This window comes from Xiphophorus hellerii, chromosome 22, assembly GCF_003331165.1.
Source record: "Xiphophorus hellerii strain 12219 chromosome 22, Xiphophorus_hellerii-4.1, whole genome shotgun sequence".
Lineage (NCBI taxonomy): Eukaryota > Metazoa > Chordata > Actinopteri > Cyprinodontiformes > Poeciliidae > Xiphophorus > Xiphophorus hellerii.
In genome coordinates, this window is record NC_045693.1 from 22,244,952 (window position 1) to 22,491,749 (window position 246,798).

The 246,798-nt window shown below is 38.9% G+C and overlaps 7 protein-coding genes across 12 annotated transcripts; 3 read left to right on the top strand and 4 right to left on the bottom strand.

Moving 5' to 3' along the window:
* Positions 1-55,969: 55,969 nt before the first annotated feature.
* srbd1 (S1 RNA binding domain 1) lies at positions 55,970-111,313 on the bottom strand. Its single transcript, XM_032554006.1, has 21 exons — positions 111,219-111,313; positions 110,758-110,831; positions 109,817-110,177; positions 109,372-109,599; positions 108,953-109,119; positions 108,557-108,674; positions 107,462-107,600; positions 107,087-107,183; positions 106,725-106,911; positions 100,262-100,365; positions 99,843-99,950; positions 99,184-99,341; positions 98,187-98,277; positions 97,927-98,034; positions 87,719-87,810; positions 84,106-84,188; positions 73,259-73,365; positions 72,018-72,185; positions 65,248-65,388; positions 58,269-58,453; positions 55,970-56,860 (listed from the first exon to the last, which is right to left on the bottom strand). Exons 2-21 carry the CDS (start codon positions 110,829-110,831, stop codon positions 56,568-56,570), a joined length of 3,009 nt encoding a protein of 1,002 aa, XP_032409897.1. The 5' UTR covers positions 111,219-111,313; the 3' UTR covers positions 55,970-56,567.
* Positions 111,314-113,781: 2,468 nt separating this feature from the next.
* On the top strand, positions 113,782-118,730 carry LOC116713296 (insulin-like growth factor-binding protein 2). The gene is made up of 8 exons (XM_032553409.1): positions 113,782-113,941; positions 114,024-114,117; positions 115,119-115,288; positions 116,661-116,728; positions 116,876-116,903; positions 117,012-117,206; positions 117,452-117,480; positions 118,497-118,730. The coding sequence occupies exons 2-8, from the start codon at positions 114,044-114,046 to the stop codon at positions 118,512-118,514; spliced, it is 582 nt and encodes a 193-aa protein (XP_032409300.1). The 5' UTR covers positions 113,782-113,941; positions 114,024-114,043; the 3' UTR covers positions 118,515-118,730.
* LOC116713297 (SLC35A4 upstream open reading frame protein-like) lies at positions 118,589-123,131 on the bottom strand. The gene is made up of 3 exons (XM_032553410.1): positions 123,017-123,131; positions 122,469-122,567; positions 118,589-121,457 (listed from the first exon to the last, which is right to left on the bottom strand). Exons 1-3 carry the CDS (start codon positions 123,029-123,031, stop codon positions 121,260-121,262), a joined length of 312 nt encoding a protein of 103 aa, XP_032409301.1. The 5' UTR covers positions 123,032-123,131; the 3' UTR covers positions 118,589-121,259.
* Positions 123,132-128,903: 5,772 nt separating this feature from the next.
* LOC116713747 (inactive phospholipase D5-like) lies at positions 128,904-184,164 on the top strand. Of its 3 annotated transcripts, none has more exons than XM_032553983.1 (10): positions 128,904-129,645; positions 168,898-169,028; positions 177,219-177,402; positions 178,072-178,183; positions 178,389-178,516; positions 179,917-180,114; positions 181,823-181,953; positions 182,080-182,275; positions 182,367-182,451; positions 183,395-184,164. In XM_032553983.1, the coding sequence occupies exons 1-10, from the start codon at positions 129,487-129,489 to the stop codon at positions 183,940-183,942; spliced, it is 1,872 nt and encodes a 623-aa protein (XP_032409874.1). In that variant the 5' UTR covers positions 128,904-129,486; the 3' UTR covers positions 183,943-184,164. The 3 variants fall into 3 exon arrangements, with proteins under 3 accessions (XP_032409874.1, XP_032409875.1, XP_032409876.1); XM_032553984.1 differs by lacking the exon at positions 128,904-129,645 and adding an exon at positions 140,750-141,086; XM_032553985.1 differs by lacking the exon at positions 128,904-129,645 and adding an exon at positions 140,751-141,086 and having other exon boundaries at positions 168,974-169,028.
* Positions 184,165-187,957: 3,793 nt separating this feature from the next.
* Positions 187,958-199,295, top strand: cfap36 (cilia and flagella associated protein 36). Of its 4 annotated transcripts, none has more exons than XM_032552675.1 (10): positions 187,958-188,314; positions 188,540-188,604; positions 188,722-188,823; positions 192,964-193,078; positions 193,168-193,255; positions 195,267-195,433; positions 196,219-196,400; positions 196,650-196,814; positions 197,420-197,521; positions 197,903-199,295. In XM_032552675.1, exons 1-10 carry the CDS (start codon positions 188,209-188,211, stop codon positions 197,984-197,986), a joined length of 1,176 nt encoding a protein of 391 aa, XP_032408566.1. In that variant the 5' UTR covers positions 187,958-188,208; the 3' UTR covers positions 197,987-199,295. The 4 variants fall into 4 exon arrangements, with proteins under 4 accessions (XP_032408566.1, XP_032408568.1, XP_032408567.1 ...); XM_032552677.1 differs by lacking the exon at positions 197,903-199,295 and adding an exon at positions 197,596-197,877 and having other exon boundaries at positions 197,420-197,500; XM_032552676.1 differs by having other exon boundaries at positions 187,959-188,314; positions 197,420-197,500.
* A 176-nt stretch (positions 199,296-199,471) lies between these two features.
* ppp4r3b (protein phosphatase 4, regulatory subunit 3B) lies at positions 199,472-208,031 on the bottom strand. The gene is made up of 16 exons (XM_032552673.1): positions 207,597-208,031; positions 207,041-207,096; positions 206,802-206,900; positions 205,850-206,473; positions 204,908-204,985; positions 204,682-204,798; positions 204,064-204,180; positions 203,778-203,909; positions 203,416-203,518; positions 203,276-203,317; positions 202,984-203,142; positions 202,713-202,882; positions 202,488-202,627; positions 201,605-201,750; positions 201,378-201,514; positions 199,472-201,256 (listed from the first exon to the last, which is right to left on the bottom strand). The coding sequence occupies exons 1-16, from the start codon at positions 207,736-207,738 to the stop codon at positions 201,149-201,151; spliced, it is 2,370 nt and encodes a 789-aa protein (XP_032408564.1). The 5' UTR covers positions 207,739-208,031; the 3' UTR covers positions 199,472-201,148.
* Positions 208,032-209,039: 1,008 nt separating this feature from the next.
* Positions 209,040-218,795, bottom strand: pnpt1 (polyribonucleotide nucleotidyltransferase 1). The gene is made up of 28 exons (XM_032552674.1): positions 218,564-218,795; positions 218,367-218,427; positions 217,705-217,779; positions 217,437-217,542; positions 217,303-217,352; positions 217,133-217,196; positions 216,986-217,033; positions 216,745-216,858; positions 215,650-215,836; positions 215,505-215,556; positions 215,341-215,398; positions 215,166-215,262; positions 214,971-215,073; positions 214,530-214,600; positions 213,893-213,929; positions 213,722-213,788; positions 213,118-213,207; positions 212,968-213,021; positions 212,486-212,595; positions 212,315-212,386; positions 212,011-212,074; positions 211,841-211,924; positions 211,662-211,745; positions 211,049-211,155; positions 210,842-210,897; positions 209,909-209,987; positions 209,785-209,832; positions 209,040-209,705 (listed from the first exon to the last, which is right to left on the bottom strand). The coding sequence occupies exons 1-28, from the start codon at positions 218,683-218,685 to the stop codon at positions 209,550-209,552; spliced, it is 2,316 nt and encodes a 771-aa protein (XP_032408565.1). The 5' UTR covers positions 218,686-218,795; the 3' UTR covers positions 209,040-209,549.
* Positions 218,796-246,798: the final 28,003 nt, after the last annotated feature.

Genomic DNA, 246,798 nt, shown 5'->3' on the forward strand with positions numbered 1-246,798 from the left:
CCCTTTAAGCTGAAGCACCAAATTTCAGATTGGAGAAATTCATAAGCCGTTCCCACAAACTAATCATCCCCCTTTTAAAACAAATACGCAGAAAAACACGCACTTTGCGGGGAAATAATTAGGAAGAAGTTTGTTCCACAGTCTGCAGCTTTCTTAAGAGTCTGCATTGTCTCCGCACTCTACGCATACAAACCCAGAGTACAGTGAGCGCAGTGTGCTCCCCGTAGCCGTACAGCAGCGTAACCCTGGGTGTGTGGACCAGGTCATGGGCATAAAGTTCCAATTTCTCCCTGTGACATTTATTAACTCCTACAACTGCGACAGCTGCTGTATTTTTTCCTCTCCGGGCATGGAAAATTAAATCATCTAATTTCCTTTGCCCAGCCCTATTTTGTGTAAAGTTTCTTAGTGTGAGTTCAGGGAAAGATTTTAACACATTAAATCATTTATTTACACAGTTAAGTTCCTCCTGTTTCAGCAGTACGGCGTAGGTGGCTTACCACTCTGTAATCCAGTTAGAACAGCAGTTAATACAGAGGCAGTGGGTTAGCAGTTTAATCTGAAGCAAATTTGATTGTTTTTGACAATAAATTCAGACGATATATGAGGACAGCTACATATTTAACGCAGGTACAGCTTGATATTTTGTGTATTAAGCACAACTGCTCTAAAGTCTGTATATTAAATAGATTTACTTATTTTAATACTGATAAATATCAGCTTTGCATAATATCATAGAGGAGTCTTTAATGCTAATAACTGTTAGAGAGACAGCGTAATGCCATCAGGGGATAATTGCCAGTCTCTGAGGTGCTGGGGACGCTGCTGGCAATAACTGGGAATTTGCTTCTTATTAAAAACTGCTTTGGTGACTTGGGAATAAATTCATTTTGGCCTCTACTATATCTGCAGACAGGGAATAAACTGCTAAGGAGCATAAGAAGCCTGAGGCAAATTTGCAGGCATACTCTGGGAATGTATGTTTGTTTTTTATCATTATTAGTGTTTATTCTGGCTGTTAAACACCCATCACTTCACTTTGAGTATTGCCTTTGCTTAAACTGCTAAGTAGCTCTGATAATGCATTTTAAATATAATTTTTTTACGACCAAATTTAGGTTGTGTGATCAGAATCTGTCCATTTTTGACAGAGAGACCTTAACCGGTGTCCAGCTGGCTCTAAAAATCTGCTGGTTTCCTGACTATTGAACCCGCCACTGAAGTGCTACCAGCTCAAAAAACTAACATACCTCTTCAGTGAGGAAGCTCTAACCGAGCAAAGAAGACTCAAAGTTAGCTGTTTTTAAAATTGAGGTCAGATAATACACGAGTACCTATCACATACTTGAATGGAGCTAATTGAAAGTAAAATGATATGTTGAGATACTGTATGTCTCCAAATCATTTAGGCTGCGAGAAAATGAGAGAGAGCGAGACTTTCAGCAAACAGGGAGACTGAGAAGAGAACATCAGTGTTGCTCGATGTGATTTCTCAACCTTTGTTAAAAAGCTTAAGGGTCTCGATTGTCAAGGGAATACACATTGAGAAAGCTGTTTTAATAATGCTAGCCGAGCCAATCCCTAATAATTGTTGCTAAAAATCATTCAACATGTCAATTCTGCACTCATTTTGTCTTTCTTCTTAAAATAGTAAAGCCCTGTTTTACAGTGGCTGCGCTCTCTCATACATCACATATGACCCTGAAAATAATCAACTTCCTATATCTACCTAGGAGAAAATGAAACTGGCTAAAATCGGTTCTTTACAAAAAAAAACAGAGATGGTAGAAAAAGGGACAAAGTTCTAATTGTTGCATTTCTAGAAAAAAATATTTCGTTCTTGATGTTTTGTTGTTTTATTTTTCAGTAGCTGACAGTTTAACGTGTGTGCGTCTTGTTACTTCCGTGCTCACAAGTAACCTTCAGCGATCATTTACTCTACAGTGTTTACATTCTGATGAAAAAGGAAATCCTCGGCTCATATTTTGCAGTCTCGTTTCCATGTACTGCAGAGCACATTTGCCATTGAATTTACTCAGTGGTCTAAAGAAAAATCAGTAGATATTTGCAGGTCTTGGTTTGTGAAAAAGAAAGGCCACTTTTCTTTAACAAAAGCAGAAGAAATGCCTTATTTAAATCTTTGAATCGATACTGATACATTCACCGTGATCTTCATGATGAAACAAGAAAAATGGCTGATTTATAGCAATAGTTTATTGAGGCGCTACAACTTTGCAGGAAATTTACACTTAAAGTTTCAAGTTAAGCAAACACCTGTCAGGTTGAGTTTGTTTTGTCATTGCAGCCCAGTGAGAGTCAGCCAACCGTTTCACCCTGACAGGGCGGTGGAGTCCTTATCTCTAACACAGCCAGCTGTAGGCTTAGCGCAGGAACAAGGCAATGGTATGCTTCATTTAACCTCATCAACATGTTTTCTCCCTCCCAGTCTTTTTTTCCCCTCTTCCTCTCTCTTCCTTTACCCAAACTGCTGTAGTACACAAACTGGAGGTGTGTAATTTGTTGGTGAGGCTCTAACAGCGGAGGTGGGAGCCTCGGCCTGCGGCGGTTTGGGGACCAGACTATGCGGTCATATCGCGTTGCAATATTGACATGAAGTCTGGTTGGAGTTGTAACAGAAAACTCAGGACAATGAGAATACATTATATATATATATATATATATATATATATATATATATTTTTTTTTTTTTTAAAAGATCTATGCAAGTGATTTCTACAAAATTAAGATATCTATGATGAAAGAAAAGGAAAAAAACAACATTCAGTTGAAGAAACCAATCTCAGGAAGTGTGCTGTAACAAAATCTTTTTAAACTTTAAGTCCTGATTCTCATATTACGGTGTTGCTTTGCTCACTATCAATCATGGTGGGTTAAGCATTGAGGATACTTCTGCAATATGAAATGGAGCCCTCTGTTCGTATTTTATCATTTTCCAGCCACCCGCTCAGAAAGGGAAGCCCCAGATCTTTGAAGCACTCGGATCAAAGCCTCATGAATAACAATGAAGAAAGATACTGTGATAATATAAATTCCTTTTTTTTTTTTTAACATTTTCTCATAGTGGCTTAAAAACCCAATGTGAGGGGTTGAAACTGCACAAGCCTAAAGTTCTCTCTCTCTCTATATATACAGTATATATACAGTATATACTGTATATATATGTATATATAATTACGACCAAAAACCACAACATATTTTATTGGTGAGTGTAAGTGATAGACCTACACCAGGTTGGGGTTGAAGTTGTGAAGATGTTCAGAGCAGAGTTGGGTTATAAAACAATGTACAAAGTTCTGTAGATCTAGTAAAGCTCAGGGTATCATCGGATCATGGAAATAGTTTGGCGCAGCAACAAACCTAGGAAGATACGGCTGCCAGACTGGGTAAGGACATGTGTTGATTAGAGAAGCTGCCAAACGGCCGATGGAGAATTAGAAAGAATGGAGAAAAGAAAGATGTGTTGGTCTGTCACAAAACCCCCCAAAATGCATCATGTTTTTGGTTGTGATGTGTTATATGGAAAAGCTGAAAGAAACTGTGTATCCTAAGAGTATTTGCTTGTGAACTCAACAATTTCTACTTTTCTGTGCCTCTAATCAGTAATGCTGGGTTTAAGCAAATCTACCTCGCCTTGCATAAAATACAGCATCCATTTTTCATTGATCCTTTTCAGATAGAAACCTCATTTAATTGGCAGGACACATGCTAACTGCTAACATTTGTTTCCATTCACACAACATTTAAGAACCTCATAAACACATCTTATCTCTGGTTCATAGAGAAGGTAGAGAAGTTTTTGAAAGGGTGAGGAGATTTTCTTTCCTCCGCTCTGCAGCAGCTTTTCTGTTCCGTTTTTGTTAACCTGTTGATATCTGACGTCGTTATGACAAAGCTCTGAAAATCCGACCGGCCTCAGGTCACCCATTTAATCCGCTTTCCCTTTTGCTTTGAATCTGTGCGCTTAAGCGACCGGGCTCAGCAAAGGCAACTGTCTTCCACGTCGGGGGGCCAATCAGGAACAGATGGACGAGGTGATGACCCCCCTCCTCTGCAGGCGAGTGCAAGAGCACAACTGCCACTCAAGATCTCAGCATGTGGATGTGTGCGAGCGCCGATCTGTGTGTCCGAGGACGACGGGAGGTTGTGTTATGACTCTGAGGGTGCCACGGCGAACAGGCTCCTCACATGAGTGACTGACACTCCTCCAACATCTGTTCCACGGAATAACACTCCCCGGTCTGTCTTCACTGACGATATCCCTGCCTCCTCTCTCACACACGCCCGCACACACACAGTTAGATGATCTTTTCATTTTACTGTAAAGCTGACAGGAATGGAGAAATTAGATTAGAGCAGAACAAGATACTCCACTTATGATGTGGCTCTTTGCAGGGATCTCAGCGTGGTTGACAGAGGAGCCTGCAGACGGCACCGATGCCTTTACCCTTTTCTCCTCCTTCCTCCCTCGCTGTCACCCCCTCTGCCTCCACTCCTTGCCTGACGATCGGGTTTCTCTCTGTCCATCAACGAAGGGGAGAGGAGAAGGAGGAGGTCTATTCTGATCAATGACAGGAAACCAGACGATAGGAAGGGAAGACATGAAACAGATAGGCTCCATGACCTGCCTACCTACCGGGATACCGCAGCCATATCCCGCTTTTCCATCTATTTCACAGTCCCTTCGTTGGCTGTAAATTCATACAGAGACATGGATGGTGAAACACGGCTCAGACACCTCGTGCGAACACGCGCCTGACCGCAAACATGCTACGAAAACACGGACAAAGTTCCCACGCAGTCAATGACACTGCAGCGCATCACACGCGTCATCACGCATACTCACCTGGAGGGCGGCTGATAACATTCAGAATCAGAATATATTTTCACTATCAGCTCTATGCAAATCTCAGACATATTGCTTTCCGTCTCTGGGGGTGTGCGAAACACAAACAAATCTCCCCAAGCATACGGAATTAGAAAGTGGAGATGGAGCGGCAGATTCATTTGAATAAATTCATTTCTAGATATCTTCGCGAATGTTTTTATCCACTGCCTATCGTGGACGACAGTGCCGGGGTTTATAATTTGAACTTTGGCGGTTATTACGGATCTGTTTCTCAGGATCAAATTAGACACAATTTGATCCCACAGCAGAGTTATGAGTGTAATGCTGATGAGAGAAGGGAAAAGTAAGAGGCTAAAACTAAATCCTGTTTCCTATGGGAAGGAAGTTGTATTTATTCTGTTCAAAACAAGTGGGAAAAAAAGGTTGATAAAAGATCAAATGTTTAAAATACAACTTTGGTGAAGCACGTTATGATTACTATTCAGGAGACTTGGACACAATGGAATAATAGAAGAAATCTGAAGATCCAAAAGGTTTTTTTGTTTTAGTAAACATAAAAGCTGGAACTATAAAAGCGGTGCACACACTTTTCATTTTCGGACTGAAACTTGCAAATTTTGACACAGAGAACATGTACTTGTATATACGACAGAACATTAATGGATTAGTGCGTTTTGATCTCTCCTCAGTGAACAGCGCTGAGCCGCCATGCCAGCCCAGCTAACTCCTAACTCCTGTCAAAACACACAGCTTTAAATTGAATTAGGGCCGCCTGCCGCAGTTCCCGCGGAGCCCAAACCAATACCTTTAACAAGATGCACTGTGATCGCAAACACACCCAGAAATTAACACATGCAATCAAAATGTCCCTCGAAATGCAGAAATACAATCAGAGGAGACCAACATGAACGTTTGGTCCATGATCAAACTGGGGAATGCTGAAATAAATCACAAGCGGCCAAAGTTTTGTGGCTGGTATTTAAATATCAGGTGGGACTCAATCATGCACATGGTTCCACTGGAGAATATTTAACATCAGATGAGGCCTGTTCGAGTCCTGAAACCCTCTCATTGTTAATTCGCCACAGCTGAAATCTCGACAAAGACACTGTCTCGGTTTCAATAACGTTGGCAGCAGTTCCTGTGAAATGCTTTCGGAGGAGTTTCACAGCACTGTTTGGGCTGCTAGTTAAATCAAAACGGGTGCACCAATGGCATGTGTGGCCACAAGCTCTTTTAATTCTGCCATGTAGGAAAATGTGAGGGAGAATCTGCGAAAGATTTAAACCGAAGCGGGACTCGGACCCTTGAACATGGCAATGACACTGAAACAGCCCAGTTAATCCGCCGAAAGCTGGCAGAAATTAAGAACTGGAAAGGACCGGAGTCAAAATCCAGATGTACATGGTCGTGTTGATGTATTCCACGTTGATTTGATCTATTTTGTGTTTGTATCTGCTTATTAATGTTTTTACACTAATCTTAATTTTTGATTGTTTCATAAACAGTACATTATGAGACAAAACACTCTGTGATGGACTGGCGACCTGTTCTACGTTGTACCCTGCCTCTCGCCCAATAACTGCAGCCACACACTAACTCTGCAAGAACAAGCAGGTAGAGATAATGGATGAATGGATGCAAGAAAGAAAAAACCCTCTCTATCTCTCTCAAATAGTGGTTGGTTGATTTATCTCTGCAACCCTAAATTTCATTAAGTTCAATTTATTATGTCAGTTGGTTTCGATGTTTTCTATTCAATGGAAACCCCTGCAGCAGATTACATCGAGCCACTGTCTTGGAGCATTAACTCCTCCTGCATTGTGCTGGTTGCCCTGTAAATCTCCCTCATTCTCAGCATGCATGTTACGACAGTGGAGAGGAAAACTCTCCTTTAACAGGAAGAAATCTCCAGCAGAACCTGGGTCAGTGTGAGCAGACATCTGCCTCTGGGGATTTGAGGAGAGAGAGGGTGTGGCCTAAAGAATCCAACCCGAGCCGACCGAGCCCTTAGGCATTGGGTCCCTATCTGACCCGACTGATGGATTATAGATTATGGCTTAGAGCCAGAAGAAAACCCAACATATTATTTCAATTCCGATTTTAATCATTTGGTTTTTAGACCACTATTTAATAGTGTAACTTCTCCCGTTTCTAGCTTTTGTTTGACGTCTTCAAGCTCCATTTTGTTGCTTGTTGCACTGGCAAGTGCAGATTATCTGGGATGTGTGATTGATAGGAGCAGAAAAGGGAAGGGCTGGGTGCACATTGTGCAGTGTGCTGCATTTGTTATAGTCTGACTAACTTCTGAACCCATTTTTCTTTATTTCCCCAGCAGGTTCAACCATTTACTCCCCTATTTATGCTATGATAGATGTGTCAACATTTGGTTTTCTCTTCCTAAAACCCAAACGTCTTCACTTCCTAAAAGCTTCAGCACCCAGAATGTTTAGACGTTGACTGAACCCCCATGGAGCAGGTCTGATTGTAAGCATGCTTCATCAACCCGGGCTGTGGCTGCATTTATGTAGCGCAGGTGTCAATGTTCTGTGTTTCATCAAGATATTCTCCAAGAATTTTTTCTTTGTGTCATTGGCAGTTCAAGCTGCTCAATTAGAAATCAAGTTAAAGCAATATGACTGAAGCAAAGGGGCCATTAATCATCAGCTTGACAAGATCTCTGGAAACCATTGGCAACCAATATTAACCGTGTTTCTAACCCTTCCTCCATTTGCGTTGTCAGTACTCTGGCAGATAATGAAGGCCTTGATGCCTGGACAAACTTATTCTATTTACCATCAACTCTAGTAATAATATTTAGCTGTAATGCAAGTATCTGTTTTCATATGCTTGGTTAGCAATTAGCATTCAGCCGCCTGCAGAACAGCCAATGAAACCTTCCTTGGGTGCGTTCAACAGAAAACTTTCTAATATTTACTCCTTGATTTAAAATATATAATCTTAAGATTATGTTGGACTAAATTCTCAAATGTAAGAACGTTGTTGTTTCGGCTCAGTGTTAGTGTGTATTACTTTACACATTATTCATGACGGTTTGTATCAGCCACATAAATTTATAAATGAGGTGTTCTGGTCTGGCTCCCACAAATGAGATTTAAATAGCGTGCAGGACTCAACCTTTGCTTGGGGACTGAGCAAAAGGTTACTGAAGTTCACGCATTGCGTGTGCACCCCTGTCTGGGTGTGTGTGTGTGTGTGTGTGCACATAGTGAGTATTGAGCAAGGGCCACTGCAGTGCAACCCAACACCAGCTCTTTGTGTGTGCACCACAGTCTGCTAACCAGGGTGCCCCAGTCTTGTCCCAATTCATGACTTTGGTTTCAAACATGCAGCTTAAAGAAATTACGTAAAGTTTACCTGTTTAAATATTGATAATTTTATAAGTGTCTCTTTATTTATTTATTGCTTTTTCACACTGCATCTCTTTTTACTTCCTTTTAATATTATAACTAGAAAATCTTAATTTTTTTTTCACGTTTGTAAGTTTGACTTTTTCCGGCTTAAATCTGGAATTTAAGCAGAGTTGGAAGCCGTGTTACAGGTAATAACTAAAATAAAACTGATATTCAAGGAGCTCGTGACTCTAAAACATTTCAGGATGCAAAACAATTTTGAAACGTTTCTTTGAAAATATAAAAGACACGTTTTGCCCAGGTTTTCGAGGAGAAAATTTGATTGAAATCAGAGACACACTTGCGTTCGCCTCGTTTCCCATAAAATCTCGTATCGGGCCTCCACTCTGTCCGTTTGTATAAACTTGTGTTCCCGTTCCTCTTGAGACACGATAATTGTTTGTTGTGATATAGCAATGAAGCCCTCAGGCCCTCTTAAGCTAATCAGCCTCTCTTCCTCTCTCTCTCTCTGCAGAGAGATCGGTTGACAGGGCTTCAGGCAGAACAGCGCACTGAAGCACAGCGCCTGCCTTTCGGCCTTCGCCGGCCATCACACACATTCCCTGATTCCTCTGGCCAAGCACACTAACCAAGCCTGGCCAAGCCTGCCTTTCATTCTGCAAACCCGACTCTCCCATTCCGGAGTCCAGCTGCTGTGTCTTGTCGTCCCTCTGGTGACGAAACAACAGCAACATTTTGAGGTCACGACTGCAACCTGCGTTTCAGTCAAACGACATTAGAAGAGATTCAGGGAAGCTGTTTACGAGTGAGCTTGAAGGGTCGGCTCAACTTATTTATGTTTAAAACTTTCTAAAGTTGATACTTTCTGAGAGAATCCAAAAACGGAGGTTTTCATGTGTAAAAATGTAAAAAAAAAAAATTAAAAAGTAAATTAATTTTTATTCTGGTTATTGTGATGATTGATCCAATTTGTAAGCGTATTTTAAACCAAAGGACCCATTTTGCGGCATTATTGAACCAATTCATGTTTTACATTTTTATTAAAATTTCAATTATAAATCACAAAAAAGTTTAGAGACTCCTGTTTTTTTCAAATAATCTTACATTTATTTAATTTTATTTTTTCATAAATAATATTCATGTCATGCAGCATATCACCTTTATTCATTAAAGAAGCATGAAAGTCATTTTTGTCTTCACAGACGTCAACACACACTCACACACTCCACAAACAAGCCGAATGCAAAACTGTATCCGTGACATTTTTCAAAGTCCATCCTGTCACTTTTTTTTTTTTTTTGTATTGTGCCAGATATTTTGCACAGTGGAACCTTTCAATTTTATACGACTACGTGCTGCGGCTCACATCATTTTGACACAGATTTTAAAAAAATAAAAAATGAAATCAATCCATCAATTAATGAGTCAATCAATCAATCAATTAGTTTATATTTGGAGTGAATATTAATTGTAATTGGTGTGTGTGTGTGCAGATGAAGTGATCGCTAAAGAAAAACACCACTGGTTTTAATTAACTTTCAGTGAGGATCTGGGACTGAAGGGGAGTGTGTCGGGGTGTACATGTGCAATTCTCACTTGTGTAATGATGATGATTAGTTAATTGCAGGCAGGTTGCCGTTGCCATGCAGAGCTTATCCTCGCTCATTTATTCGCTTGTGTGTGTGTGCGTGTGTGTTTCATCGGGTGTGGTGCAAAGGGAGTGGCCTCGAGTGACCGTAAGAGGCATGTAATATGTTTAAACAGAACAAAGTAGTGTTTGGAGAATTGGTAATTGCTTACATCCCTCTCTGACCATTGGGACGTTGTCCAGATCTCTGCCTACTTCACCTCATGCGTACACGGTTGCGTGTGTGCACGGAAAGCGTGCGCACACTGACAAATTCGCTCGATCACAAGAACAAGTACATTGTTTGGCTCATATTGATCATTTCTTTTTTATGAGCGCGTCTAAATTACGTTTTCTAAAGAACAAATTGTGCTTTAACGGAAAAATAAAGGCGTAATGATTTTTTTTTCTTTTATCTTGTGTTCTTCCTTTTGTTTATAACGTGTTGGACTCAATTGATCCTTTACAAGTAAAAGTTCGTTTTAACTAACTATATAATTTTTTTTTCTTTTCTTTTTTGTGATAAGAAGAAACAGCAGACGATTCTTGCTCTGCTGAATCGTCTGCAGAGCAAGACGATTGCAGCTTTGCAAAGTGTTTCTTTGCAAAGCTGCAAAGAAACACTAGTTTTACCATGTTTAAACCAATAAGCAATTTTATCATTATTATTATTTATTTTACCTTCTGGTGACCTTTCTAGACGTCAAAGACAGCAGCCGTCAGTCATGAGGACAGGCGGCCCTCGGTGTATTCTGGGATTTGCAGTGAACACTTTTTACAAGGTAAGAAGATTAACACTTATGTACTTTATAAGTAAGTAAGCATAGTAAAACTTTAATCAAGAATTGCATCGTGGAGAAGGTACACGGTTCTAATCATTAGCGACAATGGAGAGAATGCCCCATTGTAGCGTTCCACGTAAGTTCCTCTGACTTTTTTTCAACATGTCATGCCAAAAATGTAATAAGGTAAACTAATATGAAAAGGAAAAGGAATGCCCCCTGTCCCTATAAAGAAAATCAAGTCATCCAGACCAAGCCTTATTTTTGAGCTTCAAGGACAGATTACAAAAAAGAGTCCCGATTCATCGTCTTTTGCTTGACAAATCTAGAAATGGCAAAATTAAGTATCAGAAATAAAAATAAACAGCTACACATCTCGAAGACATGCGTTTTCGACTAACGTGTGCAAACTGGTCAAAGTCGTTTAAAGCCACATTCCCTCGAATGTGTATGTTTTGGGTGAGAAGGTCACAGGTGGCGCCAAACTTCGGCTCAAATTGAGTGCTTGACTTAGATTTTTTTTTTTCTAAACCTTAAATTCTTCTCCCTTTCACCGTTTCCAGCACTTAGTGCGAGTCAGACATCTCGATGTGACCACAGTACCGCATTCTGCGCAAGAGGACCATTTTCACACTCATAATATTTACTCTGATAATGTTTTCATCGGTGTACGGCAAAGACCAGATCAGATGGACCCCATTCTCTAATGACCAAACACACGGCTGCTTCTAGGTTCTTACCTTTTTACCCCTGAATCAATAAAAGACACTCTTTCTTCCACTGTTTTTTTTTTTTTTTTTGTCAGCCAGTGTGTGTTGTTCACTCGTCACATGCTTGCTGCCCTCTTAAAGCCAATCGTTTTTGAGCGTTTCAAGGAAATGGACATGAAAATATACAGAATTTGCTGTAATTATACGTGAAGGTTTATTTAAGTTCGAGGAAAGCGTGAAGGAAAAAAAACACAGGCAGACAGAAATCCAGATGAGGGGGCTTGTATGCCTGTTGAGGAGAGCAGGTTAAACCTTTTCTCTCTCTCTCTCTCAGCGTGTGTGTGTGTGTGTGTGTCTTTATTTCACATTGTGGGCTGATGATGTTGTCTGGGCCAATCTACCAGAGTGAATGGTTTGAATTTACTAGCCCGCGACACTCAAATTGTCCTAATCACTAAGTAAATAGATACTTCCCCAAGCTATCAGAGCACACACGCTGACAAAACTGCCTGCGCCGGGCGAGGGGGAAGGGGGGGTGAAAGAAAGAGAAGACTTTCACTGTTAATTGTTGTTTTCCTTCTTATACCAACCTAAAAACACTCTGTGCAATTATTCATAAGTGCCACTTTGATTCGGGGAGAATTTGTTTGAAAGAGGCTTACGGTGTTTCGCTCGAGTTATTCTCGTACAGAGTCTGGATTATGCAGGGAGGGGTCTCTCGCCCGCAGCATTTTCAGTTAAATTAAAGCCGAGAGTCGGGCCTGGGGTAGAATTACACACCTTGTGCCCTTTTCTGAATGACTTGCTTCTAATCTAACCCAATCTGGCTTTCTGCGAACCTTATGGTGCTATATTTCTTTACATGCGTCGGGTCTTAAGGGAGGATAACAACTGATGAAGATAATCCACTCAAATGAATTAGATTTGTTAAAAAATATGCTTTTAGCTCAAGCGAAGCCACTAGCCCCGGTAAACATTTAATTAAAGTTTACAGGAGATAATGCCTTGAAACGTGAGTCTAAGGGGCAAACAGGGGTGCACTTTGGTGTGTTTTGGAGGAATAGGTCTCTGCTCAGAGGTATTTGTAACAAATCAGGTTCATTTGCAAACACAAAAACAGCAAAATTTGTCAGTTCATCAAATTTTCAAAGTCACCTTTTGGGATTTTTGGATGCGTAAGGTTTCAGAAATATGCTGTTGAAGCCAGATGTTTACATACAGCATATAAAAAGAATTTTTTTCCTCACCGTCTGACATTAAATCCCACTGCACCTTTCCTGTTTTTGGTCAGAATTACCAAAGTTTTTATTATTTGCTAAAAGCTAAAACATATTATGTCAGAAGATCTTGTAAAAATATTTATAATTTTTTTATTTTTATTTTACAAATCCATACGTTTATGTCATCAAATTACTTTTTAAACTAAACTATGTGCCAAATGTATCTACAAGCTTCTCAAAATAGTTTGCAGAGCTTTGGCCCATTTCTCTTTGTCGAACTGGTGTAACTGGGTAAAGTTCATGGACCATCTCATCCCTCGCTCCTTTTCAACCACAAATGTTCCATGAAATTACATACAGCATATAAAAAGATCTGAGCTTTTCGCCACCCCAAAAGATTGACTTCTTGTTGTTCTGAAGCCACTTTGTAGCTTATATGAAGGCATGATTAGAGTCATTTTTATTTTGGACAACCCATGTGTCTAAACCTTAATACCTGGTTGATGTCTTTAGATGTTGCTTCTGTGTCATTTTGTAACCACACCATCTAACTTGTGCAGTGTGCCAGTTTCTCCGGCAGCAAAAGAAAAAAAACATTTAAAAAAAATTATGCTGCCACCATTTTAAGCTTCCCTCATTCATAACATGGATCATTATAGCCACAAAGTTTCCGTTTTAGTGTCTCCAAAAACTAATGTCTTTGTGTTTTTGTGCATTTACAAACCGTAGTCTCTCTTTTAAAGTTGTGTTTGGGGTAATGGCTCCTTCCTCTCTGAGTGGCCGTTCGGCACCAAGATGGCACCAAACAATTGTTTCAATGTGGATAATGGGGTTTTGGCCAACATTTTTATAAGGTCTTTTACTGTCAGTCTGGAGTTGATAGTCATGCCTTCGGGCATCTTGTTAAATGACTGGAAGGATGAGCCAGACTTGTGGAGGAGCACAATTCTCTTCCTCATTCCACACCTATTTCTTTTTATGTTGGCACGGCGTCACATCAACAGGTGTGCCTCGGATTTGTTCAAATTATGCAAGTTAACCAGCTCCAGTTTACAACTGTCTTCAAATTGAAGACATTACAGTCTTAGTGTGTGTAAACATGTGACTCTGAAGAAAGAAATATATATTTTCCTTCTAACTATCATGACATTTATCCACTACAGATAATTAAGGTAATTCTAACAGACATGAAACAGGAAATGTTTTGTCTGATTCAGTGTCACACAAGTGAGAAAAATGGCTCTTTTTTTCTTTCATGTGAATATCTGGTTTCGACCGTAATCGCTTAAAAATAAGCAGGAGCGAAACGCCACACATTGTGTGCTGCCAGGTAATTAACTGTCTCTACCCCCAATCAACGCTGCCTTCTGTTTACAAAGCCACTAAATAATCCTTTAGCCACCCACAAAAAAAAAAACATATCAACAGAATAATTGATGATGGAAATCAAGGCACACAGCAGTCTGCTTATAGTTCACCTGTGATTTTGACATTGGAACGAAGCTCCGTCCAAGTTGGCAACCCTACACCGAGGTATAGAGTGTCTGTCATGCCTGGTTTACCCTGGACCCACGTCTGGAACAGGAGCTGCGAGGATACGGTGACAGGGAGCGGACTGAAACGCCTGAGTGAGGCATGCCTTGCACAACAGGGGCAGAAAAACTACAAAATAATCTCATAAACAAATGTGCAAATCCACGTCTTATTCAAACTTTTCGAAAAGAACCAATACGGGCTTTCGGTATTGGATTTATTTTTTCTTTATGATCTGAAGTGAGTGTGAAGCATGTGCTAACACAAATTAGTATAAGTGAAAAGCTTCAGGAAAATGTCACCATGCTGGTTGTATTCCCCTGAAGAAACTTTTAGAAAACTCACTTTCCATATTCCAAATATTTCTAAAATTCAAACCAGTTTTTCACACACGCTCATAAATTTTATTTATTTTTATTTTTTTGAGAAGGTATTTCTCAAAAATACCGTCAACAATCTTGTCCTTGACAACAAAAACACATTTTACCGAGTTCTGACCACATACAGTCAAAAAAATGTTTTTTTGAGAAGGCATTTCTCAAAAACATCTTCAACAAACTTGTTTTTGACCACAAAAAACACATTTTTGTTGTGTTTTAGATGACAAAAAAAAGATATCTCATTTAAATTCCATATTTTGTTATTGAAAACAAGTTGCATTTAATTGCTCTTTGTCAAAAAAAAATCTTTAGTCCCATGTTTTAAAAATGAGTTCGCTGGCTTCCAAATACGCCCCATTTCCCCCCCAAAAGCTCTTCCCTCTCCCTTTTTGATACCACCTATTCTGATGAAGCCCTTCATTAATTACCCCATAGATGAGCCGCTATTTAAGGATTCTGAAAAAAAAATAGTACTCAGTCGTCTAGACACCGGTGTATCAGATGTCCACTTAATGTGGCTTATAGGAGCTCCCAGTCGTCCTTATGTCCTCAAACAGCAGCTGTGAGATTTACAGTCTAACGTTAACAAGCAACCAACCAAAACACCAGGGCCAGGTTTTAAATTGTAAACTGTAAATGAGGCAACTGACTGTATGTGGCCAGAGCAATTATAGCTGTTTAGCAGTTTGTCCCAGAAAGACAGTTTTTCACACTCTCTCGCCCCCTCCCCTCTCTGTGCACATGTATCTGACAGTCTGAATGTGTTTATGGGATAATCAGCGCTGCAGATCCACCATAATTACTTCTGTGGCATTCCCACAGCACAGAGGATAATGTTGCGCCTCATATGCATAATTAGGCAAAATAAACATCCAGGGCTTTGGATGGCTGGTCTGAATCTTTCAACACTCCCCTCCCCCCCCCACCCCCTTCCTCGGCCGCCTCCACCTCCTTGTGTTTCCCTTGTTTTGTCTGTCTCACTCCGGCACACAAATGTATCAGAAAGCGTTGCGAGTGTCACTTCCTTAAAGGACTGACGACAAATGTACAACTTTACACGCGTCTTGATTTTTAGGGGACAAGAACAGACGCTGGAATGTTCTCGTTGTGTCGTATTGGTTTAAATGAACTGCAATTGTTGAGTCCAGAGCCAGGAAACAAACAAAAAAACATAAATAATTACAAAAGTAGAAAACGCAAAGAAATCATTATCAGCTTTTCGACTACTTTTCAAACCAGATAAGTACTTTCGAAAAACCACTTTTCCGACACAAAAAAAAATAAATCTCTGGAGCCATGCCTCTCTAAAAAGAATATGCTTTGCAATAAATGGTTGATTAGTTGAAACCACTGTTTATTGTTGTATGCAGAAAATTGTTCCTTCCTCATGTGAATCTGTCAAATAGATCTGTGGCTGCTTATTGGAAGCACAGAAAAGCACAGAGTGACCATTCATGCATTCCTCAAGAAACCTCTGTGCATGAAAAGCGGGAGTTTCGTGAAATAAATTGGTATATTCAGAGGATTTGTCATCATGTTTCAAAATTTGTGTTTTCACTTTTTGCATAACTTCAATCTAAGTAAAAAAAAAAAGAGCAATGATACAATTGCAAAGGACAAAGACGCAACACTGTTCATGCCACAAAACAGATTTACAATCCCTATTAAACCGCAAGTGTTGTTTGTTAGCATAAAGTTTCTTCAGTAATAAAATATGTACTTTTACTGTGTTTCTTCTTTTTCACGTGTCTCCCGATGGTACAAACATCTGCTTAGGTCTTCAAATTGGTGGTGGTGTGTACTTTCTATAGGCACATTTTCTATAGAACAATCAAGTAACCATGTTAGCATCAATTGAAATACAAATTCTGCATAGGACTTAAAAGAAATCTGTCTTCAATATTTGACAAATTGAAATTGGGTCTGTTTCTCTTTAAGGCGCTCCTACTGCTCTCTGCCTTCAGCACATCATCACAGCAAAGCTTCTCATTATGTCAGTGACAACAGGAGCGTCAGACTACATACATAAATACATAATACACCCCTTTAAAAAAAATCAACTTAAGAGCTGCTGTACCTCAGCATGACAGTTGTTTTTCTGTCTGGGTCAAATAAACAATAGATGGTATACTCAAAAATTAATTTAATTTCCATGTTCTGCAAGTGCGGAATTAGCTGAAAGTGATGACTTTTTAGTGACAGCCAACTTTAAATGTAAACAGATACATAAATATTGCGTGGGTCAAGCCAACTTTATGCAAGGGCAGGACAGACAGCGACATGTAAACAAATGCAGAATGAACAGGTTTCACGTTTAACTTGAAAATAACACAACTCAATGAATTAGATGCTAAACTGATCCATCCTGGGATTCGGAATGATCACCATAGCTACAAGCATTTAAAGCCCTGATTTTATGTAGATAGTCTCAACTGGATGAATAATGCTGAGATGGATAGTTTGCTGCATCTCCTGGGAATAACTAAGAAAGGAAATGTTCAAGATGGGAAGTCATTCCGGTAAATGATGAAGACGATTTTGGTCTGCTAGCTGCACAGCTGTAAAGAAACCTGGCTGCAGGTCGAAATGTACGTTGCTGTAATATTTAAGACCTGATTGTCTTCCATTGTTCTTCTTCCTGTGTCAAACATGGCTGCGTTCAAAAAAAAAAAAACCTACTCACCTATATTCATGTGGTCGCAGCAAGAAACCACAGTGTCTTTTGTGTCACTGATTTATACAATATATCCAGAAAAATCTCTAAAACTCAGCCTCTGTCAACGTGTAAATGACACTTATGTCTCAAAGTTAAAAATGTGAGTTCAAATAAACTTTCCTCTTTCTGTTCTGCTTCTCTCAGCTCTTCCTGGATCAGTCCCCTTGACATCTTTTTAATGTTTGTTTTTAAGAGCAGACGCGTGATGTCAATTCCACCATTTATTGTGTTTTTTTTTTCTTGCTCTCTCTCCTTATAGCATACTGGAAATGTCAGCTCTTGTTTTTGCAACGTGTCTTTTGGCGATACATGAAAACACACAAGTCTATTTTCACTGTGTCCAGAATACGTGTGTGTGTGTCTGTGTGTGCATTACTGACAGACTTTTTCTTTACACTTCATGCTGACATTGACATTAGCCATTTAGATCTGTGTATATTTGTGTTTCAAAAAAAAAAAAAATCACAAGCCATGCTCACTTTGCTTCAGCTGACCGGTGTTTGTTTGCGTATGCGAGTGTGTATCTGCGGCCACATTTCCAAATATCTTTAATGTAAAAAGAAAAAAAATATTTGAGGTGCAGCACTGAGTGAAATCTGCTACGCTCAATTTATTTTTCCAGGCAACCCCATTGATATTTAAAAACAAGCTCGACAAATGAAACAAAATTTCTGAGCGAGCAAAAAATTTGGCCTCTGCCCGCTCCTTTGAATCGTGTTTAGAGGGTTTATTTTCAAACGGTTGTGACCTGCGGGTGTTTATGTAGCAGGTTTATATGGGTTTAGCTCGAAACCATCTCACAAGTCCTTGAAAGAAACAGGCGAGGGAGAAAAAAATGTGCACCAGGGAGAAATTATGAGGAAAAACAAAAACAGTGAGGCAAGAATGAGGATACTAAAAGATATAAAGAAGGTTAAAAACTTAATCTCATCTGGATTGGAATGTAACTTAAAAAAAGGGTCAAATGAAATTACTTTGATCTTATTAATCTTTATGCTTAAATATTTTATTTAAGTTCAAAGTGGTCTCTTAAGTTGACCAGCATGTTTCTTCTGACTGGTAGTGATAATATTTTGGTGTGGTCCAACCAGAGTCCTGACTTGAATCTAATAGAGAATCTAAGTGAAGCTAAAGATTAGGGTGATGGAGAGGAGACCTTCCAACCTTAAAGACTTGGAGGTCATTACAAAATAGAAATCATCAGAATGCCAATGGAAACATGGAAAAAACTCCAATAGTGTGAAAGATTTGATTACTTTAATGACTGAAGATTTTACCAAGTGTTGTAATAAGTAAAAAAATATATTTTGACATGCATTTTTTTTCTTAAAAAGAAAAAAAAAAAAGCAAACAAGTTATTTGGGCAAGAGCAGCTGTTGAAGAGGTTCTGGCAATACATACAGCACAGACCAAAAGTTTGGACACACCTTTCCAATTCAATGGGTTTTCTTTATTTTCATGACTATTTATAAGGCAAGAAATCCCACTTATTAACCTGACAGGGCACACCTATGAAGTGAAAACCATTTCAGGTGACTACCTCTTGAAGCTCATCAAGAAAATGCAGAGTGTGTGCAAAGCAGTAATCACAGCAAAAGGTTGCTACTTTGAAGAAACTAGAATATAAGGGGTATTTTCAGTTGTTTTACACTTTTTTGTTTAGTGCATATTTCCACATATGTTATTCATAGTTTTGATGCCTTCAGTGTGAATCTACAATGTCAATAGTCATGAAAATAAAGGAAACTCATTGAATTAAAAGGTGTGTCCAAACTTTTGGTCTGTACTGTACGTGCGTACATACTGTACATACGTGCGGACGGACGGATGGCCCTTAACTTTGAAAAGTGTGTAGTTGCCTCTGCTTTCGTATTTTAGCGTAGTATTTAGTACTACTCAAGTGTTGCAGTAATGTCCTAATCACATTTAATTGCTATACTTTGCGGAGTGTTTGTCTGCGCTAATAATAGTTAGCGAACTATTAGCGCAGAGTATAATGGAGAAAAGCTCCAAAACACACACTCTGACCTTTTTGATTAATTCAGCTAATGGTTATTTCTCTACTTGAGGTATTCATAGACTCCTTAATAGGGTTACGTCAAAAGTAAAATTGACATACCCCATCCTGACGTAGCCAAACACTTTGATTTCCACGCCCTCAATCCCAACACACTTGCACTACTAACGACAGGCGCACATCAAAAGTGACGCTCATCACAAAAATGGCAGTTCTTCATGTTCCAAATACTGTTTTCATTTAAACCATGGCAAGAAAAGACACAATATACTGGTGAGCTAAGAGACATTATGTGACTCATTTGGGCCTGAAAGTATTTTTTAAAGTTCAAGGTGGAAAAAACAAACAGGAAAAAAAATATAAAACTCTTGCTGAGCCAGCAAGAGTTTTATATTCAATATGGCTGCTGCACATAGAACACCCAGTTCTGTACTTTTGATGATTGTTATCACTTCAAGCCAAATATATACAAGAAAAAGAGCTTATTACCCCCCCAACCAACCGGTGTACTTGGGCGTCATAAGGATTTTCCTGAGCTTGGATGGGTATTAAGTGGATCTGACCTCACAATTGGCTTTATATGTAAGGTCCACTTTTTTTATTAGATGCAAACCAGACCAACAAAGCTAGTTGGTCAGGCGGTGTAGGCCTTCGATGGATTTCTAAAAAAAAAAATAAAAAAAAACAAGACAAAAGTTAATACATTTACCATCACTAGTGGTTGGAAAAAATGCTTTTATTTAATCTTTATCTTATGTTCTTCTTATTTTACTTGTTATTTTGTGATTTTATCAAGATTGTGTTTGAAGATTTTAGATTTACTTTCATGACCGAACACCTGCCAGGTCCTTGGGATAAAAATTAGCCTGTGTGACTAAATATGGAGCATTAACATGACACCTTGAAATGGTACATTTAAAACATATGCACTGACCCTCTATTAATGAAAACAAATATCAAGACTAAGTTGAAAATAAAAACGTCCCATAATGAATTTGACATGTGACACAAAGAAATTAAATGTAAACTTGTAAAGAAAAAATGGGGGGGAATCAAACCTAACAATGGCAATTTGATTTGACTAGTCTGTATTCTGTAAAGGCCTAAATTTGAAGTTCGGTTTAGACCTCCTTAAAGCTTTAAACCCAACAAAATCACTTAAATAAGAGAACGACAATGAAAATCCGCCTTCGCTTCCCGGATGTGAGGGCGTCTGTACAGTTCCAGGTCAGCTTGTTTGGTCAGGACTAATCCATCACTGGGAATAGATCCGAATTAGTTCATTTGAGCCAAGGTCACGTAAACACGGCCCGATGGAAAGGATCTGATTTCAATCAAACTCACCGGGGAACGGCTACAGTTAACCTCACCTCCACACACGCAGGATCTCCTGCACTTTATTCCACACAAAGGCACCTGTGAAAGCAAAGCACCAAGAAGAAGAAGAAGAAGAAGGGGGGGGGAAATGTTGCTTTTATTTTTACATGTGAGCTGGGAAGCTAAAAATGAAAGGCAAAAAAAAAGGAGAAAGAAAGAAAGAAGTGTAGACAAACAAGAGTACAGTCGTCTGTGTGGGAGCGTTTTGTTCGACAGCTGCAGTTGCTCAGGACTCCGGCTCAGCACATTTCCATCGGCCGTCGGTGCCAGACCACAACACACTAACAACAGCCCGCTTTGGAGCGCGAGAGCGTGCGTGTGAACGCGCACTCGCTCACTCACAGCTGAGTGCATTAGCTGGATATGATTAATGAAAATATCTCACTGTAGGAGGAAGGGAATACCTTGCAGTGTGAAATTACTTGCAGCCTGCTGGATGTGTGTGTCAGAGGCGAGAACAGCATGTTTCAACTCAAACCTTGTTTCTCTCAACCACTACCACCCTCTCTCTCTCTCTTTTACTCCCTTATTCCCCCTCCTCCACTTTCATGTTCCCTTGCTGCTCATTCATTTACACTTGTCAAGAGGTAGCCATTAAGCCCAAAAGCCTGCCCAGGAATTTTATTACAAAACCATTTATATCCCAGAAAGAAAAATAAATCCACCGTTCCCTCCAACTGCATTAGGGCAGTGGTTTGGTGATTTGTTTAGGCTGATAACACTCACAGTGCACCAGCCACTTGAAGGTGGACATGACTGAAAAAATAACTACGCCTTCTATCTCTCTCTACTTGCTTGCTTTCTTTTTTAGAGGCCCATCAAAGTCTTTTCGTCCAAGCAAACTGCAACATAAAGTCTTAATTTATTTGACTTAAATTGGGGGACAGTTATCTCCTATTAAAGAGGGCTGTTTATGTTTGCAAGACATACGAACTGGGACCTGTGGGATTAGTGGCTCTGGGAGGTAACTTAGATTCAACCTTTGTGTTCGCAGCTGTGAAGCGTATCTGCTTCAGAAACTGAATCCACTTTGGCTCCTAAACTGTCTCAGAAAATGGCAAAATGAAAAGACAGAACTCAGTTTGTCAGACAATCTTTTTTCTGTAGGAGTCAAATTCTCACCGGCTTTTTTGTTGTTGTTGTTTTTCTACTAGCAAACATTTTTATCTCTCCAACTTTTACATATTGCCGTCTTAAAACCACAACTTTAACATGTTTTCTCACGATTTCGTGTAGTAGACCAACACAAAGTAGCGCATGTCTGAGAAGTGGAAAGAAAATGGGAAATGGTTTTCAAAAATGCTTCTGAAAAATGTAGCGCAGTTGTACTCTGGCCCCTTTACTATTGCACCCTTAAATAAGATCTAATTCCACCCTGTGCCTTCAGAAGTCACCTAAATCGACAGAGTCCACCTGTGTGTTGTTTAAATCCAACTATTCTGAAAATGCCTCGGAGGTTTAAAGCAGAGTCGGGTTATTTATAAAACAGCAGTTTTGCCTAATCAAATATCACAGTTCAATCATCTGATTGGCCAGCCAGGAAGGAAATCAACTAGACAAGCTGCAAAAAGGCGAATGGCATCTCTGGAGGAGCTCCACGGTGCCTGCGCTCAGGTATAAGAATCTGTTGAAAAAGTGAGTTACACACTTCTGAAATCTGGACAACAGTGAAAACAGGACAAAGCGCCTGTTTAAAAATGCTGAAAACCGTCGTTTGCCTTCTAAACGACTCTTGCTTGCGCCTCTTATCCTGAAAATCTCCTTTCTGTTTTTGTCGTCGATCGAAATGTTCACTTCCAAAAAAACCCCGAGCTTCGTTTCCAGACTGTTGGTCTGGCAGTTTCATGGTCGCACCGATTTCATGACAGTATCCATATGCAAGCGCGGCTGGTTTTAGGGTTTTCTCTTTCTCGCATAGTAGCAATTGCACAAAGTGACGGCCTTGGAAAAGTAATGGCTGCTCACACTGAACTGCCAAAATGAAACCAAACCTTAGATGAGTGGGAGAATGTTCCCACATCTCTTGTTAAATTGATTCTGTCTGCTCATTCATTCAAATAAGTCTTTCTTTCTCTCCTCTTTTCATTCTCTCTCTCTTTCCTTCGTTTGATGTCTGCTTTAGTCCAGTAAAAGGACTCCCCCGTCTCTCTCATGGCAGTATAAATGACAGCTTGTGAAACGTGATACACTGACCCTCCGTTTAAAAAAAAAAACCTCCCCCACCCCGATAGCCACGCAGCTCGTTCTGTTAATCAAATCTTCTGTAATTGTCATCTGCGGATTTTTAAGGACTCCGAGGACAAACCTCTGAACCCCGAGCCGTGCGGTCGGCGTTTTGAGTGCGTCTTCGGGGATCGTCTGAGAGTTTGTATTTGGTCATGCTGAGTTAAGAGGCTGAGTCTGAGATCAGCGTCCCCAGCGAGAGCCTCTCATCCGTCCACTGCCTCGTCTCCAAGTCTGGCTGTCGGGTCCTGCGTGGCCCCACGTGAAATCCTCCCACCTATTCTGTCTGTTCCTACTTTTTTTTTTGTTCTAACCCTTTTATCCTCTGACCAGCCTAATTTGTAACTGGCTACAACAGCTCCAGTAGAGCAGTTTTTAGTATTGAGAAAATGACAGAAAAACAATCAAAAATTACATTTGATTATTTGAGTACAAGAGAATGTTGTGGACTTGTTGTTTTATCTAGTAGCTTCTTTCAGTACCAGCACTTTTGAACTTTTAAATTATTACGCTGACTGCAGCTATGGGCGAGTGTGATGAGTGTTTATTTTGCTGCTGCTGTTTCCACATTAATAAGCTAAATTTTCATATTCTTTACAAATGTGGCATATTTTCTCCTCTTTACCTTTCTGAGCCTCTGTGTCATATCAGACTCGTACCCCATCCACGGAGACATTTTTCTTTCATCGTCGACAATTCAGAAACATTTGAATATTACTGAAAAGTTCATTTATTCCAGCAACTCAATTCACTAAGTGAAATACATTATGGATGACTTATATATAACTAATCTGATATGTGACTACTGCAGTTCTGTAACTCAGCGCAGGCCACCTTTCCCTCAAAGTGGATGCCTGTAACGCCATTTATACGATTCCACTGAGAGCGCATCTTCGGATACCAACAAACGGTCAAACAGTGTGACTAGATACAGCTTTTGCAGAAGTCCTATATATAAAATATGCCAAGTACTTCATGTCCTGCCTCTGACATGCAGCCAAAGTCCAGTCATCACAGAATGAAACCTTTTTGACCTGGCTTTAGGTCGGAGGGAGAATGATCCCACTAACTGTATAATACTGAGCTTGGTAAGGAAACAAATACAAGCTAGTTAGCGAGAAAAAGAAATGTACAATATATAAAGTTTAAAAGATGGAGAGAAATGGATAAAAAATGTTTTATATCTTTTCATATTTGTATGAAACGATATATAAATACAGTTCATGCAAGACGAATAAAGATCATTTCCAAGTTTTTTCGTTAAGAATGTCCTCTCGAATGTGTAGACATAGTCAAAACATGTTCAGATACTTCTTCAATAACTTTTAAATATATAATGGTTTGTGTTTGTGCCTGTTACATTGATTACACCAATCAGCTGTTCTACACAGTGACTGCTGTTAATTAAAGAACGTAGGCGTGGCACCAATTGCAGTTTTCTGGCCAATCACAGATATTCAAAAAAGCCTGACCTGCTGATTCCGACTTTACTCTTGCAACCTCCCTCCCCGCAAAGACTGAGTCCCTACGGGAAACACTGAGCAACCTGTGACAGCACACGAAAGCACACACTAATTAATTTCTTAGCCATGACGCCTAACCGATGGATATTTCTCGATTTGATAGGGCCGGGCTGTACCACCAAGGAATGCGGGCCTGCGTAGACAATACGTAAGAATAACACTTTGCTACTGGCCTAGATGCCTGATTTAAATGGTCAAACAGATTGTGCAACTGCTGCACTACATAAAGATTATGCGTTACTGTGAGTCAGGATTTAAACGGTTTAAAATCTAAAAAAAAAAAAAAAGACAAAACCATCTCCCTTTGGGAGTCTCAGTGCAGCTTCAGAAAGATCAACACAAATTTGGAAATGTTACGGCTATAGTAAATCTTGTGTAGGTCCATTTTTTGTCTCAAACATCAATTTCCAATAAATAACTTCACATCCCCAATTAGGGTATATAATTGTGGAAGTAGGTTTGCCTAAATATGTATACATATTCACACAATTTTCTGGTTCTTTCTGTCCCTTTTGCTCAAACTGAGTTGGGTAAGAAGGCTTTCTTTCACTCTGTTCCCTTCTCTTGGTACTTGTTACAAGAAACCTTTAGATTGACTGAATTCATCTCGTTCAGTGCTTTTAAACCCAAACTAATAGATCTTGAAGCCAATTTAAAGACATGTACCTGTTTTTTATAGCTTGACATTCTCTGTGGGTGTGTTGTACTAGTTGCTGTCTCTTGGCCAGGACTTCCTTGAAAGAGAATCCATATGGCATTTTATCTTGGCAAAATGCTTTTGTGGATAAAAGGACAAAAAGCAACTTTACGATTCAGATTTAATCAAAGATCTGAATCTTTCTGCTCGTGTTCCGTTGATTTACACCTGTGCACTCCTGATCCTGCAAACACAAGTGTTTACCCAAAGTCCTGACCTCATTACACGAACACTTTCGCTGCTGATATAAATACCACACACAAATCACACGGAGCAGCAAAGATCCAGGTAACTCGATCCTCATTGTCCCCCGATCACTCGATTGGCCGGTGCCGGTCACGTGTCCGCGCCTCCGACCAATGGGATTCTATCGTTCCGAATGATATTTTTGTACCCGAGGCCTTCTGTAAAAATTGTGTTAGGGTGGGAGAAGAATTGTATTGGGTTGCAGTGAGTGCATGTGTGCCTACCCATAGGGGTGTGTGTGGCTTGAAATTAGATAGGTCAGAGACGCCTGCGCTAATATGTCCTACAGAATGCTTGTGATGAGGTGTTAACGCTCAGTGATTGCAACCACTGGTGGCAAAGAGAGAGGGATAGGCTTCACTTGGGGGACAGCAGAAAGCTCCCATCGCCCGTTATGAGGGCAAAATATTTGTCAAACTGAAACGATGCAGCTGCGTCGTATGGCAAAGAGTCCGTCATCTGATGCTTTTGCTCAGATAAGGTTTGAACCTCTGAACAACATGAGACACTCAAATCATAAAAAAAGACCAGTAAGTTTGACTCTGATGCCCCTAAATAAAACCCAGAGCAGACACAACTGTGTTAAGAAGCCACCGGATTAGTGGCAAGTTAATCTCAGTATAACTTTTGTTGTTTTGTGGAGGCTTCAGGGCATTAGAGAATGGGTATTATCATTACGATCACGGAACACAGCAGGTGAGAAAGATGCAGAGTTCGGTTCAAAAAACATCTCACAAAACTCTGTTCAATCTGTCATCTGATGAGTAAAAGTCTTGCACAACTATTTTCCTATCGAGACTTAGTGTCATGAGGTGTGGTGCGGGTTGGTGAGGCAGACGCTGTAGACCCAGGTAAGATGAATATGATGATGATTTTAATTATAAATAAGTCCAGCAACAAGAAGCAGGCACAAGGAAACACTGACGAAACATAGACGCTAACATTGACGAGGACCCGACGAGGAACAAGGAACACAGGTGGAGTTAAATACACGGGAGGGTAATCACAGAACGAGACACAACTGGGAACAATCAAGGGGAGGACAGGACAACGAAGAGACTCAAGGACACAAAAAACTCTAAACACGGAAAAACACAGATCCTGACAGTACCCCCCCCTCAAGGGCGGCTACCAGACGCCCAAAAAAAAAAAACCACAACAAGGGTGGGCGGAGGGGCGCCGGATGGGGGGCCAGAGTCCAGAAAAAACAAAAACACAACAAGGGTGGGCGGAGGGGCGCTGGACGGGGGGCCAGAGTCCAGAAAAACAAAAAACTACCCACCATCGTGGGCGGAAACACAAGAAGGGCCAAGAGTCCATAAACAAACAAAAAACTACCCACAGGGTGGGCGGAGGCAAAGGAGGCAGGAACCACGGAGGTGGTCCGGCGGTCGTCCGCGGCGGCGGGAACCACGGAGGCGGTCCGGCGGCCGTCCGCGGCGCTGGAGGCGGGAACCATGGAGGCGGTCCGGTGGCCGTCCGCGGCGCTGGAGGCGGGAACCACGGAGGCGGTCCGGCGGCCGTCCGCGGCGCTGGAGGCGGGAACCCCGGAGGCGGGAACCACGGAGGCAGTCCGGCGGCCGTCCGCGGCGCTGGAGGCGGGATCCACGGAGGCGGTCCGGCGGCCGTCCGCGGCGCTGGAGGCGGGAACCCCGGAGGCGGGAACCACGGAGGCAGTCCGGCGGCCGTCCGCGGCGCTGGAGGCGGGAACCACGGAGGCCGTCCGGCGGCCGTCCGCGGCGCTGGAGGTGGCGATGAGTCCCGGGGGCCGCCCACAGACGGCGACGACGAGCCCCCCGAGGCAGGGTCTCGGGTGGAACGCAGGGAGTCTCGGTCTCGGGTGGAACGCAGGGAGTCTCGGTCTCGGGTGGAACGCAGGGAGTCTCGGTCTCGGGTGGAACGCAGGGAGTCTCGGTCTCGGGTGGAACGCAGGGAGTCTCGGTCTCGGGTGGAACGCAGGGAGTCTCGGTCTCGGGTGGAACGCAGGGAGTCTCGGTCTCGGGTGGAACGCTGGAGGTCAGGGTCTCAGGAGGAACGCTGGAGGTCAGGGTCTCAGGAGGAACGCAGGAGGTCAGGGTCTCAGGAGGAACGCAGAGAGTCTGAGTCGGAACGCAGGGAGTCTCGGAAGGAACGCTGGGGGTCTCGGAAGGAACACAGGGAGTCTCGGTAGGAACACAGGGAGTCTCGGTAGGAACACAGGAAGTCTCAGTCTTGGGTGCGCCGGCTGGAACGCCGGCTGATTCGGCCTCGGGTGCGCCGGCTGGAACGCCGGCTGATTCGGCCTCGGGTGCGCCGGCTGGAACGCCGGCTGATTCGGCCTCGGGTGCGCCGGCTGGAACGCCGGCAGAAACGGCCTCGGGTGCGCCGGCTGGAACGCCGGCAGAAACGGCCTCGGGTGCGCCGGCTGGAACGCCGGCAGAAACGGCCTCGGGTGCGCCGGCTGGAACGCCGGCAGAAACGGCCTCGGGTGCGCCGGCTGGAACGCCGGCAGGAGGTGCTGGTCCCGGAACTGGAGCGGGATCTGGGCTGGCGGAGAAACTTTGCGACTTGGGAGGCAGAGGTTCGCCAGCCATGACGGCTAGAGCCGCCATACGCTCCCACTCTGCCTCCCTCTGCAACTCCACCAACCCCGGGTGCGGAAAGCGAGGAACCCAGTAATCCAGCAGGAGCCCCAAGCGGATGGCGAAACCGAGCCGTCTGCAGGCAGCGTATGGTTTGGCCATCGCCTCCTTATATTCCCCGATCGTTTCCGTGAGTTCCTTAACATCTTCTGGGTCCATGATGTAAAAATAGCGTGCCTCACCGTACTTTCTGGTCGGGTCCTACTGTCATGAGGTGTGGTGCGGGTTGGTGAGGCAGACGCTGTAGACCCAGGTAAGATGAATATGATGATGATTTTAATTATAAATAAGTCCAGCAACAAGAAGCAGGCACAAGGAAACACTGACGAAACATAGACGCTAACATTGACGAGGACCCGACGAGGAACAAGGAACACAGGTGGAGTTAAATACACGGGAGGGTAATCACAGAACGAGACACACCTGGGAACAATCAAGGGGAGGACAGGACAACGAAGAGACTCAAGGACACAAAAAACTCTAACTAAACACGGAAAAACACAGATCCTGACACTTAGGCATCCGTCTAAAGTGGTAGATCTGACATGAGCAGCACTAATCGGAGAAACGGCCCACAGACCCGAGGTAGAAAAGCTGCAGATATTCAAAGAGCAGTCGGGAAAATTTGTTTACAAGCCACTAGTAGCAACACACTCCTCAAATCTGACCTTTATAGAAGAGGGAAGAAGAGAGTCATTGATGAAAGGAAGCTATAAGCAGTTTAAATTCCAGGATGTACCACTAGTAATAGGAAACAGAAGCAGACAGAATCAGGTCATAGCTAATGGGAAGACAGATGAAGCCAAATATAGGGCAAAGAAATTATTTGAAATGGCAAAATATTTAAGAGTTACACTTTCATTAATGCGTCAAAATGGTCCAGTCAAAGCAAAGAGATTCATTCAATTAAGAACGTGTGCCGAGATTTGCAAATATATGTTTACAGATCACAATCTGACTGACTTTACGTTAGTTAATGTAGAAGAATGGACACAAATTCCATTCTCTAGATGTACAAATATAAAAATATCCCTAAAGACCTGCAGCTGTACCTTACGTAAAAAAATAAAAAACCTGAAGTAGCTTTACAGAGTGTTGACTCAAAGGGAATAAATACAACTGCATGCCACACTATGCAGATATTTCATTTATGAAGTTTTAAGACGACGTGTCATTTCTATCCTTGCTTTACGTTGGCCTACCACTTAAAATCCCAATAAAATTCACTGAAATCGGTTGTAGAGTGACAAAATGGGGAAAAAGTTCCAAGGTTAGGAATACCTCTGCAACGTATGGCATGTCGCCATGTAAATCCTGAAATTTCCTTTAGACTAATAACTTTCTTTAATATTTCCCCACCTATTCACCAGCGCATGCTGGGAAAACCTCACTTCTTGTTAACCTAACGGGTTAAACTTTTTACGGCAGTTTGCCTCAGCTGTGTTAACCGCATGGAAACATCCATGCTGCGCACAATAAGTCTGTGTATCTGTGTTTATGTTTGTCCACAGCCAGCCAGGATGCACACAGTCCACATGTGTTTTAATAGTGGAATTTACGTAACGGCTCTCAAATTCAGCCGTCATTTCCTTTTGATCTACAAGCTCAGTGTTTCCAGGCAAGACTCCGAAACCGCCGGAGATGAAAAAAAAAAAAAAAAAAAAAGACGAGGGAAAAGAAGCGAAGGGTGCGAAGGGAGAGAAAGACAAACAGAAATAATCCTGGAATGATTTTAATGAAATGGAAAATGCAAACCTTGAGCGTGACGCCGCCCTTTGTGCTCATATTGTCCATAAAACTGTCGGGATGCTGCTTTTCATAAACGTCACACTTTCTTAATTTACCATTACGCTTTAAGTGTGTTTGTGTGCCAAAGCGTATCCGTATAGGTTACACCCACACAGAGAATTAAAAAATAATAATAATAATAATAACAATAAACCTCACTCTTGGCAATCAAAGCGAAACAGTTTCTTTGAATTCTCAGAAATGTTTTTCTATGGAGCTGGTGCAATTACATCTGAATGGGTGAATGTTTGCTAGCTTTTCTTGTTATGGCTCGGTATGTGTCAGCCGGCTTGTTTTTTTAAGGGCATGTTTGTCTTTGTCTCCCGTTTCAGTCTGTTCCTCTGCAGGCATTCATGCATGTGTCCGTGTTTATCGATATAACAAATGGATTTTGTGCTGGCACAAAATTTGTTTGTTCAGTAACCCAATACGGCAGTCGGTTTGCGAGAGGGAAGCCTTCGGAATAGAAGCATGACTCACGACTCCGTCTCACACAGCCGTCGGACGACCCGACTCCTGTATCAGGTGGCACCCACTGCCGACGAGAGAAGGGCAGAGGGCGGAAAATAAAGACGTGAGGGCGGAGGACTTGTGATGATCGATACATTGGCAGGACTTTAGGCAGGGAGGAATACTGTGGAGTGGGAAAAAAAGGCAGGAAAATTAATGGATGAGGGCAGACTGGCCTGTAAAGTCAGAGCCCACTTGCTAAAAGTTGTAGTTGACTAGCTTTGGACATGCAGAACACATAAAATAGAGAAGATGACTTCTCATAAAGGATGTCTCTTTCTCTTTGAATGTTTTATCCACACCTGGATCCTGCTCACTGTGGGCTAAAGCCTGTTTTGGTGCTCTACCTGCACATTTCCTTTGCAAAATACAAGCAATTTATAGACAGATTTGATATAACGTTTAGGTTTATAGATCTAGTTTACTCACAGTAGAAACCTTTGTATTTTAGGCTTTAAAGATTTACATGAACGCCGTCAATGCTTTACATGTTTAAGGAAAGTTTAAACAACGTGCATGTCAAGTGCAAGTCCTGCATGTTTCTAAAAATGTATAACAACAATTTCATATAATAAACATCATTTGAAGAGATGGTGGAGAAAAAAACCCCACACCTGATAGCCCAGTAGACTTGGTTTGATTGGGGACACGGTGTGCTTTCACGCCGCACTGTGTCAAACGAACCACAGTAATTGAAACGTCGATGGTGCCGCACCGAGGAACACTGAAGGAAACAACACAAAAACCTCTGAAGAAAACATGAGCTCAACTTTCTTCTTGATGAAGTGTAAACAAAAATGGAGAGGCGTCAAATTTTATCGATTGTAGGACTTCTCTTTCGTCTTTGCTAAAAGATCACAAGCCATTTCTCCCTCTAGCGATAGAATCTTGATTGTGTTTTTGGTTGCATATACCCAGAATGCCCTGCGCAATAGTCCACTTCCTGCTTTTGGAGCAGTCTCTGGTCTAATCCACACATGTGTTCAATCTGCCCTAGAATTCACTTTAATAGAACCAAGACCTAGGTTTTTAGACCGACCGGAGTTCGCTTCTTTAGTCCACATCACAGTTTGATTGCGCATTCACACCTCCCCAAATGTACCAGACTATCTAGGCAAACGGACTAGAGTTCAGTTAAAGCGGACTAAACAAAGCTGGTGTGAATGTACTCTAAAACTTCCTTTAAAGAGGTTTGTCTATGCTAACATGCACTTTCCATAAATGCTCACATGTTGATGTGGTTCAGGAGGCCTTGATTTCCTCTGTTGTGATTTTCTAATGTCTGGTTCACTGATTTGACGGCTTTGCCCTTTTTTCCCTTTAGCTCTTCTTTGAGATGCATTCATGCCTCACAGTCCACTCTACTGAGATGATCCAGTGTAGTACATGTGAGGATATAAAGTCTTCTTACATGTATTATTTTAAAGGACATGGGCTGGGCAACAATTACAAAGGGGCTCTTTATATTAATATGGGAGGCAACATGAATGCTATCAAGAGTGAGTGGCATACACTTTATGGGTAAATACAGCACAGTTTCATCAGCATAACATTTGTACTTTAACCAGAGCTGTTTGATCATTTCACATTAATCAATTCAGTAAAGGATTGTCAGTTTTATCTAACACAGCAAAAAAACATACAAATCTGGCTTTTCCTGACTCTTAACACATTATACAGTAATTCACTTTGTGACTTTACACATACCAGATTTTTATCTTTCTCAATGTGCCCTTATGTTTTTTCCTGCACCAGCCCAATGTCCCCCAGTACTGTGCAGAGCAAAACACAACAGGGATCGTCTTACCTTTTCAGGAAGACAGAGAAAAACAGACAGAACCTAAAACTCCTGAAAAACACAGGGGAGAATAAGAGGAAGTGGAGATGAGAAGGTACGATCAAATATACAGATCAGCCAACAACAAATCTTTAAACATCTTTTTTTTTTCTCCAAATATGGAAGAATACAAGAATGGGCTGCAGCACACACACACACACACGCACACCCCCCCACACACACACACACACCCACACACACCCCTACACCTGCACAAACACACACACAGACCAGATTTATGGACACAAAACTTTGGGATTGTGCTTTGTGTCAAATTTATACCAACATGACAGGAATATGATTGATTTAAATCATTATTACATCTGTTATTTTACTTGAACCCTTGGCTACTTTAATTGCTCAAATATTTCATAAAAAGCTTTTAAGTATTTTTTTCTTGCGATATCTGTATCGTCCATTTAGCTATGGCTTCATCTCACCTCCATCTTGTTCTGTCCCGGTTGAGTTGTATTATTCAGATAAAACGCCCGTCAGACCACCTCCATTCCATGTCATCATCACCCACCCACAATTTTGTTAACTAAATTCAAGATACCAAGTTAAAACTCACTTTTCTGCGCCGAGTTTATTTACAATAACATGTTTGTCTAAATGTCCTCATGGTCCCATTTTATGTTAGTGAACTGGATGTTCATAATGAAGCAATGCAGCGTTTTTAGCTGCTTTTAAAAAACCGCTATTTAGTAATTTTGTGAAATCCTGCAGTGAGAATTCAAAATTCATCTGAGCACCACAGCATTTATCCACTGATTCAATTCAATTCAGTTCAATTATATGTAGCGCCAATTTACAACAATGTTGTTCCGGGGCACTATACAAATAAAAAAATAAAGATCAACTCAATCCTACATACATTCCAACTGACTGTAGTTATCAAACAGTACCTCTTCCTCCCTAAAACACATAATTTCTTTGTTTGCATCGTTGCAAATCATAACAGCAACAGAAGGCAAAGTTTTGCTATCGTCATTCAATCCTAGAAGAAACCGATATCCCTACAACAGATACACGTATTCTGTATCCAACCTTAACACCTGATTTGTTTTTCAAATAATGAAATCACTCTCCAGCAAACTGACAGTGTTCTATTAAAGTGTACATTTCATATTTCATACAATTTTCCCAATCAAAAGAGCTCAAATAAAACTTCAAATCCTTGTCGAGGTCTGCCTGTGTTCCAAAAGTTATATCAGGGGAGAATTTACAGAAAGCTGAGATGTTCTCCGTCTCACACACACACACACACACCCCCACACAAGGTGAATGTTATCATCAGAATCAGGGATGAATGAGGAAAAAGGAAAAAAAAACAGCACACACAGACTCACTTGCCCTCTAGATAAGGAGGTACAAGTTTCCAGCTTTCTGCTGCAGCCGTATCCTGTTACTAATACTCCTGCCCTGGGCATCCACACCTACAAACACACACGCATAGACACGCACTCACGCAAACACGCCGCCCCAGGGCACAGGAACACCGGCTTCCACCGAGGGCCTCGCCTTTCTCACCCTTTTGCAGTGTTTCGCCTCTCTGTCACCTCTTAGCTCACCTTTTCACGCCAGCACTCAGAAAACTGAGAGGGAAGAGGCACAGATGGTGCTGGAAGCGATCGCTCATGTACCTACACCATATCCGTTTACGTCACGCGTTTTCGAGAAACGTGTTTACTGAACACGAGCGATAAAATTTAGCACATTAAAAGCGACAATGTTGATAAAGAGTAAAGGATGCGTCGGCTAGGAGAGAGGCACGGAGCGCGTTCACACTATTAACTCCGATCAAAGCTGGGGCCGAGTAGTTTTTCACGCAAGGCAAAGCCAAACCCCAGAGGGAACGCTCTGTCTTGTAGACTCCAATAAAATTTTTACTTCTGATAGCTTTTGGTACACCCAACTGTAATTCCATGTAAATACATGCAGATTATTTTCGTATTGTAGCAATTCAGAATTGCAGTCATCCTGGAGAGTTTTAGATCTAGATTTAAGTCTATATCCAAAAGACTAAAAGACTTGAGTTGGTTAGAACCTTCAATTCTAACTTAACCCAAATATCATCCGGTTCTCTACCATCTCATTAGTCGTGAAAGTTAAAATGACAAACGTTTTCCAGTTAAGGAAGTTTGTGGAATTCCACCGCATCTTCACAGTAATTCAGCCCCAAGTACTGAAGGATAGTTTTCATTTTTTGAGACCCATGTGATTATGGACACAAGAGGTGAGAGACAACGTGCAGAGAGAGGCAAAATATTAGCGTACAAAAGGAAACAGAAATGGTTGAAGGAAGAGCAGCTGCTCAGTGGACATGCTCCTCTGTCAGGCAAAAGTTATAGCAGTATTACTTTCAGGATAATTTACTTATGGGAATCCTTGGTGCTCACACTGTGCAGTTTTAACAGCTTCAGGTCTTCCAAGAAGGCTTTGCACAAGGTTCAGGAAGGTGATTATGGGGGTATTTGACCATTCTTCCAGATGAAGCACACTTGGTGAGCTCACACACCAACATCGGCCAAGAGTGCCTGGTTTGGAGTCTCTGCTCTGATTCATCCCAAAGATGTTCTGTCAGGTCGAGGCTCTGTGAAGAACAGTTCTACCACACCAAACGGACTCATCCATGTGTTCGTGACCCTTGCTTCGTTCGTTGGCACACAGTTACTTTAGAACAGGAAGGGACCATTCCTGAACTTTTCCCAAAGACTTGGGAACAGAAGATTGTCTGAAATGTTTGTGTCACGATAATATGAGTTCCTTTCACTGCAATCAAGGGGCTATACTCCCAAAAAACAGTTCCACACCATGATCCTCTGTGAACCAAACTTTAAATTTGAAAGAATGCAGGCAGGTTATTACTGTTCTCTTGGCAATGTCTATTGGATCACTGGACAGAGAGACATAACTCTCTCTGTCCAGTGACAGAGAGAGTCACTGGACAGTAAGCCTGCAGAGGAGGCTCTCTCATGAGCACCAGGTGGGTTAGGGGTAGAGCAAGTGCACCAAATTCAGACGCTACAATCCTCAACGCAGCTGAGGACCCGGCACTGGGTTATTTACTGCATCTCCTCCCCTTCTCTCTCTCTCTGCCCTTCTTCCTGTCAAGCTATAAATAAATAAATGCCACTACAGCCAAAAAACCCCCATCAAAACAAAAACAGCCTCTTTTTAGCTGACCAGGCAGACAGACAGTGTTTGTTGATATTTTGTCTATGAAGCAGATGAACAGGAAAAGCTGAAATGATCAAATAGTTAAAGTCTGAGAGCGACTTACAAAAGGTCAGCAAAGCTTCTGTGTCTAGAACAGTGAAGTTGTAAACCTCTTGGACGTCCCTGTTGAGTCAATCTCTGTCCCACACCGTGCATACCCTCCGTTCTACTGTGGGATTACAGAAAATATCCCTCAGCAGACAGCTCCATGAGATACGAACATGAGACACAACAAATGAGCAGGATGCCTCTCCGATACTTCTACGCTTAGTTGTAAAGGAAAGACTGAAACTGACAATTACAGCAGAAATTAGGTGGAACCTACTGTATAGTAACCTAGTCTTTAGATGCTGGTTGATCACCAAAGAAAAATGACCAGAAGAACAAACTGAACATGGCTGCTGCTGAATACGTTGGCATTGACCAGATCCTCGACGACAATCGTTAAATCTTTTTTTTTCTGGACTGATGACAGATGATTGTTATTCAGGTGTTCTATGGCAGAGAGTTGACTTTACACATTAAAAGCTTATGATAGTCACTACTTTTGATCCTGTTGTCAAGACAAGTCAACATAGGATTTATTTATTTTTAAGAAACTCCATTTTTATATGTCTGTGATACTGTTTGTTTTCTGCTTTATTTGTCCATTATTGAAAGTTACGTAACCTCTTTTAATGTTTACATGTTGGCTAACTACACCGTATCTTCAGTTTGTATGGGAAAAATCGGATGTATCGATCGCCCTTCAGTCATGTCTGTGGTTTCATTGGTAAAATTAGGTTTTTGTCCAGGCGTAACAGTATGTTGTATTAATAATTTATGTGTTGTTTGCTGATTCTACTGAAATTAAATATAACCTACATCACTGGTGAATGGGAAGCAGTGATTTTCTATATATAAAGTATGGCTTTGATGGTTTTCATAATGAGCAGGTCAAGATTCGATTGTAGAATCGAATCTGAGGAACACCTCATTTTCAGAGGTGTTCCTATTATTGAAATTGTTGAAACGCACATATGACAAACAAGGGAGTGCCAATGTACAGACTTGAAGAGACTAGACCTCCCTGCTTCTTCCCAGCTTGGAAACAGGTGCGGCTCACTTCCTTAAGGCCAGGTTAAAAGGTCTTGAACTGAAGCGCAGTGTCGTGGAAAATGTGAATTTGACTCTGAAACCCTATATTTCCTACTTCTGCTGTTCTGTACGCTTTTGTTTCTTACTTCCAGCTTCAAATTCCCCAGCTGCCTCTGAGTCAGTCTGCCTTCCTTAAACCAGGAAGTCGATTCATAAAACACAGAAAAATTGAGTATCGTGTCATTTAAAAGGGATAATTTCATGCTCTTTCCTAATGAGTGGATTTAATTCAGCAAAACACAAACACAAATTTGTGGAGCAGGTCCAGAACTAATAAATAATTTTTAAAAAGCCTACTTTCCACAATAACTCAAATATTTTAAAAAGAGACTTCTCCGATCTGGAAAAGTCTAAATGCAACAATGGTGATAAAAACTGAGAATTTTTACGTTTTTAGTGTGTTGCGTGAATTGGATATTTATACCAGAAAACATAATAAGTTTAAATCCACTTTGTTCCATTTGTCTCCATTAAATTTCGAACAAAAGATACAAAGGTAAGCAAACTGAGAGGAATATGAAAAGCTGTTGCAATTGCTTTTGCAAGTTTAGATTTCAGCCCTGCTCTAGTTAGTCTTGTTCAGTCTCATCTTTCATGTTTTGGTGGATTAGGTATCAATGTTATTGCCAGCTGCTGGTGAAGCGTAGATATTACAGCGTTTTTGATCATAGCCCTCAAAAATGGGATGGAAAAAAAAATATTTTTGATGTTTTGCTTTCTTTTAAGCTTCCAAAGAACAGGTTGTACTTACTGGAAAGCATCAAAGTTACACAAAATCAGTCAGGAAAGTGTTTCTTTTTTTTTCTCACAATAGATCAATTTGTAAATGTAGGACTGAAATATTACAAAGATGTTAATAGTTTTAAATATTAGTTAAGGCATTTTAGAACTCAAATTTTAGCTCTTTTGTTACATTTTCAGCCAAAGACAGTAACTCGGTGTCAAACACGCTGAACGCACATTTTAACAATTTGAGTTATTTAAGACCATTTCTATTACACTGTTTACATTTTTTTTTTTTTACTTCAGGAGTACATGTGTCCTAAATTACCATCTATACTTAGCCGTGTTGCTCTGGATCCTGACTGATAAAGACAACATTAAGCTTAGTCAAAGCACATGAATACAATTTCAACCTGCCAATGGGATGCTACGCCTTACAGCCAAGAAATACACACATCAAGTGAGTTTTCAACGTGTTCTATGAGATGGACTCACACACATTTAGCCCACAGTGGCTAAATGAATCAGCTTTCACACAGCTAAATTGTAAACAACAGGTTTTAAATGACAAAACTGGAATGTGGAAAATGCTCTCATAATAAGCTGTTCCAACACTTCAGGACGTTTTAGTTCCTCCGTTCAGGAGATAACTGGGAGTGCTGATCGGTCTTTTGGGGTGAGTGAACTTGTCAGAATCTTGCTTGTTTTAATTTTCACGTGTGTGTGTGAGGGCGTGTTGGCGTGTGTGAGCATGTGTGTTGGGTGCACAGGTGGATTTTTGAAGGTAAAGTGGACAAGTAAAGATTAGACACATAGAAAAAGTTCCGAGAGTTACAAGACGGAAAAAGCGAGAATAGGACACACAAGCCATAAATCTTAGCTTCTGAACTATCTGTCTAATTTGTCAGTAACATCGACAAAGGAACAAAACTACAAGTTTCAAAGTTATTCAAAGGTAAAAGATTAATATATGAACACAATAATGTAAAGCTATGACATTGTTAGTAAAACATAAAAGAGTAATAAATACTGATTCTTATTCAACAAAGCCCACATCCGATTTGCAATCCATCCCCATAGTGCAATATGACCTTAAAGCATCATAATCTGGGAGCCGATGTAGTAAATTGTGCTATAAATTACAGTACATGAGGAGTTCAAACCAAAGGATACAGGCTTTAATTTTGGTTTTAAAAGCAACCTGCAGACTTCAGATCAAGAGGCAGCTTGTTCCTGAGACAAGAAGCAGATACATTAAAAGCGGCTTTAGGAGACTTTGAAGTAATAGGATGTCCATCTGCTAAACCGAGAGGGTAAATCAGGTGATAGAAAAACTGACACACACAGTTTGGTTTTTAGTAATTAAATATTTGCAGCAGAAACAGTTAAAACACCTGCACAAGGTAACAATTACATCTTGTGTTTCTACATTGAATATTAAACATGCACTTTGGTGCATGACGTAGTAAACGCTTTGGCTGGGGGTTTATGGAGACTGTATGAAAAAAGATGATTAATTTAATCTCATATGAATCACTAATTGAAGGATTGGTGGTTAATATAAAGTATAACTTCCATTTTCATGTTTAGAATGTTGGTATTTTTATAAGAAACATTGTCATGACATTTAAATTTATAACCATCATATTTTTAAGATCTTATTAGGACAGTAGCAGTACAAGGGATCCGAATAAGTGTTGTCTACATGATGCAAAATATGACACATTTTCAAGTAAAGCTGGTATTGAGCAAAAAAAAATCTCTCAAATTCTACAGGTTTTATAAGGAATGACATTTGCCCCAATGCCCTGGTATTTTATTATAATTTTTTATTTACCAAATCAAATGATTTTGCAAAGGACAGAGCTGTCAGTACACATAATCATCAAATATCTGCACAGAGTTAACAAGCGTGTTAGCAAACCAAATTATTTTATTGAGATTATCTCTCTGACATAAAATGATGCATTTTGCATCCAAGCCCTTTTGATGGTTTCATCCAGGAAACTCAAAAGCACTGAGCCAGAGGCACCTTCTATGGGAAAGAAACACAAAGTTAATAGGAGCAATAGCTGTGTAAACTATTATGTCCAACAAAGAGAAACAGCTAAACACAGACAGAGAAAGGCGCGCTCTCTATGATAGAGAAATACAAAGAACATACAGGCGCAATGGGAACAGCATTTCTATCAGTAGCTCTGTTTGTGGAAAATACACAACTAGACACATAATCACTGGGCCAGAGGTATTTGTAAAACACATATAATGATAGTTGGTGTTAGCAATATGTCTGTAAGTCAAACTTTCATGTTGTAAAGGAAGTTTTTTTTCCCTTTTTAATTAAACATGTCTGTCTTTAAAAGCAGACAAATCAAAGGTCTTAGCGGAAACATGTCAGACAAAAAGTCACAAGGCACGTTAGGTCTGAATGGATTAACTCATCTAACTTTCTCTTGTCGCTGTTTTTGACACAATGAATGCAAGAAATGAGCCGTGTACAATGGTTTAATTGGATCAAAAACTGGTACGGCTACACCTGTCAAACTCAGACAAAAGTACCTCATTGTGACAGAGAACGTGTAGGGTCACATACAATGATGGTCTGTGCTAAACACACCTCCCCGCACACCGAGCTGCTGTCTCATTTCCTTACTTATGAGATTTTCTGTCATCCCAGCAATCTACTTCCTGGCCTGTACCTGTTTGTTAGCCAGCTGATACTTGTGCGAGTTTGTCTGCTACCCGATCGGTGCTACACGGAGTCACACAGAGTTCATCCAGTGAGAACAGGAAGATCTGCCAGGACTGTCAAGTCTTAACTTTACAGGGTAGCTCACACACTCATAAACACAAGGAAACAATAGTCTTTGTATTCCCTACTTCACGTTAGAAAGGGAGACATTTTCAGTCTTCAAAGAACGGAGCTGCTTGGAACAAGAATGATCATATTTTTTTACCCTTTTGAGCGTTTGAGTATTTCTTGGTGCCACATCTAGCACACTTTATTCTATTCTCACCCCTCGTGTGCCAGCAGTTCCCCCGCTCTGCCAGAGAATGGGCATAAAACGGTTGAGGCATTAATCACGGGGCCCAAGATCACGTACTTGGACATTGTACGAACCTACTTCCAGCAGGATCCCTCTGCTGGAAGTCCCCTTGTGAAAGCCGAGAATGATCGAGTCTCTTGCTTTGGTCAGGGCTTCATTCCCCTGGCCTATCCCCATCAAAGGCCTTCTGTTTAAAGGGGGGAAAAAAACAGAGTCCAATTTCTGGGCCTCCCACAAGCAAGCTCTATAGAGGCCCGGAGAGAAGAGCCTGGACTGGGGAGGCGCTACATGAGCGGCGGCCAAGTGAGAGAGCATGGGGAGTTGGTAGAAAGATCTGCCCGACTAATGGTTCCCTCAAGAGGGAGAAGAGGAATGTCTTGTGAGGGGGAGGAGAGAAAAAAGAAAGGCTACATCAGAGGGACATTTGTGCATGAGTTTGTAATATTTGTTGGAAGATGCTAAGTGTGTATGTGTAGAGTTTATTACCTCACAATGCCTCCATTAGCGGGACCCTGGAGAGAGAAGCATTCAGCACTTCATCCATTATGCTCAGTCAGCTGTCATATGTGTGCTCACATGTTTGAGGAGGGACAGTGCTAAAGTTACTCATGTATAATCACAGCCGTGTACATGTAACAAGCACACATTAAGGCAGGCGGTCCCTGACACAGGAAACCATCAAACATGTCACCGACACAGACAACCAGGATTAGAGGAGAAAAACTCCGCGTCGACTGATTTCTCCCAAGACGCAAAATATTCACACCTCACCCACAAGAGCATTTATGTTAGAAAAGCAAAGGTTTTATTTTGGAAATAATTTGTATATTTCCCTTGCAAACACACAGAAAATGTGTGAATGTGAATTTTTATTTTCTTTTTTATCAGAACATGCGCCAATGTTTGAGTTTGTAGACCGCTTAACAGCAGATTACTGCTATCCTTGACGGATTTTTTTTTTTTTTTAACGTTTTTGCTTCTGAAATGTTTCCAATCATCAAACAATTTTCAATATCAGACCAAGATAACCTTAGCGAATAGAATCCTGGATCAGAATGTCTGGCCATTGTGCCAAAAACCTTCCAATCCGGCTGAATTCAAGCAATTCTGCAAAGGAAAGTGGGTCAAAGTTTCTCCACAGCAAAGTAAAACCCGCACCGCCAGTCATCGTCAACACTTTTGCCACTAAGTTTGACAGATACAGTTACTGGGCTTTAGACGGAAAATACTTCTTCACAAGTAATAAATGAAGTACCATTTTTTATATATGTTTATTAGTTGAAAATATATGTTACTGCATTTAGGTATAGCAGAGAGTAACAACAAAATGACTCTTTTACAGTTCCCTCTTATTATTTCCGTGCAGCCTTGTAAAAATAAAACGGTAGAATAAAAAAAAAAAGTAAATGTCAAGAAAATCTAACAGGTGTGTTTATTTCCCTCACTATCTCTTGCCACTCCATGACCTTCGAGACTGACCTGGCAACCTCTTGGTGTTACTTAATCCCAAGTTGAAAAACATTTACCCTGGAGCAAGGCACCTCTAACAATGAAGCTACTCACCGGTCAGTAAAGGTAGATGGGGAAATCCATTGTGGTAGGCAGCTGCCAGGTGTGTGTGTATGTGCATGGGTAGCGGACATAAAGGGAAAGCTTTGAGTGGAAAAAAGCAGGCCCTGCACAGCAGCGTTTGTTTTAAAAATTCAACAGTAAAAACAGTGATTGTTATTAATTCCTAATCGGATCTGATCGTCAGCCGCAGGGCTGGACGACTGTCGAGGAATAAAGACGTGAAAATGTTCTCAAGCAGAAATAAACATGCGAAACCGACACTCGGGAGTGCGGAGGTCAGGTTTCGCCGCTCCAACAACTGTTGCTGAGACAAGGGAGGAGAAAGAAAAAAAAATAATCAAAACCTAAAGGAATCGTTTCTGAAACACACACAAAGTGAACACGCAACGGTTGCTTGAAAAAGTCTTCACTCCCTTTCACTTTGTCTCATCTTGTCATGTTACAAGTACAAACATCAATGTATTTTGTTGTGATTTTATATGATTGACCAAGATAAAAATATCACAGGTTTGTGAAAGAGAGGGAAAAAGAATTAATGGTTTTGCAAATCTATAAAGTGTGACCAGTTTATATACGGAGCATGAAGGAATGGTATTTAAATATAATATCCGACTAAATACAGTATTCAAGCAGCAATGATGATTCGGTGTGTTATGAAGCACTGGTATTGATGCAGGGGGGTTGGATATAAGGGCACGCCACACTCTTCAGATTGTTTCCCCCTTTAAATTTCACATTTTTTACTCTACTATGCATTAAAGTTGGGTACCAAAACGTGAAAAAAAAGTACATAGGGTATTAAAACTTTTGCAAGGCGCTTATTAAACAATAATAGAAATCTGATTCTTTTGTTTGGTTATTGTAGCAATCGGACACTTAAAAGAAAATCATTTAGAAAATAAAAGTTTCAACTAGAAAGTTTTTGTTTCATTTTCTGTGTGAAAGCTATTTTTTCGCCCCATTCTCAATCATAAAATGGCGAAGGAAACTGAGCGTACTGCACTGACGTACGTGATACATAAAGTGTACAGTGAATCAGCGCAGAGCTGAGTAATTTGATCTAATTCGACCTTCAAGTAACCTCTCGTATAAGCTGAAATGACACCCATAACACAGATCTGGGAATTCCCTTACCGGCGACACACACACTCACGCACCCCATAGGTGCACACGTTTGCGAGAAATATGAAAACATTGCAAATCAAATTCCAAACCTATTATCATTTCAGAACCGAGCACCGACGCACGGAGAGACGAATGTGAAGTCACAAATCTAAACATGACTTTGAAATACCAAATATCACGATGCCATGTTTTTAAAAAAAACAAAAACAAAAACAAACAAAACATTACACTGTTTCTTTAAGCATTTCTCTTTCGCTCTCATCTTCTCGGTCTCACCTGAGCCAAAGGGCCTGGGAACAATATGCGTCCTCTCGCGGTGAGTGACAGCTCATGGCCCCGAGGCAGCCGGCTCCGCCTCCAGGTGAGGTCTGAGCGTTTCGGGTTTCGCCGCTCATTCATCACCTGCCGTCGCCTCCTCAGCCTAGTCTCTCCGTAAATGCGTCTCCGCACACTCTCTGCGCGGCGTGACGACGCTGCGCACCGACACGCTTCGGCGCTCATGAGAGGTTCTGCAAAGTCTAGTCAGGTTGATTTTTACAGCGTATTTCAGCCACAGCGCAGTTGGAAAGTGCTTTAAAATCATTAAAAAAAAACATCATTCGGTCACCAATTATGAAGCAAGCATTTTGTCAGTTGCCATCATCAGCGTCATCAAGGAAATGCACATCAAATATGTTGATCAAAGGCAGCTCGAAACAGGTGGGGGGTTTTAGCTTCAAGGAACTCGGGGTTAAGGCAGTTTTGCAGTTTTCTGGAAGTTTGTTCCTACGGATGCCTCCTAGGGGAAATGGGGATTTTTTTTTTCTTTTGCGTTCCCCGCAATAAGCAAATATTGTTTACTGCATTCGAAGAGATGGAACTACACATGAGAATGGCCCCTTATTAACCATTCAGACTACCAGCACAAAAAAGACACAATCAAAACTGTCACATATGACTTCATAACCCGTGATAATAACTGAGAAGTAGTAAAAACATTTTGGATGTATTCTTTCTCTCTTTCCTTTTTATGGAAAATTTGTTTATATTGCATTTTGCACATGGGTTTGTAGTGCATTTCTATCCTCAAGAAACAGATATAAAACTCCAGACATCTCACAAACGAGATATTAACATACACGGAAACACCTTATGAAAATCTTATAGCAGAAAGTACAGTGGCCACCGTTAAGACTTTCAGTATTAAGTTAGGCCGCATGAAGTGATCAGCATGTTATTGCGAGAGAAAGCAAAAGTATTACGAGGCAACACAAAAGAGAAATTTTTCCCCAGGTCCCCTAGGGGCCTCCGTATGTTCCAGATGAGAGGAGGATAGAAACTGAATGCTGCTTGCAAAGGTTTAACAAGAAAACCGAGTCGCTGTTAGCAGAGAGGTACGGACATTTTTATACTCTAGTTAATTTATAGGAACACAATGAAGCAAATATGGGATTACTGAAGATGAAAACCTCCAATACAAACCTTTTAATTAATAAAAATTCACACACAGTCACAGAGTTGAGAAGGCCCGCCTGTGTCCGTACATGTGTGTCTGGATGTGGGTTTGTCTGTACAGGGCCAGAGGTAAAGGGGGGAGAAGGGGTTCCTATTACAGTGAAGCCTCCTTTCCAAAAGGTGAAAAAGTCAAGGCTGTATGAAATCTCATAGCCTCGGGTGGCTGCAGCTCTACCAACACCTGCTACGAAATGTACAACTATTCAAATGAGTTGGAAACCCTGCAGTTAGGGCAACTGCCACCTAGAAATGTCATCCAACTCATTTTAAGGTTATCATTACATGTCAAGGCAGACTTATTTGGAGCCTGAAACTCGACTGGCAGAAATAAGTGCCAACCCTTGGTCTGATTGTCTGTCGACTGCACCGACGGGATTGAACTGGGGTCATGTGAGTCTAAGAAGCAGCGAGAAGAAAAAAAAAAAAAAGCTTAGCTGCACCCGGTTTTGTGTTTATATCAAAATAAAAACACAAAACCCTGATGTCATTAATTTTCTTTTTTTTTCTTCTCTAACTAGTGCTGTGACCACAGTGAGCGCAACTGGGTTCATTCAAAGCAGAGTTAGCTAACAGAACCTTTTTGTTTTCCAAACTCTTTCAGACGTATTAATAATGCGAGTTACAGCTCAGTTAACACTTCTGGGTTTTCTCTTTTTTTCCCCCATTTTGGTTAGATTCATGTTCACATGACAGTTCGTTCTCATTCTTGCTTCATTTTGATATATGCTAGAATTATCCGGGGCGCTGTGGTTAGCACAGTTGCCTTCCAGCAGGAAGGTTTCGGGTTTAAATCCCAGCCTGAGGTCTTTCTACATGGAGTAGCATGTTCTCCCCAAACATGCAAGGATTCCCTCGGGTACTCTGGCCTCCACCCAACAATCCAAAAACATGACTGTTAAGGTCAGTGTGTCACTTTAAGTTTCCCTATTTTGTGTGAGTGATTGAGAAGAATAAATAATTCTAGAAATAAAGATATATATATTTTTAAAAAGCACCGTAATCCGATTCAGCTTATTGTGGATTCCTAATCAAAGAGCTGCCTTATCTTGAGCATTTAGGTGAAGATAATGCATCTGCATACCTACAAATAAATTTATGAGGGAGAAAAATAGAAGCAGGCTGTTTTTAGCTCACTGGTCTCCAGGTTAAGACCAGATGTTTTTGTAGGTGAGGCTGCAAATGAGCGTGTGCCACTTTGCTTAAACCAGACACTTAGTCTCTGTGTCTTTGGTAAATACATGCAGAATGAATGATGAGAAAATGAAACAAAGGGAGACAGGGACTACGTTCTCAGCCTTTTAAATGAAAGCACCGCGAAATGAGCTCTGAAAAAATGTGCAAACTGAAACGGCCGACTTCAAGCCACCCATTTCTTGCAGTGTCCAGGCGAACAGTGTGAACCTCACACCGGAGTTCACCCAAACCAACCGGGGCAAAGTTTAGGAACGGCGTTACTCTGCAACCAGTAGAATCGGTTTGAGAATCGTGTTTTAACGTCTAAAAATGTGTGTGGGTGTGTGATCATGCCACTGCCGGCTTCTACTTGTTGCTGCAGAAGCAACAGCAGATCGCAGATTTCGTTTCAATAATTTTGACATCTTGCTTAAAAGATGAATATCCTTTTAAAGAACGAGAGGATTTAGTTTGTGAGTTAACTACTAGAAATATCTTGGTGAACAGGCTGACAACACTTAAACTACCCAAGTAGGAGAAGAAGAGCTGATCACATATTAATCATTTGTGATGCTAAAGGTGGGAAAAAGGATACAGTGATTGACAGACGTGACATGAATGCTGACCGTACGTTAAAGTTAACTATTTTTCCATATTTTTTTTATTAAATTGCTCTAATAGACGTCCCGGACACATTTTAACGTTATTTTATTTTAACTAGATTTGTGTGAAAAACCTACCAGTTACAAATTCTTACATGAATACATGAATAGCTATGTTTTTTTTTCTTCCAAGAAATATTGAAAAAGAAAAAATCTCCCATTCTCATAAACCAATATTATATTTTGGGCCATCTTCTGAGCTGGATATATTCTTAAAAGTTTAACTTTCATATTTTTTTTATTTCTTGTGTTGTTTAGTAAAGATTTACATTATTATACGCTGCCAAAGGACTCAGGACCTGGTTAAAAAGCTTTATAAGTTTTTTTAAAAATAAGTTAGCTTTATACTTAAAACAATTTTTACTATGTTTTTGCTTTGGCACAAAACCAAAGTGAAGCAGTGGAAGGGGACAAATAAAATCCCTCCACCAATCTGATTCGTGAGACTGATTACATGTCAGAAAGACACATTTGCATTGACTTTGTCTCCCTTCAGTAATATGATCTCCGAAAAAGCTTCTAATAATTAAAGAGAAAAAACTAAACTTGAGGTTTAAGGATCACAATGTTTCCATTTTTGTACCATTCTCCAACAAACGGACCCAGTGAGAACCCGTGGTCAAGTCTCGTGAATTAGCCGAAATCCTCAAACTGAAATGAACTCCAAGCATCAATAAAACAAGATCTAGGTCATCAGCAGTCAGGATTTGGCTCAGGAATTCATATTCACCGTTCAACAACAGCGAAGTGCAGAAGCAAAATTTTGAGTTTTCACATGAAAACGGCAAAGACACAAATGGTAGTATTTGCATCCTTGCCAAACCATTTGGACAAGTCCCTCCAACAGCAAAACGCTGTGATAAAATATCTTAAATTGCCCTGTTGATTCATATTTATTGAACCTTTATTTTACCAGGTGAGTTATTAAGAGCATCTTCTTGTTTACAATAACGACCTAAAGTCTGACCGTCGCTTAAAGATGCCCTGAGATTGATCAAAGCTCCAATTGTGAGACTGTGGAGACAATTGTGAGCCTAGTCTCCCAGCAGAAAAGCACGAATGTGGGGTGTAGAGAAGTAGGCAGATTGATTTTTCTCCTCTTTTCAATCCCTTTTGTGAAGCTTCCAGCTGGCCAGACAGAAGCGGAGATTTCTGGAGTAGATTTATGCTGGGTGGTGGGTCTGAAACTGGCTCCAAATCAGGATGGCCTCTCACTAAAGTTTTAATAATGATGCTGTTAGAATTTGTGTGGCGGATTCTGGCAGCTCCGGCGAGGCAGGCCTGCCGCTCTCTATTCTGTTTTCTGTCAGCTGTGCACATACACATTCAGACCTGCGAAGACCAATACGCTCGCATACATCTATGTCACACACACACACACGCCTACTACCTCCTTGATTTCAACTGACTCCTGATGAAATTACCAGAACAAATATTCATACCATCTTATTTTAGAGCACCGGTTCTGAAGGTTTTGGACTCCAATCTGGATTTAGATCAAACTACGAGTGAATCCAGATTCAGTTCACACGTCGTTTTTATGGCAAGCTCAGCCAAAACTTAGCAGTCTGCTTCAATACCGTCATTCATTAATTCCAAGCAAAGTTGTTAGTTTATGAAAGAAATCCATTCTTTTGGCACGTTTTTACCATAAACAAATAATTGGAACCATGAAGAGAGCATGTGTTAGGATGGAGTATTAAGATATATCAAAACAGAGAGAAAGCAAGCTGAGCTTAGCCTAGCCAGCTAATACCCTGTTCCAGAGATCCACAATAGAAGTGAGATGAACGTTTACAGAAGATTTTTTAAAGCTGAATATGTCAAGTCAGACGGTCCTAGAGAAATAAATGATAACGTTTTGAACATTAATCCTGATGAAATGTTGGGGAAACTGTAAGTTAAAATCTGAAAATGTTTTTGTTTTACAACTAGTAACATTTCTTTACACATGAGTGCCAATTATTTTAAAATGCATCTTGAAAGATAACTAGCAGATAGACTTTTCAAGGTTTTACAAAATCTCTTAATTCACCCTTATATTTTATTGAACTGCTGAAACAGTACCGTATAATTTAATACTAATTAGGTTTAAGAGAGTGTTTACAATTTAAAAAAAAAAAAAAAACAGAAAAGAAAAATTAAACTGGAATCTGGAAGAAGACTGTCATTTTTCCTCTCTGTTTATCTATATGTTTCACCTAAGCTGTTTTGATTTCGGTGGCTCGTTGCAATTTTTTATCTTTAACTTTTTAATGCAAAGTTGCATCAAACGTGTCATTTACTGAATGACACTTCATGACAAAAGTCATAAACATTCATGAAGACTCCACCATGCCCATGACAGCATCATGGTTATCAAACCCCGTCAAATAAAGAGTTATCATAAAGCTTAGCTTAGCATACACTTAATTATTGTGGAGCACAAAAAAGAAGGCGTACGGAAATATTTCGATGAACACTGCTCAATAAAACAATTCTTTATCTGTACCAAAAAAAAACAACAATAAATGTAAACAAAACTTAAACGCACACACAAAGTGTGAACTGTGAGAGATTTTCAGAGCAAACCCCTTAAAGAAAGTAAGATCAACACAGGAAAGCACACGCACACACACACACAATCTAGTGGTTTCCAGTGGAGCAGAAATACCATTATACAGTTAACTGTACATTACAAATGGGCTGCCAACTGTCTCTGGAGTATCACATGACCACCGGCGGCTCCTGCAATTGGCTGGCTGGGTGAACGGCATAAGTATCAGGTTAGCAATTGATTGGGTGATGTGTGGTGGAACAGATGGAGCAGAGAGGAAGTGTATTCCCAGGAAACCACACTAAGCCATTGGGTTTTTCCACAGGCAACAGAGGTGGACACACACACACACACTAACAAGACAATTCCTAAATCTACACCTCTCCTTCTCTGGCTGGTTTTAGACCTTCCTGTCCCTCTTTTCAGCCCTCACAGGCTATTCAGTTCTGCATAGATCTTCATTATGTTTAATTACATTCTTAGGTTTCACTGGAATGAATCCACATGTGAGTTAGATGGAGGGCATTCTTTTTCTTTCACAAACCTCAAGCAATTTTTTATATGAGAAGTAGCCTTCGATAAATTAGTAAAAAGCTAAAGAAAAAAAAAAACAAAACAGACCTGACATATTTTCCATGCAAAGACAAATATTGGAGCAAAATGCCCCAGCCAGAAAACCACATGGTCTATCAGTGTGCTTTTCCTAGACATTGACTTTGTTTCTGACTGATGATTAGAAAAAGGAAACATGTAAAATATATAGATTTTTTTAAAACTAAAAATCAATTTAGAAAGAAGAAACAACAATATCCATTTGCTACTTTGGCATTTATAAACAGAAAGTTAGAAAATAAGATCTTTGGACCTGTGTGGATTGGCAAAGGCCATCTGCAATGAGGCATTTAGAGTTGTGACTTCTTCCTCTCTGAGTGGCCTTTCAGTTCATGTCAGCACAGGGCTTATTGTGGATAATGAAACTCTTATCAGCTTCATTCGGTATTCTCCAAAGGTCAATTTGTTTTTGTTGCTGGGTGGATATTCACATTTCCCACCAAAACATGTCAATACCTGAGACAGAGAACCTTTCTTCTTCCTGCTTGGTATAATGGCATGACATTCCCATGGTGATTACATTTGCATACAGCTGTTTGGACAGATGAACAAAGCGCCTTGGGGCATCTGGAAATTGTTCTCAAAGGATGAAACGTTTTGTCTGATGCAAAGTGTCAGTGAGGAGAAAAAAAAAAGTCTACGCAGCATAAAGTGTTAAAAAAAAAAGTCTCAAATTTACGATAAAATAACGGCAGCTGTGGTTGCCAAAATTTTACCGTTACAATGTAACGGTAAAATCTTTTAAGAAAACAATCTTTTAAGAAACTTTGGCCCATAGTTCAACAATTCTTTTCATTCCCATTAATCCAGGTGCCCCAAACTCCAGGCCTTAAGGGGCGCTGTTCTCCAATTTTTAGATGTGTTTCTACTTCTACACACCTGATTCAACCCTCCAGCACTGGAGTTTGAGAGCCTATAGCTAAAACAAAACAAGGGGTCAGTTTTTAAAACTTTATTTTCTAACCTAAATCTTATTTAGATGATGGCGCTGCAGTGTGTTGTAGCCTGTGTGTTGTAGCTGTTATGGTAGAAATTCAATTGAGAATAACTCAAGTATGCAATAATTTATATATATATATATATATATATATATATATATATAATATTTAATAATTTAGTTATTTGCAGATAAAAGGTTGAATGTCTTCCATATTAACTAATCGTTTTATGGAGCTTTCTTTTAAACGTAACAATTTTTAATTTGAAAACCAACAAAAAGTCACAAAAATATCATCAACAACAAAAAAAAGAAAAACATCTCAAAGTTCCTCAACACATCCAGCTGCCCTGGAATCCTTTCAGTCTTATCTGTGTTTTCTCCAAAGTGAACCACACCCTCAAGATTTTAACACGGGCTTTAATCCATGTGGAGAAAGACCTTCTTTTTCTGCCTCGCTCCATGTGTCATCTGTTTTTAAGGAAATTACCTCCATGTGTGCTACTGCCATTGACAAGAGCAGTAGGTCCAACTATTAATGGTTTGTCGGGACATGCAGCTAAACAAACAACTGCCAAATCTAGCTAATCCTTTGCTTGCCCTCAGCGGTCTACATAAGCTGTTACTAGATGTTAGTACATCCTTCAAACAGTAGCAGCTGGGCTGCAGTGGCATTAATGGCTATGGTGGCTACTGTTCAAATTTCACACGAGTCATATCTGAACATTGCATTTCTGCTTCATGGAGACTCAGTGGAGTTGTGTTATAATCTTTCATTTTGATAAATAAATCTTTTAATTTTTTAAAGAGGTAAACAACTTAAAAAGAAAACTTTTACAACTCAAATCTGTAAAAAGAAAACTGTCTTAACATGAGCTTTTTTTTTTTTTTGCTGCACAGTGAATAGCAAAAGTGTTCATACTCGCCAAACATTTTCACATTTTGTTACTTTTTTTTTTAACAAGTCCTCTCATGCAGTGTGGAAATTGTCAGGGTGCCAAGGCGTCTCCTTGGCACTCTGACACGAAAACAGATTTACTATTTTGCTATGACTCTCCACTTGAGAAAAAGAGAGAGAAAGGCAAGCAAGAGGTCAGGTAAACAAGCTGGAAGGGAAAGACGGATTAGGAAGAGAGGAGAGAATACAAGAAAACAACCTAGAAGTCTGCTTCTACACCGGCAGAAAGAGAGAAAAAAACAGAGAACCAGGAAAAATATATGTACATTTAACAACATCACAGAAAAGCACATTGTACTGATGAATACCATTTAGAGGCAAGTGCCTCTGCAAACAACTGAATCCACCCCTGAGTGAACACCTGTTTGCGTGCCCGTTTTAGCATTTCTCACCATGTAAGGCCCATTTTTCCAACAAATATCTACATTATGAGGACTCACTGCTCCTTCTGGGGCCCAAAGCCCAGGCCCCAGAAGAAGATGTGCTGTTATAGGGTTATGCTTTAGGTTTCCAAGCTGTATCAAGCCTGTAACATCAAAGGAAGTGGGAAAATGAAAGCGCTGTGAATATTTTCTGGACACACTGGAGATCCAGAGCGACTATGTGAATGCTAATGATGTGGTGTGGACACATGAGCGAGGGTATCAGCCATAAAACTCGGCAGACTAAGCTGCCTGAGCAGCCGGAAATCCGGGTCATTGTAGTTTATGGTCATTTTGGTCATTCGGTGAGATGAAACAAAGTCTAGAGATTTCTTTTTGTGATCAAATCATGTTCAAAGACTTCAGAATTATTTTTAATTGATCTCTTTTACCAGTGCATTGCAATGTAAACAAACAGCATGGGGTCCCCATAGGCCATATTTACAGCATGCTTTAAACTGCCTGGTATAAAACTATAAAATAAATAAATAAATAAAAAAAGAAAACATTTTTTGTGGATGATAATGAAAAAACTGAAACTTTTCTAAACAAGGTCAGACATCCTAAATTTGGAAAAAACCACAAAAAAACCCCTCAATCAGTAATAAGTTTTCCTTCTCTTTCCTTTTGTATCGGCTTCTTGGGGATATCAGCCTGAGATAAAATACGTGAAAGGTTGACAGGAAGAAGACGAGAAAGTGAACAGACAGAGACAAAAACACATGTTCTGTGTGTTTCTCTGTGCCAGGGAATAAAATAAGGGGCCCGAAACCTGTGTGACTTTGACTGTGTGTGTGTGTGTATGGGTGTCCTGGCACGTGTGAGGTGGTGTGTGGGCGTCGAGAGGGAGAGCTCATAAAACCCATGATCACACTGATGAGGTCACAGGGAGTGAAACCGGAGAAAGCCTTTCATTTCCTGTCTCATTCCATCCTTCTTTCCCCAAACTCCATTCATCCATCTCTCCCGCACACCTCTGTCTGCTCTACTCCTGTTTTTCACTTGCAATGTCAAAAGCCAAAATCTTTCTCACCCCGCTGGCTGTCTGGAATTCTTCACCGTGTCACCTAACACTGGAAAATAAGTAGTATGGCCGGTTTTTTTATTTTTAATTTGCCTGAAGTTTTCTGTCAAGTTTAACAAATGAGGCAGGGCATGTTAGTTTTGGTTTTCTCATTAAATCTCTCTTGTAGGTTGTACCACTTACAGTGTATGCATTCACAAATGTAAGAGCAGCGTCAATTTTTCTCATATTATGTCCTCCTCTGCTTGTTTTTATTGGGCATCTGGGGAATACATAAAAATAATAAGAATAGAAAAAGTCCATCACAAAATTTGGTTTTGCATTTGGGGGGAAAAAAAAAACCTGACCTCTCAAATTGAGTATGTATTAGATAACCTTGAATTTGATTTGCAGTGGTAAAGATATCTTAAAACAAATTATCGGGATAGAGACGTGAAATGACCCTGAAATGAAGCTTTGTTGAAGAAATAAAACCTATTAGAGGTTTTATTTAGATTTTTTTTAGGGGTATGGTGAGATAAAGTGAAGTCTTCGCGCCGCTTTATTGATCAAATTCTAGCTGTTTTGATTCTTCTTATTTGTTACTCTGACTACACATAATGGCTAAATTAGAGGAGCCGTTATTTTTTGCAGCAACTTCCTGACTCATGACAATCAGCACATTTCTGCATTTCTTGAATTTCATCATGTTCGTTTGAACATGATGATATTTTGAAGAGTGGCCAAGAGAAACGGGCCTCTGCCTTTATTTCATATGGATATGTGGAGAAAAATACATAAAAATGGACCGAACTTATATAGTGCTTTTCCAATCATTCTGCTTTCACCCATTCGCACAGAGATATGCAGATCGGTAGGCATTTTGAGGTTAAGTGCCTTGCCCAGGGGAACATTGACATGTTGCAGAAGGAATCTGGAATTGAACCTACAACCTCCCGATCACAAGAAAACTACTCTACCCACAGAGCCACAGCTGCCTCACACTGATAAAAGATGTCAGTTATCCTGGCTCTTCACTACATTACGCTCACCTTGAATGTCTAAAAGGTTATTATTATTGTAATTGTGGCTAACAATAACTTGTAGTGTAATTAACACCACTTGGAGTTTCACAAACCACACAAATTTGTGAAATAACAAAAAGTCATTTGTTACAACTTCAACATGCATGTCAATAATATATTTTTTAAAATTTACTGTTAAGTTATCGAGAATGAAATACGTCTTTAATTTTTCTATTTAGATGAATCATGGGAGAAAGGTATTGCGTTAATGAAAGAAATATTATAATGCGTTACGAAAATTAAACTACACATGAGAAAACTTGTCTTACAATTACATTCTGAAACAAACACAAACACATCCAACCAAAGATTAGACATAATAGTGAACTATCAACTATTTGTCTGCAGGATTAAAACATCTGCTAAAAAATACACTTTGGTGACCAATTGATGTCATTTATCCCAGCTCACTCTGAAAGTCTAAAAATTTTACTTTTAGGTTTTGTAACTAGAGAACTACCACCAAATTTTCTTATGCTTAATTCATATACTCTATGTTTTAATTTCATTTCCTGATTTTTTTTTTTTTTTATCCAAACATTTTAAAAGCATTTCTTTAAAAAAATGTCTTAGATATTTACTTTGTGTTGCTTTAAGAACTGGCCTGGGAAATGCGGGATCAACAGCGTAAACTATTTTCTCCACTGACTGTTTGCGTAGCAGGATGCAGTCACCAGCCGTGGGAAGTTTTTTCTTTGTGTAAAAAGGTGAAATGGTTTCTATTCCACGATTCTGATGCTGGAACTTAACAGAAAAGACAGCTGGGAGCCCTGAATTGGAGCTTGGTTATGTTTGTGTTGTTTCGGAAAACTCTAAAGAGCCAGTGTGCTTCGCAAGAAGTCGAGAGGCAGGATTTATTGAATATTTTTGCTTACCCATCAATTTGTTCAAATTTTATCGAAAACGTCAGAGCGCACCTGAGCTCACGCTGCAACAGCCGTGAGCCAAAAGGGAGCAGCGGATAGCAGACAGATACAAAACTCCGCCTGCTGTCAGTCTGCTTCTCATCACCGGCTCATTACTGGAAAAGTGTTTGACAAAAACGCCAAGGGGCAGCAGTAGCTGGCTACCAGATTGCCTGTCACGTCTGTGGGCTCACGTTTGGTAGAGGGAGGAAGCAGGAATGGTGCTGAGGGAAGCTGTGTCGACTTGGACAAACACCCACGTTTCCCCCAAAACAACAACACTGGGAGCTCTTAAGCTAGAGTGTCTGGAAAAAAGATAAGAGAAAGGCAAGGAGAGGTATTATTAAATCTGAGAAAAAAACAAAACAAAAAGTTTTAAAACGCAGTTCACGAATGAAATGACACACAAATCTTCTCAGATTTTTACTTTAAACTGTGAGCGGCAATAGAAGCGATCGTATATTTCTTCGTGTTTGTGCATCTAAAATATATCCCATTTGTTTGCCCAGAGGACGATGATGAGCATAAACAGTGAGGTACTCCGCATTCACTGTAATGTTTGGCAAAGAGTACCTAAGGCTTACCGAGAATCATATTTTCTGTTTTCTTTTTATTCCGGTTTCATAAAAACAAAGAAATTAGATCATGTGGATGGGGAATCTGGGATTAATTTTGAAGCAGCTGATTAGGGCGTTTGTGTATCAGAGGATAATTGTTGTCTGGGATGTTGCCTAAAAAGCCTTCAGGCTTCGCTACAGTCAGAGAGTCAGAATCAGCATCGTCTTCTGTGATGCATCCTCCTCCCCCCGCCAGCTCAATCAAAGCCACATGCCCCCACCTATTTTATCTTTACATATTTTTCTCTTTCTCTGTAATCAAAACTTGGACTAAAGGCAGTGTTTTTTTTTTTTTCTGCTGCATCACATAAATTTTCTCCCGTTCAACTCAACCCAATTAACCTGTTGATCTTCCAAATGATCAGAACTTGTTTAAAAGCTAGGTATGGAACGAGCTAATTAAAATAATAAGAATAATCATCTAACAAGAGCAGCGATCAAATACTCAACCGTAATCAAGCCAGAAGCTGTGGTCATGGAACAATTCGCTAATGCAGCAGATATTTGAACTTTTATGTCTAGTTTTTTTTTTTTTTTTTTACACCATGTTTGGGGAGAGAAAATCTTGGATCAGTTCAAACTGGTGCACCTGATTTTTTTAAATCTCAGTGAAGGTGAAGCTGAATCCATATTTCAAAATACACCAGGAAAAGCCCAAAATCAATGTGACGTTAATGGCCATGATGAGTGCACATAAACTTCAACTCAACTCCAGATATTTTAATTAAGTCGATATTTTAATATCTAATTCACATTGAACGGCGAGTGAGATCAGAAACGGTCAACAAGGAGTAAAGAGAAATATTTATTGGCTAATTACTGAGAGTATTTCAAAACTAAACAACAAAAAGGAATCAAGACTACAATTTTTTGTTCCGAGCGAGTTTGTGTATACTAATCTCAATTACACTCAAGCATCATCATATTTAGTAAACTTATGCCAATTTAGTTCAGGTATGACACTATTAGCCTCACAGCTAACGTGCTAATTATAAATTTTATCTGTCATCTGACTCACTAACCAGTGTATTTAGCTAAACTTGTGCTAACTTATCAACCACTGTGCATCACAGCCACCACCGACAGGCACTGAAATATGTAACGATTGTAAAACATCTCGAACCGTTCCCATAAATAATATATATTAGCTCTACTCAGAAGCAGCAAGTCACTTTGTGTCCAACGTTTCTGTAAACATCTGGAGATAGTTTGTCTCTCACACTGGTTTGTGTGTAACTTCAAGTGACAGACACAGTCCAAGTGTGGAGTATTCTTTAAAGGAACCCCCGAATCTACTGGAGGACCCTAATCAGGTCCAGCCCAATGCGTCCCCTCTGAGCGTCGACGTTGAGGACCCGGACCTCCACCCTCTCCCCGGGGCCCAGCACCAGGCTGCGGCGGCGTTGACTGGCGGGCAGCTTGTCTAGGGTGATGTGGCTCTTATGGATGAGGCCGGCGCGGCCGACGCCGATGTCTACGAAAGCTCCGAACAGAGTTGTGTTGTCCACTCGGCCTGTGAGCACGGCACCGACCCGCAGATCGCTCATCGACACGATGCCCCGCTTAAAGTCCGCCTGCCCAAAATCTGCCAAAAAGAAGGAAGTCAAAGGAGAGGATGTAGAAAAGCTGGCACACTTGTAGGAGATGGGGCCAAATAAGTGTAGCGGCTAGTCAAACTGTGTGCAGAGGGATGGGGGGGAGGGAATGAAGAAAAATAAGAGATACCACACAATACCAGGGGTAACTCAACACCTGTGTCTACATACAACACTTCTACATTTCTCAGCATTCTGTCCATCCGTACTTTCCACCAAGCCAGCGCACAGGATCTGTTTTCCTTTCGGTATCATTAACACAAACAACGAGGGCTTGCGATCCAGGAAATAGCCGGTACAATTATTCTCCCTCAAACCCCTGATTTTATGCGGTAGCTTCAGCCCATCTGTTTATTCAGCTGAGCTCTGGCTAGGAGGCCAAGCAAAGTGTACTGCAACCGAATAGGGCCAACCCCAGAGTGAACCTCTGAGTTGCGCTCCTTAATTTTTTTTTATTTTTTTTTTGAGAGTTGGACGATGCTAAGTGGCCGGACAAATCCAAATCCATAGCTAAAAAACATGAAAGCATTTGATTTGTTATTGAGTGTTGCAATAAATGCCTTTGAAATAACTCACCCACTATTTATTTCTCACAATCTGAGCGTAAAATAATATTTAAATCCTTTTTTTGTTTTTTATTGAGAAACAGCAGGACTAAGTCGGATGTTGTTTATGTGTGCCTGAACTCAAGAGCCTGAAGCTAAGCAGAAAAACAGCTTTTGCTGCATTTGCGCTTGCCGCACACTCCGTCCAGCAGCAGAGTCTGCTGGACCCATCACACGCTGTCAGAAAGACACCGACTGGACTGTTGGGTTGCAGAGAGGAAGCCGCAGCACTGTCAGAACCTATCAAGTTACACTGCCAAGACAAGGCTATTATAGTCCAGGGTAGAAAAGTCAGTCAGTGTGTGTTATAACTAGCAAAACATTCATAAAGGAGGACAAATACGGCTTTGATTTTCTGCTAGCTGGTGGGGAACTGTAAAAGACATTACGGCAGAAAGATGATAGACTAGCAGAAGTTACTCTGACGGCTAGATTGCAGAAAAATGACAATCAACTTTTGTACGATCCAACATAGAGGTTTCTGTGCCCAGATTTGAGGTTTTTGCACAAGATTTTGAACAGTAGAACTGTTGGGAGAAAGTCCAGCTCAGTTTGTGACAGTTGCAAATAATAATAAAAAAAGACATTTATTGTGTAAAGCATGCTAACATAAAGTTCAAACAAACTATTATTATTTATTCAGATCTTTTTTTTAAATGATTTTGACTGTGTCGCTATAGAAAATTAATTGCTGGCAAAGATATATATATTTTTGGTTTGGTTTTTATCACCCGTCTCTGTGTTGCTAAACAAGCTGAGTGAGTTGTGTTACTGTGAGCAGAAAAACACTTACTCTGTCGTATGTCAAAGCCAGGCGGCTGTGTCAGGCCGTCTATGATGAGTTTGAGAGTCTCAGGGGTGGTGTCCACTTTCTTGGCCAGCTCCTCAATACAACTCATGTTAACCTTGCTCTCCACGCTGTGTTTCAAACCTGCACTGCCTATTTGGTCCACAATCCCACCCACAAGAGACAGAAACCTGGATAGAAAAGACATAAGGAAAAAGCTATGTGATTAGTGCTTAATTAATTAATTGGATTTGTGATTCAGTTTTGGCTCCAAAAGGATGAGAACAAATTTAATTGAAAAAAAAAAAAAAAAGTTCAATAGTCTTTATTATTATTTCTTATCCACCCTGAAGATGACTGAAAAGGTGGGATAAACCCTGGGCTTGTGGTCTGTCCGTCACAGAGCAACACTGACACACACACACGACACACATGAGACAAGCAACCATGCACACACATCGCAATGAGCAAAAATGTCCCTGTTGGGACAATCTAGTGTCAATTCTAAGGTTTGTAGCTCACAAACATAGAAAAACTGAGCAAAACCTTTGCTCTCATATTCCTCCATTAATCTACTGAAGTCAGCTGGATGAACAGATGAAATACAGTTTTCTGTTTGTTTCCACTGACGTTCATTTTTTAAACACCTCACCGAAGACGAAAGTATCTCACTTTGACTTTTTCCTGCAATAACATCTTCTTCCCTGTAGAGTATTGCTGTCAGTATCACCTGTTGAAGCTTAGATATAATGTGTTCACTGATCAGTTTTATTTTTTGAGTCTCCAACTGGCCTGCAATGGGTCATGGCCGGTCAAGCTAAAAGTTGTAAGATTTCAGTTGCCAGTCGATTTCTTGGTGCATCTCTAACTGTTGGACGTGTTAAATATTCAATAAGTAGTGATAAAATATAGATTGTTCAGGAAAAAGTTTTTATTCTTAAAACAAGACAGGGGGTTAGGCTTAGCTTTATGAAGCTGCAGCAGAACTATCACTGAGACTTCTACAGCAAACTCCTTTGTAGGAGATGTTTGTTCGGTAATTCATTTAGCAAAAGTACTAAACTTGGACACCTTGCAGCAGACAGAATGACTGCCAAAAATGCTTGAGATGGTACAGCCAAAATGTAGACATTAACCTCCTGAAGTGCTGAACCACGAGAAGGATTTACAAACACCAGAAACACCTGGTGATAGAAGATGAACTTTCTAAAATCACGTATCCATCCCTGAAGTGAAAGCCTTTAAACATTCGAGAATCTCGTTTTATGCAAAAAATAAAAAATTGAAGCCATTATGAGCCTCAGTGAGGCGACTATAACAAGCCCAACACTTCCTTGTACGCTCAAATATTTCCTCTCCTAAAAAACCAGGAAGGGAAGTTAAAGAAAATGACTTAAATCAACAGAAATAGGCTCCCACTGAAGGAAAATCCAGTTAAAGAGGGAGAGTGTTAGTAATCATCAGCTGCTGAGGCGCCTTTCCATTTCCAAAAACACATTTTATTTATGCCTTGGTAAATCAGGTGCATCCACAACGGGCTGTAAACGCCCTGACACCTTGTCTCCGGACACTGCCTCCGCTGTGCTGGGATTGGACATCGAGCCTGCCAACCCGCGCGCTTGTATAACTTTATCCAACCATGATGTCTCACACCATAATGTCTAGACGGTCGCTCCAGGTTAGAGCTTGAAATGTAAATCCAAACTAATTAGCTGCTCTGCAAGTTGAACAGACAAGCGTGACAAAGTGTCCCTATATCCAAAGTAGCACAAAGAAGTAATGGAAGAATGAGATAAGTGTGGCTGTGGGAGGATTGTGCGCACACTGCGTATATTATTTACAGCGGACACTGGGCACAGCTGGTGATGGACGTGAATGCATGTGTTCATTTGTGGACCAGTGATGGATGTCGCTTACTGGTAGACTGACGCCAAAAAGACTCCGCAGCTGTCCACCCCGTGATGGACGGAACAGGTGGAAGCACACATATATACGTACACACAAAGTTGATTCATGTACAATGCTCCTCAGAAATGCTCAATTGGCAGGAGAGGGGACAGTGACTGTGCTGTGCATAAAGGTTTCTATGAGTCACTTGTGAGCTGAGAAGGCTCCGCCACTGAATCTCAGTGACTGGTGGAGGGGATTCGAGCTGAATCAATCTGTCAACATCGGTAAGCCACATGACTAAAAAATAATTAGCAGAATATGTGCCAGAAATGGCTTAGCGGTGAAGAAAAAAAAAAAACCCTAAAAAACAAAGACCTCAGGACCGAGCTGTATCTAACACCGAGGTGAACACTCGTTTTTCTGTCTAAGCTTCTCATCTTTCCCCCCCGACAGAAAGAGAAATGGTTTCATCTTGATGGCTTAGCGAGTGGGAGATGGAGACGCAGTCAGGGACGGTAGCCAGGGAGGAACAGGAAACTGAATACGTATGTTTCAAGCTCAGCAGGGCACATTTTGTATGTCTCAGTCGATTTATCTCAAGAAACACAAGATCGGTGTTAAATTTAACAGCACATGGTTATTTATTTTAATAAGACTCTATTTTTCATACAATGTTATTTAATTTTTAGTCACCTCTAGTCATTTTCTTAAAATAAAAGTACCAAAAATTATAGTTCAATCGTGCCCGTCAGAGTCATGTAAGTCATCTTACACAACCGTACTTTTCGCAGTAGGATTTGGATGTGCACCGTTTACAAATTACACACAGCATTCCTTATAAAGTAAAAAATGTGAGTCGTAATCTAAGCAGAGGAACAATATAACTTGCAAGATTTCTTCATTGTGTCATCAAATGTGAAACATTCCCATATGTGAACTCATTCCTTCTGACCAGGTCTTGGTGTTTTCTTGAATTGGTCCAAAAGCGTCTAGCTTATGGGTTTATTAAACTTTTCAGAAAAATTGAGTCCAATATCCCACCTTTGCTGTTGATAAAATTATAATAGAGAAAAAAAGAAAGAAGGAAAAAAAAAGAACAGAATTGGCCCCCAAAATGTAGGACATTGTATAACTTTAATATCCAAAACCCATCTTATGTTTTGGATCTAGAATGCTGAACAGATTCACTTTCTCAAAAAAATTGCCTACTTTGTTTCTTCAAAATATTGGGTGTTTAATTTGCAGAAGAAGTGAAAAATAATAATTCTTCTTCAAAATCTAAACACAATTATTTATATTTTATTTTAAAAAATATTTTTTTTGTGTGTGTCCTGGCGCTACTGCTCGTGATTTAGGTCTTTGGACGACACTAGTCTCGCTGCCGACCATGAGCAGAATCTCCACTTGAAAAACAAGACCTCCACATCGTGGTGAGGACAAAGAATCATTCACTTCCTGACCTTTAAGAAAATTAGGTCCCATTGTTTACTTTTCCAACATGCCCCACCTTTCAACATGACTAAAATCTTCTCTAATTGGATTTCTCCTCTTTCCAACAACTTCAGCTTGTTTTCATTTGCGGAAAATAAAATTACGTTTGGTTGTAGTTCTAGTTGTACAGACGGGGTTTATTATTTTAGAGGTTTTTTGGTTCTATTGGCCTTTAGTCAATAGTAGATGGACAGGAAGAAGGGCAAACACAAGAAGAGGAAGACATTCAGCAAATGGTTCAGGGATGGGAACTGAACCGGGGACAACTGCATTGAGGACTGTTGCCTCTATGTGGTGGAGTTTTTTAAATACAGTTTTCCTCCAAAACACTATTGGAGAAATGTTGCATTTACTAAATTTATACTCAAAAGAGACAAGATTTTTCACCACAATCCAAAGGTTTATTAGTACTGTGATACATATAATATCTTGCAAAAGAATTCAAAGCCAATGGACAACCAGAACAGCAGTCTTTGAATTGACATATTACACATAAATGAACTTTTAGTTGGCAGTTCACGATAAAATTGCTTTTAAATTTATGGCTGACACACTGTAAAAGATGAATTGTTTGTGTTAAACTATTTTCATCCCCTTCCTGTCATATTAGCAAGCTTTTCTCAACTGCTAATCTAAACAATGATAAACATCTAAATAGATACAGAGGGAATAATATCAGTTTTCAAGTAAAATCTAAGAGAAAAAAAAGGCCCAGATGAGTGATAGTGGCTGCTGCCAATAAGTGTTCCAAGTTCCCATTGGTCATCTCATTTTTCAGCGATGTATGTTAGTATTTAAGGAAGACTGGAAATCCAGAGGCTTGGCCAGCTATTAGCCTTAACAATTATTACCACCACAGTGCATGTAGGTGGTGTGTGTGTGGGGGCGTGCGCGTGTGAGGGTGTACAGGGGGCTGGAGCTGGGTGGGCAGTGATGGTAGATTTTATCCAGGCGCAGAGCAAGGACCCGCTCTGCCTTGTGTTGGAGAAATATCGGGGCCCGACTGTTACTTATCAGGGAAATATTCGGCAGACTGGTGCCAGATTACTACTACTATTACTGCAACACTGGATCTGACTCAAAAATTTTGCGACAGCCTGTTAACAGATGTATTAAAAAAGGAAAATGTTAAACTCCCTTCTCTTCTGAAGATAAATATTAACAATCCGAAGAGTGAGGCTTCACTTCTTGCACAAGCAAAACGTAATTTAAAAAGGAAAGGTGGACAAAATGTGTCTGCGCGTTTGTGTTTCTGCTTCTTGCATGTGTGGATATATGGTTTCAAAAAGGCGGCTGATGTGTGGGCTGCGAGCAGTAATGGAGGATTTAGTTCCCCTAATGTGATGAACATGATATTCCGTATAAACCATAAAGACACAACACACATGAATGCTTACATACACGCTCACAGCGTTCCTTCACAATGCTCTTTCCCAAACCTGCAGATTTCATCGGCTGTAGGTGAATAGAAGAGCAGGAGATTTTACAGATACGGTTGCATCATGATTATCAGCTGCCAGGTCACCCAATCAGCTTCCAGGACTCCCACATACTTCCCAGTTAATATTTCATTGCTTTACTACTTAAAAATCAAACATTTTACTCTTAAGAGTTGTTTAATTTTCTGAATATTTCAATGCAAAACATTTGCTTACATGGTTGGGCTTTACTGTCAAGTTAGCTTCCAACTCTAAGATGCAAAAAAAAGGCTGTTTCATAGTTTTTGAAATGAGTGTTCACTCACAGAGACATTAAATTGGAACAGCATAACTACCATAAACTAGTGTAATTATACTAGTATTCTCTATGAGATCAAGGAATTGAACTGAATATAAGTCTGAGATGACCAGAATTCGCTTGTTCACAAGTCACAACCTAATTTGTTCCAGTCAAGATTGGATTTGTGTGACTAAAAAGTGCATCAAATGCCACTGTGATGGCAAGAAGTATAGAAAAAGTTAGACCAGAACAGAAATATCCTTTTTTGTAACACAGTAGGGAAACTCCAATATAAAAGTCCAGTCGTCCAGATACAACTTTTAGATGTATCCCTTCTCCAACACACCTGTCAGCTGCAGGACGGAGTGGACTTAGGCCCCCTCGATATGGCGATAACTAGTGGTGAATAATTACATTTAAAAAAAAAAGATCTAATAAGCATAAAAAACAGATTCACATTTCACAAAGTCTTGAAGATGCTTAGCATTTCTGTCAGTGTTTGCTGGTCCATAATAGTGTTTAACTCCAGTACATCAACTTCATTCTTTCTGCTTTGTGTGGCACTAGTTATTTAAGTATATACAACACGAACAGTTAGCAATTCTTTGGTGCAATTTTCAAAAGTTTTAAAATATAAATTCTATTGCCCAAATGTTTTTTTTTTGTTGTTGTTATTATTAATTATAATTGCAATTGAATTTTCAAAGCTTGGCTTTCAGTATTGTGACAATAAACAGATCTAGAGAGGAAATAATCTAGACATCGTAGCAGAGGAGCTAATACGTTTCAACTTAATACACTTAATACACATGAAGCTGATGAAAGCATTTTGAGGAGCTCCGGATTTGTCGACTAAATTTTATAGTCGTGGCACAGTTATTTGGATTCAGAGTGATGAATGTTACAGAAATATAAGTTCCTTAAATGCAAAGTCACTTTTTCTTCCCTGTTTTTTTTCTTAAATGTGAAGATCTCAGAACACACCTCCCCCCAAGCAACCCTTGTTTGCGTTTTTAAATTATTTGCTTTTTTTTTTGTGTGATTTTTTAAGCATTTGCAGAAACAGTGTGATTTCTCTTTGCGCTCCCAACTTCTCTAGGTAAAAGTTTTCATTTTAATTCAGCAGGAGACGGGCACCTTATGGAGCCAAGATAATAAACACCACTGGGAAAGAAAGAAAACAAAATATTCAGAGAGTTCAAGAGAGGGAGATGTCTGTCAGGCAGAAAAAGCATGAAAGAATGAAACTTAATTTTTAAAGTTGTAGCTTTCGGCAGGAGACAGAAGTCTGAATATATAGTAGAGAAAATTAGCATAAAACTGGACCAATTGTGTGCTAAATAACAAAAGGAGAATAGTACCTTGGCTAAAACAGAATCGACAAGGAAGAGATTTCATAAAGCAATCTATCTCCATGTGTGTGCAGAGAGACACACACCATCCCACACACGTACCGGGGCGATTAAAGGCGCATCAACATGAGTGGAGTAACTCTTAAAGCCACTAGTGTCAGAACGTATGTAGACTAAACACAGTTGAGTGACTACAGCTGCAGGAGAAAGGGCTTAAACACCCCCAACACACACGCGCACGCACACGGCTTTCTGCGGCAGATGTTCAATGTGCTTTTGATAACAGCATCAGCAGCTCTAACAATCACTTCTCACACAAGGACACACGCCGCCATGCACATGCGGAAAGCCAACGCCTCCTTTCTTGTATCCCATGTCTGCGTAAATCAAATCAGAGTCCTCCACCGCTATAACCAGCACCATATGAGACGGTGTTAAAATCAGCTCCATCTTTGTCTGAACATGCCCAGCCAGTGGGGTTTGCTGCTGAACAAGTGTGCGTGTGCAGTGGTGTGTGTTTGTGCGGGCCGTACCTCTGCGCTACATGGTAGGACTCGGGGTGAATGCAGGTTTGGTCCAGCGGGTTTAATGAGGTCGGTATGCTGCAACTCGCCTTCCCTTTGCTCTTCTTAGGTGCTGGGTTCTCTGGTGCGCACCGCGGCGACGGCTTGGCACTGTTTGACGAAAACACATACATTTCAAATGTGCTACACACCTTTAAAATCAAGCGCAAGTGAAGAAACTTTTGTTCGGCTAAGCCATAGATCTGGACGTCTGAATATTGCTTCAATAAAATTCTCAGTCAGCAGCTTTCAGATGTTAAATCTGCTGATGTTTTGCACAGATCTCAGGTCTGCCTTGGCTGTGCCAGGCACTAAATGGCTTGCTTTATATTTTCATATGAACTCAAGTAATTATTTGAGCAGAAACCACTAAACCTCAGAATGCTTAGTTTGTAACATAATGCTGCAGCTTCGGACACTTTTATTGTAAGAATATACTGTAGACGGGTTTTTTTTTTCAATGGACATGGGCTCTGTTTTCACAAATTTTCATTCCACTTCTTGATTTTGACCATTTTGTTGATTTATTACACATTAATATAAAAAATATCTAATAATAAGGAAACACAAAACAACTCCTAAGATCAGGAAATTAATTAGTGTTGTGTCTAGATATAGCTTAGCAACATATTCATGATTATTTCAGGCATTTTCTTGCTATAAGGGTGCTATTCATAGCAGAGTTATTTCAAATAAAGGTTACTTGATTTGAGTGCTTGGGCATTACTTTCAAACATATTTATATCTAATATTTATTTTCAGCATGTCCTTTGCATGTCACTGTAATGCGTCCAGTGATGCCCGGGTTTACATCCCAACAAAGGGTGATGCCAAGACTTCTTTGATAAACCGTTTTCAGCGTTTAGAATATGTTCAGGGGTGAGTAAAACTACAGTGGTGTGAAAAAGTGTTTGCCCCTTCCTCATTTCCTGTTTTTCTGCATGTTTGTCACACTTAAGTGTTTCGGAACATCAAACCAATTTAAAAAATAGTCAAGGACAACACAAGTAAACACAAAATGCAATTTGTAAATGAAGGTGTTTAGTATTAAAGGAGAAAAAAATCCAAACCATCATGGCCCTGTGTGAAAAAGTGATTGCCCCCTACACCTAATAACTGGTTGGGCCACCTTTAGCAGCAACAACTGCAACCAAGCGTTTGCGATAACTTGCAATGAGTCTTTTACAGTGTTCTGGAGGAATTTTGGCCCACTCATCTTTGCAGAATTGTTCTAATTCAGTTACATTACAGGGTTTTCGAGCATGAACAGCCTTTTTAAGGTCATACCACAACATCTCAATAGGATTCAGGTCAGGACTTTGGCTAGGCCACTCCAAAGTCTTCATTTTGTTTTTCTTCAGCCATTCAGTGGTGGACTTGCTGGTGTGTTTAGGATCATTGTCCTGCTGCAGAACCCAAGTTCGTTTCAGCTTGAGTTCACGAACAGATGGTCGGACATTCTCCTTCAGGATCTTTTGGTAGACAGCAGAATTCATAGTTCCATTTATCACAGCAAGTCTTCCAGGTCCTGACACAGCAAAACAGCCCCAGACCATCACACTACCACCACCATATTTTACTGTTGGTATAATGTTATTTTTCTGAAATGCAGTGTTCCTTTTACGCCAGACGTAATGGGACACACACCTTCCAAAGAGTTCCACTTTTGTCTCATTGGTCCACAGAATATTTTCCCAAAAGACTTGGGGATCATCAAGATGTGTTTTGGAAAAATTGAGACGAGCTCTAATGTTTTTTTTGCTCAGCAGTGCTTTTCTTCTTGGAACTCTGCCATGCAGGCCATTTTTGCCCAGTCTTTTTCTGATGGTGGAGGCATGGACGCTGACCTTAACTGAGGCAAGTGAGGCCTGCAGTTCTTTGGACGTTGTGTGGGGTCTTTTGTGACCTCTTGGATGAGTCGTCGCTGCGCTCTTGGGGTGATTTTGGGCGGCCGGCCACTCCTGGGAAGGTTCACCACTGTTCCATGTCTTCGCCATTTGTGGATAATGGTTCTCACTGTGGTTCGCTGGATTCCCAAAGCTTTGGAAATGGCTTTATAACCCTTTCCAAACTGATAGATCTTAATTACTGTCTTTCTCAATTGTTCCTGAATTTCTTTGAATCTCGGCATGATGTGTAGCTTTTAAGGATCTTTTGGTGGACTTTACTGTGTCAGGCAGCTCTTATTTAAGTAATGTCTTGATTGAAAACAGGTGTGGCAATAATCAGGCCTGGGTGTGGCTAGAGAAATTGAACTCGGGTGTTAAAAACCACAGTTATAATCTATTTCAACGAGGGGGGCAATCACTTTTTCACACAGGGTCATGATGGTTTGGATTTTTTTTCTCCTTTAATACTAAACACCTTAATTTACAAATTGCATTTTGTGTTTACTTGTGTTGTCCTTGACTATTTTTTAAATTGGTTTGATGTTCAGAAACACTTAAGTGTGACAAACATGCAAAAAAACAGGAAATGAGGAAGGGGGCAAACTATGAGGGGCCGTTTAGGACAAAATTTACGTTTTGTCTCTCACACACTACCAAAAAGTCTCGCATACTCCAAAAAAGTAGCCACGCACACTCCAAAAATTTACGTTTTGTCTCTCACACACTACCAAAAAGTCTCGCATACTCCAAAAAAGTAGCCACGCACACTCCAAAAATTTACGTTTTGTCTCTCACACACTACCAAAAAGTCTCGCATACTCCAAAAAAGTAGCCACGCACACTCCAAAAATTTACGTTTTGTCTCTCACACACTACCAAAAAGTCTCGCATACTCCAAAAAAGTAGCCACGCACACTCCAAAAAATTACGTTTTGTCTCTCACACACTACCAAAAACTCTCGCATACTCCAAAAAAATAGCCTCGCACACTCCAAAAAATTACGTTTTGTCCCTCACACACTACCAAAATCTCACGCATACTCAAAAAAATAGCCTCGCACACTCCAAAAAATTACGTTTTGTCCCTCACACACTACCAAAAAGTCTCGCATACTCAAAAAAATAGCCTCGCATACTCAAAAAAATTACGTTTTGTCTCTCACACACTACCAAAAAGTCTCGCATACTCAAAAAAATAGCCTCGCATACTCAAAAAAATTACGTTTTGTCTCTCACACACTACCAAAAACTCTCGCATACTCAAAAAAATTACATTTTGTCTCTCACACACTACCAAAAACTCACGCATACTCAAAAAAATAGCCACGCACACTCAAAAAAATTACGTTTTGTCTCTCACACACTACCAAAAACTCACGCATACTCAAAAAAATAGCCACGCACACTCAAAAAAATTACGTTTTGTCTCTCACACACTACCAAAAACTCACGCATACTCAAAAAAATAGCCACGCACTATTACTCACTCAAAAATTACTCACGCACATTCAAAAAATACTCAAATTGCGTATACACACACTACTAAAATGTCACACACACATTCACAAACGTTAACTTTCTCGCTCACATACACTACTACCAGCTCGCTCACATACACTACTACCAGCTCGCTCACATACACTACTACCAGCTCGCTCACATACACTACTATCAGCTCGCTCACATACACTACTACCAGCTCGCTCACATACACTACTACCAGCTCGCTCACATACACTACTACCAGCTCGCGCACATACACACAAACGTTAACTTTCTCGCTCACATACAGACGTTTATCTCTCACATACACAAGACTAAAGTTGAACACACACACAGTACTAAGACTCGTTTTATGAATGTGTGAGAGCCAGACTCTTTATGAATGTGTGAGAGCCAGACTCTTTATGAATGTGTGAGAGCCAGACTCTTTTTGAATGTGTGAGAGCCAGACTCTTTTTGAATGTGTGAGAGCGACACTCTTTTTGAATGTGTGAGAGTTGTCACGGAAGAGGCGGGGCATAATTTTTGGATCAAACTGCGCATGCGTAGATCCTAAACTATAAGTTTCGATTGTTGACTCACTGTATGTTCTATTACTTAGTATATTTGTGCTTTTAAATATATATAGAACGTTTAACTTTCTTGTAGATTAAATGTGCTATAGAAATAAATGAATCTGATTGATTGATTAAAAATAGCAAAATTGCTGTAGTACAATCTGTCCACTGGGTGCCAGTATTACAGGAATTATTAACCGGCGCCAACTAGTGCCGAAGAAGAAAGAGTTTGCTATACTGAACATGGCTAACTCTAATACCAAACGAGAGAGAATTGGTCAGGCAGCTGCCATTTTAAACACCATTCTATCTTCTCCGGAGGCAACCAGCACTTTGACAGGCGCATTAAACGATTCAACGACTGCCCGCAGTGCTACAATCTGGCACCCAGTGGACAGATTGTACTACAGCAATTTTGCTATTTTTAATCAATCAATCAGATTCATTTATTTCTATAGCACAATTAATCTACAAGAAAGTTAAACGTTCTATATATATTTAAAAGCACAAATATACTAAGTAATAGAACATACAGTGAGTCAACAATCGAAACTTATAGTTTAGGATCTACGCATGCGCAGTTTGATCCAAAAATTATGCCCCGCCTCTTCCGTGACAACTCTCACACATTCAAAAAGAGTGTCGCTCTCACACATTCAAAAAGAGTCTGGCTCTCACACATTCATAAAGAGTGTCGCTCTCACACATTCAAAAAGAGTCTGGCTCTCACACATTCATAAAGAGTGTCGCTCTCACACATTCATAAAAAGTCTCGCTCTCACACATACATAAAACGAGTCTTAGTACTGTGTGTGTGTTCAACTTTAGTCTTGTGTATGTGAGAGATAAACGTCTGTGTGTGTGCGAGCTGTTAGCAGTGTATGTGAGCGAGAAAGTTAACGTTTGGGTGTGTGTGCGCGAGCTGTTAGCAGTGTATGTGAGCGAGAAAGTTAACGTTTGGGTGTATGTGCGCGAGCTGGTAGTAGTGTATGTGAGCGAGAAAGTTAACGTTTGCGTGTATGTGCGCGAGCTGGTAGTAGTGTATGTGAGCGAGAAAGTTAACGTTTGTGAATGTGCGAGCTGTTAGTACAGTGTATGTGAGCGAGCTGATAGTAGTGTATGTGAGCGAGAAAGTTAACGTTTGGGTGTATGTGCGCGAGCTGGTAGTAGTGTATGTGAGCGAGAAAGTTAACGTTTGCGTGTATGTGCGCGAGCTGGTAGTAGTGTATGTGAGCGAGAAAGTTAACGTTTGTGAATGTGCGAGCTGTTAGTACAGTGTATGTGAGCGAGCTGATAGTAGTGTATGTGAGCGAGAAAGTTAACGTTTGTGTGTGTGTGTGTGACATTTTAGTAGTGTGTGTATACGCAATTTGAGTATTTTTTGAATGCGTGAGTAATTTTTGAGTGTGCGTGGCTATTTTTTTGAGTATGCGTGAGTTTTTGGTAGTGTGTGAGAGACAAAATGTAATTTTTTTGAGTATGCGAGAGTTTTTGGTAGTGTGTGAGAGACAAAACGTAATTTTTTGGAGTGTGCGTGGCTACTTTTTTGGAGTATGCAAGAGTTTTTGGTAGTGTGTGAGAGACAAAACGTAAATTTTGTCCTAAACGGCCCCTCATAGCAAACACTTTTTCACACCACTGTAAATCTCCACAGGGACTAGATGAGGATAATCATTTGCTAACAATCTGCAAGCTGTTCTGGTAAAAAGCTTAAAATCTAATAGATTCTGTAGATGCTGTCCATGAAGCTATCTTTTTTCTGTAAAGAATGATTGCAAAGTACCTCCATTTATTTCTTTTAATAACCTCACCCAGGTCGTCGTCCTTTCCTGCCTGGACAGTTGCAGTGGCCTCTATTTTAGCACTGTAGGGTCTCAGACTAATCGGATGCAGTTTTTACAAAACGCAGATCCTCAATTTTCAACTGACACAAGCAACCATGGTCGTGTTCGTCAGATCTGTCGTTCCCAGGTCTAGTTTCAGACATAGAGGATCATGGGCTTATGGGGCAGCTGTTCCTAAATTGTATAAACTACACCTGCATATTAGGAATTTTACTTTATTAGATATATTTAGAACAATTTCTATTCCCTGGCTTTTGAACTGGCCTAAAAATGTTTTTTTTTCTTGTTTGTTTGATGTCATCTTTTTGTTTTATGAGTTGGAAGGCACTTAGGTTCAACTGCTGGTTCTTGAATGTACATTATAAACAAATTGGTCCTGAGTTGAATTGTAATTGACCACATCAAAATATAAATGCAGTTTTTATTAGGAATGCATGACACGTTAGCTGAAATTAGTCACTTCTTAACATATCGTTATCAGTCAAATAAGTAAAATGGGCCAACATTAACAACCAATACTTAATTTCATCTTGTTGACATTCATTTCTGTAGGGTGAGTGGAGGAATTTGGTCATGTGTCATTTGTTTGGTCATGTGACAGTGATGCAGTCACTGTACCTTCTCTACTTGAGGAGTTTAGCTGAAGTAGAGAAGCAGTGGTGAAGTCAAGGTATCAAAATGGTAGTAAAATATATATAATATATGTACATAATATTGGTAAATATCAACCATAATAGCAATATCAGCATCAAATATCAATATTGGTCCATATTTTCTTATCAGTTATTTTCTTATCTAGTTTTCATGAACGCTTTGAAGTTCACAAAATATTTCCAATAGCTTTAACTTAGTAAACAAAAAAATCTCTGGGGGAAAAAAAAAGCTTTTTGTGTTTTATTTATTTATTTTATTTTTTGTATGATTTCTGCATAGAAATCTGTGTTTACCTGTTTAGAGTTTGAGGGTTGATCCTGATGAAGCCGGCACACTGTTGGTAGCTCTTTGGTCCCATGCCTTTGACCAGTTTGAGTTGCTCCCTGTTGATGAACGGACCGTTCTTCTCTCTCCACTCTGCGATGCTCCGAGCTCTGCCCGCGTTCAGCCCTGCTACATGTCTACAGAAGGAAACAAACTTAACAGAAAAATGTCTCACAGCACCCGTCTAATTAGCTTCTTGGAAGCTCTGCATTAACTTTGTTTAATTCTGTAATTTATTGTACAATGGAGCATCTTAAGTGAAGCTTAAAAACCAAAAACGTCTACGTCTTCCTAACAAAGAGTTGTAAACATTATGGAATACATGACTATGACCTGGCCCTTTAAACAAGACCCACAACACCAGAAACACACACTGTGTGATACTGAGTATATATGAGCCACTATGGCTGAGAAAAGGAGCGAAGCAATTTGAAACTCAATTAGGTTGACGCTGCTAATGCCCAAAGCGAGTCACTTTCTCTAAAACACAGAGCTGTGTCAACACTTCACATAACACCTCAGTCATCAACACGTCTGTGTGTTAGTGTGTGTTGCTTTTCTGATGGCAGAAATGGAAAAAGTTCACTAGCAGAGCAGACAAGTAAACAGATGACCTGATGGCTGCAGTAAGGCTCATGCCAGCTTCCTTAGCTGTTAACTGTAAAATAGCTGCTTTTTTCCTCCAATTCTGGTTTACGAGCATATGACAGCAAAAAGCGCTGCAAGTGTGTATCCTGCAATGCTCGACAAGCGATTTTTATGTATCTTTTTTTTTTATTGCGTATGTTTATGCTTTTCTTTCTGTGTGTGAGCAGATTTTCCTAATCCCCTCAGCTGACTCCAGTCAGCCCTGTAAGTGGGGCCAGGGTGTGAAGCATTAGTCTAAACAGAAAAGCTGGCACGCCGCTTGTGTGTGCGTGCATTAATCACCAAGTCTGTTCATGGGCGTGAGTGAAGGTTTGCGATGTTGTGACTGCGAAGGGAATGTATGTCAGAGGATTGAGATGAAGCGCATACAAATAAGATGATCCACACACACAAAAATCTACCTGTGACAAATGTTCAAAGATGTTCACATCAGTCTTCATGATATTTCACAAAGATCTGCTACGGTTACCAAGTGACTGATAATCATAACACCTTGTGCAGTGTGCTTTAGCTTCACGTTTCCAGAAGATGCAGCGGTGCATGAATGCTCTGTGTGAGTTACCTCATTAGTGTCTCAGAGCAGATGTTGATGTCCACTCCCACAAAGCTCACACACTCCTCCACCACTCCATCCAGCGCTGCCTTCAGAGCTCCAGCTGACACGTCATGCTAAAACAACACATTTGCAAAAAAGAGCTTAAAATAAGAGTCGTGATACTGCAATGTACTTCTCTTGATGTACTTGGACCAAACAATTGAAGATTTCATTTAAAGGGTTGGTATTATGTATTTTCCAACCACATAGTGCCATTTTATAGCACAATCAAGTAACTCTGTTACCTTGAGTCATTATAAAAATGTTGTATATGTCTTTGCATTTTAACACTTTGAAATTGGACTTCTGACTCTCTAAGAAGCTCCTATTCTCTCCGACACTCCGCCCTGACCCAGCGCAACAACGCTCCTCATTATGCCGTTTACAACTGCTCCTAAGAGTGTTAAACTGAGAAGTACTGTAGTTTGTATGATGAGCTCAGCAGGTGCACAGTTCCACCAGGTGTTTGCCAACTGCTGCTGCCGCTAGTCTGCAGGAGCAAATGGGAGAGGAGGAGGGGAAGGCTGCTCTGTGAGGCGGAAGCTCGGTTGGAGATGTTTTTAACTGATGAATAAATATTATTATTATACATTTTTTCAACACGGTAAGCAGTGCAAGCAGTATTTTTTTTTTAAATCTATCTCACACCTACATTTAAACAAATGATTAACTATTTTAATACTCATCTACTTAACCACAGCGGATTTTTTTCTCTTGGTGATTTCCTCCTTTAATTATTTATGACGATAAGTAACCCGTACAAATATTTATCGTCATTATTAATTACAATAATTGTAATTGTTATTGCAATTATTTGTAATAACATACAAATATTTGTATGTTATTTCCCAATTATTACATATTTCCTGATTTAGATTTATTTTTTATCCCCAATCTAATATTAATAAATGTAATATTTTTGATGCATGATAAATTTAAAAAACTAATGAGCGACTTACTGCAGTTAAGGTTTTTTTTTTATTAAATAGTCAAACAACCACATTTATAATGACATTTTATAATAAAGAGAAAAGGAAATTACTTTATATAATTGGTTGACAATGCAGCAACAGAGTGTTTCACACGGAGGTTTAGACATTTGGTATGAAATGTCCCATAGGACAAAAAGCTATTTTTCACACTCAAAAATGTTGGAGATGATCAAGAATTAAGCAGTCAAAATGAAAAAGAAAAGGCAAAAGAAATCCTATGGGATAAAGCAGCAGTACTAAAGTACCAAACAGTGGGACATCCCCAGTTTCCAAGGGCTGCAGCTGGAGTTTGATGCCTCAGCAGCTGCTTGAGGATTAGCTGACGCTATAAAGTGAACTCCTGTTGGGCCGTCGTATCTGTGTGTCACCGTGGCGGTGTCTACATGCATGAGTTTTGTGTGTCGTGTGTATAAATGTGCCGGGGAGCAGTGTGAGTTTCCCTGTAACACGATCGAGCCCTGAACAAACACTGACTTGTAAACAGATAACAACAACACAAGCACACACCCTTCTCTGTCAGCAATGGACAAGATGGGGACAAAGAGGGAGGGTGAGTCAGCCGGAGGTACCAATAAATATGAGAACACATGTAACTCCTCGGGGTAATGCTTGGTTTCAAGACTATTTGACTGCTTCATAATTAACTTATTCATGTATTTATTAAAAGCTAGACATTAATTTGTAGTTTCATAACAATGTATACGTTCTTCTCACAAACGTGGTTAATATCTGTCATGGATAATGAGATGAACTGTAAAAATTACTGATAAATCTACAGCTTCACATTAAACGTTGCATGTTTTTTTGGTTTTCCCAGTTAACATAAGTCAACTAGAGATTTTCAAGGTACATCAAAGTTTTAAAAATGTTCAAACCACTAAAATTTCAAGTGTCACTCATCACTCTTACTAAGAAACTATAGTTTCATTAGATATGGTGCTTTGAACGTCATATTTAATGAAAAGCTTACAGGTTGGCTTTCTGAGCAGAAAGTCCAGCTACTTACCCAAATAATACCAGGTTTATGAAAGAGCAGACCAGCAAAACAACATGACAAGGCGCACAACAAGTAACTATACTAGCAAAGCAGCAAAAATATACATAGTATTGACTTCATCATTAAAACTGTAACAGTCAGTGTATTATAACGTTATTACAAGAGTATGAAGTACTGCATTTTTGCACATTTGTTCATCCTTATTTATTCACAGTTAATGTCACAAAATGACCTTTACCCTGTACTTAGCGCAACAGTTAATTTTGTAGATGCCCTGTTTTGGCGTCTTCTATTAATATAAACCACAATCCAAGTAAACAAAACAAAGACAGAAGAAAACTAATTTCATACTTTTAAAGCTATGCATCACCAGAAGCATTTTGAAGATAGTAAAATGAACTGTCTGAACAAGACTTCCCACAAAGGTAGAATTGAAAGATTTATGACTTCCTGCTGAGGGCGCATAGAAACAGACAAGAGCCAGAGATAGTAGGACAGGATGGAGAGGAAATCACCTGTAATGTCACACCAGAAAAGAATGTTTTCACACGAGAAAGTTGAAGGTGTGAGCACCATAGAGAGGTTGAACCCTCAGTAAATCTGTTCTCATATTTCTACTCAAATGAGCTGCATGAGAGAATGAAAGAAAGGTATTATAATTGCACACAGATCTCGCTACCTCTTTGTACATAGTTGGCTCAAATGCAGATGGGAGTTAATTGCCTACAAAGGTATTAATTGCTTAGGATTAACCCTAATCATACACTGTAATTTGTTTTCAATAATTAAAAACTGATGGGAGAAAAACAAAGAAGAAAATGGCCAGAACTGTCATCTATCTTGTTTTACCATGATCAAAAATCATGTTTTAATGATTTAATGACCAGTTTTAATGATTTTAAAACTGGTCTGATTATGTGTATATATCCCCAGTTTTAAAGTCATCAGTCAGTATCCAAGAAACTGTCCTTCTGTATTAATTTCAAATGTTAAGTTACACTCTATTTACAGTGCTTTGCGAAACCTTTCACAGCCACTTTGTCACATTTTGGGATTTTGTAATTGGAAACTTCAGTGGATTCTATTGGGATTTTTGCATGAAATCTATCACCTCACAATTCACATGGTGGTGACAGTGCTATGCTGTGGGGATGCCTTCCTCACCAGGGAGCAGGAATCTGATCAAATTGATGAAAAGAGGTAAGAAGAGGTCAATCCTGAAGGAAAACGTGTCGGAAGTAAAAGCTGGAGTGGAGTTTTGGCTTCCAAAGGAAAAACAACACCAAACACAAAGCATGAACCCAATATACAATCTGTTCCCCATCCAACCTGACTGAGCTTCAGCTGTTTTGCAAAGAAAAATGGGCAAGAATTTCAGTCTCAACTAGTGCAAAGCTGACAGAGGAATCGCCGAAGAATACTTCCAGCTGCAACTGCTGCAAAAGGAGGTTCCACCAACTAGTAAATGCAAATCGAAGGAATATTGTTTCTGCTTTTCAATTCGTAAAAAGCATGAAAGCCATCTGATCTTTTTTATACTTCACAACTTGACACAACTTTGTGTTGGACTGTTACACTAAATACCAGCAAAACCCAATAAATTTGTGGTTGCATCACAGCAGAATGTGAAATTGTTCAAAGTTTAAAAACAATTATGCTAAATTAGTGGTCCGTAATAAATAATAATAATAATAATAATAAAAACATATCTGCCATTATTAGATCATGTATATGTGAGGTAGAATTAGAGACATTGGCTCTTGTTCAGTTTCTTTGCAGGAACATATTATGCCACTTTCCTGTTTATTGTCAAGTTTTTTGTGTTTTTCCTCTGTTGGTGCATTTTTTCATTAGAATTAAAAGCCAGAAAAAGTGAGTCTGAAATCGATAAGATAGATTTGCATAGCTTTAGTTAGTTCCACCTGCCACAGCCAAAACCTCATGCTAATCCAGAACCAATGGATTGGATCCCTATGTGTGAAGGTCATGTTTGCATTGGCCCAAAAACCAGCTCAAGTCAGCTTACCAATACACTTCAACAAAGTGCTTCTGTCTGCACCACAAGTGCTAAAACTCTGCTGAGTTACCACATGTCAATCAGAGAGCGAGTGAGAAAGAGAGAAAAAGGCATGAAAGGTGAAAAATGCTGAGAGAAGGACAGAAAACCAAAATAAACTTTTCACTTTCTCGGTATTTCACCGAGAAGCTGAAAAACATCAACGTCCTTCTTCTGTGGCGCGCTGCCTAACAAGAAGCATGTACATATAAAGCCACCTCTTACAAAGAAACACAGAGGGAGAAACTCAAGAGGGGAAAAAGGGGCGCAAAAGTAACTGCTAAAAGTCGAGGTGTTGACGGACAAAGATGGCAGAAGTCGTAAGGCCGACAGCTAACTAAGAAACCATGAATCTTGTCACCAAGAGCTAAGCAAATGGAAGAACTCTGGAGCCGGAGTGACTGCATGCGCAAAGAGCCTAAAGGAAGTAATGATGGAAGGTTAACTGTAAAAATGATTTCAAACCTGGGGATCAAATTTCATTTAAGGTCTTTCCATTGCTTTCAACATAAGGAATTTATTTCCTTGTTTTGCAACTCCGGCTGTGTGGAGGGGAATGCAGAAAAGTAGGTTCAGAAATCATTATTCAAAGTTTGAACATTTTATCCAAGGGGTCATGTTCAGGAGCCCAGGATAGCTATTTTTGAATGCAAGCAAACATTTCAATTAGTTTAGAAATATATTTATATGTTTTATCATTTGTAATAAGAATATGAAAAACTTTATAAGTTTTACATTTTCTGCAAATTATTAACAAAAATCTTTTCTTACAAAAATTGAAAAATGCATAATGTGAAATTGACCATTTAATATTCAAAACAACAGGGTAAACAAGTGGAGAATATCATAAGTACTCCAAGTCGTGTGGCTGCAACACAGTGAGCCCTCCACGACCGTGCTTTAAGGTTTGCACGCTGTTTATGAAGGAAAGTTGCTCTTGAAATTTTTGGTGTTTTGTTTCACGTGCAAAAGTCTTTCCTTTGTTCAAATATGGCAACATTTATCTCACAACACCAAATAGGGCAGCAATATAGTATAGGTTAGCTGAAACCTCGAGATACGCTACTCTGTTCTTTCAAGAGAGAACGAGCAAATCAACTCTGCAAAACAAGCCACATTGTGCTGACATGCACTTTAACTTTTAAGATGCTGAATCTTAAATAAAGCAATTTTGCTAACTTCCTAATGGTCACTGAAACACATTGGAACAGTCACTTCCAATGTCTCTTACTCAAATATTCATTTTATTTTTCTTGATTTAAGTCAGTCCTCGGCGCCCAATTGTCCCTGCTTCAGAAACAGAGTTTAAATAACGCTTCCACCTGCATGATGCTCTATGCACGATGCAAACTGTAATTTGCACCAAAACATCCTGAGGTGTTAGGTCGCCTGATAAAAGAGGTGAGCTTGTGTCTGGAAATGTGGAACATTTGCCACAATGAAGAAGTATGAACATAACAGGAGAGAAATTTTAAATATTTTATATTTACTTAGTGTGACACGGAATAGCCAAACATGTCGCTTACTTCTGTCACATAATTACCTGATTACATGAGCTGCGTTGAAGCGAACTACGTAGCTCTCACAGGGGTTATCTGGCGTTCACGTTCTCCATGATTGACAACTTCTTTAGGGCCTGTGTAAAGTCCCGGGAAGCACAACTTACACTATTTTTGGCATGTATGTCTGGAGAGCAGGATTTTGTCTGTTGGCGTATGCATGCATGTGCACGTCTAGGTGATTGTTTTGCAGGAAGTGGGAAATATTGCTGCTGGGCATTTCTGACAAATGTTGCTAAAATCATAAAGCCATCCCATTGCTGTCGTATCATTTTCACCTGATGATTAATGAAAGGTATTTCACCATGTATCAACACAAAACACACCGCACACACACACACACAAATGGATCCACAGAAATAGAGACTGAAATAAAGTAGGTTACCTGGTCTCTATTACACTGTAGTAAAATAAAGAATATATTTTTGGGATTTTGCCTTACTCATACCAAATGATATTAATTTTAAATTCTAACTCTTCAAGAATTTAATGTTTAATTTATTATTTAATCCATCAGGGCTTTTATATCTGCTGAGCTAAGAGTTTCTGATGGTGATGATTTTCAACCATAGGTTTAAAGAAAAATAAAATCTATAAAATGTAAATGAAAACATAATAAAGAGGAAAAGCAGGAAAACATCTCCCAAACGTATTTTAAACTTAGCATTTTTGGCAAATTAGCATAAATCTGTGCAAATTCATTGCAACAGCAAACGCAAATGAAAAGCTCAATAAAAATCCCACCGATCATGCCGGGACGTATCACAAGGAAATAATTAAAATAATAAAATAATTAAAGTACGCAATTATAAGCTTCAGTAACTGATCATCTATTAAGATCTTATTTTTTTTCCCATGCCTCAATAAGTCAAAGCAGGAACCATCAGTCACTTTAAGCCTCTATTTATCACTCTTCCTTTTACCAGCTGCTCTGTCTGCTCCTATCTCCCCTCGAGGCTCCGTCAATCAAAGCTGTACGATGGTATGCGCCCATGCAGGAGAGAAACCGTGGGCTCCGTTGTAAAAGTGACATCACTTGCACAACTTACATTTAAAAAAATTTAAAAACACGATATTTCGGACAATTTTGCAAAAAGTGTGTGTTTTGCTACGAATTTGGCTAGGTGGAAATAAAATCGTAACTGTCAGACGGGAAAGCTTCGTCTCATTTTTTTCCGAAAATCTGTCTTATCAAGAATCCAGGTTGGTTGATTGCAGTCCAGTGCTTTGCTGCTTGACCCAAACTTTAACTTCCTTCTTGTGCATCTTGTGCTCCTACCAGAGATGCAGCACGATTTTTTGTGCTAGCTCTGAGTTCAAGAGCGTGTGCAAGGTCTTACCATATTAAAACACAATTATCTTGTCAAAGCGGTCTGTGTTGCTAGGAGCTACACAGCTGCTGTCAGCATGCATTTACCTGGTGAATTAAGTGTGAGCTATTATTAAGTATTAAGAGTCGCAAATGAGAAAGTGAGTGCTTTAAGCTCGATACAGTGACATTAATTTTTTATCCCTATTTTTAAGTGGGAAAGGAAGTAGTTGTTGAGTTGTTCTGCTTCTTGTGCAACTGGCTGATAACTCGATTACATAAGAATTTAAGAAGCCTCTATCATTTTAAATCGTCTGGAGAGCAAGAAATATTTATTCAAAAATAGTTTATTGATCTGAGAAGGACATTAAATGTTGTTGTAACTCATATTATTCAGGGCTCTTCAGAGTTGTTGTAAACGCTGATGACTGTGTCTCCTGTAGCGGTGTGTATTACAGCGGTTGTGAAGAAGCCTCTGACTGAAGACGCTCTGTTTTTCTATGACAGTCTCATGAAAAGGATGGTCCGGTTTGTCCAGAAATTGTTGATTTTATATAAAATCCACTTTTGCACCATCCTCTCCAGAGGTGTTTATATTCCTCAACCACCTCCACTTTGTCTCCCATGATGGAAATGGGGTTTGATCTAATCCCGTTTCATCTGAAATCCACAATCATCTCACTTGTTTTGTTTAGATTCAAGATGAGATGATTGTCACCTTGACACAAAGCAATCCACCAGCTCTCTGTACTTCTTGACCATCTGTAATACATTATATATTATTTTATATTCATATTATTATATTTATTGTGGGTATTATGTAGAAAAATGAAACTGACAGAGTTACAAACAGGATATAAATGACTTGTAAACACTCTGACTAAGTATTAGCCACCTACAAAGCTTAAATTGGCATTAATCCCATAGCTTCCTTTCAGCGCTAAACTAAAGTAAAGCTAGTTCTCCTGCAGATTTGCTGAGCTCCACTACAGGAAGTCATCACCTTTTCCCATCATCCTGTGTAGAACCTCTGCCACTTGGTATCGGAAACACTTACTGTACTTCATTTGTGTAAGGGCTACTAATAGCAAATAATATAATAAATCTATAAATTACATGCATATTGTTCACAATTGTCTATTTCCATTACAGCTTAACCAAGTCCTAGTTTTTTACACTTGCTAATTTGTGTTTGCATTTTGGTCGGCATCAGGGGCTTGACTGCGCGTTCACACCTCCTCAAATGAACCAGACTTTCCAGGCAGACGAACTATAGTTTGATTGAAATGGACCAAACAGTGCTGGCGTGAAAGAAACCCTAAAGCGATTTTGCTGTTTTTCTGTGGAAGAACATGTGCTTCGATGAAGAACTGTCTTCGATTTTTCAGGTCTTTAAGCTCACCATTTTCACTGGGTCACTGGATTAAGTTTGTGGCCACTCCGTCATTATTCATGTTTATCTTTTTTATAAGAGTATAGTTGAAAAGACAAAAACAATTTTGTTAATCTAATTTAAAACCCTGGTGTTAGACTGATGAAGATCAGTCATTGGGGCACAAACATGAGAATACAGGTCAAAAATCAAGAATGAGGGAATGTCTGAAAGCTGTAAGGAGAAGACTGACAGTTTCTTTAATATCCGGCAGGTGGGTAATGTTTTCTTACACAGCAGTGTGTGCCTCTGTGTGTGTTTTTCAGCAGCAATTAGTTCCACCGCTGTAGGGATTGCCCAATTGTTAACCAAGCACCACAATCACAACAGGCAAGTGACTGAGAGTTGTTTTAAGGTCTATTCCGATCAATAAAAAGAGCAAAAAGCTACTTTAAAATGTGTTAATTTAACTTTCCTAAATGTACACCACTCATTAAATGCATATTTCTGTTAAAATGAATACTGAGGTAAGGAGTATCACTTGCTGCAGATTTAACCATGCCATCTAAGACCTTTAATATCCAGCGAGACCTTTAAACCAGGGGTGCTGCAGTGAAAATAATGTTCCCACACCAATACTTACACCCAATCTGAATTTAATGGGCTTCACTTTTTTAGCCCACTGCTCATTTCCGCCTTTCTCTCAGAGCTGTCACTCACTGGCTCAGCAGAGTTAGAGAGAAAGAGAGCGCATGCTGTGCCAGCTGTCTAGAGTTACATCTGCCCTTATGCTTTCTGGGTCTAGGAGAAATAAACTTTAAGAAACCTCAAAATGCCATGAATTGCACAAAAGAAAACGTAGCCATGAGCTCACTTTTTTTTCACACGTATCCAAAAAAAAAAAAAACACTTAGAGTTATGTATTACATATGCATTTATGTGCATACGTTCTTACCTGCTAACTGTGAGAAGAAGCAGGGAGGGAAAGTGTGTAAAAGTGTTTGTGTGAGCACACATGCAGGTTAAACTGATGTCCCATCTCATATCTGTCAGCACCAAGAGTTTATTTACTCTGCTATATTATCATTTGTTGACCCAGTCACATGATCTGAGAGCGAAAAGTGCAGAAATGTGGGCACCCAAGAGAGCCCGGCAGAATGTGATGAGAGACAAGGGCCTGTGACCTAACACGCTCCTCAAGACACACACACACACGCAAGCAGCTGCACAACCTGACCTGCTCCTTTCACTCTCAAATGTCCGTTTTAGCTTCTTCCGCTCATTCCCTGCGCCTTTGACTTTTGTCACAATCTGCAGTCTTTGCTAACTCTCACTTCTATTTTCCCTCTTGTATCATGAAGTGGTTTTCCACCGTGGCTCTTCCTAGCGCCTACAAATAACAAAAATAGAGCTGCACCAATCAGGCTTTGTACCAAGTCGATGTTGAGTTCTTGTTTCCATTGAGGTATAATCTGCAGATTCTGGTATTTCATTCTAAAGATATTTATGTGGAAAAAAGAGAAAGACACAAAACAACTTGTAAGAGCGACTATTTTTGATGCATTTATGAAAAAGTTTAGTTTTTATTGTATTTGATTTACCGATGCCCAATCACAGCCAAATGTAAAAAATATTTTTGCTTTTAGTAGATTCATCAGGAAATATGTTATCATTATCATTAATAATACTAAAACTACATAAAAAATTATACTTAACAGTTTTGTAATTTATTAGTTTGTTCATTGTTCAACCAAAAAGTTAAACAGCGTTTTCATCTTTGTTCTTACTCTGCCTTGCAGCACAAAAAAAATCATCCTTTCTCGCATCACAGCTCAATGTTCAAATGAGCTTCACATCCTCACAAACAGGAATTCTGCACATTTAACATTTTTACTTGCTGAAGGAGCACATCTTTTAAGCCCCATATCTTGCCAACTAATTTTTTTTTAATTAAACATTTTAAAGATGGCATCGACCGTTTCATCATTAAATTACTCAAATTTCACCATGTTTAGCTTAGCTGGAAGGCACAACAATGAGTCATGACTGCTACATGCCATCCAAGGTTCTTGGCTTGTTTTGTATTCTCTCATGTCTCCTTTCCTGGATCTACCAACAACAAAGACATTGAATTCATAGTTCCTGCGAATAGAAGGCGCAGTACGACACGTAGTGAACTCACAGCTCGCAAAATCAGCTTTTGTGTTGTTTTAGGTTCACAAACCCTGAGACAAATAAGGACAAGAGGCAGCAGAAACTAAATTTCTTATGTGTGTCATGGCTGAACTCTTAATAATTTAGAGTCTTCATCATATTGCTTTTTTAAAATTGGCAGAAATTTAAATAAATGTCTAATTTGAGCATGAAATTTGTGCACATGCTTTATGACAAACTGAAATAGTATGCCAAAGAGCATAGATTTATATAAACAAAGACATGCTGATGGGTATGAAATTAGCAAAAAACAAAATGAAGGCCTGGTTTGACTTCTTTTTTTATATACAAAAGGAAATAAAATATAAGGCTCACCTGATACGTTCCAATGCCAATGTGTTTTGGATCAATCTTCACGAGTTCAGCCAGTGGATCTTGGACGCGTCTTCCAATAGACACTAAAATACAATGTGTGCACACCCAAAGACACATTAGGAAGTCATATTTCTCATGAGAATGTCACATTTGTGTTTTGTATAAACTTGCAACACGACTTAATTGCTAAATATGCAAAACCACATTATTTATAATGACTGAATATGCTAATCATGCGCATAATAAGAGAGCTTCCCTGGAGGCAGGCCCAACCCAATTGTGAGTCCTCCGCCCCCAATAATAATAATTAAAGCTGCCGTTTAGGATGAGCCTCTGCACTCGTCATTTAGCATCCTGATGGACGGCGAAGTCATGAACCCTTAAACCACTAATTTGTATTATCCAGAGCTTGCAGGCTCATAATGAAATGTAGCACACAAACATCTACAGTCTGCATCAACCAAAGTAGCTTTTAGCATCATCTTGCAACTGCTAAATTAAATGATTATGCAGTCAATGCAAAGAAATGAGGGGGAAAAAATGGCAAAAATGAGAATAACCATTAGATCAGTTGCAGACAAGTTATAGGCTTAATTCATAAAAATGTTGCTAATGTGTTCCATTTTATATTCTTTAGAGAGAAAATATATTAAATCTGTATGGTTTATTTTTAAATAAATGATTTAAAACATTCCACTGAAACTAAATAATTTAAAACACTAGTTTCAACTTGTAAATGAACAAAAATAAAAAAGCAGATATGGAATTTAAAATGCAATGTATTTATCTAAATTACACGATTCAGTTTGTCCTGTCTTTAGTTCCCTTTTCAAAGCGTTTTTTTTTTTTAAATGCAGGCACTAAAGTACATGTTTGAATTTCCGAGGTTGGCGTGAGTGTAATACAGCATGAGATGTGTCCGATTCATATCTCAGAGGCGGAAAAGATAAAGAGCAAGAGGAGGATGAGATGCAGTGGAGGGAGTATATCTGGAATCAATGGCTCTTCTCTCTCTTCTGGCTGTGGCAGGAGGCTGCTGCCTGAGATAATATTTAGACAGGGATGAAGTTTCAACCCTAACCTTGCTCAGTGCACCAGCAGAACCCTCCAAATACACTTTCCATCTATCCTGTTTCCCCGACTCTCCGCCCATTTCTCCCTCTGTGAGGAGTTGATTTGGAAATGGAGAGCGGTGAAACTCCCCGACATTTATTAAAAGTTTATGAGCCAAAGTACAGCAAGATGACAAGCCTCATCAGACACATTGAGGCCTGGAAGGAGAGAGACGCGCGCTTGCTTTTTCATGGTGAAAACTATGCTGAGTGGTGCGTTGCATCTTTCTTCTTTTTTTTTCTTTCTGTCAAACTGAAATTATTTGAGTTTTTCATGGTGTACAGTATGGTTTATGTGTCATGAACTACAACAAAAAATAACTTGAAGAGAGCAGGAAGAGCAAAAGAAGAAGGCGAGGCCACCACTAACAACTAAATTAAAGGCAGCTACTTTAAAACAGCATTGAAAAATGAAATGGATCAACACGTCACTTTCAAACTTCTGTCAAGAAAATAAATGTGGGTCTAAGTGCAGCCGACCACAGAAACTTAGTAAGAAATAATGTGGCTTGATTTATGCTTGTTAAAGAGGAAGTCTGCTGGAAACATTTGTTCTCTGAAACGCAAAGTTTTTCGTTTTTCTTTTGATATGACAGTGTTCATTTTATTAATCTTTCATATCCTGAAAACCACACTACCAACAACTGAACATAGTCATAACATCCGGTGTAATGACTGAGGACGGTGCGGTGATGATGCATGGGGAGCTTTATTAGGCTACAACACAATTTAATTTGCTACAATGTCGAAATAATAATTGGTTTGCTAAATATTTTGGGAGTTGAAATTTTTCCTATGTTACTTTGTACATAAATCCAGATCCACATCCAGACTCAAAAGAGATCTTTTAATATCTCGTTTATAGTAGGTAATTTAATGTGATGTGCTTTTCTAGACTTTACGGTACTTGTAGTAATATAGTAGGAGCTGATGGGCTTCCTGTCTCTGCAAAGAGGAGTCAAGCTTCAGAGAAGTACAGATAGATAAGGCTAAAATTAAAACACTGAAGGTTATTGTGTTTTGGGTGTGTTGTGTGTTCATGTGTGTTTGAAGAAGAAACATTGCATGGTTGTCTTTAAAAATAGAATAAAGACAGGTTTATATTCAGAGTGGTGGAGAATATATGTTATTTCTTTCTCTTTTGCTGGTTCGTGTCACAAGCAAAATTTTGAGGTATTAAGAATAAATCTAACCACAGTAAATTATTAATAAATATCCATTTCGAAAGACTGAGCATGTCATTGACACGCTCACTGACAGCCAATCAGCGTGATGCATTTTGAGTCTTTTTTTATTCATTAACTAACTTTGCAGGTGGCAGTGAGTGCACAATCAGTGTTTTTTTGGGTTTTTTTTACATCTTTTTTTGTGTTTGTTTTGTTTCAGATAAAAGCATTGGTCTCATTCAATTTAAAGTGAATAAGAATATTGTATGGTAAATGATTATTATTATTGTATGGCTGCTTTGCAGATAGTTAAAAAAGAGTGATCATTCAAAGTTTCAAAACATTAGTAAAGTGGTACTTGATCAACTTCGATTACAAACTGGCTCAAACTGCAACATAATTACTACAGATTATAGGACAATATATGTATTTTAAAAAATATGAACCTTTTTCTTTGTCTTCTTCCAAGAGTCAAAGAGTCTCAGTTTTAGTCCACTTTTAGAGGAAAGACTACCTTCAGATTTCTAAAAATTTAGATGAAATTTGTTATACATTGTTGCGTTTTTTCTCAGCAGCCCATGATGGAAACTATGTTTGTTCTACTCCAATGTGACTTGAACATGATGCCTGGATGTAAGGGACTTAAAAGTTTGGGTGGGGCTGAGGAGTGGTTAAAAACTTTTAAAAACAACTTCACGCTTCCGTTGTTTTAGATAACAAATTTTAAACAGCTAGCTAAGAGATTTACATGGAGTGTTCATTTTGCCAATAACCTGCAGTCTTTCAATATATTGCAGTGTCTGTTGTTGAACATTATGAATAATTTGAAGCATCCCAAATGTAAATAGGGCTTGGGACACACAAAACACTGCTTTACCATAGGTTATTTAACTTTTTAAAGTGTTCAGCACTTTATAGGGACCCTGTTTAGTGTTTTTCTTCTTTTTTAAAGATTTGTTTGGCACTGGTAGCCATTATTGAACAATAATTCGACAGGAAAGGAAATGGCCAAGACTGGGTATCGAACCCAGGACATCTGTGTTGAGGCCTACTTGCTCTACCAACTGAACCACCCAGTACCCCTTCATTTGCACATGAAAAATGAAATGGTATTATACATTATACACAGATCCTATTAAAATATAACTCATTGATATATTCCTTCTACATGCTCTTTATGATAAAAAAAACAAAACAAATTAAGCCACTAACTTAATCATTTAAAACAATAACAAATACGTTTCAAAACAGAACATTGATTATAAAACTAGCAACTGTGGAAAATCTGAGTGTTACCAGAATTGGAGAGTAGTTCTGAAATTAAAGCAATCCTACCTGCACTCCGAAGGTTTGGATCCAAGTCTGGCATCTCTTTGACCGCCTCAGGACTCACACTGTAGATGGATGCCCCGGCCTCATTGGTTATGCTGTTTAAAGGATTTAGGAAAAAAAATACCAAGTAAGAAAAAAATGAGAGTGAGATGGTGGATGAGAATAATATGGCAACAGGAAATAAAAAACTGGTTAGCCCGTAAAGGTGAGGGGGAGGATGGAGTGATTAAGGTAAGAGGTGACGAGTTCACACGCACACACGCACGCACACACACGCACGCACGCACACGCGCACACGCCCACACACAAAAATGCAGGCAGGTATTTCTGTTTCACAGGCACAATGCTGGCACATGTTGAAGAAAATTGCTACTGCTTTGCACTTTGCACTTGACAACTTATCAAACTGGTTCCACATCTGACTTAAGCAGCCCTTTTATGCTCAGGACTGACATTATGCCCTAAATAGCAACGTGACAAGTAGTCTCAAAGTTAACAACAAAATTACAGTCTTTCAAATGCTTTTAATCATTTTAAAACCCGGCAGCATGGAAAAAAAAAAAAAAAGCATGTGCCTAAAATATATAAATTACTGGGCTATGTAACTACGTGCGGTATACTTAATAAGGTCAGAACAGGTAATTTGGTGATTCAGATGGTTGATTGACATAATCTACTCACAGAATGGGTCACTCTTGAAGTAAGTATAAATCATTCACATTACATACTTAAATGGTTAGAGAATAAAACTCTTTTTCTGCTGACATGACTGATGTTTTAATAAAAAGGCAGACTGTAGCAATTTATGCGACACTACTGCCATCTAGAGCTCACTATCATGTACTGCTGTTGGTGAATACTGCTTGGTTGACTTTTTACAGGTAGTTTTTTTTACCTTTCATAAAACGTGTCATAGTCATGGCAGTGGTGATTTAAACCGACTTAAAAAATTATGAATTTATAATAAGGTAGCAGATTTTTCCAAATTATTGAGAAGAATAATTATGAACAGAGTAAAAGATGCACAGCTGAATACATTTTTGTAAACATGATAAACACATATTGAAAGAAGTTGCAAGGATTTGCTTAAAAACATAGATTCTTGTGCACACACATGACTAATACAAGTATCTGTTTAAACATATTCACAATGAAGAAGACTGTTTATCCTTGATCACCGATCAGGAAGGGCGGCGGTACAACAAAGCCACTGATACGGTGCTGATATTGGCAACACTCAGCAGAACTTGTCATATTATTTTGTGCCGCCCCTTTCAGATGAGAGGAGAGACGGGGGAACTTCCTCGGGGCTAAGCGACACGATAACAGGGTCAATGACGCTTCGCTCATGTCCGAGAGTCCAGCCCTGTCCAGCATTCACACACACAACCTGTACCAGAGGCTTAGATTGTGCCACAACAACCTTGCCCACCGTGAGTATGTTGTTAATTAGTCGTGACAGAGGCCTTCTGATGAGACTCATATTTAAATTAACTTGTTCTCCAATGCCTCCTATCCTTCCTCTTCTCTATTAATCTCGTCATGTTCCCCCCATTTCGCCCCCCTGTTCTGTTGGTCAGCTTCCAGTCCATTGTGCTGACAGCTGACATATCGCCATGACGACACTGCTAACGAGCATTGGCACATGACCTTCAAGGAGGTCAAAAGGATGCTGGTCATTAACATGACACGTCTTGCTTCACGTTTATACTGCATATATAAACAAGTCACAAGCAAGAAAGGAAAACTTTTTTTATATTAATTTCATTTTTTTTCCCATTGCTTCGGAATCCAATTTCAGGTGTTGGTACTAATAAATGCACTGTTTGACAAAGGCAGTGTTGGATGATAAAAATGAAAACAAAAGCTAGAAGAATAAATGACGAAAAAAAACACATACTAGTGAACGGTTGAAGAAAAAATGAAGGCTATCCAACGAGCCCCATCACCTCTGTATTAATTAAATAATGTATTAATTAATGCTGCTGCCGGGGCATCTCAGTAACAGCAGTGTCATAGATACAGCTCAGAGCCCTCTCTGCCACAGCGTCCATGACTGTCGCCACGGCGAGGGCATCACCCTGGCAGACAGCAGAAGGTCGACAGTGGTTGGATGGCCGATGTGTGGACAGACACAAAGTCACAGCCTGCCTCCTGGTGCAAAGCGATGACTTCTGGCCATTTAGGGTTATCATTTATTCGCGCTTATGCTTGCTCTCTTAATTGCACGAACACACACAAACACATGTCCGCCCTCAGAGCCGTTCCTTCCTAGGGCAAAGTCACAAAAGGGTTGCCCTTTCTCCTTCCCCTTGCTGGGTGAATTTGAGACACACCCTTGAGCTTGATACTCAAACACAGACACATAATGACTGCCCCATTTTGCCGCCCCTAAAGAAAGGCAATAGTGAAGGAGATGGATACACATTTTGATATCTCTTTAAAGCCTTTGGGCGCAATCGGCATGGGTGTAAATTCAAAACACCTTCAACGAATCAGAAATAGGCAGATTATATCACTAATGAACCCAAAAACATAGAAGAATGTTATATTTCTTCTTTCAAGTCATAGCCATTAGTCTTAACACAGACCACATACTTAATACTAACTGGGTTTTGTGAGTATAACCATGCAACTAACAAAAAGTTGAAGCGCGGTCACATGGTTGTGGACACACCTACGAACACACATTTCATCCAACAGCGCAGGCCACCTGGGGAGTCAACCCTCTCGCTTCAGCATACGTCACACCCCAACCCACTGGGGGCCCCACACTCCTACCTGTATCCTCTGCTCTGCATTTAGGAAACGGTCGGAGAGAAAGTGCCACACTTTTCTACAGACAGCCTCCACTGTGGTGCAATTTTTTTTCCAGTTTTTTTTATTTTTATAGTAGTTATTTTGTGAAAAAACTGCAGAAATGTACATAATTCCTAATTACTCAGGTCTTCTGCAGATACAAAACCATATAGAGGAAGTGGAATAGTTAAAGCGAAATATTAACAATATTGTCCGAGCACATTTCTGCATAAAACATGGTGACAAACTTTGCACAAAGCCCTGTTGAAATAGTTTGACCTGGACCCGATGTCAAGTTTGGCAGGTGGATGCCTCTCTGCAAACAGAATGATGCAATTTTTGTAACATATCTACATCAATGAGAACCGATTTCAGCACTTTGGATGAAGTATGTGGGAGCCTTTAGACCCCTATGAACAGTTAAGAGCATTCCTCATATTATATATCCCCTATGTCATTCAGTTTCAATTGGGGAACTAAAGTAAGGGAATAACATATCTATGAAAGGTTTTTTGCATAACAATAGAGGGCTTCAACTGTTAACCTCTAGAAACACAATCATGCAACTTATAGATGAATTTCTGGTCCAACACGGCCCTATAGCAGGTCCTTGTTGAATTTGATGATATGCAGAAAAGGGGATTCAGGTATATCATTGCTCTTGAGGACTGAAGTTGGTTTAAAAACCCTGATTTAGATGTACCAGGATAGAAAGAACTGAATGAGAAGATGGAAATATTTTTGCCAAAGCATTTCTGTGCTGCCATTGGCAAGTTGCCTGTTTTTCTTTGACCATTCATTCAGAAGACTTTACTTCCTGGTTGGAGGTATGCTGGTGGTGCCTAGAGTTCCTACAAGTAGAATGAGAAGCAGAGCTTTTCATTGTCAGCTTCTCTTGACTCTGAGCCAGTCACCCCTATAGTCTATCCGTCTTCTAATGTCTACCTCTAACAGAAGGTAGACATAATGCACCTTGTCGTCACAAAACTCAAATCCATCCGTTAGACTGCAATTACGTGAATGCAGCTCTAGTGTGAAGTGTTTTGATTTTTCAGAATGACTAGGAAAGGGCTAAATAAAAAAAAAGTCAATTTACCCTGTAGTCATAAAGGCATGGATGTGGTCAACAACAAGAGTTGGCCGGTCTGCGGGGTTTAAAGGGTGACCAACTGGTTCCCCACACCCTGACGCCACAACCCAGATTTTGAAACACTGATCCCCCTGAATCCATGATTTCATGTTGTTTACACCACATTCTGACTTTACTATCTACATGTCACAACGGAAATGAAGTGCAGCAGCCCATTTGCTTCAAGATTTGACATTTGTACTTAGCATTCTGTACGCCTTGGTGATAATGAGTGGTTATTAGAGCTTTTGTTACCTTTTAATCATCTCAGAGTACTCTGTCTGTCCTCCTCTTCTGACGTCATTGAGGCATTTTTGTCCTAACAACTGCCGCTCATTGGATATTTTCCTCTTTTTTCCAACCATTGTCTGTAAATCGGGGAGTTGTGCAAACAAATACCTACGGAAAACTCAATCCAGCTACTTTGACTTCACTAAAATCAGTTTTTTTCCTTCATCTGAGTCCTTGTTTAAACTTCAGTAAGTCAGCCTCTGTCATCTAGAGCCTTGAACATACTTGACTGCTGCCATGTGATTGGCTCACTTGCTATGTGTGTAAACAAGCAACCGAGACAAATTTTTAATTTGAATTGTAAAGAAGGGTTTCAAATAAGGTCTACCGCTTTTGCAAAAACCTGAAAGAACATTTCCATGGAAGGTAAAATATCATGTGTTGATGTTTGGGAAATGTTAAGTTGTTGCAGAAAAGTAGCAAATGGTTTTAGTCATCTTTTTAAATTCTTTGTTAATAAATACAGCCAATTTGGAAAAAAAAAAAAAAAAGAATTATAAAGAAGATTGCCTAAAGAGCTAAACTACATTACAGACAAAAAAGCTATGGTATAAACATTTAATAAATTTGTGATTTCAACCAACCTCTGTGAGTTCAAGATTTTTGTGTGGCTTAATTATACTCGTTTAAGAGAGACAAAAATAATACAAAAATTATTTATCTAAAAAACAAAAAACTAAAATTAAGTAAAATAAAACTCACACACATACACACACTCGCCAACTGTGTCTGTCCTGGCAGCTCAAACAGCTTGGATCCATTGTTCAGTCAGCTGCAAAGCTTGACCCCAGGGAGCAAAATTGAGGGATGTGCCATATCTCTCTCCCTTATTCACACACATACACAAACATTCACGTCGGGTCTAAAGACGATGACATTTTTCACAGAGAAAAGCGTCCAAATGGCAGGTGTCAGGGGCCGTCAGTCTCCATGGAGGAGCTAGAAGGCAAGCATGCTCACACACACACAAACACATATAAACTCCAGCTGCCAGGGTGAGACATGTCTGAAAAGAGCAAAGCCTCACAGACACTCATGTCAATCTGTTAGCAAGAAAACCCTGTGCTTCGGCCACGCACAGAAACATACAAATGTACGCCTTACCCCCCTTAAAATATGACAAATATACACACATTGTGTTTCATGGAGACTCGTCACACGTTTGTCACATGCAAGACCACTGCAGTGAACACTGTAACCCTGGGGGAAGGTAATGGGTGAAAAATAAGAAGAACAGACAAGGGCTGGCCACCAGTTCAGTTGGGTAACGGAAGAGGGAGAGCCATGGGTGATAAGAAGAAGACTGGCAGATATTCACCGGCCACCACTTACAAATGCCAGGAATGGTGCCAGACAGCCCACCCCCTAAATCATGACAAGTACAGACCAACAGAAACATAAAAAATATTTGAGCTGTAACATATCTTGTACTCACAAGTCATATAATAACTACATTTCACACGCTTGTGGGTTCAACATTACTGAAATGTCTCCTAGATGTTCTAGAGCATAAGAGAATATCACAGAACAAAGCAAACAGGACATTGTTGTGTCTGCAGCATTAGTATGTGTAGTGATCACGGTCGAGTTTGCATTTCATTTGGTAATCAAGGGTCCAAGAATCTGGAGGAAGAGTGGAGTACATGTTGTTTGATGTCCAGTGTGAAGTTTCTGCTGTCAGTGAAGTTTTGGGTTTCGTGTCATCTGCCGATGCTTATCTGATGTGTTTTCTGAAATCCACAATCACAGCACAGACATCTACTGACAAGCTTTATGGAGATGCTGATTTTCTTTCCCAGCAGGACTTAGCATCGGCCCACACTGCAAAAGGTACCAAAAGCTGTTTCAGTGACCATGGTGGTACTGTTCTTGATTGGTTAGCAAATTGGTCTGAGCTGTCAAGAGAAAGACTAGAGACATCAGACAAAATGATGCAGATGACCTGAAGGCAGCTATCAAAGCAACCTTGGATTCTGTTACACCACAGCTGATCACCTCTATGCTCACTGATGTACTAATACATGTAACATAGACCCAACCAAGCCTGACATTTCTGTTTAAAGTATTCTCTTTTTCTCTTAGTAATGAATCTTTGTAATGTGTGAGTTTCGCTTTTCGAAATGAATGACGGACATGTTCAACTTGTTATTAATATTCAAAATGTTTGAGCTGCACTTGCTCTTCTAAAAAGAGGGATGGATGGATAGACCGATAGAGAGAGAGATGAAACACTTCAGAACAAATACTCCAGTCTCTATTCAAAAGTCAAAGACATAACCTTTTCATTATCACTCACCCATGGGTTCATTTTCCTTTTGAAATAAAGATGTTCCTCGTAGCAAGGCTGAGCCCTTTCCCTGCCTCTAAATTCATCTGTCCCTCCATCTAGCCAACCTTCAAACCTTTCTAGGGGTACTGAGAGCCTGGATCTCGCTCAATCATCACTGGTCCTGCCACTGTATGTTCATCAGTCTCTCAACTTGGCCCCTGGGAGCATGCCTGGACACAGGACATGACAGGGGATACACATACCCGAACCCACATAAAGTCATGAATCCAGTCTCCTTACCGCTGTCCTCCAGGTCCATCAGCTAGCCAGTAATAATGATCTCATCCCAACAGAAGTAAGCCAGAGGGCAAGATAGTCAAGGACTTATTGTCACTGTCTCTGTGTGTTACCAATGGAAAGGAGAGTTATTTAGCTAAGCCTCTAACCGCAGTAACTTGGACTGGTCTCTGACGCCTCACATACATACACTAATCACAATAAAATAGTTTTTAAAAACTATGGTTAATATTAAACAAGCAATGTCAGAGAAGAGAGTTGTTGAGTTTAGCCCTTGAAACAATGGATGTCCATGGATTTTTTTTTTTAAGTAGTAGTTATGTCTGATGTTTGTCGTCTCTATTTGGCCTTGAAATACACACCAAAAACTGTATTTAGACAACTTTTTAACTACATTTAGACTTCAGTTGAAGTTTTTGTGCAAACACCTTACCATCTTTGACTTTTAACCACATTTACACATCATTTAGACAGAAGGCAAAGTCAACATTTCTGTTTATTGTCAATGTATTTTAGCTTTTTTGGGAAAGGAGATTCTTGGAGGCCTATATCGACTGATTTTACAGGGAAATTAAGGAAATTAACAACAGCACCAGATTTTATATATCACACAAAATTTACTGACACTATGCAATTAAGTTTATATGGGGTCATTTCACAAGAAATGTCATCTCAAGGCACTTTACAAAAGAAATGAATGACCACGTAGCAACAGTGGACAGTCAATTGAATTGCCTCAAACTCAGCAGGATTGTAGCATCAGCAGAAAGAAAAACTCTCCTTTAGTAGGAGGAAACCCCCAGAAGAACCTGACCCACAGTGAACAGCCATCTGATACATTCTCTTGTATTTCCTATTTTGAAGAGTAGCTAGTAGAAATAAATACAATATTTATGCTTTGGGGAAATAAAAAGCAAAAAGCACTTGTAAAAAGTTCCAGTTCCACTTTGATGATATTCTAAAAAAAAAAAAAAAAGTCATATAGATATGCATGAACCTCTGTTATAGTCCACAAATCTTACTAAAGAACTAACCCAAACTTTGGTAACATGAACAAAAACACAGTTTTATACATAGGTGCCCAACCCCAGCACACTTAAACACACACAAATCACAAGGAAGGATGTCCTACAGGCCACCGTTGCTGGCTGTCATTTCAGCTGTGCATTGAGGCGAAAAGACAGAAAGAGAGAGACGAGGGTTGGGAGACAGCGACGGGTGGGGGAGGAGAGACAATGAAGGCTCACAGGGAGACAGGAAGCAGACGGCGTAAATGAGGTTGAGGGCTTTAATGAACTACTGCAGTCAAGGCTGACAGAGAAGGTGGAATGAGTAGCAGGATGAGGCTTAATTAACTGCAGAATACATTGTCAGCAAACAATTGTACTCCTAATAATCCTTTAAGATTTGAATATTGCACACACGGATGTCGCTATCGTGATATATTCTGTTGCTTTCTTTAAAAAGCAACTAAAGAAAGCCACTGAAAGTGGATGTTAACACTGAGAGAAAGTATCTGTAATGTTTAGAATTCACTGAAACAGGTGCAACAACCTTGTTTCATAGTGGGATGAGACAAGTGGGATGTGCAGTATTCATTTTCTGAAATATCTACCATCATTAGGCACATAAAAAGTTACATTTTTGTTTAATTTAGTTAATTCTCAGATATGCCAAACTTTCCATTTTCAGTAAAAATGTGCTGTGTGAAAGTCTCAAAGTTTGAGTTGTTGCTGTATAACTTAATTCTGTTTTTATTCTTTACATAACTTTACACCTGACCAGTCTCCTGTATTCCTGGAGCTGCATGAAGATGCTTGTGTAATAAATACATTTCTGTCAAGCACTCCTAATAATTAATTTTCATTGCATTTTTAAAAGATACTAAAATACTATAAAAACTAAGATACAGCCTACAATGTTTGGAGTTATACACAGGTATGTTAAATTTAAAGTTATTTTTCTCTCTTTTGTTCATTTCTTGAGGCTAAAAAAGTTTAAAAGGTACAACTACAGACTAATATCTAGATAAAATAATATTTTAACAATGTTCTTATAACGTCTATGTAAAATTTGGTAGTTCTTTCACCCATAAACCAAGCTATAGTAAAGTGTAAAGAATTGTTTTCACATGAATTTATTACTAAAATTATGTTTCAGTCTTTATAGGACAATCTTGTCTTGTAAAAATCATGAATCCCAAACAGTACATAAGAAAGATCCGAAAAAATTAAGATATTTAAATCATCTGAAGGTATTGAGGAGAGCTACAAATTACTTTAAAAAGATGTAACAGGAAATATGAACTATGCAAAAATGATAAAATGAACGTTAACTTGGCAAATGTTTCACTTTGCTTCTGCTTTTAGAAAGGAACATTTCATGTTAGAAAAAAATGAAATTCACTTTTGCACCTACAGTGTGACCTCTAAAGTGTTTTTACGTGTAAGAACTTAAAAATACAGGAGAGAAACTCTTGCAAACATTCAAAAAGTGCTCAGAATGAATTTAGTCTGCGGTCCCCTTGCTAACCTCAAGTCAACAAACACACATGGAACTCTGCAGTGAATAAAGGAGATGGTGCAAACGGCGGGCAGTGGTTATTATGCTTGGACAGGCCTTCTATGCAGTTGTATTCTGAAGCTTGGACTGGATTTAGTTACAGACGAGACCTGGACCACAAAACGTCTGTTTAATTGGACTGAAGTGAAACGAACTCCAGATGGCTTTAATAGGTATTCACTTGAGGACACATTCCAATTTGTCTCCCTCCATCTCATCCAGCTTTTCTGCTTCCCCCACACGTTTCTGATGGCTTGCCTGCACTTCACGTCCCTTCTTGCTCTGTTTCAACCATGCATTTTTTTCTCTGAAATTTATTTGCTTTCTAAATTAGATCAATTTCCCATATGTCATCCTAACTTATATAACCAATACGTTCCTAATGTGGATGGTTGCAATGGTCCAACGTTTTGAGCACCAGAATTAAATCTTTACAACTTCAGTGAACGGCTCGTGTTTAAAGTTCAAACATATGAATGTCAGAAAATAAATGGGTGGTTCACATACGCTGCAGTTCGTGCAGTGTGTTTCACAATAATATATAATAATGCATAAGAGTGAAACTCATTTTAGAAGCAGTGCAATAAAACTACAATTTATTCCTATCTATGCCAATAAGTTTGATTGGCTTCACTTTGTGGCAATTAAGTTGCAAAATAGCAACAAGAGAGAAAAAAACTATTAGGGTGTTTTTTGTGGAAAAAAAACACAAAAAAATTGAAATGTAAACTGAATTTACATTTCAATTTTGCAAATACTGGGAAAACACTGTAGTATCAGATTTTATAGTTTATGACATATCTACAGCACAGTATTTATATCAAGCTTTATGTGTAATTAGTATGTACTACATTAAGACCTTACCAGTAAGACACGTCCAGTGGATGAAAATAACGTCTGGAGATCAGATCAGCGAAGAAGGACTCAGTTTCACGACAAGCAGTACCGTTGCCAATGACGACTTTGGTGCAGCTATTTGATGAAACGGAGAAAAAAAGGTAAGAGGACAAAAAAATAATCTGTCAAAATAATACTGTTAATTATACTGTTTTCTTGTGAGCAACATCATATCCAGTTTAGTTCATGCCCGAAATATAATTCCACGTTTGATATAGGAGTAATACCTGTATGTGGTCATGAGGTGGCGCAATTTCTCTGCTTCTTTCCACTGTCCTGAATTGTGCAGGAACACAACATCAGTATGGAGAATCTGACCTTAGAACAGAAAGATAGAAAAAACCCAGAATAGTTGATGAATAATAAACAACAGAAGTTATTTTATTGTTTTAAATATTTTTACTGGACTTTATGAAATGAGACTACAATTACATGCTCGAATTAAATAATGTAACAATCTAAGCAGCCTCCTCAATATGCCCAACTATTACCATGATGGACCCAACACAGTCTGCACAGTGTAAAGCCACACACTCTGAGAGAAGCACTATCTAGCACTATTTGAAATCTAGATTAGCGATAAGATAATGAACAAGGCAAGTGTGAGAATGACATGTAGTTCTACAGAAACAGATATGACATACAGCAATGACAGAATTTTTTCTGCTGTTAATTTGCTGCTGAAATTTATTGGATCTGTTCTAATAAGGACCAAATCTAAATTGATTCTGTTTCTTTTCACATGCTCTAATAAAAAATGTTGTTACAGATGCTTTCCTAAGATTGAATGCTAAAATGTTATGAGAGTTTATTCCATCATCACATAATTAAAACACAAATGTAGCTGCATCTTGGTACAACATCTTTAATTTAAATATTTTCAGGCCATTTTTTTAGGCTATGCACCTTTTAATTAAGGTAAAGATCTCAGATTTGGTCTAATCCCATTATTTAACAATGTGTCAAGTTTAATCAACATAAATTTGTTGACTTATTTGCACTCCTTCTGTAAAATTGTCCACAGAGGCGGCAACATTTCCCTTTATTAATCAATGTCCTGGGTGAACTCTCTGTTCAATACCTTATGGAACTGTCAAAGTAAAACATAACAATACCAGGTTGTGATGTTTACAACCTGAGATCGATTATTTCTATGAACACCAGTTCCCAAATGTTTCTTGATAGAAAAATAAATATTATGGGATTTGTAATGTGAACACTTACTTGTAGGAGAGAGGATAGCCAGTTTGCAGCCATGTGTGAAGCCAGGGTCCACCCCCATTATGACACTTCCCCTGATTGGACAGACCAACAGGCGCTGACGGAGGTTTCGCACAAACATGGCGATCGATTCCTTTTCTGCTGCACTTGTTAGCTTAGTCCTAAGAAGCGGGATCAACAGGAGAGAAAATCAGATTAGAAAATGGCAAAGTAAAGATATTACAGTAAAGATATTAAAAATGTGATGTACAAATGAGAGGAATATGTAATTTTTTGTTGTATTTTAACAAAAAATACAACAATTTTTGTACTTTTTGTACTTCTTGTTAAGAAGTACAAAAAAAAGTTTTTTAAAGGGGAAGAAGTAAGGGCAAGCATTAAAAATATGCAAAAAGAATGAAACCACTTAATTAGTTCACAACCTTTCAAAATGCTATTGTAAATTTAAATAGTGCCTGTTGATGCATATTCCACACATACCAAGGATCCTATTTAAATAATTTTGCTGTCATCTACAGAGAAATCTTGTTGAAATGTTCAACTTGTGCTTAAGTTTGCTAAATTGCATAATAAGTACACCAATTTCTACTTTGTCTTAATTTAGAATCTTTTTAATAGAAAAAATATTTTATACAGACAATAACTGATATTAAGAAACATACCTGTAGCTTCGAGTGAGAAAAGGCAAAATAAGCCTTTTATACGAGTCTTCTACTGCATTTCTTATGATTGCATGAAGTTCTTCTTTTGCAAATGTTTTTAGCCTCCACCTGCAATAAAACACAGTAAGAAAAGTGCTTTGGTCCATTCAAAACTATTTAGATCAGAACACATTTTAAAATCTTATCCAGCACCAAGAAACATGAAATATATTTAGTTTTAATGCCCATTCGTAATTCAAAACAAAGACTTCTTACTATTCTCCATATTTCTACTGATACAACAGTTTGTCATACTCTGTGGTATCATGAAGGAGAGTAGAGCAGCCTCCTCCTAACATTTTGATTGCAACCTTATATAACCACTGCAGACTGGCCTGTCTGTGTGTGCGAAGTTTTCTCTGTATTATTGTGTTTCTGACCTGTTGTTGATGCACCATTGAGTAAAGTCGCTCTTCACTCTGTCAGGAATGTTCACCTTCACTGTCAGAATCTTCAGACTCTCGCCTCGGTTAATCGCCAGTGTCTGAACACAAACACAGTTCTGAGTGAAAACACCCACTTCTCCACCCAGATATATGTCCCCCCATGTGATCATGAAACTCACAGCCTTCAGAAAGCCCCATGTTTTAACCTGCAATACATTGACAACTGCTCAAACACACATCTTGTGTTTGAGCTCCTCTCTCTGTTTAATTTTGTTCTGATTAAAACCTTAACTGTACAATCAATACATGTATTAATTAGAAGCCATGCAGAGATCAGCTAAAATATTTCAAAAAGCAACACAGCATGCCTGATCTTACATTTGAGAAATGACATCAATTAGTCTGAAAAGGTGCCAAAACTAAAAAAATGGAAGATGGTGAAACTTCTCAAGAGTGGCCAGTGTATCAACAATTTGTCCAGGAGGGCACAAAAAACCCAGAACACCCACCTCAATTAAGATCAAGATTCAACAAGAAAAAAAGTTGCCAAAAATTGTTTAGGAAGAAAAAGAAGACTGCTGACCAAATAAGAAAAAAAAACCAAAGGCACATCTCACAAATGTCTTTATTATCTCAACAGCTTATAGGAAGACAATATATGGATTGAGGAGACAAAAGTTGAAGTTTTCACAAGGTGTGCTTCCCTTTACAACTGTCTTAAAGGGAACAAAGCATTACAGAATGACAAAATGATACAGAGTCAAACATGACGATGACACTATGATTTCCTGTTGCTGCTTTGCTTTTTCAAGCTCCTGAAAACATGCTATAATTGCAATCTGTCAGAAAATACTGAGAGAGAAAGCTCCAACTTCAGTTTGAGCTAAAAAAAATCTATTAAAGTCTGAAAAAAGCAAAAACTAACAAAAAGGAAAAATGCTTCAAAGCGCTATATAAACAGCTCTACCTCTAAAACCAAAATATATATATATATCTTTTTGAGGACATTTATTTTATGGTTATAGTTCAAATGCTAACAAAGTACACCATGTAAAATACTAATTTCCTTCATCTCCTCATTTTCAAATGATAACATCTACAAAAATAAGAATGCGCAATAATCATTCTAAAATAAATCATCTAAGAAAATTCCTTAGCTCCCTCACATCTCCATAAAAAGTTAGAAGCCCAGGAGTGTGTCCCGTGGTCGGGCCTGTTGTGTTGTGTGCTGGTTCCCCCCTGAGAGGAACTGTTACATGCTGTTAAGCAAACAGCAGTAAGTGTCTGACCTTTTCAGTCGGGAACCTTTAGCCTGCCACAGAACAGGGCCAAGAAGCAAGACGTCAATCTGGAGCCCAAGCGGAAGAAGCGAGCTGACAAATGCCACCACTATGCCACCATCAGCTTTGAGACCGCAAGGCCTTCCCCCCCCACCCATCGTGCCACAACCATTACCACTCAGCAGCACTGTTGGGTGCATGCAGCGCACCCATATGCAACACACACAGGCACGCGCACACACACGGGTAAAAATATAAAACACAGCTAATGGCGGGAGCCAGGATTAAATCAGCAAAGATCGCTTGAATAACGATGAAAGTTAAGATTTCTCTCCTGGTGGCATGTTTCAGCCCAAGGCTTCCGCGACAACTTGTGATGAGATTTCTGAAACTATCTTCATCAAACCTCTGAGGTTTAACATATTGTCAAGGAATGCAAGCAAAACACATCTCTGACAACCCACAACTGTAACAAAACTAGTGAATTTAAAACTGCATTGCAAAACCTCTATTCTAAAGGTTCAGTTATTTTTTGTAACTTATTTATACCATAATGCGTAATGCTCAGATAATGCCAGGCCAAATAAATCAGACAGCAAGTGAAGCCACAAGTTTTAGTTATAGTTTCAAGCTCTTTTAACCCCAATATCTGCGTACCATAGCATCAGATTATGTAATGTCATTATTGGGTTGCATTGACTTTGTTGCAGTGGCATACATGTGCGATACACGTTGTGTGTGAACTGTTATACAAATGCAGTGCAATTTTTGACATGTTCAAAAGATTTATGATATTTTTTGTGATGCAGTTATTCTGTATGCTACAGTCAATGGTGTTGTAAGGTGATGCAAGAGTGTTATTTTTCTCTAACATATCTTCCATTGAAATGAATACCAAATATTTAATAATATGAGAAGGGGATATAATGTACTTTTTGGCAACAAACACTCCTGATCAGCCTGGACAAATGCAATTCAGCTCAATCCTTATAGTTTTAGCAAAGGCACTTCCAAATGTAGAGCAATAAAAGTTGGAGTAAGACGAATATTTAAGACGTTTTATTGCTGGCAAAGATTTTGTGGCCCGATGGAAGACAAATGAATATGGCAGTGAGGTTTTTACTAGTTTTTCCCTAGAAAAAATGTCCTCAAAATAAAAGTTTGATATTTTTTTTTAGGATTTTTTAAGGCGTTTTACAAGGACACATGTTGTACTGTCTTAACATGGCTGTCAAGAATTATAGGCTAAGATCCAGGTTAACACTGTTCATCTAGGTAAAATGACCAAGACCAAGATCAAGTGATTCATTCAATTGTTATATTGTAAAATAATTAGCAATCAAAATAGAACCTATATTTAAAAGTAAATACCATAAAGATTGAAATTAATAAATAAAAAAAAATCTGTACTATATTCTTTAAAATACTCCTATAACTAGTTCAGTTCTTAAAAAATGAATATTAAAATGAAAAACACAAGCTTTCCTCACTTATCTTAAGAAGCAAGATGCTACTTCTTAAAACCTTCTAACTTAAGAAAAAATAAATCCCTTAAGCAATCTACAGTATATATGTTTTTGTTAGGCTCTAAATGTGATGGCCTGACTAAAGAAATGGCATCCTGTGCTTTTTTTCCTTTTCTAATTTTTTGTTACTTAGGATAGATCACAGCTAGTGTTCCTCTCTGAATCTCTCAGTTTCTATAAGAGTTTGATGGCGTGATACAAAACAGGGATGTGAAGCAGAGTGTAAATATGTTTATGTATTAAACATGCCAAGCAGTGACAGGTAGCCAAGTGCTGGCCAAATCCTGACAAGACCAGAAAGACAATCTTTCCTCTGTTGCTTTCCTTAATCCGTTCCTCAGCCCCAAAGTAAGGGCAGTCAGCCAACAACTATCCCCTATCTGTCTCCTCCTCTTGCTCATCTGGTCTGTAGAGGTATACTGTCATCAACACATCCATCCATCCGCCATATCAAGAACAAACAGATGCAACCACGCTGACAAACATTCACAGAGAATTTGCACTTTTCTCGACCTTGCTGGCACGGAGGAAATGTGGTTTATTAGAGTGGAATCAAGCCGTCTACTGAATTTTGTTACGCTTGGCACCGTCATCAATGTTTCCTAAACTATTTCCATTTCAATATTCCATACTTCTCCAGACTCAAATATTTAGATTTTTGCTTTCTTATAATCTCAACATTTGAGTCAAAAAGATTCATTTGTCAGGGCTTTGCTATTTCATGCAAAAGATGTTTTAAATTAAAAATTTAATTTAAAAATTGTCTGTTGCAGTTTTAAATTTCGTCCAATCACTAGCGTAAAACATAAAATCCAAGTCACGTGAACTGAAGTTTACGGTTGCAATATGACACAACCTGAACAAGTTGAGTGGATGTGAAAGTCAAAGTTACTGTCCATCACCTGTTTATCAAACATTTCTCTTTAATTGATGAAGCGTTTCCGATTGCTTGAGCTCTTCTGCGGGCGAACCCCGATCAGAAGCGCTAAACTCCTGTTTGATCATGGTGCAAATCGCATTAAAAGCAGCCCACTTCCACATTCAATAAATCTGCTCTGGCATGCTGCAGAGCATGCTGGAGTCTTATGGCTATAAAGTAAATGTGTACCCTCCAGAAGAGGACTCAAATCAAGTCTAATGGAATTACATCTGGCATAAGCATTATACTTTCAGACAAGCTGAATGCCAGAGCTTCCCCTGAACAGACTTCAGATGAATTTAGAAACCTGCTGTCAATTTATATAAGGCTTTCATGGAAATAATTATCAAGTTTCTTCCCAGTCTGATGTTTCTAGATCAGAAAGTAAAATTTTAGGCCTCCTATCAGGAATTATAGGCTTCATAAACTCACCTGTAAATAGAAATTTCTCTCAAATGTAATTTTATGTCATTTCAGAAAAAATAAAGAAAATTCAGGCTTTAGTGATCAGTAAGTAAGTGTAAAACTGGAATTAGCAGATCTAAATTCATGAAAGCATGTAAAACACTCTTTATGCTCCCAAGCAGCAAAACCCAAGTCACTGTTAATGATTTCAAATTAGCAATCATCAATAGAATAAAAATCAATTGGAGGATTTAGAAAAGTGACAGAAAATTTTTTTTATTTAAATGTTTGAACAAACCTAATAAAAACCAAATGCCTCCTGTCACTTGGAAGATAAATTCAAGGTTCATTAAGTTCATGAGTTGTTTATAATTTCAGGGACTCATTAAGAGTTCCCTGGGACAACAACTCCCTCATTTTGTCCGTTTCTCTTCCACTAGAAAAAGAGCCGAGGCTTAATATAATGTGCTAAAGCACACGGGCAAGTGTGCACAAACACACATGCCTTCTGTCAAAACACATCTCTCACCTGCTTCCTCCCCCTGACAACTTCGTGGCTAGAAAAGGTTCATTTTAGCCGGAATCTGACAGCTAACAGGGTCACGGCAGCCTGTGGATTAACACTCCGTGACAAAGGCGAGTCATCGAATTAAATGCCTTGCATACACAGAAGACAAGTGGGAGGGGAGGTGTGGATTGGAGGGGATAAGGTTTAGTCAGAGAAAAGAGGGATGAGGCAGATCAGAACAGAGCATGAGAGATAAGTGACGAACGCACCTCGGCGTCGCTCATCCCGCCGTGTTTTCTTTCTTTCACTGCCCCCGCTCCCTCTTCCCCATCCTTTTGTCCGCCTGTGGGCCCGGCAGCAGAAGCTGTCACTGCAGAGGACCGCCTGTCAATCAAAGCCTCCTAATCCAATGGCATGTCGGCGGGGGGACATGTCACATATGTTAAGAAGAGAGAACGAGGGGACTCTCGGGCGGCCGTGGCTGTGCGGAGCAAGTGTGCGCAAGAATGTGTGCGCGTGATTAAAAATGCCTGTGGGGCAGAGCGCGGCTGCCAGGGAGTGTGGTGTGGCAGAGGCAGCGGGTGACAGGAGCTGTGGTGACACATGAGGCCCGGGACCAACTCTGAGTAACCTACCAGTCACTGGAGAGACTGAGGGGGAGATGAAGGGGCCAAGCGGGGCGCAGGAGGGGAGGAGGGTATGAAGGCACAGACAAGACTAACCGCAACTGACGTGGGTAGCATTCAGAACCGGCACGCACCGATGAAACAAACACAAACAGAGGGAGCGTGTTAGTCCATAAGTGTGTGTGCATCAGGTAAGCATGAAAACCACATAGTAATTAATTATATCCCAGCAGAATCAATGCAGTTGTTTCATACTTGTCTTCTTGAAGTTGTTTGGTTTCCTGCTCTGGTCCTGATTAGGGCTGTCAGCGTTAATGCACCAACACATGCGATTAATCAAAAAAGTTTAAGGCGTTAATATTATATAATGCGGATTAATCGCATTGCCTATTTTGACCTAAATGCCTCTCTTCTGCATGGAGGGTCACTTAGTGTTCAAAGCAGCGGCTCACATGGTCTTGTACTGCGGTCAACAACGCAGAGTCGTAAACGCAAGTTAAAAGAGTCAGACTGGTTTGCTCAGAGGCAAATTTCGCTTTAAAAAAACATCCCAAAGTTTGGATAAAACTAAGATAGTACGTATCGCAACGATGAATTATTTTTCCACTGAAGTACGACCAGTTTATAGTTGGCATTTCAAAAACAAAATGACTTCTTTAAACCTTCCTGAATATAAAAACCTAAACAATGTAAAATCTTCAGATAATTTGGTTTGAGACAATAAAAGACTTTCTTAAGCATTTTTGACAACTTACCGTACATATTTACATTTGAAGCTTACAAAGTAAGCATTGTGATTAGTCGTGATTAATCACAGCACTAAGGTGCTATTAATCGTATAAAATTTTTTTATCGACTGACAGCACCAGTCCTAATTCAACATGTACAGAGACAGCTAGTGACCCTCCTGGGTAAAAAAAGTCTTGAAATTCAGCTTGTAATTTAGTGCCATAATTTTACACAGAAAAATTATACAAAAAAAATCTAATCTTTAATATGAGTAGAATTGAGGGGGGAGGGTAGATTCAGAAATATTTGTGTTGAATAAAAATGCTGGTGTACCAGTGGTAAGATTAGAAGAGAGCTGTGCAATATCAGGCAAACAGTAATTTTTTACAGGAGTACCAGTCGCTATAGCTAGCGCTAACCTATTCTGTACATGTGAAAATGGGTAATTATTTTCATCTTGTTACCTGATGAGGCTGGATGCGCTGAACGTTGCAGGTAAAGTCAAAGTAGAGTTGGAATTTGTCGAAGTCCTTTTTTGGGGGGTGTCCCGCTCCTGGTTTTTTGTGTTCTTGGGCGACTTTCTCCTGCTCTTTTTCCTTTAGTGCCGTTTTAGACACACTGGACTGGATGGTCACGAAGCTCTTTTCACATCTGCCAGAAAGAAACATCAAAAATCTGTTTGGGAATGTTCAAGAGATTCCCAAAGACTTAAGAAAAGTTTTTGGGAAAGTCCAGAGACTTAAAAAAAAACCAAAAAAACAACAACATTAACATCATTTATGTACACAGAAATAGAAAAATGTGCATAAAAGAAAATATTTTTTACAATGTTTTAATGTAGGTGAGTGTCTCAGGGTCTTTGGCTATTATATCAGCCAAAATATGCTCCACCCCAGTGGCCACTTCCTCCACACATGATAGACCTGTCACACACACACAAACACAGATCCACAGTGACTTTACAAAGTACATCTTTTGATCTCAATATTAATACAAGAATCAAATTTTACATCCTGAACGTCTATTTTCAGCCATACTAACTATAAATAATACGCTACAATGTGTCAGAGTAAATGGCTTGAGTCACAAGTGTCTCCATTTCACAAGAATCTGCCTTTAGAGAGTTAGAGGATAGTGAAAATAACAATCAGTTTAAGGCTTGCGTGTTTTTTGTATGCAACTACAGTCAAGTGCCTCCTACCTTCAGTACCAGGCTTTACCCAAGCGTTGAGGTCCAGAGTGTGTGGTACATTCAGCAGTGCGGTGGCAGCATCTTCCAGGCCCAATGCTTTGGCCCTGCGAGCTTTAGTGAGCTTGCTGCCTTTCTTGTAGGGCGTATACTGCAGGTAAAAACACAAAACACAGATCCTGTTTTCTCTTCATTTATACATTCTGACTTTCATTCTGACCACATTCTGGTGGTCAGAATGTGGTCACATTCTGGCCACATTCATTTATACATTCTGACCACACCTTTTTTATCATTCTTTAACTCTGTCATAGGTACATAATTAAGCTCTTTGAGAATTTTCATTTTTAAACAACTCACTATATTTGTTTGTGGTGTTGTTGACAGCCCACTGAGTGTTTACATGCTTATTTGCATGTGAAGTAGGTAAATTATATCTGTTAACACAGGATGGATTGAAATGCCAGGTGATATTCATCTGGCTTCACTTAGTCCGATTTTATGTGAAGCATTATTTAGTACTAGCTGTGAACAGAGCCTTATATTCTCCAAAGAAAACGGATTGAAACTCTGCACATAAATGAGTTTTTAGACCAAATGAATATACTCTCACTGCTCTAAATGGACATGTCTGATATAAATTGTTTAAATAAATTTAAAGATAACCCAAAGAAGTCAAATACAACTCAATGTAACAGTATTATGGAAATAAAATTACTGTTTAAACCTGAGGAGAGATAACCTGTGAAACCCATATTTTTTTTTTTTTTATTACTATTTTATTTTTGGCCTGGTCTTATTGATTACATAGAAAACTGTATTATTTTCAAATCAGCATCACACCACATATCAAATAACAAAATATAATAGCTATAACAATGTTCTTTAGTTTTAGGTGATTTTTTTAAACAGATGGTTTAGTTTTTTACTAAAAAAAATCCTATTTGTCTTCCAGTCTTTTTGCTACAATTTTTAAAAAATCTCCATATTTTTTGCCAGGAGTTGTACAATTTATTTACTCTCATCCAGGCAAGCAGTCACTCAGGTGTGAACAAAATGAGATCTTCAAGTCAATGTAGATAGGTTATCACTGAATAAAAATCTGACCACATGATCCAGGTCATCAGCTGATCGGCAGCTCCTAAGGCTTTCCTCCAACTCAGGTGTCAGAACACCATCCTTCTTCAGGGTCTGAACCACAGACTGGGTCTTCTTAGCAAGAGAACTAAGCATTTGAAGAAATCAAATAAGAAATCTGTCTTAACCAAGGAAAACAAAAAGGACAGCTTAACATCAACACAGACATGCAGACGTTTTGGGCCTCAAAGATGAACCACTACCGCCATCTAGTGGCCAATAGCTGATACATCAGCTCAAAAATGCTCCACAATGTAGCTTTTCACACCTAAATGTGTGATTTTATACAGCCAGCTGATATTTATCAGATTTCTAGTACGTCCTGGGGGTTTAACAGATTATATTTATTTTATGTACAATACCTACCATAACTCCTCATAAACCATCTGGACGTCTCGAACTGCATCTGCGTCCATGTGGTTGATCATCTCTTTCCGGTAGCGCACCATGAAGGGAACAGTGTTTTCCTCGCGTAGCAGCTTGATGATGTTTCCACACACCCACCGCTCCACACATGTCAGTATAGAGATAAGCTGAGGAAAACAACAGAAACAGTAGAAAATTTATACATGCAATGGTAAAATGCAGATACATTTTCATGCATGCATTTTCACGTAGTTGTTTAGTCTTTGCTAATTATTGAATGGGTTGTAAGAATTACTTTTCTGTCAGGTTACAATGTACTGCAAAAAGTGGAAGAACATAGTATAGAGATGTTGAACTTTTCTAAAAAAGTTAAAAGACAAATTATCCAAGAATTCAAGGGTAAGTCATGTCCTCTCCACCTCATTCAGGTCCCAGTTCATGTTGAGTTCATTCCTCAGAGAGTGTGCTCCGGACTCTGGGAAGGTGGGTCGCTGTCTCTGGCTCGTCTCGCTGGTCTTCTGTTTTTTTAGGCTTGGCTCATCAAAAGTGAAATCGTCCTCCGGCGCTTCCTCCTTCTTTACTTGGAGCCCAGACTGTGACGTCCCTTCGTCTGTCCGATGGGCGTCCGACACAATAAATGAGATCCTCTAAAAACCAAAAAACAGAAATAAAAATATTACCAGAAACTGACAATAAGAAGACAGAAAATAGTCAAGTTAGATTTGATCTAACTTGGATCAAATCTGTATTTTTATCATCACCAAAGTTGTGTTTTGCTATTACTAATGTCTTTGAACACCAAGAATTGCTGTATATGCCTATGTCATTCATGCTTATTCTTGCTGAGGTAGCTGTTATAATTACCTCTTCCTTCATTCTGACACTATTGCCTCTCTTTTCAGTCTTCTGTTTTTCAGGGCAACCAGTCTGTGTTTTCCTTTCATTTTCTCCTAAATCATCACCATTGGACTTCTTTCTCTTTTTTCCACCAGAAACAGACAAGGCAGTATCTTCTTGTTCTGCTGCATGTTTGCGGGGTGCCCTTGGTTTAGGGACCTTAGGTTGTTTGGGAACTTTAGGCTGTTTTGGTTTTGCGGTCCTCTTGGGCGCCGCTTTCATCCCTCCATCTGTAGGTGCTCTGGCAGCTTTGCTGGTAGCTTTTGTCGACCCCGATGGATTCCACTCGTCCATCTCTTCATCACTACTCACCACCTGAGTAAAAGACCTAATCATAAGGCAAGAATAAAAGTTCAACATCAGAAACAGAGAAAAGGATGGAAATTTGTAAAATTATGCAACACTCTGACATTTCCCATTACAAACATAAACTTAAATGTGTTTTGGCAGCATTTTTAGTGCTAGACCAACATAAAGCTGCCAGCAACATAAAGAAAAATGATACACTGGTGTCAATTTGGTTTGGTAATTTTGGAAAACAACTGGCCACACTGGATTTTCTTTAGTGATTACAGAATAAACGGGGTGGAGAACATATGTAGTTTTCAGTTTTCTACTTGTGAAACATTTTGAAGGCCATATAATTTTTATTTCTGTATGCCTATTACAATAAATATACATTGGAACTTTAAATGTTTATTTGTACAAATGTGTTTACTAGGAACTGTAAAGCCTTGCATAAAGATTAATCTCAGAGAGAACAATCTTAAATGCAGGTAAATTATTATCACAATATGAGGTCATTTCAAATCTTCTAGTCACTTTGAACATGTCCACGAAGCTACTTTGTATAAACTAACCATTAAAAAGAATAGACTTATTGATATAAATAAGTAAACATAACTCACTGGTCGGAATCTGTATTTTCATTTTCGTTGTAAATTACAGCTTTGGCGGTTGTTGCTCTGGGTCTTCGCATCATCTGTGGAAAAAGGCAAAAGGTTAGGCCACGTTACATAAAACCTGCAACCATTAAAACGTTACATTAACTCGTTTTTTCTTAGCAAATATTACTGCCAGTGCCTTCGTTTTCGCTGTTGTTAACTTGTTGTCGTTTTCTTGTATTTTATTAGAAGAGGAGAACGAGGACAAATAATATTTTCTAACTAAACCTTCAAAGTTACAATTTCTGAGACAAATGTGAGCTCGGAGCAGCCGGCTAGCTCAAACAAATAAAGTTGAGCTTGTAAAGCTTTTCAAATTTGCCGCTACAAGTTTATGCTAACGGTGAAAGGCGCGTTTGTAAACGACATGTTCATGTCTTTCGCGGTTTCTGCGCGTTGTACAAAGCATGAGTTAATAAATATACCTTTGTAACGCGGAATATGCTTAGTTTATTTTCAGCTGTCTCACAAAAAAATGTCTAAAGCTGAACAGCAGTTTCCTGCAACAGTAGAGTTTCAACCAATCACAACACGCGAAGGCTTCCGTCTTTGAGTTAGTTACCGCCCCCTACCGTCTGGTAGTGCGTGAACCACTGAGAACTGCATTCAATCGTCCATACATTTAAAAAAATAAAGAAAAAATACAGGTAAACTGTTCATTTGTTTACCTTTATTTCAGAGGCATACCTCCGAATCTAAAACAAAATTGTAAATAAATTGTAATAGGTTTCTGGGAGCAAAAAATACAATGGTTAGCCAGTTATGATCATATTTTCTAAATATTTATTTATTTATTTATTTATTTTAGTCTTTTGCCTTATTATACAAACACTTCATGCCAACATATACAGTAGCTCGAAAGTCCACTGTTAAAATATGAAGTCTGTGATGTAAGCACAATTACACAATGGCTAGTGGTTAAAAAAACAATATGATTTTGTAGCAAATAAATAGACAAAGCTTAAACAAGGTGAATGTCATTAGCACTACAAAAGCGATAAGCCTCATAAATGGTAATTAATTAACTGTAGAAACTCTGACTGACTTAATAATGTATGTTTTGAAATCATAGAATTGGAGTAGTGTTTTCCAGACAAGTCTCGTTGAATCCATATTATCATAACAATATCAAAAGGGACATTTTTTATTCTTCAAAACCTGTTAGTTTTAGCTCTTCAGAAGGAAATAGCTGCAGTTACCTTTCTGGTTGGAGCAGTGTTTGAATCAAGGACTGAGACAAGCACATGTTCTTATCAAAGGAGGAAAAGATAAGGTCAACCTAACTTAGAGGGGGAAGAGATCAATAATCTTTAAAGAGCAATAATTTGACCTGCGTTTAAAGAAAATACTGTTCGAAATGGGACTTGGGCTAAGATGTCTGTGAAAGTACTTTTACTTTTACTTTTGTAGCTTGCAATGTACATGGCAAGGAGATGTCTATGTTACATTATAAAAAAAACTACTAAGAAGTTACACATTTTGAAAATAAATGTCAACATAAACATTTGTCAAGAATGATTCAAGACTTGTGTGAGAATGCTCAAAGGGGTTAAGCCTCTAACGTTGTGAAATTCTAACAAAAAATCTGGAAAGTGTAACTACTAGCATTTTGAGACCTGGAGAATTTCCCGTTATTTAAGACCAAATTTGCTGACTATTTTCTGTCTCAATATTTATAGCTTTTTATCCAGTTCAGCTATTTTCCTAACGTGAATCCATTTACAATTTCTTTTCACCTCTGAAGACTGAGAACCAAACTGCAGGCTGAAATCTGAATTCAGGTGGATGATGCAACTGAATGCCTCTATTAAGAGAAACTTCTCTGAAGCTACAACAGTGAAGGGAAGTCAAAATCAGGAAGAAAAACTAGAAATACAAAAGAAATTCAAAGCAACCACAAGCATCAACAACAAGGCTATGAAAGAAGTTGGGAGAATTTGAGGTTACTAACGCCAGAGCCTGATATCTCAGACTATCTCAGAGTAGTTTTATCTTGTATAAAATTAAATTATTATGATTATTACGATTCTCAAATGTGTATCCACTTATTCATAAACCAGGTCATCTCATTTAACAAATGTCCAACCAGCCAACATCACACCCAACATGACATATGTATCAAAGAATTGATTAATTTATCAGTAAAAGTATAGACACAGGCTGCCAATGTGATCTCAATCAATTTTAAAAGAAACATGGATTTGTTTCTATCAGCTATAAAACTCTTTGTAAATGTTTGGAAAATCCAACAACAAGAAACCAAAGGAAAAATAGATGAAGAGCTGTTTTTTTACTGTTCTGAATAAATCATTAAAACTTTATAATTCCCTGTTACTTCTTGTTCCTTCCTCTTTAAAACAAACATAGACACTGATAGCATTGTAAAGCTGCCCGTGATTTGTAAAAAAAACAAATCCCTTATTCAGATAAGACCTTTTCTTTTGATTTTTTCTATTCTATTCTATTCTATTCTATTCTATTCTATTCTATTCTATTCTATTGCATCATCCTTATGCAAATTTCTAATGACTGAACTCCAGATTCAACATATGTTGAATATACAGTATGACTGGCTGCAGATTGGGAAATTTAGAAACTATGCCAATTATCCATAATAATTGTGACATTTGACATGTTTATTCCAGAAAAAACTGAAAGTTACCTTAAGTATGAAGCTGATGTCACAAAATGAAAGTTTTAATCACAAAGATTCAACTGCAATCAAAATAAAATAAAACATTTTAAAAATCATTTCAAATCCTTAATGTAGGATTATGTAAACAATTTTATTCAGAAAAGTATATATTTTTATAAACTTAACATGTTGTTTGCTGACAGATATTGCTATTGTTAGGAAATATGTAAAGAGACTTGCATATTTGTAACGGGGATTTCAACAAGTCTATTCAAGCCGAAGTCTCTCTGCTTTTCTTGGTAACAGATGATGAGTCAGAGTGAGCAGCCAACCACAAAATCAAGACGAGAAAAAAACCATCCAGCCGTAGCAGGACAAGGCTGTCTAGAGAGCGTGCCTGGGTTTTCCTTCCAATCACTTTCAGTTCCGTCTGCCTCAGATCAGTGAAAAGGGTAAAATCTCAGAGACTTCAGTCATTACTGCGAAACAACCTCCATCCTGTTCTAACAGAAGGTAAACAACCTCGTTCACCTTCTCTTCACTTCCTGACAGAGAAAGCAGCATCAGTGTCCTGACCAGACGTTTGTGTTTCCAGGTGTTGTGTTTGAGTGAAGAATGTCTGACCCAGAGATCCCAAGCCAACCTCTTCTTGGAGAAACAGTCGTCAATGTGGGCCCACCAGCTCAGGGGTAAGGAGGGAGTGTTTTATGTTTTTCCATCATCAAAATGCATGAATTTATGTTTTGTTTTTTAGTAATGATCAGGGGTCTGTATTTTTATATAACATTGCTGTTGGTGTGAGGTTTTTATTTTATGCTTTGTTATTTAAAATCCTCCTCCTTTTGGGATCAAAAAGATCGGTTTTGTTCTACATCGTTGTAAAATATTGCGTTCAATTATTGAAACAAGGCAGTTTGGATATAGTTTATGCTCCAGCTAATGTTTTATTCTAAGTAATGCGAGGAACAACTTACTTCTGTAAATCACTGCTTTGCTGTTTATTGATTTCTTATATTGAATCCCTTGGACATTTTAAAATGGTGACAATAAGCAGAGTCATTGGATAACCTATTAAATTTATTTCCATCGTGCAGTTAAAAGTAACGTTTGAAAGTAGGATGTAATATTGGAACTGAACTAGATAAAAAAAAAAAACCTCTACATTTACTGATAGCAGATGAACTCACATTTGAAATTACACATTTTATGGTCCATTATGAAGGTTCTTACTCTGCCCAAGTCTGTAAAAGTCATAGAAAATTTTGTATGAACAAATATTACTTTAGGGTGCTTTTGAAATCCAAGAAAGTGTAATGTTTTAGTCTCTGTGATTCTGGATTGCAGTATAATTCTAAAATGTATTAGGACGCTCAGAGGAAATATATTTTTTAAAAGTCATCGGAATGTCCAGCAGCTATTGTTGATTTTAAAAAAAAGAAAAAAAAATTCCCAAACTTTCTTTTACGTATCTAGTTAGCAACAACTGATGTCATCTGTGGGTGTATGTGGTGAATACCCTGAGCTAAGTTCCTCTTTCAGAGAACATTTTATGAAAAAAAAAGAAAAAAAGACATCTGGTTTTTATTTATTAACTGTGACTCCAGAATTACAGGGTTTTTTTTTTACCTTCTTTTAATTAATAACAATAACAAAAAAATGTTTTTTCTCTCCTCCTTGTGTCTCTTTTCAGCCAGCGGTCCACCCGGGCCTACACGGTGGCAGGACTCACCTTGTTGGCCTGCGTGCTGATTATGGGTCAGGCAGCGATCGCCTACTTCCTGGTCAACCAGAAGAGCGACATCAGGGATCTGCAGGAGCAGAACAACAGAATGAACGTGCAGATGACCAATGGAGGATCTGGTGAGGAAGCAACGTTCAGTTCACATTAGGAGCAGTGTATTGTAATCTAGACTTTTTTTTCTCTCTTTGCTGTGAACGTATAATGGATTGTCAACAGTATTAGTAATTTTATGTTGTTTTTTTTTAACATTAGTCACAGCTGAGAACATAAAGGATGGAATAAATTATTTTAGTACATTCATTCCTTTTACTTTCAGCACCTGGTTATCGCTAACCTAACCTCTTAGAAAAATAAAAGTACACAATGACTTATAAAAAGTTCCCTATTCAAAGCAAAGTATAGGCAGGGTTTTTTTCTGTTTAAAGTTTTCAAATGTTCTTTGTTGGAAAACGTAGTTTTGTTTCCCCATCAGCAGCAGCAGCACAGCAACAGCTTCTGCAATCAGAGCCTGTGGTGCCATAAAGAGCAAATAATGTCAATTACAGCCAGCAATTTTTGGGTTCCAAAAAATCGAACTTTGCTGTGGTAAATTTGGTTTGAGTTGTGTTAATTTAATTTTACATGCAGCACCAACATATAGCTAATAAAGCATTATCAAGACACGCTGCGTAAAGAAATCCTCAAGGTTTTATCCAGAAAAGCCAATAGTAACAAAAGTAACCTACTTCTTCTATAATCTATTTAAGTTTTGTGTAACAAGTAAACAATGTCTGATCACAACACATAAAAAAAAAAGTACAGTTACATATTTTAGGAGCGGCAGGCCTTGATAAAATCCAGGAAAATCAGTTTTAATATGTGTTTGGGATCATTGTTCTGTTGTCTCAAAGTTACAAGTATCTCACCTGAGCTGTCATCCTCACATAAAGGGAAATTGATAATAACGTTCAAGAACAAACAAGAAAAACAAAACAAAACACAAGATTCAAGCCTATTATGAACTGTCAATAAAAAAAACGGGTGTTCAATCAACAGACTGAGAGCGTACTGAACAAGACGGTGTGGACACCTTCAAATTTTACTTAAATTTGCCATAATGAAAAGAAGAGTGTTTGAAAGAGTAAAGGCTTGACTTTCTAAGAAGGTTTTTCAAGCTTTGTTTTGTTTTTATGCATGGTGGTGGCAGAATCATGCTTAGTATCCTGGTGGGAAACTTCTTCCAAATTTTTCAACTTCAGAATTAAGTGGTTGGAGCTCAGACACAGCTTGTTGTTCCACTGGAAACATCTGACCACCGCTGCAGTCAGGCAGGTTATCGGCGTGTTTTAATGAGCCTCTTAGGTTAATATAGTTAGAAAACAATAATGGTTTGTCCTCAAGCGCCTCTACGCACTGAACATTATTACAACAAAACACTAGGAGTTTATGAGCAGGCCTCTGTAGAGGACAAATTCTCTCTGTCTCACATGTTGCTTGTCTTTTCGTCTGCAGCTTCGGTGCCTGTGAGGCTGCACATCCCCATGAGCCCTGCAATGGAGATGATGGACACCACCATGGAGGTAAAAGATGATTTTAGTCCTCTTCCCTAATTCCCTCCCTCATGTAGAATTAGCATTTTAAGATGTATTCTTGAAGTAAATGTTGTCTTTTATTTTTGTCAAACCAAGTCGTCTCTTATTTATTTTTTTATTCTTTTTGCGCTGCAGGAGGAGTCAAGCGGAACTAAAAAAACCAGTATGTTTCTGCTTAAATCACCTACTTTCAACAGAATTCATGGTGTAATCTTGTCTACATAACAAACAAACAGGTGCGGTGACAAATTTTAAATGCCTTTTCTTCCAGCCACTCCCACCACCCAGTGCCAGCTGGAGGCTGCTGGTGTGAATCCAGCCCCGATGCCTGGCTTCTTCCCCAGGTGCGACAAGCTGGGTCTGTACGAGCCCCAGCAGTGCTTCCAGGGTCAGTGCTGGTGTGTGAGCCCGGCCGACGGGCAACCGATTCCCGGAGACAAGAGCTGCATCAGATCTGCCTTTTCTGGTGAGATGGTGTGGCCATCAGATTTTGTAAAATAAATATTGGAAATGACTGCATTTTGTTTTATTTTATCAATTGAAAAGAACTGTTTTGATCCAATTTGTTTTATATATAAAAAAAACTTTATAGATTATTTTTTTAAAGTATTTTTAATATGATAAATAGTATTAATCTTTTTTTATATATATTATTTTAGTGTCCTGACAAAAAATAAGAGGTTACTGACATTTAAATGTTCGTTTTTGTAGGAAACCTGATGACTCTCAACCAGAAATTGGTGAGTAAACAATTTTGTTTATAACAATAATATTCTGCTAAAAGCTATTTGAACCCTAACCTGCTGTTCTGACTGAGATTATGTGTTTCAGAACTTCAAACAAATTTTAATGTTGCGCTCAGTTTTCCTGAGCAAATACAAAAATGTTTTCAAAAGATGATTTCTTCTATTAAGGGAAAAATGCTTGATCCAAACCAACCCAGCACACGGAGATGCAACTGCTGATTCCTAAACTGGTTGTTCTGTCTTTGGTGACAACAGCTACAAATAAGCTTTTGTGGTAACTAGTGAGTGGAGGGATTTTTGCAGGATTGTTTTAATTTAGTTTCATTCAGATAACTTTCCTAGTTAGCTTAGTTTGAGCTTAAAGTCACTTATAGCTAGGTATCCTTCATGACTTTCTACTAGAGAGCAATATGTGTGGCTCTTTAGTTTGACTAGTTCAACTGTTTCCTGTGACCTTTTTCTTACAGATAGACTTCAATGACTGTGTTCATCTGTTTGTGACTCTTTTTAGAATCGACTTTATTTGAGACATTTTAGCTTACTTCACGTTGTCACACAGGTTCTGTTTAAGTGATTTGTTGATTATGCTGATTGTAATCAGGTCTGGGTGTGGCAGTGAAATGAAACCAACTTCTAAAAAAGGATTTAATTACATTTGATTTATCATTTAGCAAGGTGGCAGTTACTCTTTTATCTGCAGCCAGGTTGGTTTGGATCAATTTTTCCCCCTCAGTGAACGACATAATCATTTAAAAACTGAATTTTTGTCTTACTAAGTCAATCTTTGCTGATAAAATTTGTTTAATGATCTGAATTATTTGAAAAAAAAAAAATCTATCTTTAACCAATCCTTACAATTACTTGTGCTTTATGTTACTCAATTTTCTATTTTTGGTTGACTGTAGTTTATAAGCAAGTCCAACTAACAGAATACATGTAACTTTTTAAAAAAAAAATCTACCCTGTATTGTAAAGGTGTGGTCACATAAAATTGTATTCTTGTTTTTTAGGACACAGAGGATGCCTGAATCTCTTCCTAATGAACAGAAACTGACATAAGTTCAATTTCTAATGACATCTTCCAGCTTTGCCAGCTTTTTTCCCAACGATTTAAATAAAGATAGTTTGGTGGTGGTGTTCAGAGTTGCTGATTTTATAATTGTTAATTGGATTTCTTTCATGTTTCCTACTTTCCTGCAACTTATGTGCAAGCAATAAAGCGACTAGGTCATTTTAATGTGTAAGCTGATATATTTCTCTCATGTGCATCTCATGGATAGCTAATTTTTTCTTTTATTCTGATTCTGTAACAACGAAAAAAAAATTAATAAATAGATATTTGGTCTTTGGATGTCAAAAATTAGGAGAAACACATGTATTGATTTGTATTTTAAAAACAATTTATAAAACAAACACAGTTCTCATTATTTTTCATTTATTTGAACAACTGAAATAAATCTGTTACAGTTTTGATGAGATTTTTTTTCTCAATGACATCTCAGTGGAATTTCAATCTGTGGAGTTTGAGTTGTGCAGGCAGGAATGAAAGCAACAAAAAATAAAATAAAGCAAGTTAAAGAATAATGAAGCGGCGCAAAATAACAATTCCAGGAGAATACTCCTAAAAGCAAAACAGAAAACTTAAAACACCAAACCACGCACAGCAATATAAGGGAAACAAAATGATTGTCAATAGGCACATCTTCACTCTTCTGTTCCAGATATCACGCAGTATGAATGATTTCCTACTTTACCTTCAAAGGCAACTTTAAAACAATTTAACACAATTACACAACCAAAAACAATTTCAAATCAGATTTTCAGTCATGGCTTGATTTTCACGACAGATGTGCCCCTTTACATCGCAATGCAAACTATCAGTGACGTGAAAAATCCCCATGCTGCTTTACAGTCGTCGCTTTGTTGAAGATAAAACTTTTACCGAGTTAAAGGATGAGCAGAATAGACGTTTTTGAAATGCAGATGGGAAAAATGTGATATTTACAACCTATTCCTACATTTTTTAAAACATATCTTCAAATTAATCACAATTCAAACTTTTGACGTTAGAATATCTCCAAAGTGATCTGTCGTTTAATTTGCTCTCTAATAGATATAAAAGACTTAGTGCAGGATTTGAATAGCTTCAATAATCTTGCAGCCAACCAGCAGGGAGCTTTTTAAGATAAAGTGCACACATGCAAAAAACAAAGTGAAATTTTCAAATATGTTACATATCTAAGAAACAGGCCTTTGACACATCATATGGTAAATATAGCTTTGTCAAAAATAATGTAACAAGTTAAAATCTCTAAAAGAAGTGCAAAAATAAAAGGAATCAACTGGTTTCCAGCATGAAACAGGCAGCCAGATCTGAGAGGAAAAGGCTATTGCACACATGGCATGAGATGAGATAAGGTCAAGTCCAAACCAGATGAGGCACTCTTACACATACAACAAATTTCCACCGATATTCTCACGGGCAATAACACTACATATACTTTAGATGTATTTTTAGCTTTTGTGCACACTTCAAACTCTGCATACGGATTGCTGACAAGCGGAGACGGGAGAGTTGGACGCATTCAGGGGGGCAAAAATGTGTCCAACTTGTAAAACAGGAAAGTAATTTTAAACATTCAACAAAAACAATAGTCACATGAATTCTGTAACCAAAAAAGGAAAGTGATGTAGGCAAGTCACTTTATACCATAAATGTTCCATCACCTGCAAATAATAATGATAAAAGAAAAAAACAGTTGGGATGTAACGGGCTGAGGCTTTTTTACACAGAAAAAAGAAAAAACAAACAAAAACAAAGTACATTGATTAAGGCGCCTGCAGGTAATTTCTGATCGACTGAGGGCATGAGATGTTAAAAGAAAACTCATAATTGGTGGTGAGCAATACCACAGCATTATTTTAACATTAAAAATGCAATGATCAAGCTTTTCCTGGCCAACACATATTTCCAGTTTTCTTTAACATCTGGGCCGATTTCCATTTTATTTTCTAAAGTCTTAAACACAAAAGAGGAAAAAAAAACATGTGATCTCGGTTCTTTTTACACAGGCGAGTAGTTTAAATCCAGCATAAAGTTATGAATGGAAGTATATGTCTTGAAGTTTTACATGATTTTTATTAAACTAAAAAAATGACATTATTTTGGTTCATTGTAGACCGGAGATGCTGGCCTTTGTTAATCATGATTAATTGAATAAATTAGGGAAATATTATCAGATATTTTCAGCGTTTCACATGACGAGCAATCAGAGGTGATGTGTTGACTCTGATCTCTGACTGACCGATTAGTGCGTCTGTAATTAGAACATGTCTACCAAACATACTCTGCCGCTCTTTGCTCTTGTGCAGGTGCACACATTTTATTTTGCTCATTCTTATTTAGCTTTATAAAATACCCAACTTTTGAGTTTTCCCATAAACTCAGATTACATATTCACAAATATGCTTTAAACTAAATATTCTGCTACTTATTTTTTTTTATGGCTGTTGGGACACAGAGCAATTGTGATTATGAGCATTATTTTATGTTGAAACGGACCAATTTTTTTTGTTTTCCCATTTTTGTTTGGTAAAATTTTCACAATGTGTTTCCATTTCCATCACTGGGGATCCTCCAAAATATATATATATATATATATATAATTTGATATAATTATCAAATTAGGACTGAGTTTTACATAGAAAGTAGATCACAGCTGTACCAGCACCACTCTGATGTTGTAAACTTTCCCTATTTTGCCACTTTCTCCTCATTTACGTCGTCCTTTCAGGTTCTGTATGTACTCCTTGACGGTGTTTTCAATATTTGGTACAGCGTAGTTTTGTGCCGCGTATATCCCTGTGCATGTTCCTATTACAACACCCATCAGCGCCGAAGAGCGTAGCCTGGCAACCACGTAACCGGCCAGGAAACCCTTCAAGAACGGAGAAGCGAGCAGACTGCCTCCCTGGAAAAGACAAGAAGAATCAGACTGGTGGTTTCTCCAGCTGATTTACAGCAACATGCGTTCACAATTCAGCCGTCATTTCCAAAGACACCAAAGATTAAGACATTGTTTCCAAGTGAAGTTCAAAGTGAAGATGGCAGGCTGAATGTTACTGCACGTATTTGAACTTGATTTGAACAGTAACAAGCAATCTGAAAGATCCAATTTAAAGTTTAAGTTTAAATTTATAACAAAAATATTAGTAATCAAATTAAATTGATTGGATGCTAGTCATTTCTAAGCCTTGCCATTTTGTTACTTCTGTAGTTTTGGATGTTTTCTACCCATTGAGCACCAAAAGAATAATCATAATAATAATTTAATTGCATATTAATTACATCATTTAGGCTGCTTTGACAGCTGATGAATAATTATCTATAATTTACTGATAACCTACTGTGAAAAAAATGCTACGAAATTCCAATAAATATTACATACCAGCAGGAAGGTTAAAAATATTTTTGTCTGATCAGAGGTCCTGATATGTAATATTTTAGAAGAGTTAACTGTGCAAGAAACTTGAGAATTACACCATTCTCCATACTTATCAAAAACAATTCCTTATAAAAGATAAAAATACTCATACGCAACACAGAGAAAAGTATCTTTTTTGTTTTGGGTATAAACATGTAGGGATGAAATGATAGACAGTTGGTGCAAAATCTGATTAGCAGTTATGGTGAATTGGTAGAAGGACTGGAGTAAACAAAGAAACAATATGATGTCCAAGTCCAATCTTTAAAACACATTCTAAAACTTGAAAAAATATAAAACTGATTAAAAAAATATATAACAATCAAGCTCAATAGAAGCAATATATGAACCAGTGAAAGTGAGAGGTGTTTGTGTACAACACTTTCACCCTCAAATATATTACTATCAAAGTTTTTACAGACCATTTGCCTCTGAAATGATGTCAGTCACTTAACCTGAACCTGAACATTTGCACATTTGTTCCAGCGTGAGCCTTACTGGAGGAATCCCAGCTTGTATTTCATCTTCCACTCGTTTCTGGATGTCCTCCAGCTGGTCTTTCAGCTCCACCAGGTCCCTGAGCTGACCCAGAGGATTCTACATTCACAGCCGTAGAAACACAGAGACAAACGGGTGAGAGAGGGGATTCTTAAAACAGGGTTTACAGAACCAATTCAACTCATTCTGCTTGAGCTCAGTACATTTACATCCATTTGCAAACTGGATATTAAGCTCTAACTTTATCCCATAAACAAACTTCGGGATATTTAAGCAGATAAAATGTGACGAAATAACATCGTCTAAACGTTATGTTTTTTGTTATTACAACAGCTTGATAGTGATTGTAGCATTTGCTATATGTTCCCTTTACTTTAAAGCACTTTACACGAGTGTACAACTGCGCAAAAACAAATACGAAAAGGCTATTCTGACTGAAATAGCTTGAAGCTAATGCTAACCGACCACTTGAAGGGCTACATCAATGACAGGGCGGCTTAAATTTGACATTCACATTAAAAAGCGAGCTTAATGATAAAAGCACCGACCTTATCATCTGACATTGCTTAGATTTATCCAACAGAGTCACCCTGGTTGTGTGAGACCAGAAGAACTGAACAGGAAAAGTAAAAACAGTTCTTTTTCTGTTCTTGTAGCTATTAACAAAAATGCAGTTGGTGAATTACCGCCACCAACTGGTTTGGAGGATGTATTGTAGTGATGCTGAAACGGATGTCCTGTTAAACAATTATGTCTGTTTTAGAAAATACACCAAAGCTTGACAAATGTTACATCTTGAATTATGACTATGAGTTTGATTGAAATTACCTTGATATTATATCATTTTCTGTGCTTTTAAATCCTTTAAAATCCAACAAAAGCTAATTCCCTTTTGTTTTTGATTTTTTTGTGTTTTGGTTTAGGTCTCTATTTGTTGTGTTTTCGTCAATTATGCCCCTTCCCTCGGTTTTTCCTCATCTTCCTTTTCCAAAAACAACTCCACACTCTTCTTGTTAGTTTCCTCTTGTTCTTATTGCTCTCATTACTAAATGAACAGAAATTCCCCCGCACACAGCATCCATGTTGTTAGGAGTAATATGCGATGGGGATGCCTTTTTCCGTGCAGAAACCAGAGAGTTGTTCAGTGTTTATGAGGAAGGTCATTAATTTTGAGGTCATGTCATGTCCTGCTTTGTGTAGGTCTAAAACATAAAATCTATTGAAGATGCTGAGAAGTTTGTAGTTGTACAAAAAGTGAAAATGAAGGCCAGCTCAAGTTTTAGTTTAATACATGCAAGTCTTTTCATTCAAAGATTAGAGCAATATTTTTCAAACGGAAGGCTGGCAGGAACACAATCGGGTTTCTTACCATTGTTCTGTAGTCAAGTCAAGTAACATTTATTGTATATAGAGGTCAATTAGGAACAAAATGAAACACTTCATAGGCAAAAATGTAAAAAAAAACCAGAGCGATCAAGGATCACAGAAACAGTTCGACACCCATCAATTTGAGGTCGATGCTAAATTAACATAAAATATAAAGGTTGTAAAACAAACATTGCCCCACATAAATATTTTATGATGCCCTATTGGACTTTCTGAGCAGCATTTAAAATATTCTGGAGGGTAATTTTTCTTCTGTGTGTATGAACTATAGGCCTGCAGGGATGATCAAAAGCGGGATTTGAAAACAGCGAGAGTGGGAGTGTGCTGCAAGACTGAGAAAGATGAGGCAAGGAAGCACGGAAAGCTCAGTGGGAGCATCGTTTATTCTGATCAGACACAAAGAACAAGCAAAAAACTGCAGGTGGAAACACGCTCCAATAGATTAAAAAAGATTTACTTTGCTACAGATGATTTTTCCCACTTTTCACGTCTTCTGCAACCTGTTTAGGACAGAGTGCATTAACCTCTCCTCACTCTGGCTTATCTCATATAGAGATGACACATTTTACTGCCTCTTTCAGCTGCAGTGGCACTCTGCATACTGTTAGACGAGTTGAAACCCTGTCTAAGCACGTCCCTCTGGAGGTATGGTGGTGTTTAAGGAGCCACGGAGGTAAGGTGTCTCTGATCTTCACTGCTGTTGATGATTTAGCGCAGTTATTGATTGTGGCTTTGTCCCATTTGGCTGACTAATCCTTGGACGCCTCCATAAAGGAAAGGTCACAGAAGCTTATGGTGCAGGGATTTCACTGACGTCTGTTAGGAAGTGTGTCTATGTACCATGAACATCAAGAAAAGACAGATCTATAGGCCAGAGTGCATGAAATCAGCTTTGAGAAAAACATGAACTTATTTATATTCAGAAAATAAATATTTGTCTTTTATACCTTCCAGGCTAAAATGTCATCCATTATTTAATAAGCCTGTTAACATTTTAGTGTCAAAAAGAAAAAAAATAAAAGATCGGTGATGTTAATCTAATTAGTGATCCAAATGGATGTTTGAGTTTATAGAGGTTTGTGGAAAATAATTTATTTGAATATTAATTTTGTGTTCAGTGGTTTTGACAGTTTTTTAAAAAATCTAAATATTCTTTAATGGTCAGTGTTTTGATGCATTCATCTTGAAAGAAAAGGATCTTCTCTTGTTTTGTGCATTTAGGGTTATCAGAATCACCCCTATATTTAACTTAATATGGAACATCGGTTTTTTGTTTGTTTTGTTTTGTTGTTGATTTTGCTTTTTAGAAATGTTGTCATTTTCTTTAAATTGAGAAGATATCAAGATGATATCAGGCTTTTAAGCAGTTTGTAAGTTTTGGGTTCCAGATATAAATGTGTATTTAAGCAAAGTTTTTGTATCAAACCCAAGCAACAAGAAGATGATGACAAGAAACTTGACACCGTCAAATTGGACCTGTTCAAAAACAGGCTCAGGGAGGAATAAGCCATAACTTTGAAAGTAACTTTTAAAAGCTACGCTACAGTTTGTAAATTCAGAATCAAAGCCTTGATTTCCACAAACGTCCAGGAGTTTGTTGACACAGAAATTAAAGGGTTTGGCCGTAATGACAGACGTAATGTTTGGAGGGAAAAAAGGGATCTTCCAAACCTGAGAACATTCCCACATCTGGGAAGGTGACAGCGCCATATGTGTCACCTGTGAACCAGAGGGGACTGGTACAGTTTACAAAATGGATGGAATCACGAAGAAAGAACTTTATGTGGAATCTCAAGACATCAGCTGAGAAGTCAAAGATTGATTTGAATTTCAGAAAAATTGGCAAGTTGGCCTACAGACTTTGTTGAGTTAGACTAGTTCTGTCTGGGGGAAATGGGTCAAAATTCCAGCAAACTATTTTGAAAAGCTGATGGAAAGACAACCAGAAACATTTGGCCAAAGATATGCGGCTTAAGAAAGAATTTTACCAAATACTGAGGACTTTTTAAAAATCTTAGAAAGCTAAAAAGTAATTAAAAAGAAACTCTTAGCAGGTATTTAGGAAAAAAATATGGTAAATTTGTTCATTTTAACTGACCAAAACTCCCCAAAAACGTATTTGCATTTAATGTAAGAGAGTAATAAATAAATAAATAAATAAAAATAAAGAAATGTAAATAGCCATTGATGGTGGCAGTTTTACAAACTCAATCAAACCCAGTGCCTCAGAATATTAAGGAAAATAACCCAAAACTGCTCTGAACTTTTTTATTTTTCTAATGTCGAAAGTGGTCAATATAAACTATAAACATTCAAAATTGACTAGCCTCTCCCAGCCAAACAAATAAGAAATAATGATCATTTCCTGACTAGTAATTCACTTAAGACTGTTGTACCGATGACTGCATTAATAAATTACTGCCTGCTGCCTCCCCACCCTCTCTCTCTCTGCTGTGGTATAAACAGACGGCTAATGACAGAATATGCACTGCTGCATTTGACGGCAATAAACTCTGTCGGATGTTTTACTGAAGTTACGTTTTATGTCATTGCTGTTTTCTGCAAACAGCAGTGATGCAAATAGCCTGCAAAGCTATCCCTGAAAGTTTTACGCTTTAATTTCTGTCTCTTTTTTTTCCAGCTGGGGATCACTTTTGATCCAGGTAATGAAATGAAAGCGTTTCATCAATCGTACGTCCTTGCAGGGTACCAAACAGCCCAAAGCTTTTCCTCTCAAGCCTCAAATCTCAAAGCTTTTTAGGAAGCAGCAGGCTTCTTTTTGTGGGTGTGTGTGTGGGCAGAGTTGGCCCATGTTCAGTAAAGTGCTCTAATTAACCTGCATGTTCAGTATTCAGTCGGTGTTTCCATTGACGGTCGCTGGCCGCAGCTGCTTTGCAGAAAGGAATGTGACTTGAAAACAGGAGAAGTGGATGGGCAGGGGAAGGAGCTGGATGTAATGTGCCCACTTCCTCCCAAAAGTGCATGACTCAGCGTTTTCTTGAAACCAACAGATTATCTGCCACATGAGAAAATGAGGAAGCGCAGATGAATTATGGATTATTGTCCTAACTTTTACTGTATGCCCAGTGACCTCAGTCTTTGTTTGATTAAACATACAAATATCCAGCCTTCAAAGGCAACGCAGTAGAAGTCAGCTTTTATTGACTTTGGTGGGAGGTGGGGGAAATGATTTTCATGCACAACATTTCTCTTGATTGTAGCTTTGAATCAATAGCACGGACAGTTCAGACGCACTGCTTTAGCTTCCCGTAAGATTAACTATTCAATCACTCTACACATCCCAGCCTTTCAACTTTAGACCAATAAACTGAAACAACGTCTTCCAGAGTTCATCTTTTCCAATGAAATGGCGTTCAAACAAATGACAATGAAAACCTCAAAACAGGCTTTAAGCGATCCTGTTCACCATTATTTTATTTGGTTAATACATAAAACACCACATTGCAAGGAAATGAAGCTTGTTCAAAGAGGTGATCAAAACTGGAATTAAGTTTGCACTTCTTCTTTCCAAATGTGCTAAAAGTCCTATAAGAGATATTATGCATTACACACTACCATCAACGCATTAAAAGGAGCGCTCAATTGATGTAATGCCAATAGAGTTTTCCACTCATTTTTAAGATGTGTGTCAATAATTTTTAAGGAACATTTTTAAATAAAAATAAAGCAAACTACTCAAAATGCAACCTGACCCTCTAAATTTTGTTTGTCGTTTTAATAAAAGTAATTTTTTTTTCAATGGACGCACAGGTAAGTAGTTATATTAAACCATCTATAATCTGCTTTCTGATGAGGCAGTCAGATTAAACCTGCATCTTACTTTTCTTTTTCTTTCATTAAGCCAACATTTCTGTATTAAAAACACATTTTTTTGTTTTGTCTGATGTATTGTAATCTTAAATTATTTGTTTTCATTAGCTGTAAGTGGAAAATCATCATATTGGACAGAAATAGCGGTTTTAAAACATCAGCGTAAGTGTAGTTGCGCTATCTTAGTCAATAGAGATACTGAAATAAGACAACATTCTAACTAAGTGAATATGACTGTCATATCTGCCAGTAAGGATGACAATATCACTAGACATATTTAGATGTTAAAGCCAGCTCCGTTGATTTCCCTGACAGTGTGACGTTTTAAAAATTACTTAATGGTCCTTTTTTGTTTTTGTTTTTTTTTTTTGTCTTTTTACATAAAAACATCAAGCAAATTGTTCAATTCTCTAAGTTGATGGTTTTGATGTCCGTTGCTGACATTTTTAACAGAACCCGGAGGTTCTGGCATCCAATTAAGATTCATTGTTTCCATTTCAGTGCACAAGTCTCTCTGGCTGCCAGCCACTAATGGTCCCACTGTTTGTACCGTGTTTGTGTGTGGAAGTGAAGTTGTCTTACTCACATCGTGGGAACTCAATTCTCTTTTCACAGCCGCCGTTTTGGCGACACATCTCCCTGAAGGGGGACAACCTTTCTTATTAACAAGGCTACAGGACTGCAACTACAGCTGTAGTGAGCTTTAAATACATATCAAGGCAAGCCGCTCTTTCTGAACGGAGGCTGAAATAATAGAGTAAATGAGTATTTTGCAGTGTAGGAGTTTGCCCAGGAGGTGCCAATTAAAGGTTTTCGGCTTTGTTGCTTCTCTGGCAAGATGAGGCAAGGTAAGGGAAGGGAGGTGCTGCAGCTCCACTGCACCACTCTGCTTTGATAGAGCTAGGTGTGTGTGTGTGTGCAGGCGTGTGAGTGCGGGGGTGTGTGTGCGTGTGTGTGTGTGGTTTACACATTTATTAACTTAAAGGAAAGGAAAACATGAAAACAAAGATTAAAAGAGAAACGTTTGTGAACCGAGGAAGGACTGGGGGAAAAAAGAGAGAGTGAGAGGAAGTTATAAAAAAGAGAGAGAGAGAAGTAGAAATGGGTGTGTCCATCCACTGGTTCCACTGGTGTTTCTCACTGGGGTCCTTCCTCTCTCTCTCTCTCTCTCTCTGTGATGCTGCACTCCTTTAACCCTCGCTCACTTTCTCTGGGTTTGCCAGCACACTCCCTTCTCTTCTCTCCTTCTCTTCCTCACACACACACACGCCCACCCCCCCACGCATGCCTCCACACTGGGGATGCCTGGATAAGTGGAAGCCCTGATCACTATTAGAGTTCCTAGTCTGCTGAGGGCTTAACAGGTCTGGCTCAGGCTAAATCAAATTCAGAGACTTTTTCAGGACACTGTCATAACATGAATCCTCACTGTTCGGACAGATCCATTTTGGAAGATTACCTTCAGCTTCTGGACTTCATCCCCACAGAGGTGAAGAAGGAAATCAGGGGTATGACGGCAGCTAAGGCTATTTCTTGATGCATTTGAGGAAAGCTGTAAATGCTAATCTTCTACATATTTTTGTGTCTCTGAAAAGACTGGAACTGAATGCACGCAGCTCATGTTTTTTAAAGTTATTATTATTATTATTATTAGAAATGTGATGTGCTAAATGTTCATGATGCAGCTGGGGGAAACAAATGTTTTCCACACTTATTAAAACATCAACAGGCAATTTAAATAGATTTTAAAAGATAAACTGTAACTAAAACTGAGCTGCAGAAATCGGTCAAGCGACCAGCCATGGAGGCGCGAGGGACCCGGGGCCAACTAGGAGGTCAAGACCTGAAGGGCTTTGGCTTCCAGCCCCCTGGACTCCCGGCCAGCTCCATCATAACTGCAGTCCAGCAGCAGGACTACTCGGCCAGCGTTTGGCTTCGCAGGAGGGAAAAGCTCGAACACGTAAGTTCTGAATGCAGAGAAATACTGGAACAACTGAATACAGAAGAGGAAGATTCACGTCCTGTAGAGGTCGGAAGGTGTTTTATCTCTGCAGCCACACTGACTGCTGATATATCAGAGCTGTCAGGATGCTAAAGTCAGTGCTGAAGATATAACTCGTAACCCTTATAGCAGTGGTGTCCAAACTTTTTGGCGTTTTGTACTTTTTGGTAAAGTGCAAAACAAAATGTTTTGTACTTTTAATTCTCATTGCAAAAAGTTGTTTCTTTTTTGTTGTTTTTACTCGCTAAATAAACTACACACTATATTTTAATCAAATAATGAAAGCAGTCAGATGTCTGTAGTTCTTTGTATGCTTAAAACAAAAAGTGTCTTGCAGAATTGCCAGATTAAAAACTAAAAAACAAAACAAAACAGTAAATCATATCCTTAATTTTATATCAGCTAAATCATCAAAATGTTGTTGCTAAAATGAATGGGGCTATGTTTTAACTGAGGAGTGAAATTTATTCATTCATTCAATCAATTTGTCAAAAAATTGGGAGTGTTTGGTAGCGGCAGCATCATAACGTGGGCCAGCTGGGTCGGGGAAACCTGGTGATTGGGTGATATTTCATAACAATTTGTTCAGGACTAGACAAACGCAGAACAATAGCTATAAATTTATAGCTAGAGTTTAAATGGAGTGATTTAGATCCAAACTGGTTCAAATCTGAGAGTGGCCCAGTCAAAGATTCAAAGAGAATCTATGTCAAGACTCTAAAATTGATGTTTAGCTTTTTTTTTTTTAAGGTCTTTTGTGGCTGTAGTGTATTTGTATTTGAATTTGCATTTGTGGTCAGACAGAAGAGAGGCTTGTGAGAGAGAGGGAAGATATGCGACAAAGGTCATCAAACCATGACCATGTTTGCCTTTTTGAATGCTGCGACGCATTTCAGTCATGTGCTGTTCTGCATTTTTCAACATTCATCCCCATGAGACTTTTGCACTCGGAGTGACATTTCCTCACACAAGCTGCTTCTTAAACTCATTGTTTATTGTTAGTGATTTATTCGTTACCAGACAGAAGTCAGGAGCGGCTCTGGAGGCTCCCCGGCCTGCAGGTAAACCAAATCAACATTCAGCGTTAGGCTTCTAAGCGTGGAGATTTAGCATCAGGGAAAAGCTGGGTGCTGAATATTTGATGGTGGAGGCGAACAGCGTCGGGTCCTGAGAGCCGCTTCCCAGTCTGTCTGCATAATCAACCGGGATGATGAAGCAGCCTGTCTCCGTCCCGCAGTCTCACAGAACGGAGACAGAAGTTTAAGTTTAAAAAGGTTTTCTGGAAAAAAATTTTTTTTCTTGTCTACAAATGTCAGATCACAGACACGCGGAACCTCGCAGCAAATTCTTTTTTCATTTTCTGCAGACCAAATGCGCCACATACACATAATGTAGGCTCTTTATGTATTATTAAACAGTAGCCAAAGTGGACCTGAACCTTACTGCTGCTGGAATTGTTTTTCATTATTTTTGCGATCCTGTCACAGCATTTGCTCCCCTTTTGTCCAAGAATAGATTATAATTCTGCTATTAGTCTATAAAGCACTAAATGGTCATTTATAAATAGGGATCATCAAGTCTCCACAGCATATGCTATGTTAAGTTGTTATTTCAGATAAATATTTGTATGTTTAATTAAACAAAGACTGAGGTCACTGGGCATACAGTAAAAGTTAGGACAATAATCCATAATTCATCTGCGCTTCCTCATTTTAAAAGCTTTTTCTATCCAACAATCACAAACGTAAATGTCTAACGCTTGCTATATTGTCAAATCTCAGTGTTGAAGTGACAGTAAGATTCAGCTTTTTGACAACAAACCCTTCAGGTGCCGGAGTGACTTAATGAATATGAGGAAAAGCACTTTATGCAAACTGCTATGTATGGTGAAGGATATGTGAGTCTGTGGGTCTGTTTCTGTCTCAAAGGCTCAATATACTTTGTTGGAGTGCACCTTATCAATAAGCCTTTAAAATACCAGATTTTAAATAAAAGTCAAATTAATTCTTTCTAAAAGAAATTAAAAAAAATAAGATACATCATTAGCGAAAGAAACCACACATAACAGTCAAAAGATGTCGCTGAATAAGTAAACTACTCTCCACTAAAAAAATGTGCTCAACTTGATAGTCGGATTTTAAAATTCTCAGTGTGAGAGACTTTTTATTCAATATATGATTTTTTTTTTTGCAGATCTTCGAGAGCGGTGGGGAAAATTATAGAGGGAGCTGAATGTTGATAACATCTGACAGATTCGATTTCCCCGACTTGCCATGAAAAACTAGATGTTTAATGAAATTTTCTTTGGAAGAAATGGTCCGCACATAAATCTAACGGAAGAGTAGGAGTTGATCTGCTGACAGAGAGAGAGATGATAAATGGAGTTAAAAGTAATGCAGGAGACAGATGTGGAGTTTGATGAAAAGTGCTGCCGGATGCTGGTGTTGACCAATTTTATTTAACACGCCCAACCGAGAAAATCTAGATGCATAATTAGAGTAACAATTGTAACAATCTCTCTGTCAACACGTCTCTTAAAAGTTGATATACTCCCATTTTTATATTTATTTCAGAAGCATTGCATATCCTTTTAGAATTCATGCTCTCGTTACTAAATATCAATTATAAGCCATGCTTCTGAGGTTGAAACTAATTCACATACACGTTTTTCTCTGACTGCCTGCGAAGTTAAGTCAGACTAAACTTCTCTTTTTTAGGTCAGTTTAACCAAAAATAATTTCTACTTTCTAAAGGCTAAAAATAAAAGATATAGTTTCAACTGTATCTTAAATATGTTTTCCAAAACAACAACAACAAACAAACCTGTTAAAACCTGTGGTATACTTTCAGGAGGCCCCACAGAGGAAACAGTTGGTCTATTTTATGTTGCGGTCCAACATTTTTAAAAGTTGCTCCACAGGCATCTTGTCAAGTGTGATATAATCCACCCTACTTTAAGTGAGTCATGTTGCCCTGCTGGAAAAAGTAAACAGAGTTTTACCACATCATAATTCACAAAGGAAAACTGATCTGTCAGTATCATCTGGGTCTTTTACAAATAGTTACGAAAAACAAAAATTAAGCCTCACAGTTAAATTAACGTTTGCTGATTTTTGTCGGCACTCTGTTTGGTCATTAGATGTATTTCATCACAGCAAAGCTGCAGGTACTTCGTCTGATCCTAAGTCTGCTTTTGATTGATATGTACATTAAAAACGTTTTTTGTAATCACGGATGGTAAACCATTAAAGCCACTGGAAGGCTTAATATTAGTTTCTTCTTTATCAGACCTTTATTAACCAGCTAATGGCTCCATTGAGCTCAACACTTGTTTCACAAGAAAATAACAAAACCTTAAAAATATAAAACGTTATGAATTTGACAAATAAAGAGCATAAGCAATTGTTTATCTAGGATAAAAAATGTACAAAATAAAAAAAAATACATAATTAAATCATTAATTAAATGAAACAAACTGAAACAGCAACAATTTGAGCTTGAAAACAGAGGCACTGTTGAACGGTTTTTTAAGATCTATCTAACTGTTAGTTGCTGAATATTTGAGGTTGGTTTTCACTTTTATCCTGGACTTTCACAAGCATAGGTTGACTGTTTTTTTTTTCCCGTTTTTTTGTTAGTTTTTTGTCTATGCTCCACTTCGTGTGGTACTGAAGTGGCTTTTCTAAAACTAAGTGCCTTAAATGATGCATTAAGAGTCTTTGAGTGGGAGCTGAACAGATTGTCCATTATGTCATTATGTTATTCTGGACTTTCTGCACACGAACGTCATCCCGGCTTCACACGCTTGCTTTTAGATTCACACATCACCCTGGGAAACACTGTGCAATCTTTAACTTCCTATGTTAGCTGATGGATTCAGTGTGTTTGTTTAAAACCAAACAGATCAGCAGCTGACAGGCTGGCTAGGGAGGCTAACTCTGCATCACTTAGACAGACAGTGAAATCTCCCGGAGGAGTTTTAGGGACTGACAGTTTGTAGTGGAGAAGCTGACTGCATTTTCACTTTAGTGGGAGCGGGGTTGATGGGTGGCTTAAGTTGGCAGTGTTGGTCAGACTTTATCAGGCCCTAAGGAGATTTACCCCCCTAGTCTAACGAAGAGGAAGTTTGGTTCATTCGTTTTCCCATATACGTGTGCTGATGGAAGGAAGTCTATGAGGAAAGGCAGCATTTATCCCAGCTGAAGCAACATTAGTTCAGTGTTGCAGATTAAGAGTCAAAGAAATCCCTGCGTGTACTTGTTTTTCCGTCTTGGGAATTTGATGGAATGTTTTTGGAAAGTTGCACACACCACCCGGGATTTCAGTACCGGTCAGCTGCATTGCATTTGGTCAGTCAGTCTGATCGTAGAGAACGATTGATACCAGATTCTAAATAAACGCCAAACTCATTTTTTGTAAAAAAAAAAAAATATATATATATTAATAAAAAAAGGAAAAGGGGGAGAAAAAATATATATTTTGAAGAAAAAAATTCAAAATTTTGTTCTTTTTAGAAAAAAATGTTTCTAAAAATGTTGCTGCTTTTTTTGTTATGAAAAAACAGCATCATTTATACCAAATAAATGCTGCTTGCATTTGTTTTTGGTATAATGCAAGCAGCTAAATTTTGCTTTTTGAATAAGCAGAATTTAGCTGCTTAAGTCGCTTATTCCAATACGCAAAATAAGAATCTGATCAGATTAGCACTTCCTTTTTAAAAAAAAAATCCAGATATAATTATAGTAGAAGCTTGTTGATGGCTGCATTGACCTTTTGGTGGGAGTGTACAAACAGCGTTTAACTCTTTAGGTATAATTTTGTGCATGGTATGCATTAAAAAGAAAATAAATGATCACAAACCTCAGATTAGCATGGCTTTCATAAATATAAATAGGCGTAAACTCCTGATCCAAACGACATACTGTACATATACTGTAAGTATGTGTGTTTTAACTGAACTTACTTACTGAACAATTTGGAATAAAGATAAAATGTCACAAAAAATATATATTTCTTTACTGAACTACAGCAAACAAAACAAAGTGGAATTTCTCCTAAAGTTTACAGTGCTTTAGTGAAAGAGTTGCTGTCTTCTGTGCTCATTTCCTACAAACTCAATCTCTGCAGTCCAGCCTTTTTAGTCCATAATCATCTCAGGCATTGTTGTCCACCTTCACAGCAGCACAGGCCCCATTTCTGCAGCTATGGACAATTATTTTCAGACTTCGTCTCCCTCTTATCTGTACTTGGTGAATTTTTATCTGGCAGTCATTAGCAGGAGAAACGAGTCACCTTTATCTTTGTGCTGTTTCTCAGCAGTTCGGCATTAAGCAGCAGCTCCATAATAATGATGCTTTTTGATCTTTCAGCTGCCCCACACACTTTCCTCTCAGTATTCAGAGTTGCTTTAATTAAAGCTCTTTCTTGTTGTCTGTTAAAGCAGATGCTTGCTTTCTGGGAAGGCAGCAAGGGTAATGGGAGGTGAATAAAATCAAATAGGAAGCACATCAGAGCCCATTTGACAGAAGTTGCCTTTTTTTAATTGTCTGCAAGTGTCATCTGTATCTGGAACTTGAAAATCTAACTAGGTGTGAGCTGCGCATAGCTGGAAGCTTAGTACAAACTCCGGGAGACGAAACACCCGGAAGCTCCGGGTGTTTCGTTCCCTGTTTCACATCCTGCCTCATGCATTCTGCAGCAGCAGCTTCTTCAGATGTGATTAAACGTGTTGTGAAGAGTCAAGTCCTGCCACAGATTCTCAACTACATTTAGCTCCAGACTAACTCATGCATTTTAGCGCAGGATTGTTGCTCTGCAGGAAAGTACACTTTGGTTTTTCCTCAGGATTCCCCCAGTATTTATCTGCGTCCATCTTCCCCCTAACTCTGACCAGTTTCCTCGATCCCAGTTGGAGTAAACCCTACCCCCACACAATGACACCACAGTCATCATCATTTGTTGAGGAGATGGTGTGTTCAAGGTACTGTGCAGTGTTTGTTCTCAGCCACACACGGCGTTGCATGTAGGCAGAAAAGTTCTGCTGTGGTCTCAGTGATCAGAGTCTGTTCGTTGTCTCCTCTCCAAGCTTTACCTGCTGATGGGAAGTTCAACACTGTATGTTTCATACAGGGCAGATTAATAGAGTGTACAACGACTGGTTGTGTAGTCCGTTATTGGATGACAGATTAAACTTGAACTTTGTTAGATTTTTCAGAATATCGCCCTTGGAGATTTTACCATTAATTGCTGTTTTCGGGCAAACAGGTTCTCTTTGGTAAGAATTACAAATCTGATGATGGGAAGAGACGTAAATCAATAAGTTGCCTCAAATCTCATCTATGTGTGTGTGTCAGTATATTACACTGGTCAACAGCCAAAACATTGTCTGGGGTTTTTCAACTGTTTTAGGGTCATTTTGATGTGCTGACTCTGAAAATTTCATTGGTTTTGCTCGACCAGGTCAACTTTCTGCGCTATGGATGCAACATGAGCATCAAAATGCACGACTTGTTCTCACGTCTGGATCGGTTTCCTGAGAACCTGGGGAGAGATTCCATCAGGACAGAAATTAGATAGGGTGCTCTGATTTACCAGCACTGTACGGCTAAATAAACCTGGTCTCCCTCTCACAGACTTCACCTGTGAGATGGAGGGAGGGAGTGAGGGGGGCGGGGGTCTGTCTAAGGCCCCATATTACCTTGGTCCGGCCCTGCATGAACAGCCGTTGAGATGCGCATCTCTGGAATCTACCTGGAATCTACCTGGAATCTACCTGGAATCCCCGGTGGCCCCTGTCAGTCCGCTGATGCTTAGGGAACATTTTGATTAATTTAATTGTGGCACGTTTGGCTTTATGCTGCAGTTCTAGTTATTGCGACAATATTTTCTCTGATCTTTATTTTATTAACTCTAAATGCTCTGGGCCGAATCTTTAACACTTGAGGTTCTGCAATAACTTCTATTTACAGCCGCGAATCTCCAGCCCAAATCCCGTCAGCAGCGGCTTTAACCCGCCTAAACGTTAAGGAGAAGCAGAGCGAACAGTCAGCAGGTGCTACCGGGGCTTTGAGCTGCGTCGCGACTCGTGGTGACAGTCGGTACCATGTCTAATATCAGGATGTCTGATATAAAGACAGATAATCTTTATATCTGTGGGTGGGACCGACTCAGACTGCCTGTAGCGAACCGGGCCTTTAGAAGCCTGATTAAGTTAAAGTCAGAAGTTTTCTCTGCAGCCGAAGCATTTCTGTGTTTAGGGACGAGGCGCGGAATTCCCGCTATTGCGAGGACAATTACAATGATATAAATAGAAACAGTTTTTCTAACGTCAACATCTGACGTAAACGTTTTTATTCACAAACCAGTGTTTAAAAAAATATTCTTGCCCATAATTTGATAGTTACAGGACACAGATCCGCCCTCCTCCTCACCATGGACCCGGAGTCTGAACAACATGGAGGCTCTGAGAGTCATTATTAGACTGAGGGCAGCCAGACTAGTTTATTTTGCTAAATTATTGTATTTAGCTAAATGTTATTGCTGAAGGGCACAAATGGCCTTCTGACATACAGATTAAAAAAATGTAAAATAAATTTAAAAAAAGTTTTTTGAAAAAAAAAAAACCCTCACAAAGGGCATTAGGGGCATAAAGGATAAAAGGGGTAGGGGCTCAAGCCCTTCAGACTTTTTGCTTACATTTGCTGTTGCGCCAGCAGAGGGAGCTGTTGGACAATGTAGCAAACAAATAGATCCAACTCATTTGCAGTTAATTGGCTGTATCTTTTCACAGTGAGACAACATGCTGTATCAAGTTGAGTTAAAAAAAACTGAAAAGCATAACCAGACTAATTTCATTATTTGGATAATTAACAGAGACCCATTAGGTTCTCTTTCCTCTCTTAAGAAGACAAATTATTCTTTTATGATTATGTTTTAATACAGTTCCTCCTGATCTGTGAGACTTGGGGTTTTTTCAAAGGTTCATCTGGGTTTAGTCAGGGCTTGAAAGCTGTGATCCCTCTCTGGATTTATGTCCTCTAAAAACATGAAAACAGAGAAAGTGACGCAGCTACAGCACACCCCCTCACATCTCTCTCTCACGCTGTTTGGCTGAAGCAAGAGCTGACCTTTCCATGTTGTGTAGCGTCTGAGGAACCCCCCTCACCATCTGCCAGAGAGCACGGCAAATAATATATTTTTAAAAAAGTCCAAAGGTCAACTGTAAAAACAGACTGGCTGTGAAATGGCCCGGTCCGAGCAGTCCACCAGCAGACAGGGTCAAACAGAGATCCGCTGTAAGCAGCGAGAAAGCTGAAAGTAGCAGTTTTACAATGAAACATGGAACCTGAACCTGACACATTTTTAAAAATATCTAACATATTTTTCAGTCAGAGAATGTTTCCTTTCAAGCGTGTGAGGTAAGTGCCCCTTGGCGTTATAGTCTCTTTGACGGCTCCTGCGATGCGGAGCTCACTCGGAAACTTCACAAGACCGTTCACATCGGACCGAGATGGAGTTTCACAAACCAAAAGGCAACCGATTAGTCACCCTGGGGCTCTGCTCAGAGGTCTTATCGAATGAATGATAAACGCGAATAGATTACTTCCTCCTGCCTTTGAGATTTATGTTTTGCCATTTCTGGGCTCACTGACACTTCAAAGACTGATGATGTTGCGGGACATAAAGTGACAGAATTAGACGATAACAGCTACCTGCTTTCTGAGTTAGCAGCAGCAGCAGAAGGAAAGTGAGTCAGCAGCTCATCATACTGCAGACGTGTCACTGCTGCTAAGAAATGAATCAAAAAGTTTAGAGCGGTTGATTTATGGGAGCAAAATCTTTTGTTAGATGTTAGATTCTGAGGCTGCTGAAGTTTCAGTTCGATATGAAATGTAACGGACATGATTCAGTCTAGTATTTCATCTTTAGGTTACACTTTTCTTTTGTTCTTCTTTGCGCTCTGCAGTGCTGTCTATTCCTGTCTGAATCACAATGACACGATCTGTCAACAAATTATTGTAAAACATTAAATGTGAATCTTGCCATTGATCGCCCAGAGTTACAATTTGCGACACTTGTCATAAAAACGTTAGCCACAGTTTACAACCCTCCAGAGCACACTGTTATATTGACATATTGACTAAGCAATTTGACTGTCTTATCCATACAAAATGAAACAAAAACCTGTCATTATTACATGTTTCCTGACTCTGGAAACATGTAATTGACTGATATTTAGTTTTGAGCGATGAACAAAGGATATTGAGAAAGACATTGGCTCTTGCCGATGATTCGGGAAATGTACCAAAGTGACTGAAAAAACAGTCATTCAAGTGTGTAGAGTAAGGAATACATGTAAACGTTGCAGGACTCAGGACTGCAGATTGAGTCCACCTCCTAAAGGAAGACTGTCCCTGCGGTGCTGTAGGTAGGACAGAGCCTCCTACACCTGTCTGTTGGACCACAAACTCTCTTCACAACGAATATCCTCTCTGAAACAATCTTGTAGAGCGTCTTATTCAGGCCTCTGCAGGCGTCTGTGACGTCGTCACACGCTGCATCCATGGCAGCCAGGAATCCATGTATATGGATGGCGGTCATAAACTTACCCATCTCTGTTGTGGGAATAATTCATCAATGGGGTAAAGAAATGAAGAGCAGGGCGAGAGAGGAACTCCATCAGCATCCCGCTGTGGGTCACAAACCATATTGTGATTATGCTGAAGCCATTATGTTCTCAGCCTCTTCTTCTTCTTCTGCTCCTCTATGGCTGTTCATCATGTCCAAATCCTTGTCCTTCCATTGTCAGAAATGCAATACTGTGTTGTGCTCTGGCTGCATGCCATGCACTATATACTTGCCAGTCGATGGTTCATGAGATGCACCTTTGAGTTATTTCAGAAAGCTTGTTGACTATTGGTTGACCTAACGCTTTGTACATTTACCTACTTTAGAGAAACTCAGAATTCAAGTGGGAGTGATTTACCAATGGAGTTCAGATTAAAACAAAAAAACAACAAGGCAACTTGTTCCAGCAAGAGAGTGGTCAGACAGGATTTTTTCATGACAACACTTCAATGACAAACTTATTCTTAAATGTTGAGGTTAAGACTATTCAATAGGAAACATTAAAGTACATTTTGAGCCAAATGCCTTTAGCAATAGAAAATGTAGGAAGAAAGCAGGGAATCGAATGCGATCACTTCTTCACTTCTTCAGCAAAATGAGAAACTGCCCCCGCCCCGACAGGCACAAGTGACACAGTGATTCAAAGATCGAACAAGTAGATATTAGAATTTCAATTCCGTTCTGAGAAATGCACAGAGAAAAACAGTAATAAAGTGCAGTTGTTTCCCCCCTATTAACCACTCTGAGTCAGCACAGAGTTGCAGCATTGGCTGTCTAAACAGAAGCTGACTTGAGTTTTAGAGAGCCTTCTATGTTATTGTCTGGTAAAGGAATTGGCATTTAAGAACTACTTTTAGTATATCCTTAAAAAGACAAATTGTCTCTCAGCTTTTACCTTTTGTCTCTCTGTTTCAATTGTTTAATGCAGTTTGTTAAATGTTGTCCTGGAGACTTACTCAGACATTAGCAACTGCATCCATACCGTGTTTGATGTAACGACAGCAGAACATGCGCCGAAAGGTGAGAGGAGAGACAAGCAGGATGGATGTACGGGGCTGGACTGCGTTACCTCTCTCCCCTCCCCTTTCTGGGTGTGTGTGTGTGTGTGTGTAGGGAGAGCAGGGAAATGTGAGCCTGCTATTAGAGGGAGAAGAGAGGCGAGATAGCAGGAGGAAGACAGGAAGGATGGAGGCAGGGATGAAGAGAGAGAGAGAAGGAGAAGGTGGACAAACATTCGATATGGCGAGATGAGAGGAAAGGAGGAAAGTGAGACACAGCAGGAGAGGGGAGAAAAAAAACAGGAAGAGATAGATAGATAGATAGATAGATAGATAGATAGATAGATAGATAGATAGATAGATAGATAGATAGATAGATAGATAGATAGATAGATAGATAGATAGATAGATAGATAGATAGATAGATAGATAGATAGATAGATAGATAGATAGATAGATAGATAGATAGATAGATAGATAGATAGATTGATTCAGAGTTTTCATTCATATAGTTGGACAAGACTTTGAGAAAGGGAGCCACTTTCTGCTCTCTCACTCTTTCTGAGCCACACACACTCTTTTCACACACACAGACATTTACAAACAGCAACACAGAGATTTTTTTGCTGTGCAGAGAGGGAAGGACTCCCCTCGCCTGTGTCTCCGGGTGGAAAAGGGGGGGGAGCTAAGGACCAGGAGACGTAGATCCACTCTTTCTGTTGCACGCCAAGAGAAGCACATGTGCTCTGGACAACAGAGGGAAGCATCATGAAGGTGAGCTCTGCATCCTTACAACTGCTGCGTCTGTCTGTCTGTCTGTCTGCCAGCGTCGTGTTGTGCGTTGCGTGGCTCGGTGTGGAGTGGAGGAGAAAGTGATAAGTCACTAAGTGCACAGAAGGAGGTCTTGGCAGCTGGAGAGCAGCTGTGCTGATTGGAGACTGACTGTAGCAGGTTGTAGAGGTTGGCTGTGCTGTACCTGCTTGTGCTCACCTCGCTGATGTTATTAGAACTATTCAGTGTGCATCCAGCCATGTCGGTGTACATACTAATGCAGAGAGCTCTGTATTGGTCCATAAGGTTTTATTATGAAGCCGGGATGCTTTACTGTGACATGTTGATGAGGGGAGGGAAATTTGCCTTAGGCTGATTTTATGGCAGGTTAGAACCAGAGAATTGCTCCCATGAAGGTGTGAAGTGTATCTGAATATGGAAACATGTAATTGAGTCATCTGCATTTTTCTTTACTTATCTCATTTTTTTATTTACATATATATTTATGTATGTCTTCCTGTATTCATCTGAAAATGTTTCGAGTTGGGGAAGCAGTTAGTTTGTTTTAGTTTCCTCCAAGCAATTGTCTGTTTGAAGCTCGTAATACACTGACAAGACGTCGGGTCGCAAAAAATGATTATTATTTACGAGGGTGGACGCCTTGTTAAGATGATGCAAGCCTTAAAGTGTCAAACTGCAGCACAGGATGCGCAGGGTTTCATGCACCTGAGCTACAGAGAGGATGGGTGTTAGGTTTACTCCAGAATCTCTCTACGCATTGTCAAACTAAAAATACAGGACATTCTTCAGAAGATAGTGAGCTCACGTTGTTGTATTTACATCCTTTGATACGTATGCCAGCTGAACTAAAAACATGACTTTAAAACATTGTGTTCATAGATGTACGACTAATCTGGTCAGAAGTTGACACTTATCACAAGCAGAAATGTCCTATCGTGATTTATTTCATTTAGGATGTAGTTTTATCGTAGCAGTATGGAACTTCCATAACAGCAATTGAGTGAACAAGTCTACATTTCTTGTGGTACGTACAAGAAATGTACGTACCACATACATTGAATGCATAAAACTTATGCATTCAAGTCTATATACTGTAGTTGCTTCATAATGATTTTTAAACCATTGATATTGATTGTTGTACGATCATACCACCCTCCATCAAACCAAAAGGGCTATGGAATGATGATTGTATGTACTCTGATTTACTGGCACTGTACGGCTAAATAATGAGTGTGCAAACTGTATTAGCATTTATTTTTGATTTATGTCTTTAGCTCATTTTTAAGCTACACGGCGTTCCGCTTTGGATGTTACATATTCAAGATATTTATCTCGCAGGAAGGAAAGGTATAACTCAATCTGTCAAAAATTAATCTTATTTTTCCAGTCACTGCTCCCAACTGTGTATGCAATTACCTCATTTGTTTCATGAGACACGAGGGCCGCATGTCTATAAGAGCAAGTAACTCATCCAAAACATTTTACTCATTGAAAATTCAATTACTGTGTAATGAAATTTGCTAATATAACCAGAAAGAAAAAAATAACTGCAGTTGGTGTTTTTTCTCCCCCGCATAACAGATAAACTCTGTTACTGTTTTATCTTTTAGTAGTTTAATTTCATCATTCTTTCATCTCTTGCTTAAGAGTTTAATAATTTATTGAAAGGCAGTAATAATGCTTCAAACATTTACTTATAGACAAAATCTAACCTGTTGTTGCGCAACATATGTACCCAGAAATTCTCCATCTTTTTTGTTCTTTTGCACGAATGGCGCATAGCAACAGCTTTGAATCAAGGTTTAATTCCCTGCTGAGTAAAACAGAAATATTTATCCAAATTTGTAATTTCATCACAACTCTAATCAGGAACTAAAGTGTACTTAGACTTGCTGCAGAGTACATACACCGAGTAGCTCAGCTGTTGTTTCAATAAAAATCACTGCGCCGTCCCACGTGACTGAGACCCGTTTGTCAGATTTTATGCTTCCTTTTGTCTTCTGGTGCCATATGTTTCTTACTTATGGCACCAAACATTTGGTGCCATAAGCCAAATGTTTATGGCAAGGCTCCACTCTCAAGAGCCTTGAGAGTGGACCGCTGAGCAAAAAAGGAGGCTTAGTTTGAGTTTCAGCAAGACTGCAGGGAGCAGCAAGAGGAAGAGGAGTGATGGAAAACAGGGGGCAGAAAGAGCAGAGAGAGAGAGGGGTAACACAAAGAATGAGTGGGGTAATGATTTAAAGTACAGTAGTGAAAAAAAGAAGAGAATGTGTTGAAATATGGCACACGAAAAGAAGCTTAGCAACAGCTTAGATTTGAAAAAATGTTTACGACAAAGGTTTCCAAAGTCAGTCCTTTAGGGCTTAGGATAAACTCTGGGATGAAGATATAAAGGTGGAAACTTTTATCTATTTCAAACGCCAGTAATTAAGATATTTAACAGTTCTATTACTTTATAGCAGAGACCTATTGAGACTGATCCTATTGCAAGATGCTGCCTAAACCTGTCACATAATAAAACACCTAGTCCACTACCTGAATGCTGAGTATGTCAAAAACCAGCTTGAGTGCTATAAACTTACAACATCTGTGCTGCAAGAAGCTGGAGAAGAAGATATGAAAATCGGAATGTATTATTCAGTAGGTTCCAAACTATGAATCAGCAATTTGTGTTCGTTGCTGTCACTCGCTGTCCCAAGTTGGATTGTTTATTGAAGTAATTTTCCAGCAGCGTCATGCAAATCTTGGATGCTTTATCTTGGTGAAGAATATCAATATTTAATAGATGAAAACCCCTTTAATTAGCAAAGAAGATGCCAAGCATTTTTACAGCCAAAAACACTTTAAAAATTAATATCTTCAATGTCGCTGAAATCGGATGAGTCGTGGTGGGATTTGGCGTTGCATCGTCTGAAGCTGGTTCTTAGGAAGAAGTCTGTATTTTTTTTAACACCAGGAAAACTTCACGCTTGATTCGGTATTGTTTCAAGAAGCGATCCCACCCTCGATGAGAGACGTTAAATAACACCAATGATGCCTCCTATGGCAGCGTTTTAAAAGGTGATTTCACAACAGGGGCACAGGAAAGCCTTTTGGAGCGGATATGTTGATTTAGCTTTGTTAGCCACTTCTGGGTTGGTTTTGATTCCTTCTCTGGAAATGATAAGGCGTTGAAGAAGATCCCTAAAAAAAAAAATTCTTAACTCTTATAATATGACTTCTTCTTACCCACTTTCTATCTGTTTTACTTTTTGTGAGCCAAGGAATACATCTTCGAGGTAAGATCGAGTCCCAGACAGGATGATTCATGGTCTCTCGGTAATTCATCTTACTATGAATTACTGAATCTTTATCCATGAATTACTGAATCTTTATCTCTAAAATTACTAATTTATATGAATATTAAGAATCAGGAGCCCAGGGACTTTTTTTTTTTTTACCTGAAACATTTATAATGTAAGTTGAAATCTCAAGACTATAAAGGTGTTGTGGAGAGAAATGTACTGCCTGGTGTCAGAAAGCTCGGTCTCAGTGGCAGGTCATGGGTCTTTCATCAGGATAATGGCCCAAAACACAGCTAAAAAGAGTCAAACATTGGACTATTCTGAACTGGCCTTCTTGAGGTCTGACCTAAATCCGGTTGAGCATGATGTGGAAAGAGTGGAAACATGTTATCTGGAGAAGACACGATAGTCAGCCGGAGCAATAAGTTTTATTCAAAAATCATTTTTGTTCAATTTTCATTCATTATTACCTTTATCAGTTTCAAGTTATTCCAATTTCCACTATGTGCTATGCATTCACTGGACAGAGAGGCACCGCTTATTAAAGTGGTCAGTGAATGTATTATGAAAAGGACAGGAAGTGTACCACATGCATGGCGTGTGTTAAGAAAACTGCTATGAAGAATTGCATTTGCTATCACCTAAACAAAGTTGCAGTCTCAAAATTACAGACAAACATTTTTTTTTTCTTGATACTAGATACATTACAAATTTAAGTTGCTGACACACACACTTCTTAAATTACACCGACTCTCTGTAAGCTGGACCATCTCATTTTCTCTCTTAGTTCAGCAGCTGGACCTGTGACAAGATGCAGTGGAGCAGTAAACATAAAGACGTACAGTACGTCCTAACAGAGGCCGACAAATATCTTAAGGGAACTTTTCAACAGCAGCACACATTGATTGTGTCAGAATTTCATTGGCACTCAATCTCGTTTTTTACGTAAAAATAAGAATATTTTACAGAGGATAAGAAAGATTTATATTTATTTGCGATATCCCTACAGCTCTGAGACAGGGATGTAAATGGAGTCTTTAACATTACAGTAATGTAATAGATTGGTCCAGTTTTCCCAAGAAGCTAGCTTTGCAAACAACCCCTACTTGGTTTTGAAGCACCAGTAAAATAAATAAATAAATTAATTAATTAATAAACATCAATTGGAGAACCTACTTTTCAACATGTGTATGTCTGTGTGAGAGAAAATAATGGTTTTATCCAAACTGCAGTGACCCTCAGGCCGCCCCGACACATTTACGGAGGCAGAAGCTTAGTATCTTCACACACACACACACACACACGCAACACCACACGCCTGTGCACCCCCGCACACACACATACACATCCCCACTTGCAAATTGAAAAAAACTGACTCTACACTTTGGACAGACACATTATTTGTCATCCTGTGCTAACAAGGGATTATCCAGGCATAACAGATGACACCTCTCAGAACATTACAAGATCTTAGCAGAGAACACGCTGTCTGATTTATCAAAGCATTAATTATGAATGTCTCTGAAGTGGAGCTAAGGGGGAGCCGAGGAGAATGCGTCGATTGTTTATTGGTCAGTGTTCGAGGGTCTATCTGCACATCTATGGTCAAACACAGCATCTGGGTCTTGTTAAACATATTCCACCTGTGTAGTTTTATTGTTTTGCAGCTGTTGTCTGAAAGACAGATGCAGTAAACTTTTTTTATATAGCTTTGTGTCCTTGACTTGATGGAATGGTGCATAAAAAATGTGAAAGCTCATCTATTTTCAGTCTGAAACAGTTGGAATTATAATTTTCCTTAAGCTTTTTTTTCACGGAGCAATTAAGAGCTATGTCCATTTCACATTAGCTAAGTAAGGGAAGTTCTTGATATTGAGAGATAGTCAAAGTGTATAAAAGTAGTACATATGTGAAAACAATGATGAAAGGGCAGAACTGTTCTACAGACATTTTAAGCTGCAACAACCTTGACGTTGGAGAACAACTGTAGCTCAACCCATAATGAGCTGAATTTGAATTTCTTCTTTAACTTATATTATTGAAAATCCCATAATGCAAGGCACAAAGATGAATTATGTCCAAAAAACACAATGAATGCCAAGACAGATAGCTCTAGCAGGTTCAACAGCCAGATCATCAAGGTGATTCTGGGTGTTGTTAATGATCAAAAGGCTTCTCAGATGGAAAATGTGTTGTTTTGTAGATATGTTTACATTTGATGTGTCCTATATCTGTACAAAACATTTGATGACTTCCATAGGTGATTTATTAATAATCCCTCTCTCTAGTCATTTCTGCTGTTTACCCATAAAAACTGGGTTCCCTTTCAACCACTACACATTAGCATTAGCATGTAGCATTAGCATGAAGCGTTTTCCCAGGGACAGATAACATGTTAGAAAATGAGCTGGGAATGAACATACAGAGTTTAAATGACGAGAGACACAATTTACATGATAATACTGCGCAAAATACAAAATGATAATGTCCATAAATGTGAGACTTTTGACTACTTCCATTCACTGTTATGCTCTGTGTATCAACTAATTAGGAAAAATTAGTTGATGCGCAGTCTTTTTGAAGTCTTTATGGGTTTCAAAAGACAAAACTGGTAGGTAGGTAGGATGTTTGAATGGGCTGCATAAAAAGAATGAGAAGTAAAGAAAAAGGCATTTCTGTGACACAGCAAGACGTTCCAGATCCTGTTCTGTTTTCACTCAGAATTTAAAAGAACAAAAAAATAATAATAATAATCCTGGCTCAGTTATTTTAAAGTTGGCCCCCCTCTTTCCCAATTTTATGTGTGCCACTAAACGTCTGGATAGGGCAGCTCATTACTGCAAACATCAGCATCCTTGAAGGCTGCATGAGGTACGCAGCGGGCTGACAGACTGCCAGCACGCACAAAATAAACTCACATCCGCTTGGCTAAAAGTAAAAATAAGGTTGTACAAAACCAACAATGGCATAGATAGTCCTGAAATAAAAGAGATGGGCCTTTTTATATGCTGACGTCTAAGCAGACTGAGTTTGGTTGTGAGCTTGTTTGGTTAGAATACGTCAAGAAACAATTAGAAATCCTATTTAAGGGGAAGAGCATGACTTTTGTTTCATCCAAATTTATTATAGATGCACAACATGAACATCTATAATAATGTTCATTTTTATAGATGAACATTATATAAAAATGTTCATCTATTTTTATACATAGATGAACATGTATTTGCTTTTTTATACATTATATAACAAAGCAAAGCAAAGTTTATTTGCTTTATACTACAAATATGATAGCACTTACTGTATTAAGGAGGATAATTGTAATTATTTTCGTATAAATAAATAGATTCTCATCATTTCAAGTTCTGAAGATTATCAGTATCATTATCACGGCTTGTTTCAGCCTCTGAACTAGCAGCTAAAATGGCTTGTGGATGGTCAGATTCATATTCTGGCTCAAACATACAATACTGAACCCAGGCAGGTGAAACATTACCTCTGTCTGAGATTTTCATTCTAAAGCGAAATGGTCCGTCTGTCTGGATGGAAAATCCTTCAGGATCCACTGTGGGATCTATTGACACTCACTCATCCAGAACGGTGCTTACTAATGCCACAAAAATGAAGCTAATTTCTTTGACTCAGCTCTTGATGCTTACAAGTACTTTCTATTTACTGTGGTCTTCCCTGGTCACTAAGAAGGAACACACATTTATATTAAAACAACAGCATATTTTTGTGAAGTCCTGCCTTATAAATCCATATATGTTATTTGAATTTTTAGAAATAAAAATTCAAATATATTCAAATATAATTCAACTATATATATATAAATATATATATAGTTGTCGACACACTGGCGACCTGTCCAGGGTGAACCCCGCCTCTCGCTCAGAACGTTAGCTGGAGAGAGGCACCAGCAGCCCTCCCGACCCCACTAGGGACAAGGGCGTTAGAAAATGAATGGATGGATGGATGAATATATATAGTTGCAGTAAATGTAAAAGAGATGCATATGCAGCTATTTTGTTTAACCTTTATGTTTTCAGTTCTGATCTAAATTCAGTGCTTTAGGCCCACAAAACTCTGCTCTTCATAATACACGTAACGCAAGTGCTCAATCATACAGCTGACAAGGTGATACCATAAAACGCACCCACACATATAAACTAGTCAGAGCGGTGAACATGCACAAGTACTGTTCTTGTTAAGCAGCACCTCTTCAACACTGCAAATGAATCTCTTGCAGCTCAAAACACCAAGTCAGAGGTGTCAACTGGGGAAAATGCTCTGCTCCACAGAAGTTCTGCAGTGGGTAAGGCTGGATGGCTTTAAATAAAATGTGTCTTTTATCGCTAGACACAAAACATCTTTTGTGGAGTAATTTGTCTGTTTTCGTCACCAAGGTGATACTTCATCGGGTGGGGGGGGGGGGTGATCTAATCAAAGTTGTTTCCCTGAATGATGCTTTTCAGAGTGCAGCCCCTCAGAGGATCAGATGAATTAAAGCAGAAGAGACAGGAGTCTGATCTCTCATTGTGATTCACTTTGGGCTTCCTCTGTTCTCTGCCTTTTTTTTTTTTTGTTCCCTTCCATCGCAGCCATTTAGCCAAAGCCCTGCAGCTTGTCGGGATATCAAGTCCAAGCAGCTCAGCTGGCAAAACTTTAATGAAACACTTTTAGCTTGTATAGTGTGTGCACCTTTGTAGATAAGTGTGTGTGTGTGTACACGCACTCAGTATGCCATCCTCCGTCTACGTACACCAGCTGAGACAGTGTAATTGAAAATCCTGCTGATTCCAGCGCTAACCTGCAGACTCACACACACACACACACACGCCCACACACCCGCACACACACCCCCACACATTCCCTCACACACATAACGTGCGCGGGCGGTGAAGAGCTGCTGATGGTGACATGTCCGGTGGCAACATGAAACTTTAGCAATAACAGATAAGCAGAGTGGCGGGAAATGGCAGGCATTAAAACGTGCTGTGTGCTTCAAAAGGTTGGAAACACCAAACGTTCAATAAAAGCTCGTGTCACTCCATCAACTTCAGTTTGTTGTGACCGTGATAAAACATGTAGCGTAATATTAATCATCACTTTTATCAAATAAACAACAGAAATATTGAATAATGTAAGTAGCAGTTTGGAGTGGTCCAAAAACATATTAACTACAGTAATATCCTCCTCTCTTTAGACCCCTCATGGATGTACTGTTGTGCCTTTATGGGCTGCCTGTTCTGTCGCTACACCATGCACTACCAACTCACCAGTTTTTCTCTAATCTCTACTACGGCACAAGTAATTGTTCTCCCATTTCAAATATGTGATGTTTTGTTTAATTTCCACATGCTGCAAGCCGAATTATCAACAAGTCATATCAAAAGGGAACGTGGCTAAACATGCTACTTCAGCTAACACTTGTCATGAGCAAGACATGACTGTATGTGTGTGGAGTGTGGAGTCCCACGTTATCTTTAGTTGCAAATAACATTTTGGCAGAATATCATAGCTGCTTTCCTAACCAACTAGGCCGGTGTTGATTCTTTTGAGATTATGTAACTGTTAAGGAAAAGGGACAGAAGTAACAGCAGCAGAGTTATATTGTAACTCTGATGAAATGTAGTGTGTTATTTCTACTGCTCTGTAAACCTACACTCAGTTTTGTTCATTTTAATGCAGTATAGGATAAAAAAAAAAGTCGTTTTGGCTTATTCTTAAAAATTTGGTATTGGTGCAAGGGACCAAACAGGAAACCCTCACCAAAATAACTATATAGTTAACGATAGTTATGACAGAATTTAATTCAGGCAAACCAATCCATTTTCTATTCATCTTATAAACTGCATGAAAGAGATTTGGTTCCAAAGTGTGACAGACAAATAAGGTCTACAAATAAGATAAAATGAAAAATGTAATAATAATGACCTTGTTGAAAAACATGAGACTTAGATGCAGTTTTTTTTTTCTCCAGCTGCTACAAGTTAATTAAACATTAAGATAAAACCAAGACAGAGAAAAAAAAAAAATCCAATATCTTCTGCGTGCAAACAGAAGCCTCCAAGAGAAAGAATGGCTTCTCATTAGAGCACTCAGAAGGAATATTTTATTAGATTAATCCAACAACAGTCTCTGCTGCTCTGCCTGGCTGCCTTTTTACCCAATGTTTTAGTATATTGTTCTCATGAAGATGTATCTATTTTGGTTCACCCAAACCACAGGCTCCCGTGATAATAGTTAAAATAGTAAAAAAGATCTTCAAAATAATTACAAACTTCCTGTTGAGTAGCAGCAAGTATTCTAAGAGGCAGGGTAATGAAGAAACATACAGTTAGGATTAGACTTAAACAACAACATGTTATTAAAACCAATAGAAAACCTGAAGCAAAACTGTCATAATCGCGGCACATTATAATATAAATCACATCCTCTGGTTTTACTATCATTCTTTCTTGTTTTGTCACGTTGAGAACATTTTTATCTAATTTCCTTTTACGTCTGAGACTAGCCAGCGATCTCTTGACAAAATAAAGAATATCTTTCTAAATCTTTTATTACGACGCCTTTCTGAAGGATTGTTTTGAAGAGGCATTTTCAGATGTGCTCTTTATTTTTTAAAATACTTGCAGTTAGCTTATTTGGACATAGAGTTCTGTCTTTAATTTACTCAATTATTGTTGCGTAAGTGCTAGAAATCAGTTTATTGTTTACAATAAGAAATTTACGCACACTCTAAAGCAACCCAGAATTTCAGATTAAACGTCACCCTGTGGCTCTCATCGTTGTTTAAATAATCACTAAACAGATTCAGAAACATATTTGTTTTTCAGCCACTATCAGCGTGTCTGATAAACGTTTTATATTTTCAGACTCAAATTAGACGAGAATCCCCACATCTTCAGAAGTAGCCATGTTTTACAGTCCCATCGTCATGTTCTTTGACAGAGCAGCCTATCGCTTGACACGGTTAGCATTAGCAGCCATTATTAATGTGTTGGCTTAAAGAAACAACAGGGTACAAAAACATTTGCAAAGAATAGTACATGCAACAGCTGGAAGGGAAAAAAAAAATTAAATCAAGTTAAAAATGTTAAAATAGTTTTAGTAACTGTGGATTAATCGTGTTTAAGTGGCCAAAAGAACTGTAGAAACAGACAACTAAACTCCCTAAATGTAATCAACCACGGAACAGTTTTGTGTCTCCTTTTTCGTCAAACGGTGGCAGCCAAATGAACGAGGACAGATGCTGGAGCAGGGCTGCCACCAAGCAGGGACTGAGAGTTGATTGAGTGGGCTCAAGTCTCATCATAGTCAGCAGGGTTCTCGTGTCATTTTAATGGGACTGTAATTGACGTATCGATTCAGAGAGCAGAGCCCGGATCAATGTGCTGAGCGAGACAAAGTAGAAGGACAAAACTCCTCGCAGAGCAGTTGTCACAACTGAAAGTGGATAGCAGCGACATCTTATAACTTAAACAGCACAATTTGATGGGTGGAAATGTTTTCTACAGGTGTCCACATCACACCAGGTGTTGTTTTTTGTTTGTTTTTTTAGGAAAACTGGCAAGTGGGAACATTTTAAACACATTCTTTTGACATAATAAGCTGTTGTTCACACAGAAGCTCTGTCTGCGGTGGATGGAAGGAAGATGCAAATTTGAGGTAGTTGAAGTACAAGAAAATCTAGTGAAAGACATAACGGCCTCAGACTGGTTGTAAAGCTTTCATGACCAAGGCGAGGTCAAGCAGGAGGAGTAGAAAATGAGGATAACAACAAAGTGGTTCATCATTTTGAAGTAGAAGAAAAGAATGCATGCAACAGTTTGAATGCACATCTGAAAAGTGTATTCAGTCACACTGGCTCAAATGAACTGTTATGAAGAATTAACATTTCACTGCAAACAAAGTTGAAAGCATTTCCAGGTCTCTGTTCCGTGCAGCTAGAGAATGAAATGCTATTCAGATTGGATGGATTTTTTCAGAAACTCTTGATTGATTCTTGATTGACTCTTGATTCTAACTCATAAATATGTTTTGATCCGAACCATTTCATTGCAGTTCTTCTGACTATTGTTCATGTTCTCTATGCCAGGGTAGATTTTTTTTGGTCTTCAGATATTATTCTATTGCCATTAACAACAGTAGGATCTTTGTCAAAAATGTGGGTTTTTTTCCATTTTGAGAAGTTTTGAATTGTCAGTATTTTTTGAAAGAAAGAGACTAAGGGTAGATCTAATATTGAAGTTTAAGTTGTTCCACAAATTAGGAGTCCGTTCCCCTCTGCTTTTAAGTTTGGTTCTGGTAGCTAATAGGGGCGGTTTATTATCTGATCGAATTGTTCTGGAAACGGGAAATGGTCACGAAGAAGATCCTGGAAGTAACCCGTGGCTATGCCATTTGTAACTTTAAAAACCAATAAAAGACCTTTAATATTCAATCCGATAAGAAACTGGCAGCCAATGCAGAGAAACCAAAACTCACGTTTTCAGGTTCCTGTTAAGAGTCGAGCCGTTTTGAGTCATTTGGTAAAGAAGATTGTTTTTCTAATGAGTTACAGTAATCTGTCTAGTGCATTTACTATTATTCCTCCACTGAAGGGTTAAGGCTCCAAAGCTTTAAAAAAAAAAAGATTTTTTGGCTTTTGAAGCAGCAATCTGATCTTCATCCTCTTTTATTTTTTATAATGTCACACACAAACACGCACACCCCCGCACATGCCCACACACAAGCTCAAAGAGCATTTGCGTAAGTAATTAATTTTTTTCATGTCAGCGTAAGGCCTTCAAAGATGCACAGTGGCCTTCACAAATAGGAAAAGGTCAACCAAATACCTTTATAAGGGTAAGACTGGTTACTTCTACTTTTTTTTTGTTCACAAAATGTTATTTTTCAAGTCTAATAATAAATATGCTTAAAAATCTTCTTAATGTCTTTTTGTTGGATGCGAGACGAGTGGGAGCTGTAACCGTCACTAATTTTAACAACCAAACACCAGCTCCACTGTTCATCAGTCCGGATGGGATGACACATACAAGTATCCGCTCGATCGCTGAATCAATCAGTTCTGCTCCCTCCCCAGACAGAAAGGAGCACCAGTCACTCCCTGCTGTGGTGAATTTCAGCCTCTCGCACATAAATTACTTCTCAGGCTGGAAGTCTGTTCCGGCCCAGGAAACGCTGAAACACTGCGTGAGCTGAAACTGAAGTCAGATTTTTGTTGCAACCAATTTGAGACTTTTCTTTCACAAACTGCTCGTCTCCGCGTTGTGCAGACGCGGCGTGACGAGTTGAACCGGGATCCAGAGTGCTGACCTTCACCCTCATCCTGGAGCCGGGTAATAGATCTCAGGGTTAAGGGTACAGACAGAGATGTGGAATGAAAGGACCAAAAGAAGACAGCACATTTCCCAGCAGAGCCGGGATTGATGGAGTTTTTTAAAGTCGGTGCGTCTCTTTCAGGGTAAATCTTGTTAGGGTTGGAGCTGTTGGGACTGCATAGCTTCTCCCTCCTGCCTGTGGAGGTGATGGATGGCCATGCTGCTGGTTACTTCCTATTCATTTCATCGCAGTTCCACATACGGGACTCATCTGTACGAGAATATCTGAAATAAAGTGGATTTGGGTTGAAAGAGAGCACTTCTTTAAGGAATTCAATAAAGACACTTAAAACAAATGTAATAAATAACTCTGCCAAACCAGATGAAATGGGTCATTTGTTTGAGTGTTGACTGTAATAGCTCTTTTTTTTTCTTTTTTCAATATCCTAACACTGAAGCAGCAGTGATGAAGAGCATTTTCTTCTTGGAACTTGGATCCTGGAGAAAATGACTGTCCCGTCTTCCATTTATCAACAGACTGCTGCTCTAAAAACATATAAGGACACAATTTTGGACTTTTCTTTAATTGTCTAGACCTACACCTGCAACAAAGTTAGAAAAATATAAAGCAAAGTCATTTTTTGCGCAGTGAATATCTAACATCCCAGACATTCTCCATTCAACTCGGTCCTGATCGGGACCTCAAAAAAGGCATCAGCAGGCAACTTGAGGAAAGGGGTCGGAAAACATCGTATTGTCTTTTATTGTGGACTTATTTTGCTTTCTTCTGTAGCTTTTTTTCTATCACACATTTGCACTATTGTTCTAACATATGACCAAAATATTAACCAAAAACCAAACGCATAAAAACCATCTGATGTTTACAAACTTTGTTATGGAAATCCTATTTTCCCTTCTTTGATGATGTTTCCCAGAGTTTGGGTGGGTGGATGGATGGATGGATGGATGGGAGCTTTTTTAAAAAAATCAATACTATTGTTTACCAGCTGACCTGGTTACTTTGTATGTTTTTAATCACTATTAGAGATTACAGCTCAGAATCTGTGTTAAAAAATCCTTTCGAAACATTTGTAGGATGGGTCAGATATACCCATCATACAAAGATACCGAGTATCTTGATATCAGATACTTGGTCTTAAGTAATTTGCTCATCTTTGATCTTACAAGTCAAACTAAACTCAAAGCCGCCGGATTCAAAACTAAGTAATTAAACTAGAATAGTCTGTGAATCGTGACCTTGTTTTTGTAGCTTCTATTGGTTTGAAGATAGAAGGCAATGTGGATTCAAAGTCAACCCATTTTATATGTTGAGTTCAATTTTAAACATATCCCTGGTTCACACAAAGAGAGAAAAAGAGAGAAAAGTGGCAAACCGCTTTTATTCCACTGCATAGTTGTTGGATATGAAATGAAAAGTAAGAAAACTCAGTTGAAAGGCAAGGAATGTAAGAGATGTGGTAAAACATTTTCAAACATTTTTGTTCATGCATTAAAGCTATCGCTATAAAGACGTATGGGGCTGATTTTGTGTGTTTCTTATTTCTCTTTGAAAACTAAAATATGAAAAACTTCAGCTCATACTAAAACAAACAGAGATCAAGGAAACATCCTCCAGCTATGGTTTGAAAATCAGTTGTTCTTTATAACATTAATGAAATGAAGATGAATATTAGTTTGGTTTTTTTGTGTTTTTTTTTCACCCTTGTGTAACATAGGTGTATGTAAATCTCAGACTGATCCAAGGTGAACTGTTTGGGGCTGAAGAAGAAAACTGAAAGCGAATCTTAAACCCCCTGGAAAGAAAAATGTATTTCCAGGCATTTCACAGTGGAGATGCTTTTTAAACGGACCACCAGCTCACTTACCAGAGACATTTCAGCTAGTTAACAAAACAGTAAGAATTTCTGAGAAATTATGTATTAATTTAATATTTCAAAATGCTTTATTGTGTTGTTAGAAAGGAGCTTGTATAGAGATGTTGCTTGGCAACCTGTCTTTGCACTTTAAAGCACATCCTTATAATGGCTTCACATCTCACACCTGGACTTTATTTAGTTTGTGGATCGCAGCTAATCTGAGGCTACGAAAGTGAAACCTTAGAATTTAACACATTATGTGAGTTTAATGAACATTCATGCAAAGCATTGTGCTATTCGTCGGCTCATGCAGAAACTCTATCAGGGTTATTTTGTCGATTTGCCACAGAGAGGGCGGCTGGTACTCCCTGCTCTCTTTCGTCTTTTCGTTAATCTCAGCTAATGGGCGTTTCCTTCTGGCTTGTTGCTCAGACATAAGAGTCGTATTGATTTTCCAGTCTGAATTTTGCCAGCGGAATAAATTCCCAAATGTCAAACTGCTCCAGTAAAACAAAAGGACGAAGCCAAGATGAATAAAAATTGACAAGATTGACAAGGCGTTTTAATGAAAGTCCTGTTCGGGAAGTAGGACTGTTTTTGTGGTTTTAATTCGATTTAGAAGTAATGGGATCACGTCTCTGTGAGAGGCCTTGGTTTTTGCTTCAAGGTTGTTATAAACTGCAGTGTGCAATCAAGAATGAGAATGCAGGCGAAGATATGAAGAAGTATCTTAAAACCAGTAATCAAGGTCGCTGCATTTGCACTTTGTCCAATAACATATATTCAATGTGTGGCAGGAAGCGAGACCTTAACCTTAGTGAAAACAGTGGAGACAAAGACACAAGAAGAGATGAGGGTCTTTGTAGTTGCAGTATATTTGAACTGCTAATTCACTCCTCTCCTCCGTGTATTGTGTCTCTATATAAAGGATTTAGTAGGGATTAGGGGTTGCCATGATTATGCACCAAGTGTTTATGGTATGGTTCCCAAAAGCATCTGACAAGAGGGAATGAACAAAAATGGAAGAGCTCATTGTAATTAACATCATCTTTGTTTATATCACGGAAATCTGTAAATATTATCACATTTTGTTGTACTATATCAACTTATACAAGTTTTGAAAACAATCTGTACCTAGACCACAACTGTTAATGTTCAAAAACTACTGACATAATTCATTTAAAGCTAACAATTTAAACCAAAAATGAGGATTCTAGCATTTCAAACGCTGTTTCTGCTATACGTTTATGATTTATGCTGTCCACATAGTTTCAGTATCACTTGTACAAAAATAAATTAATCTTTTGTCTCTAAGTGATCAGATTATGTCCCAGGTAACAGTTGAGACATTGAGCAACTTATTGTATATGAAAATGATTGATTAAAGAGCGAAGCTTTAGCATGTTAATGTCAGCATTAACATTGCTTACTTAGACTACTGTGATGTTGTGTGGACCATCACAGCAGCGTCATAGTGTTATATAACATTTTCCACAGTGTAGGGTAAAAGTGAAAATGTTTTATAAGGTCTATTAAGAAACTTGAACATTTTCAAGGATTGATAGAAATTCAATCAGATGTTGCTCTTGCCCATTCTAACACACTATTCTACTTTAATATAAATGAATTAGTTTGCTCTGCATTTACTTCCATGTTGCAAAACTCTAATTGTGATTGATATGCGGCGGATTGCAATATAAACATGGTCGATACCTAATACATTTACACATATATTTTTTTTGTGTAATGTAAATAATTCAGATTATGCCTGTTTTTAAGAAGCTCCCCACCGTCTGGAGCAAAAGTGAGCATTTCCATGCATGCGTCGGGACTGGACAGAGCAGTTAAGCAGACTGATAGTGGAAAAAAAAAAAATCTTCAAAGTCATGCAGCTCTGGGCTTCCAGCCATGACAAACCAAGCACCCGGAATCTGTTCATCCACTCCTTTCTTTGATTTAACCAGCTGTGTCAAGCTGAGGTGATTATTTCTCATTCAGATTTACCAGAAATGGAAAAAGGGCCATCTGCCAAATAATCTCAGTGTCCAAGGCTTCAACTTTAACTTGATTTACTTTATAGTCTGGGAGATATTTCCTCCTCCTCCTCCTCGAGGCTTTATCTCCAGCTCTGTTTCTGAAAAATCTTATTACCTGGACAGTAAGAAATCCTCATAAAACCAACCTGCTTCCTCCTTGAGTCCACTTACCAGGAAGTCATCTGTTTATAAAAATTGTTTGATCGTAGTCAGGAAGGGCAGAGCTGTCTGACCGCGTCTGCAGCTGGCAGAGAGCAGCAGCCCTGGATAAAGGAGCCAAACGTCTTGCGTCAATTTTTCTTAAGAAAACTGACGCAAGATAGGATGCAGAAAAAAGCCACGACAGGTTTAACATTGTTTTTCACTTCTATCTTGTTTTGTGTGGAAATGCAGGTACAGCCACCGAAGCAGATTACATTTTTGTTGCTTATCTGCAAATAGAAAATTATTAGTTACTCCAGTCAGATCTACATAAAACAAGTTTCATCGGCAGATTTGAAGTTTCACATGTCTGCCTGAACATCAGTCCGGTTACAGACAAGGATTCTCTCGATCTGCTTCCACGCTGATAAAGACAACTCTCCTGCACATAGAGATCCGATTTTACCTCGTTTTGCATAACATGAGCAGACAGGTGACCATTCATTTTATGTAATGCAGTGTAATCATGAAGTTTATTTCACCTTAGGCCTATATGATAGCATTAAAAATATGTAATGGGGATACTATTGCTAAATGTTTTGATAGCAGTGTTGATTACTATGAACCCACCTGATTGTTTTCTTTCTTTACAATTACTCAATGTCTCCACCACTCTCTGTGTGAGCTTTAGAGTCTGATTCACTGAAATGCATCAGGACTAAGCATTAAGGATATTCATTCAACTCTTACAGTGTTTCTTCAGGAATGTCAATTAGTCTGAAAAATTATTAAATTGACTGAAAATAACATGAAAACCCCACAATAACACGAGGTGAACCATTTAGCAGCAGTTTTAGCTACTTGAGGCATTTGGTGCTACTGTTTTTCTATTTCTGGTTAAATAGTATACAATATTTTATAAGTATTATTATTTTTCATTGAACAAAAGGGATAAAGGACAACAGACAATGCTTCTCCTCACTCCTTTTTGAACATCCCACTTGCTTTCTGTGATTATCGTGTTCTACAGTTATTGTGCTTCCTTAAGTTATTGTGAAATGTATGTCATTTTGCAATAAGTGGGAAACTACTGTAGGTATTTACATATTTACATGTATGGTATCAACAAATCCTCAACCTGAGCTACGTTTAATCTTAGTAACAAGGATACTTTTATGATACAGATTTTACTACAAATTAATTTTTCTGCTCATCTGGAATCAATGTTTATCAAGCGACCTCTGATATTTTTCCTTCACAAACTCCACAGAAAACACACTTCAAACATGATCTACATAAGCTGTTAAAATTCCCAATTCACTCCGCATTTCATGCACCACACTTGCTGTTTACCCATTGTCCGTTTCTTCTCCACCCTTCCACCACCCCCCACACACAGAGCATGCAAATACACTCTTCACACCATGGTAATGGTGTGAAGAGATCAGAGCCAAGGTTACAAACCAAACATGTTTTATGCTCTTTAATAAAGAAGTACGTCTAAATACTCACATGTGGGTTGTGTGACTGACTTACTTCTTTTGAGTGTTGCTTTAATACCCTTCCATTCAGCTTTGATGAATTTGCAGGGGGCTATTTTTGTATCTCCATCTCCATAAACGCCACTATAAAACAGACATTACCTTGATCAAAGGCTCTAAAAATACATTTAGGACATACAGGATTAAGAAGGGAAGGCACTGTACAGCAAAACTCAAAACCACTCAGTTCTTTCTGAAAATTGCAGATCATCATCCAACAATGTCTCTGCAACTACCTGAGTCCAGTCGCCATGGTAACCAGCTGTAGATGGCCAACAATAGTTTCTGTATCTTCAATGGCTGTTGTGGTTCTGCAGGTAATAGGTTTGCTGATGTTCACCTGTAGCATTGAATTATTATTATTATTATTAATAATAATAATAATAATAATAATAATAATAATAATAATAATAATAATAATGATGATAATAATAATAATAATAATAATAATAATATTAAAGAAGAATAACTCTATTCTTTAATAGAATTGAATTATTCTATACTATAGATGCTATAAATAATTATAGTTTCAAGTTGAAGCGAGTAATTTAACTACAGGTTTCTATAGTTCCTAGAATTGTCCATACAGGTTTGATATTTAGTAAAAAAAATAAAAATAAAAAAAATAGACACAATGTTTTATCATGTAGGATAAACAATATGGCTGTTGATAAAGATTAAATGTGACACTAAAAAACAGGAAAAGGGATTACTGAAATACTGAAATGTGCTGTACAAGAAAGAACGGACGGATGGATGGATTATTTCAAAACACAAAATGGTAAAAAAAAAAAAAAAAGCAAAGTCAAGTTTTTACATTTCTGAGAAACTGAAATGCAGTTCTTGCTGTTTTGTTTTTTTTCCTGAGGGATCTACACTAAACTCGGAGACACAAAGACAACCTGCTTCCTCAGCACTTACTTGGGGAACATGGCTGCGTGCTGTCAGATTTTGCTCCCTTGCTGTCAGTCTTTCTGCACCTCCAACTTATTAAAAGCTGCCGTACCTACATGGATACACAAACAAACCGACAAGCTGGAGACGCGTTCAAAAGTCAGACTGACGTAGCAGAAATTCTCCTTCGATAAAGTTTAATTCCCCATGCTGTGATTCTTATGTAAAGAGCAAAGAAAAAAAGTTTCGCATAATAAGGAAACAGAACAGTAAGAAATTAAAGACAGAGTGACAGTTTAAGTTTCAAACCGCAGAATAGACCAGTCATTTGTCAACAACTGATTTAATTCTGCCAAACACTGAACGTGAAGATTGTTTTTCATATTCAAAATAAACAGCAGACAGCTGAGCAAGTCTTTAAGCCTCCGCTCTTATTCAAAGAAACCCATCAGACCAAACTTGATCTTTGCAACCATTAAGTGTTTCTTCAGTTTATTTTTTCCAATTTTCTTCAACTCATCTGCAGTGAATCATTCGGCGATTCTACACTGTTCTTGCTAGCAGTGTTTTAGACTACTTTGATTTATTCAATTTCCCTGAATCAGCAGTCCAGCTTGCTTCTCACTTGTCTATTCTAAGTCATTAAGAGCTTGGTGCTGTAAGTGCTGATGTAACTTACTGTACATAACTTATTTATTTTTTGTTAAGTAGCTCCGCAAAAGTAGCGCACCGCAATGCTAAGAATAGCTGTCCAAAATCATCCTCTTACAATGTGAAAGAATGCTCTAAATCAGGGGTGGGCAATCCTGGTCCTCGAGGGCTGGTGTCCTGCAACTCTTAGATGTCTCCCTGGTCCAACACACCTGAATCCAACAGCTGAATCACCTCCTAAGAACAGTCAAGTTCTCCAGAGTCCTGCTAACGACCTCATTATTTGACTCAGGTGTGTTGAAGTAGAGATGCATCTAAAAGTTGCAGGACACCGGCCCTCGAGGACCAGGAGTGCCCACCCCTGCTCTAAATGGTTTGCTAAGAGCAAAAAATCACATTTTATCAACATTACAAAACATCAAAAATTACTACTATATTTAACATATTAAAAGTAGTTGTCGAAAATCTAATTCATGTGCGAAAGCAGCTTTGAGCTGAATTGAATTAGTCTGAGCTTTTTAAAAGAGATTTTTACATTTAATGGTTCAGTTCTCCCTGTCAATGTTTTACCTCACTTTCCAGAGGAAATAAAGGTTAAATCTGGGCAAAGAACCAGTTAAAGTCGACTAACCTATGCACCAGATCAGGTTGTTTATTTGATCTTCTTGCAGCGCTAAGGACTAAGATTGCTCTGCGTCTCTTCTCCAGCGGTCGGTGACGCACTTTGACACCACGATAAAGAACATGACACAAACTCTGTGAAGCAACGCTACTGTTTTCTGTGCAGGTCAGGATTTAAATATTCAGGTTTACACGCCGTTTCCCTGAAACAATGAGCAAGTAAAAGCTAATCCTCGTCTACAAATCAAACTGCATGACAAATCCATTTATGGCTAGAAGAGAAATGTGAGCCGTGGACGACATGAGAAAGTCACGCTGCAGTAACGCTTAGTACAGAATCCCTATGTAGGAGGACTTTATAGCATTCTGTTTAGCATCAGGGGGGGAACGTACACTACATCAAGATTACTGTAAGTGTTTTTGAATGTGGTCACAAAACTAGAGCCTGCAACGGAGCTTTTGTTCTGTGATGCTGATGGATTGACACCAAAGCCTGACCTCTCCTGCTGATGGACATATGAAAGGTTTCCTTCAACAAAAGACAACTGCAGCTGTACCCGACTTCCTCGCTTCCTGCAGGTAATATGATGTGGGTGAATTTGTTTGTTCTTTAGTCTACGTTGACTTTTAGACAGAAAACATGGATAAACTGGGAAAACATTGAAATCAAAATTAGTTTTAACAGTTAGAAAACTTTTCAAAGTCCCTATCAATGTGGAAAAAAACCCCAACTGTTTTCCATTTTGTGAAAAGTCAGTCCGTTTCCTTCTCATGTGCTTTTTGTGCATCAATTTACTACTTTTGTTGGTTATGTATTTTTGATAAATTATAAAGATAAATAATCATAAAAAATCCTATGGGTGATTTAGTCAGATTACATAAAATTTTTGCATTCCACATAATTTCAGTAGCTGCAATGCAAATGACCATTTAGATCACAAAACGGCAGTGTAATCACAAAGGGGATTGAGTCAAGTGTGACAATGTGATTTGGCAAGGTAAACACAACCTTTTTAGCAGGTTATTAACAGGATAAATACTAATAACTTTAAGTTTTTATAATAAAAGGTTTCTTTCACACCTAACCAATATACTTAGATGTTTGAGTAGACAAAAAAAACTGTTATGACTTAATAGAGCTGATTATAGAAGTCGAATACATTTGATTTAAAAACAGAGCTAGAAAAATGTTTTATCGGTAATGCGTAACATTTTTGGCTTTGTGTTTGTTTGAAAGTGTGTGATTACTTATTCTCCACTGCAGTAACATCATTCTATGCCGTCCATTAAACAGAGAAGACGCTTTCCACCTTGGCTTCGTACAAACCTTCAAAGATCAGCGCAACCTTTGCTGGACTAAACGTGTGCCAGACAAATTATACCAGGATATTTTCTTTGCAGTTAGACTGTTGTATTGTTTGCGTTGACTGGATTTGCTCTGTTGCCTCAAGACACGGGGACAACTCATAAGCAGATAATTGGGACAGCAATGCATTCCTCATTCTCTCCTGGGGAGAAACCTAGTCTCCCTCACTGTTGGCGCTCTTTAGAATTACTTTAAAATGAGCCTCGAAATCTGCAGGGTGCGCTGCTGTCACAAACTTCTCTACTCTCTGCACTATTTTTGACGCGAACCTGCTTTAGTTTCACACTCTTTTTTTTAATCTTCTGACATAGCTCAGGGCAAAGAGACGTGAGCAGTTTTGTTCCAGGAGCTCAGGAAAACAGACTTTTCCACTTTACACTTTGGTGAGAGGAACGATCCTGTTCTTTGACAGATCGCACTGAACAGATTAATGGACGCTTGGATGGGAGTTGGAGGGAGAGCAGGACACGGTCTCTGTTTAATACGGCTGCCTCTGATGTGAGCATGTAAACATCCACCTTCTCTGCTCTGGCCTTCACCCGTCTGCGTGCCAAGAGGGCCGACAGACGGGGGAGACATAAACAGTGTTAGTGTGTTTGTTTTCGTGTGAGGAAAAGTGGCGTGCTGCCTTTCATGTTGCACAGACATTTTTTTGTTTTTTGTTTTTTGTTTTTAATAGACCATGGGGAGCTATTAGAAAAAGAAACTAAAAGTCAGAAAGCAATTTGACTCAATTGTTGTATTTATGATTGAGTCAAATTGCTTTGCAAGTCACTTAGGATTCCTTGGAGCCTAAATGAGGCAAATAGATACTTAATAGAGCAATAAAACTCAATCTGTGTTTCACCGTGTTAGTTGGATTCAAACATTTACAATTGTTGCATAAGGTGTAATTCTGGGTGACAGCATCGGCTTTTGTGTTGGACCCCGGGCGCTGACTCCTACAGTGTGTTTGGACAAACAAATTATCTGTTATTTATGTGGTGAATTGCATGATGGGCTTTGAAATGAGCTGCAAAGAGGCTGATTTGAGCCTGTCTCCTATCATTTCCACGTCACAACAGCCTGTCTGAACATTGGTTGACCAGCATCTGTCTGTAGACCTCCCCAGTTCAGGCACATATCCACCCCATAACTTTCCACAGGCAGTTTTTTTCTCAGTGCCTTTTAAAAATGCCTACACACACAATGGCTATAATGTATTCCCCATGTCAGACTATGCCGTGGGGAAGACCGGAAGAAGTGACAGTGCCTTTCAATCTGTGTCACCAGTGTGGTGGTCAGAAGGGTCTTGCCCAAAGACACATTGGCAAAATGACTGAGAAGGATAAAGTTTGAACCAGCAACCCACTGGTTACTGGATGAACCCCCACCTCCTTGGCCACTGCGACCCCATAAAATACAATCACTGCAACCTGAAAATAAATGTAAACCGCGCATACAAAGTGTCAGATGCAGCCAGCAGAAAATACAAAAATTCCCATACATAAAAGGTTCACTTTTGTGTCTATTTATGGCCTACTTCTCAAACAACTGTCTCTGCAGTCTACTTTCTGTAACTGAAGACGCATTGATCTCCGGCTGCGTTGCAGAGTCAGTTACTTTGTCCATAGGATGTACCTGATTGACCTCTTTGTGTATGCTATATGCTCACTTGTGTCCAACGCCGCATACGAATGTAGCCTCAAAGAAATACTGAAAAGTACCGGAGGTAGGCAGCTCTCCCACAGGTGGGCTTTCATATACAGTTGCCTGTCTTGCTGACATTTGGCTCAGTCGACTGATAGGTTTTGATCTGACCTCCATTTACCCTTTGAGTGTTTGCTGAGAATGCTCCTGTTAAGTGCACTAAAGGTGGATAAGAAAGTTTCTATCTCCTCCCAGGTCTCTGATCGTTTTTCAATCAAACTTGTTGATTTTACTGCCTTACAGACAGTAGGTCATTCATTCCAAACATCATCTTTGAAATGATGATAATTTTGACTCCCTTATCAGTATGGCATATCTACCTACCCTCAATATCAATGGTGCAGGAAAACATGTCACTTTTCTACTTGTAGGATACAGTTGGATATGATTCCCTGCTGGGCTAGGTTACCATGGATTCTCTAGGAGTATTAAAAAGTTTCTGTGGCATGAGCAGAGCAACTTATTGGAGACAGATATACTGCTATTGGCAACCAGATTTAGGCAATTTAGGAAAAATAATAGCATTATTTAATCTTGTGCTACTTTATGCAGACACTCTGTCTGCACTTATGAAGGCTCACTGTGGCTGACACAGCAGGGAATTGGATCCACTTTCTCACTAATTCAGATTATGTCTATTTGGTCACATGGGGGTCTTTTCTGAATTTACTGAATAAAGCCAGGTAATTATTGCACATATATAAAACAAAACTGAGATTATGTTATCAGAGGAATAAATATTTACTCTGTCCTGTACATTTCACACCCTTTGCTCCAAAACACAACACTATGCCATCATAGTGTTGTGCTGGCAAGTACTTTATAGCTTTGTTGCGACGTGATATTTCAGAAAACATGCTTATTTTCTTAGACCCATCTCTATTTAGTTTCACAGTATTCCAGCCACAATTTCTCAACGTGCAAAGTTTCAGGTTAATGATGCATCTTTTAATAAACCATGGAGGTCATAAAAAATGTGTATGCTTGCTATCAAGAATGCATGAGGTGTGCACATTCAGGGGCAAAAGGCTTATGCCTTGTTTTGGTGTGTACGCATTGTTTATGAAAGCCCTTGCTTTGATAAATAGTTCTGTGAGTCGCCACCTTTCTGTAACATCTCTGCTCGTGCCTCTTTGGCTCATTGGGAAATTCATTACCAATTGCTTTTTAGATTAATTTATCTTCCATGCGAAGACCCAAACACATACATTTCTCACACGGTAAACTAATGAATCTTTTGTGTTGGTGCGTCTCACAAAGGTTCTGCCGTATGTGAGTTTTGTCTCTGAGTACAATGAGTTTAGCTGACTGCGCTAATGGTCCGTGATGTTCACGAGTAATTAGTTTGAGCTCATCAGGCAGGTTCGAGGTGGATCAGGTGACATTTATTATTGTTTCATGCATAGCTGAGGAGTGCTGCTGGGTGAAAGTGCCAGCATCTTTCTGAACAGAATTGCAAAATGAAGAGACTACAAGGGCAAAAAAAGAGACTATTTTTGTATTGTGTTGAAATAATTTTTCATTTAGATGTGTTTAAAAAAAAAGATATTTCTCACTGCAAATATTGTGAAAAATGAAACTACTGTTTTTCTCAAAGTGCAAAAGATTTTTCTGTCAACAGTAAACACTTTTTAAGAGCACACACACAGTTGACACAAAGGAAATCAATGTTTTCATTTCCGTAGATGTTTCTTTCATATAGACTTGCCAGTGACCAAATATCAAGATATTTAGATGTAAAGTACATTTACTTGCTGTAGTGCTGTATTTCAATGCCAAAGTTAATTTTTTTTAAATCATTTGAAAATATGCTTTGTGTGAAACAGTGAGGATTTCAGTATTTATTTAACAAGAATAGTTTTCTATGTAAGATTTACAACCACAAGATTTATTATAACGTTGATGGATATTTATACCAAGAATTCTTGTGGCACATAACATAGATTACCAAACAGAATCTCACAGACATGTTTTAAGACACAACAAACCATTTCACTTATTTTTAAAAGCCAGAACTGGGTGTACAAGATTGAATTTATGTTGGATACTTTCTCATATACATAAGAGAAAGCTTGGAGGTGAGCCTCACCTCACCTCTAATTATTTAGATTGTTTCTCCCACTATGCTGATGTTCATCTGGTGCTCCAGAAAACTGTTAGATTGTCATTTAAAAATCAGGTCTTCGGTTGATTAAATGTGGAGTCCACCAGGGTTCAGTGCTAGGACAGAAACGTCTTGCTTGGTAAATTAACAGCATTTGTAAAGTGTGAAAGAATGTTGCACATTCGTTTTGCTAACGATACAAATATATTTTGTTCTGGGAATTATTTAAAAATTGCAACAGAACATTTGGCTTGTGAAATATCTAAACTTAATGAGTGATTTAAGGACAAATTATCAAAAAAATTGGTAAAGAACATAAGTTATGATTTTTGGGAAAAGAAATATGAATAATTCTATTGCAATGTCCATTGAATAGCTAAATTATTGGGAGTTGCTTTGGCTTATAAACTTACCTGGAAATCTAAAAGTATATACATACTGTATATATATATATATATATATAATGAAAAACAAATTGTAAAATTAGTGGACTTTAAATAAAATAAAAAACATCTTAGAGTTATCAACACTCCAGAAATTAATTCATTGTTCCATTTCTGACTCATTGTATAGAGTCGTGGGGTAGCAAATGTAAAACACTAAACCTCTGTATATGATACAAAAGAAAGCTGAGAATTTTACATAAAGTGCATATTAAAAAAAATAATAATAATATTTTTTTTTTCAAGGGATTTTGTCAACCTATGAATATATAGACGGATTATGTAAGTTCAAAAACTCACCCAGGAGTAAATAATGGTTCAGTCTTTAATGAGCTGAAACCATTAAAGGCTGGTATTTTAGCTTGACATGCCATTTGTTGTCCATGACGATGTGCCAAAATGTGGACAAAAAAACAAACAAACAAAAAAAAACGTTCCTGCTTCCACCATGCTCATCCTTCACCTCCACTTTAAACCCAGCCTGCCAAAGGCCACCTCATTACAATCGCTCTAACATGTCCTGGAGGGAGTAAGAAAGAGGGAACGATAACTACCCGGTCCTCGCCACAGCACCGTATTTGTTGTTACACTCTGTTAAAACTGGATCACCTATAGATACACAACTGCTGCTTTATGGAGAAGAGAAGTTCAGTGTCAGAAACTAGGACTGGAGACACAGCAGAGGCCTGGCTGAATTAAAAGTATGTGGAAAATGTCAAATCCAACAAAAGCATGAAAAAAGGATACACCTAATATAGAATGTAGATCTACAGCAAGATGGTACTAAGCCACCACACGCTAGAATTTTAGGCTACTTCCGCATAACAATCTCCAACAGAATATATTACATCTCTTTCAAAGGTCTTCTGTTCCTCCAGGGACAAATCCTTTGGAAGAAACAGGAACAAATTCCCACCTCCTGTCACCAATAATGGATTATGCTCTGTTTGTACAGGGCTTGTTTGGCTGGTGGGCTCCAGATAGTTTGTGTTCTTTTCCTAAAAGCTGCAATAACCTCTGAAAAAAGTAGATTAAGAAATAAGCAATACTTAATTTTTCATTATCAATGTATTCTTTCCTAATTAACGTGGTAGAAACTCAATTTTTCTTATTTTAGTCTTCCATCTATCTATTTGAAAGTTATGTATATAAAAAAAATGCCGCACCTTCTTTTTTTTTCACGTGTCTTTAAAATGTTTAACCCTGGTATGTAGTACTTTAAATGTGTTACTTATAAAGATGAGAAATTATGTATAAAGCAGAGATGACAATGAGCAGCTACATCAGCTGGATAGAAGCAAGTGAAAGCAGCTGGTATTTCAGGTCCATTCCATTTTACACCATCACTACAGAACATAATGAAGCCCACTTTCTTCTCGGCCATATTGGAATGAGTCCAAACAGGTTACATTCTTGACTAAAACAGCTTAAAATCTACAGATGATTTATTTTGTTTTGCTTTCACCTTTTTCTGTTAAAAGTGTTTTTTGTTTTGTTTTTTACTGACTGCTCTTTTAGAACCCTTATCCATCTCTATTCATGCACCGTGTTTAAATTTAGATCTGATGTTCTGAGGTCACATATGACACCACAGGCTTGTGTTGAACTCTCCTCCATCATGCTATGACCTGCAGAGCTGCGCAGTAAATCAGTTCTGTCAGCCAGCCAGCTATTAGAAGCTAAGGTTGGGGAACTTTGGTCTTGCTTTTTTTTGTTTACAGTAGTGTTCAGGAGCAGAAAATAAACCTCAGTAATCAATCTGGTGTTTTTTTTTTGTTTGTTTTTTTTTTTTGTTTTGTTTTGTTTTTCCATCTTTCTTGCAGTCTCAGCAGAAGTGCATTGTGATATTTGCCTTGGTGTGCTGCTTCGCTGTGCTTATGGCGTTGATTTTCTCGGCAGTGGATATCTGGGGAGAAGATGAAGAAACGGAGGAAGAGTGTTCCAGTAACTGCAGGTGAGATCTGCTGAAGCAGAGGTTTCTTATGACGCTTCCGTTCTGATACCTGAAGCCAGTGATCAGTTGGTAGAGTTGCCAAAAAGGGGTATATAAATATAAATACATAAGTATTGATTTCTAACAATTTTTGGTTCAAATCCCGGCACCAGGCCTTTGCATGTTCTCATGGTTACTTGGTCTTTCTAAATTGGTTACTTGGTCTTTCTAAATTGTCCTTAGCAGTGAGTGTATGTGTATCATTGTAGTGAACCCATATGTTGCTAGCCACCATTTTCAAATGAGTAAAAATAAACAACATCTTTACAAAATGACCAATTTATCGATCAAATAAACTATATCATAGAGCATTTTTCCACAGAATCAAACTTAACACAAAGTGCCTTACGGAGGTTAAAAGCGCAAATACAGACATTAATTTTGCTAATTCACAGATGGTCCGTTTATACATAAATAAAAAATACTTGGTGATATCACAGACCAATAGCATCACAGTCCTGATGAAGCTGATCACTGTGAATTTCACACCCTTCATCCCAATACACATGTGGTATTCAAAGTGGAAGCACATCAATATCGAAGCAGCTTCACTTCACAAAACAAGAGCAAGAATCTGCTTCACTTCCTCAGTTTTAGACCTGCTTAATAACATGCGTTTTTTGTAGATCAACATAAATGGCAAGATAACAAACACGGCGGCCATGGTTGTAGTTTGAAATGTTTTTGTTGCTATTTTCCTCTAAAACAACAAAAATATATACTAAAACCTAGAAGGTTGCATAAAAACTATCACGATGGTGTATGACACAAACATTTTTCACATTAAAATCTGACAATCACTGTTGTATAAATGATAAATATAATCTACTAACCACAAAACTCTTCTCTCTCTCTCTCTCTCTCTCTCTCTCTCTCTCTCTCTCTGATGAAACCTTGAGGAACACTAAGTTAAGAGCAATCAATAATGACTGACAAAATGCTGGGGCTTTGGAAGACGGATGAAGCAATTCTTGTTTCTGCTCTGAAACAAATTGTTTATTCAAACTCCATTATCTTGCTTAGGCTTAACTCTAGACTGAAAGGCCGAATTAAATCTCCCTCCTACGTGGGTGATTATTGGTCATTGACTAAATCTTTTGCTGTGAAATAATCTAAGAAAGTGTCTTGTGCTGAGCTTGAGTCTATTGTTTATGTAAGAATAATAAAACAGAAGAAATCTGTAAGGTGGTGAATATTTTTTTCACAGCACTTCAAGCACCCCATACCATGCTGAACTATGTTTGGTTTACAGGCACGACTACCGCAGTGATGACATGACATTTTAGCAAGTGCGGTTTATTTTGTAGTTGGTGAAAAAGTGTTACAGCAGGGAGCTCTCCAGTGTAGCACGACACTAAAATGTGTCAAAAGCATTTAATTGTTCAGAAATAGAGTCCCTGAAAAATGTCAACGTTCAATCAGATGTCTGTCATCTCTACCTGAATGCCAACAACTGCAAAGTAATGAAGATTGTACTGTGTCTGTGTATAAGACAATGAGTGTCAACTGCATTCAGTGACGTTAACAGATTTCAATGAGTTAGTGGCTGAATCAGATCAGGAGGAAATTCAGAATGCTTTTCTTCAGACCTGTTTGATGTCACATTGGAAGTTCTTCCGTCATTTCTTTGTTAAACAATTTCTTTAGTCATTTGTGTAACAGTTGTTTCCTGGATTGAAAACACAAAATTCTGTCTAACTAATTGGCCATGCGGTAGATACTTCAGCCTTGCTCTAAGCTGCTCTAAAAGTTGGAAAAAGCTTTTTCAAAATTATACAGTCGATGCAAAATGTAGGAATATGAATCCCGGGACGGGAAGTCTAAAAACTACCGCAGTACGTCCTGGTGGTCCCGAGTGAAAGCGGCTAATCAGCAGGTGTTGAGCTGAAACAGCAGTTTTTATTTTCTCCTCCTACACTTCCTGCTGGTTCTCCACCATTAGACCCTCAGCGTTCAATTTAGCATCCCGCCTCAGATTGCTTCTCCCTCTCTCTCTCTCTCCTTCACCCCTCATCTCTGTGGCCATCGATTCTCTCCTTCTTCTGCTCTTCCTCAAATCAACCATTAACATCCTTTCAGGGAACTCAACCGGGCATCCTTCTCCCCCCACTTGAGGCTGAAAGCAAAATCCCAACTTGTGAAGCTGAATGAATTTTTCTTGTCCACTGAAGCATCCCCTTGGGTCACGCTGAGAGATACGGGTGAGGTTGAAGAAGGGTGAACCAGATGGAGCTCATCAGCTTTTATTGGCTCACTGTCAGGGATGACGGGGCTCTCGTTCGTTCAAGAACACTCAAAGGAAGTTCCAGAAATCTGTGCTGTAATACTTCCACGCGTGCCCTGCTACTCATATGGTTAATGATAATGTTTGCAGTGTAACTGAAACAAATAACTAAAAGGCATTGAATGAATAATTACAAAATGCTTTTTGCTCAAGGGACACAGGCATTTCATTAAAACAAACGCGTAGCTCAACTAAATGATTAACTTAATTTCCTCTGAATAATCTAAAAACGGCAGACCTTCGACTCTTGCTTTGTTCCTGCTAATGTGCTTTCGCCATCGAAAAAGCTTTCTGAAGCCTCACAACCAATGACTCAGGAGTTGCTGTGATGTTATAATTGTGTTTCTTATGCAGATTTTCTTTGTGTTCTGTTGTGTTTGCGTGGTGAGATGAGTTACCAGTTGTGTACCAAGAGAAAAAGAACCCAAGAGCTTCATTGCTCCCCATTCTGCTTCCGTAGGCCTTCATGGAATAAAATTACACAATTTCATCAGAATAAATGTAGTTTTATTTATACGGCGCCAATTTAGAACAAATGTCGTCCTGAGGCTCTTTAGGGGGGGGAAAAAAAACCTTTTCAATTGAATCATACATGCATTCCAATTAATCCTACTTATCAAACAGTACAGTAAAGACAATCAATTACTCAAAGTAGTTTAAAAAGTGAAGGATAATAAACCTAATTCATTTCTTAAAGGGACAGTATTATGTAAAATTTAATTTAGTTAACTTTATATCATGCTATAGCGTTATTCCCTCATTAAAACCATACCTTTCATCCATCCATCCATCCATTTTCTAACACCCTTGTCCCTAGTGAGGTCAGGAGGTGCTGGTGCCTATCTCCAGCTAACGTTCCGGGCGAGAGGCGGGGTCACCCTGGACAGGTCGCCAGTCTGTCGCATACCTTTCATCCATGATTGAGAAATCCTTTAATCTCCATGGCAGCCATTCAGCTGAGCAAAATGCCTGGGTGGACCTAGCCCCGCCTTTGAGACACAGCTCCTCCTTAGGCTCCTCACAGAGCAGCCCTCCCCTGCAGCTCCCCCACTCAATTCCTTCAGTCTAGCCAGCAGTAATAATTAGCGAACACCTGGTGGAACTGCGCATGAGCTGAGATCATTATACAAGCTCCTTCTCAATGCAACTCTGGTAAAAACATTGTTAAAGAGTTAACAAAGAAGACATGTTATAATGACTTATTTAAGGCCGAGATTGAAAGAGAACAGTTTTTAAAGAGACAGGGTCCCCATTTCAAGGTGTCATAAACAGTATTTTCATAACAACTTTCTTGATTGTGCTATAAACTGGCAGAGTGCGACTGGAAGACACGTAATACTGCCCATTTAAGCTTTTAAGTTGATGAAAATAAAGTGAAAGTAACTGATTTTATATTTATATTTACATACCCCTTTTCTTGACCCAAAGTTTGCCTAACGTCTGTTCTAATAGCACAAACCCAACCTTAGGTAACAAAACCCAGGTGAACATGCTTGCCCTGCATCCATAACTCCAATTAACTTTGATATAAATGCCATGAATTACTTACACTCCACATTTTTGTTTTCTGCAAAACAGATGTAGCGTTGGTTATTTCTATTAACTTGTTCAAAATGTGTAAAATATTTGACCATCAGCAAAAATGTAAAAGCAAAAATAGTCCAACACACACACACACAAAAAAAAACTTCTTGCAAGCTTGTCTAGGCTTTTAGCAACAAAAAAAGAACACCCGTTAAATGGAAATAGTTTGTTTTTCCCCTGTGGTATTTTCCTCCCTGGTAAAACTAAATTGAACTCCTTGTGTGAGCAGGATGGAGGCAGCCGTGAAGCCTGTGTATTAACGTTCTCGCTGCTGCACACGGCGAGCTCAGGGCGGCTCGTGAGAGAGCAGATAATTTACATCCGTTGTCAAGAGCCAACTCAGCCACGCTGTGATTTCCAGCATGATCCCAGGTTGTTAGTGTGAGAGTGCTCCAGTAGGCGCAAGGAGTTGAAAGCAAGCGCATGGCACTGTTATGTACCGCATGTTTACACTCACTAGTGATTTTTATATTGAGTGCTACGTCTTCGATATGGAAACATATTTGCTCCGACAGCTGTGTGATATTGTGAAACGGTATACCGGTTGTATCACTTAAAGAAAAAGTTGTTGGGTTTTTTTTCCATTCAGTCACATTGTTGTTCTCTTCCTGTTTGACTGTTTCTGCACACAAATGCAGCATGAAGTTTACCCAACTGCTTTGTTTGCTGCTGGGGCTGAATGGCACCCATGACTGCACAGATGGGTTACAGAGGAGGGAACCAGCCACAGACAGCGCGGACTGCGCAAATCAATGAATCTTCTGCAGGGATAAACAACTGCTGCCTCCCTGCTTTGTCTGATTTTTATACAGAACCCTGTCTGGGTGCTTGAGCCAGTCACAATCACTATTCATCATACCTCTAAGCCATTAGAGAAGACTCAGTGCATTTGTTTCTCAATAGGATTACGCCTTCCTCCTCTTGCTTTTCATCCATCCTGGTTTTCAATCATTGCGGAGCGTGCATTGTAGCTGCCCAAGCTTGTTTGTGCAGTCACAATTTGAGGTACGGTTGCTAGAAAACCCTTTTCGCTTCATGGACTTTGGAGTTAAAGAAATCAAACCTTACAGGATCTATTGGCCAGTTTTACATTGAAGCCATTTCTTCACTGAACTTATTGACCGCCATTTCCATAAGGACATATTAGGGGTGTTATTATTAGACAGTGTGTGAGTCAAACAGTTTGACCCTTGGCCAGCTTCCACAGACTGACTTGCCTCTACTTTAGCCAGGAATACATTTGGGAGCAGAGATCTGGCAACTGGCCTCTCAGTTTCATTCCACTACATTATCACCTAAAACACATTTTTTGACCATTATGCCCTTGAGTCATGTTCTGGTTATGTAAAAGCAGAGATGCCAATTCTTGTGTGGTACAGTTACTGGTTCTGGCAGGTTCATCCCCAAAATAATGTCAGGGCTCAAAAAAGGGGATTAAAATGTCACAGGAACAGGCGCGCAATTAATCTACATAAAGAGAAACCCATGGAACAAGTAAACCCACCGCACCAAGTTTGACCACTTACAAGCTAACCCAACCAAACCCCAGCAACAAATGAACAAAGCCAGCTGAATCGACTGAATCAACACAATGCATGTGAAGTCTTGGGTCTTTAATTGCAGCTTGAGAAAATGTCACAATTTCAGCAGGAGTGACTGTAGTTTCATAGATGAAGACATAAAAGGGATAGCAGAAGAAAACAGAATCAAAGAATAGTCTCAAAATTTGAAAGCGCGGACCTATCTGAAAACACGTCCAGACTTTTATTCACTTCTATCCATAAAGAGCCTACTGACTAAGAGAAATGCATCTTAAACATTTGTCTATCTAATCCAAATATTCATGATAGAATACATTTACTGTAGCCAAACAAGCAAGCAAAACCTACATGGCTAAAGTGTGCTCTCCTTCACTAACTGCTGGATATGTTCAAATCTAATCAATACAAATGGATCAAGAGATCATCTAATGTAAAGAAAAATAACAAACTAAAACTCAATAGCATAAAAATCATACAAATAGCAAGCGAGCATACTAAAAGGAAAGGGTGAAGGTGAGAATAACATAGATAGCAAGAAAACAAATTAACTAAATGACTATAAATATCCCATGTGTGCACGGTGGGTTACAGAATTACACCAAATATTGGTGCTGTTTGTGTGAGTGTGAATGAACCCAGTTCTAAAATCTAATTTGGCTGCATGCAATAAATGTGTGATAGCAGCCTAGCTCAATAGTGAGCCCTCTGCTGATTTAGTAGGCTGTAATATTGTGACACATTGTCTGGATATTAGCAGCATCATTTTGTAGTTAACCAAATTAACCTTTGAGTCACACTGACAGCCAAACCATCCATGCCCCGATTATTTGTTTGATTAGATTTAAAAAACTGTAATGAGAGGCAACTGCAAACCAATCTCCATTAAATTACACTTTTTAGTTCCGGCCATTCTCTCGTACATGTCACTGAACTCGTTTCCTTGTCAGGAGTGGTTATGACAGAGTCTTGTAAAACATTTTATCCGGTTGCTTGATCAACCAAGAAGCAGCGAAGATTGCAGTAAAGCTGTTCACCCACACAAAACAGCTGCTTGCTTGTCTATTTTTTTTTCTCTCTAAAGATTTGGCTGACCAAAATTGTTGTTTAATCCCGTTGTTAATTCAGCATCTGTTTCTGAATAGTGCCGAGCTTGAAAATGGCAACAGAAATAGGTTTCGCATTCTTATCCTCGTTTGTTGATTTAATTTCATAGAACTTTGTGAAATATAGGGAAAATTCTTGATTTTTCTAAATGACGCCTTAATGAAACATTAAGGCTTAAACTGCAACCATGGAGGCCATTTTCCCCATCATTTAACATTTATATTTAGGCTAGTTCTTATCATAAAGTCCACTACATTTGTGCAGAGAATGTAAGAGAGCATGTCGGCCTGTGATCTGTTTCACACAATCTACTGAATCAAACATGCAGCTGATACATGGAAAATTTTAATGCATCTGTGTATATTTCCTCAACACGCACATAGCTGCTGTTCTTCTCCAAACCGCTGATGATTACTATGAAATAGATGTTCCGCACATCGATCCAAAATATTGATAAAATTAATGCTAAGACTATATGAGTATTATATCAAAACTAGCTTGGTTAGACCAATACTTTAGTTTCAGATTTTCTCGTGATATTTCATTTCAATTTTCTATTGTAGTTACTCAAATCTACCTCAAAAAAGATTTTGTTTTGATTTGCTCTCATATCATTTTTTCTGCGCTTTATCTAGGGAAAATGAACAAAAAATTTTGTTCTTTTTCTATTGCTTCTGTTAATTATGCTGACATTTTGTAGACACTTAGAAATTTTGTCTGAATTCTGCCCTAAGGTTATGGAAAAAAAACCCACAAAAACAACTAACAGTAACGATATATGAAATTTAAATAAAAAGTATCAGTATCAGTATCAGTATTAGTATTGTATTGGTATTGGCAATACTCTGCTCATATCTGCTTTAAAATATATCATGTGGTAGAAAACTCACACAGACAGACAGACAGACCAAAATAAAATCCCTAATCTTAATATGAAGTTAGCAGCAGAAATGCAGCAAGAATATTACACCACAAATGAATCCATTTCCCTGAGAAAGTAGTAATGAAGCTGGCATTGCTCTCCTCTCATCAGTCCAATGCTGTTCCCAGTATTTGCTAGAGGCGATCTTGTGCAAAATTGAATAATGTTTAACGGAATCTGGGGGCATGTTTGTGTGCGTGTATGGAAAAATTAGATTTCACTCATTAAGCAAATGACCCAGAGACGAAGGAAGAAGAACGCTGTTAACTCATTTGCCTTGTGGTTGAAGGTATAAAAAAAAAAAAAAAATCTTATTTCATTAGCAGTGTGCATAATTCTGCCACGAAGGTAAACGGGTAATTACATTTTGAAAGACTGTGGACCTCATTAATTCTGGCTGAAATTGACACACTGTAATAAACACCCAAACTCGGTCAGTCGAGCTGGGAAATGAGGAGAAATGTAATCGTTGCTTCAGCTCACATCAGGGAAACCGAAGTGACAACTGTCAGCCTTGAATCAGGGCCGATGACTAAAGACAAGTTAAGGACACAAAGATCCACAGAGGCAACACCTATTACACATGAAAATGAACTAATAAACCACACTTGCAGTGGAACTAAGTGAAAAAAGACATTTATGAAGCAAATCTGAGGCTCTGAGCCTGATATTGTTCATACTTAAGGCAGTTTTGCTTTTACTATTTTTCTCCACAGCATTGTGCTTGTGGAGAACATCCCCGCGGACATGTTCTCAGACGACAGCGCCTTCCACCTACCTCTCTCCACAGGGCTCAACAGCTTACTGGACAAAGCTCGAGTTGCTGTCGAGATCGTTTCCCCCGTGTGGTTCCTCAGTCCCTCTGATTATGTGTCCAGCTTCTACCCTGCTGCCGGCCAGGTAAAACAAGACAAGTTCTCAGACACTTTACACCGCACAGGTTGTGATGTTCATTGATACATACTGTATATTGTCTGTTTTATATTTTCCTGCTCGTGTTTCAGTTTTTGGTTTCAGTGCAACAGCAAAGGCCTCAAAAAGTAAAAGAAAAAACAAAACAATATTTTCTGACAACTTTTTTCACATTAACTTTGTGTATCCTTACAATTATATTCTTGCCAGACATAACTGAAATGTAGCCAACAAAAGATGATGAAATTTTTACGGATTTGGAATGTACCTAATGACCAAAACAGCAAGATGATAGATTTGTGTTTTGACAGAATCTTAGTGAGTGTTATCTTTGAGAACAAAATAAAGCTTTGCCAATAGAGAGATATTGTTTCACCGCTGTTCTCAAAATGATAAGTCGTCTTATTAGATAAATGTGATCCATCACATCGTTCTTCGTGTGCTGTCAGTACACTCTTTGTAGTTTTAAAATAGACTTTTTGCTTTGCAAGTGCACCTATAAGACTTATAACCATGACAATCACTGGGACCAGAAATAAAAAACAACATCACAGATACTGTAGCTCTCTACATGGAAAAACAGCATTAATAACATAAGTTTAGGAAGTGAACTATCTTATTAGAATACTAAGCTCTGGGTCTGTCGGGTTGTTTCAGGGCAGGGCTCTGCTATCCAGGCTGCAGGGACTGAAAGACAAAGGAATCCAGCTGAAGATCTCCACAGGAGACTTCGACTCAGCAGAGCTAAAGACGCTCGCAGACAATCATGGTCAGCTCTCCCCTTCTGCTCTCTACGTTTCACCTGCTTTTAGCTAAACACAAGACATGTTGCTTCTACATCTTTAGTCTGTCAGTAATTAAATCTCCTGGACATGTTTCTGCTTCATTGTCCATGTCATAAATAACCACTTCTGTCTTTTATTGGCTTAAGAGTGTACTTTTAGTTCTATTTTTTTTTCCTTCCAATTTTGCAGGCGCTGAGGTTCACGAGGTGAACATGACAGCCCTCACCGGAGGCTTCCTCGCGTCGTCTTTCTGGGTTGTCGACAGGAAGCATTTCTACATCGGCAGCGCCAGCATGGACTGGAGATCTCTGACCACCGTAATGTAGACCTACCTCAAAGTACATCATGAACAAAAGCTGAAATGTGGAATTCAATATTATGAATTAATCATAATATTGCAGAAAAGGAGGCAAAGCAAGTGTGTGTTAAGCATCATTTATTCATGAGGTAATTTAACGTGCTTTAATAAAACAAAGAAAAGAAAAAAGATGAGAAAAGAAGTTCTAGAATAACTAGTAGAAATAAACACAATAAACTAGAATCACTTAGAAGGATTGAACTAAAGTAAAACAGAAACAAGGCTGATGTAATCAAAGAAAGAGACAAAGGAACAAAGAATAACAATGAAATTTGAATCAGTGAATCAAACCCCAGAACAACCCAAGATGCTAACACCTAAGGCACAATAATAATGAGAGCTGCCTGTATTCTTCCTAATTTCAGTTGTTTTGTTTTGGTTTTTTTGCTGAACCATAATTTACACAAAAAATACAACAATAATGTCTTCCAAATAAATAGCTACAGATATTTTCAATAAGTTAGAATATCATTGAAAACTCCACGCATTTCTGGAACTTTATCCACGAAGTGAAATGCATTATATAGATTAACTATTTAAACAAGAGAGTCCTTTAAATCTCAACTCATACCAGTTGAGGACTGGACTGGAGAGCCCGACCCAACTCTCCAGTCGATGCAGTTGCCATGACTTTGTGTTTTTGTGTTTGTTATGGTGTAAAGCACTTTGAAATGCCTTGCTGCTGAAATGTGCTATACAAATAAAATTTGATTGATTGATATAGATTAACTACACACCGGTTATGTCATGATTTGCGGTTGTTTGAGGATCGAACCCAAAAAGCAGAGAGGTGAGGCAGCAACTTAGTTTGATGAGTTAATGACTATAAAGAGCAAGTACACAGTCCAGGCAGCACAGGTGAGAAAAGTAACAAGAACTCTAACACTGGTAGTGAAACAACAAAACGTAAGACAGCAAAGACAAGAATCCGACGGGGAAACACAGACACAGGTGGGATTAAATACACAAAAGGGAATCAGGGAACACGCAATCAAGGGCAGACTAGATGCCACAGAAACTAAATTGACACACAGAAAAACCAAATCCTCACAGATTAGTATTTCCCAGCCTTTTTTTCCTGTTAATTATGATGATTTTCTGCTTATAGTACTGAAAATATTACATTTTTGTATTAGAATATCACATCATTCCAATAAAAGAAAACGTTTATAATATGGGTATACATAAAATATGGGTATACTGAAAAGTAGGTTTAATACCAGCTGAAAGGTAGTTTGTTTTTTTTAAGGTACTTTTAATCTGACAATTGAGCCTCATCAGAAAGCATATTCTAATTATTTTAATGTGACTGTAGTTGATGTTGTTTGTGTGTCTAATTGTGTTCTACTTGTTCTGCAGAGAAAGGAGCTTGGTGTGGTGGTGTACGACTGCAAACCTCTGGCCTTGGACCTGCACAAGGTTTTTAGCCTCTATTGGGGGCTTCAGCATAAAACCTTCATCCCCACCTTTTGGTCCAAGCGTCTGTTTCCCTTCTTTAGCAAAGGGAAACCTGGAAGTCTCTTGGTTAACCAAACAAAAGTTGAAACCTACATCTCGGTAAGTTACAGAGTATCAGGTTATTTTTTTTATTAGCTTCACTGAGTCGACAGTTTTGATACCGATAAAGGGCGTGAAATGAACTGACTCCAGTTTATTTTAGCAAGCAGAGATGCACAACAGAGCCACGCGAATTTAACTTGAGTCACAAACTTCCTGACGATAAAAAGACTCGGAGCTTAACTGGAATTTTAAAGCCAGTGACTTGTGAAGTCTCTTAGGCTTGAGGCTTTTCACTTGAAAATAATTAACATCTTATGTCAGAGTTAAACCAAAAGTGTCCCTTTTGCATTTGTCGAATGACATGAATGTAACATTTAATTTATGTTTTAGCAAATTTAATTACCCAGAATCCTCAAGTCATAACATAATGGGAAATTTGCCAAAGAGAAGCAAATGTGGGATTTAAGTTGATGTAAAGAGACACCTGTTGGTTTGTTTATGCTCATACTGTTTTAGTGCTTGTAAGGATTTGGGTTTTTCCTCTGTGTGTTTATTTTTTGAGTTCCTGTGTCCTCTGAGTCTCCGTGTTATCCTGTCTCCCCTTGATTATTCCCAGGTGTGTCTTGTTTCCATGATTACCCTCAGTGTATTTAACCCCACCTGTGTTTGTTGTTTCTCGTCGGGTCCTTGTCTGAGTTGGCGTCTAATCTCAGCGTCATTCCTGTCTAGCATGTTGTTCTGTCCACCCGTTTTACCAGTTGCTGCCGGCTTTGAGCCCTGGCCTCTGCTCATCTGTGCTGCCTGGGTTTTTGTGGACTGTCTTGGACTATTTTCACCATTAAACATCATCTTTTCATTTTCAACCTGGGCTTGCTGCGTTTCCCTCACCGCTACCACACCACTTCATGACAGTGTTCCTACAAAGCATGGCAGCACAACATATTATTATGTTTTCATATTAACAAAAATGCAAATAAACAAATGGTTTTTGTACATGTAACTTAAAGTTACATGGCTCTTCACACATGACCTGGGCCTAGCACATTTCATTTTTTTTTCACGATTTACAGTGTATGTTAGAGATGACCGATTTTACAAAATAGTTTTAGATGTGGGATTAAGGATGTATTTATGAAATACATATTTGTTCAAGATATGAAGTCATTGTATTGTTTATTGATGTGTTTTTGTTGCTGAGAAAAAATCTGGTGGGATAACAACTTTAATAAATTTAATAAATTCTCTTCTACTGGCAGTATTTTTAGCTGGAGCTGTTAAAAATGGTAACCAGGAAAAGATGTTCTTTTCATTTCACAATAATTCATTAATTTGTGATAGTCTATTGCATAAAATCTCAATTAAATACCTTAGCTTTCGTGGTTGTAATCTGAGTATATGTTCAATATATACAACAAAAGAATAACTTTACAACAGAATCTAATTTTGAAGGGTTGTCATTTAAGGCTACAACCACAAATATGATTCAGTATTTTCTTTCCCCCACGTTATAAATAGGCTGACACTGATGTAAATTTCAAACTAAAATGGCCTTTGTTCATTAGCATTATATTAGAAGCATTACCCTTCAAAGGATTTCTGCTCATCATCAAGATCCTTGTTCTAGTCTCTCCGGTAATAAACTGTTTACACAACGCTCTGATGTCATCTTCAGAGTACAGCACACAGTCAGCAGTCGTGTATTCCCAGTCCAGCAGTCGTAACGCATCCTAACTGTATTTGCACTCTGCTTCTTCCCCATTGACAGAGCTCGCCAGATGTTTTCACCACCAAGGATCGCAGCAGCGATCTGGAAGCAATCTCCGCAGTCATCCAACAGGCCCGCCATTTCATTTACATCTCCATTATTGATTATCTGCCCCTCCTCAACATGCAACGGTTAGAGCCTGTCTGCCACTCTATGCTGTTTTTTGCAAGGATTGACCATTAATAACTTGAATGTATTGCTTTGACCTAAGTGATTTATCATTCTCTGCGCTTCTCTGTGTGTCTGTCTGGCTCAAGGCCTGTGGATTCCTTTGCATCGGTGCCAAGATACTGGTCTCGTATCGACGGCCTTTTAAGAGAGGCGCTGATCTTGAGGAAGGTTCATGTCCGTCTGCTGATAAGTTGCTGGGAAGAAACTCATCCTCTTACTTTTAACTTCATCTGGTCCCTGAAGAGCCTTTGCATGGAGCAGGCCAACTGTTCCCTGGAAGCTGTGAGTGCAACACCACTCTGTACTATTTTCAGCACCTGTATATGCGCTGTAAGCTCACTGTGTAATTGTGTGCCTCTGTTTGTGTGTGTAGAAGTTCTTCAACGAGCAGAGGGACAGCAGTCTCAGTGGAATGAATCACAATAGATTTATGGTTACAGACAAAGCCGTTTATATAGGTGAGCTCATCTGCAGAGTTGTTACTGTTTCAACTCTTCACTTACTGCATGCAACAACAGAGTCTATAAGCATTTTTATCTAAAGCACTTTATGATTCATTTTTATCAAGATCTATATTTTTGTTATAAACTTTTGTAAATCCACAAACTCCAAAGCGCCAAAGGTCCTCTTCCAATCATCTGGGAGAATGTCTTTTTCTTCTGGAAGCATATCTATTGTTATCATCCCATTTGGACCCTTGTAGAGGATTGAAATTTCATTCCCATATGGTCAGCTGAAACTAAAGTGAAAAATTTAACAACCCCCTGATATCACTGAAAGGTAACATACTTGGTCTTGATACAGTCGAACACTGTGAATTTTACACCACTGCACCCAAAGCATGGGTTTGTTTGGGGTTTTGTTTTTTAAACACAAGCATACACGACATGAAGTGAAGTTTTACATATAATCTTTTTTAGTACCTTTGTGAATACTTACAGCTATCTTCCAAAATTGGATATGTTTTTTAGAGGACAACAAGTAACCATTTATTGAAATTATTGGATATCTAAAGTGACTAATGTAAATGCAGTGGACATCACAACCACAATATTGTTTATTATCTGATTCGATTGTTCTGAGTAAGGATTGTGGGTAAGTACTAGCCCTTGAGCAGTCAATCAGCCTACTGATTGTGGATTTTTTTCTCCAAACAGATCATCACTCTTCTTGGCTTTTGGTTCAGTCAAATGAAACTGAGACGTTACGTATAATCCTGTTCAGTGCACTGGAGGACATGTGGAGTTTGGTTTCCAATTAAAATGCATGCTAACGAAGTCTGCTCCAATGAGACAACAGTCCATAAAGCTCTCAATAAATCATCATTACATATCACTGTATCAATATTTGCATCTTATTGCAAAATCATCCTTCTTCTTTCTCTGGTTTGTTTTCTGACAGGCAACCTTGACTGGGTGGGGAAAGAGTTCACCTATAACGCAGGAGCAGGCCTTGTGATCAGTCATCCAGCAAATGTGACAGAGAGGAACTCCACAGTGGTGGAGCAGCTACAGGCTGTTTTCAAGCGGGACTGGTTTTCACGTTACGCCAACACAATACAGACTAATAAAATCCCAGTTTGCAGCAAGCAACAGATCAACAAGTCGGTGCTTTTTAAACCCAGCCACAGAAACTATGGACCCTTGCCAGGCCAACATGACGCCGGACCTGCACCACTGAGAAACCATCCAAAAGCTGATCGACCCACACCGGACAAAATAGCACACCGTGAAGACGGGCTGAAAAAAATCAGCTCACAAAGCTTGGCCAACGAACAGGGGCCAGTTATGAACAACCACCAAGAGAGGGCTGGAATCAAAATCAAAATGAGTGACCTTGATGACGAGCGTGCACAAGTAAAAGAATGGAAGTTTAACATTTCAGAGGATCCACCCAGCCGGTGGGCTGAAAGCAGCGGCTTCAGAGAGATCTCCAATGGATCTCTGTGATGTGTAAAGGGCAATTCTGTTACTGAACTTTTGTAGCATTTTAATATTGTCATTTCTGAGTAAAAGATTTAAGCATAGTCTGGTTGGCAAATATTCACACAAATATTCATCCCACGATCTCCTTCGTGACATCGTGGGATGTCACAAAGGTCATGGGTTGGATTCAAAAGAGACAAAAACACAAACATACCTGCTACATATTTAACTAATTTTCAGTCAAAGGATGTACAGTACAGACCAAAAGTTTGGACACACTTTCTCATTGAATTCAATGAGAAAGTGTGTCCAAACTTTTGGTCTGTACTGTAAGTGAAGTTAAACCGATTGCCTGAATATGCACTATAAGATGTTTTTGGCAGTCATACCTTAACGACCTTTAAAAAGGGGAAAATAACACCTGCATGTCTATGCAGAGACAAGAAGAGGTGCAGAATGTGCAGCTATAACAGCTACGTATATCTATTTGATAGCTCTCCAAAATGGATCAGCTTTATAATAATTGCCTTTTTTGTAAATAGTTTTGTTAATATCCAGTAACACTTTTAGAGAGAACACATTTCTAACTAAAAAAAAACAAACAAAAAAAACATCGTTCCGTTTATGGGAAAAAGACACTAATGTGGCTCTGCCCAGACAATGCTATTAGTCCTCTTAATGGAAATAACTCCTGAAACTGATTTTGAATACTGACCCAAAGCAGAGGAACTGGAGCGCTAAAGGCTCTTTACAAATCGATATCCATCATGGTTTCGTTGGTTGCAAGTTACTGGAAACCACGTAAGATTGTATGCATCAAAGTGAATTATTTTACTGACACCGAAACAGATTTAAATGATATAAGCATTTGCACAATTTTCTTGTTGCATTTCTACTACTGAAACACTTTCACTACTTCCCCCCCACAGGGAGATGCAGTTTGGTATTTCTCAATGTGGAGGATGGGCTTTTACTTTGAAGGGCTCCCGGCAAACAAAAGTTACTCTTCTTTTATTCCTATATCCCAACCAAGCAGGAGGAACAGTGCATTTATATTGACTCTTTCCAAACACAGCACTGTAACCAGGGTGCACACAGGGAAAAAAAAAGGGGGAGGGACACTTGGATCTCTGCTGTACACTAAATCAATGCAATGAATTTTTAACCAAGCTGACAGCTGAAGTAGCTGCTGTGGACCCTCAAGGACATGTTGGACTGTGACGTCATCCCTGAACCTTACCTGCCTTCCCTTTAATGTAGTCAGAGCTATGCTGTAGTTTGGTAGGGAAGAAATACCACTTAGCACTTGACTGAAAGCTTGTAGCAAATTTCATTTTTGCATTTTGAATGTTAGCATGTAGCCTGTGTTTACACAAACCTCTAGCCACGTTTTTTGTGGTTAAGAACTACATCTAAGGGTTCTTTTTTTTTTCTTACTCTAAAAGCCATTAATCAAACAAACAGGAAGGCATTATCAGCTGAAACTACAGTTAGATGTTTGGGCATCTTGTCTTGATTACGGCTAAAATGAATACATCTGTAATAAATGTCTGTCTTTTAGCACCATGGAAAATACCAGTAAAAATGTAATTAAGCACAAACGCAAAGAAGTTTGGTGTACAAAGAAATAGCGGTCCACACGCAGGTATTTACAATGCCTTACAAAAGTAATCACACGTGGAAATGTCCAAGGGGTGTCAATACTTTTGCAAGACGCTGTATAAAGCATATATCTGGGTCAACTGCACATTACTCTTTGTTGCAGAGACTTTTATTTGTTTACCTTGTGTTTCTTTTGCCTAAGCACTTTTGGACCAAACCGTTTCTAATCAAACAATTAATCAGTAGCTCAATCAGTCATGCAATAACGTAACTTTTGAAGAAGAAAAATCAAGGGAATGTTTTGTAACCTCTATCTTACACTGACAGAGAAAACATCTAATGCCAAATCTCTGACCTCAGTGGAAGATCAAACAATCATGTGCCAAAAAATATAAATAAATAAAACACCGCTTGACATGAATATCTTCTGCCATCTGGTGGACGATATGAAAAAAATGTAACTTTCTATACCTGTACCTGACAAAATATTTGTCAGGTATAGGTGTTTCATAATGTTTCACATGATTCACAATTGCTGCTATATTAGTCACTAAAACTCCTTTAATAAACAGCACTGACAGGTTTTCAGTCATTACAGGGCTAATGCATGTCACTACTCATACAAACTGTAATGTCCGATTTCAGCAGAGGTTTGGCCTGAAAGTGTTCTGACACCTGTCGTTTCATGTTATTAGATTTTAACAGATGTAAATAAAAAAAAATTCACTTTGCACCAACGATATGCTTAATTCTAACATGTGTATGTACTTTCCATTTTGTTTGATGCACTCTGTAACCACACTGTCATATTGGACGTATATCTGGAATGCCATTGATAACATTGCAATTATCAGCTGATTGTGATATGTCTTGGTAAAAAGAAAAAAAAATGCTGCTAATATACTCTGCCTATGTCTTTGTGTGAAATAATACCTGCCTGTATGTTTCCCCTCTTCGCAGGGACTATATGCATGATACTGGAGTTTGTTTTTACTTGGAAAAAGTGACATCGAACATGTCACTTGTCAAGGTTTGAAACCAGAAACGACTTTGCAAAAGCCTTCATGACAAATTAAAGAAGGCTTGTTTCTGTATTACTTGCTAGGGATTATTTTGATTGATAAGATCTGAGGAATTTTGTTTTTGTGAAACTTTTTGGATTTAAACTATCTTTATGATGTCAGGTGGTACAAAGGTGTTTGTGGAGCCACAAATTTCAGAATGAAGAAATGACTTTCATTTTAAAGCTAAAGATTCTCAAAGTTGCCTACATTTATTCTGTTGTACCGGCATGACATTCTGCATGCACTGCCTTTATGAACTTTGCACAGTAAGCGATGAGCCTTCATAGAAATTAAGTTAAAAGGGAACTCTTATATACCTTTAAAGATATGAATAGAATGTATATTTATGGAATAGCATTGTAATGCACACTACTGCTTACCGGATTGCTTAGTTTTTACTCTTAATAAAAAAATAAATATCCTATTATTGTTTGCGACTTTTATGTTTCTCAGCATTTATTTGTCTACAGGCACATCAGTTCTGAAAATTATTGCATCAGGGTTCATTCCTACAAAAGCTGATAAATATATTTTGAGTTTTAAACATGTGCATCCGTCCGACAGATTATATTGTCAGAAAACATACAAGGTCCCAGTTTTTTCTAGTAAGCCCTCCATCTTTTTCAAAAAACTAAGACAAACCATGCCCAACACTAACATATATGCATTGGTGAAAAGTAGCCAATCTATATTGTACAAAGAAAATCTTTAAGCAGAACAAACAAACAAAAACATCCTCCGTAAAATCAATTTGTCAAGCTGTATGATTTATTTCACTATAATCAGTTTTTGGCAGGTGAATGTTGGCAAACATTAAGGCAGACATGTCTTAATTTACATGATTATTGTGCCTAAGCACATTTTAAATATAAAAGTATATATGTTTACAAAATAAATGCTCAAACTTTGCAAAAAAAAAAAAAAAAAAGTGGTTTCAAATTAAAGCAAGAAAATAAATTTTAAAAAGTCAGTTAGGAATTTCTTTATACTAACAGACTATTCTTCATAGAATACATGAAGAATATACATTTGAAATGAGATATTGTAGCTTTTAATGACACAAACAACATAAGACACGTTTCCTCACACAATGAATGCTCGGAAACAACAAATTGAACGTTGCAAACTTTTTGCATAGTCTAAGTTGGAGGAGCAAATGCATTTATCTGACCTTTAATATTGTTTGAGTCCCCGAAATTAGGCACGTTACACTAAGCGCGACGGCTATCAGGTCAGAGGTCACATACCTGTCCTGTCACCTTTTCTGAAAATAGACTTCGAAGCGTGTGACTGCCGTATTTCAGACCAAGGACGTAACAGCGCCATCTGGTGTCCTAAAATCTAACGGTCATAGAGCAGCGTACTGACGTAGTAGTTACCACAGCAACCCAGTTGGCGTCACCACTCTACTTTCAAATTCATGACTTCGCGTTTCTTCTCGAGGTTTCAGGCTGAAAACTCGCACATCCTCGACGGAGACATGACGACATGTCCGTGAGGAAGAGCTCCCTCTACGTCTCTGTCCGTTTGTCGGGGTTGCGTATGTCCGAGTTGCCGCGGAGCTGGACCTGAGGGGTCGGAGTCATCACCGTGTCCGTACGTTTGTTCCCCAGCGTCGGCCAACATGGCTGAGGAGGACAGCGAGTGGATTATAGAGAGCATCGTCGGCTACCTGGGAAGTCCCGAATGGGTTATCCCAGTCACGGACTTTATGGAGCACAAATGTACAGGTGAAACTTAGCTCCCATATTTCACTTCACTCATATGTGGAGTCAAATGCTTTGTGAACTGCGAGGCGGCTAAGCTAACGCTAACTTGTTATTGTGGTTGCGTCGCCAGTTGTGTTTGTGGTTTCTGCACATCTAAGATCTGATATGCATGCGTGTAGCTAAACTGAATAGCAAAGTGTTCCTCTCAGCCCCAGAGAAGTCGTGTGATTTCTAATTTTGTTCCAGTTTTTGATGACGAGGATGAGAACAAGCTCTCATACACAGAAATCCATCAGCAGTATAAGAAACTTGTGAGTATAAACGTCACCAGTTTCATTACTCCGTGCGTTAACACGTAAATTATGAAGTGTCGGAAACTGCTTCCTCGTCGAACAGGACTGCTAAAAGCTGTCTTCGTTTCACTGTAGGTGGAGAAACTGCTGGAGAATTATATGCAGGAGGTTGGCATCAACGAGCAGCAGTTCCTGGATGCATGCACCTCTCCCTTTGCCAAGTCTCAATCTTTGCAGGTATTTTGAGCTTCCTCTGCACACCACTGGATCCCTGCCAGCTGACCTGAATGCAAAGGCTGACTGCAAAGTCAAGAATGGGATTTGCTTATGTAACCCATCTCTCCTCCTCATCCTCCTCCTTCAAGGAAATGTAGTTTTTTCTGTCAAATAAGCAAAATCTGAAACTTAAGTTTGTGACGTAATCTGCAATCCAGATTTTGCAAATGTATATTAAAGGTACTCTACAGGTCGAAACGTTGAATACTAGATCAGATTTGTATATATATATATATATATATATATATATAGTGTAGTCAGGATACTTTGTAACAAAATATACAAAATTGTAGAAGGAATCATTTATCTGATAATTTTTTTTTTTTTAAATTGAACATTTACGTAAAGTGTTGAAAACAAAACTGTTTCCTATTTTAGGTCAGGCAGAATTACCAAAATAATTTATTTTTCTAAATGCCAGAATAAAGAGAAAGAGAATTTTATAATCAACTTTCTTCAGAGTCAAGCGTTTACATGCAACCTTGGTATTTGGCAGAATTGCCCTTTAAGCTGTATGACATGGGTTAAATGTTTTTGGGATATTTCCAGAATCTTCTTAGAATAGTTTGCTGGAATTTTGGTCCATTCAAATCTTCTATGGGCATGAGAGCAGAGCTTTGTTATGGCCTCTCCAAAACATTGACTTTGTTGTCATCAAGCTACTTTGTAACTAATTTAGTGGTATGCTTGTGCTGTTTCTGCCCAATGTTTAACTTTCTAGGTGATGTCTTCATATGCTGGGTTCATATTTCTACATAGTTTTCTTTTCTCATGATTTCATGTGATCTGTGAAGTGCACCAGTTCCTCCTGCAGCAACACATCCGCACAAAATGATGGCGCAGTCCCTGTGGTTTGCACTTGGGATAATGTTCTCAAGTTTGCAAGCTTTCCCACTTTTTCCTCCAAATACGATTCTTTGATTTTTAGTTTCATTAGACCACACATGCCTCCAAAAGTGTATCTTCCTCACATGTTGAACTCGTTTCATTGAAGATGATGACACTCTTAGACGCTTCAGCCAGCGTTTTCACCGTACATTTATAGGATTAAAGAGCCATGCTATTTATGCTTGCAAATAATAGTTTCCATGCATCCATCCATCCATTTTCTAACACCCTTGTCCCTTAAAGGGATTGGGAGGGGTGCTGGTGCCTGTCTCCAGCTAATGTTCCAGGCGAGAGGCAGGGTACACCCTGGACAGGTCGCCAGTCTGTCGCAGGGCGACACAGAGACAGATGGGACACACAACCATGCACACACACACTGACACCTAGGGAGAATTTACAGAGACCAATTAACCTGGCAATCATGTTTTTGGACTGTGGGAGGAAGCCGGAGTTACCGGAGAGTACCCACGCATGCAAACTTTGTGCAGAAAGACCCCAGGCCGGGAATAGAACCCAGAACCTGCTTGCTGCAAGGCAATAGTGCTACCAACTGCACCACTGTGCAGCCCAATAATAGTTTCAAACAGACAAAATTGGCATCTTCAGACATGTAGACATTGCACCCAGGGATGAACCAGGTCCATAATTCTTTAAACCTCTAAAGGTGAATTGTGGAAATTATCTATTTGTGCCGTAAGTCCATTCATACTGGTTTTAATAAAGGCGCTTCTAACGGCAACATGAAGTTGCTTCCAAATATTTGGCCTGCATTGGAGTTGCCTCCAAATGTTTAGCTTATAGTGCAGTTGGCAGAGAACTATAAACCCTACATGCAACAAAACACCCTGTTTAAATTTCACTTAAGCTGCATTTTTCCTTTTTTATAAGATAACATTAACATCTAATCACTAATTAGAAGACCCACACAAAAAGATGTTAAAAAAGGTTTTTGTTTTGGGGGTTTTTTTGTCCTGGATTTGAGTCAGTCGGCTGTGGGTATCTAAATCTAAGCAGCTGCCCATACAGTCTGTTTCACTGTCATTGTAATGGGTGAATAACGGTGAGTCTTTCCGGTTGTTGGAGGTTTCTCTAATCTAGTTTTCTATGAAGTTGTGCAGAAGGCTGTTAGTGGCCAATATCTGTAATCGTGTGTGTAGCAGCAGAGAAATCTTTAAAACATGCTGGACAGTGGGCCCCAGAGTCTGGGGTTCAGGAAAAACTGCATTAGAATTTGATTGGTACTAATCAAGGAGTGTGACATGGCTGTGCTAGATCAGCAGTGATTAAGTTTGGGATTTATTTGCTGTCCCCAGGTAATTCAAATCTCATTAATTACCTTAAAGGTAAACGTTTACTGCCTGCAAATACAGTCACTTTTGCTAAAAAAAGCAAAGATTTATTAGTGGTAGAAGCTGGGGTTTATGTAGGCAGAAATGTATTTATGATATTTGTCAAAAAATTGTGAAGTGCTTTTAGTTAGAATTACAAGTTGATGACAAGTCAGCATCCCTGGCAAATAAAGCATAGTCAAAGACTGAGATAAAGTCACTGAACACAGCACTTAGGGACATATTTAATTGCTATGTCTACAGTTTAATATTTGGTGGATGTACTGTGACTTTAATGCAGTTAATAAATGTGAAAATTAATTTTTAATTTGGATGCAATTTTGCTGCTGCTGAATCTTCCTCTATTGTTGTCACATATACCATGCATTGCAAGGTATATACTGTAAATAAAGAGACTTATTAGTCAGAAGATCCAATTGCACTGAATGACATTGCCAAACTGCTGCCTAGATGTAGGATTGGCTCCTAGTAGAACAGGAAGCCAGTGTAAGATTAGCTGTAAGCATCGCAGTGTTTGAAAACATAGCCGAGTATACGTGGGGATTACTTACGGTACAGTAAGTGTATCCCTTTCTGATACCTTGTTCATAACGACTGTAGTCAGTTAAATTCTTTAAGAGAGTTTGTTTTTCAATACCATCCTAATCAAGATTTTTTTGTTCTTGTCTTGGACACCACTTAGAACAGAAATGAATGTTCTAGATATTGATTTGGGTTTGTTTTCCAAGTTTTTTGGATACCCCTATATAATTTTTGGATTGTTGTGAATAAAAGAAAGAAAGAAAAAAGCCATAAAACTGCTAGATTTTGAGATTCATTTCAAAAGTTTTCAAGAAATACATTGGATATACGCTAATGTAGAAAAGCCACAATTTGTCATAATTAGCTGTTTAAGTGTACAATATTAAAAACTATGATGTTCTCTAACATTGTATAGTTCATTACATTTGGACTATTAAAGTTGTCAGAAAAAAGCTCAGACGCTAAGTCAGACATTTGGAACAAAAAATGCCAACAGTCTTCTAAGATAGAGGACTGCTGTTATGTTGGAGGTGTGCACATCTGGAAATACCCAGTGGTGAATCCGAGCTCTTTTCCTGTATCAGAACCATTTCTCATGTGCGGACATGTTGTAGCTTCTCCCTCACTGTCTCGTGTGTGTGTTCTGGATCCCGTTTGCGGCATTCATGGAGAGTCTGCGTCTTGGAGATGTTCTGATACAGCAGAAGATCTTAGATGTACCACTTAGATTTTGGGGAAAATATCCATGTGTACAGTACAGACCAAAAGTTTGGACACAACTGTGTGTCCAAACTTTTGGTCTGTACTCAGTTCAGACCAAAAGTTTGGACACACCTTCTCATTGAATTCAATGAGAAAGTGTGTCCAAACTTTTGGTCTGTATTGAGTACAGACCATAGATTTACCACTTAGATAAACTAGGATGTTTTGCGTTTTAAGATTGCTTAGCGTGCTTCATGTTGTCAAACAGATTCTATTTAGGTGACCTCATGATTCAAAAGGTCTGACAGTAATCAAGTTTAACCACTCACTAGTGATATTAGACCAAAATGTTTTGGTTGATGAAAGTTAGTTCTTGATTTAACAGGGTCAGAAAAGTTGTTACCCTTTGAAACCTCTAAGTGCCACACACTTGGATGTACTGTTTCACTGTAATGCAGCACCAGATTTTTGTTGCTGTAAGAACAGAAAGACTTGGTGACGAGCAAAAACTAAGGTAGAATAAAAAATATTCTACCTTTTACAAATTTTACCTCGGCAGCAACCTTCCCGTGTGTTTTTTTTATTTTTTGTATAAGTTTATATTTCTGTTTTGTTTTTTTGGTTTTGTTTGTGTGTTCAGGACATGTTCCAGCCAGTTCTGGCTACAGATGACTTCCAGGTGTTTCGCTCGCTGATGGTTCAGAAGAACATGGAGCTGCAGCTCCAAGCCCTCAGAGTCATTAAAGAAAAAAACGGTACACGGAAGGAAAACACAGACACAGTTTTGCCGCATATCCAAGCACGCATTTTCAGTGTGAATTCTGCAAATAAAATCTGTGTGTAGGGGCCCTACCAGAGTGTCTGACCGATGGGGTTGACGTGATGACCGAATTGGAGCAGCAAGAGATGAAAATCCTGGAGGAAGTCCTCAAGTACGTCCCCTCTGTTTATTTTCGTTCACTTGTTACTTTCTGTTTCAAAAACACTGATATGCAGGTAGGTTTCTCTTTTCCCACGCCCATTCCCATTTTATCAATTATTTAGGGCCAACAATGAGGCTACATGGTTGATGTAGCCCATGAAACCATTTTGCTGACCAGTCAGTGTCTTCTGAAGGTCACTTCCTTCATCCATTCAGTTCCCGTAGTAATAAAAGGAAGACAACAGCTCCCTTCTGAGAGCGTTTTAAATTAAGCAATTAATATAACATGTATTCTTTTAAACTGCGGCACAACGGTGGAGGTGCAGCTTCTCACACTACTCTTGTTTACTATGCATTCCTTGTCTGTATGCGCCGACCGGGCATCTTGAAGCTCCTATATCCCAGCTCTCTAATAGGATTTTGCCAGTGACAGCCAGGCCAAATAAAACACACCGAATCCAATAGGAATGCAGCTAAGCTCATTAGCTTTCAGCTAATTTAGGGTATCAGGATTGAAAGTTAGAACGCAATGAGAAAATTTACATCCCTTTTGTCTTGCTCGGCTACATCGGCTACCTTCATCCTGGCTCCCTTCCTTTTTAGGTCGTCACAAAAAGATCTGGCCGTTCTAGGAACATTTCAGTCTGGAAAACGTGTCTAGTATCGAGTTTTAAGAGTAACAGAGGAATCACAGGAAATGTCAGGCTTTTTCGAAATTCTCGAAAGGGGTTTGACTGATGAAACACTTTAACTGAACAGTTTGTCCAACACTGAATTTAGGTGACACAGAGTCTCAACACATCCAGGTTAGGATGTCCTCCGTCTGGCCCAGCAGGTTACAAACACCTAACAGGATTTCTGACAGGGAGCCGTCCCGGTAACTACGTCTCACTCTTTCCTCTTTGCAAATGTGTCGCAGAAGCACCGATTGCAGTGTGTGTGCCACGGGTTAAATGAATTAGCTTGAAGTAGCACAAATATTTCAAGAGCAAAAGATTGTAGAAGAAATCCGTCGACAAGGTGCAAGTGCATCTCGAGAAATGTGAATGATATATCAGTAAAAGTTACTGTTTTTCCATCGGAAAATCTGGATTGCACTTTTTGCATTCTCGTACGTCAGCAGGACCATCTTGTTTGACGAGTGTATTTTAAAGCTTCTGTTTATTAGGACATCGAATTCAGGTCAACTCTACAAATGAAACTTTAGGGCCAGGCTAACCCTTTTTTTATTACAAGAATAAAGTCAAAATATTACGAGAATAAAGTAGTCGTTTTAAGAGAGCTTCAACAAAAAATTATAATGATGGATGTCACGTGTCTTATGAAGTTATACATTGACATCAGTTTTACGGAAAGGAAATACTTAATCTTTTAACACACCTGCAGTAGCAAAACTTTGAGACAATTGTGCAAAAGGCTGAATTTATTTTGTAGAAAGAATCACACGGACTGAGCTGCTCACACCAGATCTTGGTAAGTCCATGGAAGCTTCTTCCTCATTTAAACGACTTTTGAGACGTTCTTGTGGTAAATCTGACTCTTTATTCTAATATTATGACTATATTCTCATAAATCAACAAGAAATCCTGCAACCTGGCCCCAAATACTCTTCTGTGCAACTCACAGAAGGGATAATGAAGAGCACTTTTTAAAAATATTTTCTGTCATTTGTAATTAGATTTTTAGAAAAGAATGCGAGAAAGAAACTCGACTAAAATCGGATCTAGTATGAAAACATCAGATTTAATTTTGAAGCCATATCGCCCAACCCCAGTCCAAGAAGTTTAATCCTTGCCTCTGCCACAGTAGCGCGTTTGTGATCTGCTGAAGAGGGAATAACAGATCTAACAACTACTGAAGATCTTCCAATTGACTCCAAAATGCACTGAATTATCCTAGAGTTGATACATCAACTATTTCACAAGGGTCAAGGAAAAGCTTACGAACAGACACTGTTGTAAGAGTCGACTGTGCCTCTGTTCCAGTAATAGACCCGTTTCCTCCTGCCACCGTGTTTTTAGGAAGTCAAAAGAGGAGTACGATGAAGAGATGTCCAGGAGGCTGCTATCAGAGAAGAAGACTGGCTCCACTTCCAGCAGGTCCTCAGATAAACCAAACACAGAAGATGATGAGGCTCGAGAGGCCACGTTGACGTCCAAACAGAGCAACTCTTCCAAACGCACGCCAGGTAAAGCAGAGACTTCCAAAACAGCATTAACATTGGAAAAGGTTGTGGTAAAAACATGAGCAACTCGACATCACTAACCAGAGCCATCGCTGTTTTTCGGTAGGAATTGTGCTTCTGTGTCACATTTTGAAGGCGAGTTGCAATAATATGAGCAACAAGCTGTCCGTAAAGAAATGCAATGGCTCTAAGGCACTTTGTTCTGTCTTTGATAAGTCCAAGAGTTATAGATTTTAAGACATAACTGATTGAAGTCATTCCAAGTCCTAGAAAAGCAGCGGCTGTAGTCCACAAACCAGACATCCGAAGCCAGTTTCTGCGTTGTGTCGTTTCATTATTTGTGCGGCCTACAGATAATGACTCGACTGCTATTCAAACAAAACCGTTCACTCAACTGTACAGAATTTTACAAAAAAGAGAATATTTTAAGATCTAGAAATTTGTGTAGAAAACTTGGATTGTCTTATGTTCCAAATTTTTCCTGGTTGACAATAGGGAATGCTGATGAAAATGGATGTTTCAACAAAGCAAGGACTCTAAAAACACCAAAATCCCAGGACCTTGATCTAACAGAACTCCTTTGGGTTGACATGGAACATTCATTCTGTGAGGAAAACAAACAAGAAAAACTGAGAAATGTGTGCATGTTGACAAGTGTCAGAAGTAAAAAGTTAGGGTGGAGTTTCTCCAGTGAGAGACAATAAAGCAGATTCTTCTTCCATTGTACGTTAGAAGGTGTGCCGAAAGATAACGCAGCTCCCGTTTGTTGTTGTAAATCCTTTGTGCAGACTCTGGCAGTAGCAGCATCCAGTCCAGAGTGCTGCCAGCCCTGCGAAGTCCTACAAAATCCAGCAAGTCTTCCAACGCCAGCAGCCATCAAACCGTGGAGCAGAGCGACAGCAGGGAGGCTGCGGCCGAGGCCTACCTGGAGGAGGCACACCGGGAAGCGGGTTTCTCCAAGCCATACACCGTGAGTCTGAGCCTGGTGTAAGGCTTGCGCTGCCTGAGGATTTCTCTCTTCATTAGACATTTAGCACACATCAAAAACATTTCCGAAACCACCTCAAGTGGATTTCCGCAGGCTGTATAGCCGTTCAGCCCAAACACTGTGGGGGCAGCGGTAAACTCCCCTACCAAAACATGACATGAATTCCTCTGTTTTAATTTTTGTTTGTGCTATTGTGCTAATTCCAGATTTCTGGCCTTAAACTGTACGCAGGAGCTGTTACCATCAGAGCAGGAGCAGCTCCAGCAAAGGGCAGCATATCTGCGTCAGCAGCGAGACAAGCTGCACGCCCTGAAGAAAGAACAGCAGAAAATCAGACAGACAGCCGCCCTGGAGGAGCCACCAGCCAGCCCTACACCAGCACCAACCGCCAACTCGGCAAGTGCAGCCTTCTGTCTTTCCAAATGAATAACTTTAAGCTCTCACTTAAATATTAGGTTTGTTAGAATTTGCTAAATTATTTCTGTTTGCTAAAAGCCAGAAAACCTAGCAAGAACATTTTTTAAGAGATTGTTTTGTGACTTTCTTTGCATATTGGGTGTAAGCTTAATTTGAGCAGGAAGATCATTTAGCTTGACCTGATTTATTTGGATTGTTTCAATTTAATGAATATTTATAATCCCCGATTGCTCTATGACGTTCTGATTTGTGTAATTGAAATAAGGTTTATCTTATATATTTGCATTAAACAAAGTCATTACGATTGGGGGACATTTGGTTTTGTGTGTGTGTGAGCTAGACATGTCAAAACAAAATGTTCATATGTTTTAGTTTGAAAAATTACCTTGAAAATGCTTGAAAAGTGTTTGAATTTTACTGTGGGGAAGGTGTGCGCACCTGCACCGTGTTTTCTTTTATCTTTTAAGTTCTCAGATTTCAGTGATTTTACTCCTTTCTTTTTACTCCTGACATTTCTTCTTATTTCACTTTTATTCTTTAATTCCTTCTTGCTGTGTGTGATCTCCTCCGCTCTGGCCTGTCAGGAGGCAGAGGGAGAGCCCCAGATGAACGGGGCCAGCTCCCCTCCTCCATTACAACACTCGACTAACTCCACCAAACAGAAGGTGATCCATCAGCTCCCTGATGTGAGCACACACGGTGCCTTACAAATGTTTTCACACCTCCGAACTTTGCTCTTTTTTTCTTTCTTTTTTTCCAGCAAATACATTGGGGGAAGGGAACTTTGCGATGTGACAAAATATGTGGAAAAGTTTGAGGTGTGAAGACTGTTTGAAAGCACTGTAAACTTAGTGTTTACCACTAGTGTTACCGTGTTTGTGTTTTCTCCCACACAGACGAAACTTTAGGTATTGAAACCTAATCTCTTTGAAAGAGATTATTCTAGTTAATTCAAAGATGCACATGCTAGCTTAGGTGCTAGCGCGCGTTCATTCTGTTAACCTTCGGGCCGAAGCTGCAGCTCAGCATCACTGACCCCTTCTGCCTGTTCTGACCTCTTCACACAGGAGATATCTGCTGAGGAAAAGAAGAAGCTCCAGAAGAGAAAACATCTGGCTGACAAGCTGAAGGAGGAAGTCATCAAGAAATAATAACCGTGGATGCGTACGCAATAAGTTTTCCAGTCTCATCTCTGTTCTTGAACACACAGCACGCTAATTAACTTTATACAAGACCTGATTTGTTTTTTCAAAGGAAAGTAGAAAATTGACTATTCTTTTTGCTGAAGTGATGCATCTGACTTTTTCACCAACTAAACTTTATTATTATTATTAAGCTAACTAAACAGCCAATCTCCTGCAGCAGTATGCTGCTGAATGGCATACTTAGCTTTTGTCCAAAATCACTCCCTAGTACAAAGTGTCATTTTGTCAGTATGTTTGGATCCAGTTTCCAGAAACCTATGATGATTTCTCCCAAATTCACAACGTGCATTGGGATATTAGTTCACGATATGTAAATGTCTCCAGAGCTGCAACAATTGACTCATAATCAGTTGTTTTCCCACGAAAATGCTGCTGAAATCACAGTTGAATATTCCTCAGATTTGAGGTAAAAAATATATTTATTTATATATTACTGCGACTGATAAAATACGTAAGATAATGGCTTAAAGATATTACTCAAATTATTTTCTAAAGTTAAGAGTTGTAGCTCAAAAATGTCATTTTTTAGCTGAGTGGGCACCATCATGGGGGTGCAAATGTGCAAAAAAGGAGATGATGGCGCCACAAGTAAGGTACAGATGGCCAAATGAAGTCACTGAGGTAAAACTATATATACATAAATATTTCAGTACTTCAAAAATTGAACCTCCTATAGCGCAATTACAGTGATACATGTAAATTTTTTCTCATTTTGACGATCACGGCTTATGAAAACCCACTCATTTCATTATGTTCATTTTTTTAAATGTACTTTCTGTGGTTCACCTGAATTAGCTCAAAAATCCTGTTTTGTAGCAGTGATAGGGAGTTGAGGCGCAAACTTGAAAATGGAGAACAAAGTTTGTGTTAGTTACGTAAAATGGAAACAACCATGCGATGGTTTATCAACGCTGATGGTGCTAGCTTGCGCATGTTCAGCTTTTCACACCGTTTCCATTAGCAAAGGGAAGCCTCCTCCATTCACACGGTTGATCCTTATATTAGTCAAGAGTTCATGAGATTAACACTAATCACATATTCCTAAAGGGGCCAAGAAGGTGATGTGGTTGCTTCACACGAGTGCAGTATTTATTCTCAAAGCAATCAGCAGTTTTCACTTTAAGCATGTATGATGCACCAGTTTGTGTTTGTATGTATACGTTATACATGCTTGTTTTAATAAATCACATTTTGTAGAAACAACTTGAACTCCAAGCTATAGAAATAACAGCAAAGGTCAAAGGTGGCTCGGTCATACGTTGCCTCTTAAGCTGTTGTAAGCTCGTAGAAAGGCGTCACCTGTTAATCACAAATTAGCATCTATTTACAACCGGATGCACTGATCATATTGTCAACGAGTGATTCCAAGTCCAGGATGGAGAGAAAAGAATGAAATCATATTAAAAAGAAAAAAAAAAAAAACTTCACAAATTCAATGTCAGGATCACATTTAATTTCAAAACTTATCAAATAAATTCATACAAATGTTAAGAATGGATAGTGGTACTAAATGCACTTGGTACAAATTGACTCAGCAGAATCAGTCTTTATTGGGTGACGTTGACAGAAAGGAGCAAAGCCAGCTCCCCGCTCAGGTCCAGACGTTTCACTTGCTTTGACCCCACCGCTTTCATTCTCCCAACAGTTTTGAATCCCTTCATCTGACGTTGTGCATTTCGACCGTGTAAAACACATGACGTTAAAAAGCTACGCTGCCTCAACCGCAGGAGGGGCGTGAAGGGGGTCAAATCAGGTCTTAATCAGAACTAAAGAAATGGCTCACCCGTTCCTACATCTCATCATTGCAGCACGTTTCCTTCAACTCATTTAACTGCATGAAAAGAAAAGAAAAAAAAAAAAAAAAAAACATACGTGGAGAAAAGCTGCTCTTAGTCGCCTGGAAACCAACTCTGCACCTGAGATCTGTCTGAAAGTCGAATTTCTCGCCCTCGTTTAAGGTCGGACTCGGTTAAAACCAAAACCAGAGCAGAACCATCCGGTTGCAGATTGCCGAACTCGAAAGTTTTTCTGGACAAGAAAAACTCCAGACATCCTCAAAATGTTGGCCACAAACGTGACTTTGCCACAGTTTTAATGCGGAATCCTTAAAACTGACATGTTGAACTTTTTCCAGAGTTTACACTGAATCAAATGAAATCACCTAAAAAAGGGTGAACAGTGATCCCCCATCTTTTTTTGCGTTAAAAGAAAAATCAGGTGGCCAGCTTCCTCCCCTTTCAAAACCACGCCGAGGAAGGGGAGTGAAATGGTTAGAAAGGGCAAAGAAACTTATGTACAGTACTTTAACAAACTCGTGAAATGCAAGACTCCTGGCTAACACAATCCCGCAAAATATTGTGTTAAAGTTCTGTGTGCCTCGCCCCCAAAACGGATGCCATGGCTTTTTTTAACGTTCGAGTCCTGCTCTACTGGAGCTAAGCGTTCGTCCCCCCCTTCATTTAATGTTTCTACGCTGCCTGAATCCCTCTGAATCTGACCGGGTGGCTCACAATCAGCTCCAGTCAGTCAAATCTGAGGGCTAGTCCCGCTAGCCTGGGCGGCTGGCTGAACAGTTTGTACGCTGGCTGGTCGGGTTTTTGGCTTCTTCTTGCCTCACTGGTTCGGTTTGGAGATGGATATAGAGGCTTTCTGGCTGTTGCAGCAACAGAAATACAAAGGGGAACAAAAAAAAAACGTTGTCTGAACTGGTGTTGCCATGTCATGTTTTGACAGTTGAATGGTGAAGAAAAGGGAAAAAAACGTGGTAAAAAAAGAAATGGAAGAGATTTGGATTTCCCAAACAGAGTTATGTGTTTAATAATAAAAGGGGGAAGTTAAAAAAAAAAAGAAAGAAAAAGACAGCCTATAGAAATAGACTGCAATATGTCTTTCCAGAGAAGCTCTCCACCTCCTTCCAAAGAGGGACAAGGAGCAGAGTTCAGGACTGAGGAAAGGCAGGAGGCTCGTCTGGCTCAGTGCGACGCCTCTGAGGGACCACAGGGTGGCGCCAGAAGGCCGAGGACCAATGAGACGGCCAGGGAAAAGAGGGAATGGGAAGGACTCCACATCCGTCCACCATGGCCGTACCAGAGAGAGCTATTATAAGCCTTAAGAGCTCAGACGGGGTCGCTTTCTCTGAGACTGCTCCTCCTCCTCCTCGTCTTCCTCCTCTTCATCCTCATCGTCAGGGTAGTCCACCAACCCGACAAGAGCAGTCTAAAAGAAAAACAGAGAGAAAACACTGACAAAGTGCCTGCATGCTTTAAATAAATTAAGAAAAAGGCATTTACATTTTTTTTTTTGATGAAAGTAATCCACGCTTATGACGTTTGGTTACCTTAACAACAGGAGTGGCAGGAAGAGCAACTGTTTTGACAGACGCAGACGAGCTGTTGCTTGACGTGACGGCTGGCGAGGCAGGTGGGATGGCGGCAGACTTGCCATTGTTGGCACCGTTTGCTCCGTTGGCTGCTCCTGCAGTGACAGACGACGACCACGTCGTGATTCGGGAGCTCAACACAAAGTTTTCGGGGTGTCGACAACATCCGCAGTTGAGCAGATTACCTTTTTTGGCTTCCATGAACTTTTCGTAGCTGTCGGAGAAATCCTCGTCCATCCTCCTTTCCACCGCCTCACCGTCGTCGTCGTCGTCATCGTCATTGAACCACAACTCTTCGTCCTCGTCCATAGACCGCGCGTCTCTACGATACCTGCGGATGATAACAGGTTTCATGTAGAAAATCACAAGGAAACCCAAGTCATTATTGAGAATGGAAAATATTAATTGTTGCCAACAATCTGAAGGGATATGATAGGGCTTTTAAAACTGGGATTCTATGAATAACCACATATATGGTGTCTTTAAAAAAAAATCTTTAAAAGTCTTGCGGCTACCTGTAACTAGCAGCTAATATACCCTTGCTAGCTAGCTACTGTTTTTGCTTCCATCATGGGAACAAAGCCTGGTTGCTGCGCTTGATTGTTATGCATCAAGCTCCCCCAAACATTCCTTATATTTATAGCTTTTTAGCTTTAAATTTCATTCAGGGTGAAATTAAGAAGATCTTAAAAAGTCTTAAATTTGACTTGCTGAAACCTGCAGATATCCTGAAGCAGCTAATATCTTACATGCAGTAATTAAATGTCTTAGCATCTTTATTTGATATAAGTCCAGATATTTGTGACCTGGAAACTGAGGCTTAGAGCCAGTCAAAGAGCTGCCAAGACCATCCAAAAACACTTACTTATGTAAGCTTAAATAGACTGATATGATGTTGAATGTAGAAGTCTCTTTTGCTCTTGGACACACTTTTGGATTTCACCAAAAGTCATCTACTGGAGGTAAGACATTTATTGTTTGTACCTTTTATCAGAAACTCATCACATAAATCCTAAACCCTCCCTTAAAGAAAATGACTAAATCAATAACTTTACAGTCTTCACTGACCTGTTGAGTTTCTGACTCTGCCGGTCTTTTTCCTGCTCATATCGGCCTTTCAGGCCCTTGAAAGTCTGAACGTACTCGATGGATTCAAGTGCTTTGTAGAAATTATCTACGATGTGAGCTATGAGAGATTTGATGTCCTCCTGTGGAGAGGAGAAAAAATGTGAAACTTTCTGAGAAGTCAAGGGACAAATTTTTAATCTGGGTAGGAATTTAACTTTTACGTACCACTTTGATGAACTCGAAGAGCTCGATGATGGCCGAGTTGAGGAGGTTGTATCGGGTGCCGTTGTCCAGCAGGGCATTGATGACGGGTTCAAATAGGTTCCCTTTGATAATGTAGCGGTTGTAGTACTCGTCTTTTAGTCCAATGATTCTCCGCATGAAACGCAGCGCACCTTCACCAAAGAAAAACCATCATGTTTTAAGTGAAGCCCTATAACTAGAACTGTAAGATTTTTGGGAAGAGCAACATAAAGGTTTGTAGGTTAGGACTTACAAAGAGCAAGGAAGGTGTGTTTTGAGTTCATGAGCACCAGCACTCTCCTGAGCAGGTCTTTGTTCATAATGTAGGTCTTGATATGGTAGGTGTGATGCTCCACACAGAAGGTGAGCAGCTCCAGGATCAGTGCGAGCAGCTGAGCCGTTTGGAAGTTGTCTGCAAAAAACAAAAACGGCTCTAATCAGAACATTTCAAACATGCAACAAGAAGACTTTTTTTGTGCAAATTAATTTTCAACAGGATCCCATAGCTGACAATTGGTTGTTCAATGAAATTAAACTGGACCCACCTGGACAAACTGGGTTAATCTTTGCAGATCCTTCTGGATGATCTGGAAGGCGAAGGCAATCAATATATATATAATAAAAAAAAAAATACTTCTGTAATGTAACATTGTGATTATGCTTTGCATTGAGGGGCCAGGTTTACCTTTTGAGTTTTTGTCATGTGCAGTGTTGGCCAGAAGAGGAGCAGTCAGGACATGCATGCAGTACTTGTAAAAGAAACTCAGGAATTCTGTCTTCTCCGTTTTCTGAAAGAAGTTAGTGAAAGTGGAATCGGTGTTAAAACAACTAGCAGTTCATCCATTGAGGATTAAATGCAATCATTCTATGCCCTCCTATTTATGTTTGAGGTTGTAATGTGACGAAATGTGAAAATGTTAACGCAATGGGGAAGGGTTTTGCGAGGCCCTTTACAAGGTTAACTTTGAACAGTCTCAAACAGCTCTTTGAAGTCTGGGCGTCGTTTCTCTTTTGATAACTGGCAGATATGTGACTGGCTTTACTTACATTGGTGGAAGCCAGCATGTTTTCAGGGTCGATTAGAGTCCTGAGCAGACCCATAAGCTGGACGGCCCCTCCCAACTCTGGATCAGAGTCACAAATCATCTGCTTGATCACAACATTTATCAGGAGAACGTCCTAAAATAGAAGCGTAAAACCCAAACAGACACGGGAGATGGTGCATTCATTAAAAAAGATGAATATATTAAAACAAGTTCAGCAAGTTTGATTGTATGTTAATAATAATCTATGCTGAGTGAATGTTACATCCCCTCAGGTCATTTCTGCTCACATCTTCTGTTTGCTGTGGTTCCTGCATGACAAACTCCCTGACCATCGACGGGCTGAACTCCACCAGGTACGAGAATATGTCAATAGCTGCTGCTCGCACCTGCAAGTCATCCATTCCCTACAGAAAAGCAAACATATTGGAAAACAATATTGTAGAATAAAACCAAGACAACGCAAAATTCACATCAATTCAGATGAATATTTTCCATTGGGTATTGATTATGCCACATCTTTTATCTTCTTTTGGAAGAAATACAAACTGCAGACTTTACAGTTCAGTATAAACACCGTACATAATTATAATTCATGGTGAACTCAAATGTGTGAGATTTGCACATATTGGTGTGTTGTTTTTTATTAGAACATTACCTGAAAGTTAATTTATATCAATAATTCAATTTAAGAAGTAAAATAAATTCTGAATAAACTGAAATATCTCAAGCATTTATTTCTTTTATTGTTGATTGTAGCCTGAACAAAAAAAAGGCTGATAGAAAATTGTTGCTTAAAATGCTTTAAATATGATCAGTTCCAGTGTAATGAATCAAGAGTGTTCGTTTTTGTACAGATTTGCTTAAATAAATATTTCAATTACATTCACAGAAATGCAACAACATACCATGACTATTTCAAGAGCGGGTAAAATCCCTAGATTTGCCAGAGTTTTATAGAAGGCATCTCTGTTTTGCGGCTGCAATGTTTGCGAAAAAGCACAGAATTCCTTGACAAAGTTCACCTAAAGAGTGGAAGAAGAAAAAAAAAAAAAACAGATTTTAAAATTTCCAAACAAAATGGACTTTAAAACATGGCTTCAAACCGCTTTTGAGTCTTAATAAGTAACTTACCAATTCTCTTCTTTTACTTTCTTCTGTGGCTTCATCTGTAAGCTGTGCAAAGACCTCAGTGAGGAACTTCTCATCCTCCTGCGACAACAGCGAGACATACATTAGAAACAAAGACACCTACCAAAGTAAGAAGACTTAGAGATAAACTCAAGCAATGGTGAAAGAAGAGAACCCAATCCTGACATTTATTGGAGCTTACCATGATGGTTATCTCTAGAAATGTTTCCATTCACCTGTGCAAGAACAGTTGGAAAGAACTAACAGAAAATTTATACTCCCATCATTCCTTTAACGTTAATTTGCTGCTGCGCATTACTTTGGCACGGCAAGTACATTTGGTCGTTTCTCAGACGTTGAGATTTTGTTTCAACACAAAGACCAGAAATCTCAGATGAACATGTTTTAATTTTAAGCCAGACGACGTGACAGGCAGAAACTTAAACATTTTCTCAAAACAGAGAAAATCTGAACAGATAAGGTCAGAAAAACAGAGAATACACAAACATTTGAAGAATTTTAAGAAAACAAAATTATAATAAAAAAAGTTGCGTAGTACAAATTAGTTGAGAACCAGGAAGCTTTAAAATGCATCTCAACCCATTCATTCTGTATGCTTCCCCACTAACCTTGATTTCTTGCTACAGAGCAAATTTTGACATACAAAACTTCATTTGCAAAATAATAAATAATTATTACAGGCATATAACTTCATGTTCATTAATAATTTTAAATGCCATCATAAAATTTGCTTCTAGCTTTTTTTTTTATTTGACAAAAGGGAAGAAAGAGCATCATAAACGAGACAACACTGAAGAACATTCAATCTAAAAATTACACTGGATCATCGAAATTAAATGTACAAATAGAAAATCTCATCTTTCTCAAAAGGCATCCACTCGTCACTTTTCCTCATACTGTAAGTAAACCTGCTTTTGTCCTTACCTGCAACATACTGACAATTTCCACTTTGTTGAAGAAGATGAAGGAGGTGAGGGTGGACAGGAAGTTCTCTTCAAACACTGACGGCGTGGGCAGGATTATGTCCTGGATGTACTGAACTCTGTAGGTCTGGTGGATTTTCTGCCGCAACTCCGAGTCTGTGATGGGAATCACCTCCTTAAACTTCGCCGTCTTGGTCAGAAACTCCCGATGCCGCTTCGGCTGCACCAGCGCCGGATCGTACTCCAGACAACCCACCACGTCCATGATGCAGTCGTCCGAGAACATCACCTCGAACAGGGCCGCTTTGTTGAGGAACAAGACGCCGCGCACGATCTCGTAGAGGTGGTGCAGGCCTTCCCGGTTGTCCAGGTCCTCGCACACTCTGAAGAGGCCCAGGAGTTTCTTGATGTAGCCCTCGCTCATCAGCGCCAGGGCGAGTTTCTCCCTCCGGATGGGCGAGGACAAGACGGACGTGACCAGGTCGGCGATTTCTTCGAGCCGGCCTAACTCGCAGGGCGGCAGCTCGACCAGGTGGGTCGTCTCTGGGATCTCTTCGAAGTGGTCTTCTTCGGACTCGTCGATGGGGTCCTGGGTGATATCCAGAGCAGGGTCCTTGCCTTGAACCTGCGCGACAAATGTTTGACAAATCATTAAATGAATGCATTACTGAGTACAACGGTTTGTAATTATCTATAATCATATGTAATTATGGCCATCGCAGTAGCAACACCGAAAAAGAGGTTCTGATCATTTATACAACTTTTACGACAGTTTGAGATGTAAAAATTGTTTATAATAAATTACCTCAAAATGTTTAATTAAGAAGATAAATAGGTATGCAACCGCAAGTACAAAATATTTTGTTTATAGGACAAGGATGTGACCATCGATTGTAAATGAGCCAAGTTGTGAATTGACCTGAAGCTCAAAACATCTGTTTGTTAGATAATACCTGACAAATCTTCTCCCAGATCTCATCACAGCCGGCCTTTTCCTGGAAACTTAAGGCAAGGTCATAATTATCTGCTTCTGACCAGACAATCAGTGTGTCCTGGGAGCAAGATAAAGAAACACGCAGTTTTACTCAAAGAGCCACATTTGATTCACATAAATTAGTAGCTTTCGTAACAGATAAAGGCACACAACTTGATTGAGCTCAAAGAGAGAGTCTGCTCAGTGTAAACTGTTTACCTGTTGTTTCTGATATGCGGTATTCGGACTTATCTTCGACTCCAACAATAATGAACCTAAAAGAGCGAGAAAGGTGGTTTATTAAAGCGACGGTGACGTGTTAAAAGGAAGATAGGCAACTTTATTGTAAATTATATGCCTAAGCAATTAGGGCATTTAAATAAGACTTGAGAAAAAAAAACCAAAAGACAACATTCGCAGAAACCTGGTCATAAAATTAAGTAAGATTTGTTTGCATAATCTCTCCTCGAACAAATGTGGCTAGCCTATTATGATAACTTTGTACGTGTGCAGTGAGACTTCGAGGGCCCCCCCGTGTTACTATAAAGGTGTCTGTTACCCAAATAAATAATGGAAACCGAATAATCCTTAAACACTATTTTAGATTAAAACAACATAAACCCTTTTAATTGCCAACGGCAGTTGGAGTTATAGGCCATAGCCTCATAAAAACAAGTAATCATTAATTGAAAGCCCCGAGTCCGAACAAGCAGTAGATAGCATGCTAAAGCTAGGTAACGTAACGTAAACGCGGCTATGCTAACGAGGAACTCACCGTCAGATTCGGCTCGAACTAATAACGAAATTCCCTTCAGTCGTTCCACAAATGTGGACGAAACGTGTCCGGTGCCCCGGTCATCCCATTGTCGGTCTTCGTTCAGGGTGTACACTTTCACCCGCCGCCGAGTGTCCGACATGGTTAACCGAGTCTGAGCTAACAGGCTATCAGCTCGCCCTGTCTAGTGTTTTCCTCGACCTGTTAACTTTTTTCCCACCTGCATGTTATAAAACATGCACGTCTAATGAAAGTTTACGGCAGCAGTTATATAATTTTTTTTGCCTAGTTCATAAACATATTACGTCTACCACATAAAGGGTTTTAGTAGAAGGCCTGCTAATAAAACAGTAAAATTCGAAGAAAGCACAACAACTCTAACGGCCTCCTCGCTAACGTCCACAGACCGCCATCTTGTAATCCGATCTTCGTAGATGTCAATCAAACTGCCGTCGGATGGGCGGAGCTTTGCTTCCCTACAAGGGCTGCGTGAGGTCGCCACCTGCAGGGAAAAAAAAGAATCGCAGCAACATCCACCCACAGAACTTCATATATTCATATAATTTCAACATTGTGTGACACAATTTGTGACCATAAGACACACGTTGCAAAAAGTACCTGTATATTTTAGGGTACTGAACAATTTCCATATCCCAAACCCACACTTTTCCTGATCGTGAAAAGGCTTATTTTGAAAACTACGTTATTAACAGATTAATACGTTTCAGCACGTGGCCTTTATCAGTCATGTGCCAGAAACTTTTGGATCAACAAACAAACAAAAAAACCGGTTAATATTAAAGTTTCCTTGAATAAATAAATAAATGGTAAACATTTGTGAGATATTCCAGTTGCAAATTTAAAAAAATGCATAAACAGACTAATATTTATGCACAGACTAATGACAAAGCGATAGATGCAATTCCATTCCCTTTCCTAATCAAATCTGGAAAAGTTTCACAATCAAATTCCATACTTTTCTACCTTTTCAGGCAGCACATGAGCCTTGATGTTTCTTATTTTTGTATTGAAGGATTTTGCATTACAACTTGTGGATTTTTTTTGTATTGCAAATTACCACTAGTGTTTCACCTGAAAGTGAAGCCTTTTTTATGTTTCCTTGTTATTCTCAGTGGGTTTAAGCTATTTTTAATTATGTTAAAACTCTTATTTAATATATAACCTTCAAAGTGCAGAATGACAGAAGTGATACTTTCAGGGGGTTTTTGTGCGTCTTTCTCTGGCAGTCACTTTTTGTGCTCTATGCTAATTTCAGTTTATTTAATTGTAATGTAACAAACTTTTATTACAATGTATTTCTTAGCACCATTTTCTGTATTAACACAATTTGTGTTTGAATATTTGTCTCACTTTTTGTGAAGCTACTATTTTATTAAACTCAATAAAATACTAATAAAAATAAACAAGAAATCACAACAAATATACTATAAAAGAACCTGAAATTCTTTTATTTACAGATCACTTACAAACTACAAACATAACACAAGACAAATGTCTTGGCTATGTCTTCCGCATTATTGTGTCCATATTTTGATCCCGGCAGTCTGTCAGTGCACATTATAAACACGTAGATATTAAATATGGAGCTGCAGATCAAAAAGAGCCAGTACTGTAACTCAGGTGTGAGTAATAAAAGCGGAGTTGATCTGCGATGTGGTGAACAGATCTCCAAACCGTTTCATGCACTGAGACGACATAAAAAAGGATCAGTACCAAGACGACAGCTACTTTTCTCTCTCACTTTGTGCTCCTAAGGCAGATTGCCACCAGGTTACTTGTTTCGTCTAACAGCATCTCTGTCATCTTCACGTCTGCTTTTTCAGTTCACAAAAACATCTCCCTCTGGCAGCCTTCTCCGTCAAGTCTTTGCCCTAAAGACATCGCCACAGAGTGAATCCCTTTTTGTCAGGCAACGCCTGCTGTGGCACCCGGTCATGAATCGCTGCTGTCCCTGTGGATGCTGCTGGCGCCCATGGAGATGCTCTGCTTCTCACTCAGTGTCTTGACAACGGTTGCAGCAGGGGAGTGAAGCACCTTCCGGGACAGCCTCATTCTTCCGTCTGTTGGATCTCGACCAAAGTACTTTACCTGTCATCACAACACAAATTAAACATTACATTACAGTAGAGAATGAAATCAAGAAACAACCAGTTTTATAAACACCTACCTGTATCTCCTGTCCCACCTCTAAGCCCAAAGCACTGGGATGTTTAATCTAAAACAAGGGATTCATTAAATTACAATCTGTACTCAAACCTTGATTAAACTTAAACAGACGCAAATGTACTGACTCGTTTGTGATCCAACTGGGAATTGTGCAGCAGGACTGGAGTCATGTTAGAATAAAGTTTCACCATAACTCCAACGTCCCTTCAGAAGAAAGGAAAAGCCATTAGTCCCTATATAATAATTCAGGAGTTGCAGTGCACCGTAAAAGTTAACTTTGTCTTCAAACATCTCTGATTCCTGCCACTCCAGTAACAACAGGGTGCCTCACAAAATGGGAAATACAAGAGAACATGGCTTTCAAGATGGTGGTGCTGAATTTTATTGATACAATGTAATAGCCACTCAGTTAAACTTGCCAACATCTGCACTCAAGGCAATAATTTAAGTTTAAAACAACTGGAATTGTACATTCCCAAAAGCATTCACTCGTCTCCCTTCATATCACTAACACCTTATTTCCAATTACACAGAGTTTAATATGATTTTGGCCACAACTCTTCCTGGAAGGAAAATTTCTGACGATTAATCGGAAAAACAAATCGGCACATTCTACAGATGTTTCATTTAACCGCTTAAGCTTTTTTATACATAAAATATTAGGAATACATTGAAAGATGAAAAAAAAACAACGAATGATTCAGTTCTTTTTTTAAACAATACAAATATTTTATCACCTTTATTACTTTATTGAATTTGAACAAAGTGAAGCTAAAACTGTGCCACTTGAAAAGTTTAGGGTAAAACATATTTACAGACAAAGGTGTTTTAATTTCAAATGCAAATGTGTTTATATTTTGTACAGTTTTGGCTTAATTATGGCTTTGAATATGTTGTTTTTTTCAGCAATTGGCCTTTTGAGTCTGTAAAATTTAAGTAGTTGACAATTATTTCAATGAGTTTATATTGAGAAATTAAAACTTTTAACATATTCCTACCAGTGCTGCCTTAGCAAAGCTGCTAACATCTATTATTACGGTATTGCAGTGTTTCCACACCTTATTTCTGAGATTGTGGCAGTGTAGATAGCTCCAAACTCCAGCTGCTGTTCTTGCTGCCAAACAAAGACACAAATGCCAACATTAAGATGCTTCATAAATCAATAGAAAGCCATAACTCTAGAAATGTTCAAGACAGAGTGGCCAAGTTCAGGAAGGTGACAGATCCAGCCAGAGAATCTGTTGTAAAAGCAGGTGAGGACTCACATCGTCTTTGCAGATGTCTTTGATGAAGTCTTGGGCTTCGTTCATCGCTCCAGGTGTCGGGGCGAACACAGAAAAAGTCTCCTCGTCCATCTGGCTTATTGTAACGCCTTGATTGGGGCCGGGGGAGAAAATGTATACTATTTATATTCTGCTAAAAGTCTGTAGTAATTCCATGTACTTTTCAAAAGTTTATTTTCCCCTGAACTTTTCCTTATTGGGACACTTTACAATCACAAACCTCTGTGTGTTTTATTTGGATTGGATCCAAATGTGGAGGATGAGCCTCAGCTATTCTTCTGATACTACCCTTTATTCAGCTCTATCAATGTTTTCACCAAGCCTAATTTTTCATTTAGCGGTATCAGAGTAAATGAATACAAATGCATGTCACACATTCACATTTTCTGATAGCATTTTTCAAATTATAAAAAAAACAAAACATGTTTCATTTTATTTCTACTTCAATCATGCTCTACAATCTGCTGCTCTGTTACATGAAAACCCAGTAAAATACACTATAATCTGCTATTCTAACAAAACTAAAGTGGAAAAACTTTTTTGAGGCTCTGCATTCCTACATCTTCCGGACACGACCTCATTACTTGAACAGTACCTGTCTGAGCCTGAATTCTGCGAAGGTTATATCCTCCTGGACCAACAAAGCGACCTCTCCTAGACACAGGCACCTGGACATTTTCTGAGACAAAAAAAAACAAAACAACGAAACATAAGTCTAACATACCAACTAACTTATTTTAACAGGTTCCAAACTGCCTGATTTTTCTAACCTACCAACAACAGGTCCGTTCTCCTTCCTGTTCTCTCTGGGTTTTGCTATACATTTGTTCATAATGCCCAATATTTCCCTCTTTGCCACTGAAACAGAAGAACATTCAATCAAAAATGGTGGTACATTTACATTTTAGTAAAGTAATCTTGACTTTCTATAGGGACTTGTATACCTGTAGCCTGCTGAATCGCCTCCATGACCACCTTTAGAGGTAAACCTGGAATCTTCACATCAGCCTTGAAGGAAAAGAAAAGAAATTAACTTAAATCACCATTGAGACATTTATTGTTAGCAGCTGCCATGTTACATAATGTCAATTCACTTTAATTGCATGTATTCATTTAAAGCTTTTTTCAATCTTAAATGAGGGATTATTTAGATTTACATTGAAACTCCAACATAACAAATATTTGTCTGAAAAACGAGATGCATTTATGTATTTTCAGACAGAGCTGGGCAGGTTTAAAATGCAGCACCTGTAAAGCAGTGATGCCTTTGTTTGTTCCTGCCAGCTTGAAGTCCATGTCTCCCAGATAGTCCTCTATTCCCTGTTCAGGAAAGCATGAGTGGCAAACATTCACTTTTTTTTTTTTAATTATTACATTGGAAGATCTTCTTTAAAAGCTAAATTAAGCAGAAAATTGTACCAGAATATCTGTCAGCAATCTGTAGTCTTCTATCTCGGTTGGTTTCTCCGGGTTCGCCTTGGAGATGAGACCGATGGCGACACCTGCCACTGCAGAGGAGATGGGAACACCTGGTAACACAAATATGGACATAAATTAGTAAAGAACCTCTTAGTTTTAGTTATATGCACAAACAATCACTGCAGAAAGTAACCAGAACATCAATTAGTTCTATATATTTTAGCATGGACTGCATAAATTCAGATGAAAATGATCGTTATCCTCACTCCGGCAAAAGCAAAGACGTATTTATCAATTGAAGTTTTTTTTCAAAAGGCATCATTGTAATTCAGATGAGTGATCTGTGAACTGAGTGATGCATAACACTGACATGAAATGTATGATGCAACATTGGCGAGTATTTTTTTGTTAAGTTATTTATGATTAAACTCTAAATGAAATTTGCTACTAAACAGAGTGGAGAGCTTCGCCGCTTCTTGAACCTGAATCCATGAGAGCCAGGCTGCCACCACATGCCGAAGCCATTGAAGACGATCCTGAAAGGAGATCAAAACCAGAAAATGGGAGTCATGTGCTTTTTAGGACCTCTTTTAAACTGTACTACAGTTTCCAGAATACATCACAGCACTAACCGTTTGACTCCAGCACTTCAGCTGTGACCCTGATGGTGAAAGGGAAATCTTTAGGAATGACGGACCTCAGAGCCTTCTCAGCAAGAGCGCCTGCAAACACACAAAGCAAGAAATTTAATGGCAATAAAGTACTGGGGCGCAGTCTGTGGCCGATACATATCAACGTGTTGCCATTTTTTTCTTTCCTACAGCCATTTTGTGTCTGTAAAAACATTTACTTACTTCAGTTTGTATTTATATGCTTATTAGGAATTATGGAGATAAATACAAGTAAAAAGGCCAGTGGACCTTTAGAAAATATAATTAAGTTTGGACAAATTGCTCCTTTAATCAAACTAAAATACCTTTAAATGGTTTCTGTTTCTGGAGTCATAAGAGTGTACTTCCTTCCAGTAAACTATGACTATATTTTGGATAAGAACATTAAATTTGTTGGTCATCAAGGCAGTTATGAAAAGTGTTTATGGTCAGTATGAAGCATCCCACTGCAGACTGCTCAAATTCAGACCCAAAGAAATCAGGAACAAAACGACCAAAACCACAAATGTTAAGGACGCCGATAGAGAAAAGAAACAAAAAAGACCAGCAGCCAATGCAAACGAACCGTGTCCGAGTTCTCTCCTGTTGAGTCCTCCCATCTTCCCGGTCTCATTCGTTGCGTACGGAGGGAACTGAATCAGACAAATTGGATTTTAAAATTAGTTGGAGGATCAGAAAAGAAAAAAAGAGATCCTATATTTCTCCCAATGAACAAATAAATGAGTATTTTACTCACTTCATAATGAAGCATGAAGTTTTTGTCTTTGATGCCACTGCAGAACAAAACCAGAAAAGAAAGATTTATTAGTTTCATTTTAACCTGCTTGATTATTTACACAGGAGATCATTCTTACAGCTAACTTTGTAGACGGATCAAAAGCAAACTGTAGTCGAAAGGACTTTGCTTATTGTCTGAATTCAAATTATACAATTTCTTTATGAGTATAAACTTTAACTGCATTGCCCCCAAGAATAGACATACTGTACTTTACATCACATGTACATAATATAGTGTAAAAATGCTAAACACGGCATTTACATAAACCAGAAAAGTCTGACTCCATTAAAAAAAGGCTTAAGTCTGTTTGGAGGTTGTGTAAAATCTAACGAGAATTAGGTTCTCATTAGATTTCACAAAATGCAATACTAAAGCACCTTAATAGTGAAATTTCTAAGTTTGAATATTATTTTTTTCCTTTTCAGAAACTGTTACATTTTGTCTGTAGTCATAATTTACACATTCAACTCATTTTCAACAACCACAATTTCATCCCAAGTAGGCCTGACTTCAGCTTTTTTTTTTTTTTTTTAAAACAGAAGTACTCGTTTCTAGAAAAATAACCAAATGAACAGCAGGCAGGTGAACGTCTCACCTCAGAGCCGTAGTGATGATATCCGTCTTGACGCTCGACTCCAGGGAGTCAAATGTAACACTGGAAAGCACCTGCAGGAAGTACAAAAAATAGTCTATTAAGATTTTTTTTATTATTTCAAAAATTATACTGACTGTTCTTTTTCATGCAAAAAACACTTTGTCATTTGATGTGTTGCATCTTTGCCATTTTAAAACAAAAGATATGTCACTGCAAAATGGAACCAAACTTTTTGGACATGTGGACACATTTGTTTTCAAAGTCTCATCAAAATAGGTAAAAAAAAAGAAGCACTTAAAAATAAGTTTGTCATTTATTGCAGCAGTGCTACACAGGATTTTTTTAGAACAATTTAAGTGAATTTGTTAAGGAAAATTCACAGTAAAAACACATTTTATTTTCTGTTTGTTTTTATGTTGTTGGTTTTTTTTTTTTACACACCTGAGTTTGTCCTCTCTGAAACAGAGCGGAGCCATGGAGTGGCTTGAAGAGGTCGATTTCGCAGGAAATCTTCCTTAAAGCCGTCAGTTCCCTCCCATCGCATCTTTGACATGAATAAAAAGCAGCTTTTATTATAAATAAAGATCCCAAAACATCATTGAGATGTAAAATTACAGTAATACAGGTAACACCAACCTCTTGTATTCATTAAGCACTAAATTTCGGAAGACCTCTTTGCTCACGGCGTTGAACGATTCGATGACTTCAAACGGCTCAGCCTGCGGAAATTTTTCTAAACATAGACATTAATCACCACATAAGATGATGAAGTTAGAAATTAAGATTAGTAAGAAGATGAAATATTGGCCACCTTTTATGTTTTCCTCGGTTTCTAGTCGAACTTTATTGATCGCTTCATCTCTTGAAATCTGACATGAGAGGAAAGACATTATGAGAAGATAATAAATTTCATCATCATATGCAGCCCGAGCTATTTCAGTGATGATAATAAATGGATGGGATAGCAGGCTCTACCTTATCATGTGTATAATCTGTAAAAACAGCATAGATCCTCTCAGCAGATAATCTAGAATAAGGAAAAACAGATCATGACTCACACTGGCGGAGACACTTTGCGTCCAAACAGACCGGCTGTTTCACTTTAGATCTTAGATCTTACTGCCGCACGTGTTCCACCATCTCCGTGGGAACAGAGAACATCTTCACCGGCGTTCGCTTGGTGATCTTCTGCTCCCGCACCAGCTGCTGGATGGCCAGTATGATCTGCTGAGTGTGTTTGACTCCCACCTTCATTGCATGGCAGAAGTCCTGCTGCAGCACGTTCTCGGCCGACGCCTCGATCATCACTGACGGAAACAGACATCTGGATCAAAAGCCGAGTATTGGTAGGCAAAGAGAAGTAGCTGCGGGAATTTCAGGCAAGTTCTGCCGTAATTTCCAAATAGTAACACAAACTATTTTCTGCTTTTTAAAAATTGGTAATTGGCCAGAAACATGAAATTGATGCACTACTAAAATATACCAATAGTTATATTACTGAGATAAAAGATATGCTTACTGAGCTTGAGTGTTGACTTTTTTTATTGTCGATATTCCATAACAGAAATTCTGCACATTCCTCATGCTAAAATGATCCGTCCTATTCCAGACAAACATTGTTTACTGCCCTTCTTCTGCATACATTTTAAATTTCAATGTGAGCTTAAAGGAAGGGATAATAAATTGATTTATAGATGGACTAAAGGACAAGAGATGATGGATAAATTTATGGCAGATACTGCTTTAAATATCCTATATTTTGGTAATAGAAAAAGGGAAAAAAAGCTGTAAATAGATTTTTTTCACCACATTATATGTTCTTTTTCTATACTTATTCCAGACGTAAAGACTTATTAATTTAAATTCCATACTTTTTTTTTCAGGCTGCACGTCATGAGCTCTGGTCTTATTCTCTCTCTCAATTTAAACATTTTCACTTTTAACCTGGAGGAAATGTAAAAAGTTTTCAATTCAAAGGCTGCAGCAAATTATTAAAAATAAGCTAAATATCTAACTATTTAACTAAATAAGCTAAATAGTTTAGCTTTATAAAAGCAACAAGATCCTCAGATAATTAAATCTGATTCCATTTTAGTCTGACATCTGTGATCAACTCATGATGCACCTACATATTCCAGAGGTTTGACCTTTTTTTTTTCCCTGTATCTAATTCATTTTATCTTGTCGAACACTAGGACAGGCTTTTTAAACTCACCCACTTGACTGCTGGGGGCTCCGGCCACAATAAGGTTCAGACTGCTGGACGCCATCTCTGCCCTGGTGGGGTTGACCAGCAGCTCTCCATCAACCATGCCGACTCTCACAGCACCTGCAGACCCACAAGCAGTCCCAGTCAGAGCAGGCCTTCATCAGGAATGTAATGTAACAGCCGGAAATGTCGAGGGAGTCGATCTAAAACATCTGAGCGGGACAGAAACTGCTGTGTGGTTCGTCACCTATGGGTCCATGCCAAGGGATGTCCGACAGAGCCAGAGCAGCCGAAGCTTTAGTGAAACAAAGCAGAGTTTTAGAAAGGTGGGGGGTTTTTTTTGTTTTGTTTTGGAAATAATGAGTTTCCAGGATTTGTTTCTTTTTTTGGTTACCTGCATTAATTGCTAGAACATCTGGATCATTGACACCATCAACTGCAAGCAGGTTACAAAGAACCTTTAGGAGAGATAAACAATAAAGAATACTGTCATTTCTGATCTAAAGGAAATCAGTGCAAAGCTTTAAATGAATAATTAATAAAATAGGTTCAAACTGAAGTTACCTGAGTGTCATAAAAGTACCCAGGAGGGAAAAGTGGCCTTATCGAGCGATCTAAGCAACAAAGTGGAGTTGGTTAATAGCAGGAACAGAACACAAGTATCTAAACGTGATGAAAGGAGGGCACATCCAGCTCACCGATGAGTCTGCTGGTGAGGATTTCATTGTCTGTAGTGCCCAGCTCTCGTCTCAAATAGTTGGTGGGGATTCGACCCGCAGCAGCTGCTTTCTGCCTGTAGTCCACCTGTCAAAGGAAATAACAATCACTAACCAAGATAAATCCAAAACTCAAATCCACCTTATGTAAAACTCCTCTGAATGACCATGACTAGCTAAGCGCATCCATTAAAACAACAACAACAACAACACAGGGTTGGGAATTTCTCTGCAGTGGACGGGAACTTACAACAAGTGGCATGAACTGAGACAGCGACGGTTTGGTTTTGCTGACGGCGGTCACCATCACTGAGGTGTCTCCCAGCTGCAGAGTGAGGATGAAAAACTGTCACCCTTCTCAAAGTTAGACAGGCTTCTTTAAAATACTTTAAACATAACTCGTTTGAAAAATGATCGAGTTATACAAGTGCTGTTGCACATGGGTTTAAATAGTATCTGCAGAAATAATATTGACAATAATAGTCTAAATAAAAAGTTGTTTTTTTTCTTTAAAGCTTCTAAACTTTTTAGATTAACTTAAATAACAAACTATAGTAAACTAAAGCACAAAAATACTACGATAAGGCACCTCTTCACAATAACAATCTCATTTTGCAGGAAAACTGATACATGGTGGCACAGCGTTTTGTTTTTTAGCAATTATCAAATGATACATTAAATAGTTTTAAAATAACCCAGAGGGATATGACGCTTCTGCAAATCAGATTTAGTTATCTTAAGTAACTAAAAATAAACATCTTTGCCAGGAGCTGAAAAACTTCCCTTGAAAAAATTGTTTACTCTGCGACTAGGACGTTTCAGCCAACGAACTAAATATATATATATATATATATATATATATATATATATATATATATTAAAATAAAGTAAATTTTGGCATTTCTTTTCTACCTGTACTACAGCAGACCCATCAGCAAATCTGGCCAAACTCCCTGAAGAGATTTCAAGTTTCCTGAAAAAGACCAAGAACATAAAGAGACACTAAACAACAGCTTCAGTTCATTCATCACAATCTACCGAGAACAGAACTCATGCTGAGCTCGGTCCCAGCTAATGAGAAAGAAAAGAAAGACTGAAAGTCAACTCACTTCTCTCCAAGGTCTACTCCCACTCTCCGTGGGTTGGAGTTCCTGCTATAAATGCTCTGGTGACATGAACGGACATGGAGGCGCGCGAACGAGCGTCCGAGTCCAACTAAATATTTACTCATATTTACAGAATCCCGAAGCGCGAGAGATGGTTCTGAAGAAAGCCAGGAGGAGTTACAGTTTACAGGTAGGAGCTGCCATGACAGTCAGTCACATGTATGGAACTACGTAACGACATCGCCGCTTCTGATTGGCTCGGTAGAATAGATGTGTGTAACATCAAATGTAGTCGCATTACAACAGTTCCCTTTCGTGTCGTACCTCTTCTTCTTCGTTTTCTATTATGGAGGATTGCAAATAACTTCAAGGTGCATACCGCCACCTACTGCAGATGCGTGTGTAGAAGCAATGATAACATTAACTCACATCCATTAAATCCTATTTTTTAAGTTTGTATTATGAAGATAAATAAATAATGCTTTACTTAATGTGTAAATATCCTCTATGTTTCCTTTGGCTACCAATACAAATATTCCATTCTTGTTCTGTCCATCTTACTGTTTTCCTCAATCTCTCTATTTCAGGCTCATATATTTCACAATTCATCAATACTCTAAATGTTCTTTCCCTCACATCCTCTACATTTATCATTATTTTTAGCTAGCTTTAACTTTTTACCCAATTCTACCTTATGATATGCTATGATCTAACAATTTCCTAACAGTGTTCACAGCTTTCTGGTTTTTGGGTGGGATCTCTGCATTGACTGAAAGTTTTCACTCCTCTTCAGCAGTTATTTTATATGTAGGCTTTTGCTTTTGCTTTCTTCTGCTGCCTGTGTCCATCTCCTGCATTCATGCAAGTCTTCTGCAGATGACTTCAAATGCTTCTGCAACTGTCACCAACAAATCTGCTTACAGTATTCACACTGAATTTTTGCAGGAAATGCAATTTTTTTCTAGTGTTATTTTTGCTTTTAACAACCCTTAAATAATTAAAATGAGATTAAGTGAAATGGAACGAAATAAGCTTGAACCAGTTTAAATCAACAGAAACAAATTGCAAGAAACTTTCGTTTTCAGTCTAGTTTCTTGCAAATTCAAACAGGTGCAAGATGAACTTCTAACCGCTAGGTGTCAGGCTGGTGACAATAACAATACCTCAATGTCAATAACGTCTCTCTTGCAGAGCTCCATCGCCCACCAGCACACATTTATTTATTTATTTATTTATTTATTTATTTATTTATTTATTTATTTATTTATCTATCTATATTTTCAATGTCAATCTTGTGTTCATATCTTATACCATCAAGGACTACTCTCCTACATTTTAAATTAATAAAAAGATTCAAAACATTTTTATTTTTGTTCCAAATTGCCAAAAAACATTTTTCATCAAACACCTAAAAGAGTTATTTTAACTTCTTTTTTTTAAACCATTGCACTGCTACTGAAAAGTCATTTCTTGCAGTTTATTAGTCATTTTTAGTGAACTAGTTGCAGCCATTCTAGAAGATAATTACCAACAAACAGCCTCCAGTCAGTCACTGAGCCGTCTTGCTTACAGCGGGGGGGTGGCACTAACAGTTGTTATGGCAACAAATGAGCATTAACAGCATCTCTGGTGCATGCTGGATCACCTACAGGCACGACAACATGCACACACAAACACAGACAGATGCACACACCAGCTAATTACTGGAGAAAATAGGAGGGTTCCCTCAAGTGCCTACAAGTGCATGACACAGGCTCACATTCCCATAATTACTAGAACCAGTAACCGTAGGAACACATCATTCTGCTGTGTGTTTTTATGGCTTAGGGAGGCACTGATATCACATTTCGATCATGCAGAACTGATGAAACAGAACCCATCAAATGTTCAGTATGCAGATTAATCAAAATCAGTCTTTTCCCTCACAAACGTATTACATGTTTTTGTGGGAAGCTGAGGCCAAACTAAACACTCTTACTTAAAGACACAAATAGGCAATAAAATATGACAGATATATGGTTGGGGGTTGTGGAGGTGCCCATCGACCCGTGCAAACTTAAGCGTCTGCATGTTTTCACCCCTTCAACACTCAGCGTGTTTGCATGAATTTGTTGTTGTTTTCAGGCTGCAACGTTGAATGAGCTGCACATGCACATGGAGATTATCTCTCCTATAAGAATTCGGTGAACAAATGGATATGTGCAGACTTGTAATCAGCGATGTCAGTAACGCAGTAATTCAGAAAAAAATATTGGTGGTGGTAGTGTCATGATCTGGGAGCGTTTTGCTGCTTCAGGGCCCAGATGTCTTACCAGAGCAAATGGAACCATGAATTCTTCTCTTTAACAGAAAGCCTCAAAGCAGAAAATCTAGCCACTCAGAACTGGACTATTGTCTGTGGAGCAGTAGCAAGTCATCTGAATGATTTGGGGGAGAGAAAAAAAAGCTAAGTTAAGATTTTAGGGTGGTCTAGTCAAAGTCTGGGCTTCAATCTGATTTTGGTAGTGAGCCATGACCAATTTAGCTGAAATAAAACATGTATACAAACTCCAAAACTCCTTCACAACAATGTATAAGACTCATAGGCAATTATTGCAAATACCTGATAACAGTTTTTGCAGCAAACAGTTAATTGGTTTTGTTTTCCTCTGATAGTTAAAATCATCATTTGAAAATTGCCTTTTTTTATTTATTCTTTCTCTGGTATTGAGATTTCTTTTATAATCTGAAACATTTAAATGTAACAACCCCCCCCCCCCCCAAAAAAAAAAAAAAAAACATTAAATTTTTTCACATATCAATCCCAAATATAAAATAATATTTGATACAGTAACATTGCATAAGCTTTTGATCTCATGAATCTCAAATGTGATTTAAATCCAGAGATTATAGTTAATAGTTTGGTAACCAATTAAAAAACATAGGAAATGAAATAAAATGATACATTTTTGGGTGGGAATAAATTACTTTTCAGTCATTTTCATGCTGTGGCATTATTTCTCAGCGTCCTAGCAGAATGTAACATATTTCATGTGCATGGCCATCTATTGCTATGTGGTCTTGACCTGACTGGGAGCATCCATCTTGATTTTGAATGGATCCTCTGAGAGTTGATTTCCCATGACAGGATATAGACAGAGTGGATGTCAGAGTTGCCTTATGAGCAAACACTGAAGTGACACATATAAATAATTTAGTAACTGTGTTTTCTCAATGGGATCCATGGGTAATGTATATGTGTGGCGGCTGCAGGGTTGTTTTTTGTTTTTTTGTTTTACAGGACTCCCTAACCGTGTAGTCATACGTTTAGATTTTTATTTTCATGTACAATCCTAAATGTTCATTATTTTACAGCCATACTCCTAATATTTCAGTAAAAATAGTCTACAAATGTCCTCAGGTTGACCTTCAAATCTTAAGAAACATTCAAATTTACATTCACTTACACAATGTTGTCTTTTAAACAATTTCTAAGTGGACTTGTTAGAATTTACTTGATGAGTCTGAGTAATTTGAATTATTCATGATGTACTGTATTGTAAAGTAAAAATGAAAAACTTTTTTTTTTACATAATATGATTTGAACTGAATTTGATTTCTTTATTAAATAATTTCATTTTCAATGTTGTATCTAATATATCTTTCAATTAATTGTTGGCAGATACATTTTTTTTTACTTCGTTTTATTCATTACACTTTTACAGAACTTTTACAGAAAAGCTAAGCAAGCACAGTAAGTGCTTGCTTAGCTTTTCACATAGCAAAAATGTTTTCAGTAAGTCATATTTCAAAACTCGTAAAACTAATGTTTCAACAGGCCACATTTTGAACTTCCTTACTTAACTCTAAAACAAGAACTCACAGTACGCAGGGAAGATTATTGTGGGTTAAATGTCACTGCAGGAAAAATGAAAATTCCACTCGACATTAGCCAGAACCGCTGTGCAGAACCAGCTCCAAATAAAAATGCTTGTGGTGACTTGTAAATTCTTGTAAAACAACTCAAGAGAATCTCAGCAGTGAGAGGGGTTTGAGGTCATCTGGGTTCTTAGTCAGTAAGCAACATTGCTCCAGAAATAATGGATTTAATTGACAAGACTAACTTTTAAGAGAGTGAGAGCATTTCACTTTGCCGCAGAAGGAAAATCAAAATCAGATCGGTGGGCTTGCAGTGAGCGCTGCTTCTGTCATGCTGCAAGGGAGGAATGTGGCGGTGGGTCTATAAACTCCCTGATTCATCAGATGAAAGCTGAAGCTGCTTCGGGAAAGTCCTGGAAAGCATCGTGAGCAACAGATGTTGACGAGGATGGAACAAAGGCCCCGTTCGGTACAGAGTTAATGATGATGAATTCCACAGAGACCCACATAAACGCTAACGCACAATAACAAACAAACCCCCTGAGCTTAAAACCGTGCGCCTCGGCAGTGACAGAGCAGAAAATGACTGTGTTCTGGCTGCTGTGTGGGTAAGATGCAGCGACACCAGCGATGAAAGGTTTTCATTAGGTGCGTCACAGTTTAATTGTCTGCTAAGGAGATGGGGGTTAGTAAGAGATGTGTGTGGGCGCCCTAGCAGAGGGGAATAAATGTACTTAAATATATACTTTAATATGGTGAAATAAAAAAATACTTCATTTGCAGACATTCAAAAGATTTTGTTTCACACAAGGAAAATTATAATACCTTATGCAAAAGTGTTTGCAACCTTTTAAGTTTTCCACAATTTGTCACGTTTTAACTGCGTTTTAAGGTTACTTCGTTGGGATTTTATGTAATACACCAATCCAAACAGGACTTTACTGGGAGTTTTAAAGACGGCAATGCAGGATTTTGGAAAATCTACATCAAATAAAAATCTGAGAAGTGTGGTGTGTTCTTGAATTTAGGCTCTTTACGTTGAAACTCCCAAATAGAATGGTGTGTGACCAATTGGCTTCAGAAGTCACCAAGTTAGTAAATAGAATCCTCTTGCAAAAGAAGAATACACACACACACACACACGCATACATGTGCACGCCCACACGCTGCTCACTCATTCCTTTGTCTTAGCCTCGAAGAAAATCTGCCAAGAGACGCAGCTGCTCTACAGTCAGCCAGCTATATATTTAGGTCCAGACATAAAAAGATCATCTCAGCAGGCTGTAACTTTAAACTGACAGCGCCTTCAATCGGGCCATTTAACTACATCTAAATACAAAGTGTGAAAACCAAGGTTTGGTTTAAGCGTGCGTGGCTCAAACTCGACGCAAACATAAATACCATTTAAGACTTCAAGTCGACCTCTGATGTTTCATAGAGCTGCATAAACCACAGGGTGAAGGGTCAGCGGGGGTTTCCTCTGTCTTCATAAACCTTAATGTGTCTTACGGAACTAGGATCTTTTAAATTTAGGTTGGAAAATTGACTTTTACAACAAATACCTTATAGAAACTTTGGAACAAAAAAATTAAAATTTGCCACCTGTGTAACCATTTTTCTCCCTTTTGTGTCACGGGACTGGCGACCATCATCAAAGCAGCTTTTCTGATGCAGGTCAGCAAAAGACCCGGGTACTTAAGACAATGCCTTGAAGAAAAGACGAGAAAGCTTCTCAGGTGTCCCACTAGCATTCAAACACCTCAGAAAGAAAATCGAGTCAGGTTCTGCAAAGCCAGTTAAGGTTATTTTATTAAAAATACACAAAAAAGAACGCTGACGCAAAACCCATTTCATTTATTCTTTTACATTTTTGCATGTAATGCAATCAGAGCATGTCAAACCTTCATTTCAGTTTCACTTCTGCGTGACAGATTGATTCAGCTCTACTATCTGTAACTAACCCAACTAAGTGCTGCATAGTTGTTTTTGTTGTTTTGATAGCTTGCATACATCTACATAATACCCAGGTGCCATTAAGCCACTACGATTAGTCAGTACACGCAGCATTAGCCAAAACATACCTCCTTGTGCATGCGCTACGTGACTGTCGCACATTCAGGTAAACACATTTTGCAAAGCATAAACAGTCCGGCAACTACGATTGACTACTGCACCGTCGAGGATGTGCTGCTGTGGAAAGCCAACTCTGTTTTGCAGCGCATGCACCGTGCAGTGTTGTCTTTTCGATCCAGTTTAAGACACTTTTGACCGTCTCTGTCACTTTCTGCTCACTTCTATTTGATACCTCACATTTCCCGCCCTAGCCAAAAACAGCGGCTAGCATATGATCTTCCGGCGCTTTGAATAGTTTAGCCGTAGACCATTTGTTACCGCAGACAAAGTTACTGTGACAAAGTTTGGAAGCTGATCATTGGGCCACGAGGATTTTTAGTAATCAAGGAACTTGAATTATTCAATGATTCATTTAAAGCCCCAGTTAAAAGCACATGTTAATGGCTTACGCATTGTGAATACATTAGTGAAAGAAAGAATGGAAACTGAGTGAATACAAGTATAACATTGTAAGAATGACTCTATTGGATGAACTAAACCAGACATTAGCAGGACAAATGGAAAGCCAAAGCAAAGTTTTGTGAAATAACCAGAGGTGATAATAATGCCATTTATCTACATGACTTGGATATTAAAATGGATATGTAAAAAGATATCTGTTGACGTCTAAATGTGGTTAAAAGCCTTGATATGTTTTTTAGGTTAAATCTGGAAAGGAACCATGGGAGTTATTTATCTGGGCTAAATAAATATGAGGACTAGCCGATCTTAAATAGTCTTAAAAACATGCTGATTCTTTTCCTTGCTGTCTTTATCTTCTTCCGTTCACTTTATCACCAGCTTCTTCTGCATTTCAATCCGCATTTCATTTTGCTGATTAGTAATTCTCCGCTACAAATGTTTCTGTCTTCGCTCTTTTCTTTTTATCCCTGCTTTTCTGTCCTTTTCTTCCCCCCAGTTTCCTCACCTTCCCCCTGCTCTGTATGTCTGTCCTCGCACAGCTTTGTTCACTGTCGGCACTAGAAAACAAGGCTGACATTTACACATGGGCTAATCACAGTGGACGCCTCGGTAATGTTTTCCGGTCAGTCTGAAAACTCACAGTCACCAGTTTGAATATCTGTCTTTGTGAGGTCAGACTGCAGTGTAGCCCCGGGATCTTTCCTAATATTAGTCAGTACCATAAATGCTAACCCTCTCTTATTCCCCAGTCAGACCCCCGGCCTCTAAGAGAAACTATGAAACTACATCAAACACTCGGATAATCTTTTAATGTATGTAAGTAGAACATATTCTTACTTTGTATGCCTTGATTACAAAAAGAGTGTTACGCAAGGGTGAAAACACAAACACACACAAGAGGTATAGGGCTGCAAAAAAAGCTCTGAATGTGAATTAACCGACTACAGCCTCGTGTGCTGCACCGTAGTCCCAAATGGCAAGAACTGGCCCTTCCAGCTGTCGGTACACTACCAGCATTTTATTTAATTTCCCTTTGGGATCAATAAAGTATTTTTCAATTTGAAACGGAGAAAAGAAAATATGTAGCCCAAGTTAAACTACATGACTAAGGAGTTGTGTAATTTAACCACCCATCTCCAACCCTCTTTCCCAGACGTTCCTATGAGGCGCGTCCGCACCGCTGCACACGCGGTCAGGACTGGAGATGAGCGGCCATGGATGGAAATGAATTGCTTTTGTATAATTTCAAACGCTAAAGAAAGATTCAATCCATAACACTTTGCGATTCGATAAAAAAAATTTAAAAAGCCACATTAATGGCCGCATAAAACACCATCAACAATTTGGACTGCGGCCCGAATGGAAAGCCGAAGCCAAAATGTGAAAATTTTGATAAAACGTGGCATGTATTTGTCTTAATAAATAAATATGTTAGCGTTTGTGGAATTTCGAAAATATTTTTTCCTTCACGGTTATGTGCTGAAGATGTCATTAGTTTATTTAATCTCTTACATATTTAAATCTCTAAGAGGTGCCAATGCTACAGAAAGCTAGCGTGAGGGGGAGTTGCGGCGCCATGGCAACCACATGGACTGAGGTGCCGAAAGGACAAATTTATTTATTTATTTAGGAAATTGTTAACTTTTCACTACAGCAATATTATGAAGAATCTACCCTAAGGAGGAAAATTTAAAAATACAAAATGATGGAACAGAATTCAATTCAATTCTTTTTTTAAATTTTTTTTTATCTGCTTTGAAAAAACTGCTGACTCTGAACTTCAGCGATCCAGTGTGTTTCTGCAGTGGTTTTGTAGAAGTGTCTTTTACTTTTTAAACAAGGGAAAGACCAAATAGAAGAACATGCTAAATATTTTAGCTGCTCCCACCCTCCAGGAAAGGTTGAATGAAAGAGCATAGATCTTGCTATTTTACCACAATTTCAACAACTTTCATGTTTTTTTCTCTCTCTCTCTCGCTGCATACATGTGAGTTGCAGGTGTGCTGGCGAGATAAAGACCAGCTAGCAAAGCAGAGGGAGGGGAGGGAACGAGCAAGGAGCTGGAAAGTGATGTGTTGGTTGGTGAGATTGTGACAACAAACCGACTGCAACATGCAGAGCTTCTTTATCGTCAAGCTGTGTCTGACTCTCACTAGACACTTTGGTTCTTTTCTTCTTTTTTTTTTCTGCAGTATAATCAAACAAGGTTACACTTCAAAATGTTTTCCTCTGTTTTTTGGCTTCTATCTTCATATTTGGCTCAGATAAAAAAATAAACAATAAGACTTGAGCTCCTTGTTTTTGATTTTTTAATTTTTTTTTTAAGCGTCTGGGTTGATAAAAACTGATCCACCTGTGTTTTTATGGTAAACTGCCATCTTTAGAAGACATTTTACATTTAGGAATAAAATCAGAAACAGAAAGGCAACTAAAAAGCTGATCTGAAATGTTATTATATGCATTTATGATTTGTTATATAACCGATTTATCACATGCATCTCAGGACTTATATCAGATTTCCTATGTCTACATAAAGATCAATGCTGTTCCTGTGTGCTTACTCCATTTTCCTTGTAGTTTATACTTTATAGTTTTGAAATATCTGCTCTTCTATTCATTTATCTATTTTTATATTAATGAATCTGCTTGGTTAGAATCTCCGCTCTAACCAAACAGATTTAGTTACAGCTTTGTCTCAATAAGAATAAAGAGTGAAGAGTGCCAAATTACAATAAATAAATAACTTTTATATAAATCATTTAAATGTGTCATTTAAATTTTCAAATGCTGGAAATAAAAACGGAAATAACTGATCAAATATAGAACTAATGATATGCGCTTCAATTAAACTTTCTGACTTTATTTTAAAAACTAAATGCAATTATTTTAGGATTTAGTCCATTATTTCATGTTCCCATGCTAAAGCACGTTGTGAATTCATGTAAGCTGTGAACTTCAACCATCAAACTCTGATGTCTGATTGGCTGCTTCAAAAGACAGCGAATCAAGACAATGAATAATAATAAAACTAAATAAAAATGAATTATAATTTATTAATTTTTTAGCAGGTATACACAGGATAAGAAAAAGAAACATTAAACAAACCTCACAGTTGTTCATCTGGCTGAAACATAAAAACTTTAGTTTATCTAAAAAGATTTTTTCCACTGACCATGATGGTCATAAATGCTTTACACATGAATGTTACTTACATTTAGATGCTGTATGTTTGAATGCCTGCTTCTAATCTGCATAATTGCCCACATGTGTTTGTTTTCATTTAGTTTTAAATCTCACCTCCCCACCTTGTTTCACCTACACTTGGTCTATGTAAAAGCATTTCTCCTCACAGTAAAGACCACAAAGGATTATGGTCTTTGGTAAAAGAAACCTCCTTCTTTTTCTGTGATTTAATTCAGTGTTTCCCAACCTTGGTCCTCAAGGCGCACTGCCCTGCATGTTTTAGGTATTCCCTTGCTTCAATCCAGCTGATTTCAGTTGATGACTGATTAACAGGCGTTTGTTGAAGAGGAGTGCCTTTCGCATTCAATACCTTACAAAAGTACTTCAATTGCCTCAACGTTTTGGAATTTATCCATAACACAACCTCAAACTTTGATGCAATCGATGATTATTCTCTGAGATAGTCCAACATGAGGTGTTGCAGAATTGTGAAGAGGAAGAAATGTGTCGGGGTTCCTGTGTGTGGGCGCGTCCGTGTGTGTGAGTGCGAGTGATGCATCTTTTCCAGCGAAGATCTTGGTGGAGAACCTGGGCAGCCTACACAGGTGGAGCTGGGGATAAAGGAGCAGCAGAGCCTTCACTCAGTACTGGATGATTAATGTTTACCTGTAATCTCTCTGGCCTCCTCTTGCATTCAGCTGTCCCGAGCTTTTGATCTGTCTCTTAAGCATTTACCACAGGGTTCATAGTCCTTGTGTTTGCTGCTTCTAGGTTTGTCACTGGATTTTCCAAGAAGGATCAGTTCAACTGTTTTCTGCTTCTGTGGATCCGACCTGCACGTTACCAGCCTGCCTGCTCTGCCGTTCCCCCCTTCTCCACTCCGCTTCATCAGACCTGTGGCTCTCTGTGTCACCACCTTCCTCGCACTCGTCTCAGAAATCTCCACCAACCATTCTCCACACGGGACCCTGGGCACCTTTCCTCCCCCAGGTTTCTCCCAGAACCATTCTAAAGCGCCACCGATCGCGTGACACTTACCCCTCCCCAGAGAGATCAAGAAGATCTGTCAATTGTTCTCTTGAAAATAAAACCAATTCCTTAACTTGGACTTTGTTGATTCTGCATGTGGGTCAGAAAGTTAAAATGAATACATGCAATTGGCCCCAGCTTTGGATATTAAGATATTAATATGAGGTCAGAAAGTTGATTGGGACATTCTAACATAAATCTTTTTTTGGTACAAACCATTTTATTGTAGATTACTCTGTACATTTAGGGTTGTCCCTCTGGAAGCTAAATCTTCATCTCAGACTAGAGTTCTTTTTTTTCAGCTTCTTTAAGATTTTCCTTCTTTTGATTTATGTTTCCAACAACTCACAAGAGTTCCTTAATTAAGAATAATGTCCCCACAGCATGATGCTACCACCACAACGTTTACCCTCATGATGATGTGTTCAGGATGAAGATTGTCCCACACACCAGCTAAGCCCAAAACTATTCATACACTTTGTAAATCTAACTGTAGAGTAGTCTTTTAATTGCTTTTCCCCTCATTATCTCTGGAAGGAGCGAAAGATTAGGGTGATGGTAGAAGTCCTTCCAATCTGTAGAAGGAGCTCATCACCAAAGCTAAGTCATCTTTTGGCTTTCTTCTTCCTACTATTATAGCTTCGATTTTAAGAATGCGCCTCAAAGCTTGGGATGTTGTTTTACAGCGTAAGCCTTCTTTAGTACTGATATGAAATCGGTTGCTGTCGAACTCTGATACACAGAGCTGTGCCTTATGTACGACTCAAGAATCCTAATGAGGAAACTCTGTTAAACAGGACTTAATGCATAGATGTCGCTCTGAAATTCACATTTCAATATAAATATTTTACACTTTATTATCACCTCCACTGTTTTCCACGTTCCCAGGAGTTACTTTGGAATAGCGCATTGGCAAAAAATAATTTACCATTATGTGGCCCAAGGATCTACAATGGGTTTCAATGGTGATGTCTCACCTCTCTGTGGGCTGATGGGATCCTGAGGACCATCCTGACGGTCGAGGCCGTCTGCAAAATGTTCAGTTAAAAAAAACAAACTTTAATGCTTTGAGGAACATATGAGTTTGTTCTTTTTTGACAATACATTTCTGCCTGCTGTGGAACCACACAGCGACGTTTTGTTCATCCACTTTCTACCTTTATTCTAAATGTGTAAGTACAGCCACAATTGAGAACTGAAAAGATGTCCGTTGACGTCTGCACATTCAGCTTGGCTAACCAGTTGTTTAGTCATTGCATGGGCCGAACTTGGAAATAACAAGTCACCGTCAAAAAGCCGCAATCACCGTTGCCCCAGAAACAGCCATGACGACATCCATCCTGGATTTCCAGCCTACTGATTGAATGATCCAACATTTAAGCGTCCATAAATACACACTTCACTCTCTTCCTGGGCTTGTGGCCGTCTTGGAAATTGGATTTCACGAGCTATCCAGGGAAAATGCGAGTGGGTGGAGTGAACGTACTGCTTGTCCAGTCAATAGCTTCTATTGACCTGCCCTTGAGCCAAGCTTTACAGCCTCTGCAGCTTAGTGATCAGTAGAGCAAGACGGAGTTAAAATGACAGCAGCACTAAGAAGAAAGTGATTGGGTGTGTGCAAAAAAATAATAATAATAATGATAATAAAAATGCAGTCCTGCATGTATTCCCCCAAGGATGCTGGTCCAAGAAACAAGAAAAACATTTTTAACATTCAAATTGCTCGGAAGGCCTGCAAAATATTTCTGGTTGGAGATTTCTAAGTGACAATAAATAAAAAAATGAAAAAAGGGAAAACGTCTGACACCAGTCGCAAATTGGAAAGATGTTTTTCGGTGGAAGACTGTGATCGTCAGTTCAGAGAAAGCTTACAATGGAAGCACCGAGGAGCAGAAAGGTGGGAAGGACTGAGATATAAATGAACTGCTGGGGTTGCCACTCTGCTGCTTGTTCGCAGCACTTTGTCTGGTCTACATGCAACACCTTATGTGGCCGACACAAATGGAGGAAAAAAGCTCCTTTTGTTGTGGCAAAAAATGGATAGCCATTAAACTTCTATGATTATAGAGATTTACCTGTGGAGGTGGATTGGGGCGTAACAGCGGATTCACGTTTCCAAGTGTTGATGTTAAAGTTGAAGCATTAGTCAAGAAATGTACATAGGCAACGATTGTTAAGAAATGTGTGTGATCTCGTTGGATTAAACTTTGGGTCTGGATAAATTTACAGCAACATGAGGAACTCCTTGATCAACATTCTCTCATTTTCAGTTCAATGTCAATCTACTATTAGACAAATAATGGACGGTTTATCGCTGTATCTCTACCTAATCATTTATGAATGTAACTGTACAATACATATGTTAAACAAACTTTTCAAAAACATATGAAAAGTGATAGAACTATACTTCCAAATATTGAACCAAAGAGTCCAGACTCCTTTAAAGTTATTATCAAAGGCTTTTTTATTTCTTCAGATCCCTTAAGTTCCTAAACTTACATTGTAAGTACTTACTGCTTACACTGTGACAACAAATGCAAGTTATCAAAAAAAATATATGTATATTTGTGAAAAATGGATTTCATGCCATGTGCGGAATATCCTGTTCCTTGTGTCTGTATAAGAATAAATGTGTGAAGGTTTGTCTGCACCAACAGAAAACAGCCATATTTTATAAGTTTTATTACAGATTCTCCATAACATGAACTCTGAACCCCATCTCAGTAGCTTCTCCACCTTTAACTGAGTTAGAATGTGGGTATGACCTTAGAATAATAATTTTTAAAAAATCATACAAAGACAGAAAGCCGAGCCCTGCTGAGCTGGTTCTCTAAACAGAAGATGAAGGAAGAATTAGTGATTTATTTTGGCTGCTTTTCTGCCAGACACTTAGCACGAGGAGAACAAATCCCTGTTCCTAAATAAAGGCTCAGCTAACTGCTTCTGTTGGCTCAGACCTCTGCAGCACTGCGCTGCACTGCGCTGGCAGACTGAAAGCACTTAAGGGGTTCATCAGCCACAAGCGTGGGACTTAAATTGCCTGCAGTTTTCAACCTGTGGTTTGAAAAACCAGCTAAGTAATATCAAGAAAAGAAAAAAAAAAAAGACACGAGAAAACCTGCAAGGTGGATGATATCCTGCTATTTTTGGAGTGTTGATTTTATGAAATACTTAAATCTTTTCAGCACTTGGCAGAGATCCTTAGCGACGGGTACTTCTCAATTAAACTAAAGCACATTTTGCTATTAGTCCTTTTCTAATACTACGACTTATAATACCAGTCTGTTATTTAGGTTATTCAATCATCAGATTGGTGTGAAGTGTTATTATGCCTCTTCAGCTTTCATGCGAAGGAACCCACGATCAGTCATGTAGCTTCTTTGAAAAAATAACCACTTCAGAAGTGTGGACGGTGACATTAGCGTGGGGGACGTCTGTGCTGCTGCTGCAACATGTTTAGCACTGAGACGCTATTTTAGGCCTGAACAGCTTCGATGATGGCTCAACATTCAAACAATAGTCTTTTACAGCTTCCCATCAGGTTGTTGTTTTGAAGCAGGAATGAACAACCAGTGGACTCAGAGAAGCAGCTTTGTCGTCCGTTGCTGGTTTGCGGACGTTGCTTGTGTGTCAGGTTTCTAGGCTGTACAAGAAACTATGAAGAGTTACTAACACGCCGTGGCCTCTTTCATGTGTGCTCGAAGGTGTGTTAATGTTGTTTTTCACGGGATGACAGTTGGCTGAGATATGTTTTGCTCCCTGTTGGCTCATTTAGATGGGACATGGTGTTTGCAACATCAGAGAGCTGCTGGTGCAATTCCCATGGTGTCGTACAGAGTTATCGCGAAGACATGGCAATGAGAGAAGGAACGAAGAAGTGTGCAAGTGTGTTTCCTTGCGAAACATCACTTTCAGCCATTTCTGTCACATGCACATAGTTCTCTTAAAGAGGTGAGGAGGAAGAATATGGAAGAAGCTTGCATAACGAGAGAATGGATGTGTGTGTTTTACTTGGTTGTGAAAATATTGGAATAAATATGTATTTTTTTGTCAAGATGTAAGAGACTTTGTTGTATATGTAGTTATGCGACATCAGCCTTTGCCAAGTGTGGAGTTAGACCGATCTACCCTTTAAAATTTATCAGGTCATAGAGACCTGATGATAGATCTTTCTATGCTGATCTGATTAGGCAGCTAAACAAGTGCATGACACTTCAAACTGACTCCACACCAAATACTGGAAAAGATGACATCATGCAGCCAGGAGAGTTAAAAAGCCAATTTTCTTATCCCAGTGAGGGAATTATATATCTCCAGCAAAAATATAGAGAAAAATATAACAAAAAAGCTGTAAGTATTATCTTCATGTACCGTTATAGATCAATTCAGATGTTCAAAGCCTGGAAATGGTTCATCTAAAGATATTATAGTAAGCTTTTGACTGTGTCCCTCATGGGCCCCCGTGGAGGGTGTTCTAAGAGTCTGGAGTCTGGGATCCTTTATTAAGGACTTGTCCGACCTTCGCACAAGTGGAGCGAGTGTTTGGCTTGCATTGTTGGCTCTAATCACATCTCCGGCCGGTGGATGTTGGACTTCAACAAGGCTGCCCGTAGTCACAGGTCCTGTTCATATCTACTATGGACGGGACTTCTAAAAGCAGCCAATTGCGGAGGAGGTTTGGTTTGGGGATCAGCAGATTTTGTCTCTGCTTTTTGTGAATAACATGGTTCCCTCTGGCCTGGACCTTACAATATCCACTGGCAGCTGAGTGTGAATTTCCTGGGATTGGAGATCAGCTCCTCCAAGTCCGAGTCTCGATCGGAAAATATGTCCTCTCGAGGCTAACGGGAAGTTTCTCCTTCCAGTGGAGGAGTTCAAGTATTTTGTTGTTCTTCTGAGAGGAGCATGGAGCAATGTGAGTGAGACAGAGCTGAGCTGAAAGGCAAGACTCTCAATTTACCGGTTGGTCTACTTTTCTACCCCTACTGATGGTCATAAAATATAGGTTATGACCAAAAGAGCAAGATACCTGACACAAGCAGATGAAATGAGCTTCCTCTGCAGGATACTTGGACACTCCCTTAGACATAGGACCACTACTACTCCATATTGATAGGAGTTGCTTGGACATCTTTTCTGGACACCCTCTGGATGCCTCCCCTGAAGGCCTTTCGAACATGTCCCTCTGGGAGGAGGCACAAGGGACGGCTCAGGACACGGCTGGAGGGACTATGTCTCTCAGCTTGCCTGAGAATGTTGACTTCTCCCTGAGGAGTTACTGAGACTGCTGCCCATCATGACCCAGTTCTGGATACGTGATGACGATGAGTACAAGTAAGATATTATAGTGAACGTCATAAGGCAACACATGAGATTCAATAAGCAAAAAAGACTGACTAAACTTTACACACACTCTGTTGTGTATCCACTTTGCATTTTGTGGGTTTTATCAAGAAAACTCATCTTTCAGCGTATTGGTTAGTGTATCATGAAAATTCAGTCTCATGCCAGGCCTGGTTGCATTAGACTTTTATGGATGTGTTAAGAAACTCACAATTCACAAACACTGCACATATAGCAGTACTGATCAAAGACTTAGTGTGACTGAGCTAGTAGGAGAGTTCAAATAATTAAGCTAATGTTAGCCAATGTTGACAACTTGGAGGTTCTCATAGACAGTGTGTATAGTACAGTCTGACATTGAAGATACCCCAAATTACTTTATGCTAGCAGATAGGCTTTGTTAAGCTTGTTCTAAAGGCTCAAACTTTAATCAGGTGTTGCTTATGAACTTGAGATCCACTTAAAAAAACAAAAATGTTTGGTATAAATAATGTTTTTGTCCTAAATCTATTAAAATCAAAATTTAAAATGTCTCTTTTCATTTACTAAAGTTATCACCTATGTTGGAATTATTGATCTAAAAAAGCAAAAATAGAAGAAATCTGTTAGGCGGCACTTTTATCACAGCACAGTGTTTCTAGGCTATATATGTGACAGGTCTTGATGTTCCACAGAATATGTTTAATTTTTTTCCAGTTTAGAACCTCATAGGAAGCATTTTCAGATACACCAACATATGTTGCAAAGTAATAAACAGTCTGACAACAGCCTTCCCTACTCCCACCCTCAGAATAGCTTGCCTGCAGCTTACGTCTGTTTATAACGACTGAAAGCTGTATCGAGAGATGGGAAGATTGGACGTTGCAATATGTTCCTGCACCTTTGCCCCGGTGAAAAGTAATAAAAATCTGCTCTGTGTATCCTTGCGTTTTCTTCCTTCAGTATTCCAATCTTCTAGGCCTCGGTTTCCAGTAATCATGCTTTCTACATGATGCTAAAGGAATTAATCAAATTAGAGCTCTTCATTTCTAGCTGCCCTTCTTCATCTTTGACCTTGGCTCATAAATGAATTCACTGCAGAATGTTTGGTAATTTTAAAGTATTTGCGGTAAAGGAGACATGCATAACAACGATGGTCAGAAAATCTAAGTGTCCACAAATCTAGAGCTACTGCAACCAGCGGTACCAACTACCACGTCCATTTACGCTGTGGTATGTTATGTGTAGAGACAGAACAACAGTTTTTCTATTTAGCAATCAGAGCTATAATGTTAAAAAAAACAATATCACCAAATAGCTTGGGTAAGTGTCTTGACTCACTTGCCGTCATTAAACAAACATAGACACAACTACTGCTGGGAGCCACAACGTTTACAGAAAATACCACTTTCAATATCACCTTATAACTGATGGCATATGTTTTTATCTGACTTTTCCCTTAGCAATTTATTTGTGATATTTACAGAGCATGATCAGTCATACATCACCATGATTTAAGATGTTTGTATTTGATGAATGCTTGTCTGGGACGTAATATCAGTTTCATATGCCGTTTTAAATGACCTTATTGAAAAAACATTGAACCATTTTATATAACTGACTGGTTTTATGTTAGACAGTAGATCCAGCAGAGTAGACATAGTAGTGAGCATCAGAGCCACCAACTAAACACAGAGACGCCCTAAAAACACAAACAAAAAAATAACAGTAGGGGAAGTAATTACATTTTCAGTGCAGTAAGTCAGTCGGGCTCCTTAGCCTGATTAATCCAATTGTTTGTCAAGGCCATGTGTATTTAACCATTTTTTAACCTTATTTGAATCATCTTTTTAACGCCTGCTTAGTTTATAATCAGACATTACTTTGCATAGTGAATTCAGCAATCCTCACAAATACAAATTCATTTGTGTCATTCTTCTGTGCAGCTCTATTCAAAAGACAAGTGCGACAAAATGCCACATGCTTTGTGCTAGAAGGCATTACAGATGTTTTTCTCTTCAGCTGCTCTGTAGGCGTGTGTGTGTGGGTGTGTGTGTGTACCCTTCACTGACCTTGCTGTTCCTCATCTATCAGCCGGACATTTTACCTAAAGAGAAAACCCAAAAAGGGAATTGCTATTTTCTCGCAATTATGTTTTCTATGATTGCTCTGCTGTTGAGCTCATGTGTTGATCTATGTCTTTGGCGTGTTTGTCTCGTGTACTCTCCCTAAGACCACTGGCCACCTTTGAGCTCATATCCATCACAAACAGGCAGCGGAGAAAAGATGATAGCCAGACAAGAGACAGCAGCTGCAAGGAAAATATTGGTCAGCGGAGAAAAGAACGGCAGGGCGGGATGTCACGCTTTTTAAATCAGCAGAGACAGAGAGGGCAGGAGATTGTTCCTCTTTTTTTTCCTACATTCGTCTCACGCAGGTGACAGGTTTGGTTTTGAGGGGTGTGCAAGTCTATGTGTGCTGCCATGGCCAGATGATGAGTTTCACATTCAAGCTTCAATTTTCACTTTTTTAATTTATTTTTTTGACGATTTTGTAGACACCGTATGCTCTGATCTGTGAGTGATACCTTAAAGTTTTCTTATTTAGGGATTCCACCCTCAATACTTTCTAACTACATTGATTTTAACACACCACTGTGCAAATGTGATAATCACTGAGAGGACTGTCTGTCAATATGGGGCTCTAAACAGCTTTTTTGTGAGTCATTGGGGAAATTCTGCAGAAGATGAAAGAGTGGTTTATGACACAAAGAGAAAAAAGCACAAAGCAACTCATAGGGAGGCATATTTTAAAAGAAAAAAAAAGAAAAATTTTACATAACAGGGTTTCTATAATAGGTCAGTTTCAGAAATCCACATTTTGCCAGACTCAACTGTGTGCTTTTCTGTTTTATTACAATCTTAAAAACATAAGTACTAAACATTCGCCCGGTTGGATGTTGCTACCTAAGAGATCGCACATTACCGAACCTGCTTCTGATTTAGCAGTGAGGTGAACGACCATTTTACTACTTTTGCCGTCTGCAAAAACAGATTTGGTAAGGGCATGTAGAACGCCGTAAAATAAAATCCATTTTGAAATTCTACTGTGGATCAGAGGGTGATTAAGGAAAAATGTGAGACCATCCGCAAAAGTGGGATGTGCACGCTAGAAATATCTCACAGCCTGAAGTGAGGAGTGGGTCAAACTTTCCTGAGATGGATCTCAGACACTGTTGTTTCAGTTCAATGGTGCAAAACTAGCTACTATGGTGTAGGGTGACCCAGTCCTTTTATTAATGGAAAAATTTTTGTCTATTGTTTATTTATAAAATAATTTTGGTTTTTGGTGTTAACCTCTAATAAATCCCTCTCTTTTCCAGAAAAATTAAACAGCAATATATGAGCATTTCCTGTCAAAACATGAATATGTAAAGGTTAGGGTTAATGTTTATCCCACAAAACTGCATTCACAAGGTAGGACCGATTTGTACTTCAAGGAGAAGATGTGTCTGAATTTTGAGCAATTGAGGGAGAGTATGGAGTGAGGCACCAAGCCTGAATATCTAGACTCTACTCCTAAGTGAACTCAGGGAAAACAACTAGCAAAAAATAAACTCAGGGATACACCAGGACCAATGGATTGGTGACTAAACACAAGAAATTCACAGAACTGATTGATGCCACTTGTGCCCTGTTTATCTTAGCGGATGATCGTCTTTCTTAATCTCACAGCCTTCGAGTGTTTTCATGGTCATCGTGTATCTGACCCGTTTTCTACCCCCTGACCATCATGTCTTCCTGATCCCTGCTTGAACTGTGAATTTGACATTTTCTTCTCACCCCTGGAATCTGATTACTGATTCACAGATTCTGGATCAGTTCTCTCTGACCTTTTGCCTACCTGGACGGATTGCCTGAACTTTGAGGATTGTAGACACGGTGTGTCTCTGGTCAAGCGTGTAACATAACTCACCCTGTTACAGGAGTTTCTGCGCTCCGTGACGTCATCATCCGGCGTTTCCCGTGTGCAGAGGATTCCCCTCGACATGCAGCTCAAACCTTAAAAGGACTCTTCAATTCTCTACTGTTACATAAATTGCTTTCAGTCAGTCTGGAGGGCTCATCATTAACAGATCACGCATCAACCCTTCATCACAGAATCTGATTTGATTTTTGTCATTAAATCTCCTCAACCTTTCCGGTTTCGCTTATTGAGTTTTAGGTCTGATTCATACTTGAACCATTACAGGGGGATCAATGTTTCAATGTGGTAGCACAGAGACTTTCAAATGTGTGCCCAAGAATGAAGGTTGGACACAAGTTTGTCACAGTGTGATTAGGATGATCTAATATCTATTTGAGAACCCTGCCATTCCAAGCAAAGAAATATTAATCACTGAAATGACTGACTCTACAAAATGTAGAACGCATGATCAGTTACCAGGACACTGAAAGGTCGGGCTGCTAGACGTAAGCATCATGCCACATTGATTTAGTTAATAACCTAAAGTACTGACATGTAGTGTTATTGAAAGCAAAACTTATTTTATTCCTGCGTAAGAACAACTCAGTGTTCATTGATGCATAGCTGAGAGCCTAATACTGGAAAGGCTTTAGAAGCTTAAACTAAATCTCCACACTGCAGCGCTAATGAGAGACTCAGACAGTTTGGGGGAAAAAAAGCACAATTGTCACAAATGGTTAACCACAAATTAATTCTGTATGCCAAATGCATCCAACACACATTTCACAACAGGACTTCATTTTAAGCTTCAGGAAACTTCATGTGTTCCGGGCACATCTTGCCTTGGTCTGACAACAGCCATCGCTGCTGCGCTCAGTTCTGTCTGTGTCCGTATTCACTGTCTGTCTGTGAGTGAGTGTGTGACTGTGAAGTAATTTTCTGTTGAGTGTGCATTCATTCATAATTAAGATGACATTTTATGACTTGCTGTGGCTGCTCCCTCAGAAGCAGAAGCAGCAATTCCTCCCGAGCAGCACTGAAGCTCGCGGCCAGGCTCATTAATTAAAGCAGATTTCCTCTCTGGCGCCGATGCGTTCACGCAATCGGCGAATTTCACGGAAAAAAATGTCATGTCTGTCTGCGGTCATCCAAATCGTCCCACCGAGCTTTGAAATGGTTTAGCCACAGCTGACCTTTAACCTGTTAACGAGTATTGTTATCAACCTCTGTGACATGTTCACATTATGCAATATTTTCCTGTTTGGTTGCCCTCTTAACCTTGATGTGAAGTTCAGAGTTTTTCAGTCTAGAGATCCTTCTATAAAAGAAAGCAAAATGGAAAGTCATTTTAAAAAAATTGACCCCGCAGACACGGTCGGTCGAGTCCACACCTGCCCACTTGACTCAAGACAAAACACAATCAAAGTTACAGTCCGAGAACTGATTTAATCTCAGGTTAAGTAAAAGTTTTTTTCTTTTTATATACAGCACATTTTCACAGACGGTAATACGATGAGCTTATACAACAAGAGGAGGTGCATATTTTAATTAAATCGGCTGGATAGCACAGAAAGAAAGTAGCGTTCGGTTTTAACAACCTGCGACGCAAATATTGCTTTTCATCAGTTGATTTTTACAGGCGGGACATGGACTGCAGTGTGGACATTTGAGTCAAACGATCAGAAAAACATTTTTTTTGCCTAATGACATCGGCTGATGCAAATGTCTTTTTAATCTACATTTACACATCAGGTCTTGAGGCTCAAATCGGATTTTTTTTCTGTCTTGTGTGGCTGTTCATGCTGAATGATAAGGGCCACAAACAGACTTCTTTGTGAATGATTTATGACCCTAAAGCAACCCCACATCTTCAGAAGAACAACATAGGCGTCACACACCAGTACTGTTTATGGCAGTAATATCGAAGGCCACCATCTATGGATCAACTATTCAAAATTATTTAGGAGCCAACAGGATTGTCACAAAATCATAACAACACAAAAGAAGCTAATAAAAAAAATGACCAAACTGAAATGTCATTTTGTGGGGCACTGGCTGCAACTTCTGCTTGAATGCGTTGTTGGGACGGTGACGTGACGCGCTTCGGTGACGCAGACATTTTTCATAATTAAAAGCCATTGTTTGCATCTGGATTTACCGGGCCTGGCTTCTTCTGGTGAAGAATTACGACGCGAGTCTCAGGTCGATGATCTAAAAGTTGGATAAAACTCGACATGACCAATCTGACTGCAGAGGCACTGAAAACAATCATATACGCCTCCGATTTAGAATCATATATGGAAGTAGCTTTTGGGGTGAAATGATTGGAAGTGGGCCATTCATACTGCAGCGAAGAAGAAGAAAAATCGGTTTTGGGTCGCATTTGCCAGCTGTGTGAATGTAGCCCGAGGTATTTCAGGGTAGGGCCGAATAAATAAAGGTAATGAATGAAAAGCAGCATAGAGGTTGCCAAAGTTTAGAACAAAAGGCTGCAAAGAATAAACCAAATAATGCAAACATTGGTATATGCTAAAGTGAATATTTCTTTAAAGACAATTGTACTTGTGAAAGGCGTTAAGAGGGGAAAAAAAGGACAAATTTCCCCAGGCAGAGTTGTTCCATCATGCATTAAACGGATTGGGACAGTATAGAAGGAGATGAGCCACACGTATATAAGTTAACAAACAATAACACCAAATAAAAGCTACATTACTGCCTGTGAAGAGAGATGAGTTTGTTGTTTTCTTCTTTTTTTATTATCTTTCTTCAAGGGGAAGAAGAAAAGTAGGCAGATGGCAGGTAGGCAGAAAGGCATGGAGAAGAAATTGGCAGGTAGAATACAAACAAGTCCTGCCAGTCGACAGCAAAGGAAGCAAACAGCCAGCGAGCCCCGAGGAGAGAAAGTTAACAGTCTTCAATGCAGTCTAGCAACTACACAATAATAAGAAAAGCAATTGTTCCCTAGTGGAAAAAAGACAGAGAGATTGCTTGAAACTTTTCCAATTGTTTCGCCTCTATAAAGCTCTATAGATCCAGTGTGAAGTGTGTGTGATTATGCAATTATTCTCTGTAGGTAAAAGTCTGATTGTGGAGCCACAGGGACACCTAGGACACGATGCTACAACGCTCACATTCCTCATTAAGAGTAACTCCTCAACCTAAAACAACAACAGATTCTTGTTACCAGCAAAGGAAGAATTGGACTTTTGCTCTGTGTTCTTAATCCCTTGGTTTTTTTTTTCTTTAGATAGAAGTAATTTATGCATTATCAAAAACCAAGATCCCAGACTCTGAAGGAAGAGTATCAAGGCACAGAATGAAATCTCCCTGATGTATAGATTGAAGTTTCTACAGTCAGTGGTGATTTTGGGAGGCGTGTTATCTGCTGCTGGTGCCGGTCTACTTTGTTTTATCAAGTCCAGAGACGGCACCGTCACTTCAGGCTTCTTTCTGCTGGCAAGCTTTATGAATAAGGTGCTGGCACCTGACCACACCGTTACCTGCTGTAGCAGCAGGGTTATCACTGTACCTGACAAACTTATCAATCTGCGGTTTACCGTCAAGAGTAAGATAAGAGACACGGGAGCCAACAATTCAAAGATTCAGTTATAGTACTAAAGCAACCCGGGCTTCCTTAACACACACTTTAATAAGCACATACTGAGAGAATATACTGTACAATCAGTTAACATGCTCCTCAGTAGACGTGTGTGTCTTAATTTTTTTCTACTGTTATCTAATGCACCTGTAATAAAGCCAGCACAGCCGTTTAGCTGTTTTCTCTCCTTTCTTTTAAGCATATTCTTGCAACAAATAGCTTTGTGAATGTGATACCGTCGTTGCATTTCTCAACATGAAATCTTCTACTTGGTAAACAAAAGGACGTTGCTTTCAAGCTAGCAAACCATCAAGGCGGCACTTTCAGCACAGCAAAAGTGCTTCCAAAGGTTGAACTTTTCACAACAAAGCAGCCGAACGGCATTTTCTGCCAGACCAGAACGAGAAGAGATGCTTCCCACTGCACAGGAGGCTGGCTGCTTCTCCATAGCAACAACAAAAGACAGAAATGACGCTTCTTCGAGAGTCATGTAACAATCAAAGCTGGTCTATTTACGCTGAATGCTTGATCAGAAGCAATATGTAGCTCTCTCATGAAGAAAAGCCTTTGAGCAGCGCTCAAGGGGGACTGAAATTAACTCTGAAGGTGAAAGGTGCTCTGAAGTTTACCTGTCAAAAATCTGTTACGGCACTTAAAACGATTGCATGTCTGAAAAGAGAGAGAGATTGTATGTTTTGTGTGTCTTTACTGTTGAAAACAAAAGTTTTAAAAGTGTCATTATTTATTAATCCTTACCATTGGTTCCTATACTACATGCACAATACTTTGGAATTTCATTTTGGTATTTAGAAAATATAGAAAAAGAAAATAGAATAAGAGAACATATTTGTAGTCCCAGACTTTCTTTCTTGTTCCATTATCAAAAATGTTATTTTACTCCATCCATCCGTCTGTCCGTCTATCCGTCCATTCACAGAAAAAACATACAAAGGACAGAGAGCGCTATAAATATATAGATTTATAGATCTATAAATCTATAAAAAAGTTGCTTGTAGCTGTAGGTCTGGAAATGTATGGAGTTGAATGAAAAATGTGTAATTTAATCCTCCCTAAGGGTCAATTTGGGCATTAAATTTAAACATCTGACCATGTTTATGAATTATTCTTGATTTATAATTCATTTTGCTTCTTCTATATCAAATTCTAAAAATTATCACTCAAATCTAAATTTATTCTTGTCTCCCTTGCCAGAACTTTATATAATTACGAACAAGTTTTGCAGTGTAAAGTGTGAAAGCTAATGTTGAGTACATCATCCATACTGGGTTGCAGATTACAATCTGAGATCACAAGCTTGATTGACAGCGCTAAGACCCTCCTCTTGGCTCTGATTGGTTGCTTCTGACCGGGAGCAGATTGACCAAGAAGCCTTAGCTTAGGGGTCGAGGAGGAGAATCATAGGTCAATCAATCAATCAATCTTATTTGTATAACATGTTCAGCAACAAGGAAGTTCAAAGAGCTTTACATCATAAAAACAAACACGAAAAGTCATAAAAACATCATGCAGTCACCAATTGAGAAAATAATAAACCTTGCATATGTTGGTCAATGTTCCAGTGACTATGGGTCAAAAGCAACTCTAAGCAAGTGGGATTTTTTTTAGCCTTTATTCAAAGGAACTCTGTGTTTAAGCTGTTTTGCAGTTTTCTGGAAGTTTTTTTTTTTCCAGATTTGTGGTGCATAGAAGTTGAATGCTGCTTCTATCAGTCCTTGATGCAGCTGTTGTGGGTTTGATTTGGGACCTGGGCTACTTACCTGCATGTTTGTCTCATTTTCTTTTGGCCAACTGCCAAAAAAAAAAAAAAAAAAAAGTTAAACTAATTATTTTTTTCAAAATAAAGGGGACGTCAGAAAATAGCAAGACTGTTAAAGACAAATAGACAGAGGGGCTCGATCATTGTCAGCCTCCCAAGGCGAGGCCTTTAATTTTCCCTTTCAGAAGCAGAACCGCAAAAAGAAGTAAACCCCTGTAAGGCAACTACATAACAGTAAGATAGCAGAAGACAAAAATAATGTGATTAAACAAAAGAAAAGATGGTCGACTTTGTGCAGCTAAAGAAGCTGGAACGTAATCAAACGGGGATATGAACGCACCGTGTTCTTTGCCGCTGATTTGACAGGTTTACACAGGGAGAACTTCAAAAACCAGAAATTCTCTCTCGTTAATTTCTGTTTTAACTTAAGATGATGTTACACATGTTAACCTTCATAGTCAGATTGCACCGACTGGCCACATTACAGAAGAAAAGTCTTTAGACGAGTTTTGACTTGGGCAATCCCTTGAGAGAAACTGCTACTTAGCTGTTAGCATCCAATTAGCACACAGTGCATCTCAAGGCTGAAGTCTGAGATCACGGTGGGTGGATAATTGAATCATAGCAACCTTGAGATGAGTCTCTTCTTAATGGTCCAGCATGACAGCTGAGTAAAAATAGATGAAACCATGCAGTCTATGTGAATGGAGCAAAAGTTATTTTTTAACCCTCGGCATAAACCAACTGATATAAGTCTGAATTTTTGACATATTTACTTAATATGCACTTAAGTTACTTAATTCAATACCTAATGAAATAATGTAATTTTTTATGTTGTAATTGTAGAATACATCATATGTTTGGCAATTATATGTAGTAATATCTTACACTGGAAAATAATTGAAAATATCTTATTTTGATTTAAATATATTAAGTTAATAACAGAACAAAATTCTATGTTGAAATTCCTCCGGCGACCAAAGATGCTGCCAGGCATGGTATCAAACGTCAGAAGGACATCATGACATGAACGTGTTCATACTACACTCAAGTTTTTTCATCTTTTCCCAGAGCATCCTAACAAAAAACAATTTGTACAGTGTGTTTCCAGATTTGCTGTTCTTAAAAGATATGCCGTTATTTTTTCCTCATATGTAACAATATGTGTTGACGTTATTTTTTAAAACCGAATCATCGCTGTTTTTTCACGTAGTTCTGCTACCATACTGCACACCCATTCACTCAGTTTACTCTGGGTTTCCGCCCGTCATTTCAAAGTTAATTCTCTCAGTGACAAGAGTAAAACCGACCAATAAATTAGCAGAAGCAAAAATGAACAGTGTTAATGAAACTATTTCAGTGTCGTCATGCACAAAATGTACATATGGAAATGGGGAAGGGTGTGAATTCTATTATTTTCTCATTGCATGTTGTTCAACTATCATATTTCTAGTGATTTATTTACTGTCATGAATGAAGTATGTGTTTTTTTTGCACCACCACCAGTGGCAGGTTTTGACACGGGCCATGTGGGCACTTGCCCAGGGTGGCATTTGAAAGGGGAGGTGGTGGGGAATGTATGAGCAACCGCTCCAAAACAATATTATTACTCTTATCAGTTGTTTTTATTTTTCAGTGGTGAAATGGTTCACAAAATAAAATGGCTTGGTTTAAGCAGTAATAAAATCACTGTCTTCTCTGACCAAACATTTATTTTTGTAAATCTGACCATTTGCAGTGGGATTTAGACCAGTGGGACGCCAGGCGTTTCTCTCCTGAACGACCTGACGCTCCGTTTATCCGCTGAAGGAAAAATCTCCTCGGATTTTGACACAGCGTCTTCCACAGGATCCCAAAGAACAAATCTCCAATGGTGATGCCAGTGGCTTTGGCAGCCAAAGGAAAAGCCCAGATTCATTTTATTCTTGTCAGAAAATAGCATTTTCTTGAACATTTCAACTTTACAACTTTTCTTTGTAAAGTTTATATCTGCATCTTGTGGTGTGGGGAAAGGATGTGGCAAGACATTTATGCTGTTTTAAGCCATTTCAGGGCCATAATTAAGTTTATAGATCAGTTTGTGATTTAACGGAGTTGAATTCGATCCACCAGTATTATAGCACTAATTCACTTTGGAAGGTGGCCTGAGTCTGGAAATGAGCAGAAAAGGATTTAAGTGTGATAAGTGACACAATACAATGACAGACAACATTATGAGTCAGCATGTGTGCAGAGAGTAGGCCTACTGCATGATTTTCCAGTGTCCTTCCGATGGTCAAGATACATCGATCAGCAGAGTCTTATGCAGACAATGACATGCTGATGATCCTGCATAAGGACCACGACACAGAGCTCAACCCTGTGGAGAATTTACCCTCGCATGCATCATTCAGATGCTACGAGTTGTAAGCCACGCCTCTTTGGTTTCCTGATCCCAGTTGTGGGATCTGAAAGCGCCCATGGCCCTTAATCGTGTCGGATCAACTCGGTGTGATGTGAATAGCCAGGATGTTCATTCATTACTTGACTACAATCTGAAAGGGACTTTTTCAGTAAAGGTCTCCTGGAAATAGGAGAATGACTGCTAAAATGCTAAAAATAAAAGAAATGGAGTCACTTAAAGTGAGAAATTGGGTAAAGTTATGGTTTGTTCACGCCAAAAGCGTTTTGTTTACATTCACAGTTTATGTGGAGGCATCTAGGGCCGTTTGGAGCGTTTAAATCAGGGGTCTCCAACTCCAGTCCTCGAGGGCCGCAGACCTACAGTTTTTAGATGTGCCACAGGTACAAAACACTGGAATGAAATGGCTTAATTACCTCCTTCTTGTGTAGATCAGTTCTCCAGAGCCTTGCTAATGACCTAATTATTCTATTCAGGTGTGGTGCAGCAGAGGCACATTTAAAAGTTGCAGGACTGCGGCCCTCGAGGACTGGAGTTTGAGACCTCTGGTTTAAAGCGTCAAGAGAGTC

Bases quoted from the DNA above. Each gene is read 5' to 3' on its own strand.
- LOC116713747 (XM_032553983.1), top strand. From the start codon at position 129,487: ATGGAGGCGCGAGGGACCCGGGGCCAACTAGGAGGTCAAGACCTGAAG. The intron at 181,954-182,079 runs GTTAGAGCCTGT...GTCTGGCTCAAG, and splicing joins CCCCTCCTCAACATGCAACG to GCCTGTGGATTCCTTTGCAT. The intron at 182,276-182,366 runs GTGAGTGCAACA...TTGTGTGTGTAG, and splicing joins CCAACTGTTCCCTGGAAGCT to AAGTTCTTCAACGAGCAGAG.
- LOC116713296 (XM_032553409.1), top strand. From the start codon at position 114,044: ATGTCTGACCCAGAGATCCCAAGCCAACCTCTTCTTGGAGAAACAGTC. The intron at 114,118-115,118 runs GTAAGGAGGGAG...GTCTCTTTTCAG, and splicing joins GTGGGCCCACCAGCTCAGGG to CCAGCGGTCCACCCGGGCCT. The intron at 115,289-116,660 runs GTGAGGAAGCAA...TTTCGTCTGCAG, and splicing joins GATGACCAATGGAGGATCTG to CTTCGGTGCCTGTGAGGCTG.
- pnpt1 (XM_032552674.1), bottom strand. From the start codon at position 218,685: ATGAGTAAATATTTAGTTGGACTCGGACGCTCGTTCGCGCGCCTCCAT. The intron at 215,837-216,744 runs GTGAGTTTAAAA...TGTTTCCGTCAG, and splicing joins AGCCCCCAGCAGTCAAGTGG to TGATGATCGAGGCGTCGGCC. The intron at 211,156-211,661 runs GTACTGTTCAAG...GCCCCAATCAAG, and splicing joins CAGAATTCAGGCTCAGACAG to GCGTTACAATAAGCCAGATG.
- cfap36 (XM_032552675.1), top strand. From the start codon at position 188,209: ATGGCTGAGGAGGACAGCGAGTGGATTATAGAGAGCATCGTCGGCTAC. The intron at 188,605-188,721 runs GTGAGTATAAAC...GTTTCACTGTAG, and splicing joins ATCAGCAGTATAAGAAACTT to GTGGAGAAACTGCTGGAGAA. The intron at 188,824-192,963 runs GTATTTTGAGCT...TTGTGTGTTCAG, and splicing joins CCAAGTCTCAATCTTTGCAG to GACATGTTCCAGCCAGTTCT.
- LOC116713297 (XM_032553410.1), bottom strand. The intron at 121,458-122,468 runs GTAAGGCTCACG...TGTCTTTTCCAG, and splicing joins TACAAGCTGGGATTCCTCCA to GGAGGCAGTCTGCTCGCTTC.
- srbd1 (XM_032554006.1), bottom strand. From the start codon at position 110,831: ATGATGCGAAGACCCAGAGCAACAACCGCCAAAGCTGTAATTTACAAC. The intron at 110,178-110,757 runs GTGAGTTATGTT...CCTTATGATTAG, and splicing joins GAAAATACAGATTCCGACCA to GTCTTTTACTCAGGTGGTGA. The intron at 73,366-84,105 runs GTGAGCCTTATA...GTGTTGTTTTAG, and splicing joins TTGGCATTGGAACGTATCAG to CATGACGTGTCAGCTGGAGC.
- ppp4r3b (XM_032552673.1), bottom strand. From the start codon at position 207,738: ATGTCGGACACTCGGCGGCGGGTGAAAGTGTACACCCTGAACGAAGAC. The intron at 207,097-207,596 runs GTGAGTTCCTCG...TCGCTCTTTTAG, and splicing joins AGTTCGAGCCGAATCTGACG to GTTCATTATTGTTGGAGTCG. The intron at 204,986-205,849 runs GTAAGGACAAAA...CTGTTGTCGCAG, and splicing joins AAATTGTCAGTATGTTGCAG to GAGGATGAGAAGTTCCTCAC.